The sequence below is a fragment of the Crocodylus siamensis genome, chromosome 1 (genome assembly GCF_052110815.1).
Source record: "Crocodylus siamensis isolate JL-2025a chromosome 1, ASM5211081v1, whole genome shotgun sequence".
Lineage (NCBI taxonomy): Eukaryota > Metazoa > Chordata > Crocodylia > Crocodylidae > Crocodylus > Crocodylus siamensis.
Genome location: NC_143395.1, coordinates 406,253,310 through 406,541,667, shown reverse-complemented (window position 1 = coordinate 406,541,667; position 288,358 = coordinate 406,253,310). Strand labels below are relative to the sequence as shown.

Genomic DNA, 288,358 nt, shown 5'->3' with positions numbered 1-288,358 from the left:
CATATCCTGCTTTAATGAGCTACACAGTGCATGTAAACCATTCATTAATATTGTCATTTAGTCCCAAGTTATGCACTGTATAGATCTCCAAGCTTTACAGATCCTTCTGAAGTCCTGGATATTAACGGAAGATTATAATCAAAATATTTAACCCCTTACAACTGCTAATGAATCCTGGAATGTAGATAAATATTATTACTGCACTGTACCTCTACTTACAGGGCACGTGTAGATGTGACCCTGACTGCAGAGTTGGTATTGCTTAGTTGCTAAAGCACATTGGTGACACATAGGGGGTGCATACAGGTGGATGTGCACCCCCTGAGTGTGGCAGAGCACCCCCTGCAAAAAGGTGCCACTGACACTCCCGGCGGCGCCTGCAAGTGGTCACCGCTCGCCACCCCTTCCCCTCGCCACTGCCACCTCTGCCAGTGGCGTCTGTGGGTGGTCGGCACATGCTACACCCCCGTCCCGCTGCTGACAGTGCCGTGGCCACCTGCGGGAGCTCCCTGCTTGCTGCCGCCATGCTCCCGCCACCAACAGCACTGCAGCCACCTGCAGGAGCTTGCCATACTCACCCAGCCTCCAGGGGCATGTGGCATTCATGCTAAAGCAAATACTAAATGATTGTGCAGTACCCACTGGTACTGCACAGCCCCAGCAGCACACAGGCTGTTTTTGTCACTGTAGAGATGAGCTATGTAACCATAGCTTGTCACTATGGTGACGTAGTATCTCCCTGTGGGCACATCTACACATGCATTTGATCCAGGCTCAGTTTATTTAGGAGTAAAATTCTGCAAATTAATTGCTTCCAGGCAGGTATCTACCTATGCAGAGATTAGGAAGCAGATTTGCTACTCTTAGCACCAAACTTCCTGCAGCCCTGCAAAGGGCCCCTGCTGCCCTTTTCAAAAGGCAGCCCCGTTCTCTGCTCCCTGGCCAGCCATTTCACTGCCATGCACATGAAGCAGCATGCACAGTGCAGGGGCAGCTCTCTCCTTGCCCACTCTGCCTTCCAGAGCTATGGCTGCTCTGGCCCCTACCCTGGGCTCCTGCTGGCCCACCGCACTGAACGCAGCCTGACCTATGACCGTCTTACCCCACCCAGCTCCTGCCCGTGTAGCAACTGCCTATCTAGCAGCAACGCACCGTCCCAGGGACACTGACACCACTGTGCAGGTGCCACCAGCAGGGACACTGATAAGATGGCGACCACTGGGGTCACCATCTTCCTCCTGAGCTTCCAGCTCTACCTCCTCTGGGCCTGCTGGGCCAGCCAGGACTGGTGGCTGCACATCATCCAGCACACCTGGGACAATAAGTAGTGGCCAGAGACCTTTAGCAGACCCAAGCCACCTGCTGGGACCTCCTCGAGGCTGTAGCCCCACCAATCTTCCTGGCGCTAGGTGTGAGCCCCCAGTCTGCCTGCTGGCTGGGCTGTGTGTGTGTTGTGTGTGTGTGTTTGTAGTGTGGGTGTGTTACTTCGTTTCTCTCTCTCTCTCTCACACACACACACACACACACACACACACACACACACACACACACACACACACACACACACACACACACACACACCACATTGCCTCTCCTTTCCACCTTTCCCTCCTCACCGTGCCCTGAAGCCAGGCTGTACCCACCCAGCAGTGCCACAGCCCCAGTGCACAGACATGGCCATGCCAGGCAGAGGGGCGGGCACAGCCCGGGAGCGGTGGATGCACCAGTAAGGCTGGCAGCTGACCCAGGGCTCTGTGACCCCTGGCACTGCCTCTACACCCGGGCAGCACAAGCCTTTGGCCTCGCTGCCAGCTCTGACTTTGATCTGGCTTTCAGATTTGTCCACAGGGTGCCTGAGTCAGGTGGGGGGTGCAACGGGGTGTCTGGCCAGCCCCTCACTGCCAGGGGATGGTGGATGAGCCCTGTTCCCCCACTCCAAGTGGGCTCCTTCATGCCCTCTGAGGCCAGACTTCATACCCACAGAAGGGGCTACCAGCCTTGCAAGTTTCATCCAAATTAGGCTAGAAATGACAAAGTTATAGGCAGTTTTGTGTTTCCCCATTATAGCCTATGGGCGAAAAGTTGAAACAGCATTGAAACAGTTTCAATGAAATGAAATGGAACAGTGCTTTTGAAACGAAATGAAACAAAGCACTGTTCCATCAAAACAGTACGGCGCTATTTCGCACAGCCCAACAGCTGAGCCCTGGGGCAGGAGAGGCTCCCAGCCTGGAGCCCTGGGGCTGTCCGCCGACTGACCCCCTAACGGTAGGGCTGACCCAGAAGCAAACTTGTTCCCGGGTCATATCTATACCTGCGTAACTATGGATTAACTAATCACGCTTAAATTTGCTACCTACATTTGCAGGTAGCAAATTTACTTGCAATTAAGGGTTTTTACTTCGCAGTATGCCGTGCATCTGTAGATGTGCACGCTTACTGTGCAGTAAACTAGGTTACTGCCCAGTTAGGCATCTTGAGTAGATGAGCCTGCAGAGAAGGAAAACCAGGAAATGTAACTGTAATGTAAATGACTTTCAGAAGGTTTCACAGGAAGTTTGTTGCAAAGGTGGGAAAAGAACACTGATCTCTTGATGTCCAGACCTGTGGCTTAACCACAAGATGACTATCATTATGTCATCACTGAAGAGTTAGTCTTGCTGCCACTAAAGTTGTTGGGAGCATTGCTGCTAATGTAAATGATGGCAGTATCTGGCCCCAAGTCTTTACGTAGTAAAGAACATTTGACGGATTAACATTATGTATTAATACTTACTATTAATACTTATTCTATGTATTTCTGAACCGATTAGCAATGTTGTAGCTGGGCACTTATCCATTGATTGGGTTGCTGGTATGGAGAGTGTACTAGAATGCCTTCTGACCAGACTAACAATGTACAAAAGCAGTTTCCCCTCCCAGCCAAAATTGCTGCTTAGTGTAGGGAGGCATCAGGATCTTTCCCTGTCTTAGGCAGTCTAGCTGAGTGACAACAGGAGAAACAGGTGTGACTGGGGAAGCTGCTGAAGGGAGCAGAGAACTTTCTCTTTCGCACATTACACATGATGAGTGCACTTAACCCAGGGCTTTTTATGGTAACTACTAAACTTTCCCACATTCAGAGAAAAAGTCCCCACTTTTGTTTTATGGCCTGCACTTGTACAACCTTTCCAGAGGTCTTTTTGTCTTTAATGACCACAGTTTGATAAGAGTGCTCTCGCAACTGGCAACATCCTTCCTGACATCTCACCTTACTCAGTGTTCATTGTATATTTATGAAATGGTACGAAATGATTTTCACAAGAACAATCGACATCAGTAACTAAGAACAGATTTTTACTCATTCGTTTGTTTTTTATGAATTGCAAAAGTCTTACTCCACCTAATTTAATTAGCCTGTCATATGTATACGACTTTACTTAGCATAGTAACAGAGAACCTTGCAATCTTAATTGAACATATCCTCACAGCTACAGGGAAGTGCATCATACAGATTAGGAACCGAGGGACAGAGAGGAGATGGACTTACCCAAGGTCACACAGGATGTCTTGGCAGAACAAGGAAGTGAATGGAAACCTCTGAGGTTCATGCCAGTATCATAACCCCTGGACTTCTTTTAGGGTAGGTATAACAGGAAGTACAAGGCATTTGATGTCCCCTGGCAGAAGTCCACTCCCTTGGGGCTTCTATATAGTGCAAGGACCAGTTGCTGGTGGAATCAGCAGTAAAGTATCTTTCAGCACATAGACGAGCCTGGGCTGGATGCTGAAAAGACACAGCAATTCTGAGTACAGCTGGGCAAGGGTCTTCCTAGTCTTAGCCCAAGGGCTGAGATACAGGTGCTGATAACTTTTGATTAGTTCAGTGAAAGATAGGGAAATCTAAAGTCCAGGTGGTCAACTGAAGATATCAACTGACTGCTATAAAATCAAAAGAGCCTGCTTTGCTCTGCTGTCTGGGTGTATCCATGACAAGAGGTTAAATTGGAATAAATAATCCAGGATGTGTATGTTTTGCAAATGTTTTAACAAGCGTCTGGATTGGTGTCTTATTAGCAGTCCATAGGAAAACGGTGGTAAGGGTAAATCTGGCTAAAGGAACAGTCAGTACAAATTAAAATACACTGAAGCCATGCTGTTGAAGTAGTGGGGTTAAAACGTTTTACACCACACCTCTTGTTTCTCTATAAATTCTCACAAACTTACAAAAATATTTCATTCCTGATCCTATAGCATGCAGATGGACAACTATGATTTCATGAAGGTTTGTGGAGTTATATAAGACCCCATGATGCCACACATTATGCCACAGCCTTCTGCCCATGTACTATGCAGGACTGGATAGGAGCCTACCTTCAATGAATGCATTTACTGAGCTTGAAAGCAGAGGTATGGTACTGTTGGAAACTGTAATCTAAATACTTTAAATGTGATTCTTTCCATCTATCTCTAAGGATTTTCTCATGTGAAAGTTTGAGATTGTGACCCAAACTCATCGCTTTACAAAAAAATCACATTGAGAGGGCTGGATGATTCCATTTCTGAAGGAAGTCGAGTGACTGGGAAGGTAGATTGGAGGACACAAGAACCTTGCTTTTCCACAAATTACACATGATGAGTACTTCTAGCCTAGGGCACTTTTCGAGAAGTTAAATATTCCCACTTACTGAAAAAATGACCTTTTTCAGAGGGCCTTTTAACTATCGCAGTCCCATGACCAAAGCCTCACATATGGTAAAATGTTGCCAGGATTTTGTCAGCTCTTCCAAATTCAGAGCCAGTGTTGTTAATGCTTATGATTACCTCACACTCTCATGATATTTGGTGTTTTTCTTGAAGCTTGTGGTTATGTGGGAATCTCAACTTTCCTGAAAAACAAAGCTACTTTTACATTGTGGTTTCAGTGGTGCAAAGATACACTAAAGATTTGTAAACCAAAAAGGTATATAACAATTATATTATTTTTAAAAATCATTTTAGGTCAGTCTCAATTTCTGGAGCTTGACCCATGATTTGAACTATTGAGGTTGACAATACTCCGTCACATAGGATGAATTTTCCTTTGCACCAGAAACCTGTTTTATAGCTACTATTCTTGGTCTTGGGTTTCTGATCACAGTTTTGATCCTTGTTCAGATAAGGAAGTTGCTAAAGAAAAATGTGAGATGCTTCCTTCTAAGCAAGGCCTTATATTATTTGCCTTATTCCCAGCTTCTGTCTGATGTTTGGTCCACTGTAGCAGTCCTCCGCATTTGGCAGTCCTCATTGTAATTTCTTTTTGGAGTTTTTGCAGGATTTAATTTTTAATATAAAATGTACCCTCCAGCATTTCCAATTGCAAATCAAACTTTCTAAATAATGACACACTGCGGTATTTTGTATCTTCAGACAGACAAAAAAGTACGTATAAGAAAGATGAGAATTGAACTATTGCCAGGTGTATTTACTCACTATTGCTATCCTGTGTATCAGAATTATGGCCCCTCTCCAGTGGATATATCTGAGATAACTGACTCAAGGATTTTGCCTGAAAAGTGAGCATTTCCCACCCTGGGCCTGACAATTAATGTGCTATCTATGCTGTAGAGGCAGCTGTAGCTATCGACTGCAGTACTGGGACTCATGTACACAACACAATTTTTGCCCTTTCATACACTGCAGCTGTGTGTCTGTTTGTCTGAGTGGGATTTCCTGATACTTTAAAAGTCTTTCTTGTGCATTAAACTAAAACTCATCAGATGTAGTTTAGTTTAGTTCACCAGGAATTAAAGCATCCCATCCATGGATTCGTCACATGCAAATAGAGACACTCAAAGATGTGTAATGAGCCTCTTTGTCCACCAGATGGTGCTTCAATGTTCTTGTAGTTCACCTGTTTGAATTACTTTCACTTTCGAATTGCTTCCACTTTTTTTTTTCTTGTGTGGCTTTTTCTTTTTTTCTAGTTTGCTGGCTCCCTGCTTCCCCAGCTGTGTGGCAGGGCAGGGGCACGGGGTGGGTGGGGGGCCCTAGGCTGGGTGGGCAGCACTGGACTGTCCCTCTCTCCTGCAGTGCGGGCCAGGGACCCGGCTTAATTAATCTGAAAACCTAGTGTGTGTAAATGCAGATGCATCACTCCAAAATAAACAAGTTTACATTTTATAAACCTATTTAATGAGGATTAAAACTTATGGTGCGTACAAGCACTGCTGTGCATCATTGTGCCATGAGTTAGGACTAACCCAGAGCTGGTACAGCTCAAAGGGATAACTGTCCTTCAAAGCCTGGCAACAATGGGCTCATCCCTGTCCTTACTGGAAGGAGAGTATGAAAGTAAGACCCCAGGACAGGGGTGGGCAATTATCTGGGCTGGAGGGCCACTCAGGAAGTTTTGATGAGCTGTCATGGGCCAGGTCAGCACCTTCCATGTGCCTGCCTACAACAACTCACCAAAACTCCCTAAGAGACTCTACCTGAGACCGCAGCTCCACTTTGTCACTGCCTGCAATCCTGATCCCAGCCCTGGCCCTGCCACCCATCCTGCTCCTGGGTGCCACTCACTGCCCAGCCGTGGCCTCATCCTGGCTGCCCGGCTGAGTGCGCCCTACCTGCACGGTTCCCGGGCTGGTCTCCATGGAGACCCCACCCACTTGCTCCATCTGGCACCCCCACCTGTGGGTGTGGGGTGGATGGGCTGGGGTGCCCGGGCAGCGGGGCTGGGTCTGGTGGCAGCAGTAGAGACTGTCAGCAGCAGCTGGAAGGAGCTGCCACTGTGGGGGCTGCTGGGAAGAAAGTCCAGCCACTGTGCCGCCGCAGCCACGCTGTGCACCCAGGGATGGCTGAGTGATTGCTGCCTGGGCCTGACAGAAGTCCTAATGAGGGGGTGGAGCCAATTTAGGCCCAGCAGGGAATAAAAGGAGACTCCCTGAGTGACCAGGGAGCCAGTGACCAAGGAATCAATGAATGGGGTAAGCAGTTTGCTGGGAGCAAGGGGAGGAAGGGGAGGAAGGGGAAGAGAAGTGTGGCACCAGATCCTGCCCAAAGAAGGTAAGTGATCCAGAGCTGTCTGTGCCTTTGGTCTGCTGAGTGTTTGTCTGGTGGGCTGGGTGTGTGCTAGGAGTATTGCTGGCTCAGTGGTGGCTGGGCCTGGCAGAAGTCCTAATGAGGAGGCAGAGCCAGTCCAGGCCCAGCAGGGTATAAAAAGAGACTCCCTGAACAACCAGGGATCCAGTAACCAAGGAGCCTGCAAACAGGGTGAGCAGTTTGCAAGTCGGTTTGCCCCTGCTCTGCGCCCCCCACACTTTTAAGGGGCCAGACTTCCAGCTTAGCATGAGAAAGCAGGAAAAAAGGAACCTTTTGAGGCCAATGAGCAATAAATAGGTCAGCTTCAAGGTGAGCTCACTAGGGAAGGTGTGCTTGGAAGAAGGACAGTAAGAGAGAGAGAAGACAGATTAAGAGACCCAGGGAAATGGCTGGAGGACGTTGCAATGCCAGAGCACTGCCACTGCCACTGTTTGCACCTGTGAGGTTTCTGACCACACAAGACTGCTCACCATTGAGATGTCTACCTAGGTTCGGGTCCGGCACTGTGGGGACTGCGGCTTGCAGCTTCCTTTGAGTGACAGCCAGGTCAGAGGGTGCCTGCAGTGTGAACAGTTCCCTCCTGGTGGTATCTCTCAGGCATTGGCGATGCATAGGGGGTGCACGTGCACCCCCTGCGAAAAGGCGCTGCTGACATTGCTGGTGGCACCTGTGGGCAGTCGCCGCTTGCCACCCGCACCCCCCTGCTGCCGACAGTGCCACGACTGCCTGCAGGAACTCGCCGTGCCCCCCACCAGCCTCTGGGGGCACACAGTGTTCATGCTGTCAGGGAACAGGGAAGGGAGCTACAGGAGGAGGTGGTGAGGCTCCAAAGCATCCTCTGCTATGAGTTCATTGTTTCGATGCTGGAGGCGACCTTCAGGACTGGGGAGGAAAAGGTGCCAGAGTCAGTGCTAAAGAAGACATGGACTCCCAGGAGGTTGGGAGCTGGAAGTTTGTGAGCTTGGCAGCAAGCAGAAATCTTCACCTCCACCTGCAGAAATCTGTCTGGAGAAGATATGCAGCCCTGGCAACAGAGAAGGAGAAGCATGTTCCATTGGTAGGGGACAGACCAGGCCTCGCCAAGGTGGGAAAGATCAAGACAACTGCTACCAAGAAGAAGCAATGGGTGGTGGTGGTTGGAGACTCCCTTCTGTGGGGGATGGCGGGAGCCATCTGCTAACCTGTCTTAGGAAGTCTGCTGCGCCCGGAGCCCAGATCCAAGCTGTCACAGAGGGATTACTGAGACTCATCTGGCCCTATGACTACTACCCCATGCTGCTTATCCATGTGGGCACCAATTATACTGCCAGGGGAGACCCTGAGTAGATCATAAGTGACTACAGGGCTCTGGGTGCAAAGGTGAACAGGTCTGGGACTCAGGTCATGTTCTCTTTGATCCTTCTGATCAAGGAAAAGAGCCCAGGCAGGAGCAGGTGCATCCTGCAGATCAATACCTGGCTGCACAGGTGGTGTCACCATCAGGACTTTGGCTTCTTCAAACATGGGGTGTTGTTCCAAGGAGAAAGATTGCTGGGAAGAGATGGGGATCCCTCTGATGAAGAGAAGGAAGAGCATCTTCGCAGACAGACTCTCTGACCTAGGACTTTAAACTAGGTTGGCTGGGAGATGGAGATCAAAGCCCTGAGGCAAGTGGGGAAGTGGGAGGACTGGAAGAACAAGCAGGAGTGGCCAGTTGGGGAGGTGTACTTATACTTCCTGAGAAATTAGGCAATGAATGCACAGAGCCTGGGAAACAAGCAGGAACAATTAGAAGTCCTCACACAGTCACAGGACTGTGACATGATTGGAATAACAGAGACTTGGTGGGAGCTCAGATGACTGGAGCACTGTCATGGATGGGTACAAACTGTTCAGGAAAGACAGGCAGGGGAGAAGAGGAGGAGGAGGAGGAGTTGCATTGTGTGTAAAAGAGCTGTATGATTAATCAGAGCTCCAGTATGAAGCTGGGGATAGGCCTGGTGCAAGTCTCTGGGTTAGGGTCAGAGGCGAAAGCAACAAAGATGATGGCGTAGTGGGGATCTGCTACAGATCACGAGGAAGTGGTGGATGAGGCTTTCTTCAAAAGACTAGTGGAAGCTTCCCCATCACAAGCCCTGGTTCTCGGTGGGGGGTGGGGCTTCAGTCACCCTGACATCTGCTGGGATGGCAATACAGCAGTGTACTGGCAATCCTGGATGTTTTTGGAGAGTGTTGGAGACAGCTTCCTGGTGCAAGTGCTGGAGTGGCCAACTAGGAGCCATGCTCCTCTTGACCTGCAGCAGTGACCACGAAATGATTGAGTTTAGGATCCTGAGGAAAGGAAAGCAAAGTAAGGACCCTGGACTTACTTTGGGGTCGGACTAGATCATCTGTCTAGGTCCCTTCTGACTCATTGTTTCTATGACTTCAGACAAGCAGACTTTGATTCACTCGGGGAACTCATGGGCAAGATCCCCTGTGAAGCCAGACAGAGGGGGAGAGGAGTCCAGGAGAGCTAGTTGTACTTTAAAGAAGCCTTACTGAGAGTGCAGGAACAAACCATCCCAATGTGCAGGAAGACTAGCAAGTATGTCAGAAAGCCAGCTTGGCTTAGCAGGGAACTCTTCAGTAAACTAAGGGAAGCTTACTAGACGTGGAAACTTGGACAAATAGCTGGGGAGGAGTATAAGAATATTGCTTGGACGTGAAAAGATGAAGTCAGGAAGGCCAAAGTGCAATTGGAGTTGCAGCTAGCTAAAGATGTGAAGGGTAACAAGAAGGGTTTCTACAAGTATGTCAGTAGCAAGAGGAGGATCAGGGAAAGTGTGGGTCCCTTACTGAATGGGGAAGGCAACAATGTGACAGAGGATGCAAAAAAGGCTGAAGTGCTCAATACCTTTTTCACCTCAGTCCAGAGCTAGACTGTTCTCAGTGGTGGCAGATGACAGAACAAGGAGCAAGGTCTTAAGTTGCAGCAAAGGAAGTTTAGGTTAGATATTAGGAAGAATTTTCTCACTAGGAGGGTAGTAAAACATTGGAACAGGTTACCCAGAGAGGTCATGGACTCTCCATCCCTGCAGGTTTTTAAGACTCAGCTAGACAAAGCTTTGGCTGGGATATCTAGTCGGGGCTGGTCCTGCTTTGAGCCGGGGGTTAGACTAGATGTATTTTGCCCATTCCTGCCTAGAGGTACCTCCTTCCCTACAGGCTGGAAATGGTCAGGTGTAGGACCTGCCTGGGCCTGTAGGATTGGAGAAATGGGGACTTGCCTGGGAGGAGTAGGTGGGAGTCTAAGGAAGGAAGGAGAGGGGGGTGGCAAGAGGGAGAGGAGGTAGGAAGTCTAGGAGAAAAGGCATGGGGAAGTCTGGCTGGAGGGACAGAACTGTTTGCACGTGCATTTCTGTTTGGATTCTTAGACTGTATTGGCACACTCACATTGGAGACAGGCAGAGGAAATTTAAGAAGCCTCGCCCAAAAAAAACATTGTGGTTTTTTAATTTCATCTTTAGTCCTGTCTCATGAGCATCTAGATTCTAATGTGTGATTATTTTTATCTCCTGGGATTGGTAAAAATTCTTTTATCTGAACTATAACAATAGCTTTCGTGTGAAATTTAATACAATGGGGTAACTCATGAGTGTTCAAGAACTTTAAGTCAGTCCTCTATTATTGTGGTGTGGGAATGATGAAACTTAAAATGCGTTGGGCTCTTTTATTTGTTGGACTGTTTAGGATTTGCATTGCCAAGCTTTGCTTTGCAACCGTTTGGGTTAAAACATCACATTAAAGAAAAGAAAAGCTGAGATTACCATTGTTTTTGAGACTCTAATGGTTTAAAATTACATGAATCCTGGAGGTGGGGGTTTAGGGCCATGTACGTATCACAAGTCACAAATGCTGAAGTGTAAGAACAGCAATGCTGCTATGCCACTGCTAGCGTGTGTGGCAGAAACATCCCAGGGGGTGAGACCAGATCAGGGAACACGACCCAGTTTCTTTAGGTGACAATGAAACTGGCTTTAGGAGAGGCAGATCCATGGGGGTAGGGTGCACTGGTGCATTTACACCCCACTTTGATTCCTGCTCCACCTGAAGTCTAAAACCAACTGCCTGGCAGTGGCAGCAGCATTTCTAGTCATGTGGGAGTCACTTGATTTCATGGCTCATTATCATTTATCATAGATTTCATAGATTGCATAGACATTAGGGCTGGAAGGGACCTTGTGAGATCTGTCCAGCCCCGTGCCCCAGGGGCACAAAGTCAGCTGGGGTCAGATGACTCCAGCAAGATAAGCATCAAAGCATGTCTTAAAGGTATCCAGAGTAGGTGCTTGCACCACTTCTGGTGGGGAGGGTGTCTATTCCAGACTTTGGAAGCTCAGACGGTAAAGAAGTTTTTCCTTATGTCCAATGTAAAATAGTTGTCCAGCAGTTTGTGACTGTTAGACCTTGCCTTCCTTTGGGGTGTCCTGGTGAATGCACACCATGATATACTTTAGATCCCTTCTTTCCACAGGCTTTAATGACCCTCTCCTTTTGAATGGTCTTGAGGTTGCAGCAAGAAAGCCAGCCTTTGTTCTGCCACTCCGCAGTTTGCTGCTCCTGGTCACTAAGCTCCTATTTCACAACCCTGCCAATTGTTTTTTAACTCCTGCTAACCAAGCTGTATGAGTTTTCGCTTCCACCTGAAACACAGTAACCTGGCCTGAGGCCCTGGGGCCTATTAACAAAGGATCTAGTGTCTTTTTAAACTGGAAAATGGCAGGTGCTATGGGATGACGCCCCTCGCCCTTTTGCAGAATAGGCCCGCCGGCGGCTATTTTCAGACACGGGTGCCCAATTCGGGGTGGTGGGCACTTCTCCCCGTTGCTTTGGGAGGTCTTTCCTCCAGCAACAGTAGACCCCACAGACACTGGCAGAGGGGCTGCGGGAGCTGGACCTGGAGATGGGCTATAATGCACATGACAACGTACATATGAACCCGAGTTCCCAGGACCCGAAGCAGCCCCGCTCCCACCACGCCTAAAGCGGCTCAGCCCGTGCACGCAGGCGGGCGGGGGTTTTCCTGCAGTGTGGCAGCTGCGCGTTACGACACGGCGCAAAGGTGGGGGGCAGCGCTTTACGGCAGCGTGTCTGCCTTAGCCCGCCCGGGCGCGCTTTGCGGCGGCGTGGCGGGGGGCGGGGAAGATGTCTGAGCGGGGAGAGGCGCCGGCGGCGGGCGCGGGCGGCGAGATGCCGGCCAAGAAGCAGAAGCTGAGCAGCGACGAGAACAGCAACCCTGGGGACCTGTCCGGCGACGAGAACGTGAGCGGGGCGGCGGGGCTGGAGGCGGCCTCGGGCCACCCTCCGCTTCGGGGCCGCAGGGGCCCAGGGCCGGCCAGGCGCATCCATTGGGGCGGGGGGCAGGAACCCCTCCCCCCCCGCTCGGAATGGAACAGGCCCGCGGGCGGCCACGTGGGGGCAGCATCACAGGTGTCATGGGGGGAGGGGTTCCTGCCCCCCGCCCATGGGGTCTGTTTTTTGGGGGGAAATGGAAATGGGGGGCTCCTCACGGGCAGGGTAGAGACATGAAGTCTGGGATTGGCGGGGCCCTGTGCACATGTGTGTGCTGGGCTCCTGGTAACAGGTGGCAATGGTGCAGGGTCCTGAAAAGATTGTGTGTGTGGTGGGGGGTGTATATAGGGGCTTGTATACTTGTGTGTGGCACATCAGGTAGGCCTGCCTGAAGGCCTGAATTTCCTTAGCACTGTCTTAAACAGCGAGGGGCAGCTGTTTTGGGCAGGCATGTCACAGCTTATCCCTGCATCCTCCCCCAAATGTCACTTGTCATCCCCTTCCCCTGCCTGATCTGTTGCTCTGCTTTCTGCTCCCTGCCCCATCCGCCACTGGGCTGCTTGTCTCCTCCCCAGTCTGTGCGTTGCCAGACTGCCAGTGCTACTTGTGCTACTCGGGCTGCAGGTTGAATGCCCCTGAGCGGAAACAGCCAGATGTACGTATTTGTGGCCAAAAACTTCAAAGAAAGTTGCGCTGCTGAAGCAAAGGTTTAAGGATATGAAACAAAACTGTTGAAGTGATGAGTCAACTCTTGACAGCTGTGGCCTCCTCTGTAGGTACAGAAAGAATATGTTCTTCATGTCTGATGTTCCCTTCTGTTCCACGACTAGGTCATTCATAATTGGGAAACTGATGTGAACCAGGAAAGCTTGGGCTTTCTCTTTTAACATATAAATAAAAATTAGGTATGAGGCTGAGACCTTAGTTCTCAGTCCTTGACTGTCATAGGGCTGCGCTCCATGGCGCTGGTGGAGCTGATCAGAGTGCAGCCCTGTAGTGGGAAGTGAGGAGAGCCAGGGCTACGTTCCCCACCGGGCTGAGCAACATAGGGCTGCAGAACCACTTGGAGCGCAGCCCTGGTTCTCCCCTGCCTCCTGCCACCGGGCTGTTTCAAAATTCGAAACGTTTTGAAGCTGTTTCAATGCTTTTTTATTTCAATTTTGCTGTTTTGAGCTCAAAATGCGTCAAAACAGCTTCGAAATGAAACACTCAGCGACATCTCACACAGCCCTACCAGTTGATTAAAAAGCAAGTAAGGCCAGGTGGAGGAATTGAGTTTGACAGTGATGTTTTATTGTATACGTGCATAGGTACTTACATCTCTGTAAAAACACTTTTCAGTGCAGTGTTACAATAAATTGTGACTTGACCTTTGTAGAAAAATGTCTCAGTAAGTACTCCCTTTCTCCATCCTGCAAGGGGCTACAAATAGACTGAACAGAGGTCACTGTAAGACTGAGATCTCAGAAATTAACTTTAAAATCTATGGAAATGTCTCTCAGATCTCATACGTGAAAGAATGACCAGAAAGTTAGAAACATATAAGTGCCAAGGAATATATGGATATCTAAGAAATCATGTCCTGTTTATTTTTATTCATTGCTTTTTGGTTCTTTTTTCCTAAAGAATAACAGATTCTCAGTAGATGGTAACTATTAAGGCAGGTATTGATAGTTAAATATAACCTCTACCAATTTGATACTTGTCTCTACTATCCTTCTCTACTAACCTGAAGGATATATTAAGTATACAGTTGAGAAGTTTTACAGTTTAGAAACAGTTTGATATATATTAACATAATAAAATGCAATAATTACCTCATTCATCATTACCTACTTGCCAAACAATTTGTTTTTGTTTTTGGGATGTTCGTAAAGCTTCTTCAGGGTAGAAATCTGATTTCAATTAAAATGCTGATTGTCTGCATTTTAATTAATTTTTTTATTAGTTAAAACTAGGTTAAGTGTTAGGTACAACACAAAAGAGCCATATTGAATCCCATTTAATATGTAAAGCTAACTGATTAGTTAAATAAAAGAAGCATTTGTATTCTGTAAATTGAACTGATTGTTTCTGGTCATGATGGTTCAGAAGCACAAAAAAGAGGACTTCTTCACAAACTCCTCCAGAAGAGTGCTAACCCTTGCTGTAACCTCCTAGGCAGAAAGGACTTGGCAAAGAACAAAATCCCCACGTGTCCAGAACTGACATCGTGTAGGCATGACTGCCTCGCATCTAAGCCCATTTGGGATCTTTATACTAAGCCCAAGCCCACTGAAGATGCCAATCTGATAGGCCTGCTTTGAGCACACCTACTACATAATGACAGGAAAGAGTACAGCAAGAAATTGCAGTCTCAGCCACTTTCACTCCAAAACACAACTAGTGGAGCTACTGCTCACCTTATAGATATAGATATATAGATAGATTTATCTATCTATCTATCTATCTATAGATAGATAGCCTTGTGGTTAGAGCTCTTCTGCAGAAAGTAGCAGATCAAGGTTCAATGCCTGCCTCAGTTTTACCAAGTACAAACTCCACACTCTCACTTCCTAAAACTGTCCTGATCCCCAAGATACAATCAAGTCAGGGGCGAGGCACTCGCCACTCCTCCAGTTGAAGGTGCACTCCACTGTACAACATATTACATGATGCCTTGCGACAAAGAGACAAAGCACGAATAAGCACAACTCTATAGTTAAGTGAAGAAGGTGCTCAGGTGGGAGGAGATAGTTAGGGGCTTCAGTCCATTATCCTGAGACACAAGATGCATTGAGACAGCCACAAAACAAAGAGTCTCGCATTTGGGTTAAAAGGTTAACTCCTTAGTGAGTGATGCAAGTTTCTACTCAGGTCTCCCCCTTGGGTGGATGCTGTAATCACTAGATTGCTATGTTGAAGGTGGTACCTGATACCTCTCTCATCCAGCAGGTGTTTTGAAAATAACATGCCAGACTTCTATTTCCAACTTTGTAAAAGTTCTTCTAGGTAGAAATGAAAATTCATATCTTTGCAATCTCCTGCACCTGATGACGGGTGCCCGTGCCTGAAGGCTTGCAAATAAAGAATTTTTTTTGGGAATATCTAGTTGGTCTACTAAAAGATATCACCTCTGCCATGAGTTTTGATTCCTTTTTCCTCTAGACCAATATGACTACAATCTGGATACCATTTCCAACTTTGGCACTTAAGTCCAGCAGAGTGTTTCGGTCTATGAATTCCAGAATGTAACTTGGGTCTTTAGCCAAGCTTCTAAACCCAAAAGAGGGTGTGGTGGGATTTAGCATCTCCCATTAATTTCCTTATGTATGTATGCCCACTCCTGTGTGCTGCGTGATGTGAACCTCATCCTGAGACCTCCCCAACACTGCTCATGCATTTTGAAATAAATTTTTGTATCGGACTTGGGGCACCTGGGTGTCAGAATTGGACTCTGTAGGCTTAAAATTACTATTGCTTCTGTCCCCTTGTAAGGCAGTGCCATGAGTCAGGATCTGAAAACTAAGGTCTCAGCCTCATACCTAATTTTGATTCACAAGTTAAAGAAAAAACCCAAGCTTTCCTGGTTTTCTGATTTACATGAGTTTCTCAGTTATGAATGACCAAGTCGTGGAACAGAAGGGAACATCAGAAGTGAAGAACATGTTCTTTCTGTACCTGCTGAAGAGGCCACAACTGTCAAAATTTGACTCATCACTTCAACAGAGTTTTGCTTCAGATCCTTAACTCTTCGTTTCAGCAGCGCAACTTTCTTTGAAGTTTTTGGCCACAAACACGTACCATTTTGCTGTTTCAGCCCAGGGGCAGCCAACCTGCAGCCCAAGTAGCACTGGTAGCCTGGCACAGAGCAGGCTGGGGAGGGGACAGACAGCACAGTGGCAGATGAGGTAGGGGGCAGAAAGCAGAGCAGCAGATCAGGCAGGGGAAGGGGACGGCGGTGGCACTTGGGGGAGAATGCAGGGAGTTGTCCGGGCTGCTTTCCATGGGGCTGGTGGAGCTGATTGGAGTGCAGGCGGGAAGCGGACGGGGCTGGGGCTGTGCTGGCTGTGAGGATGGAGCTGGAGGACCTGGGCAACTATAGGCCCGTCAGTCTTACCTCAATCCTAGGGAAACTCTTTGAGAAGATCATCAAGGAGCACATCTGCGATGGGCTGGCTTCAGGGATGATGCTTAAGGGCAACCAGCACAGTTTCATTAGGGGCAGGTCATGTCAGACCAACCTGATTGCCTTTTATGATCAGGTCACAAAAGCATTGAATGCAGGTGTTGCCATGGACGTAGTCTTTCTGGACTTCAGCAAGGCCTTTGACACGTCTCCCACCCTATCCTCATTAAAAAACTAGGTGACTCTGGAATCGATGCCTACACAGTCAGATGGATGGCAGATTGGCTGAAGGGTCATACTCAGAGGGTGGTGGTGGACGGGTCATATTTGACCTGGGGGGAAGTGGGCAGCGGAGTCCCCCAGGGCTGGACCCACGCTGTTCAATTTCTTTATGAGCAATTTGGACAATGGGGTGAAAAGCAACCTCTTTAAATTTGCTGATGATACCAAAATTTGGGGTGAGATGAGCACGCTAGTAAGGAGGGAAAGACTGCAGCAAGATCTGGATAGGTTACAGGGGTGGGCTAACAAAAACGGGATGTGTTACAATACTGACAAGCGCAGGGTGCTGCACTTGGGCAGTAGTAACCAGCAGCACACTTATAAGATGGGAAACTCCCTCCTTGAGAGCATGGAGGCAGAAGAGGATCTTGGAGTCATTATTGACTCCAAGATGAACATGGGCCAACAATGCGAGGTCACGGTTGGCAGGGCTAGTCGGACCTTGTCATGCATCTACAGCTGCATCTCGAGTAGGGCCAAGGAGGTGATCCTCCCCCTCTATGCGGCACTGGTCAGGCCACAGCTGGAGTACTGTGTCCAGTTCTGTGTGCCCCACTTCAGGAGGGATGTGGACAACGTTGAGAGGGTCCAGAGGAGGTTCACCCGCATGATCCGGGGACAACAGGGCAGACCCTACAATGAGAGACTGTGGGACCTGAACCTGTTCAGCCTTCACAAGAGAAGGCTGAGGGGGGACCTGGTGACTGTCTGTAAACTCACTAGGGGGGACCAGAAGGGCTTGGGAGAGACCTTGTTTTCCCTAGTGCCCTCTAGCATAACAAGGAATAATGGCCACAAGTTGTTGGAGACTAGGTTTAGATTAGACATCCGTAAGAACTACTTCACAGTTGGGGCGGCTAGGATCTGGAACCAACTTCCAAGGGAAGCGGTGCTGGCTCCTACCCTGGGGGTCTTTAAGAAAGGCTTGATGCCTACCTGTCTGGAGTCATTTGAGCCCAGTATTTCTCCTGCCCAGGCGGGGGGTCGGACTTGAGGACCTACAAGGTTCCTTCTGACCCTACTTCTATGATTTGCCAGCCCCACGGAACAAAGCCCGGCAGCAGGAGGTGGGGAGAGCCGGGGCTGTGCTCCCTGGGGCTGGCAGAGCTGATCAGAGTGCAGCCCAGCGGCGGGAGGTGGGCAGAGCCAGGGCTGCGCTCCACCTTCCGCCACTGGGCTGAGCTTCATGGAGCCCAGCGCTGGTCCCAGGCAGCAGCGGCAGCCTCCTGTCATCCAGCGCAGATCTGGGGACCCACGTCCCCGGGAGGAGTCTGGCACAGCCCTGCAGCCTTCCCAGGGGTATGAGCCCCTGGATCTGCGCCCGGATGACAGGAAGCTGCTGCTGCTGCCTGGGGCCAGCAGCAGCAGCATCAGTCCTCCCTGGTGCTGGATGTGGGCTATGCCCAGCGCCAGTCCCAGGTGGCAGCCTCGTGTCGTCCGGCACAGATCCAGAGACCCACGCCCCCAGGAGGAGTCCAGCACAGCCCTGCAGCTCTCCCAGGGGTGTGGGTCCCTGGATCTGTGCGCCAGATGACAGGAGGTTGCCACTGTTGGCAAGCGTCATGAATTTTGCTTCCAAGACTTGGAGGTGTATTTTCTGATAAAACTCTGCACCTATCTCCTTGAAACTTGGCGGGCTTTGTCCCCTTGGAAGCGGCTACCATCCCTGCAATTTGCATCTGAATCAGGCAACAAATGAAAATGTTTTAGGCATCAATCCCCTTTATAGCCTATGGGTGAAACGTTGAAATGAGTCAAAACAACACCACAATTTTGATGAAATGAAATGGGACGGTGCTTCGAGACAAAACAATGAAATGAAACACTGTCCTTTTGAAATGGCAAAATGGACATCAAAATGAAATGATGGTGTTTTGCACGGCCCTATTAACTAATTCTAACAGTGTGATTTGCCTCATAGTGGCCAGGGACCTGGGACCAGCCAGCCCTGTTGGATAATTTTACCCATAGAGGCCCTAGTAAGGGTGGCTTGTGGGATGTTGTTTCTGTGTCAGACACAAAAAGAGGTGCCCTAGCATCCTGATTGGGTTAAGGGAATAGCTTTCATTTGAGCTGATGCATCCAAGAGCCTGAAGAAGTGCTGGATTGTTTTCTGGGCTGCTTAAGGAGCTCACAGCTCTCTGTTTCCCCCCCACTTTCTTTCTCTTTACGGCCTCTACTCCTAAAAATCTGTTCTGTGCTTTGGTTGTCAGTTGCCTTCACTGCTGTAGGATCCCCTTCAGCTTCTCTTGCATTGTCAAAGTGTGCTGAAGTAGTACCTTTCCTACTATTCTAATAATTGCAAGAATCCATTGTCTTCCACAAATCCTTTGTTGGCTTCCTTGCCTTTGTCCATTTTAGTTTCCATCTTCACCTTCAGGAGTCCAAAAAGCTCAGTTCCTGTATTTATTTCCATTCTTTTGATCTCTAGGACTGTATTCAGTCCTCACCAGATTGCCCCTCCTCCTCTCCGCTGATTCCACCTTTCTTTAGTCTTCTCCCAACTCTTAAACTGCTTCCTCCTTTTCTCTCCCAGACTCACTCTTTTATAAAGCTTTTTAATGTTTCCTTTTCCAGATGTACCATCTTGTATTTTGTCTCATTTGAAATAAAGTCTTGTAGTCCCTGTTCAGTTAGCTCAGACCATCAGGCAGTGGGCAGACCCCCTGCAGAGGTCATTCAGAGCCAGCAAACTGCAACAAATAAAGACAGCACTTGTATTTGACACAAGTGAATTTGAAGAGAGTTTTGCCAGAGTAAAAGCTAAAAGTTTTGGTATTGTAAACTCAGTGAAGCAGAGACTGTCTTTGGTTGTTGTGAGACATGGTATACAGTAATGACCTGTATGACAATTTATAATGTAGTAAAACATTAGCCAGAGCCTGTTACATTTTTCTTATATTTGATCTCTATCATCTTTGCTGAGTTCTGTACTTTGGCTTTCAGTTCCCCTTATATCTAATTTGCATGCTTGCTTTCTGTACAGCAGAGTACAGAAAACTTAATTTTGTAACTGTTAAATACACAGTGTTTTACATCTTTTACAGGTCTTATTGTTAGCTTTAATATTTGTCTTTGACTTATAAATATGGGAAGGAAGAGAGAGAACAGTTTGAATGTCTTTTATATGGCGGGGGGAAAGCATATGTAATGTTGTGTAGGAAGCTGTTTCTTGAAACTGTTATTGCATGCAGCTCAGGTGACTGTTGGCTTTACTTAAAAATCTTACATAGTAAGACCTCGCACAATAGTGTCTGTGTCACATGAAGCTGTTCTTCAACTCTCAGCAAAGTCTAATGGATGCTAAATGTCAACAGCTTAATAGAGTAAGGTTTAGATTACAGAGTAGAGAATCAAGGCTTTTTTTGTGAAAGCGAGGCTATTTTACAGAGCATTGTAATGCCTAGACCTTCTAAAGTACTTCATGAATTATTGTAAGTTAAACTAAATTACAGTTATCAAAGTAACTGAACAATATACATTTCATGACACAGACACATTGTCTTTACTCTCCTTCATTTGTCTAACTCATGAAAGTCCCCAGTTTTCAACAGTCTGTCTAATTAATCTTGCTAATGAGTGAATGTCTACTATATCTCTTGTCACTCAAAAGCTTGGGCTTTACCCACAGAATAAGTTTCAGTATATAATGTAGTGGTTCTCTTGTTGGGTGCAGGCTGCTTGCTGGAGGCTTGGGCTCTCTGCCCTGCTGCTTTCCACTGGGGCCTCTGTGACCCAGCAGGTGGGACCTGATGTGGCAGGGTAGAGTGGGGCTGGTTGGAATAGCTCGGTGCCACTGCAAGCCCCACACTGCCATGGCAAGGTGCCATCTGCCTGCCCTACAACAGTGAGAGGCACAACTCTGCACCAGGTACCCCCCAGATGCTGCCAGACAGGCAGGGGGTACTTCACTAGGCTGACATGGGGCTCGCAGCAGCAAGGAGCTTCCCCGCCCAGCCCCTTTCTGCTCTGCCATGCTGGATCCTACCCAGTGGGTTGCAGAGGCCCCGGAGAAGGGCAGCAGGGCAGGGAGCCCAAGTCTGCCCCAACCCCTCCCATGCACAGATCTTGTGAGAGGGAGCACGTGCCCCCCATGCCATCTCCTGAGAGTGTATGCAGCAGTGGGGAGGCAGACCCACTGCCCATCCCCTAGACGAGATGCCCTTGGCTCTGTTCCGCTCCCCACTGAGGCTCTGTGGGTGTGCATAGCCTCAAGCCCCATGTACCACCCCAGCTGGGCAGCGGCAGCAGTCCCAGCCCTGCCCAACCCCCTCTCTCCCTTCCTATGTAGGCCTCCATCCCTGTTCCCCCACCAGACTTACCTGCGGGGAGCTGCTGTCCAGGCTGCCTGGCAGCCATGTGCATGCCTATCTGTGCACATGGTGCCCCCTGCCTGGCTGCCTTCCTCCTGCTCTCATAAGCCCTTTGCAGGCTGGAACTCTTTGCAAAAATGGAAAATTTGTGTGTTAAAATGCAAAATCCTGTGTTTTTCTCAAAAGGGAAAATCTGTGTGTTTTTCCATTTTCCTGTGGGAAATGGAAAACTCGGATCGCTGCTTAACACTAAATCTCACCTCGGCCTCCCTTTTCCAGTTTTTCAGTTGTTGCATTCTCCAGTCTGTTCTGCATGCATAGAGCATTCTGTCAGAAATAGTCCCAAGAGCTGTTGTTCAGTTCTTTTAGTCAGTCCTCCGGACTTCTGCAGTGACATCTTTCGTGTGTAGTGAACTAACAGTAGCTGTTGGAGAGGTGACTTTGCCAAAGTTTTTGTGGATGGTGGAATCATTGACTTGTGCATGTAGCCATGAATCCTCCTCAGTTTGTTACCATTGTTCTTGTCTTCCCCTTCCTATAGTTTGTCACACTTGTATGAGCTCAGACTTAGCTTTTTAGGCCATTGGGCCATGTCTTTGTATGTGGATGATGCCTGGTACCGTGGGCTCTACCTTAATAGTTATTACTAATTGAACAGACATAGCCATTACCTGGAGCTAGGAAGTTGTGCTCTGTCTTGTTTGTGCCTTTCTGTTGCCTGTTCCACACACACATCCACTTCCGTGGTTAGCTTATTATACAGTTTTGGGGACAGCTTCAGGTAAGGAATGACCCCAAGGGTTTTGCTTCTTTGACCAGAGCTGCAGAGGACTTGGCCTATCGGAGAAAAAGGGTGACTCCCACTTCTAAGAATAACAGACAAAGCTTCTTGGGAGCTCACTGCCTCTCTAAGGCAGGTGTATCCTTAAAAAATTGTCTTGGCATATCTGAGCTGGTTGTTGTCACAAGTTGTCTTTACTGGAATGATTATGCTGATGATGGTGTGACTGTATGTGGTATTGCATCTAGCTTATACCAGAATAAAGACTTTTACTTGGTACCAACATCTATACCAGATGATGTTGCTGGTTAGCTTGTACCAGCAAAATGCTCCCGGTGCTGGCAAAGTAAGCTTCCAGAGAAATATGTGAAGGCTTCAGACATATCCATGAATTATCTTCCTTGGGTTGACCTGGGATAACTTCTGACTAGAATCTGTGGTGGAGGGCTAAGTGGGGGTGAAATTGGGAAATGCGCAGAGATTTGCAAAGACTCAGGGTGAAGTCTACCCCAATGAAGCTGAGCTTCTGAGGACGTTTTTTGGTTTGCAGGGAAATGACCAGAAAAGGGGTAAATCCCTCCATGGCTTGGCGAGTTCACTTGCAGCCTTTCATTTTTCAGAGGTACTGGGCACGTCTACACATGCCATGGATTGTTGAAGCAAATAATAAATGAGTGCACAGTAACCACCGTTATTGCACAGTCCTGGCACCGCACAGGTCATTTCTGGCACTACTGTGCAGTAGCTTGTTGCTACTGTGCAGTAGTGTCAGCGTCACGATTTGTGCCTGCCTGCCAACGCTACATCCCTGTAGCTTGTCACTACAGTGATGTAGCATCTCATGTAGATGCACCCACTGAGACTTAAGTCCAGTGGGAGCTGTAGGTGCTCACTAGCTTTGAAATCAGACCACCAATCTCTTTGATTTAGTTACACCTTTCTATAAAATGTGGAGAACGTGTGGCTACTTCACAGAAGAGTTGAGAATTGATTTTGTAGTATCGCATACTAGAAAACCTGTCGCTTTTACAAGCTAGGTGCTAATGTCTAATAACGTCAATCCAATGTAATTATTTTCAGGATGATGCTGTTAGTATAGAAAGCGGTACTAACACTGAGCGCCCCGACACCCCTACAAACACCCCCAATGCACCAGGGAGGAAAAGCTGGGGAAAAGGCAAATGGAAATCGAAGAAGTGCAAATACTCCTTCAAATGTGTAAATAGTCTCAAGGTATGTATAAATAAGCCTTAAACTGATGATGTACGGTAGGTGATGGTAGTGGTGTCCATTGTGTGTCAGATGCTGTGAATATGGAAATGGTGGTTTAAACAAATGTCTTGCTTATTGTAAAACAGCTGTAAAATCCTCTTCACGTGCTCCCTGGGGATAAAGCTGATGGCCTTGGGACTGGAAGACTGAGCAGTCTGTTCCTTTTGGTTCTTTCTTGTTTGCATGATGCTGCTCTGTGGTCTTGCTCTTCCTGAGGGATGTTTTCATTTTAAAATCTGTAAGTGTTGAAGCTCATGCTGGGATTAATCAAAATGTTTACAGGTTTTGGTTCTAAGCTACTGAACGGAGTTCTGTCATGCTTCAGTTATGTATGTTTACTAGTTTTCATCTATATTCTTCAGTTTCAGGCATTTAAAAGCTCTTCTGAAAATATTTGGTATGGGGAAGGAAGGGAAATACTGAAAGTTTTTTATCCATCAGGATCAACTGATGTTCTAACAATTCTTGTTAAGTGTGTCCATAAATTGACTTTTGTGGTTTGAAGTCATGCTTCAAAATTGGCGTCAGCACCCCCATTTATTTAATAGCTTCTGAATTTTGAATTTGAGTGTTGGTAATATTTCTGAGATCAGTTTTTTTTTCTGTCTGCGAGGAGGTTACTGCAGTCCAGATTTTCTAAAAAAATTAGCAGAGGGCTAACCAAAAGCTAATTGAACTCCGTTTAAAGGTTCTCAGTGACTTAGAGTTGGCTCTAAGGAAAGATCCCGTGTAAGGAGAGCCAAAATGTAAGAAATTATCAAGGCAGAATTTGAGTGGTGTTGAGCAGGATAATTTTTAATAGACTTCTCTTAATTCTCATTGGACTGCACAACAGAAACGTGTATACTGACAAAGCTATAGAGCCCTTGAGGTTGGGAATCTCTTGCTCCAATTTAATCCTGCAATTTTGAGCAGTATTATGGTAATGAGTACAGTCAAAATTATCATAATTAAATGTTCTATATGATCTGGAAACTTCATTTATGACCCTTTGGGAAGCAGTTTGTACCACTTGGCGTGAGATTTACTAACCTTTGGGAGTACATCTCTTGTACTCTAATGAAAAAGCAATGCAACAAGTTGAAGAAACTGAATTTCATGTTATTATCCAGTGGAATAAAATGTTCCCATTCTCCTTCCCCGTCATCTTTACTGGTTTTGTCCCAGTTTGTCCTTAAGGAAAACTTCAGTTGTGTTCATTCCTCACTGCTTTGGATGTAAAATCATTATGATCAGTTCTGAAAAAAACATTACTCTAAAAATGTTTTTCCAACTTTGGTGTATGGGCAACTTTAGGTGGAGCTTAAGTGCCAGGAAAACAAGGAAGTATAACTTTCCAAATAAAGCAGCCTTAATTTCCTGTTAGTCTTAAGCTACTTTTTGCAAACTAGTTATTTACATTCTATAAAGGTAACCAGAATCTTTTCCATTTTCTGGTTAGGATGTGGTGGGAAGTGAGAACTGGTATGTGTATAGACTCAAAGTTTAAGAAATAAATAATCCCAGTACACATGCATATGCACTAAAGTCTTTTCTTTTTAAAGAGAATGTGTGTGTCTAAGAAAACAGCAGTTTCTTGAGTTAATGTCAGTACCAAGGGTATAAAACATATTTGTCCTTTGAAGTCAACCTCAGATTCTTGACATGATTATAGAGCTAGCTATCCATGTGCCCCCTCTTGGTATCTGGGTGATGTTAATAGTTTTGGTCTTGGTACCTGCTTCAGGGTGTTATTTCTGCAATTTTCCCCACTCTAACCAGGAGCAAGGTCAAACTACCTTATGTTTACAAACTGATTATCACCACTGAAACGCTCTTGACTAATTTAACTCCTTTATGGTTGTATTTATGTATATAGGTCTGACTGAAGTGTGATCATTTGGGTTGCCTTCATGTCTTGTGATATGGATACACAGCCTTTTAAAAATGTGTTGTTTTGTGTTTGTTTGTTTTTTTAGCAATCGGAACAAATACCAGAATGGGGAACAATTGATCTGTATGACTTGCCTTTAAGTAGTGGTAACCTAAGGCAAGCTTAATTTTCTGCAGCACCTTGGTGGCTTGTCTGTCCTGGGGAGATGCTGGCACTTCCTGTTTAAGGGCACCCATTTGTAGGTTGTCTGGCCATCTTTTAAAAATATTTATCGATCTATCGATCGATCAATATGTGTCTCTGTATGTGTAACATGTATGTAAACAGACAGGAATTGGTTGAGACTGTGAAGGTGGAAGGTAATTTGGGTGACAGCAACCACAAAATGATAGAGTTCAAGATCCTATGGGGCGGAAGGAAGGAGGACAGCTGAATAAGGACATGGGACTTCGGAAAAGCAGCCTTTAGTAAACTTGGGGACTTAGTGTGTAGAATCCTATGAGAGGCAAGCCTGAAGGGAAAAGCCATCCAAGAGAGTTGGCTGTACTTTATGGAGGCTCTTTGAAGGGTGCAGGAGCAAGCTATCCGGAATGGTGGAAGAATGGAAAGTGCAACAGAAGACCAGCCTCGACTAGACAGCAGTTTCTTCAAGGAGTTGAAACTCAAAATGAATTCTATAGAAAGTGGAATAAAGAGGGATTCTAGTGATATGTCAAAAGTAAGAGGAAGACTGGAGAAACCATAGGTCCCTTATGGGATGCAGGAGGCAATCTAGTTAGAGAAGGCTGAAGTATTTTAATTCCTTTTTCTTTACTTGAGCTTTCACAAATAATGGCAGCTCCTAGGTGGCAGTGCAGTTGGCCTTAGAGGGAAGGAGAAAAACAGCTTATAGTAATGGCAGAACATGTTGGAGAAGCTAGATACTTCCAAGTTGGAAGAGCCAGATAGGGTGTACCCAAGGGTACCAAAGAAGCTGGCTAAGGTAATTTCAGAGCCATTGGCTATCCTTTTTGCGAACTCTTGGTGGTAGGATAGGGTCTGGATGACTGAAAATGGGCAAGTATAGTGCCCATCCTTAAGAAGAGGAAGAAGGAGGATCCAGGGAACTACAGACCAGTCAGCCTTACCTCAATACCTTGAAAGATTGTGGAGCACGTCCTCAAGGAATCCATTGTGAAGCACCTAAAGAATAGGGTTGTAAGGGAAAGCCAGCATGGATTCATGCAGAACAAGTTATGCCTGACCAAGCTGAATTCCTTCTATGATAAGGTGATAGGCTCTGCGGATGAGGGGGAGACCAGTGGATATGAAAGAGCTTGATTTTTAGCAGGGTTTTTGGCAGTCTCCTGATGGTATCATTAACAAGCTAAGGAAATACAGACTAGATAGTTTCGTAGTTCCTAGGGTCGGAAGGGACCTGAACAGATCATTGAGTCCGACCCCCTGCCGTGGGCAGAAATGAGTGCTGGGATCATAATACCCCAGCCAGGTATCTATCCAACAAAATATCTTTGTTAGTTATTAAAGGACATCCATTTTGGTCACTGCTTATATTGTTTTTTAAATTTATATTTGCCCTGTTCAGGAAGCCTCAAGGCCACTTAAAATAAATGATAAAAACCCCACAGATAAGGAACAATAGTAGACTCTGCAAAGTACACCACAAAATGTGAAAATTTGAGTCCTTGTCTTTCTTTCCTACTACTGCTTCCCTGCCTCATATGAGCAAACGCTGCAGCCAATTCTAACTGTACTTCCCAACCCACATGCACATCTAGGCATAGGAAACTTCTTCCCATTCTCCTGCCTCAGGCCCATGGGAGTTCCTCCCCTCAATGTTACTCCCAGGTCATCTTCCCTGGGAGTAACAGAGGGTCTGTGGCTGTCCCAAAAAAACTCTTAACTTCTCCCCCTAACAAACACAACATAAAATTCAAAAGAACCATAGTAGAAAGGCCATCTTAAACATCACCCTTTGGTGGCATCCCAAGGCAGGCCTCACCTAGGGGGTTCTGTAGGACTTCCATGCTGTCTGGGTCCTTTTCCCTTAGTTGGGTTGGCCAAGATGGTTATAAGCATCAATTGTTTTATTAGCTTTTAAGATTTGTTATAAGTGTATCTGTATCTTTTACAGATTTAGATTGTGCACGGTTATTTTAACGTTTGGCAATTCTGTCCTAATTCAACCAAATGCTTGGAAACTAGTTTAATTGTTAACTTCACAGAGGTGTTGTAGCTAGGAACATAATCACCATGTTTATACTGGGAACCTCTACTATTTCATTATAGTTGCCTAGTTAAAAACTAAGACATACAAGCTGCTACTGTCTGCTTGTGCCTGTTATGGACAGTTATAACCCATATAGTTTTTACCTGTACTTCTGATACACCTTATACTACGATTTGAGTAATAGTCTGGATGTATATTGTATTAGTATAAAGAAATATTCATGTAGATGTAATCTGGCCTACACTACAAAGTGTTGCTGGCACAGCTACATTGGTTGGGGGTGTCAGAAGGCTGTGTTCTCTATTCAGAATAGCTATGATAGAAGAGGACCTGTCATTCAGAGGTGGGTGCTAAAGAGTCAGAAAAAACGCTTCTGGAAGTATATGTTGCATCTTCCTACGGGATTCTGCTGCCATAGCTGTGCTAGCACAGCTAGAGACTGTAGGCCTCTGGTCTCAGACGCAAGTTGCCTCTTCTAAGGTCACATGACAAAAGCAGATATCAAAAACTACAAATAGAACCTGGGAGTTCTAATGATCAGTTTCAGTCTTAAATCATTAGACAAAATATTTTCTTTCCTTTTAAAATGCCAGAGAAATAGAATGTACCTTAGTACAGTGGTGTTCAATCTTTCAGCTCCTTGGACCAGGTGAATAGTGTGGGGTTGGTTCGTGAGCTGGGTCCCTCTCAGATTGGGCCCCATGCCACACCAGCCCTGCGTGCCCCATCTAACTTTACAGGGTCACACTGTCTGCCTGCAGAGCTCCTCAGAAGTCCAGAAATTCAGAAGCAGGGGAGCAGCAGTTAATGCTGTCACTGTTCCTGTGCTGCCAAATTTTCAGGCCCTTGGAGATGCCTGCTGATTGAATGACTGGGCTCTGCAGGCCTGATACGGCCTGTTGGCCAGGAGTTGAGCACCCCTACTTTACTGGCATTAAGACAACAGAGTTTTGTGATACAAATTTTTAAAAATGTTCATAAAATTCATATGCAAACATAGCAGTGTAGGAAGAGGCTGCACCAAGTAAGTTAGTTTGCCCTATGGAATGAGTTTCATTTCTTAGAAACAAGCATCTGTAATCTTTGTCCCTTTGCATTTCTGATTTGGCTTTTCCTTTACAGGAGGACCATGGCCAGCCTTTGTTTGGAGTCCAGTTTAACTGGCACAGTAAGGAAGGTGACCCGTTAGTTTTTGCCACTGTAGGCAGCAACAGAGTGAGTAACAGACTCCATTTCTACCTGATATGCCCCTGTGGTTGTGTCTTTGTTTGTCAGTTCCTCTTTCTTCCAGTCACTCTACTTATGCCTTGTGTTAAAATACTATGCTGTGAAATGGTGTGTCTGTTTTCTCCCAGAGTTTGTAAATGTGCCCAAGAAAAACAAATCCAGTAGAGTATAGTGTGATGGTACACTTGAGCTATTTGAGAATACAGTTATCTGTTTTATTAAAACCTCTTCACTCATGGGAACCAGTGGGGGCCAGCCTTTTTGATAGGCATTCCACAGATTAGCCCTGTACCCTCCCCGAATGCCTCTTTGATTCCCTTCGTCTGCTTAGTTGGCTGCTCTGCTTTCTGCTTCCTGCCCTGTGATCTCTGCCCAACCTGCTACTCTGTTTTCTATCTGCCACTGTCACTTCCCCAGTCTGCTGCGTTCCACATGCACAGGATGCCTGTGCTTGTGTCACACGTGCTGCAGGCTGACCACCCCTGATGTAAACAGTAGAGATACAAATGTTTTTCCCCTGAAGTCTAGCTTTTGGAGTACTGTGTAAAAAGGGCTAAGAGATGTGGAGTGGAATCTATATAAGTTTCAGTGTGTCAGCTACTGACAGTACCTAAAGATTAGTAGCCTATGTGAAATAAATTTTCATGGATTCTTAGTTAACAGGCTTCCACATCATTACAGCTTCAGAAATAATTTGTTTCTGGAGAGCATCTGGAGCATCTTATGAATAAATGAAAATTCTTCATTTTCCAAGGTCATCCTTCTCACAATTTTTATAAGCACTAAACTAAAGCATTAAATTAAACTAATTAAAAGAAATTAAACAAGCCACGTTTCTATACAAGAGAAGTTAAACTAGATACCAGTTGCTTTTTAAAATTGGAATCCAGTTAGAACTAGTTGTATTAACTTAGTCTAAGGTATGAAATACACTTCATGTTACAAACCTGGGAAAGGCCACCATGAAGACTGCTTTCTTGAGGCAGAGGTTAAGACACTATGAATGTTTGCATCACACCATTTCCACATGACACAAAGGGACAGATAGTGGGTGGGATCTGTATAGTAAATGCGTATCACATGTTCTGTTTGAACATCAGTATACAGCTGCTTTTGGTAAATACATGCTATTTAATGTGAAAGTAATAATCCGTTCAACTCTTTCTTTTCTCCTTCCTCCCAGGTTACATTATATGAATGTCATTCCCAAGGAGAAATCCGTTTATTGCAGTCGTATGTGGATGCTGATGTATCCTCCAAAAATGATCTGTTCTAAAATTATCTGTAAGAGTAAGCTGAGAAATAGCTGTTTACTCCTTCTCAGTGTACCAAAATTGGAGAGACTACATAGGAAAGAAAATGAATATATTCCCTGGGATACAGTACTATGAGCACATTTGTTGGTGATAAAGTACATTTTTCACTATAGGTACAAACTTACCTCTGCCCAGAAATCTTCTCTTCCTTCCTAGCAATTGATATGTTATACCTGTTTCATATCAACTGAAGCCTCCCAGAACTAATACATTGTACAGTGTTTCATGCCTTCCCAACGTCCCCATGAAGCAGGTGGTGTACTCCTTTTCAACAACAGAGAAATCAAAGCAGTTGATATAAGATGTGGGGTTGAAACCTGGCAGTTCCTGGCTTGCAGTCCAAAGCTTAAACCAAATCATTACTGGTAAAGGTCTTTGTTTCATTCCTACTCTGAGTATTTTTAATGGAGGAGATGGGATAGCAGACAAAATACATCATTATAGATGTGTAATTTAGAATGAGGGCATGACAAAAAAGTATTACAGAGAAGGGTAGATTTGGTATTGATAGAAATATCAATAAATATTTAGTTGTTGAGTAGAGGCCTCTGGGCACTCACACAACTGTAATTGGGGACCTACACCAATGTGTTGTTCAAACATCTTATGCAAAACTCTGCAGCTGTTCCTTTAGTCCTTAACATAGCGCTTCTTAGGCAGATGAAAACTTTTATACTTGTGCATGGACCTACGATAGCAATACAAGTCATCCTCTTCTGGCTGTGGCTGGTTCCAGGGGTATTATTAGGATAATTAATCCCATTACAATGCAGTGTATAAAGGTGAGTGGTCACAGTACCAAATTTTAGGTTGTACCTCAACAAATTAGCAAACAGTAGTGTCTGTTCTAAACTTGTGTCGATGCAAGGGGCAGAAATAATTTTTTTTTCTCTGAAATCTGTTCTAGCACTATGTGGGCCATGGAAATGCAATCAATGAACTAAAATTTCATCCAAGGGATCCAAATCTCCTCCTTTCTGTAAGCAAAGGTGAGAACATGACCTTTTTTGGTTAAGAATCATCTACTTAAGTTAGAGTTTGTTCTTTACATATGATGCTGGATGTGAATGAAACTGATGGAAACCCACCAAAACACAGAGGTTGACAAGTGACTTAAAAATGAGTCCCTGCCACCCCCACCCCAGCCCTTGAAACTAGACCAGATTAACCTCTTTAGTTTTACATTTGTGTATGTGAAACCCACTTACTACATTAGAAGGAATTCCAGAGGACAGCATATAATCACACTTTGTAGAAAGGAAAATACATGGGTATTGGACACAGCTGAGCAAGCCGGTGTTGGGCATTGTTGGAACTTTGGGATAACGATTACTTAAATTATTTATTATATGCTGAGTTGCCCTGACATCTAGTGATGAGATGAGAACATTGCAGATATTGTTCAGCATTCGAAAAAACATCAGTTTCAGCCTCCTGTCAATCCAGTGTAAGTCAGTAGATCTCTGTTTAATTTATTGGCATTTACCTAGGTAAAATTGGTGCAAGTGAAAGAAAGAAAATGTAGATATTAATATGGGCTCATTATGAATTTTATTTAGAATGTCTAGCCAATCATAATCTCTAAACCAGAAGTATTAAACTTGTCTGGCCCCATCTGGCATGGGGCTGGTCTGTGGGCCAGATTGGCTGCATAGACCCTCTCCCCCAGCATACCTAACCGACAGCTACTCCAGCCAGGCTGAGACCCGTGCTACATGCAGCGCAGATCCCAGAGCAGCTGGAACAGACACCGTGTGAGGCACAGTCTGGCTGGAGCAGCAGCCACACTGCATGTAGTGGCCTCCCCAGAAGCTCTGGGACACACGCCACAGATGGTGCTGCTCCAGCCAGTCCAAGACTTGTACTGTATGCAGCATGAGTCTCATTGCCTGGAGCAGGCACCATGTGCAGTACATAGCCAAAAATGGGCACCACCTGTGGTGCAGTGCACTGTGGCTGCTGCTCTGTCCAGACTGCATTGCACAGGGTTCCTGTTTCAGCTACTCTGGGATCTGCCTGGAGGGTGCGGGGGAAAGGGAAGAAGACTGGGTCTGTGGGCCTGATCAGGCTCACAGACCAGCCCCATGTCATGCCCCGTGTGGCTGTGATCAGACCCAGGGGTAGCACCAGGAGTGGATAGCACCAGGAGTGCAGGCTGGTTCTAGCCCACAGGTCATATGTTTGACACCTGTGCTCTATAACAAGAATTATCAACCATGAGTATTTCATAAACTAAAAGCTGCTTTCAGTAGTACAGTATTATGGAAAAGACTGAACAAGAACACAGGAAACTTTAATTAATTCCTGTAGCTAACTTCATGTACAGTCTGATCCATAGGACACTACATTTCCTGACTATTTTATGTATACGTGTATAGTTGAAACTTTGAAAATCTAGGCTGCATGATTCTTGCTTATTGTAAACTTATATATCTAAGTGTTACTTCCCAGAGAATACCAGATGGTGAAATCACAGATCCAAGCACTGTTTAGCTACTTGTAACATTACCTGAAAGATGAGGGTAGAATAGAGAAGGAGGAAGTAGTGCAGTTTGTCTGATGTGACACCTGGCATTGTATTGGGGAGCTGAGAAAACACTTTCTTTCTATATCTGATGTGCTAAGTGACATTGTAACAACACACAGCTTGAATACCGTTGACACTTGTAGTAATCTGAGAATGTACTTGGTGTACTGTAAATACTAACATGGAATTTCTCTTCTTGAAAGTGTTGGCTAAACTGACTTTGTTCAGGTACAAATGCATAAAGGTTAACTTGTTAACTTCTGTGTTTTTATACCAGATCATGCACTGAGACTGTGGAACATTCAGACAGATACACTGGTTGCAATATTTGGTGGAGTAGAAGGGCACAGGGATGAGGTTTTAAGTGCAGTAAGTAGAAAATAGAGGGTAGTAACTTTAGATTTATGCAGGGGGTACTAATCCTGGTTAGTTTATCATTTTATCCTTTTGTGTTTTGTTCAGCTTTACACATTATGTCTCAAACTCAAACTGCATGAACAATTGAATATTTTAAATGTAGCTTTATACTGGACTTGTATAGTCCTATGTGCTGCAATCTCCCGTCCCTGTCCCCCCCCGAAAAAAATAAACAACAAAAAAACCTAAATTTGGGAACCTGCAGAAAATGAACACCTGCCCCACACCGTCTCCTTTGGAAAAGCTGGATATTTTGCAATGCCTCCTGGAGGTCAACTGCCTTGATAGGGCTAAAGAGCAGGAGTAGTGGGAAATATGAAAGGTCTTCAGATGTTCTCTACTGAAAATACTTTACAAATGACTGGACAGCATGCATCCAAACTGATCTCACCTGCTAGGTTAAAATAAGAGTCAAAAGTCTTATCGCATGTTAAGAAAATTGGTTAGTTTCTGTAACAATATCAAATGTCTGTTTTAGCAGGTGATTAGGTGAAACAATTGAAATTTAAAACACCCATATACTTCAGTATTTGTAGTCCTTGAAGTGCCATAGGTTGCATGGCATACATGTAGAACAGATTAAGGCAGCCCCTGCTCTGAAAACTGTTCAGTCCAGGGCCCTCAACCCACAAGTCCTTTAACAGAGTAACCCTTGTTGGTCTTCCATGGTGGTGGGCATAATACTAATATTAGGCAGAAGGTGCCAAAAAAGGACTTGTTTTAAATATCTTAAAACATAACTCATGATGGTGGTTTGGTTCCTGAGTGTTTGGCTGACGTTGTCTGTGCAACTTGCTATGCTTCACAGAAAGGGAAAATAAGGGAGGGAATGAATTACATTACCAGCATAGTTACCTATAGGCTTGTTTTGCCCATATTTAATGGCTCTGTGATGTATGCAATTTAAAATAATGTGCCCAGGTAGAAAACTTTCTTCGTAACTCCATTGCTTCCCTATTTCCTGAAATGTGAGGATTTATACCACTCTAAAAACTGCTTTGGGTAGGGGTTATAACTGTAGATGGTCTTACTTCATATAAATGCCCAGTCCTTTTCCTGAATTTTGCTAAGCTTTGTGCCTCAAATATTCCTTGTAGCAGTAAATTCCACAGGTTTGATGTTGTGGCAGATAACTTTATATTTGTTTTCTCTTGGTCTCACAGAATTTTCCTTTGTGGTATTTGAAAGAGTAGGCATGAATACCAGCATGTGGTACTTTTAACAAGAAAGTTTTCAATTATTATAGTTAATGTTTTTCCACCTGAAATGTGTAAGTTTAACATGCTCCATATAGTGAAAATGCTGGTGTGGCCATATTCAACATGTAATAAAAATAAAATCAGTATACTGCAAATTACTATATGTGCATATTTTTGTGTGCACAGGATTATGATCTTCTTGGGGAAAAAATAATGTCTTGTGGGATGGATCACTCCCTGAAACTCTGGAGAATCAATTCAAAGAGAATGATAAATGCTATCAAGGAATCTTATGAATACAACCCAAATAAAACCAACAGGTAAATACAATCTTGATTTTCTTTTTCCCCCCCCTCCTTCCCTCCTCCCTAGGTTTCTTTTTGAATGTTCTCACCAGGGGCCTAGATCATCTCTCAGTAAAAAATAGTGTGGGAGTTCCCTTGACTTAAGAGTTGTATTGAACTCCAAATCATTTTGTTTTATCCTACTGAAACTTGGTGGCAATAGTGTTTTGGTTAATTACAGATCTTGTCACTGTGTTTAACTCATTCCACTTCTTTCCTTTCGACTTGACCATAGAATTAACTGCTTAACTTTGGAAATACAGTTTTTATCAGTTATTAAAACTGTGCATATATCACTATATTTTAATACATGTCATAGCCATCCCTTCTGCAGCCTTTAGAGTTGGATAACTTCGGGCCTTGTGCCTCTGTTGTGACACCGGTGCACCCTGAAGATCCAGACAGATCTTGACTGGCCATCCAGCCTCCTAAAAATACTTTTCTGTTTTCATTGCCATGCTTTGATCTTACTTTTTGATTTGGATCGTAGCCCTCAAATTGCCAGAGTGATACTTCAGGTGCCTTTTTCCGCCCTGCTCATCACAGAGCTCCTGTCTGACCCAATCAATCACTCCAGGGCCTCAGTGTAGCTGGCTATGGCCAGGTTGCCCCTGATTAAGCTCAGTCTTTCTCCTGGGCTAAACTCGGCTGCTCCTGGATTCCGAGCAAGCTCAGTCTCATTCCCTTGGGCCTGGGCCTGCCCCAGATCTCCAGAACACCCAGTGTCCTCAATGCCAGGTGCCCACAGGGTCCTCACTACTCCCGTTAGCCATCCTGTGCCTTGCAGCTTAAACAGACAAAACCATCAACAAAAAGTACTCAAAACCTCCTTGTAACCCATGCAGCCCTTTCTTCAGGTCTTTCTCTTCTGTTGCTGGCTAATGCCAATCTAAGCCCTTATGGGCCTACTCATTGTAACTTGCCCCTTAACAGTGTTTCAGGGAGCTCCACTTGGCTACAATGCCTTGGCCAGATGCCTGACTGTTGTGGAGCTGTGCCCCTTCCAGCCACTGCACTCTCTCTCCCCATTACTGGGGCATTACCTAATTAATCATCCTGAACCCTGCAGCTTGCACAGCATGGGGGGTTAGGGACCCCTGTTACAATAACAAATGCAGGTAACAGATAAAGCCATATAGTAATTGGGTAATAAAAAATAAGGTTGTGAAATCTACTTTTTGATAACTATTAGCTGACTTATGGTAAAAACAGTTCATAGTTTTTAACTTTTTCTGTGAGTTTAATCTATTAAAAGTGAAATTCTCTCTCTTGTGTTTCTGGATTTGACATGTCAGTTTTTCCCACAGGCCCTTTATTTCTCAGAAAATTCACTTTCCTGACTTTTCTACCAGAGACATACATAGAAACTATGTTGACTGTGTACGATGGTTAGGAGATCTAATACTTTCCAAGGTAAGGTGCTTACTGTTCAACCATGTTGCTTAAAGCTATTTTATTTTTAAGATGTTTGTTTGCTTTTTTGGGTAGAAGTGGCTGTTAAGTTTATTTACTGTGCCATGTGATGTAGCTTTCCTAAACAGAGTGGCAAATAGTTGAATTCAGGTGCTTTATGTGTAGGCATTTTGTGTGTCAAATCTGGAATTCTTCTAAGTATAGTTCTGATAAAGACACATTAAAAGTAAAACTGGGGTTTGGATGCAATATTCAGAGGACAAAGGAAGACTTTTCTCTTTTCTGGGATAGTATGCTAGATCTTGCAACCTGAGGGAGAAATTAAATACATTTGAATCGAAAGGTCTATGGGATGCCTTCTTGTCTTAACAGTAGAAACATTTCCCCTGTAGATACTGGATTAAGGCCCTGGTTTTCAAGTCTGCTCAGAGACTTGAAAACAAGCTAGCATCTTTTTAATGAGGACAGAGTTTAAAATGGTGCTAACTTGTCTTCAGATCTGTGCATATATGGAATGAAAACTCCCTTGTTATGTTTAAGTTGTCAGAGCGCACTTCATTTTCATACTTAGAGAGGTGCCCTTTTGCATTTGAAGGTTATTGGCAAGTACTCTGGGTGCCATATTAGGAGGGTATGGACAAGACATTTGGGTAGAGAACTGTGATATCATATGATGTCTTCATGTAATGGAGGGTGGGTCTAGAGGAGAAGTTTGGTTAACATTTACAGTTCAAAACAAAGGAAAGTACTTTTATGGCTTATATTGCAAGTGATATCTTTTTCTCCTCTCTCTCTTGACAGTCTTGTGAAAATGCCATTGTGTGCTGGAAACCTGGCAAAATGGAGGATGATATAGATAAAATCAAGCCTAGTGAGTCAAATGTGACCATACTAGGGCGATTTGATTACAGTCAGTGTGATATCTGGTATATGAGGTTTTCAATGGATTTCTGGCAAAAGGTAAGCGTGAGCTTTGAAATAACTCTTCATCTGTTTGGTTTAGAGAAGGGCAAATGAGGAATTTTTGCTTGGCTCACATGTGCTAATGTGATACTAAAATTAGCTTGGTACTAAGACACGAACATTCCTGATCTATCCTGGCTCCTCACTGGGAGCCTTGTGGAAGATTTCCATCATCATTCATCTCCATTTTATGCGTAGTGGAACGGGCAAATTAATTGTATGCGGTGTAAAAATGTAATAGTTCTAGAATGACTTTAGAATATATGAAATACTGCATGTGTGTTAACTGTTGCCAGTCCTACAGTCTTTGTAAAATCCCCATTTCCATTCTTTGGTAATTGCCATGCTCTTTCTCTTGTTTCAAAGATGCTTGCTTTGGGCAATCAAGTTGGCAAACTTTATGTTTGGGATTTAGAAATAGAAGATCCTCATAAAGCCAAGTGAGTATAAATTTTACTTCCCCAGATTGTCCTTTAAAATCAGTATGTGGAGGAAGGTCATAGAAATTAAGGGCTGGTAAGGACCTCAAAAGATGGAGTCCAACTGCCCTGGTCTAGGCAGGAGTACTGCTGAGATCAAATGGTCCCAGCAAGTTGTCTGCTCAGTCTCCTCTTGAAGACTATCAAGGTTGGGAACTGCACCACCTTGGGAAGTCTAGTCCAGATTCTGGTCACCCTTACTGTAAATAAGTTCTTCCTTAGAGCCAACCTGAAACCATCCTCTAGCAGTTTATCGCCATTGCTCCTTGTCCTACCCGGGGGTGCGCTAGTGAACAAGTTTTTTTTCTTCCAGCTCTCAATATTCACCCCTTACATACTTATAGACGGCTACCAAGTCCCCCCTCAGTCTTCCCTTCCCCAGGCTGAACAGTCCCAGATCCCTTAGTCTTTCCTCATAAGGCTTGTCCGCCAGGCCCTTAATCACTCTTGTGGCACTTCTCTGGACCCTTTCAAGATTCTCCACGTCTTTTTTTTGAAGTGCAGCACCCAGAACTGGACATAGTACTCCAGCTGGGGTCTTGCCAGTGCCAAGTAGTGAGGAAGTTATCACTTCCTTAGCCCTGCTCACGACACATCGGCTAATGCATCCCACTATGCTATTAGCTCTGTTGACTACAACGTTGCACTAGTGGCTTATGTTCATGCTGTGATCAACCATAATCCTGAGGTCCCTTTCAGCCACTGTACTGGCCAGGACATCTCCTCCTAACCTATATTCATGCCACCAGTTACTTCTCCCCAGATGAAGCACTGCATTTATCCTTATTGAACTGCATCTGGTTCCGCTCTGCCCACTTTTTCAGCTTGTCCAGGTCCACTTGGATCTACATGCTATCCCCTAGCGTGACCACTTTTCCCTGTAACTTAGCATTGTCCGCAAACTTGGCCAGCACACTTTCCACATCCTCTTGTAAGTCGTTGATAAAGATGCTGAACAGCATGGGAACAAGAACCAAACCCTGTGGAACACCACTGGCCACCTCCCATCAAGACAATACAGACCTATCCACTAACACTCTGGGTTTAACCCCTTAGCCAGTTCCCAACCCAGCAGACTGTGGACTCTGTCAGCCCACAGTCGCCCAGTTTTTTTATAACAGTGTCATGGGAGACCATATCGAAGGCCTTTTTTAAATCCAAGTATACTGACAGAAAAAGAAACTGTTGAGTTAGGTAGCAGCACCTTCAGCTCTAATTTCTGTGGTAAAGGAATGGGTTAAAATTAACATTGTCTTTATTATTTGTAGTACAGTAATGCCCAGAGACCTTAATTGGGTTGAGGCTGCATTGTGCTGGATGCTGTAGGTAGATGCAGTAAAAGAAATGTCTCCTGTAAAAACTGATTAAGAGAAGAGTGTCCAAAGTTAAGAAGAGTGGGGGTTAGCAACTAATGAAGTAGAGAGAAGGAAAGGACTGCGGTCACAGTAACTCAGAGTTACATAGGTTAGCTACATGCTACGTTTTATGGGGGATTAAATATTAATTTCCAGTTGTCTGCTGGCTTACGCAAGTGACCTACTGCAGATAAGTAAGGAGATAAAACATTTGGGAGATTCCTGTTTTTCTGTCCAGCTTTTCATTTGTCCAAATAAAATTGTGTTTTCTTAATAACAGATGAATGCTCGTGTTTATTACAGAAATCCAAGTAAAGTGATACAGTGCACGTTTTGCTAAAGCTTTAGTGAAAATTAACTTTAGGGGTACAGGAAGGAATAGCAATGAAAGAATATCCCACTGGGTCAGAAGTTTACATGAGTTCAGATAATGCCAATGGCCTAGTTCTCCTGTCTTTATTTAGATAGGTGGCATCATTTTAGTCAGTAGTTTTCCACACCTGACTGGTGGCAAGGTGTATCAGGACTCCAGAATGCAATAGCAAATGCAGACTTAACTCTGCATCTAAAATGAATTTCTTTTACTTGCAGGTGTACAACACTTACTCATCCCAAATGTGTTGCTGCCATTCGACAAACCAGTTTTAGCAGGGATAGCAGTATCCTTATAGCTGTGTGTGATGATGCCAGTATCTGGCGCTGGGACAGACTACGATAAGTCAGTTTTTCGTAAAATTTAGAAAATATATTGTCAGGTTACAATATAATCTGTTAACTTGCTAGATCTGTAGTTGCATTTAAAATAGTCTTTCTCCCTCCCATGTTCAGTTGGGTGGAGCTGAACTTAGAGATGTTTACATTCTTTGTACTGTGTTCTGCTCAGAGTCTGTTGCTTTTAATAAAAAACAAATATTTTTGTAAAGCTTTCTGTGTCAGTGACTTCAATTATTTACTTGAAGCTAATCTGTTAATATCCTCTGATTTATAAAGTTGTTTTGTATCTAGCTGGTATATACCACATATGTGGTAACCTTTTGCTAGGAATTTTAGCAGCATAAGATTGCAGGCTTATGTAGGTTTTTGTTTAAAAAAGCAGGTTATATTTGCAAGGGACTACATTAAGGTATAATTACACATGGAAATGTAAATTACGTTAAAAACTCTGCTAAAAATATTTTGAACTCATTCTTTTCTCTATATTGCTTACACATTTAATTGTTAAAACCCAGTGGTTTTTAAAGCCTGACTGTACTTTTCACCATTTATACTGCTTTTTTGCATGAGGTATTTCAGTTGGCTGGGTAGTAGGAAAAAAAGATAAACTATTTCAGTCTTCTGATTCCGGTGAACTAACTCAATGTTGCAGTGTTCAGATTTTGCAGTGGAATATTTTAATCCAAATTGTTGCTGGCAATTTTAAAGATGTATATTAGATTTTTTTTGTAAAATGTTCTCCTTCTGACCTTCTCCCACATAAAAATAATAAAAATTGCAAGCTTTCTTTGTGATGGTGTCCCTTCAAAGGTTCACATTCTGTAAGACCAAATGAAGCATATTTACTTTAAAAATAATAATTTCTAACATACAGTATGGTATTTAAAAAGGTATATAGCTAATTGAGAATGAAAAGAGAATACTGACCAAGATATTAGCCATGTTATTACCAGTGGTAACTTTTTGCCAAATCACATTTGTCCATATTCCGCTTTTGGTGCCGTACAGTTCAAATCCATTAGTGTTAATCTCATAGTAATGATCAAAGATGATGCAAAATAGTCAACCAAGTACTCTGAATACAAAAATATTAACAGAATTGCTGTCAGAACCATTTTTCTCAATTCATTCTCTTTCAACCTTTTCTCCTTAGCCACCCCTGAAATGTATACAACTCAAGGGGGTGGTACTGGGGTATAGTATAAGCATAAATACAAGCATGCCATCCTTGGCCAGCAGCATTTTTTGATCTAACTAGCTAGGTCAAAATTTGTCCTTTATTCAGTGTTTGTCTTCTTTTCTGCACAAAGAGATCCATGTAATTTATTTTATGCCAGGGGTTCTCAATCCCTGGCTGTGGCCCGGTGCCTGGAAGTGGCTGGAGCCCAGCAAACCACAGCCCCCACCCCCAAGCCAGGTGGAGAGGCCATGGCTCCTCCTACAGGGCCTGTGGCAGTGCAGGGTTTGCCCCCCCCTCCGCCCGGGCGGGGGTCGGGGTATCTTTACCTGTCTTCTGACTGGAAATTTTGGCCACGGTTTGCCGGGGCACAGCAACTTCCAGGGCGTGGTTTGCTGGGCCTCAGCATAAAAACTTTGGGAACCCGTTTAACACAGTCCTGCAAATGTTCAGATACTGTACTTTTTACGCATTGCACCTGTCTAGTGAATAATGACTAAACTAAGAAAATTCTGAAATGTTTCTTCTGAAGAGGTCTTCTAATTTTCACAGACACCAAAGAAGAATAGATCTAGGACTTGGAAGCTAGAGAACAAAATGTTCAGTATCCAAATTCCTGTGTATCCTAACTAGTGGTATGGCGGAAACCTGAGAAATATTAAATTGTTTATAGAATATTAAATTGACAATTGCAAATAGTAAAGGCAAAATTATTTTTCATTAGGCAGGGTTATGTGAAATATAAGTATGGCAAAGACTTTTGTTACTGAAAGCTTAGAATTACGATAAAGGGACAGGAAAAATAGTGGAAGTTTTATAGAAGATGTAACGTATTTGTGGGAAGGCAGTGATGGGTAGTGGTTGTATAAGAGAATTTGTATTTGTTGACATGTACTGGAAGCCAAGTAATTTTAAATGGTACAGCCAGAATGAAGTAGGAAAGGGTAGTGACTTGCAATTGGAGTCTCTGATTTGAAGTGCTTTCTGGCGGTTTATCGGATTTTACTTACCAGTGTTTGAACTGCTTGAAAGTTAACTGTGCCATTTAAGGTGCTGTATTGCTTATTAGGGTTTATTGTTCTCTGAATTTACCAAAACCACAACTAATTTTTAACGTGGCCTTAAAAATATTTTTTCAAGAGTCTTTAAATTTGTTGTTCTTGTGGCTTTCAGGGCTCGAAAAATAGTTATTTTGCTTTTTGGTTTTGGTTTTTTAATCTGAGCTAATTCTAACCAAACCAAGTAAAGATAAATGGCGTAAATACTCAATTAAAATAAAAGGGGAAAATAATGCAATTGGCAACTGAAACTATATTGCTAATGCAAAGCTGTTAGGATTCAATATTGAATTTAGCAGTGTTCTGGACCATTTCTGGTTTGTACTGTGTGTGTGTGTGTACTTTTTGCTGAGAGATGCCTAGCAAGCTAGCCATTGTAGCTCTTTTGCAACAGGAGTTCAATAGGAGCTGGAGAGGATAGAACAATTTTTAAGAAAATAGTTATTTCCTCTGCTTCATGGGTGTTTTTGTAATCCATGAGAACTTTTCAGTGTTATGTACGATGAACTTATCTAAGTAATAGTACACATGCTAAAAAAATCATGGCAAAAACTTAAAAAATGCGGAAGTGGGCCCCATTCTCCTCAACACTACTAGGCTGTTTAGGGAAACCTTTGGCTGCGTGCTGGGTTTCCTGTAAACTTGGGTGTGGAGCACAGTGGAGGCACCCGGGCCAGCACTGGACACTGGCCAACAGTAAGCTCCTCACTCCTCCACTCTATTTCCTCACTTGGCAGGGCAGCTCCTCCCTGAGCGCAGGTTCTGCCGACTCCAGGGAACTGCTCTGTTCCCCAGCCCCTTCGGGCGAGCTCCTGTATAAAGTGGAGTCTTTCACTGTGGACGTATGTACGAGAAGTATGTGCAAACTCCTACTAAGGAATATGCTATAACACAACAGCTTCTCAATAAAGTATTCAATATACGGTCTGACACTATTGGAGCCACTGCTTCCTTGCAGTGAGAGGAGAGAGGCCAAGCAGCAGCTGAAGGCAAAACCTTCAGTGAACAGAGAAAACTTGGAAAGCAACAATCCTTAAGGAGATTTAGGGGTAAGAGTGGATAGTTAAGTAGGAGTTTACAGTGTAACCTGGCAGCAAGCTACTGTCATGCTGGCATACAATGCGTCTTCTTTCTGTAAGTTAGCCATTGAGCTTCAGTTAGTTACCTGCTTTTGTGCTGTTTTGTTTGCACAATGCTGCTTGGTCTCCCTGCAGTTTATGGGCATATATAGAGAAACACACTAACTTGGCTAAATTGCATCCAGTTTGGTCACTAGCTTGGTTAAAGTGGGCATGATTCTACCATGCAACATATAGTGTTGCTTTTTCTATCATTCTAGGAAGGCCAATAACTTCGCTGCAGCCTCTGTAAAGGATCATCTTTATATTCATTGCACACAGACCCATTCCCTTAGTAAGGGGCCCTTAGAAGATGCAGTAAGTTAAATCCTTGAATTTTACAACGTTATACTGTGTGCAAACAAGTGGCATGCACCAAAAGGGGGAGGCAGGACGAATTCAGGAATGGACCAAAGCAGCGTGCTCATGGACAGAAGTGACGTGCTCACGGATCGCTACACCTTAGAGGGAACATTGGGTAGGGAAGGCTGGGGCCAGGAACTGCTGGCTCCAGCAGCCTTACCTGGGGGCCTTGGGGAGCTGCAGCTGGAAGCTTACCAGCCAAGCTCTGGTTTTGGGTGGTGAGTACCGTTGCCATGAGCACCACCTCGCTTTTATTTTTGGCATGGGTTTGTTTGACTCTGGGATCTCCCAGGGTTGAAAACCCCCTGGTGTTGCAAAATAGCAGGATGGGGAATGCCTGCATATGCAGTGAGTGTGCAGTGCTGCAGGCAGGTCTGTGGCCGTGCTCGTTGGGGGGAGGGGGGGGTTCTTGGTTGATTTTAGTTTATTTTTGCGCTCAGCCAAACAGGTTCAGCTGTTTGCTTCCAAAAAAAGGAAAAAAGGCAATGCATGTTATGTAATAAATAAATCATTGCAAAAACTTAAAAAATTCTGAAGTGGGCCCCATTCTCCTCAACATCACTAGACTGTGCAGGGGAACCTTTGGTTTTGTGCTAGGGCACCAGTATTTCAGAATACTGGTGATAGAAGGGGGAGAAAGATGGAAACCTTTTAAGCTCTAGCATCTTCAGGTATTGGAGCTAGGGGCTTACAGTTGTGGAGGAAGCAGGTCTTGGCAAAGGCACATCTTTTGTTATCCACCTGAAATCTTCCCAAATTTGGCTCAGGTACAAGCCCGTGAAACGGTAGCAGTTTCTGCCTACTCTGTAGCAACTTTTTTTTAAAAACAGCCCCAAGTGCCAAAGCTTGTCTTTTCACTCAGGGGTATATATAACCCGGTACTTCTCAACCTTTTAGATTGGGGGCACCCTCTAAAAATACCAACTCCTTAATTTTCATTTTTTGACTACAAAAAAAAGAAAAATAGAGCAATTCAGTTGCAAAGAACTGGGAAGGGCTGCAGCAGGTCAGCGTTAACAGGACCCATTCCTGTTTGAAATCTGTGGTTTGATCTTCTGAAGCATGTTTACGCACCTAAGGACACCCTCTCACCCCCTGAGGCTCACAGCACCCTGTTTTTCTGCAGATCTAGACCAGCACTTCTCAACCCTGGGGTCACAAGAATAGGTTGCACACAGACTTTAAAAGTGGATTTTCCTTTACAGGAGAAAAAAACCTGGGAAACTGTGGCTTTCCCCTTGCAGGCTTGCAGCACTCCAGCCTACCACCGGCAGCTTGAGCCCCCCCCACACTGCGGGAGTGGGGGAAAGGGGCACAGATCAGGAGTGAGGGGCAATAGTAGGGCTAGGGGGTTGTTTTCTACCTAAACTATTTACTGGGTTGGGACTAGGGTTGCCAACTCTGCCAGAAGCTATTCCAGATTCCCACCCCCCAACATGGCTGATGTCATTAATTGAATTCATTTTCTTAAAACATCCTATTCTGAATTGCTCTCAACAGTCCCCAGGAGATCCACGCCGGAGGGTTGTAACCCAATACCAGATGGGCCATCCACGTTTACAAATGGGTTGCGGTCCAAAGCAAAGGTTAAGAACCGCTGATCTGGGCTGTGTTCGTCTCTTCCAAAAGCTCCCACACCCCAGTCTTTTCTCACAGATACGCCCCCTCACAACCGTCTTTTTTTGGTTGGTTGCACGCCCAGGGTGAAGCGCGTCAAGACCGACGTACGTCACAAGCGTAAAGCTATTGCGAACGAGCGCGTGCGCACACATGCAGCGCAATCGCCACGCGCTGAAAGCGCCTCCAGCGCTCCAACAGCGAAAGCCCAATCACATCCGTGAGCGGCCCTGGCGCATGCGTGCTCTGCCTCCCAGCATGCCCCGCACCGGCGTCCTTCCCCCGCCCACAAGCGCTTGGCGGCGCGGAGCATGCTGGGCGCTGGAGTTTCCTCCTCAACCCGGAAGTGATTCCTAGCAGCGGAGGCGGGGTAGTGTCACGCAGCCGCTTCCGTCAGCGCGAGCGGTATGTAGGCTCCGGCGCGGCCGGGCTGTTCAAGAAGCTTCTGCGGCCGGAGCGTTTTGGCGGTGCCACCATGTTCGGCTGCCTGGTGGCGGGAAGGCTTGTGAGTGGCGGGCGAGGGGGAGGGGCGCCGCGGAGGTGGGGGTCCCGAGGGACGTCCCTGGTGGGGGGAGGGGCCGGAGGGCCGAGGAATCGTCCCTGATAAGGCGGGGATTGGAGGGGCTCGGAGGGACGTCAGTGGTGGGGGGCGGGTCTGCAGGGGGGATGGGGCATGTCGCTGCTGCGGGAGGGGCTGTAGGGGGTGGGGCACGTCACTGGTGGGGAGGGGCTGCAGGGGGGTCGGGTTATAGGGGGATTGGGAAGGGGTACCGGTGGCGGAGGGGCTGCAGAGGGTGGAGCACGTGACTGATGAGGGAGGGGCTGCAGAGGGTGGGGCACATCACTGGTCGGAGAGGGACTGCGGGCAGGGGGTGTGTGACATGTCATTGGTAGAAGGGGTTGCAGAGGGGGTGGGGCATGTCACTGATGGGGAGAGGGGCTGCAGGGGGTGGGGCATGTCACTGGTAGGGGAGGGGCTTGGGGGGCCTAGGAGCTGTTACACATAAGGGGGGGCAGGCTTGGGGGGGCTCTGAGGGACCTCATTGATGGGAGAGGGGGCTGGAGCACATTGCTCATGGGGCAGGGGAGCATGGGGTAGGGCAGCTTGGGCTCTTCTGCCTCTGCTTCTCTACCTCCTCCTGGCCTTGGAGGCAGTGCAGCTCCTGATCCAGTCCCTCACTGCTTCCAGCCCCTTGTGCAAGGACTTGCCTGGCTCTGCCGCCTTCTTTCAGCGACTTGCTGCTGGGTTGGAGCAAGTGGCTGCAGCCCCTTCACTGCCCCTGCCCTCTTCCTTCCTGGGGGCTGCGGGGCCTGGTGTAGCTGAGACGGGTGGGTGCATAGCAGGAGCTACTTCAGTTGAGGTGGAAGGGAGCATATGTGGCTGTGTTGTCCACATGGGCTCAGGTGCCATGAATTCGATGGATGAAGCCCTGCCTTGTTTCTTAGCGAAGCTGGTTCCCATGGTTCGGTTTGTACCATCCTGAGCAGCCTGCTTTCAACTTGGGGAAACTCTTCAGCACACAGACAGCCAAAATATCCTGGGTGTGGCGTGGCATCTGTGTCATTGGGATGAGGAACGTAAATCCCTTTTTTATAGCCTGTTACACAGTTGCTGTGCGGCTGCATTTGGCTTTCTCTAGGGCTGATTACAAATCTTAAGCTGCCACATTCCTTGCTTTCCCTCCCTGCAATTGCTTGATGTTTCAGAAAACATCAGGTTGCTCACCGATGGAGTCAAAACTAAGGTACGAGAACTGAAACTTGGTTTTGTTTTCCAGGTGCAAGCAGTGGCACAACAGGTGGCTGAAGATAAATTTGTATTTGATTTGCCTGACTATGAAAACATCAACCACGTAGTGGTCTTTATGCTGGGAACCATCCCATTTCCAGAGGGCATGGGAGGATCTGTCTATTTCTGCTATCCTGACCAGAGTGGGATGGCAGTGTGGCAGCTGCTGGGATTTGTCACCAATGAGAAACCAAGTGCCATCTTCAAAATTTCTGGTCTAAAATCTGGTAAGAGCAGGAAAATATAGTAGTTAAACAGTATCACTGACAGCAAAATGCGTGCATATTCTTTAATGACTACAGTAAGATATTAGGGCGTTTAACTAATGAAGTGTTGTTTGGGAAGTCAAACATTTGTCCTCCAACTGGATCTTAATAGTCCTGGTATTTATATTTTGAGCAAAGGAGTCACAGTGTGCAGCCTGTGGGCCGCATGCAGTCTGCCAGGGCAGTCCTGTAGGCTTCGTTTATTGTCATTCCGTAAGCATAAAAAACAAAAGAGGATTTGAAAAGTAAAACGTTGAGTCGGATTACTCTTCATCACTTCAGACTGTTCTCACTATGCAGAAATTTTATTTTTTGTGTGCCCCTGCATGTGAGGTCCAGATTCCTGCCTGCAGTGTGATGTTTTCTTTGAACAGAAGCTGTGTTGGAAGTGGCCTTCAGTCTGAGTTGTGCACAGTTGATCAGAACTAATGGTATCTAATTACATGCAACTGTAGCAGCGTTTCTCACTTCTAATTGTTCAGGATGTGTTCATGTGAGAACTTGCATTTGTCTGTTTCAACAGACTGTATATAAATGGCATCTAGAAGGTAAAGCATACTCTGCATATTCATTAGCTGAGTAGGAAGAAATGCCTATAAGGAATCTTATATTACCTTATGTTGCCAAAACCAGATACATTTACTGTAGCACAAAGATTCATTTTTTACTAATGGCGTTTACTTCTAGAAGCCAGATACAGTGACTTCATAAAAGCAGCCTCTTGAAAACTAAATAGTGTATTTACTGCATGTCTTACATTTCTGGGAAAAGACCCAAGAATTCAGGGGGTAGTCTCTTCTAATTACATGGATTTTTCTATTGATTTCTAAACTCTGCATCATTTGAATGCCATGTTGCGCAACCATAATTAACAAATAGATGATGCAGTTGTCTTCTATGTAAGATGGTTCTATTTTAGTTTTCTTTACTCACCTTTCAGCTATTTCTACTCCCTTTAGTGTCCAAAAAAGATTTAAGCAGCACTGTTCCACTTGATATGATTTTTCTCAAACCGTGTTATTTAGTTAGTTCTCTAGCTGTTCCATTAAAACCAGCATAATCTTGATAGTGGCAGCCCAGATGATTGTTAAGGTTGTGGTAAACCATGGCATTAGCTCAGTTACAAAATTTTGAGAGGTCTTTTGAGAATTCCTATGTATATTTAATGTTTTATTCTTTGGGAAAAGGTATTAAAGCAATTTACTTTCTCTGAGCAAACATTGGCACTGTTCTCTTCAGAGAGAAAGAGCAATCACCTTTGCTACAAAGTAAAGTGCTGCTGTTTTAGTACCACTTCATCAACTGCTTACTTCCCAGTGAAGCTGATTTACTTTCCCAGCCAAACAGTAGCCTCTGCTTTTAGGCTTATTTAGATTAGCCATTTTTTTTCATTGCACATCCCAACCAAACCGAATAAAATTGAAACAGTTCTAGGAAATCGTGTAGACAGCACTCTTGAGAGCTGCAATATATGCGTTGGATTACACAAATTAGAGGTGGGTGGTCTTTCTATCCAGAGTGTAAATATAATTTCATTATGAATTCTCTATTGTTCAGTCACGATCAGTTCTGGTTTTAGCTAACTGCAAGCTCTACAAGCTCATCTGTGGATTTAACAGCTATAACAGTGGTCTTTTGACTCCTTCATCTTTACAATAATAACAATTCTTCATTGGGATGTGATTCAGTAGTCCTTCAAACAAGTCAGAACAGAATCCTACTTTTTTTGCCAAATCTACTTTGCTTCTGCAGTGCTAAGAAGAGTAAAATAGTAATGCATGCCATGTACACTTATGTGTGCTAATAGGATGTGAAATGTGCAGTGAGCTGATCACATTTGTAGGAGGTTTGATTTTTGTTTCCATGTGCTTGTAAGTGCAGTATGTAACAAGTCTAGTAACAGGCCTTGTGTAGTAGTTCTGTTTGTAAATATCAGGTACAATAATGCACTCAGTTTGCACTAAGCACTTAAATATTACTGGATTCCTAATTAAACTGGTGTGGAGGCTTATCACTTAAAACCTGAGAGAGTGCCTACAGCTCACTTTATTAAAAAAAAAAAAGGGTTTTTTGGCTTGCTCTTGTGATCTGTTTGCATAATTTTTCTTATGTTTGTATCAGTTTTTACCATATGTGCCTAACTAAATTTAGGATCCTTTGCAAGGATAGTTAGGGAATAATCATACTGGACACCAGTGCTTGCCATCTGAACTCCTTGGCTCAGAAATCCTGAGCTCTGTGTGGTGATTCTTCTAGATACAGGTCCAGAGGAAAGGTTGGAAGGCTTGCACATCTTTGTGGTATTTGAAGTGACCTGAATTTGAAATTCTCCAAATTGGAGCTGAATTGAGTGTTTCAAATGCATTTCTATCGTCAGTCAGTGTTTGTCTGAAATTCATTGTGTTGTATCAAAATGTTCCTTTGAACAAACATCCTGAAACCAAACAAACATGGCTTTGTCAGTGCCATGCATTCCCCTTTGTTTTGGATCAAGAGTCATCACTTGCTTCCGTTTTCTTTCCAGTTTTTGGCATAATCCTTCAAAACAATGATAACATTGAGGGAAAAATGCCAAATTCTTTTGCCAATTCTTTTTTTTTTTTTTTTTTTTTTTTTTAATGGCTGCACTCTTCTGCTTCCACTGCTTCTGTATTTTCTTCCAGTAGACATTGCTGGCATGTTCCTGTTTCCTTTCTTGGTCATGCTTGCAGGTTTCAGAAAATTGTGCAGTTCAGACAAGCTTGTCAATCAAAAAGCATCACAGACTTTGGCTGTATTTTGATGCCATAGAATACTTATTTTTTTTGCCTTAACAAGTTGTACTTTATCATAGGTGTTTTTGTTTGTAAAATGTAGGTGTTAAATATTTGCGTTTGTAGTAAGTGACTATTATGTATTCAAGAACTGAAAAAGTACTGATTTTATTCAAAATAATTTTGAATAAAATGATTTTTTTCATATTAAAAATATATGTTCTAACATGTTCCACGTAACACTACTTACTGTAGGATGTTGGCTCCGGCTGGGAAGTATGGCAGCCAAAATGGACTCTGCAGGTAGAATTGTCTTTTTCTGGAATTTCTGATGATGATAAATGTGATGATGTTGGAACTTGAATGCAGTGTTCAGTTAGAAGTCTGATTTCCAGGGGCTATTTTCTACACAGCCTAATCTTATAAAACTAATGAATTATTTGGTCTCTGCAGCATAGATTGACTTTCAGTATTTGTGGTGTTTCACAAAGCATCACTACATAGTTGAGGGACTAAAACTGATAAATTAACCTGTCTTTTTGCTAAATTGAAATGTACAGATCATTTCAGTCCTTTTAATTTTTTAAGCCCTCAGTCATGGAGTGTAATTAAAGAAAGCAGTGGCATATGAACAAAAACATTTGTCTGATACTGAGTTTTTTCCATATAGGGTAAAAAGGTAATTACTGGGGGAGAGGAAGGTAGCAACATTTCATACAATCATAGGAAAGTAGGACTGGAAGGGATCTCCAGAGATCATCTTGTCCAGCCCCTTACCTGAGGCAGTGGTCATCCCTGTCCAAACTATTTCATACAAATCCCCTGCCCAACCTCTTAGCTGGGCAAGTTGGACTCAGATGCTTCTGCAACTGCCTTTTTGGTGCTAAGGAGCTTGGCTGATATGTTTGGGTTGGGTTAACCTTAAAGTAAATGTTTTTGACAGTTGAGCCATCTTTTTCTTTCATAGCTACTATACATATACTATACATAGTAGCTACTAACGTATGTGGGAAAATTTAGTGTAATCTGAACTGTGCCTTCTTTTCAGAAGTAATTTAGTTTTGAAGATGCTTTTGAGAAGAATATTTTCCAGTTTCTTACATATTACTAGCTTAGACCTTTGACGAATTAACTGTTTTTCCTTTCTTGATTTCTGTGAATTTGGGTGGGACATAGATTTGTGCTACTCTCATTGTCTGAGATTTTTAGCAGCTGGATTAGGTCAGCTGGTAGTGGTGGTTTTCATTAAGACCTGTCTACATCCTGCAATGCCATATGTTGGTGTGTTGACCCTGAAATCAATGTCTTATAGCTATGCCTTTTCTTGTCCAGAGCATGGTACTGAGTATTTGCTTCCCAGTAGCAAGATACTCTCATACTACTACAAACTTGTGTGGTGGTAGGTATTATTCACATGCTAATGGTAACATATTTCTGTTGCTTCCCCCAAATCTTTGTTCTTATCCCAGTGACATCACTTATATGGGCAGTAGGGAGTGGCAGATATTAGTGAATCTTGATGGTTTTGTAGTATCCCAAGTGAGTTTGGGCTTTAGAGCCCTGGTTAAAAGACGAAAGTGATGTGAGCTAGAATGATTTCTATGTAAAAGGGATGCAGTTTAAGGATGCTTTAGAGCCACATTAAGAAGTTCTCAAATAACTTTTGTAACTATAAGGGTATTTTTATTTTACAGCCATTTCTTTCTGATGTGGACTGTGCCAGTACACAGCTTTCTGTCTAGACTATTACTAGGCAGCGCTCTACAAGGGATAGCTTGGAACTGTATTCAGACTTCAGGAAGAGTTGCTCACGTTTTTAGTGCAGTGTGAAATGCTAGGAACTTCATACAAGTTCTCCAGTGTTTGTATTTGCTTTTCAAAGCGGTTCAAGGTATTGGCTTCTTTACCTTGTCTTCTAAAAATGTATTCAACGCCCAAGGGTTGTTGGTCAAATATTTTAGACATTGCGTAGTAGTTGTGTTCAATAGCACAAAATATTTTTGTCTTTTCCCTGTTTGAATGACCAAATCAAAAGAAGCTGTAACTGTATTACTTGTCTCTGGGATTTTTCTGGAAACTGTCATGTGTATTAAAAAAATTGGGTTTTATTGTAAATCATACTCCCTTGTGTTTGAAGTCAGGCTCCTTATTTTATTGGCATAATAAGTAGTAGCAAGAAGTTCAAATGGTTCAGACCTACTTACAAACAATGCACCTGATTAAATGAAGACTTGTTTACATAATAGGAAACTGTAAAAATAATTAATTCTGTCTTGCAATTTTTTTCCCAAAAAGGTACTTTTAGCAATTGCCAATGCATTCTTCAGTATATAAGAAAGAATAAAGAAACAGCTGCATTTTAAAGTTACCTGTTGCATCGTTAGGCTGTGTGCAGTTCTTCATAATACTGTGGGCAAGTTAATCTCTCTCATTGGTAAGGAAAAAAGCCCTTATTCCTAAGGAGTTCTGGGTGTCATTAAACAGTGCTGTAGTCATACTGCTGCCAAGTCTGATGGCTGTGCTCTTTTTCAGGGAAAGGGAGCCAACACCCCTTTGGTGCAATGAACCTTCCTCAGACGCCGTCTGTAGCCCAGATCGGAATCTCGGTGGAATTGCTGGAAAACTTGGCCCAGCAAACTCCTGTCGCAAGTGCTGCTGTATCATCAGTAGACTCGTTCACTGAGGTAACTAAACAGCATGCTGTTTTGCTAAGTGCTCGGTAGGAGGTGGTTAAGAACAGAGATCTCTGGAAAAACTGATGCAGGCACTTAAAATGCTACAGTGAAAAATTGTGTTATTAAACCTAATTTGGCCCTCTTCATTAGGCTGTACACTTCTGACATGGCCGTGGCCTGCATACTTAAAATGTAAATTCTGTTACTGAATACAGGCACACTTTCCTATTTCATGTATATATAATTCTAACACAGAGAGGCTTCACTTCAGAAGAGCAGGAGGGGGACAGTGGTGCAATTAGCCCTGTTCCTGTGACAGTATCATAGAAATCTTGTAATCCATGTTTCACTGCCCATCAAGCATCTCCTGTCTCCCTTCACTGAATTTAAGCCAGGAACAGTCGAAGATCTATCTTATCTTAATGCCGTGGGTTAGCTTCAGTTTTTGTAATGAAGTCCTAAGAGTTCTAAGAACTTTCTTCTTTTAAAAATAAAAAATAATTTACCTGGATAAGTATGTGTGTGTGTCAGTGTGTACTGAACTATCTATACTCTCTTACTGAATGCTGGCACGTTTTCCCATTTCATATATATAGTCCCTCCTGACTGCTGGGGGAATTCAGTGCCTCCACTGAAGGGAGGTGGGTGATGTTTGATGGGAAGTGAAACTCAGATGACAGGGTAAAATCCCTGTGATCCTGTCAGTGGAACAGGCTAGCTGCACCTCCGTCCCCTTTCTGCTCTTCCAGACTGTAACCTCTCAGGTGTTAGATAAACATACACGTTATGGTAGTGTAGGAGTGATGTTGTAGCCATGCTGGTCCAGCAATTATGGGAAGGGTGAGGCTTTCTTAGGATGATATCTTTTATTAGTCCAACTATGTAGTTGGGATAAAGTTAGACAGGCTTCCAAATGCAAGACTTCTTTGTCAAGTCTCAGAATGAATGTCTTGCATTCAAAAGCTTGTCAAACTTGATCCAGTAAAAGGTGTCACCCTAAGAAATCCTTGCCTCTTGTGTTGGATTAAGGCCTCTCTGGGTGGGGTTTTGCAAAATCTTCCACTTCGGGCTACTTGCTGGAATACAGTATGTTATGTTGCATTCCCCATTTTTACCTTGCAGAGGGACAGCATGGGCCCTGGTGGCACGTAGACAGGGTCTCCCAAACGGTTGAAGAGTTGAGACAATGTCAGAAGCACTTAAAATTCAGACCCAAGCTTCTGTTTTTTGTCTGGAAGGATAACCAGGAAATAAAGATAAAAAGCAGGACTAAAAGGGGCCCTGACACTATCAGGTACTAGTTGTTCAGAGGAAACAGCTCGTCATTAGGTTCTTAGGTTTTGTTCCTCTGAATAACTATACTGTTATGCCATACTAATACGAAGCAGTTCCACCTTTTCTAGTGTTGCTGCTGGGTCAGGGCCACCAGCTACTTTTGTTATGTATTTTGTGACCAGTTGTGCATAACTGCTACTTCTTTGGACAGATGTTTGATTGCTGTAAGTCACTTTTTGCAATTTTTTTTCTTCTCCAATACCATGTGTATAAAATAAATGCTTGCTTCAGTTTTAATACTGTTTCATAGGAATTCAGTAGGAGTTATGACTCTGAGGGCACATTTACAAAAGGGACCATTGCAAGCAACTTGAAGGAAAGAGATAAGTGGTGGTATGATTAGAATAGTAGTATTTCTTGTGGGATTAATGTCTCTTTATTTTACTAGACTGAACCTGAATTAACCACTAGGGAAACAATATAAAATAAAAGGCCCACAGAGGCATGATCAACTAATGTTCTTTCTGATTCAGTTTTGGAGGAAAAGGTTCTAGACTTACCATTGTGTCATCTTATAATCGCAGAGATTTACAAAATGTCCTTATTTCTGTCTTGAGGTCACTTCTGACTTTCCTTAAGCAAACCTTATAAAAATATGGTTTCATAGAAGTGAAGAAGTAGGTGCATTGAATTGGACATATCTAAAAGGTCTTCCATCAGGAGAGGAAGAGTCTGAGGACAAGGCCGGGAGTTAGAACCTCTACATCTAGTCCTTTCTAAAACAGACTTACTTGTTCACTCAGCATAAACTTTGTTTTCTCCACTTGCCTAGAAAGGAACATGTTCTCCATTTTATGTGGGAGTTGAGGATTGAGTAGTCCTTTGTACAGCATTTTAAATGCAAAAAGTGTTCTTAAAGTTTTAAGTACTCATTTATAAAGTTGAGGTTTTATATTTCAGTTTACTCAGAAGATGCTGGATAACTTCTATAACTTTGCTTCGTCGTTTGCTGTCACTCAGGCTCAGATGACGCCAAATCCCTCTGAAGCTTTCATTCCTGCTAATGTAGTTCTTAAATGGTAAGGGAAAACATCTATCTCAAAGCAATTGACTTATTCTAGTTACTGGAATTATAGATTTCATAATACTGAATTTACCTTCATAGCCTCCAAAAAAATGACTTGACATTGTTTCCCTACTGACATACAAGTTCTTCAGTGTAGTCAATAGCTGTGTTCTGTTTCTCAGCCTCAGCTACCCCAAGAACAGTTTTGTTTACCACTGGCAATTTAATCCCTGCAATTGTGATATGCTTGTTCTGGAAGCCTTTCTACCTTTTGTAGTGTTGTTTAGTATGGGAAAGCAGAAAATGTTGCCTTTGAATAACAAGAATTAATGTCTATTAGGTTTGAACTACCATTACAATGTGTGTTGTTTTTATGGTGTTAGAAAATTATAACCCTAGCTGCCCTTGCTGTCATTAAAATGACTAATGTTAGACGCAGCTAAACAGGCAAAATGTCCTTGTTAAGAGTTCAGCATATTCCATTCCTGGGACTGGGTTAAGCTGCATTTGCTGTAAATTGTCTCTCTGAGGCTGAAAACAGATGTCACATTTGTGCCACCATAACAACTTTTATGGCAGCACAAAGTAAAAAACAAATAGATGACCATGCCCTTTGTCGTGTCAAAAATGCTTTTGTTTGTGGGGCGACAAAGGTCATTAATAATTTCTGCCACTTTTTGTCATGGCTGACATCTACTTGCTTAATGGTAGGAGTGTGTGGGCAGCCCTGGAGGTGCCCACACTCTCCAGCTGCCCCAGCAAGCATTCCCAGGGCTTGAGGGGCCTGCTTCTATGCATCTTGGGAATTTCTGTGTGGGATTAGGCCCAGGGTGGATTTGATTTAAAGCAAATAGACTTAAATTACTTGTCAGGAAGCCTCAATTTAATCATTGTTTTCTACAAACAGTGCATTCTTGTTGTGTAATATCCTTTATTCTTTCAACTTCTTGAAACTTGGCACTTTCAGAGAAATGTAAGGGCTTGACTGTGTATACAAACTTGCAGAGAGACAATAGAGCTGATGAGTGGGGAATCAGGTCTGTTATCTCTTATCTCCGTATACTGCTGCTAACAAAGATGTTATCTCTGGAGACAGCAACCTATCCCTATGTCTGAAGACAGACCTTTGTGCCCAAAAGATTGCAAAGAACAATTTTTCCATCTATAGTAAAAGCTCTGTTATCTGGTAACCCCCAGGAATGGGGGATGCTGGATAACAAAATATGCTGGTTAACTGAGTGGCCTGAACAGATGCTGCTGCTTCTCCTACCATGGGGGGCTTCCGGTTTCACTTTACCTTACAAGCTGATATGCCGGTTAATAGAGCATGCTGGTGTGTAAGGTGCTGGTTAGCAGAGCGCTTCCTGTACTTAGTTGGTCTAAAAGATACTGTATCTACCCAAAGAACGTTGTCTGTCTATGATCTCTGGAGGCACAAATCCACAGTTTGAGAACTAAAACTAAGCATCACAGAGATGCTTAATGGGATCTTCTAGGCTGAGCACTGAGTCCCATTGGGTAGAGTTGTTTTCTTTAATCTTGACTAGCCTAGAGAGGAGCCTCTGGGAACCCTATGAGATTGGGCCCCTAATATAGTTCATGGCCTGTTGTGACCTATTTAGAAAACTTCAAAAAAGGTTACATGAATATATCCTCTCAAATAGTATATAATTAGAAGTTATAATCCCTATTCCATGATGATATCTTTGAGTTTTAACATATCTTAAAACTAACTTTATATAAATTCATTTTTTAAACAAAAAGTATCTTAACAAAAATTATGATTAAGTCTGATTTAAATATATATTTTTTGTAATCATTGATTTTTTTATTTTTTTTTTTTAATTAATCCCTCCCTGATTGGGCCTCCCTAACGCTGGGAGCACCTGCTTAGCTTTCCCCACTTACAGAGACACCCCTGAGAATCTTCAAGATGCATCTCTGTAAGCAGGGAATGTGTTATCCATTGTCTCTGCATGGCCAACAGGTTTCACCCAATAAAGCAGATCAGCTGTGTTGGGACACATCTTGGTACAGTTTATCTATTTGATTTTGTGATATCTATACCCTTGGGGTAGCATTGCTAGTATAGTTATACTGACAAATCCTTGTAAGTATAGACATGCACAGTGTACTCATTTGACAGCATGGCCCAAATGTTCCTTTTCCCTCAAGTCAGCTGTTCCTAGCCTGGGACACATGCTTTTCAAAGCATTCACCTAGACAGTTTTAAAGATGGCTTATCTTGTATGTGAGTTCTTCTAAATGTTTTGATCATCTAATGCAGGTACTGTTTTTAAACCCTAAATATAACTGATCTGTCCTTATTCCTTGTGGGAGTTTTTATTAGCACCTGCTATATACTATGTACAGCACAAATGAAAAGGGAGGAAAATCCCTGAAAGAGAAGCATAGTAGAAGACAGTGGCCAGAGCAGGAATTAATCATGTCTTTGAAAGTTTGTTGTGGGGGTTAATATTGTAAATGAAAACCCGATGCACCTAAAAGCAAGATCAATGTAAGCATTCTCTGTAAACTGGTAAGAATTTTTTAATCTCTTATTCTGATTACAGCCACATCAGGTAGTTTCATTTTTACCCTACTACCTGTCAGGGAGAAGTATCATTTTAGTCTATTTGTTCTGTAAAGTGTTTTTAAAATGCAGTGCATTTTAGGTCCACAGCTGGCTGCATGTGAGAGGCACTAACTTGTCACTAGTGAGGTAGGAAGTTCAAATACTTGAATTGCATAATTTGGAAGTCATTTTAATGCCAACACACTCTTCTCTTCTAGGTATGAGAACTTCCAAAGACGTCTGACACAGAATCCTCTCTTCTGGAAAACATAATCTTGAATCATGTCATGTGAAGTGCTCTTGGACTACAGTGCTGTCTTAAAGATTCAGTAAATGACCCTACTAAAGAATACTGGGATAGTATAATCAGCCCAAGCAGACAAACTTGAAGCTTTTATAAAATCTTTGAAACATTTAAAATTAAAAACCTTAAAAAGTGTTTTATCATTGTTTGTTTGTTCTTGTTTAACTAAAGCGCTAAACATTCCAAGAAGTCAGTGCTGCATATTCATATTTAAAAATAGTTCTCTGGTGTAAACTTGTAATTTATTTCCTGTTTTAAGTGGTCTGTACAAATGGTGTAAAATATCTCGGCTTTAATTTTCCAGCCACTGACTTGCATTCTTCATGTTGTTTTCAAGTGACACTGTCAGGCTCACATAATATTCATTCTTTCTGGTATTACTAACCCCTTATGGTCTTAGAACTTGCGCTGTGTTCTGCAAGGGCAGTTGGAGTTTCATTTCCCAGCTGTTAAAAATTGGTTTTATCTTTACTTCCTTTTTGAGCCCCAGGGTCTTTGGTCCTGTTTTTTCCCTTAATTTCTCTAATTAACCTTTAAACTACCATTGCATGCCACTTTATGGGCAATAAGTAGTATTCTGTGTTTGTCATTAGCCCTGTTAGGGTTATGAAAGTGTTTTGGCAACACTGGTTACTGGCAATGGGGACACTAGATAGATGTCCATTTTTAACACGAACTGTCTCCATCCTCTTGTCCATAATATGATGAAAGATTCAGTTGTTACAGATGCCTGTTTTGAGGGGAAGCTCTGCCACTAGATTCCCCAAGAAGAATATCCAGTTCCCTCTCCCCAAAGACCCCCTGAAGCCAACCCTGGCATGCTTTGTCAAGGAGCGAGCTGAAGACCCTGGCTCCTCTTTGTTCCTGGCTTCCCTGGCAATTTGCAGTGCATTCACTTCACAAAGGTCCTGGGAATGGGGGTGTTTCCTTCTTCAAAGTGGGGCCTGGAGTGCCGGTATTCCAAACAGCACAGCCAACTGCTCAGCTCCAAATAGTTTATATCACTACAGATCCCTCTGTCCTCACTCAGATTCCTGCTTGTTCCCCATCTCTCCTAGAGCCTTTCTCTTTCTCCTTGAGCACAGTCACCCACTCACCTGACAAAATTGTTTAAAAAAAAACAAACAGAACTCAAGTGTTTTAATTAGTACAGCTTCGATAGCCACGCTAATTAAAAGTGCTCAGAGCATCATCTGTATCAGTGTCCCTGCAATGAAAAATGGCATGGGGTGGGGGGGAAGCTTTGAACTATAGCTTGTTAAATGACCTTTAGAATGTCCCACGGCCAGTTTTTAGTGCAGGGATGCTGATGCATGTGACGCTGGAGTGCAGTAATTACCATGCTCCAGCAGACTTGATTAGTCGAGTCTGCTCTAATTACAGAGCATGGGAGCAGCCTCCCTGCATGTGCATAGTAGCCCTAGTTTCTATCATGAACAGCTGAGTCCTTCCCATATTTACTTCCCAAATGTATTTCAGAATCTTGTATGTAACCACAGAAGCCAGCATTTGGGTCCAAAGCATAGTTGTGGTCAGTTCTGAAAGGAAACAAGGGATTTATTGCATAACTCTGGTCTGTACCACAGAAATTTATTAGATTTGTTTTGCACTGTATTGTTAAGAGTAGGAAGTTTAGATTATCTAACTATACTATATTAAAGTATTTTTGGAAGGGAAAAACAAAACCAGAAGTTATTTTCTTAGCACATTTCTCCTGAAAAACAAGAAAATAAGGCAACTTCTGTTGCATAAATCAGTAATATAGAAGCCAGCCATGCAGTGGGTATTCTGCATGTAATGAAAAACAAACTTTCTTCGAGTAACTCACATGTGTGGTTTCAACACTACTATAAAAGTGGGGGAAGAAGAAAAGTAGGTAAGCTAGTCACAAGGGCTAGGTACAGAAGTTATACATAAACCAGTTTAAGTCTTCAGAGACTGGTTTAAACCTGTAACAGAACAGAAGCTCAGTGCACATAAACCAGTTTCAAAATGGCTGAAACTGGTTTAAGATAAACCTGGCTGAATGTAGTATCAGACTTCACTGATTTGGGTCAAACCTGTTTATGAAACTTTTGTCTTAGACCTCTTGGTTCAAATTAAATCAGAATATCCCACCATCCCAGCATGCTTTGCAGCGTTGGTCTGGGCTGTGCTGTCTGCTCCAGAGAGTAGGGCTGGCCATGCCCTTCTGCTACTTAGCTGGAGCAGTGAGTGCTGGCTGACAAGGGGGTGGGGGTGGGGCAGCCTCTGCCAGGCTATTCCCTGCTTGAAACTGAAGCAGAGGGAGTGTGGGGCATGGGACAGGACTCAGGGAGGGAGAGAAAAAACAGTGTGAGGGGGACTGCCCTTCAGTCTTAGCTCCTGGAAGGCATCTGCTGTGCAGAGGCTTCCCTCTCATTCAACCCAGCTCTCTGGTACATAGCCACCATGGGCTGTTTTCACTTCCTCTTCCTCCTGCCCCCAAGGTCTCTGGGATTTGCAGTCCAGAATCACAGCAGCAGGACTTGGCAGGGTTGCGTATCACTTCCTCTGCCTGTTTCCAGATGCCTCTGGGATTTGTAGTTCAGAATCACAGCCAACAGGACTTCGCAGGGTTGTTCCCTTCTGTTCAATGCATGCTCACTTCAGAGAAAGGACTATTCTGGCTCAAGCTTTTATGAATTCAATGCCACTACCTATTTTCCCACCCACCCTGCTCCTCAGCCGGGCAGATGCTGCCTCCCTCCCCCACTTCTTCCTACCCTCTTTGTCCTCTGGACTGGGGCTTGGCCATGCCCCCTCTGCTAGAGCAAGGAGGGAGTAAAATCCTTGGAGCTGGCAGGTGTGCTCTAGCTACCCCTGCTTCTGGCTTGAGCCACTGAAGGCATATGCCTGCATTTCTTGAATCAAAAGTGAATATTTGTCTGCTTGCTTGCCAGTTCAATCTCTGCAGCGTCAACTAACCTGTAAAGACTGAACTGTTTCAGCCTCAGGGTTTTTGACTGTCTGTACTTAGCTAAGATCATCTAGTTCAGCTGCCTGCTTATGGCAGGAACATTCATGGCTAAATCATCCCAACCAAGTGTGTGTCTAAGCTTCTCTTGAACAATTCCAGGGATGGAGATTGTGCAACTTCTCTATGTAGCATGGAAGAAATCAAACTTCACGTTGTGGTTGAATCAGAACTGACGGAGCCAGTTTTTTTTTATTGAGGGCTATACTGTGATCACAGGGAGAATTCTACACAGCAAGGGGAATCACCCACTTGTCTGTTTCAAAGGAATCTTCCCCCTCCCTAAATTTCTAAGCATTTTTATACTTAAGACAGATAAAGAGAAAAAAATACGACCTTGAAGAAACTAAAACAAACAACTTAATTGGACACCTGTGCACAGAGTAATAATGCAGGAATTTTTTTTATCTCAAAACATGTACCTGAAATAAGCAGTATTAGCACTTCTGGGCTCTGTCTGTTTTTTTAGTCAGAGATGCCAAAAGCCTGACTAAATTCACTTCAACATTCCCCAATTCTTTTTTTGAACAAGTTAGATATTTATAGCCATTAGTCTTTCAACTTCTAGTTTTTCTTTTTCTTTACTTTCTGCTATTTCAATATACAAATTATATACTTTGTTTCTGGTTGATGGGTTACTCCTCATTTGCTTAACAGCACAGTTTAAGCAATATTGAATTATCAGAAACACTAGGCGTACTCCAATAAAAACAACAAACAATATCAACAAACTATGAATGACAGTAGAGCCTAAGGAACTGAAAATAGAGCTAAACCAAGAACTCAGATTTCAACTATCTGACTCATGCAATTTAGCTGCTTTTTTAATATGGTTACTTAAATCTTGGATTTCTTCTGAATTAACGGGAATATAAGTACAACATTCTTTAACTATTAAAGCACGGACTTCTCCTTTGCTAGCTAGTATATAATCTAACACAAGTCGGTTTTGCAATGTCATTTGCCTTATTTCTTTCATTTCTGTATTTATTTTATCAAAACTATCAGCAGTAGCATTAGCAATCTTTTCTAGAGATGCTGCAACTTTCTTTATCTCAGACATAGCTAAGCCTGCGCCATAGCTGGGGAACATTATACCCCCAAACCTTTGATTTTCTGTAATTTCGCGAACATTGCGAATTCTTCCTTTAGGTAAGTGAGATTTAATAGTAAAGGCAGGATATGCTGTGGAGACATAGCACGTTCCTCTCCAACCAGAGGGAAGATTTTTATAGGCCTTATCTCGTCACACAAAATAGTGACCAGCTAATGCAGTAAATCCACCTGTATTACAGCGTGGGGACATCATCCATTGTGAATAATAGCCTGAAAATTGACCTGCAGGGGAGTAGTTAGATATCCAGGAACCATTAGAAAACCAAGCACCATTTATCTTAAATTCTACCTTGCACTTACTGACTCGTACTGCAACACGAGATCCATTACAGGTCCAACAGAACTTTCCAGGGGTGGCATGCTAATCGTACATAGACCGGTTGCAACTTACATTCTGCCAGATTTCGTTTCCATGAAAATCTGAATAGTAAGAGACTAACATCTGAGTTGCATTCAAGGGTACCGGTATCATGGGTATCCCTCCAGTAGACTAGATAGGGACATGACTACATATCCAACAACAAGAGACATTTAAATCTATCCCAATTTGATTAAAGACAAGAACACATTTTCATGAAACGATCTTTCTCGGTGTGGAAGTGTAGTTTGGTTTACAGAGTTTCTTATAACTGATGAGTCAAGTTCGTATAAGATAGCCCGAAAGGAAATACTGAGAACTACCCAAATCACGACTAACCAACTCCACCTCGGGAACCAGGAACTAGGTAGAGGCCTTTTTCCTGTCCCGAAGGGCATAGTGGTGTCACTGGGACACATCCTTTTCGCTCTGTAGTGGCAAATCCTCTTCTCCAGTAGGCGCTTGGCTCACTACTGGTCTTGAGCTCTCCTGCTGGCAGGCGCTAGGCTCACTACCAGTCTGTGGAGGCTGATTACAAGATTGATATGGAGGAGACTCTGGGTCTAATGGGGCTGATGTTTTCTTACTGTGTGAAGCGTGGATCCATGTCTGCAGTCCTTGACACTTTATTGCAGTGTTGGTGGTCAGGAGTACCTGGAATGGGCCTTTCCAGCGAGGTTCCAGTGATGACTTTCATTGATGAACTTTTACATGGACCCAGTCACCAGGCCGGATAGACACGGCGCATCTGGTTCTTTGGGGAGACCTGCCTGTACCTGTGAATGAAAAGCCTTAACACACTTCATTAGTGCCTTACAATAGTCCAAAATAATATCATCAAGTGAATGTATATCACAAAAGTGGGAGGCAACAGGTGGCGAGGCAGGGAGCCTCATGGGTCTTCTCATTAGAATTTCATGTGGGATAAGCCCAGTCTTTCGGTTGGCAGTAGATCTCATAAGGGCTATGGGGAGTGCATCTGGACATTTTAGGTGAGTCTCAGCACAAATTTTGGCCAGTTTATTTTTCAGAATGCCATTTTGGCGTTCTACTTGACCCGAGGCCTGCGGATGGTATGGGCAAAGAAAACTTTGTTGGATCTACAGGACTTTGCAGACTTCTTTAATTATCTGTCCAGTAAAATGTGTTCCTGTATCAGAGTTTAGGGATAAAGGAATACCAAACCTTGGAATAAAGTCTTTGAGCAACTTTTTGCTTACAGTGATGGGGTCAGCTTTTGCACATGGATAGGCTTCTACCCATCCAGAAAACATACATACAATAACAAGAACATAGTCATAAGAACAACATTTCTGCATTTGAATAAAATCTAATTGTAAATTTACAGATGGTGACACTTCCAGCAGAGAGAAGCAAGATTTCATACTTAGTTAATCTAGCATTTGAAAGGTGTTGGGTTTTTGTTTTTAGTAGAAGGGCTGCTACAGCATGTGGGACAGCAACAGTAAGGGGAGAACCTAATACAAGGGTAGAAGAAAGTTCAACAGTGACGGCGGCTACAGCTACAGCACAGAGACGTGGGGGAAATCTGGCTGCAACTGGGTCAAGAGCAGAGCTATAATAAGTGATGGGACGGTGCTTGTCTCCATATGTCTGAGTAAGTACTGCAAGTGCAAATCCATCTTTTTCATGCCAAAAAAGAATAAAAGGTTTAGTATAATCGGGAAGGCCTAAGGCAGGAGCTTGCGACAGGGCTTGTTTAATAGAGGTAAAAGTGGCTTTGGTCTCTGAAGTCTAGGGTAAAGGCTCAGGGGTATTAATAAGAGTCAGATTTTGCAACAGCTTGACTATAGAGGCATAGCCAAGTATCCACTGACAGCAGTAGCCAGCCATGCCTAGGAAGGTATGCATTTGGGACACAGTAGTTGGTCTAGGGATTTTAAAAATAGCTTCTATTCTGGAAGAGGAAAGCAGTCGTTCTCCAGCAGAAATATCATGACCTAAATAGTGGACACGAGGAAGACAAAGCTGCGGCTTTTCTTTAGATGCTTTATGGCCTTTTAGAGCAAGAGAGGTGAGGAGAATAAAGAATCAGTTTTACAGGCTTCAAGGAAGGTAGATGCCAAGAGCAAATCATCAACATATTGCACAAGCACAGAATTTTCTTTAAATATTATGTCATCTAGATCTTTCTTCAGAATTTGAGAAAAAAGAGAAGGGGATTCAGCATAGCCCTGGGGCAATCGCGTCCAGATATACTGAAGTCCTTGATAGGTAAATGCAAAAAGAAACTGGCTATCAGGGTGTATAGGAATAGAGAAAAATGCAGAACAAAAGTCAACAACAGTAAAATAACAAGCTTTAGGAAGAATACAGGCTAAGACAGTAGCTGGATTTGGTTCAACAGGAAAAGTAGGTAGAACTGCAGAATTTACTGCATGGAGGTCTTGTACAAAGCGATAGGTATTCTTTCTAGGTTTTTTTTTACAGGAAGAATAGGTGTATTACAAGGGCTCTTAGTCAGGACAATGATACCTTGCTTTAAAAGGGCAGTTATAACAGGGCATAGCTCTTCTTTGGCTTCTGGACGTAAAGGTTATTGAGCAACATTGGGTAAAGGCTTTGCTGAGTTTAATCTAATTTTTATAGTCTGGGCAGTATGGATTTGTCCTACTTCATTAGCATGCTGGGACCAGAGAAACGGAGGGACAGCTTTTATGATTTCTTCTTGCAACACAGAAAGATCAGGGAACTCAGGCTCAGGAAGTGAGCTAGCTAAAGCAGCAAGTACTGCTGTCTCATTATCACAGGGGACATTTAAATAAACACCATTAGGAGAGCAATAGATAGTACAACTGAATTTACAAAGCAAATCTGCCTAACAAATTAACAGGAGAACAAGGACTAAGGAGAAAGGTATGTTGATCAGAAACAGAACAGAAGGTTATGTTGAACAGAAACCAAGAGAAACATGTAATGGTTGGGAAACAGGATGAGGAACTATTTGATTTGAAATTCCTACAGTGTTTACAACAGCAGAGGAGAGGGGAGTTGTGGAAAATGCTTCAGCTCGAAGAGTAGAACGGCTCTAAACATGTCTACTAAACATTTTGTAGAGATGCTATTTATCACGCAGGAAATGAAGGGATCATCTTGATTAAGTGGGAGAAGCAGGGCTGTGATGATGTTACTATTTCTCAGGCTGGCCTAACAGGAGGCTCCCTGATTCGGGACAGAGAATTGAGTGAGAGGAGGTGGTGGGTTAAACATCATCCCCGGCTGCACAGGCCGGTGAGGATATTGAGCCTTCCAGTGTCCTGGTTGGCCACAATAATGACAACTGTCATTATTTTGGGACTGAAATCCTCCTCGTCCCAACCCATGACCACATCCCCTGCCTGTCCTTGATGGAAGCCTCGGCTTCTGCCCCTGTCTAAAGTCTGTAATTGTAATGACATTAGCTTAGTTTCATAGATTTCATAGACATCAGGGCTGGAAGGGACCTTGGGAGATCATCGAGTCCAGCCCCCTGCCCAAAGGGCAGGAAGTCAGCTGGGGTTATAGGATCCCAGCAAGATAAGCATCCAATTTACTCTTGAAGGTGTTCATTGTAGGTGCTTGAACCACCTCTGCTGGCAGACTGTTCCAGACCTTGGGGGCTCAGACAGTAAGAAATTCTTCCTTATATCCAGCCTGAAACGGTCTTGCAGGAGTTTGTGACCGTTCGACCTCGTCATCCCTTGGGGCGCTCTGGTGAACAGACGTTCCCCCAGATCCTGGTGGTCACCCCTGATAAATTATAGGTGGCCATCAGATCACCCCTGAGCCTGCGCTTTTTTTAGTCAGAGAGGCCAAAAGCCTGACTAAATTCACTTTAACATTAGCTAATGCTGGACTCCCTCCTAGTCAGAAAGTTTCTTCCTCATCTCCAACCTAGATTTCTTCTGCTGCAGCTAGAGGCTTTTGCTTCTAGTCCTGTCCCCTATGGCCATGGAGGAAAGCACATTTCAACCCTTTCTATATTAGCCCTCCAGGTATTAGAAGACTGTTTTCAAATCCCCACTCAGTCTTCTCATCTCTGTATTAAATAAACTTAGTTCTTTCCGTCTTTTCTCATAAGTTGTGCTTTCTAAGCCCCTGATCATTTTTGTTACTCTACATTGGACTCTCCAAGCCACCCCTCTCCTTAAAGTATGGGGCCCAAAACTGGATGCAGTACTCCAGGGGAGGCCACTGGCGCCGAACAGAGCCAAAGAATAGTTTCTCTTGATTTACAAAGAGACACTTTTGTTAATACATCTGAGTATACTGCTGGCTTTTTTGGAACAAGAGCACACTGTTGAGCACACTCACATTCAGCTTGTGGCCTACTGTAACCCCCAGGTCCTTCCCTGCGGTACTGCAGCCTAGCCAGTCATTCCCCAGACTGCATTTGTGCATGCAATCCTTCCATTCCAAGTGTAGGACTTTCCACTTGTTTTTGATGAATTTCATCTGGCTGATCGTAGACCACTTTTTCCAGTCTGTTCAAGTCATTCTGGATCCTAGTTCTATCCTCCAGAGTATCAGCTACTCCATCCAATGTGGTGTCATCTACAAATATTCTAAGTGTGCTCTCAAGCCTACCATTCAAATCACTAATGAAGATATTAAATAATACCAGACCCAGGACAGAACCCCCCATGGGACCCCACTATGATTCCTCCTCCCAGCTAGATACTGAACCTTTGATGAGTACTCATTGAACATGATGATTCAACCAGTTATGTATCCACCTTAAAGGATTTTCATTTAGTCTGTATTTCCTTAGCTTTCTAATGAGAATGCCATGATAAAGTATCAAAAGCGTTGCTAAAGTCAAGGTAAATCACATCCACGGCTTTCCCTCATCCACAGAACCTGTCACCATGTCCCGGATGGAAATCAGGTGGGTCAGGCATGACTTGCTCTTGGTGAATCCATGTTGGCTCTTTCTGATCACCTTGAGACACTCCTCTAGGTGCTCCACAATGGATTCCTTGAGGGCCCTTCCATAATCTTCCCAGTTTTCAAGGTCAGACTGACTGGTCTGTAATTCATCAGATCCTCCTTTTTCTCTTTCTTAAAGACGGACACTACCATTACCCTTTTCCAGTCATTCAGTGCCTTATCTAACCTTTCCAAGTTCTCAAAGAGGATAACTAATAGCTGTAAAACTACTTCAGCCAATTTCTTCAGTACCTTAGAGTGCTTCCCATGTGGCCCTGCCAACTTGAAAGCTTCTTGCCTCTAAGTAATCGCTAACCTGCTCTGCCACCACTTTAGGCTGTTTGATGCCTTCCCCGTCTCTGCCGCCAGCTGTGCTCTGGTAGCTGCTTCTGTTTGTGAAGACTGAAGTAAAAAAGTCTATCCTTTCTGAACAAGCTATTCTCACCCATGACAGTGCTCCAGTCTTGTGAACTATCCCACTATATCTCCATAATCCCAATTACATCATAATTCCCCGATTGTACTAGGACCACCAATTCCTCCTGCCTTGTCTTTGAGACTATTGCTAAGGCTTTCCACTATCCACATTCTAGAATTTGTATTGCATTAGTACAATGCTATCATATTCTACCAACGCAAAAGGTGCCTTCATGCGATGCAAAGAAGGGCCATAAGAATATGGACAATATTGAGAGAAAAAGGCTGATACATGTTTGTTCTGTACGTGGAACCAATTCTTATTGTGTGTATTTGCTAATGCATAGCTAAAGGGAAGGTGTTTAATCTGGTTCTCAGAGAGCATAACTAAACTTTGGTGAAGTCAAGCTTTCCCACCTGCGCTGTTTCACTTTATGCTGAGAGCATTTGTTTTTTCAGGTGAAAAAGACAATTTTTTGTCACCCAGAGGGAGGATTTTTAGTCCAAACATTACACTGCACGCTGTTTTGTAGTAAGAAGCAAAGTGTTTAGAAGAACTGTTGTTCTCAAACCAAGCATGGAGCTGGGAGATACGGTTTTGACAAGATAGGGGAGAATCGTGAAGTGGCCCCCATGGGAGGGCACCCTATTAAGAAAGGGCTGGTATACACTGTGATGGGGGGAGGGCGAAGGGGAGTGTCTAGTAAGCCCTGCCCCTGCATCTATACCTCCTTGCCATGAAAACTACCTTCTGTGTTAAGGTACAAATCTCTGAATGGATCCAGCTGTTTGAAGTGTACAAGTTAATCTTGAAATAATTTCCTTGGATTCCTTCCACACTTCCATCTTTTGGAGACTTCTTTCAAAGGAAGCTCTAGACTGCATCCTTGGTTCTGCTGCTGGCTCGCTGTGTGGCCATACAGTCCTTCAGATCAGAGCTTTCACCGATGCCTCAGTTTGAGCATGCCCATTTTCAGATGCCTTTGCAGAACTTGAGTCAGAAGACAGATGCTCAGCACCTCCTGGCAAATTAGACTCTCCCTCAGTACTTTAGGTCGGCACACCGAAGCGGGGGCACCTTAAAATCACTGGTTGCTCCTGAAAGTCCTGGATAGGACTTTCAATAACTACCATTTTCCTAAGAGGAACCAGAGGCAATCATTTATTTGTCAAGTGTTTTGCATTTTATGGCTAAAAGTTTAGTGAGTACCATGGCTTCCCTGGCTGAACTAGACTTCAGATATGAGTGTCTGTACAAAGGGAGTCACTGCGCTGGTAGGATCCCTGTCAGGTTTTGTAAAGCTCAAGGCTTTATACAATTTAAGAGCAATGGAAATATTTGTACTGAGCCTTTTATATTCTATTATTTTTTGGTGCTTGGCCTTACATGTACAGTAATGCAGAAGTGGCCAATTACATTAAAGCCAACAAGAGAAAATGGGGTTTATTTTCATAATTCAAGGTAGACAATGTGGAGAAACACAAGAAGCGAAAAATAGATTAGATCTTTCTTCAGTTTTTCAGACTTCAGTAATTGGAGGCCTGGACATGCACGATCAGAGTGAGAGAGGAAATAAAAATATCCCTCCCTTTCAAGATGCTACATAACACACTAAATCCAGGCCTAAGGAGTGGGCAGCTCTGCTTTACCCACCTGCTTGAAGCCACCATTGTGACAACTCCTTACACCAGGCTGGGGCAGCAGCAGGAGGGACGGGACCCCCTTTATGATGTGTCCCATAGTAACAATGGTATCCTGGAGACTGCTCTGCCCATCCTGGCCTTGCACCTTCCTGCTCCCACTGCATGCCAGTGAAGTCAGGAGATGCTGCTCTGCATTTCTCTTTGCAGAGGTTTTGGCAGTGAAGACAGGAAGCCACATTTCAAAGACAGGGGATTTGGTGAAAACGCAGAGAAAAGAACAGTCAACAAGGTGGAGCAACTGAAGAGGGACATCCTGGATAAGCGAAAACTGTTGTTCCCCACACTCAGAAATCTCACTCTACATGGTATGGTCTGGCAGAGCTCTTGTTTCTGCTTTTCATGGCACAGAATACTAAATATGAGAAGGGGGGTGTGACACTTTGGCATGCCCTGCATATGCGGTGGATATCCAGCGATCCCACGAGCTTAGCACCTTCACCTCCTGTGCGGTCTTTGGACAAAAGTCACTTGTTGATACAAGGGCACCTTCGAATCACTGGCTTCAGTTTTCTCATTTGTAGAATGGGTGGAAACACTTGTCTCCAGGTGGAGATTTACCAAATTTAAGTCCTCTTCTGGTGAACGTGCAAGCAGCTCCTGAGCTGAAATGCTCTCTAGGAGTGGGTTGGATGGATCTAGATGTGCTAGCTTATGCATTAAATATAACATTATGGTTGTGGTGGATCCCTCAGTGCCCCTGGGAATTGGAGGGCATTCAGCAGTCCCATCCCCTACCCAGCCTTTTGGTGGCTGTTCCAGTGAGAAGTTTCCCTAGGGTGCCTGTAGACATGCAGGGAGGCTGCTCTGATGTGCTGTAATTATAGCACATTGGAGCAGACTTAATTAATTGAGAGTGGTAGTTAGGGTGCTCCAGCCAGCCTCTGTGTCTCGTGTATCTGCGTCCCCCCGTTTCAAAATGGCAGCAGAGGTACTTCAACGAAAGCTCATTCAACCCCACCCCCATCCCTGGAGCACATGTACAAATGCCCTAGTGACTGGGTAGCATTTTCTGGCCTCTGGCCCACACAGAATTGTTCTGGTTTGGTTTCTTTAATGAAAGTTTAGGTTTCCAGCTGTCCATTGCTGGGCTAGAGACATGGTCAGAAATGGCAGTCCAAAGTGCTCTTTGCACGAAAATCTTGAATTTAGCTAAGGGGGCTCAGAAATTCTGTTTCCTGTCCTGTCCTGTCCTTTTTTTGCCTACAGATTGGTAAGCAGCTTTTTGACCTGCAGACACACAGTTCCTTGTAGGGTGTCCAACTTTTGACATCACATATTAACTGAGGCTTTTACAAAGAACTATGGTCAAAATTAGGTTGAAAACAGAAACTACACGGGACCAACTTTCATTGCTCCCTAAAATCTATTGATCCTATGAGAGGTAATTACATGTGGGTCTTATTGCCTCCTTAGTCAGAAATAAAAGGACTGTTTTCTTCCCAAATGTGGTATGCTTGTTTGTCTCTGTGTGTTATCAAGATGGTGACATGCCTTTTACTTGCATTTCAGAAATCCCGAGTGTTTGGGACAGAGTGTCTCAATTTGTTCTATGGAACCTCTCCATGAACAAGGTGGGGATCTCCTGCTATTTGTTCTTGTGTCCACATGTATCCCATTTATTCATTTGTTCTATTTTTAAATGAGAAATTATCTCCTAATTTAAAACAAAAAAATTATCCCTTCCACAGGATGGCAAATACCTCCACTCCCATCAGGCTGATACTAGGCAACCTGGTTGCTCTGGGATTTCAGGAAAACCTACCCAATCTCACCCAAGCAGTCCATACTCATGGCAATGGTCTCCAACTACAGACATGGCTTAGCAATGTTGAGCCCTTTGGTTGTAAGCTCCTCATGTTAGGCACATTGGTTCCCATGTCACTACATCAATTTTTAAATTGTGAGAGGAAAGAAGAGAAGAAAACTATTAAATACGACATTTAAGCTTTAAGGTGGATCCAGCTCCTCTGCACAAGGGAAGCACAAAAGTGTGAAGAGATTATCACATCACCCCCAGCACAATGCTCTGATGTAACCGGTCAACACGGGACATGACAAATCAGTTAACAAATATTTTTTATTGCTCAATATTTATTATTGCTTTTTTCAGTGTCAATATACCTGGACTTGGAATATTCTCATTTGCCTGAACAAAGATAGGTCTTGGTGGCAACACATTTATTGTGACACAGAGGCCCGTGTTTCTCCTGTCTGCAAAACTTTCCCAGAGCTACTGAAACAACCAAAAATACACACTCCAGGTAAGAAGAGTGATTAATGCCTCTCTGCCTTTCTTCAGAATGCATTTGTAACCTGTTATAATCTTAATACAAGCAGGAAGTTCCTTCCGGTGACAGCTTAGACTCTAAAGATCATGCATGCTGCTATTGTCATGATGCCTACTGTCTGATGGAAGTTCTATGAATTGTCATGTTTTAGTCATACCTATTTAATTGAAGTTGCACCACTCACCGTGCATGAAATGTCAGCCTTGCAAATGTAAATTCACAGCTTCATGCCAGGTTTTACTTGCACGAGTCCTTTTTAGCAGCATGTACATTAACCAAGTCATCTGTTGTGGGCTCCGCCTGGAGCAGAGCTGGCAAGGACAATGGTTTCCATGAAGTACATTTACAGATGTGCCTGTTCTGCATTGCAGAGAGGAGGGACGGTATAGCTTAACCCTTTTTACATCAAGCCATCCTTTAGAAAGCTCTTAGCTTTCACTCATGTTTTGACTATGGAAAAATAACAAAGCAAATCTTCTCTTGCAAAGAAGTCAGAAAGACCACAGCTGGTCAGATGTTTTCACTTAGGTGTCCTATTTGAAATATCTGAGTTTATCTTATGAATTGTGAGGGCATTTGCATAGCTAACAGTGCTACTATTGAATGGCACCCTTAAAAGCATCCCACAACACCCCAGAGGCCTGCAGCACCCTGGCTAAGAATCACTGTGTAAAATTATGCACTTAGAACAGCATCCATGGCAACAAGAGGAAATGAAAAGCCCACCCACACCTCTGGTGTGTCAGTCTGCACTTTGTGCATCTCTGATATAGTTAGTTTATACGCTGCCTTCACATCTAGCAGATGGATGAAGGTACCATGCTGCTACAATTCAGGATCACAACAGGTGAAATGCTGGAGATGCAGGGTGGTAGAGACAGCCCCTAAGGTGAAGAGTTTCCTAGTCTAAGTAAACAAGACACATGGAAGGGAGTGGTGGTATCCCTTTCTGACCAATGGGGAACCAAGGCATGGGAAGTCTAAAACCACGTCCACACTAGAAAACTTTGGCTGTTGCAGCGCACTGACAAAGCCCCCCCGAGTGTAGATGCTGTTATACTGGCAAACAAGGTTTCTGCTGCACTGTCTACAGCTTCTCCAGGAAAGGTTTGACCAGAGTTGCTATGATAAAGCTTCTGTAATCATGGTGGCCACAACTGGAATGATCCTTCCCCAGTATGACACTGCTGTGGAGTCATATGATCCCATTACATTGGGATTTGGGGCAGGTTTTTTTCTCCTCCCATGGCAGCTGTTCTGGCATTTGGTAGTTTGAAGCTATGTGATAAGCTCTGTTTGGTGGATTGTCCAAGGCATTTGGTAACTGTAAACCAGGGGCAGGCAATTATTTTGGGCCAAGAGCCACTTACTGAGTTTTGGCAAGCCATCAAGGGCCACATGACATTCGGTCAGGGGCTGATAAATATTTATTTTCTAAATTTTTTAGGGGCCCCATGGACCAGGTAGAATGGCCTCGCAGGAGACATCTGGCCTGTGGGCCACATTTTGCCCACCCCTGTTTTAAACTATGTTATAAAAATGCATCATCCCACAGCCCAATGTGGTTGGCTTGACATAACTTTCTAGTGTGCCATAGCCATAGGCTCACATCCTCAAGGTTTTTATATCTCTAATTCCCACTGCATCCCCTCAGAGTTGCATGCATAGCTGTTGTGGAGGGTCAGGGCTTAAGTGACTTGTTCAGAAGAAGTCTGAGACAGTCTGAACCTGGATCGTCTGAGTTCCCAACCAGTGCCTATGTCTGAGTTTTGCCTATTGTGTGTGCCTTGTTATAAGCAATCTGGGCCATGAGAAGGGGGCACAAACAAGGCCACAAACATTCACAAAGGACGAGTCTTAATGCAAAAGAATTTTGTAGCAGGATTTTTGAGCAGCACGTTGTTGCAGAAGTAGGAAGGTTTGCCTTGTCTGTTACCTCCTTGATAACTTCTGTGGAGTCATCCATATTGCCTGTTGTCACTGCAGAGGCCCAAGACAGAAGATTTAGTAATTTCTCAGAGACCCATTTCTGATTCCCATGTAACCAGATCTCTGAAGTTTCCAAGGTAAGTACATTTCCTTCCTTTACAGTTCACTGACCAAGTTGTTCTGCTTAGCTTTCACTTTGCTGAAGCTGCCTAGAGCTTAGCACTGGGCTCTTAGCCCCTTGCAGGCAGAGCTATTAAGGGAGTCCAGATCCCAATGTATGGGAGTATTAAGCAGAGCCCAGAGAGAAGACTTGCAGTTTTCTGAAATGTTGCCTATGAGAGCTCACATCTTTCTAAACCAGTTAGTCCAAAAGTTACCACCCTGCAGAGTCCTTGAAGTAGCATTGGGTGACTTGTTGTTAGTGCAACCTGCATTAGGATAATGGGGCTCTCAATTCAATTGCTGGCTTTACAAAACAAACTCAAGTCTTTTGCTTGCTTCCAGCAATGAGCAGAATGAAATCAATAAGAAAGCAGACCTGGAAACCATCCAAGAAGAGGAAGATATAGCCAATAAAGTAGAACATCTCACCCCAACAGTGAAAGATCAGCATAATACAGACAAGAAAGGTAGGTATGTCAATATGGATACAGACGATTTGTCATCTACTTGTTAGATGGTCAGATCTGAAGTGTAGTTCAGTGCTTATTTTATAACTGGAAATAGCCACTGTAGTGCAGGTAAAGCATGGCACTGATCCTGGAAAGGCATCAAATAAGAAACCAACAATTCAAATTCAATTTGATATTGATAGGTAAAGTGCTCTTTCCCAGACTGTACAAAGGGAGAGGGATATATGTCAGACAAAGTCCTACTTTGCTCTTTTTTGTTGGGGGGCATCATTTTGTGCCAGTTTTCTGAAGGCTACAAAGATTTTAAATTCAAACCTAAGCTTATAGTAATGATACAATAACTTCTGTGTGTAGTTCCAAGAGATGCAGTCAGGCAAGGTTTTTTTGCGTAGATGTGATATCTTTTATTGACCAACTGAGTAGTTGGAAAAAAGTTCGTAGTCAGCTTTCAGGCGCAGTCACCGTTCTTCAGGCATAGGAAGTCTCTGTTGTTCTGAGACGCCAAGGAATGAGAGAAGCTAAAAGTGTGACAGGAGATCAGTGAGAATGTAAATAGGTAGAAATTAGCAATTCCAACCTGACGGGCAGCTACTGCACTGAATGTCAGCCTAGCGGCTAGCCCCATACTGAAGCACCCTGGTCCCCAGCCAGCCGGGTCAGTATCTACATGTGCACTGCTGTGCACAAAAAACTCTGCAGCAGGTTAGGACTTGTATTAATGTGATCTTTCAGTACATAAGGAGCGGTGCCTCATGCTGTGGTGCTAATGTTTAGATCAGGGTGCTGTACTTTTGACTTACAGGCTGGATACTATGGCTCCATGAGCTGTATCTAAGTCCTAACCTGCTGTGGAGTTCATTAGTTTTATGCACCCCAATAGGGATGCATGTGTAGACACTGAGATGTTTACTGTGCAGTTAATTAGTCAACTGCACTGTATGTGTCTCATGTAGACACCCCCTCTCCTGACAAACTGTGTGCTACTATTGTTACAGTTGCACCTACAACCCCCAACCATGGTGAGAACTAAATAGCACTGCATGTACTCTTGGGGAAAGGCAAGCCCTGCTCTGAAGAGATCAGCCTGAATGCACATGATAAAGGTTTGGAGATGGGAAGGCTTCCTCTTCTTCATTTTCTGTAATAAACTAACTCTTCAGGCCATATTAAATTCCCATCAATATTGTATTTACTTAAATCCAAGACAAGACTTTTCTTTGTTTAACATGGGGAGCTGCTGCCTTCTCCCCCCTTCCCCACCTCCTCTGCTCTCCTCTACTGCTGCAGCTGCAGCCATGCCACTGAACCCTCTCTGGATCTGTCCCTACATAGTCACAGGATCATAGGAAATTAGGGCTGGAAGGGACATTTCAAGATCGAGGGCCAGCCGTCCTATACTGCAAAACCTGCGGCCTAGGGAACCATGCAACTAAAAGGTCCCATGCAACTAGCTGTTTGCCGCCCTCCCCCCCGCCGTTGCCAGCTTCTTCAGTGCTGGGGGCCTCAAAACTATTGCTTGCAGGGAGCCCAAAAACTTGTGGACTGACCCTGGTGAGATCATCTAATCCAAATCTCCAGGCAGGGCATGATTATCTGTGACCCAAAGCATGCCAGGCAAACATATCTCACCTGGTCTTGAAAATGTTCAGGGAGGGAGATTTGTCAACTTCTCCAGGCAGCCTGTTCCAATGCTTCACCATCCTCACAGTCAGAAAGTTCCTCCTGATCTCCACCCTCAGTTTCCTCTGGTGCCGTTTCAGCGGGATGTCATTCAAAGCACAAGCAAGATAGACTGCCTGGTGTGACAGCCTCAGTGAGATCGTCGGCAGCCCCCACAGCTGCCCTGACAAAAGGTCCAAAATTTCCTCCATCTGCCCCTTCAGTGGGTTTGAATTTCTGGGCTGAATTCCCCCTCCCCACACTTCGTGTACTGGGTCTCACCACACAAAGACCATGGAGGCAAGGAGCTAAAGGAGCTCCAGGCTGGTGAGGGGCATGTGATTTAGCTGGGCACAGCTGTCTGTGAGGGGAACATACGGGCAGAGTCAGGTGCAATGCTCTGTGCTCCAGAGCAACGTCTGCAACAGAGCTGGATGGTGCTTTCCTGCACCACTTCCACAGCTGGGGTCCTTGGGCTGGTCTAGCTATGTCTGCAAGGTCCTCAGTCTGGCCTCAGCAATCCCTGCCTGTTGTTCATGGATGAGTCAGGAAGTGGGGAAGGATAGCAGGTGGTGAGGCTGGGCTAAAGATTCCCCTCCCCACACACACTTCAGGCTAATTATCCTGTTTTGCCAGGTTTCCATCATTTCACATTTTCCTGCTCTTCATTTCCAGACTTAGAGCAGGCCAAGTTTTAATCAGGTAGAGCGTGAGTGAGTCACTCCAGCAGCTCTCCATGGCATCACAGTAGAAAAGTGGTGCTTTCAGCAACAGTCAAACGAGCTTAATGAAAGAGCTTAATCACCAGAGCCTGAACTAGAGCTGGCAGATCCACTAGATGGCACTGTAAATATTTCAATATCAGGCAATGTCAGCAAAGAACATCTTGCAACTGCTGTGGCTGATGATTTGTGTGCTAACAGTTGGGGTCCTTGGTGCAAACTGCTTCTTAGCTCTGCAGTTTGAGCACGCTCGTCTTATTTTTTAGCTAAAAGGCAAACCATTTTGGTTTGCAAAAGCTCTGTGTTAACTGGGGCATTATCTATCACCCAGCCTCTTCCTCTGTTTCTTGCGAGTGGCTAGGAGTGGAGGAGAGAAGAGTGTAGCAGCACTTCTGGGATGCTACATATATACATACAGCCCCAGACACTGTGATGATTGCTACAGAAATGTGTGAAATAACAAGTAAATACTTCTCTATGGGATTCCTTTCTACAGCAATAGAGAAAGCAACTTCCCAGGGTTTTAGAATAGTTCACACATCTCAGCTCTATGCAGTAGGAGAATTGCTTTGCTTTCCTAAATGCTCATTTTTATTCATTGTAGACATGCATGGGCCGTTCAAAGACAACAGTTGATAAGGAAGGCTGATTTGCAGGAAAAGAAATGAAGGAGGATTTAGAGTTGGGTTCCTGACCTCTCATCGGTTGCCTGTACAACCTTAGGCAAAGCACTTTCCCTCTCTGGTTCTCAGGTCCAGCTAAGGTTTAAAACAGGGAGGTGCTCAAATGCTGGAACAGTGAGGGGGACCCTGTAAATGATGACAGAGATGTCGACTGTACGTCTACACCAACCTGCTGCTGCCACTCAAAAGTCCCAGTACAAACTTTGTTTCATTAACATTCACCTTTCATCAAAATCAGTGATTCAGCGCAGCAAATGATAATACCAGTAGGTCAGGTGGACTTGGACTCAAGGGCACACTTTAATTACTAATAGAGAAGGAAATGGAGACATCTAAAGGGTCAAGACATTTTATCAGCCTGCTGCTTTGGTTTAGGTTTCACAATTCCTGCTGACCATCTACTTGAACAGAAAGCAAACAGTTCAGTTACTGTTTTAGCTACATTTTCCCCAAGGTTTATGCATCTATTTGCACAGCAAGGAGGGGCACAAAGACACTGCCCCTCCCTTTTTTCTTCCCTTGGAAAACTCTGAGCAAATATGATTACTGAACATTTACATAGCCTTATTCTTCCTGTGCCACAGTTCCCATCTCTCCAAAGGGACAGTGCCTCACCCTTCCATGTGTCACGTCTATTCGGAGTGGTAAGCTCAGTGCAGTGCAGCCAGTACTGATGGACATTGCTCTGTTGGCCACACAATAGAAGTGAATCTTAAATGGGCAAGAGGAAGGGCCTGCGATTATCCCATTCTTGCCAGCCATAGAGCATCTGCTCAAAACACCTATACAAATGCCATCTCACTGAATATTTAAATGTAGAGGGCTTAAACGCTTACATCATTTTGCATTACTGTAGCTGGACAACACTAAGACAGGCTCAAGTGATTAGACAGGTCTGGCCATCAGAAGGTGCCGGCTTAGTTGTTCAGGCTAATATTCCCTGAGACTGACAGAAAATAATGGAAGTGCTGCTGAGAAAATGATCAATGAACATTCAAAAGTGAGTTGCAGGTTTCCCACTTCTCTCCCTGTTTCACCTGAACTCTGAAAAGTCCCATTTTCATTTTGTCATTCTGGCGCAAGACCAATACCCCTAAATGTGAACTGGACTGGCCATTACTCAGTGAGACGTCGTGATAAGTACAGGAGGGTCTTCCTCATGCATCCTTGTATTACATCCCTCTCCAAAGAGCTCTCCAGGGATATGGCATAGCGTTCAGGGAAGCAATCAAGATTTCACTTAGAAATCAATAGGTAGTGAACACAAAGAGACTTGTTAAACAAAAGCAGCTGTAAGGCTCACAGGTACTACATCACTATAGAAATGGCTATATATATGTGAATCCTATTTTGCACTCCTGGAGCACCTTCCTGGGAGAAAGGCAGAAAGAGAAGACTGCCATATCCACTTGATGTGTGTTGGAGGTCAGTTGTACATGAAGCCAGACGTGGGCTGTGGAAAGAGCCTTCCCTCCCACAAGGAGTAGGAAACCTTGCCAATCCTGAGCAGTCAGAGCTTTTATTTTGTAACTTATCTATGAGATGTAGGACTAACCTCTACACTATTTTTACACCAATTTAGCTACAGACTCTTGCAAAAGGCAAGCACCACACAGTGTGGGCTTCTGGCACCTCAGCCAATTCAGCAGATGCTATGTGTGAGGGTGGCGGGTGGTTAGGGCCAGGGTCCAGCAGAAGAACTGGGGACCCAGGTGGGTGCCCAGGAGTGGCAGGGGGCCATCAGCAGATACGCTACATCTATCCGGTTGCTGGTGACCTGGTGGGTACTGAGAAAGAAATAGTTTTAGCAGGAGCAACATGGTAGAAGGCAGGGTGCCAAGCATTGTACCAAGCTGGGTGAGCAGTGTGCAGCTGCAAGGCCTGCTGGAAGTTTTCCTCCCCGCATTCTCATGGTTGCTATTATGTAGGAACTAAGACACCTCCCCCGACTGGACGTGACTATTGAGCTCCTGGCCTGTAATTTTGGGAAGGCAGGGAGCTCTAACTTTGGATCTGGATGGGGACCTAAGGGTGAGTTGGTACATGGTGCAGCAGGAAGAGCCCTGTGTGCAGTGCAGTGGTTGGGGTGCCTGGGTACTCAGCTTAACAGAAGGCATGGGGAGCAGCAGCGGGACACACACACACACACACACACACACAGAGTGTGCAAGGGGGGCACATGGCTGCTCAATGTAGCAGGGCTTTGGGGAGAAGCAGTGGAGGAACATGAAGTTTCAGCAGGGGAGGAGGTGCAATGGGGCATATCCTAGAGCAGTTGGCCACTGCTGGTGTGGCTGCTGCTAATGCATCCCCTGGTAGTGTGGCCCAAGGGGCATGTGGTCCCTGCCCAAATTGGGCAGCTCTGGCTTGGGGAAAGACACACACATTAGCTGGTAGTGTGATTGCCCAGCTCTGCTCTTATGTATCAGTGCCACTGCTGCAATATAATTTACCTCTCTCGCTATTTACTGTTCCAGGATTTGAGCACCTTAAGTGGACTTCAGTGGGGAATTGAGATATGGAGAGAAAGTGCTTTGCCTAAGGTTGCACACACAACCAGTGAAAGGTCAGGAACGCAACCCCAAATCCTGCTTTTCCTACAAGACTATCCTCCCTTGTCAGTGGTTGTCTTTGGTTTGCCCACACAAGTCTACCATTAATATAAATGAATGTCTCTTATTCAGAAAGCAACTTTCATACTGTATGAGAGCTTTCCACTATTCTGTAACACTGGGAAGTTGCTTTGTCGCGGTACAGAGGAATCCCATAGAAAGAAGTACTTGTTATTACACACATTTCTGTGGCAATCAACAATATTTTAGGATTCCAGAGGTGCCACTACGCTCTTCTCTTCACCTCTTCCAGGCACTCGCTACAATGGATCAGATGAAGAGGGTGGGTGATAATGCACCAGCTAACACCTAGCTTTCATGAGCTAGGATGGTTTTCCTTTACGTTGAAAGAAAGGTGAGTGCGCTCAAGCTGTAACGCTGACAAATAGTTTGCACCGAGGACCTGGACTTTTAACACCCAATTCATCAGTCCCAACAGGTGTAAGATGTTCTTTGTTGAGATGGCCCAATGTTGAAATATTTACAATTTACAGTGGCTCAGGCCATCCTGTAGCAAGAAAAACTACAACTTAAAAGATCAACTGGAATAAATAAAACAAAGTAACAGAATAAAACAAAACAAAGCAGTGACTCGCTAAACAGCATTTCAGCCTGGTTTTGTTTGCTGAATAATGAGCTGTGGAACATTTGACTTTTGCACAGCTTTGCAATTCATTATAAGGAGTTCTTCCAAATTTTTCAGTAATTGCATTCTCAGCTGCATGCTTCCTGTCAAAGCGATATGAGGGAAAATAGAGTGAAAACATCTCTGACATCTTCCCCCTCTCAGTCTTAGCTGGGCTAAATCACCCAAGTTCACCCAAGTACTTTCCCTCATAAGTCATATTTCTGAGACTGCTAACAATGAGATGCTTTCCTATTTGCCCACTCCTTTCTTGAGATATAGTGTGCAGAGTGGGAGAAGTAGAAACAACGTTCTCATGTGGCAGGACAGCAGCAAAGTGAGACCTCAGACCTCTGGATGGGCAGTAGCAAGACTGTTATTTCCTTACTGTAAATAGCTCTTAATAGAAATTTTTGCAAATCGTCATTTCCAGACCACAGTTTCATCAAGCTACTCGAGACTGTATGCAGCAGCTCCCTTGCCCGGAGCCAGCTCAATTGCTGCTTCATGCACAAAGCTACAGTGCTCAGACAAGAGCTGCTGCCGCGAGAGGGTTACCCTTTCTCCTTGTGGGGGCCAGGGTGAAGCGGCAGCCAGCTCAGCAGCCAGGAGACACATGTAGGCACCGTGCTTCTATTCCAGTGAAGAAGGATCACCTGCTCGCTTAAGGGACACACCCCAATTTCGGAGGAGTGGTCCATGTGGTATATGAGTCAGTACAGTGCTGTCTTCCATATTATGCCTGTCACTGTGGTACCAGCGTCCCTCGCAGTCTTGAATCTAGCTGTGGGGCTGTGAAGGAGCAGACTGTTGGCTGTGAGTAGCAAAGGGTGAAGCCTGCAGCTGGATGCTGATGGACAGCTCCTGGAACTGCAGGAACCGTCTGGGCTTGAGCCCTTTTTCCCCCTTCTTCAGGGCTTTCGGTCTTTCCATAACACCACTTAATGGAAGAAGAAAAGGGCTGTGGCTGCTTGAGAGTCCCATGACTAGCTCTTTTGGACTCTGGTTCTTTCCACTGGAGGATGCAGCAATTATTTAGAGCATTTGGTCTCAAACCCCCTCTTTGTGTGTTGGGGCATTATCTTCTTCTGTGTATTCACACACATGCGTTCTACTTCTCTGCAGTCAACAGGGATGCGAACAAGTCATTTGCAAGTGCTTCATTTGTAAAAAATTGATATTCATGGTCTGTTATTCTTAGACTGAAGACTGGAAAGTCCACATCTTTCAGAAAAGGAAATAAAACACAACCCTACTCCCAAAATGGTATTCTGTCCTAGTAAGGGCCATATCAGAGCACCCCAGTACATGGATTTGATTTACCTTTGATGTTACTCTTCTTTGTAGCAACACATGGACATTGATTTGTAGTACTGTCCCTCAGTGGCTGGCCAGTAGAATATTACATGACTTATATAGCTTTTATAGCTTATGTGGGACCTTATTTTACTTTTAGGGGTTTTGTTTTTTGCAAAGCACTATACAGGTCCAGCTCATGTAAACCTGTAGAATTTGCTGGCTCTGCATGTCTGACTCCAGATAAAACAGGTTTTTCTCTGATGTTGCATCCTTGTGCGGGACCTGCCTTAGAAAGGTCTGACTTTGGGTTTTGATTTTAGGAATCCTGACACTGAAATTCCATACCTGCTAAGGGAGAGTCTGGTAGTAGCTTAAATATCTTCAGTGATTCACCTCTGGCTTTGGATAGTATGCAGCCAAAGTGTACTTTAGTTGAATAATATGGTCCAACCTGGATTCTTTGTAGGGTTTGACTCCTTACCTTTCTGAGTCATTGTGAACTAGCCAGGGATGTGCAGAACCACAACCCATAGCTGCCTGGGGTTGCAGAGATGCTCCAGCTATCTACTGCAGCTTTTATTTCCCAAATCAGATGTGTAGGACCAGCAATGCCCTAGATGAATGGAGAAATGGTGTCCTAGAGAGACCAAGCCCTCAAGCCAGATAGGAAGGATCAAAGTTCTACTACAGTTACACAAGGTAGATTTTAAAAGGGTCTCTTTGGGCCGGTCCACATCACTCTTGACCATGCCTTGAAGGGCCACTATGAGGTATGTCTCCCACACTCACACCTGATGTGTGTGGCCCAATGCTCGAAAACCATCCGGTACAGTTGTTTTTGCGTGGCCCTGAGTGCAGTCCCAGAGCTCCTCTTTGGCTCCCTGTCTCATAGATGTTTACTGACACAGGCTCTGGGCTGCTCTCAGGTGGCTGTATTACCTGTTTTGTGTGATGGGCAAGTGCTGAGAGGAGGAGTGGTAGGGTTCTGGTTCATGGCAGCACTTCTGGGTGCAGCCTGAGGGTGATGGAGACAAGCCTGAACAAGGCCTTACAAGCACTGGTCACTTTAACTTGCAGAAGCCCTTTTGACTCGTCCTCAGCAATAAGGCCTCTAGCTGCTTTTAGCAAGCATGGCACAAGTTTCACTTAGTCTGTTTCATTCTCCATCGAGAGAGCGGCTGGATTTTTCTTGAAGGCTCATTGTTTTGTTTTTTTTTTACTTGGAGAGAGAATAGAGGGTGAAAAATTAAAACGGAGAAAAATAACACACCTCCTTTTTATGCATCCATTTTCATGCTCTGCTCTGTGAATATGTTAGGGCAGGGGTTTTTAACCTTTTTTAAGGAGTGTATCCCTTCTGGTGGCATGGCCAGACATGAAGCGGGAGTGAGGAGGGAGGTGGTGGCAGCCAGATGTGGAGCAGGGTCGGGGGGGGAGAGCTTGCATGTGGCAGTGTGGGGCAGTGGGTGGCAGCAGTGGTGGGTGGTGCTGGCAAGTGCATGGGGTGGTGGATGGCAGTGGTGGCCTCCATGTATGAGCTCCCCCCCCCAGCTGGGCAGAGCTTGTGCGGCTCGCTGTGCCTGTGTAGTGCCTATGCACCTCACCCCCGCCAGCCCTGCTCCTGGGAGGCGGTGGCACGGGGTGGTGGGTGGCAGCGCTCTGTCCCCACCTGCCCGTGCATACCCCAAGCACCTTTCTGCATACCCCTGGTTGACAACTGCTGTATTAGGGGAATCTTCTCCAAGAAAGGAAGCAGAGAGGAGGAAAAAGGAAGCACCAATGTTCGGGAGACGCTCTAATTAAAATACTTCAGCGTCTAGTGTATTCAGCATCCGGTATTTGAAAATGGCTGTAGGGGTGCTTTAACTAAAGCTTGTTTGATGAGCTTTAGTTAATGAGCCCCTGTCACCATTTTGAAATGCAGGATGCTGAATACACAAGACATGGCAGCACGCTGGAGTGTTCTAATTCGAATGATCCAGTAGACTCAATCAAATCTGCTCCTACCTGCTCAGTTAATCAAGTCTAACCAGAACGCTTCGGTGCATATGTATAGGCACCCAATGAGTCTGTGGTTCCCCCCTTGCTGAGTTGGGTTCTGCGAGAGCACAAACTACCACACCAGCCTTCACGTTCAGCTGGTTCCAGCTGCTAGGGAGTAGCCGTGAATTGAAAATACCCATTAAGAAAACTTTTGGTGTCAGTGATTCTTAAAGTGAAAGAACATGCTGCAGCCTTGCATGTTTCAACTAAGCTTTAATGACTTATACAAAGTCCACAAACAGTACAGAGAGCTGTTGCTACATTACAAAAATGCTGTCTATAACGCCAAGTCAAGATTTGTTGTATATTTGTTAATGATCTGAAATAAAATGGTCTGCACATTCATCTTGTCTGAAGTCTTCACAAAAGAATTTTGTTACAATGCTCAGAGGTTTTACAGAGGTTTTACATAGAGTGCAACGCCACTGAACGGGATCTGTTGGACCTGTACATGGCAAAGCAGACTACTACTGAGATTAGCTTGTCAGTGTAACACCTTATAATTGGACGGGAGAATAAGGATAATGACATTCCAGAAGGCTGGAGACATACTTGCTGTTTGAGGAGCACTTCAGTCTCCTGTTGCTTTGCTTATTAATTGAATTCAAAGGAAACTTTCTATTCTCCAATGGGCTGCATGGGGTGCAATCATGTCACCTGGTACGTTCAGGTACCACCTCTCCCTCTGCCCCCCCCCCCACAACCAATCAGAAAAGAGAGTTTTCAAAGACAGTTTAGTTCAGGAGTTCAGGCTGCTGAGACACCAGTGAGGATGCCATGTGTCTCATGTCTTTTACCTGGCTAATGTACGTCCCATGCCTCAGTATTCCTGACCTTTGGTACTGTCCAGAATAACTTAGGTTTGTGATGAGCCAGTTTGCAGCCAGACAAAATCCAAAGACTTTTGCTGCAATTTGTAGAATTTTAAAATAGATCTGTTTTGCCTATTTTGCCTTTTAATGTGTTAAAGCTTAATTTAGAAATAGCCAGCTGTTCATCCCTTCGGACTGGCAGTCACATTTGGTGAGCCACAAGTTGTAGATGTAAAGCCTATATTTAAACAGGAGCATAAATACGACTTATTGCACATGATGCTTTGGGTGGTGCTTTAAGGTAAGTGGGCAAAAAAGCTTATTGATATTCCCTGAGAGCTTTGTTGGCCATATTCATACCTGGGTAAGGAGAACATGCTGAAATTTGAACACACGTACAGAAGTAGTTGCCTTTCTGACCGTAGGGATGTAGTTTATAGCCATTGCTCCTACGGACTAATGGAACAAGGCTATAAATAAACAGCAAATTTATGTTGTCAAGTTCTCACTCTTAAAAATAAAATCTTCAAGTTTTGCCAGTAACATTCCCTTTTGGTAAAATTCTGTTGGAAAACAAAACAGCAGAGGGATGCTCCTCACTAGTTAGCATGAAGTGGACACATCTACACAAGATGTGTACTGTGCAGAAGACTAATTCGCTGCGCAGTAAACATCGTGCATCTACATGTGAATCCCTATTAGGCTGGAGTAAACCAATTTACTCCACATCAGGATAATAGTTTTAAATACAAGTACTATCCTGCTGCAGAGTTTTTTATTGTGTTGCAGTGCACATGTAGATGCTGCCCTGGCTGGCTGGGGCATGAGGGAGCCATGGGGAGCAACCCTGGACTGGTAGGCTGACCCCCTGGGGTCCCTTGCTAGCCAGGGCTTCTCTGACCTGGCTCAACGCGCTGTGATCCTGGGTGCATGCACAAACAGCATGCCTGGAGCAATGAACTCCAGAACAATATGCTCTGGAGTTTATTGCTTTGCATTAATATGCACATGTAGATGAGCCCACTGGTTATTAAAGTAAACCATCAAACTGGGTTTTTTGGAACGGACTTCCACTGCAGGACTCAAATGGCTTCACTGCAGATACTCCTTCCTGACTTACATGTCAGTAACTGACAGGCGAACAGTGCTTCAAAATGAGAGTGAAACTATGGTGCATTAGGCAATTATTTGTTTCTTTTTAAGTAGAAATCAGTGAATATATCATCTACTATTTGTTTTTGTCCAAAAGCAAAATGCTGTGGAGAGGAAACTGCTGTTCACTTGAGGTGAAGGAGTGCTTTAAATGAATGGGAAATTGGCACTGCAGGCTCTATTGGAGTAAGGCATGGGCATGGTACGTCCCTGCCACTGGAGTACTGACAACCTTCTGTTGACTCTGCTTTTCCCTATTTAGGTGCTCACAAAGGAAAAAGGCAGCTGGAGTAAGAAAGTGCTTGAATCAATTTACAGTTAAGATTTTGCAAGCTTCAATATTGATTTATAACACTAGGCTAGAAAGAACCATGGGCAGTTATGGTTCAGAGTTTACCAGAAACTACACAGCTTGAATCTGCATGGCATCTTGGGGCCATCTGTAGTTATCAATGACAAATGATTCATAATCTGGGCTGTAGATGAGGTTCCTGACAAAGGCTTCCTTGTCTTTGGGTTCTGGGTACCAAGAAGCAAGATTATGTTTGTAGGCGTAGTCAACAATCTACACAGAAAAAAGCAAAACGTTAGATCAGGTCAAAAGAGCATGGCAGATTTATTTTTACACATTGTACAGCTGAACCCCAATACTTTTTACCACCTGGAATGATGGACAACGGAGATAATTTGCAAATGGCACCAATGTGTACAGCTGCTGACACTCTGGAGGATCCTATTAGGATTCACATAAGCACCTAAGAACTGTTTACTGGGTCAGACCACTGGTCCATCTAGTCCAGTATTTTGTCTCTGACAATGGCAGTAGTAGATGGTTTAAAGGCAGAGTATATGAACAGGGCATGTCTGGAGTTATCCATCCCACATCATACTTTCCCTGGAAACAACTATCATTGGTTTAGGGATGTCAGAAGACACATTCCTACTATTCAATTTAATAGTTCTCAGTGACCTGTTCTTTGTGAGTTGTCTAATCCCTGTCTGAACCCGGTTATACTATCTGTCCCTACAACCTCTGTGGCAATGTGTTGTACAGGTTAATTAGCTGCTGTGTAAAAAAGTACTTCCTCTTGTTTATTTTAAACCTGTATTCTGCTATTTCAGAGGGTGCCCCCTAATTCTTATATTCTGGGACTACATGCATAACAGTTCCCTCTTCACTTTGTCCACACCCTTCACAACTATATAGACCTCTATCATATCCCCCCCTTAGCCTTCTCCTTTCCAAACTGAAGAATCTTAGCCTTTCCAGTAATTCCTGGTGTGGCAACTGCTCCTTGTCCCTGATCACCTTTGTTGCCAATGTCTGTACCTTTCTAGTTTTATTACATCTTTTTTGAGATGTGGAGACCAGAACTTCATGCGCTCTACAAGATATGGGTGCACCATGGATTGACCCAGTGGCATAATGATGCTTTCTGTTTTGTTTTCAATTCCCTTCTTAATGATGCCTGGTGTTTTATTGACTTTTTTTGGTTGCCAGTGCTCATGGAGGCGATGTTCTTAGAGAATATCTACAGTGATGCTAGGATATCTTTCCTGAGTTGTAATGGCTACTTTAGAGCCCAGCACTATCTCTTTATAGTAGAGGCTACTCTTCCCCCCGTGCATTATTTTGTACTTGTCAGCACTGAAGTTCATCTGCCCCTTTTTTCAGGTGACCTTCCTAAACTGGAGAATTGGTCTGAAATTAAACAAATAGAATTCAGTAAAGAAAAGTGCAACATCCTACACTTCGGATGGAGCAGTCACATGCACAAAGTCAGACCGGGGCTAGGCTGCAATGCTGCAGAAAAGGACCTGGGGTTACTAGCGACCTGTAAGCTGAATATGAGCCCAGAGCATGCTCTTGCTGCCTAAAAAGCACTAGCATACTGAGTTAGTTGTCTTAAAAGGACTGTTGATTCTTCTGCTCCACTTAGCACTTTTAAGACTTCCCATGGAGACCTTAGATACTGTACCTTAAGGAAGATGTGGACAAATAAGAGAGTTCAATTGCTAGTCTTGGAAACATGACTTATGAGGAAAGGTTGGATGAATTGGGGTGATTTAGTCTAGCAACGACTGAGAGGGGACTGGATGACAGTCTTCTAATACTTGAAGGGCTGTTATAAAGAGGAGGGTGATGACTATCCTCTGTCACCAAATGAGATAGGACAAGAAATAATAGCCCTGAGTTGCAGCAAGGAAAATTTAGAAAAACTTTCTCGCTATGTGGGTAGTTAAACACTGGAATGGTCTCCCTAGAAAGGTTGTGGAATCTCCATCCTTGGCAATTCTTAAGAACTGTTCAGACCAGGGGTGGGCAACATGGCAGATCCGGCCAGTGGCTGGACTCCAGTTCCCAGCAGCCCCTGCCTGCGTGGCTGGGGTCAGTTTCTATAGAGACCCCAGAAGCAGCCCTGCTGTGGTAGTGCAATGCTGGGGTTTCCATGGAAACTGGCCCCTGCAGTGCTGGCAGGGTGCAGAGCTGCTCCAGAACCTGGCTGAGATCTTGCAGTGGTGACCGTGTGATCCAGAGCCATAGAGACACATTCTGCAGCCTGCATGCCCTGGGCAGGGGTGTGCTGGCAGCAGATCGCAGCTCTGCTCGGCTTCGGACCACGTGTGACCGTTGCAAGGAACTGGGGCAGAGCTGCAATCCGCTGCCTGCACATCCCTACCTGGGGCATGCAGGCTGTAGATCGTGGCTCTGCCCTGGCTCTGGATCATGCTGTCACTGCTGCAAGATCCTAGCTGGGCTCTGGAGCAGCTCTGTGCCCTGCTGTGCACTCTGCCAGCACGGGTGGCACTGGGGGGAGGGGCTCGGGGGTGCTATAGCCACCCCAAAATTCCCCGTAGCCCACTATGGCCACCCCTCCCAGTGATGCCACTACCACCACTGCCCATCCTGCACAGGTAGTGGCAGCTGAGCCCACCCTGCTCCCATCTGCAGCACAGCCCCCACTCAGCTCCCCCACCAGGAAGAGGCTGGTGCTACTGCTACCTGCCAGTATTGCCAGGGCTGGTTTCCATGGAAACTGGCCCCAGCCATGTGGTCAGGGGCTGCTGGGAAATGGAGTTCACTGCTGGCCAGATCTGGTCCATGGGCCAGACTTTGCCCACCTCTGGTTTAGACAAACACTTGTTTAGGATAGTTTTACTGGGGATGACGCTGCCTGTTGCAGCAGGTGGGACTAGGTGACCTTCTGAGGTCCCTTCCAGTCCTACCTTTCTAAGAGTGTACAATTCTAGCCTGAGTTGTGTTCAAATGGTGATGAGGAGATGCAAAATAAGACTTCTGTGTATGAGAAAGCACTTCTGGTGGAGAAGCAAGAGACACTGTTGTGTAGTTTGCCTGGAAAGGGAGCATATTACTAGGAACATAATATTAGAAGGGACCAGCTGGGTCATCAAGGCCAGTCCCGTGTTCGTGCAGGGAACTGCACGATATACCTCTTATAACTAATCACTAGGGGCCCTGACAGACGTGCAGGCTCCTGCTCTAACTCACTGTGTTTTACATACAGTGCCATGAGTTAGAGTGCCCCCCTCAAACCCAACAGATGTGGGTTGGTCTGGTGGGGGGATTCAGCCTGCCTGTAGAAGCCTGAGAAGCCTGCCTGCAGTTGAGGAGCTTCCTGTCTCCCCTAGCCCTGTCCCTTCCCAGTTTCTTGGCTGTCTGCAAAAAAGGCAGAGGAAGGGGAAGAGAGTGAGCTGTGGGCTGGGTTTGCTCAGCCTGAACTGGAGGGAGATGCTGGGGAAGGCTGCAAGGCAGGGCGGCCCCAATGTGCTTACTCCCCCTCCAGCTCAGGCTGGACAAAATCTAGCCTGCAGCTCACTCCCCCTCTATTCCTGCAGACAGACTGGGGGGGCAGAGCTGGGCTTCATGAGCCCAGTACCAATCATGCCACAAATTAAACTTAGGGAACATAAATTCCCTAAGGTGCTCCGAAGCACCTTTTTCTGATCCCTCATTTGAGGAGGGTTAATTTGTCATGCAATGAGCCACTTAAAAAGTGCTCTGCAGCCATGCACGTGTCACTTTTCAGACACAAGGACAAGAAATGTAACTTCTGTCTGAACCAATATGACCTGATTCCCAGGGCTGTGAAGAAACTTCAATATGATTGTTGCCATCTTTAGGACATGTGTAACGGAAGCAAGAGGACAAGGGCTAAATTACTGGAGCCAAACTATAGCAACCAAAAACAAATGATTTATTTTGGGGACCTATATTTCTACATTTAAAACCATGCTGAAACACCTGAATCAGTGACCTTTTGGAAAGACTAAGCACCTACATCTTCTATCAGTGTCAATGAGACTGGTTTAAAGGCTTAAATACAGGTTAAAGGCCAGATCTTCAAGGGTATTTAGGTGCCTACCTGCCCTGTCTAAACTCAGACCCGCTAGACCATGGCCTGGTCTACCAATTAGGTGCCTAACAGTGAACCCACTCTGCTCAAGTCCCATACAAACATTAATGTTCAAGAGGAATGGCTTTTCCTTGTCCTCACTCTTTCTGGTAACTTAGGGCATTTTTACAAGTGCTCTGAGAGCTGCTCTAATTAAAGTGTCTGCAGCGTCTTGTCTATCAGCATCCCTGCACTTCAAAATGGTGGCAAGGGCACTTGAACTAAAGCTCATCAAATGAGCTTTAGTTAAATAGCCTCACTGCCATTTTGAAGCATAGGGACACTGATACATGAGATGTGGAGGCTGGCTGGAGTATGCTCATTCGCATGCTCCAGCAGGCTTCTTGTCTGGTGGAGGTTTCCATTTACTCTGGTTTTTCCCTTTGTTGCTAGCTATAAAATTGAAAGGCATTAATAAAGGGTTTTTGCCAGTGCAACTCCTGTTTTCTCTATCATAGCACCTGGGCTGCCACAGCCCAAACCCGAATGTACCATGGGACACGAAAAATAGAGGATTAAGCTTTAATGCATGTAAAATTCATTTTCTTAGTGTCAAATTCAGTACTTCCATATAGAATGTCAATGTCTATATTTTGTAACTGGTAAGGACTCTATAAGGGAAGGAGGTTAATCTATGATTCATCTATTAATAAGGAACAACTGCGAGTGTGTTTAACTGCTAGGCCTTGCAATTTTCCTCTGCTAAATTTACCATGGACTGAGTCATATCCAGTAACTTTGAATGGTCCACTGCAGTCCATGGAAAGGCTCCCACTGGACTATTTCATTTTTGGATCTAACATTTAGAGAAGTAGCCACCAATATCGGTTTACTTCAAATGTGAAAACAACAGAAAAATCATTGCCAAAGTCTGAGGGTGGAGCTTTGTATTACATGACTTCACATGAAATGTGGGGAGTTGAATCACAGAAAAGAACTGTTGGAAGGGATCTTCACAGCAATTTTGAAGGATACATCTCTGATAAATTCTTACCTTAACAGCAATTTTGAAGGACACATCTCTGATGGTACTCAAGGGCGGATATAATCTCCCTTCAGCCAGGTGCTCTTCCGTGACTTCTTCAGCAATAGACTACAAAGGGGGGGAAGATAAATCAGAGGGGCTGTTTTCAAGCAATCGCCCCATTTTCTCTCCTAAGGCTTTGATAGGAAGCCCATACCCAAGAATTCAACAACTGAAAAATTTGGAAGAAATCCTTATAATGAATTACTAAGCTACTTAAAAGTCAAATGTTCCATATCTCAGTATTCAGCAACCGAAGTTAGACTGAGATGTTCAGTGAAGCTGTGCTTTACTTTGTTGTATTGTGTTACTGTGTTTTATTTATTCTAGTTGCCCTTTTAAGTTGTTCTGTTTCTGCCCTGAGCCTTTGTTGGGATGGGCAGCATACAAATCGCATAACTAAATAACAAGTTTAAGCCAGTACAATGGAAAAACAATATGGTGGGCTATGTACCATGTTGGAAAAAATGGGAAAAAAAGAGAGGTCTGCATTCAGGTCATGTTGTTTGGCCATAGTACAGCTATGGTAAAGCTATTTTTCTAAAAGCCTAACTTTTAGGTGAAAGGTGAAATCCATGTTTAGCACCTTGTCCTAGGCTGAACCCTTTAACTAGCCTCATGCAGACCAACAAATCACAGTGAAGCTCTGTTTTAATTTGTTTTAAAAGTGCTGGTTGAATTCAAGTGTGTAACCTCTGCAGTGGTGAGGAAGAGATCATCAGAGATATGCCGGACCCCACAGGCGATGACTCCCAGTGCCACTCCCGGGAACACATAGGCGTTGTTTCCTTGGCCGGGGAAGAAGGTCTGTCCATTGGGCAGGGTTACTTTAGGGAAAGGACTCCCACTTGCAAATATACCTCGGCCCTGTTGGAAGACAGACACACAAACACCTTGGGGGAACAACACTTAGACTTTATTCTACTGTTCATGACCTGAGAGGATCTCAGAGAAGTCTGGTGACTGGGACAGCAAATTCAGAGTTCATCATTAGGATCCAACTTCTAACCTGACAGAAGGTTTCATCACCAGAACAAGAGGATCAGTTATCTCTTTGTTCTTACAGAAAAGTACCCTCAGAGATTTAGTTTCCATTTGCCCTGGTACCAGACAAAAAGCATGGTCTTTGGTCTCACCCTGACCTATTTATCTTAGTACAGATCAAGTCCCTTTTCCCATAGTATTTCAATGCCTCGGTCACTAGTGAATTTATCTTGGAAAAGACCATCCCAGCTACAGTAGCAAAGCTTGGGAAGAGGCCTGTGCTCAGCCCTCCATGGTTTTGCAGATACACAAAGCAAGGTTTTGTAGATGGACCTGTGAGGCGAAGCAGGACAGTATTCCCCTGGATCAGGAACCCTTCCTGCTGATGCTCTTGAAGGATCAACTGCAAAAGCTCCACAGCTTATGGGTTTCTGAGCTTTTTAACTCCAGGTACTCCTCCACAACTTTCTAGAAGATAGTGATGCCCCATTTCAAAAGCTAACATAAATAGAGTTCAGTGATTATAATATAAATTATGATACTAATTAATTCTATGGCCATAATATAACATAACTCTGCGCTGTAGCCCCAGACAGGCTTCTTCTGTGTGCCACAATCTTCTGGCAATGGTGCTAAACTACAGTGAGACACAGTAGTGTACGTACCTCTGTGAGGCGATAGCACTGCTCAGCTGTGCACTCTGCTTTACTTGTGGGGTTGCTTAAGGCAAATATGATAGGCCTCTCATTGAAAGCTGCCATGTCTTTCAAAATCTGTTCGGTGAAAGCCCCGGCAATGGCTGCCACACCTGAAAAGAGGAAACAGTCAATTCCTAACTCATGCCCCGACTGAGTCCTAGTCTCTTTAAGTCTCACCTGTTGTTACTGCTCAGTATAATGAACAGCATGAGCAAACAGGTGGGCCCTTTGGAGAAGCCTACAGACAGGTCCCATCATTGCTGCATTCAAACAGTATCAGGATAAGGGCCTCCTTTTCACTGGGCAGGGGATCAGTATGAGACCCACCAGCTGGCCAACGGAGCATTTGTCTGAGGTGACTTAGTGATTGTACTCAGAGCTTACTCTTCAGGAGACCTGGCTCTGGGAATGGATACCAGCCTTTTACTCCATTGATTAACTAGGGCTGTGGTCACCTCCTTTAGGGTGACACATATCTGCTAAAGCCAAGGGTACCATCCCTACCCAACTGAGGAGCAGCAGCGTCTGTATTTGGAGAAGGAAGGATAATGCTTGTGATCCACAGCCTCCAGAAAGGGGGCTGGAAGTAAAGGAGCAAAATGGAGACCTGTTGTTTTTTGATTGGGGCAGTAAAGGAGCCCTTAGTAGAAAACAAGGGAAAGTAAGAAATACACAGATGAGAAAGGGTCCATGTTTAAGTGACTCTACCTATAATAGCTGTCGGCTTCACTCTTTGCACAACCTCCTCTAGCGTTTTCACATTGGGATGATCTTGAGCAAACATTTCTTTCTCATGGTTCAGGTGACTCCTCCCCTGGGAGAGAAAAGGAGCAGATGCATTTATGGGAAATGACAGAAGGCTGGGTCAATGGTTTAGTAAACCGTGTTTCCACAATTTCAATGTTTCATGTGTCCTGTTATTATGAAGTGCTCATCTTTATAGCATCCAAGTGTCTTCCATTAAGTAAGCAATATGACTTCAACTGACCCAGGTGCGGTTTGGTTTTCCATCCTCTTCCCCATGGAGAATGGCAAAGATATGTGCAGTAGAGTGTTATGTTGTGGGAGGTGTGTGGAGTTTTTCTGAGCATGTTACCTGAGGTTTATGCTGGGGGAGGCAGGTTGAAGGACACCTTACACTTGGAGTGGGAATGGATGCAGTCTCTAGTGGGCTCCTAATTCCTGAGGCTATCTACTCCAGTGTCTCAAGAAAGTCCTGTGAGAAAGCTTTGTCTTGCATACAAACAAGCTTTAACCCTTACTGTAGGAAGCTCCACTAGCAGAGTTGTCCTTCTGTCTTACCTGTCTAACTAAGTCCCTGGAGCTGTCCCCGGATCATTCTGACAAACCTAGAAACAGCATCCACACCAGATCAAATTTGCCTTTGGTTTCTGTAAGAAGGTGCAGAAGAACACCAGGGCTGCCTGTGCCCCCATATGCTTTCCCTGCTGTGAGTTACCCCTTCATACTAGAGCTGACATGTGGTATAACTGGAGCTCTCCCAGCAGAGCAGTGCAGTCAGGGTAGACTTACCTTGACAATCAGGCCTTTGGAGTCCACCATCCAGATTTTTTTGATGGCTTCCTCTCGGGAAATGCCTTCCTTTTCCATGGCCATAATGATGAGATAAGCTATGCCCATCGCAGCCTGGAAAGCAGACATAAATGGAAACTCTCTGGTTAGTTTCTCCAAGCAACCTGCAACATTCAGGGAAAGATATTAAAAAGTAACTACTTCCTCCCGGCCCCATTCTCAAAAAAACAGGCCGACCATAAGTCTTTGGAGCAGAAGACTATTCGTGTGTCTTAGGTAGTGCTTAGCACAATGGAGCCTTGGCCTGTGACTGAGACTCCTAAGGCGCCACCACAATACAAGTAGTAAGTGTTCAGGTGGGCAAGCTGTGCTGCACTGCTGGGATGGGAAGGCAACCTGTCAAGGAGGGGTGACCAACTGTGTCCAAAATAGCGGACTGGTCAGAGGGGTTGAAGATGGACTATGCTGCCTAGGATCTGCCCAGGACGACCTGCCCAAGACCTTCATGCTTGCCATGCCAATGGAGTGGAGGTAAGCAGAAGCTGGACTGAAGGGGCAACAGGATGAAGCCAGCAGAAAGCAACTCGGGCAATAATGGAAACAGAGCATTTGAAATGCTGAGGGGTGCAGAGTCACTTTTTTCTTTCACTGCTGTATGACCAAACAAGCTGTCCCTGACACACTATGCTGCAATTGCTATTACAGTTGCACCCATGGGCTAAGCCAAGGCAGTGCACATACACCTGGGGAAGGACAACTCCTGCTGTGATAAGATCACAGTCTGAATGCATGTGACAAACGTTTGGAGACAGGAAGTTCTACCATCTCCATCTTGTGGATGGCCACCGAAGGGTTAAGCACCTTGGCCGGAGTCGCACAGGAAAGCAGTAGCAGAGCCAAGAACCAAACCCAGACCTCCTCAGTTCAAGTCCAGTGCCTTAACCTCCTGCCTTTCCTTTTCCTCTCCCTTGCCTCGTGTGCCTAGCACCGGACACACTCGGAGACGCACAGGATTTCTGTCTTGAAAGGAAATGCAGTGCTCTGAAAAGTGGTGCTGTCAAGTTCTGTCTTTATTGACCCTGTGAGTCCAGGTCCAAAGTGCTCAGTTTATGAAGAAGAATTTGGTGTTCTGTAAGCCCCATCCCTGTGGACTCAGGCTGGACCTCAACAGAAAAGCCAGGCTTCTTCCAGCATTGTTTTCTGTAATATTTGACAGGCTGCATCAAACCTCCATCAACTTTTGTGCAGCCTCATTACATACAGCTCAGTAAAATACTGTAGGACAGGGGCTGGCAAGCTACAACCCATGGGCTGGAATCCAACTGTGGAGTCATTTTATCCAGTCCATGCAGCTGGGGGGCCTCTTCTCCATTGCTTTGGCCATGTTTCTGTGGTAGGGGGCTTTGGGAAGAAATGGTGGTGGTGGCTTTGCAGGGAGGCAGGGAGGCAGGGAGTGGGAGGGTGGTTGCAGCTCTGGTTCTGGTGGTGCGTGCTGGGTTAAATTTGTCTGAGCTTGGACCTAAACTCCATTACAGTGGCCCCCTGCTGCAAAACCTTGCCAACCCCTGCTCTGGGAGGATGTTGTGTCTCTATTTCCTCTTCAGTTTTTTCTCTTTCAACTGGAAGGCAAAAGGATAAATTTAGGAACAAAATAACCCCTGAACCCTACCTCTCCAGCTCCCTGGAAAACAAATTTGTGGTTGGATAGTTTGTTCTTCGTGATTCTTAAGGCTGCAAAGATGCCAGCTACTGCAACAGAGGCGGTACCTAAACACAGAACACAAGAACAGTGAGCATGATGCAGAGGGACAAGGTGTCCTTTGCTCCACCCAGCAGCTGGTTGTGAAAAATGTTGTGGAAACTTCCTCTCTCAGGCACTACATGGCCCCATCACTACACAAGCAGCGACCCACAATCTGTTATCTGTTTAGCCTTGTAGCACTTCTCCAAGGAAAGTGCTTCTGTCCCAACTTCACAGAGGAGGAGTGAATGTGCAGAGACACTAAGAGTCAGATCCTATTCCACCTACCTAGGTGCTACTGGAGTGGACATAGGTACCCAACTGTGATCCTATTCCTGAAGAAATGTTGCATGCACCTTCTTTTGGTACATGCTGCTGTCTTAGCCCTAAGGTGGTCGCAGAAAGCAGCCAGCGCAAGGAGGTCCCACCACCACTTGTGGTCGCTGCTTTCCAAGGACTCAAGCAGGGTGAACAGGATGACACTTGGATGTCTTAGGCCACTCAGATGTCTGAGAGATGGGTAAGTAGCCCTAAGGCTCAGATCCTCAAAGGGATTAGACACCAACTCCCATTGATTTCAGACTTCAGGGACTTGCCTGAGTTCACACTGGAAGCCTGTTACAGAGCAGAGAATTGAACCTGGGACTCCTAAATCCCAGGCTAGTGTTCGAACAGTGACCTCTCAAAACTTTTCTCTAGTTCCTTTTCAGACCACTGCTTCTTCTCTTGTATTTTTTGTAATTCCCCTTCCCCTTATCCCTGGCTTAAAGGCCAGCATGTCTGTCAGCCCAGAGGTGAGAAGAATCAGGAAAAGAGGTTCAGTGGCATCCATGGTCATAGGTTCAGAGGAAAGCTGGGCTGGAAGGGACTGCAGGAAGTCATGTAGTCTAGCCCCCACTCAGGGCAAGATCACCCCTGATTAAACCATTCGTGTCAAATGTCTGTCTAACCTGCTCCTGAAAGTGTCTAGGGATGGAAATTTCACTTCTTCTCCAGGCAGCCTGTTCCAATGCTTCACCATCCTCACAGTCAGAAAGTTCCTCCTGATCTCCACCCTTAGTTTCCTCTGGTGCCGTTTCAGCGGGATGTCATTCAAAGCACAAGCAAGATAGACTGCCTGGTGTGACAGCCTCAGTGAGATCGTCGGCAGCCCCCACAGCTGCCCTGACAAAAGGTCCAAAATTTCCTCCATCTGCCCCTTCAGTGGGTTTGAATTTCTGGGCTGAATTCCCCCTCCCCACACTTCGTGTACTGGGTCTCACCACACAAAGACCATGGAGGCAAGGAGCTAAAGGAGCTCCAGGCTGGTGAGGGGCATGTGATTTAGCTGGGCACAGCTGTCTGTGAGGGGAACATACGGGCAGAGTCAGGTGCAATGCTCTGTGCTCCAGAGCAACGTCTGCAACAGAGCTGGATGGTGCTTTCCTGCACCACTTCCACAGCTGGGGTCCTTGGGCTGGTCTAGCTATGTCTGCAAGGTCCTCAGTCTGGCCTCAGCAATCCCTGCCTGTTGTTCATGGATGAGTCAGGAAGTGGGGAAGGATAGCAGGTGGTGAGGCTGGGCTAAAGATTCCCCTCCCCACACACACTTCAGGCTAATTATCCTGTTTTGCCAGGTTTCCATCATTTCACATTTTCCTGCTCTTCATTTCCAGACTTAGAGCAGGCCAAGTTTTAATCAGGTAGAGCGTGAGTGAGTCACTCCAGCAGCTCTCCATGGCATCACAGTAGGCAAGTGGTGCTTTCAGCAACAGTCAAACGAGCTTAATGAAAGAGCTTAATCGCCAGAGCATGAACTAGAGCTGGCAGATCCACTAGATGGCACTGTAAATATTTCAATATCAGGCAATGTCAGCAAAGAACATCTTGCAACTGCTGTGGCTGATGATTTGGATGTTAAAAGTTGGGATCCTCAGAGCAAACTACTTGTTAGTGATGCAGTTTGAGCCCACATATCTTTCTTTCAGCTTAAAAGAAAAACTATCCTAGCCTGCAAAACTAAGTGTTAACTAGTGCACTATCACCCACAGAAGAAGCACTCATGACGCAGCTCTGTCAGATCACAATGCATCTGTGAATTCTGCTAAATAGGCTGTCAGAAAGGCACAACAAGGAATGAAGGAACCACATTCTTCACTTAATTTATTACCACGATTAGTTGGGAGTGATGAATAAAGCAGCATTTCTGGTATTCTAAAATATATTTAAGGTACCACAGACACTGTGATGATTGCCACAGAAATGTATGTAATAATAAGTAAATACTTTGCTATGGGATTCCTCTGTACAGTGATAAAGAAACTTCCCAGTCTTAATGGCTCCCTATACGCATGTTCATTGGCATTCTAATTAGAACAGGTTGGTGTAGGCTCAATTAATTGAGTCTGCTATGCCTTCTAATTAGAACAATGCAGTGTTGTTCCAGCATCACATGTATTAAGCTCCTGCATGTTTTAAAATGGCCACAGGACACTTTAAATCTCATCGAATGAAGTTTAGATGAAGTGTACCCCGGGAGGTGGGGGTGCTTTAATTAATGCAGGTCCGAGAGCTGCGCTGATAAAAGCGCCTGGAGCATCATGTGGAGCATTCCTGTGCTGAAAAATGGTGGCGTGGGGACACTGATACATGAGATGCTGGAGTCTGCTGGAACATGGTAATTGCCATGCTCTAGTAGACTCGAACAATTGAGTCTGCTCCAATGTGCTGTAATTACAGTGTGTCAGAGTAGCCTCCCTGCACATGTATAGGAGCCCCCTGTAACCATTTTTAAATGTGCGGGGGCTTAATACACGACTGGGGACTTAATACACATGACGCTGTGATGTTTTAATTAGTGGCTGCCTGGGAATCAGTCTAATTGAAATGCACCCCCCACCTCCCCCTCAGAGAAGGTGTATAGAAAGCCACAGGAATCAGGTCCATGCAATAGGAGATTTGCTTTCTAAATAAGTGACACTTATTTATATTCATGAGGAAAGATGATTTTGTAGTAAAAGTAATGAAGGAGGATTTGGGGTTGGGTTCCTGACCAATCTGGCTACTTGTGAAACCTTAGGCAAAATACTTTCTTTCTTTACTTCTCAGTTCCCACTGAAGTTCAGGACAGGGAGCTATTCAGATCTTGGAACAGTGAGGTGGACCATATAAAAGATGAGGGAGGTGGATTATATTTCACCAGTGGCAGAAATATACAAGACTGGTAGAGGACCAGGGCTGGGCAACATCCTAGCAGTTAATGTGTGTCCTTCCCTTAGCCACATCTACACTAGAAACCTTGGGCCTTTGTATACACCACATTTTTTGCCCTTTCATGTGCTGCAACTGTGTGTCTGTTTGCTTGAGCAAGATTTCTGGACATTTTAAAAGTCTTTCATGTGCATTAAAGTCAAACTCTTCAGATGTAGTTTAGTTTGGCTCACCGGGAATTAAAGTGTTGCATCCATGGATTTGTTGCATGCAAACACAAAGACACTCAAAGACGTGTAATGAGTCTCTTTGTCCACCAGATGACTGCGACTTCTTTGTAGTTCACCCCTTTGAATTGCTTTTGATTTTGAATTGTTTCCATTTTTTTTTCTTATGTGGTTTGCCAGCTTCCTGCTGCATGGACACGAGCACAGGGCAGGGGCATGGGGTACGGGGTGGGGGCTCCTGGGCTGGGGGGTCAGTGCTGGACTGTCCTGCTCCTCTGTGGTGCTGGCCGGAGACCGGGCTTAATTAGTTCAAAAACCTAGTGCGTGCAAACACTGATGCAATGCTCCAAAGCTGTTCTTTCGAAAGCCTAGTGTGTGCAAACACTGACGAGACACTCCAAAATAAACAAGTTTAAATTTTATAAACCTATTTAATTTAATGAGGATTAAAATCTGTGATGTGTACAGGCTCCTCTTTACTGGCAAAGTCATATCAGTTTGGGGTACACTTTTTAAACCATATTGCTATACCAGCAAAAATCCAACTAGGGACATAGCTATACTGGACAGAAGTGTTTTAGCTGATCTGGCTAATTTTGCTCTGGAACGCTGAAGAATTTAAACAAGGAAAAAGAGTTTTTTGCTGGTACACATTAAGGCTACCCTGCTATGGTACAAACAAACTAGAATTGCTGGGCCAAGAGAACTTTCTGGTCTACCAAGAATCTAAGTTGGTAAAAGTAGCAAGGGCCTACGTTCCTGGAAGAAACAGTCTGTTGTTATAACTATAGCATGGACATGTTAGGTCAGTAGGTAGGATGGAACCAAAAGTCTTTCTGCTTGTCACTTGAGCTAAAGGAGAATCCTCCAGCCCTTGTTCATAGTGCTGGGTTGGCCTGAGCAGGTCTGTTTCATTCCAGGAAAATGGTACCAGCACTTGCCCTATTTCATTACACCATCCTGTTTGTCCAGAATGTGTAGGTGGTGGGGCAAAGTCACAGGCTGTGGAAGAAAATCCAGAACTATGGAGGTGGAAGGATATAGCAGCTCTCTGGAAGGGCCATGGGTTACACAGTGATAGAAGCTGGGAAGTGGCCAGAACGTGCACGTGACAGACTAGTAAAGGGGAGATGTGGAAGCAGAGAAACTTCACGTTTCTCTTGGTTTGGCTCCATGTGAAATTGCTTTAAACCTTACAGGGGCCAGTTGGGACTATTCCTGGTTCCTGCATGTGCCTCTGAACGTACATTACACAGCAGAAGAATGAATGCTCTTGGAACATCCTGCAGAGGGATTTGGGGTCTTTTTTAAACAAGTTTTTTACAAGGAATGGAAGAAGTGGGGGTGAAGTCTGGATAAAGGGTGCCCTGACTCAGTCCACAAGATGATGTGCTTGTCAGGAATGCATAAGCCTGTGGGACAGGGTGTGCCATTACTCATTCCCCTGCACTTCAATTACAGATAGGCCTGAGCAATGGCAGGGCGCCACTCAGCTTTGCCATTTGTAATAAGGCTTCTTCTCCAATGTGTTTCTAATCCCTCCTCCCCTCCCCAAGTGCATCTTGCCCCTGTTGCTCAAGTAACAATATTATTGTACCTTGGCCTCAGATCAATATTTATCTTTGAAATTACAGTTTCTGAACTTGGAGCAATAAAGCATCTCAGTGGAGCAGGCAAGTTCACAGCTGGTTTGTGTAAGAAGTTGGCTAATCAATGCTCTCTATTTCCAAAAGGACTGCAAAAGAAAGAAACCCAAAAAGCTTACCACAGGCTGTGGCCAGAAATAAGCCCCTCAGCAAGCGGGTCTCTCTGTTTTCCAAGTAGATTGAATGTCCTTATTTCAGATAACTACTTCCTTAAGTAATTAGAGAAGGAGAGCCAGCATGGCTAGTCTGTTTTAAGGTCAAGAGCAAAGAGAGAGAGTGTTCATAAATCACATTGTTCTTTGCAGTCCTGAAGTGAAAGAGACCTCAGGTGCTCACCCTGGGTGTGCAGAGGGACAGTATCAAGAAAAAAGTGGAAGGCGTGGACATTTAAAAAGGAAGCAAGTTCAGGCAGTAGTGCTTGTCCACTAGCAAGAAAACTCCAGGTCGTTTTTGAATATTGCTGTTACAGAGAACTAAATTACTCAGGATCTGACATTTCATTCATGGTTGTGCAACTCAGGAATATCCCCACAGATGTCAGTGGAGCTGGATCAGTGTAAAAGCTGTGAGGATCATGCTGCTTAGTATGTGCTGTGCTCTCCATCTTTGAGGCGCTGCATGAACATGAAATGATCAAGCCTGGGAACACCTATATGTAGCAGGCAAGTGTTACCTCGGCTTTGCAAACAGGGAAAGCAGACAGAGAGAGGTCGATGGCAGGCCTTCCACAATGAGTCAGTGGCAGGCCTGGGAGTGGAGCTCAAGAGAAATGTAGGTTGAGTGCTGATGCCACAGCTTTACAATATATGACAGACCTCAGGGTTAACCAACACCCACAGAACTGGGGAAACCAATGAGACTTTCAACTGTATATGCAGTTTCTTGTTGGGCAGCCAGGTTTCTTCACACCTACAGTCCCGGGGCTGCCTTGTTCCCAGAGGTCTCTTGGCCTACCAGTTTGTAGGACAGCTTAACAGTGCTGGGGAAAACAGTATCCATCATACGACACAAGTGAAGGGGCTGTGTGGGAGAGAGATATGGAGTGTCTTTGGGCCCCTCAGTAGATAGGCAGAGGGATGAAGACACTTCATTGCACTGTGGCAGGACACTGTGTGTGCCTGCCACTTTAAGGCTCTGGAGCTGGCAGCCTCCAGGTGCCTAATTAGGGCAGCCATTTTAGGTCCAGGGCTGCCTATATAAACAAAGCAATTTGGCTGCTGGAGGTTAGGTAATAGCACTGCCTGGTCAGTGGGCTGTTAAGTTTCATCTAGAGGCAGGGGAGGAGCTGTAGGGGATGGTAGGAGGCTCCTGGACCTGGGTCTGACTGGAAACTGCACCCTGCTGGGAGTGGGTGGCCTGGTGGGGCTCCCAGTGGCATGGGAGCCCCCAGGAAATGCCAGGCCACTGATCACCCCAGTGAAAGGTGGGTTGGGGTGCCTTAACCCCTAGCCCTCACCTTAGGCTGGGTTGTGTATGCTGGAGGTAGTTGTGGGGGTGCAAGCCCCAAGGAGGAGAGCTGGAGGCCAGGTGTGGCCCAGGCTGCCTGAGCCCTGTGGGGATTTGAGACCCCGAGGAGAATTTTGGGGTCTGCCATGGCATGGCTATGGCCACCTGAGCCCACCTGTGGAGGGAAGCCCTGAGATGCAGTGTGGAGCCCCCAGTGTGAGTGGGGGGCAGCGTGTGGAGCCCCCAGTGTGAGGGAGAAGGGGCTCAGCCAGAGAGAGAGCTGAGTCCTGGCCCCAGTAAGTCCTCCAATGTGGGGAGGCGGAGTTTGGGTTGAATATAACACCAGCAGTAGTAGCACGACTTGTTGCCCAGGGGGAAAGTGCGAGTCCCCTGTGAGACCTTGAGACACCAGTCATGGTGTGAGGTAACCCCAGCTCCCTATATCTGGAGGAGGACCCAGGGAGGGGGACCCCAGGAAAAGCGTATGGGTCATACATCAAGGCCTGCCAGAGCTTCCCCTAACCGGCACAAGCAGGAGTCAGGACCAGGAGGGTCAGAAGGGCAAGGAGGCCTGCCAAGAGGGACACCCAAGAGCCAGGGGCCTGGGGTCCTGACTGGCCTGGAGGTGGGCTGGGGCTAGTGTGAGCCAAAGGTCCCAGTGAGGGGAACTGGTGGCAAGGAGATACGTGGCCCAGTACGATGGTGACAGGGTCCACCTGAAGGGAGGAACTCAGTTGGGGTCCTACAGCAGGATTCTGGGCCCCATCGTGGGGGACTGGCACGTATGAGATCATTGATGTCATCAGCAAGGCTTGGGCTGTGATGTAGGGGAGGAATGGAGCTGCAGATAGTGTCCCTTAGCAGTGGGGCAGAAAATGGGCAGCCTCCTGCCTAATTACATCTGTTAACTGATCAATTAAGACCAAGGCGTGGTGGGTGAGAAGGCGGGCGGTTTGTCCAAGAACAGGTGGCCGGGCCACACGGAGATGGGCCCCGGTAGGCCCCCTGTTACATGCACACCTTTGGGCGTTCCCACATCTCCTCTGTGCTTGCCAAGTTTGTGATGGAGGCATAAATGCAAGGGCAGAGTCTGGTGTTGGATTCCTTGCACTTGACCCTACCTTGAACTACAGTCCATGTCAGCAGTGGGGGGCAAATCCCCACTTAGTTGCTCAAGTAATTGAAGTACACACCTCGGTTATCTCCGCAGTGAGCACCATGAAGAAGGATGGCTGCCACCTGTCCATGTACGTGTGTATATCTATGGTAACAAGGTTGTGACTGCTAGAGCTGTTTGCCAGATGCTGTTCTGCACAGTGTCATGGTAAAATTTGCACCCTCTTTCATCAAAGGTACATGCCACTGCCACTTAAAGGAGAACCTCCAACAGCCATTAGCTGTATAGGGCCTATGGCAAACAATGGAAGAGTTCCCATTCCACCTGACAGAAGCACATCAACAAACACGAGCTGTTTCATTACATTTCCTGACCCCCGGTATAGGTGATGATTCCCAGTAATACCCTTTGACTCTAACAAGGGCCCGTGCATCCAGCTGGGAACCAGCTACTCCAAAATATTAATCGTTAGTCCAGTCAGTCTTTCCTTTTCTTCCCTTGCCCCACTAAAGTCTCTCAAACAGTTGCCAAAGATCAGGAATGACCATTATAATTGTCTTGTCTTTTTTTATAACTGTGATAAGAGAGTGCAAGCAAAAAACCTACAATTTTGCATACAAGGAGCAATCAATCCCTTGCTGCACAGCTTTTTCAAACCCTTGCTCAGAGTAATCCTCTGCAGCATTTGCCATTCAGCTGGTTCTTTGAGGAAGAAGATTAACCTTCCCAGATGCTGATAATAATTGCAACTAAAACAGCAGAATTAAAGCAAGGCAAAGATGTGCAGTGATATTTCCATCTTAGTCTCCCGAGGCTCCTATATATGTGATCCACTGGATCCCGAGGCTCCTATATATCTGATCCACTGGAAATCCAGCATGTTGGAGCAGACTTGATTAATCAAGACTGCTGGAGCGCAGAAATTAACGTACTCCAGCAAACTAGCATCACGTTTATCAGCATCCCTGCACTGAAAAATGGTGGTGGGGGCTTTGAACTAAAGCTCACTGAATGAGAATACATTACGAGCTCTCATTCGAAGTGCCCTGCTGCCATTTTTCAGCGTAGGGGATGCTAATACACATGATGCTCAGGCACTTCTAATTAGCATGGCTCTCTAATTAAAGTGCCCTCACCCACACCTCCCAGAGCATGTGTAAAAATGGCTCTAAACTCAAAGCTCAAGTGTAATCAGACTGCTGACATTCTTCTCAAAGTAACTGCACTAAGATGTTTAAAAATAAACCCACTTTATTTGTCACAAGGGATGTTAGTCTGATCTGCTATGGGCGGGGGACATCCAGCAGGGCATGCTCCCCAGGGTAATTGTCTCTGATATGTCCTCCATAGGAGGTCTATATTGAGCAGATTCTTTTTGGTATTGGGTGGTGGAACCGGAGCGTGCTCCATCCACTCCATGCATTGACTTGGTATTACAGTGCTTCCAGGACCGGTGCAAAAAAACCCAGAAGTTTAAAAATAAACTTTTGAAGCTGTTTGGAAGCAGTCAAGCCCAGTGACACAGAAATAGAAAGGGACACTCAGAGAAACTAATTCAGATTCTTTGCTCTGTATGTCAACAGTTTTAAGAGCAGTGGAAACACAGAGCATTTAAGGTGGTGGGGAAAGAACTACCGGCTTCAACAGTGATGTTGGGAAGATTAAGCACTTCAGTTGTTGCCATCAGAAGGGGGCCCAGAAAAGCAGGAGGCAGCTGTTCTGCATTGTTTACAACAAGCCATTCAGGGGACATAACCATATGGAAAACTGAGTCCTGGGACAGGAAGTATGACTCCTTTTTGAAATGTGAAATACTTCTCTCTGCTACTTAGCCTCTTTTTCATTTCTGAGGAAGGGCATTTCATGCTGGAATAACCTCTCCCAACTATACAGTTGGTCTAATAAAAGATGTCACAAAATATCCTAGCCTCTCCCTTTTTAATGCACATAAAGGCTTGGCTTCTCTGCAGGAGACACCCTCTCCTAGCAGCGATGCAATAGCCTGCCAGCATGGCACTTCTTTTAAAGTTTCTGCGCCCAAATCAATGTCCCTCTGCCTAGACTGAGTAGAGTGGAGGAATCACTTCCCTAGATTTGTAAGAGACCATCCAGTATATTGCGGTCTCTCTTTTTTGCAACAACAGTACACTGTTGGCTCATATTCACCTTATGGCCTACTGTAACTCCCAGGTCCTTCTCTGCAGTACTGCAGCCTAGCCAACTATTCCCCAGGCTTTATTTATGCATGCAACCATTTTGTCTCAAGTGTGGAACTTTGCATTTGTCCTTGTTGAATTTCATTTGACTGATTGCAGGCTATTTTTTCAATCTATTCAAGTTATTCTGGATCCTAGCCCTATCCCCCTGAGCATCTGAAACTCCACCCAGTTTGGCAAATCTGCACCAGATCCCATGAGCTAAATTATTAATGAATACATTAAACAACACTAGACCCATGGCAGACCCTGGGGAAAACACATTTGATACCGCCTCCCAACTAGATATTGAGCCATTGAGGACTACTTGTTGAGCATGATGATTCAACAAGTTCTGTATCCACCTTACAGTACTTTCATCAAGTCTTTATTTCCTCAGCTTTCTAATGAGAATGTAATGGGAGAAAATGTCAAAAGCCTTGCTAAAGTCAAGGTGTATCACATCCACTACTCTTGCCTCATTCACAGAGCCTGTCACTTTATTATAGAAGGAAATCAGATGCATCAGGCATGAGTTGCTTTTGGTGAATCCATGCTGGCTCTTCCTCATCACCTTGTTCTCCTCTAGGTGTTTCACAATAGTTTCCTTTTCAGGCCCTGAGGTCAGCCAGACTGGTCTGTAGTTCCCTGGTTCCTCCATTTTCCGTTCTTAAAGATGGGCACTATATTTGCCCTTTTCCAAACATCTGGGGCCTCATCCACCCGCTACAAATTCTCAACAAGGATAGGTAACAGCTCTGAAATTACCTCAGCCAATTCCTTCAGTATCCTAGGGTGCATCCCATCCAGCCTTACTGACTCGAAAGCATCTAGCTTCTCCAAGTAATTGCTAGCTAGGTAACTCTGAGTCCCTTCCAACCCTACAATTCTGTACTAGGAAACAGACCAAAAACAAATGTGTATTTTTTGTAGGCAACCAAAGAGCCTTTGGTCACCATCTACCTACGCTGGACTTAAACCAGTTACAGAGATGTGGAAAAGGCAGTTTCTCCTTTCTCAGCCTTTCCAGTTAGTGTGAGTAATCTGAATCTTTGTTGGCTGTTTGGAAAAGGCAGTTTCTCCTTTCTCAGTCCTGACCCATGCTCTCCGCTCCCTTCAAAGGACCAAACTACTTTTTCCAATAATACCAGTGCCAATACATTTTTGTCTTCTAAAACTCTCCCATCTTGCACAATAATTGCCAGAAAAGACTGAAAATAATTAAAAACTCATAGGAGTTATGCTATTTTTGCTCTCTAAGATTGCACCCCCTCCAAACATCTGGGGTATTTTAAATATTTTGCAGACAAGTAAGACCTAGAGCTAGCTCCTCACTCATCTAGTTTCAGTGACCAGCCCTCCTATCCCCCTGGATTTTCTGTTATGCATTTTGAGGCCCCCAAAGAGCTTTACAGAAAGTTAAATGACAATGCTTTTTTACAGCATGGATTAGGATAATGGTTCAAAGAAATAGTCTGTGACATTATCCAGTGAAAATTAAAACCAATCATAAATGTATGGAGAAGAGGTATATATATTTCCATTAAAGCTTTAAAAGGTTTACCACCAGATCCTCACCTCAGCAGCTATAAAACAATCATCCCCAGAAGTCAAGGGAGTGACACCCATTTATATTTACAGAGGATGGATGCAGAGGATATACGTTTGCCCTACACAGAAGTCGGTGGGAGATACGGATACAGAAAGGTTGCAGAAGAAGAAGCTAGTCCTTAATTAGTACCTATAGTAACATCACAGGAAAGCACAGGTCCCAAAGGGCTGGGTAATGGAAAATCCCTGCAGGAATGGGAAGTATCCCACTTTACCTTCCCATGCAGGTGGAATGGGTCCCTATAGAGAAAATGCCTGTTCAAAAGCTGTCTGACAGCACATAACTCCCTTTGTTTTACAGCATCATGTCTTCCAGTACTCTCTTCCTATCATGCTTTTCTTTCCTTTTAGCTTCCTGTCATAATTACCAATGCATATTCCAAGCCAGCTGAAACAACAAAGAAAGATACTATAAAGTTTTAATCATCTGAAATGACTAAATGAATTGCCAAAAATGAGGCTTATTAACCAAAGCACACAGAAAAGTGCCTGCAGCAAGGGCGGCAGCATGAGGACCTGGATTCGAACCCAACCAAACATCTGAGGGAGTTCAGACTTGGAGCTTTGTAATAAACCCATATCTATTCTTGGGACCTGGGACTGTTCTCTTGAAGTCTAAGGTTTCTGAATAGACACACCAGGCCAGATTCTATTCCACTTAGTAGCCACCTAAATGAATTTAGGCACCTAAATCCTATTCTATTCCAGCCTGTTCAAGTCCCTAAAAATCTACTATACTGTATGGCTGTGCAGTAGCAGTAGCATCATGGTTAGTACCTGCCAATACTACGTTGCCATAGCTCATCACTATGGCGATGTAGCATCTTGTGTGGATGTACCCAGTATCTACTTTCATAGAATATCATCATCTGATCCTCAAGACCGAGTCACAGAAAAGCAGCAAGGAGGAGAAGGACTCACCTGTTGCATTAATTGGTTTTCATGGACTTGAGCAGGCTGAAATAGGATCACATAAGAAGTCCAAGTTTACTTATAAGCCTGATAGGTGGAACAGAATCTAACCCAATGTGAGTCTGAGGAGTGAAGTGATACCAGTGTACAGTTTGTTTCTCACTTCCATTGTACAGATGCTAAGGTCAAAGCTTTCCAATGTGGCCAATGACATGGAGCTCCTTTCTCTGGGACACTCTGAAGGCTCTCATTTGCAGAGGGTAATGCTCTACATTTCATGAAAATTAGGCTAATGCAAGGTATCTCCAGTTGGGCACCTAAAATTAAAGTTCTCAAAATATCAAGAGAAGTCCTTTAATTTCAAGAGAACATTCAAGCTTCTCACAAGTCAGGAAATAGCCAGGTAAATGGGGAACTTTGACTGGGGTATGCCAATATTCCCGCTGGGAGCAACGCCAGAGGTTCCTGGGAAGAGGGTTTTGCTCCTCTGCTCAGGATCAGACTGATCACCATATTTGAGGTCAGGAAGGAATTTTACCCTATGGTCAGATTGGTATGGACTGTGGGGTCCTTGCCTTCCTCTGCAGTGGGGACATGGCTGTGTACCCAGGATCTCTTGAGCAGACATTGACAACATTTCACAGAAACAGGACATTGGCTGCTGTGGTTCCCCTGCTTTGCCTGTGGCAAGTTAGGGTATTAGGTTTATGTTGTGTCAGGGTTATGAGTAGTCTTAAGTTGAGTTTACACTATAGTTGTCTGGGATAGTTTGGATAGGAATGATCTTGTCTCGGGCAGGGGGCTGGACTGGATGACCTCTAGAGGTCCCTTCCAGCCCTACTTCTCCATGTTTCTATGATTCTCTATAAAATGCTCCCATTAAATCCCAAACTCTGTCCCCTTATCCATAAGCACAAGAGACTCTCCAAATACATGATCAAGTACTGTACAAATAATGGCATAACCTACAGCTTTTGTTGACAACCATATATTTTTTGACAACTTCTAAGTGCTACTCTCTGTATGACCAACAATCAGAGCTCTCATTTATTTGAGGCTCATAAATGCGTGGTGAAACTTGGCTCTGTTCGATAGAAGCAGTTGTTCTCACTGAGGCATGGCTTCTGCAAGGCCTCGCTCTATGTAGCAGCCAGATGCATACAGTTTTGCACTGGACTGAAAGCTCCATGGTGCTCGTGTAAAGATCTCAGCTGTGCAAGTTAAACAGCCTGATTGCAGTATGGGTTTGAACCCACATGCACTAAAACTCCAGTTGATTTTGATAGGGATTCAATGCACACTTGAGAAGATTGAGCTGAAAAAGACAAGCCTTTTGATTTCACACTAAAAGAGACTGGGGCCCAGCCACAGTCACCACAGATTTTTTTAAAGACAGGCAGTTTTTCATGAGGCAGAGCTTCCGTGGTCTGCTGATTAATACAATGGGCATTTTCCTGTATGCGAGGGAAGCAGAGGCCTGTGCACCAGCCCTGTCCCAGTGGTGCACAAGGATTTAGCCCAGCGCGGGCGTTCTGAATCGTTTACTTTCTCATCATTATTGGGCAAGGGGAAGTGAAGCAGGGCTAGGAGTTGCACCATGAGAACATAAGAATTGCCATTTATTGGGTCGGACCGTGCCGCAGTGGCAGAGAGTGGATGCTGAGTCTGCTTCTGATCTGACACCATCAGATCAATACTCCAGACCTCTCCCCCCATTTTGCTGCTGGCCCGTTCTTCTGCTTTGCTATTGAACAAGGGGAAGGGACAGTGAAAAAATGTTCCCTGGAGCTGAAATGAAAGCTGCTGTCCCTTGAATGAACTCAGACAGAGCTGGGAAAGGGGTGATGTCATCAAGCTGTGGTCCCTTAAAGGGAACTCCCACACAGCAGGGCATTGTGAGCCAGCTCCTGCTTCAGGCCCTGGCAAATGGTTTCATAATAAGAGCAGTCACCTCTTCCCAGTTCAAGATATGTGGCAAACTTCCCACTCAGCCTCAGCTAGCTGGCCAGGCTTGGGAAGGTTTTCTATCTCCTGAATCACTCCTACTCTTGGGCTAGGATGTTCATGGAAGGAAGCAAGTTTTTGGTTACAAAATACTGTGGGGATGAGAATGTCAAAAGATAGTTTCTTTTCACACAGAAACATGAGGCCAAATAGAGACTTAAGGGAGTCTGAGGTCTAGTGACGTCCACGTTCTTCCCAACCCTCAGTGCGTGGCTTCCATGCAGAACAGACATTGCATTTGTCTCTGGACAAGTTGTGTCCATGTTGATACTGGAACAAAAATATCCTGAGATTGGCATGATCTGGGTTTAGTGAGTGACTGAATGCACTGCCACCTTTCTGCCGTTGATTCAATGATGCAATCCCAAGACTGCACTTTGTCTCAGGATAGAATGGCTTATCCTGGGACAAATGTGACGTGTTTGTAGCCTTAAACCAACTTAGCTTCTCTTAAGATGTGACTTTGCTTAGATTCACACCACTTGGCCACTAAGCTTAAATTAGTGCCACTTTGGCCTGGCCTAAATGGAAGACTAAAGTCGTGCCTAAATCTTAGTTTGTTAAATCAGTACAAACTGTCAGCTAAAGAAGTATGTGGAGTTCCAACTGAATTAGGCCTATTCTTTACTGGCTTGCGTGAAAGTGAAGTGAGAGTGTTTACTCGGGGTTCTGTACCAGGTCAAGTAGATTATTTTAAAACCATTTTAAGTTAAACTGGTGCAACTTTCTTCTTTAGATAAAGCCTGAGATACCAAAGGGGTCACAAGTGATGGGGAAATCAATAAACATTGGTAAAAGGAGGGTATACATTTCAATAGGGAATCCGCAACTTCCTCTCATGCCTGCCCTAACTCTCCATGGAATGCAAGTTCGACTCCATTAATTAGGCTTGGTGGCCAAATTCAGAGGGGGCGGAAAAGTATATGAGCTCCACAAGACAGCGAGCAAGTCCAAAATAGTGTAACTGAATGCTAAGGAAATTGGGAAAGACTTCAAGTTTTCCTGGGTTCATTTGCACACACTTTGGAATATAAGTCCCAGACTTGGCATCGTCTACTTTCTTTAACTTACTGTAAAAAGGCAACTACATAACCCCCCGAAATAATGGTTAGTGTTTCATGACTCATCATATGGCTGCTCAAGTAATTAATAGACTACAATAAAATCCACACAAGCTCTATGCTTTATTTCACAGGAGCTGGGAAAAAGGTTAAGTATCAATTGTTTTAGCATATGGTAACTTTGGTTTATTGGGAAATCTTTCCAGGGTCAGGTTTTCAAAGATGCCCATGCACAACTGTATAGTTTCAAGTGAGGAGCATCAGCCAAGACCTGTGCTCTGGGCATGCTCATGCAGAGCTCTGCCAAATCCTATCATCCCCTACTCAGTGAAACTACACCAAAAGTATTTGTACTCTGAAGAGCCAGATGTAGGAGCTGTCCCCAGGTGTGCAGCTGTCATCTCTCCCAACTCAGAGCATTAATCTGCTCCAGCCTGAATCTATGCACAGTGCCTCAGAGTTCCCTCTTTTCTCCTTCTGACATAGTACCCAATTCCTACCACTCCTCCCTTTACAAATTAAATATGCTCAGTCTTTCTGTCCTCCTCAGCAAAACTCTTGTCCAGACCTGAATCTGATCTTTCACGGTCTTTCCATGGTGAAAACCCACACAGCACCAGAACCCCTATCTCTTGCTTTATTGAAGAAGGGGATCAGCCATCTTCAAGCCATTCCTCCTTTATTAGATTCACACTCCCTTTTCCCCATAAACTTTGAACCTATTGCCCTTGCTCATAAGGCCCTGAAAAATATGCTTTCTGCCTACTGATCTGCTCTTCTCGCCTCCCTCTTCCTTACACCCAGCCTCTAAGGGTCAACCACCCCTGTTGTGTCTTCTCTCTACCTTTGGTGCTTAGACTTCTTGCACATGTCTACCTTACCTAGTCTGGCATGTCTTCATATTCTTCTGCTAAACATCCTTCCTCAAAACACATTTATTCTAGCAGGACTAGCTACTTCTGTGCTTCCAACTCCCAAAGTTAGAAGACTTCATAGATGCAAAAGGACTATTAGACGACACAATGGATATGGAACTATGCTGGGGGGCTCCTCTCATAGGAACAGGCACTGCGTGAAAAATACCACTAGCATGATCGTTTCATTTGGTCTTTTTCAGATGCAAAATAGGATTATTTTGTGTAATAACTGATTAAGACTGACTCCAAATTTCCTTTACATGTCAGTCAGGGATAAGAAAAATGGAAGAAAACATGAGAAGACAAGAAGAGGTAAGGACTGGCTAGTGTAATGACATATAACTGACATAAAAGACCCTGCTGTTAAATGGATGGATGGATGGAAACACACTCTTTCCTGCAGTGATTTAAAGCAAAGGGAAGGGTTTATTCATATACATTATGCTGAGAACAACTGTCTAACACTCTAATATCAACTATGTCACTCCATGGCTTTGGGAAAGTCATGTTAGTCTCTTTTGGGGAAAAAGAGAACTTAACTTTCCATTATTACTGAGAGTGAAGCTAAAGCCAGGGGTTGGCTATCACCATATCAGTTCCCCATGTATATGTGGAGAGGATAATAATACAGAGTCATTGCAAGGATTACTGAATGCTTATAAAACATATGAAGATTAAACAACCTATGCAACTGTTACATTTTTTACTGCTTGAGCCTGCTTATAAAAATTAAACTCCCAAAATTGCCTTAATAATTTAATGCACTGGGAGAAAACATAGGATATTTTCTCTCACAACAAGAACTGCAGCAGAAATATGCAGAAAAGCTAAATTCCTGAAAGGATGGAGGCACACTTTTCACTACACACTATTGTGCTTTTGTTTATTATTTAATTGCTTTTGTGGGGCCCCGTAGACACTTATGTTCTAACAGTCTTGTGAACTGAATTGTATTTCCCTGTGTGCTGGACTGGGTTGAAGTCTCACTTTCCCAACTGCATTTTTACTTACCCTGAATGTCATCATTGAATGTACAATATCTGCTGCGGTATTTGTTGAGGAGACGGAAAGCATTGGCATTGGCAAAATCTTCAAACTGGATCAAACAGTTCATTCCATACCTGTAGATAAAAGGACAATTACAAATGGATAGCAATTTCTTCACAATATAGGATGACATATGTACTTGCTATTCTTGCACGTACAGAAACACAAATATATACAAAACACCAGCAGAGGCAAACAATCAAGGAAATGGTATATTAAGAATGTCTAAATCTATCACACTAATGGAATCATTAGGTTAATCAGAGACCTTGTTGCCATTTTAGGGGAAAGTATCCTTACTTTGTACTTTTACAGCTCCTCCCATCTGAGTATCACAAAGTGTTTTAGAAACATCATCAAACAGGCTCAGAACAACATGCCAGAGAGCTGGGAGGTAAACGTTGTTCATATGATCAAGAGGATGAACGCAAGACACAGGAAAACAGTGTACTTGCCCAAGGTCACACAGTGAGTCAGTGGCAGAGACAGGATCTGGACCCAGACTTCCTGAGTATGTTTTAAGCACTAGGTCATCCTTCCAGTTTGAGCTGATTCCTGTTTGTCAGGAATTATGGCTAAAGCAGAGGAAGCAGATAATCTTTCTTCTATTATCAGGTCTGCCAGTGATTTGCCATGTTATTTAGGGCAAATCATTTCATACCTGGGTTCCTCAGTTTCCTCCTGGGAATAACAATGCTTACCTAACAAGGGCATTCTGAATCTCTTTTCAGCATTTGTTTGTAAATATGTGCAGCTTCCTGAGATAAAAAGCACTATGGAAAGGCTTAGCGTTCCTTGTGCCAAATATGCAAAACATTATTATATATTCTAGTTCATACCTGAGCTTTCCAGCATCTAATCATGCACTGTCAGTCCTTAAATTGGACATCAAAGACTTTATTACAAAATGTAGGAAACATTCTTTTAAAATTACATATCTTTATATCTAATACGTGAGGCAGTCTTCACAACGAGAGTCTTCACAACGAGAATCAATATACTCAGTAATGCTGATCCTTCACATAATGAGATTAAATACTGCACTCCTCTCAGGAGCTGTAATAGGCTTTGTATGTATGTATGTTTGCTTATAACTCGAGAATGGCTAGTCCTATGTACTCTAAACCTTCCAAAATCAATACCACCCAAAGAAAATTATAGGCGGGTTATTTTTCACTTGACCCTTTTTGGGGCTTCCATTGACTGAGATTACTTCACTTCTCAGATAACAAACGGGTACCTCTCCATTTTGGATGCAGTGAATGCAGTTCAACTGTCATCATTATATTGCCACTTGCTTTTTTTAAAACTCAGTTGGCATTATTATATTGATGCTTGCCTTTTTTTTGCTCCACATTAAATATTACATGTTAAATATGTTGTACTATGTTCTTTAAAAACAAACAATATTTTTGACCTAAATATGTTGTTCTAAGTTCTTTGAGAATAAACAAACACTGCAATTACAAAAATAACAACCCAGGCAAAGAATGGCTACTTCAGCTATTATACATATATATGCATGCGTGTGTATAATTATATATAAAGAGAGTACATATACACACACATATATAAATACACATACAAATACACACATATGTATACTTTGGCATAACTTTAAATAATAATATGACATAGTGTCAGAGGAGTCTTTGCAGGCAAGCCTTAAGAAAGGAAACATGCTTTTGCTCTGGGTTCACTATATTCCTTTAGAAAGACAATGGTCTTCCTCTGAGAAACCATCAAGGGCCCACTTGAATCCCAGGCAGCTGAACAGCAAATGAAGAGCTATTTGCATGATTACATGCATCCGTCTCTGTTTCTGTCTGCCAAAATGTGATTTTTCCAACTTCTTCTAGACCTTTTTTTAAACAAACATTTGTTTGCTTCCACATTGCTATGGAGGCCAGAACACAAATGAAGTAAACCAGTTATACAAAAAACATAAAGTAAATAAATTAGAAAAAAACAACAACTTCCTATTTCCCTAGTCTTTCAGTTACAGGTGCCATAGGTATTAATTGTGAATGAACATTTTCCAGACCGCAGTATGATTTTCAGGTATCTTTTGAAACTTTCAGCATTTATCTAACTTCAGGCAATGTGGATGGTAAACTAAAGGGAATGTGAATAGAGTTCTCTTTCCACCCATCTGAACAGACAGTGGGAAGAGCTTGAGGAATGAGCGATGTGATTAGTATCCTCCATGCTTTAGTTCTGTACAAGGAAAGACTGTATTGTATTTAAAATTAATTATTCTCATTGAGACCTTAAGCAATGCGAAGAGTGGTGCCATTCACATCTCCCTCTTTGCCCCTGAAATCTGATGTGAACAAGTAGGACACCAAGGCTGTGCACTGGAAACTGACACCAGGCAAATCATGCTTGGTTGAACAAACAAGATTACCATCATCAAAAGCTCCATTCACAGCCCTTTGAGTATTAGGGCTCAAGCTCTCCCAGTCTGCCCCAATTGTTTTTGTTATTATTTTCAATTTCAAATGTGTCTGTCAGCAAGGAGACAATGATGAGTACATTTATTGTGCCTCTTTATTACTTCATCCTGAGACACTTAAACAGGAAGGTCAGACAGATTATAGAAATCCTGTGGCATCAAAAATGTGAGAGGGCTTGTTCTAACACTTTCTCCAATTTTCCTCTGCTTGGTTGCTAGAAGAGGTACAGTAAATTTTTTAACTGTCTTAGGAGATGAAGTCCCATTTGTAAAATGATTTAGACAAATTAGGAGCCTAAATGTTATTTAAAAGCAATGACTCTGACTCTTAGGGCACGTCCACACATGCAAGCACATGCACTTGCAGCAGCTCAAATAGAAGCGGTGCAAATTTGAGCCGGGGCTTTTTGCCTCAGTGCACGTGCTTGGACATGCCCTTTGTTGTGGAGCAAATTGTGCCACTTGGGGCAAAATAACCTTGCCTGGCTGCTCCCGGATCTTCAGCCAGGGGGAGCTAGAGCCCGGGGCCAGCACCTGTGCTGTCCCCAGCAGTACAAAAAGCTGCCCTGTCCTGGCCCCAGCAGTATAAAAGCTGACCTGGCAAGTAGCTCAGGGCTACTAGCTCTCAGGAGCTTCTGGGGCTCAGCCAATTGGTACCTGTGGACACTACCCCTTGTGCCAGTTGGACTGCTGAAGCAGTCGTGACAGTTCTCTCCACCATCTACCCACTGCAGCAGTCTGGCAGTGGGGGCTGCTGCCTGGCTGTCACCTGAGGTGCACCTGCCAGACTTGGATGGGGACTGCAGAGCCAGCTGCCAGTGGACTGCGGTTGCAGGGTTGGCCTTTGTGCAGCACTACTGCCACGTGTGCCCCTGCCTGGCCATCTGGGCAGCTATCGCCTGGAAGATGTTCTGGGTGTGGTGGCCTGCTTTGAACTGTCAAAGCATGCCCTCCTGGCCCCATATGTCCACAGTCCGATGGGTCCAAGGTGCCAGCTCTGAGTAGGCAATGTCCTGCCACTGGCTTCCCTAGCAGGAATTCTGGCATTCCCTATTGGAAAACTGAAAAGTCCCTGATAAAAAAAAAAAAATCACTCTCTAAAATACCCCCAAATCCATGCTCCTCTACAAGTAAAACAAAAGACCACTATAAAGACAGGCAGCAAGAAAGAGACAGTAATCAGTTGGACAATGTTTTATTGATATATCTACAGTATTAAAGCAAGTCTCTTATCATAATAATAAAATTAACTATAAATACAGGTTTCATGAATTCATGAATATGTTTTGCTGCCCTCCCACAGGGTGATGGCCCCCACCCAAGGGGTTTGACCCTCTCACAAGGGCTACGGCCCCCCAACAGAGGGTTCAACCCCCAAACAAGGCGTTTGGCCCCCAAACAGGGGATTCAACCCCCACACAAGGGGTACAAGCCCCCAACGGAGGCCAAATGGCCCCCACAGGGGCTACCCCCCCTGCAAGGCCCACATGCCCCACCCCAGCCCCCCAATAGCTGCCCCACCTGGCCCCATCCCCCACCAGTTGCTGCAGCCCCCACAATGGGTGCCTCACGCATCCTCACCCCCCCAACTTGCACCCCCAGGCCTTCAAGGCTACCCCCACAACCCCAGGCACCATCACTTAAAAATAAACCAGAAAAGAAATAGAAAAAAAAAAGGAAAAAAAAAGGCCTTTGCTTACCTGGGAAGTAGGGGGTACTCTGGGGCCTCCTGGCAGAGCCCCCCAGGCAGCACAGGACAGTGCAGGGGCAGGAGGGCCCAGGCTGCAGCTGCTGGGGCTGTCAGTCTGCCCCGCACTGTATGGGCAGGGCCCCAGGCAGACACACAGCACCTCCAACTGCTGGTAAGTGCAGTTTTTTTTTTTGGTTTTTTTTTTAAGTATGGGGTGGCAGGGATGGGGGGATTTGGGGGGATGGGGCAGCCAAGGCAGGGGTCAGGGGGCTCAGGGGGCCTGGTGGGGGGAGGGGCCAGCTCTGTCAGGGGTCGGGGGGGCTCGGAGGGCCTAGAGGGGGTTGGCGGGGCTGGGGGAGTGGGTGGGGCCGGTGGAGATCCCCTCCGACCCCTTACTCACCAGCACCAGAGCCCTGGTGCTGAAACATGTGGCTGGTGAGCACCAGGGCGAGGGGCAACCATAGAGATGCTCTGGCAGCTCACGTCAATTTTTTTAGACCCCTATATCCAGGGGTCTAATTTTCTCCCTGCGCTGTTCCCACACGTGCCTCTTGCCCCACCTCAAAGGGATTTGAGGCAGGGCAAGAGGCACGAGCGCGCTCATGTGGATGTGTCCTTAGAGTTCTCTTTTCCACTTATCTATTAAGTCTTTTTCTTTCTTTTTCCACTCCAGTACACAAAAGTAGCACCCTATTCACCATGTCTCATCATCCTTCAAGCTTGAGTTGTGAGGACAAATGAGCAAAGAACAACAAGGTAAAAACAGGGTCTGGACTTACCCCAAGTCATAGATTTCATAAATTCATAGACGTTAGGGCTGGAAGGGACCTCGGAAGATCATTGAATCCAGCCCCCTGCCCGAAGGGCAGGAAGTCAGCTGGGGTCATAGGATCCCAGCAAGATATGCCATCCAGTTTACTCAAAGATATGTGCCAGGGGCTGGGCTATGATCCTCGCCAGCTTCTTGAGTACCCTGGGGTGTAGATTGTCAGGGCTGGCTGACTTGAAGGTATCCAGCTTCTCAAGGTGTTCCTTCATGAGGTCAGCATTAATGGAGGGCAGGGGATCTCCCTCACCTGGACCTCCCTGTCCCATAGCAGGCATGGGCATCCCATGGGACTGATGAAAGACTGACGCAAAGTACTCATTTAATAGGTTGGCTTTTTCCTGGGCGTCAGTTGTCAGTTGCCCCATCTGGTTCAGCAGGGGTCCAATGCTGCCCTTGCTTTTCCTCTGGCTCCCCACATATCTGAAAAAGGACTTTTTATTGTCCTTGATGCTCGAAGCTAGTTGGAGTTCAGTTGCAGCCTTGGCTTTCCTGGTTTGCTCCCTGCAGGACCGGATCAGTGCAGAATAATCCTCCTTGGAGGTGAATCCCATCCTTCATCCTTTGTAGACCTTTCTCTTTAGCCTCAGGAGGTCTGCTAGATCCCTGGAGAGCCAGGGGGGTTGCTGTGCCCTCTTGCTGCCTTTCCTCTGAGATGGAATTGTGCATTGAGGATCTCTCCCTTGAGGAGCAACCACTCTTCTTGAACTCCCCTCTCCCCGGGGTCGTGGTCCCTCAGGGCCTCACTGACAAGCCTCCTGAGCTTGCCAAAGTCAGCTTTCCTGAAGTCAAGGATGTCCGTGTTGCTGACTGACTTGCCAGCTTTCTGGCGGATGGTGAAGATGATCAGCTCGTGGTCGCTGTCACCCAGCTTCCCATCGATCACTAGGTCACCGATTAGGTCATCCCCAGTAGCCAGTACCAGGCTGAGCAGCGCTTTACCTCTCACTGGCCCATAGACTTCTTTAGTCAGGTAGAGGTCTTCCATACATGAGAGGAAACTTTGTGACCACTTGGATTTTGCTGAGTCTATACTAACTGTTCTCATGATCAACAGGTTTCAAACAGGTGTGTCCATTACTCTGATTTCATACTTTAAAGGCCAGAAAGGGCCACAGAGTCATATAGTCTGATCTCCTCTATATCGCAGTCATTAAAAGTTGCCTTGTTACCTATTCCAGAAAGACATCCAGTTTCATTTGGAAGACATCAAGAGAAGGAAAATCGATGGTTTCCCTTGGCAATTTCTTTCAGTGCTTAAAAATAACTTTTTCTTTTAAAAAGTTGTGCCTTAGCTCTCAAATGACTTTGTCTAGTTTCAGCTTCCAGCCATGGGCTCTTGCTCTACCTTTACTTGCACACTATTCTAGTCACCTCTCACAACCTTCTGTTCAATACGCTAGACCAGTGTTTTTCAACCTTTCTAGATTCAAGGCAACCTCCATAACTACTTTTGAATTTGGCAACATCCTGGTTGAGAGCCACAGTTGTACTACCTCAGCTTACCTCAGTGGTTCTCAACCGAGATGCTGCCTCTGCTGCAGCCCGGTGCAACTAACCCATGCAACTCCTGCCACGCTGCATATAAGTTTGCCTGTGTATGTTTACATGTTTAACTATTCATATCATAGATAGTGGAGGACCCCCTCTTATATTAAAGCTCTCCTGCCAGAAGCAGCATAGCAGGAGTGCGCACTCCTGCTTGCATTAGGGTGATCTGATAACCTGAAGTAGAGAGGAGTGTCTGCTCTTCCCACAGCTGTTGCTATTCCAGCCCTGCATGCTCTTCTTGAAAACAGAGTTGTGGGGTAGTTTCACCTGGCCGCTGCAGGGCTGCACATGCCAGAGCGTGAAAGGTTTTCACAGCACCCCACCTGAGAACCACTGTGCTAGACAGATAGATATCTGTCTCTCCCTGGCAGTTATCTGTTTCAGTCCTCTGTTCACTTTTGTGGCTCTTCTTGCACCCTCTCTAGGTTTCAACATCCTCTTGAAAATGTGGCTACTAGAATACAACAGAAGAATCAGTATAAATCTCACCAATATAATATATTACAGTGAAAATCACCTCCTTGCTCCTCTGCAGAGGTCCTCTCTGTATACACCCAAGGATCATGTTAGCACTAGGATCAGCACAGGCTCAACTGTTTGTTTTCTGTGGCTGTGTTTACATGAGATGCTGACTGTGCAATTGTTACTGCTCAGTTATTTAGGACTTACATACCCAACTCCTAAATGACTGCGCAGTAACCAGCAGTAGTGTGCAGAGGTGATGCTGACTGTGCACTAGCTCATTACTACTGAGCAGTAACGTTGCATCACAGTTCATGCTCCACAATGCTATGTGCAGTAGTAACAAGCTACTGAGCAGTAAGTGTCCAGTGCAGATGTGGCCTGTGAGCCCCAAATCCTTTCTAGTATCCGAATGTCTTCTGATAATGAAGCTAAGTAATCAGCATTCTCCTTTTTGCCCTTTCCTTTTTTTCCCCTCCTCTCCCCAGGGAGAAAATTGTGGGTGAGTTTAAACAGTTACCTTAACAATTATTTTAATGATGCCATTACCAGCTACAAAAGCAGGACACGTACTCTAGAGACGCAAGAGCACTCAGAACTCAGCAGATTGACACAGAACCGACTGCCAGGCCACAGTGTTGCAAGTCAGCTACTTCTAGTCTCATTTGGTGAGCTCAGTGGGGTGATGGCATGATGATGAGCAGTAGCCATATTGCAGTTACAGAGCAGTTCAGTTCTCCTACTTCCATCATGTGATTCGCACCCAACTCATTAAAGCTCAAGCCTGGCTTTCAAACTCATGGGGCCCGGATGCCCAAATCTGATGATCCCAGTTTAAAATATCTAACCAGACAAACTAATTTTCATACCACCTACAAGATGACCTACAGAGCAGATCACCACGTTAAGTGCCCTAGCAACAAAGTTTGGCACCTGAGGCAAAGCCCGCAGCGGCAGCCCAACCTCGCCCTGCGCACAGATCTGGGGGGGTACATGCTTTCCCAGGAGTGCACGCAGCAGTGGGAGCCACACTTCCCCTGTCCCCATGCCCCCACAACGAGCCACTCGCGGCTCCATCCCGTGCCCCACCCTGGCTGGGCAACGCCTGTTGGCACCCCTTTGCTTTAGTGCCTGGGACAGTTGCCCTGCTCACCCCCCACTTGCTACAGCACTGACCACATTATGTAACTATATTACAAAATATATGCAAGAAAACGCTATACCTTTTTTATGACAGGCTACCTCTTTTCCTTTGCCCTGAACAGTTTTTACAGTATTTGAGAGAGTATATGGCTTCAACTGAAATATCTCGCTGATCTTTTAAAATTTCTTTTTAAAAACCAAGTTGGCTGCCAACTACCAGTGAGCAGCACAGAATATTGTGGGAATGAGCCAGGTATAAATTTGCCTATGTATGTTTCAATGTTTAACTTCTCATATCACAGACAGCGGCAGGTAGCAAGGACCCCTCTTATATCAAAATACTTCCTGAAACACTGAGTGCTGACTGGGGCTCATTAAAAAAAAAAAAAAGTGAAGCTTCCCAGATCTCACTCTACTCCTAACTCTTAGAAATTAAAGGGGTGGTTTGGATTTTCACAGAGTTTGTGCAAGGAATGAATAACATGAACACAGCTGGAAAACTGTGGTGTAGTGAAGTGAGCAGTCCTCTTACTTGCCAAGTAGCTGGTTTTGAACAAGCAAAGAGAAGTGACAATCACCAAAATGATGCGACACCATTACAAAATATCATCATGAGTATACTCAACCGAGTTAAATAAAAGCAAAAGAAATGAACTACGCTGCCAGACTCCTCTGGGTGCAAAGGAACTTCAGCTATTCCACAAATCTTTAACCAGGAACACTTGGTATTTTCCTAAGAAATCAGAAATTCTTTCCATCAAAACCAGTTGCACATGTGGCAGAATAAAAAATAATCGTTTTTAGTAAAATTGGTGATATCTGCCAGCATTTATTTGAATGACCATGATTCCAGCTACCATGAGGGTGGGTGTCCATGACTACAAGTTCATACATGTTTCCATGACTACACGTTCATATTTTAAGGCTCATTAAAATATTTAATGAGCATTACTCTCTCAACATATTTTTGTTTCAAGCACAGAAACAAACATAGGTTTTTACCTATGCACACACCTGTCTACAATAATCAGGCAAGATGCATTGTTTTCTAGCTATGCTTGGCTCTAACAAACAACTGCTGAGAAAAATGTAAAGATGTTTCACAGTGCTGACATTTTCTGCAAGGGTGACAGGACAGAACCATAGAATCATAGAAAATGAGGGCTGGAAGGACCTCAGGAGGTCATGTAGTCCCACCCCCTGCTCCAAACAGGACCATCCCCAACTAGATCATCCCAGAAAAAGCTTTGTGTAGCCTGGTTTTGAAAACCTTCAAGGATGGAGCTTCCACCACCTCCCTGGGTAACCTGTTCCAGTGTCTTTACTACCCTCCTAGTGAGAAAATTCTTCCTAATATCTACCCTAAACTTCCCTTGCTGCAACTTGAGACTATTGCTCCTTGTTCTGTCATCTGCCACCACTGAGAACAGTCCAGCTCCATCCTCTTTTGAACTCCCCTTCAGGTAGCTGAAGGCTGCTAGTAAGTCCCCTCTCAATCTCCCCTTCACTAGACTAAATAAGACCAGTTCCCTCAGTAAGTCATGTGCCGCAGCCCACTCACCATTTTTGTTGCACTCTGCTGAACTCTCTCCAATTTGTCCACATCCTTTCTGTAGTGGGGGGCCCAAAACTGGACACAGTGCTCCAGATGTGGCCTCACATGTGCTGAATAGAGGGGAATAATGACTTCCCTTGACCTACTGGCAACACAACCACCAAGGCAGCCCAGTATGCTGTTAGTCTTCTTGGCAACAAGGGCACACTGCTAGCTCATATTCAGCTTATTGTCCAATGTAAACAACCCCCAGGTCCTTTTCTCCAGAGCTGCTGCCTAGCCAGTCAGCCCCCATCCTAAGTGCCGGACTTTGCACTTGTCCTTGTTGAACCTCATGTGATTCCTTTTGGACCAATTCTCCAATTTGTCTAAGTCACTCTGAATCCTACTCCTCCCAGCTTGGTGTCATATGCAGACTTGCTGAGGGTGCAATCCATCTCATCTTCCAGGTCGTTGAAAAGACATTGAACAAAACAGCCCCAGGACCAACCCCTGGGGCACTCCACTCGAAACCAGCTGCCAACTAGACATGGAGCCATTGATTAATAGCAATGGATTACAAAATCACTTCACTGAGGTATTTAAAAAAAGTAGAATAGAATCAATTATAGGCAACCTCAAAATTGAAGAATCACAAGTCAGGCTCTTTTAAAATTAGCATCACTGCTAATTAATGAAAATTAGTTTGATTCATGAAAATTCATTTGTATCTCTTTTTTCTTTGCCATCTAGTTTTGAGCCCTTACAACGTCCAGTGCCATTTTCAAACCTTTCTGTGCAACTGGTGGGCCAGTAACTTCTATGAGAAAAACAGAAATAAGGTTTTCATGGAATTCAAGGATCTTAGAAGCTGGTGGCCAAAGTAAAAATATCAAATACTATAAGACTTTAAAAAGCATTGCAAGAATTGGCAATGCAAAAATGAAGGTCAGAATTTGAGTCCCAAAGGCAGTTGTTAGACTGACATGTTCAGAACAGCTAAAAGGAGTGTAGGCACATGAATCCCACTGAAATTATGTAGGAATTAGATTTCAATGAATTGAGATCCCTTTAAAAATCACATCATAAGTATCAGGCGTTGTTGTATGGCTTTATTTAATCAGGTCTATTTTAGCATGGTCAGGCGCTAATGAGGGTGCTCCTAGCAAAGAACATGGGTAAAACAAACCTTGATTTTGTAAGAACTGTTTCAGGAGTATCCATGTGACATGATGAGTGAATTCTGCCTTCTTTTTTGCTAAAAGTCAGAGCAGCTCTGACCAACAGAAGCAGTGGCAGCGCGATATATTACATTTACATAGCCTGTTTAATTTTAAAGGAATTCAGAGCACTTTACAAAGAATATTTGAGTTGTATCCAGCAGTAAAATGTAGCCAATTTGGGGCCTGAATGTGGCAGCTGTTTCACATGCAAGGATACTACAAAAACAGTTTAGGACAGAAAATGAAGAATACTGTCTCCTGTTAAAATGCAAAGATGACTGCAGGGAGGCAGAGTGTAATGACACAAATTAGAATCCATCCAACAAAGAGAGACAGAGCTTCTAATGATAATAAGCCTGATAGGTGGACCTTGGCTGTGCATCTCATTCAGAAGACAACATCCCCAGCAGTACAGTGCCTCTAACATTGTGCTGACTTGTTGGCTTAGAGGACTTCGGCTACAAAACTGTCTTCCTGCAACATCTTGGTTTACTTTGGCAGTGTCCTGGGCAGATACTATCCCCCTCATCCCAAGTGCTCTTCAAGTGCCTACTGGCTTGGCTGCTCAACTGTGCTTTGGGGCAGATTGAAAATTTGGGTCAAAATTTGTTTTTGATGATAACATGGATCTTGACCAAAAAAAAGTTGTGAAAATTCTGAACTTCCTATGGAAAATTATATCAAGAGGCCAAAGTCTTGATTTTGCCACACACAGCAAGATTTTGTGTTTGTTGAACTCTTCTGCTAAAGTTTCTTATTTCCTCTACCCACTTGCTTGTTGTGATCACAGCCCATGATGTTAAGGCGTCATGAATACACGCCACGATTACCAGCTCCAGCTGCATGGCCTGCAAATCAGCAGTGAATTTACACTTTGGGGAATGTTGGATTGCCTCGCGAGGCAGCCAGAAAGACAATGTCAACATGCCTTGTTCCACACACAGGCCATGTCTACACAAATCCCCAAGGTTTTATTCTATTCCCCCTAAATTGAAACGATGGGTTTTAATTGAAACCCACCGTTTAAATTTTTCCATCACGTTATGGTAAGAGTACTGATCCATTTTTTTTGTCGGAGCTGGAGCCTGCCCTTCGCTGGGGGCAAGCTACCATTGGGCTGAGTGGCCCCTGAACTGCGGGGGGGCCCCAATCCTTCCCTTCACAGTGGTGGCGTTCCCCTGGGCCACCTGGGCTGGCTGCTAGTGGACTGGGTGCTGCCCCAGCTTTTAGGCAGCATTCGGCCCAATCCAACTCTTCCCTGACCTCGAGCTGGGGCAGGACCTGGCCTGCTAGCAGCCTGCCTGGGTGGCCCTGGGGGGTGTCACCACTGTGGAGGGAAGGACCAGGGTCACCCACAGCTCAGAGGCCTCTCAGCCTGCCAGCAGTTTGTCCCCTGGCTGTGGGAAATGTGGGCAGACTTTGCCAAAAAAGAAAAAAAAGGGATCAGGCCCATCACCGCTTCTGTCTTCAGCAGGCTCCTGCTAAAGCTAGAAGCAGTGAGGGGTCTGATCCTTTTTTTCTGCAGAGCCTGCCCACCTTTCCTGCAGCTGGGGTGTGAGATAATAGCTGCATTATTGCAATTTGCACCACTGCAAACTAAACTACACCCAGATGCAGTTTAGTTTCCAATTATGTAAAGTAATTTAAAACCCACAAAAGTCTTGCATGTGTACACTGTGACCCCATTAAGCCATACAAAGTAACATTTTCATCATGTGTACATGTTAATGGCATCACATGTACAGGTGCTCAAGATGTTTACTGCAGAGTAAACTAATTAGCTCCACAGTAAACGTCTCACATATACATGTGCAGTCCTATTAGGCCACAGGAAACTAATTAATTCTGCAGCAGGGTAGTCCTTTTAAAGACAAGTACTATCCTGCTGTGGAGTTTTTTACTCCTCAGCAACACACAGGTAGATGCTGGCTGGGGCATGAGGGTGCTTTAGTGTGGGGTCTGCCTGCTGGCTAGCTGCATGCTGGAGCACCCTCATGCCCCAGTCAGCCCCTCGGCAGCATGCTGAGCCAGATCAGAGCAGCCCCAGGCTGGCAGGCCTGGGTCCCGTTAGCTGGGGTTGCTCCAACCTGGCTCAATGTGCTGTGGTCCCAGGGGTACATTCAAATGGCAGTAAGTACTGCAGTTTGCTGCTTTGAATTAATTGCACGTGTAGATACGCTCACTGAGAAGCAAAGATTTTTCCACTAAAATGCAACTTCATTTCTTGACCTTTCAAATTTTGGATTTGACTGCCTTCCCATTTGTCAAGAGCACATACAAGTGTGTGTTTATTGAGACTTTTGCAATTCTAGTGAGGCTCTTGGAACTCTCTTTGTGGAGCTTTGTGGGGCTTTCCAGTTAGTGTGAGTAATTTGAATCTTTGTTGGCTGTTAAAAGTTAAGCTCTGAGAGATGGCTTTTGCTTCTCTCTGGCCTCCTTTTGGTGAGCAGAAGTTGGATTTAAAAGAACCTGGGGACACACTGGATCACAAATGAAGGTACTATCACAATATATGGTTTTACAAACACATGTTTTTCCATTTTTAAACACCATTTGTTTAAAACACATTCTTTTTGGACTGCAGCTGAAGAACAGCTTCTTTAGTGCACAAGAGTCAGGAAAAGCTACCAATAGCAAACTAACCAGACTAGCTGCAAGTACTAATTCAGGTAGTTCATGCTGAAGGCGCTGTGTGCAGATTTCACATGTGCAACCACCCGGGCAACGAGCAGACATGAGGGAAGGCTCACTGAACATAGTTTCATAGTTTCTAGGGTTGGATGGGACCTGAGTAGATCATCTAGTCTGACCCCCCCGCCACGGCAGGAAATAATACTGGGGTCAAATGACCCCAGCAAGATGCTCATCCAACCTCCACGTAAAACCCCCCAGGGTAGGAGCCTGCACCACTTCTCTTGGAAGTTGGTTCCAGACCCTAGCCGCCCTGACCGTGAAGTCGCGCCTCCTGATATCTAACCTAAACCTACCCTCTGCCAGCTTGTGACCGTTATTCCTGGTCACTCCTGGTAGTGCTTGGGGGAACAGGGACTCCCCCAGTGCCTGCTGATCCCCCTGACTAGTTTATAACAGGCCACAAGATCCCTCCTCAGCCTTCTCTTTTGGAGGCTGAACAGGTTCAGGTCCTGTAGCCTTTCCTCATAGGGCCTGCCCTGTTGTCCCCTGATCATACGGGTGACCCTCCTCTGGACCCTCTCCATGCTGTCGACATCCCTCTTGAAGTGCGGCGCCCAGAACTAGACGCAGTACTCCAACTGCGGCCTGACCAGTGTCACATAGAGGGGCAGGATCACCTCCTTGGACCTGCTCGAGATGCATCTGTGGATGCATGACAAGGTGCGGTTGGCCTTCCTGACTGCCTCCCCTCACTGCCGGCCCATGTTCATCTTGGAGTTAATTATGACCCCCAGATCCTTTTCCGCTTCCGTGCTGACAAGAGGGGAGTTCCCCAACCTGTAGGTATGGTGCCGGTTGTTCCTCCCCAGGTGTATCACCTTGCACTTGTCTGTGTTGAATCCCATCCTATTTTCATCCACCCACCCTTGTAGCCTGTCTGATTGTAGCCTGATGCTTCCTTCTAGTGTACCCACGTCCCCCCACATCTTAGTGTCATCAGCAAATTTGAACAGGGTGCTTTTTACCCCCTCATCCAAATCGCTGATGAAGATGTTGAACAGTGCGGGCCCGAGGACTGAGCCCTACGGGACCCCACTGCCCACGTCCCTCCAGGTTGAGAAGGACCCATCCACTACCACCCTCTGGGTGCAGCCCTCCAGCCAGTTGGCGACCCAATTGACTGTGTGGGTGTCTACACCACAGCCCCCCAGTTTCTTAATGAGAACGGGGTGAGAGACAGTGTCGAAAGCCTTCCGGAAGTCCAGGAAGACTATGTCCACTGCTACCCCCACATCTAATGATCTGGTGATCTGATCGTAGAAGGCCACCAGGTTGGTCTGACAGGACCTGCCACTGATGAACCTGTGTTGGTTGCCTTGAAGCATGCAGTCCCCTGCTGGCCCCTCATGGATGTGTGCTAGCATAATTTTCTCGAACAGCTTGCCTAGGATCGAGGTAAGACTAACTGGCCTATAGTTTCCTGGGTCCTCCTTCCTCCTCTTTTTGAAGATGGGAACCACATTGGCCCTCTTCCAGTCCTCTGGCACCATACCAGAGTACCACAAGTGCTCATAAAGCCGTGCCAGGCATCCTGCAATGACCTTGGCCAATTCCTTTAGGAATCTAGGGTGGAGATCGTCTGGGCCAGCTGACTTGAATACGTCCAGCCCCTCCAGAAGCTCCCTAACTAGTTCCTTGCTAACCTTTGGCCCAGGTGTGCCTCCCCCGGGGCCCGAGGGGGGCCCAGCAGGGCGGTGGCTGTTCTGGTCCCTACTTAGGAAGACAGAGGCAAAGAAATCATTAAACATGTTAGCTTTGTTGTCTGGTGTGACATGGAAAGGTGTCTCTCTGAATTCCAGTGTCAGGTACAAATCACATGCAGAAGAAAGTGCATAACCATTTTTCAACATCATTTTATACCTCTTTACTTGGCTTGGGCAATGCATCCCAGATTATAAACAAACAGCACAGGGTAACACAATTACCAAACCCTTTGGGCAGGAGCTTGTTGCTGGTTTTGTTCAACGTGTCTAGTGCACTGTTAAGTCCTCTGCAGATAGTAACTAAAACTAATTCACAGGAGCTCAGAGATGTTGAGACAGCATGAAGCTTAAAGCAATTTCAAGCAGCAAACCCAGTCATGGCAGAAAGGGGGACTACTAGGGATGATATTCTTAGCGGTTTCTAACTTTGTGCTCAACAGCGAGAGACTTAAGTGAGAGGCTTTATGCAAATTTTGCCAGCAGTAAGACTCCAGTGTTTGGATTAATGCAGGCCATGCATGTCAAGTCCCTTATTAGCAGGGAACCTAATTTTCCCTGATAAAAAATTGCAAATTCTCTGATAAAACCCCCAAAATCTGTGATTAAAATGAAAGCCCCCTCCACAGCCCTCCTGGCCCTGCTGGTGCACCTCACTCCCCTCCACAGCCCCCCGGTCCTTCTAGTGCCCCTCACTCCCCACTGCACAGATCTGGCAGGCACGGGCCCCCTTTCCCCCTTGGGAAGAGTGTGCAGTGACAGGATGCAGCCCCCCCACCCCTTCCCAAGCCTGTGGCGGGCAGCCCACCCCACCCCTGCCCAGCGCACAGACATGGGGGCATGGATCCTCCCTGTCTCCCAAGAGCGTGTGCAGCAGCGGGGAGCCGGCTCTGTCCCCTGCCCAGACAAGCCACCTGTGGCCCCATCCCACTCCCTGCTAGGGCCCTGCAGCTGCACATTGCAGCTTCAGGCCCCAAGCCCCAGGCGTGGCATGGCTGGTCAGCAGCCCCAGCCCTGTTCACCTCCCTCCCCCATGTCTCCCTCCCTATGGGGGCCTCAACAGGGGCTACACGTAGTGCACATGTACCCCCTGCGCATGGGGGTGCATCCCCTGCAAAAAGGCACCTGCAGGTGATCACTGCCTGCGGTCTGTGGGTGGGCCATGATTGCCCCTGGCTGCCGCTGCTGGGGGCACCTGTGGGTGGTGGCTGACCCATGGTCATGCACCGTTCATGGGCCTCAATCCTCACCTCCCCTTGAACTTACCTGTAGGAGCTGCTCTCAAGGCTGCCTGGCAGCCATGTGCATATACATTCATAGGGCGCTCCTACCTGACCGCCCTCCTCCTGCTCCCCCCAGCCCCTTGCAGGCAGGAACTCTGCCAGCCTGCTGAGAGCTCGTCATAAAACTGCAAAATCCATAGGTTTCTCTGGTAAAATGAGAAATCCACATTTGCCTCTGGTAAAAGGTAAAATCCACAGTTTTTCCATGAAAAAGGGAAAACCCAGATCCCTGCTTATCAGCCACCCGTCTAGCGACTTATCCAGCTCCCATCTTCATGGTTTCAGAACACTAAAAGAAGTTCTAGATTTTATGGCCAGAAGAAAACTCACGTGATAACTTAGCCTGACCTCCTGCGTAACACAGGTTGCAGAGCCTCATCAAGTAATTTCTACATTAACTAGATATAATTACTGCATTATGAATGAACTCACTATTTGGCATGAAGAAGGAAATAAGAATCTGACCCTAGTTTCAGATACTCCATGCCTGATTAAATGTTACCAACAGTGCAAGTCTGCTGTTACAGTTAAAATGTGAACATTTCAATTCAGGAAATTAGACAGTTCTCAGTAAGGATCCAGGCTTCATCTTTTATTGTAGTATTTTTGACTATTATGATCAACATAAAGCAACAGTGGTGCTTTGGACAAAGCTAATAAGAACGATGTGGGTAGTAAGTTCATAATGCATCCTATACCGTCTGCCTCCATGGACAGCAATACATATAGAACTGGACAGCATCTGTCCAACATATATCAAATCATTCTAAGGCCGAGTCCTTGAGCTCTGTGTGATGCATTTGCAGACCAAGGGTGACATGGCCTTTGTGGGCAGAAAGTATAAACTACTTCCTCATCTGTAGATTGAAATGCCACGTATGGAAAAAACCCCATACACAGAAGATTCCAATTCTTCTTTGAATTTAACACTGTAATAAAACTGCAGAGAAAGGCAGAGATCTTTTATCATTTTCCTTTGACAATTTTAAAGAAGCCTTACTGAGGGCACAGGAACAAACCATCCTGATGTGCAGGAAGAATAGCAAGTCTGGCAGGTGACCAGCTTGGCTTAGCAGAGAACTCTTCAATGAGCTTAAACACAAAAAGGAAGCTTACCAGAAGTGGAAACTTGGACAGATGACTAGGGAGGAGTATAAGAATAAGAATATTGCTCGGGCATGCAGAGACGAAGTCAGAAGGCGAAAGAGCAGTTGGAGTTGCAGCTAGCAAGGGATGTGAAGGGTAACAAGAAGGGTTTCTACAAGCATGGTAGCAACAAGAGGAAGGTCAGGGAAAGTGTGGGTCCCTTACTGAATGGGGGAGGCAACCTAGTGACAGGTGATAAGGAAAAGGCTAAAGTGCTCAATGCCTTTTTCACCTCAGTCTTCACAGGCAAGGTCAGCAACCAGACTACTGCACCGGGCAGCACAGTTTGGGGAGGAGGTCAGCAGCCCTCAGTGGTGAAAAAACAGGTTAGGAACTACTTAGAAGAGCTGGATGTGTACAAGTCCATGTGGCCGGATGCAATTCATCTGAGGGTGCTGAGGGAGTTGGCGATGTGATTGCAGAGCTGCTGGCCATTATCTTTGAAAACTTGTGGTGATTTGGGGAGGTCCCAGATGATTGGAAAAGAGAAAATATAGTACCCATCTTTAAAAAAGGGAAGAAGGAGGATCCTTAATAAAAGGAAGAAGGAGGATCCAGGGAACTACAGACCAGTCGGCCTCACCTCAGTCACTGGAACTATCCAAGGAAGTATGGGTTAGAGTAATGGACTGCGAGGTGGGTAGAAAGCCAGCTGCATCTTTGAGCTCAATAGGTACTGAACAAAGGCTCAAGGTCTAGTTGGCAACTGGTATCAAGTGGAGTGCCCCAGGGGTCAGTCCTAGGGCTGGCTTTGTTCAATATCTTCATTAACGATCTGGAAGATGGCATGGAGTGCACCCTCAGCAAGTTCGTGGATGACACCAAGCTGGGGGGAGCAGTAGATATGCTGGAGGGTAGGGCTAGGATTCAGAGTGACCAAGACAAATTGGAGGACTGGACCAAAACAGATCTCATGAGGTTCAACAAGGACAAGTACAAAGTCCTGCACTTAGGATGGAAGACTACTGTGCACTGCTACAGACTGGGGGCCAACTGGCTAAGCAGAAAAGGACCTGGAGGTTACAGTGGACAATAGACTGGATATGAGTCACCAGTGTGCACTTTTTGCCAAGAATGCTAACAGCATGCTGGGCTGCATTAGTAGAGGCATTGCCAGCACAATGAGGGAAGTGATTCTTCCCTCTATTCAGTATTGGTGACGCCACATCTGGAGAACTGTGTCCAGTTTTGGGCCCCCCCACTACAAAAAGGATGAGGACAAGTTGGAAAGAGTCCAGTGGAGGGCAACAAAAATTGTTAGGAGGCTGGAGCACGTGACTTATGAGGAGAGGTTGAGGGTTTATTTAGCTTGCAGAAGACTGAGAGGAGATTTGATAGCAGCCTGAAACTACTGGTAGGGTGGTTCCAAAGAGGATGGAGCTGGACTGTTCTCAGTGGTGACAGATGACAAAACAAGCAGCAATGGTTGCAAGTTGCAGCAAAGGAAGTTTAGGTTGGATATTAGGAAAAAAAATTTCACTAGGAGGGCAGTGAAGCACTGGAACGTGCTACTTAGAGGGGCGGTGGAATCTCCATCCCTGGAGGTTTTTAAGGACTGCCTGGGATGATGTAGTTGGGGCTGGTCCTGCTTTAGGCAGGGGGTTGGACTAGATGACCTCCTGAGGTCCCTTCCAACTCAAATTTTCTATGATTCTATAATCTTTATACTGCATACACCACTACAAGTCTTTATACTGCCTACCATAACTAAGATTATACATGTTAGTTTCATAATGGAAGCACCGCTGTAGGTATCTGACTAATCCATGTCTTGCAAGCGATGGGTAATGATGTCAACAATTCTTGAGCTGCATGTACTTTTGCAAGTGGGGCCTTTGATTACATAAGAAAAGGGATTGTTTCCCCCTCAGGTGCGTATGAGATTTTGCAGGTCAACAGAGTTCACTGTAGACACCAAAGGCTGTAGCCTGAGGGTCTGCATTTTCATTGTATATGAAAAGGAGATGTCTGCATGCCCCTGACTATCTTATGTGGTCCTGCCAGGTTCTCCTGAAGTAATGAGAGAAGATGCAGCAGGTACAGTAACTCTGGGCCCGGGTGGGATGTTCTAAAGGATAAAAAAGCAATTCACTTCCTAAGCCCCTTGAGAAATAAGCCCATGGGAGTACAGCTGAAGCAAACAAGAAGTCTACCCTCATCAGACGCAGGAATTCAGTCAGGGAACATAAGTTCTGATCCAAACTGGAAACAATGTGGTGGCCAGAAGTCCCAGAAGAGCAAGTGTCAGGAGAACCAGAACCCAGTGAAGAAACAGCTTGGGGGGGGCAGGTAGAGTGGAGAGTAAGCACATTACTTTACAAAGATTCAGGGTTTAGGTTAAACCTTCCTGTTGTTGGATCTATTGCCTCCCCACATCTCCCTGGGAGAACAGCCCTTTGAGTTGTAGTTTAGGTAGGCCACACACATAGGATATGGCTGAGCCAGGGTGCAGGCTGTTCAGTCATATCCTGATCTTGGCTGAACAGCTTCACTCTTCCATCATTCCCATGGTTGCATTCAGTGGCATAACTAAGGCAAATGGGGCACTATCTCTGGGTACCAACTGAGAGGGGACAGCACACACAGGAGTCTTTGCTGCACAGCAGCAGAACCCAGATGTGGACCAGCTTCAGTGGCTCCTGCTGTAGTAGCTGTGGGTGGGCAGATAGCAAAACAGCAGCAGCAGATGGGAGGCCCTGGGGCAGGTAAGACTGACCACCTCTCCCTGCCCTCACCCTCTGGCATGGTTTTGCCCAGGGTGCCAAATTTGTCACATAAATTGTCTGGTTGCATGTGCTTCTGGACAAGGCAGGGAAACTCTGGGTTTCCAAAGAGGGCATAGGGGCATAGGGAGATAGTTTTGCCATCTGGAAAGGCGGATCATGCTGTTGCCTGTCAGGGAAGAATGGAATATTTGCTTTTTCCATTTCATTTTCAGACATAAGGCTTGAAGAAAAACACTCATTTCATTCTATGGAATATGACTATCCTAAGAGGCTTTCAAGGCTTCCCTATAATAACTGAATACACAGAAAAGAGCCTTGGTTTGCTAAATTAGAGATTGCTGTTATTGAGCTTTTATTGTCCCAGAAAACCCACACACATATAGCACAGACTTCTGCGTTTGTAGAGTGATTCATAAACACTAATTCTATCACTGTTTATACAGCACTGATAGCAGTGAGAGGCGACACGTAGGCAGAGCAGACACATTTGTTCTTACTTGTCTATTTGCCTTGTTGAAACAGGAATACAACAGTCTGGACTACACATGACCACGTTTACCATGTCCACACATACTCCTGGATGCAGCTCACTGGACAGAAATTTTAGGGCCCAGCCCTGCTACAGAAGAGCCTGGAAACTGCAGCACAAACTTGGTTTCCTGTTTGTATCCATCAGAAGAATAGCAGGAGCTGCTATCTGCACTTGGTCTCAGTCTGTTCCAGGACATTTCTGGTGAAGGGTGAGAGTCAGGCTAGGTCCATCCCAATGCCCGCTATCAGGCTCATAGGTAGAAAGTCTACAAGGAACCAGGGAAGGTTTACTTCACTATGCACAAGGCCTTGTTCTTCCTTCCCATGGAGGTCCGAAAGGGCCTGTGCACTGTATAGTGTTTCCTGGGAAGAGGGTATAGCCAGAATGGCTTGCGGATTTAACTGTTAGCTGGAGGTTTGGATACGAACAAGAGCTGGCCAACAGCAAAGACAGACAACAGCAAGGACAGCCAGTCCATTTGCCCTTCCTCCAGACACATCACCTATGGAGCACAGATGGAAATGACAGTTGTGTCATTTATACTTATCTAGAGCCTGTGTAAACTCTCCCCAGTGCTTCCCCACCCAATCTTTCCTAATTGCAGGGGGGGACTCCTATGAATGCAACCTGCGCACACCTAGTGAAGTGATAGGCAGATACTGCATCCATCTTAGGAAAACTCCCTTGAACATGCTGAGTGGGGAAATGCTAATAGGTGGCAGCCACTTTGGGTGTACAACATGTGTCCAGCGAAGGAAATACTTCCTAGCAACCAGCATCTATAAGCACCTGGCAGCTGTGAGCCACAGAGTTCAGTTTTACCTGAAGCCTCTGTGACGAGGACAGCAGCTTTCTGCCAGGGAGTGACCACAGCAGGTAGCTTCTCTGTTCACCCTTCGTTTTCACAAAGAGCCAAGAACTGAAACCAGAGTGGAAAGGTCCAGGAGCAACTGCTTGTCCTTTTTCTCTTCCACGGACCCAGCATACTAGGATTTCTTAAGGACTGCATCACCAGTTTACTGTGTACTCCCCACAGAGGAACAATATAATTGTCCTACTCTGATCCTCAATATTTTCCTTGTAAAATTTTCATTTATCACCAGTTATTCAATTATTGTTCTAGTAAAGGTTTATAATTTTAAACACAGTCTCATTTCATTATTAGTCATGGAGGCAACTTTAATGACAAGTACCCAACAGTAGGTGTTTCTGGTCTATATACTGAACCCGGAGGGGCTGTGCATTGTACTCTGCAAAATCCTTACGCTGGCTGCAATAAATCAGGTCTGGCTGTAAGCGTATAAGCCAGAAAGGCTACACTGAAAGATTTTTTTGGTTTTGGCCAATTCAGATTTGGCCGATTGGGGGGGGGCAGTGATTTGATTTGGTGATTCGAATCACAGTCCCAATGTGATTCAGCCGAATCTGATTCAGAGATTCGGCAGCAGCGTAAATTTCTGAATCAGCCAGGCCAGGTCTATCCCACACCCGTCTCCCAGCATGGCAATGGCTGCCCTGTCTGCCACAGCAACCAGTACTTGTGAAAAAAAAAGCTCCAGCTCGCTGGGTGCTGCCGGGCAAGAGGCGATCCCTGCTGCCCTCTACGGCCCCCCTCCATGTGTGGGGCTCCCCACGAGCTCCTGAAGCCCTGAGGCTGCACCATGAGCCGTGAGTCCTGGGGCTTTTCTCTGCTTTTTTTTTTTCTTAAAGGGCCAGATCTAGCCTGGGTGGGGCACCCGTAGGAGTGCTGGGGGAGCAAAGGGGGGGTCAGGGGGCTCATGCAGAGCCCCCCCATGCAGCATGGGGCAGTGGGGATCGCCCCCCGCCCGGCAGCACCTGGTGAGCACCGGGGCTCTTTTTTAAAGTACTGGGAGCTGGGGGGAGTGGATGGGGGGCTGGGGGAGCAAGGGCGTTGGGGGGGCTGGCAGGGGTTCCCCCATGGTCCCCGCCCCCACCTCTAGTACTTACCAGTTCAGAGTCAGCTGCAGTTCCTTGCAGCTCAGGGACTGCCAGAATCTTCAAAGCTCTTTGAATCTTTTCCAAAGATTCGGAGAGCTCTGAATCGATTTGGACCTTTTCATAGGTTTCATAGACATTAGGACTGGAAGGGACCTCGGAAGATCATTGAGTCCAGCCACCCACCCAAAGGGCAGGAAGTCAGCTGGGGTCATAGGATCCCAGCAAGATAAGCATCCAATTTGCTCTTGAAGGTGTTCAATGTAGTTGCTTGAACCACCTCCAATGGCAGGCTGTTCCAGACCTTGGGGGCTCGGACAGTAAAGAAATTCTTCCTTATGTCCAGCCTGAAACGGTCTTGCAGCAGTTTGTGACCGTTCGACCTCGTCATCCCTTGGGGCACTCTGGTGAACAAATGTTCCCCCAGATCCTGGTGGTCACCCCTGATAAACTTATAGGTGGCCATCAGATCACCCCTGAGCCTGCGCTTTTCCAGGCTAAAGAGCCCCATGGCTCTCAGCCTGTCGTCATCAGGTCTGTTGCACCTCTGATCATGCACGCGGCTCTTCTCTGGACTCTCTCAAGCTTCTCCACATCCTTTTTGAATTGTGGAGCCCAAAACTGGACGCAGTACTCCAGCTGCGGCCTCACCAAGGCCAAGTACAAGGGGAGAATGACGTCCCAGGATTTGCTTGAGAAACATCCATGGATGCAAGCCAGCATTGTGGTTGCTTTACTAGCCGCAGCATCGCATTGTAGGCTTATGTTCATCTTGTGGTCAATGATGACCCCCAAGTCTCTTTCTTCCATAGTGCTAGCCAGCCTAGCACTGCCGAGCCTATAAGCATGCTGCAGGTTTTTCTTCCCAAGGCGGAGAACCTTGCATTTTTCAGTATTAAACACCGTCAGGTTCTCTTTTAATTGGTTCCCAGATTCGATTCAGACATTCTGCCACTGAATCGGGCTGAATCTCCTCCTAAGTGAATCACCACCCAAAGCTTCGCACAGCCCTAGTGGTAAGCTTCCAAACTGCTTTACAACTGTAAATATATCAATAAAACGTTGTGTCCAACTGATACCTACATATATATAGTGGTATTTCATTTTAATAATGGAAAAATGTGGAATTTGGGTTTTTTAATTAGAGAAGTTGGGATTCTTTTTCTTTTAATGAGAGAATTTGGGATTTTTGAACACAGGAAACCAGGATCCTTGGTTATGAAGCACAGGGATGCCCCAGGAGTGATGTAAAGACTTCAGTCCTTACTCAGTAACACAGTTGAACTAATAAAGCCAAAATGCTGCTATTTGACATTATATATGTCCTTCTCAGAAGCAGATCACTGTTGTTATGAGACAAATTCTGTTATTTCTCCTCATTACAAGCATGACTCAAAGAAGTTGCTGGAAAGATGACACACATGTTTCAGGGCTGTTATGTCTTTTCCTGTTCTTAGGGACAGGCTGCAGAAGCATATTCTACATTTATGAGCTCTGCACACATGGAAAGCTTTTTCATTCTAGTTCTGGGACATAAGTGATCAGAAATGGGTTTAAACCTGTAACAGAACATCAGTTTGGTGCACATAAAGCAGTTTCAAAATGGCCAAAACTGGCTTAAGATAAACCTGGTTGAATGTAGTATCAGACTTAACTGATTTGGGACAAACTGGTTTATGGAACTTCTGTCCCAGACCCCTTCCTGGTTTAAGTCAGAGTCCCTCAACATCCCAGCATGCTCTGTAGCCCTCGGCTGTGCTCTCTGCTCCAGCGAAGTAGGGCTGCCCCTGTCTCCAGCTACTAGCAGGCACTCTTCCTTCCCCAGCAGCCAGGAGCAGGGTGAATTTTCCCACCTCACCCCCTTCTCAGCACAGGAATCAACCCAGCTCCCAGCATTTCTCTCTCCTCCCACTCCTGCCTCAGCTGGTGGGGGTGTCAGGGCCTGGCTCCCAGGCAGGGACGAGGCCTCAGGATGCAGCTCTGATCAAAGCATCACCAAGCAGCTGATGCTTTGATCCCCTGAGCTGGCTTCAGTGGAGCAGTGGTGCCTCACTTAGCCGGTCCTTGGATGGCAGCAGGGGCCTCGAATGGGGGTGGGAGAGGGAGGGGGAGGAGGATGGCATTTTTCCTCTCCACTGCCTTCTCAGCCAGCCTACCGGCCAGGGAAGAAATGTCACCGGGTGATCAGCCCAGCTCCCACCTGCAGGGAAAACCCACAGTCCCACCTGAGCTAGAAGCCAGGGTGATCAGCCGGTCACACCTCCTCCCCTGCCAGAGGGCCAGCTGAGGAGGGAGTAGGGGCAAAACAGCCCCAGTTATGGGTTTCCCACCCCCTGTGCTGGGCACAGCCTGGCTGGGGGTCCAAAGCCAGGGGGTGGGGCATTTCCCCCTCACTCCCTCCTCAGCTGGCCAAGGAAGGGGCATGGCAAGGTGATCAGCCTAGCTCCTAGCTCCAGGTGTGGGGGGAGGGGAGGAGAACTGCCCCCTTCCCCAACACTGAGGAGACCCCAGCTGGGGGTCCAGTGCCGGGTGGATGGGAGGGTTTCCCCACACACCCCCTGCTCAGTTCAGCTCAGCCCAGACTGAGGAGGGGGCCTGGCTAGGGGGATCAGCTCTGGGCATGGGGAGAAGAGGTGCCTTGCTGTGGGCTTCCCCCCCACCTTACCAGGGGATACCCTGGCTGGGGTCAGGTGGGAGGGGCAGTCTTTCCCCCAAGTGCACTTATCAGCCTGCCCAGACTGAGGAGGGGGCATGGCTAGCAGGGCTAGCTCTGGGCACAGGGAGAGAGGAGAAACACCCCACTGGGAGCTTCCCTCCTCCCCCTTCCCCAGTGTTCGGGAGACCCTGGCTGGAGGTCTGGTGGAGGGGATTCCCCCACGCCCCTTTCTCAGCCGACTGGAGGCTAAAGAGGGGGCTGGCTGGGGAAATCACCCATCTCCCCACTGGCCGCCAGGCTGGGAGGTGAGGTCTAGTGCCCCCTTGCGCCTGGTATGGGCCACTGCAGGGGTCTGACTCCCTTTCACTTTTGCAAAGCGAATGCGAGTTCACTTTCTTATCAGTTCAATTGAAGCAGTTTACAGAAACCTGCAAAGATTGAATCAATTCAGCCTCGGGTGTTTTGACTGGCTGTCCCTAGCCCCTGGGTGTAGGATTTTACTGCCAACCTAAAGAAAGGGCTGGTTGCAGAAACCAGGATCTACTTATAGGTTTGACTGAACTTCATTTTGATCATTTAGGCAAGATTCATAAATGAGCCAGTGGTGTTGCAGCCTTCATCACTGAGACCCACTGCTTTTTGATGCTCTGCTACCTACAGGAATTCACAACTTCGAATTTGGTCCCTCTGCACAGGGAGAGTTAGGTGCTGGACAAGGTAGGGTCGGAGTATTGTTGCAACTGGACCTGAGGAAGAGCACTACGTATCAGAAAAGTTGTCCAACAGCTCTCCTAGCTATACGATTGGCCCAATAAAAAATATTACAAAAAATCCTTGTCTCTCATTCTGAGGACTGAGATGCACCAAAGTCAGCGCGCTGAGCCAGGGAGCTGCCAGGAAAAATGCAGAGGACAGAGTACTTTGGCCTACTTTAAGAATCCCAACAGGGTTTAAATGTGAGGTAGGCACTGAGTTGCTCAGCACGGTCTGACTGTAAGAGGTTGCCTTGCAGCAAAAATGTAGGCACTCAGGGACCTTAGGTGCTTATAGGGCTAGAGAGGAGTTTTGTGAGTGCTACTGTCACTTATAGGCTTGAATTTATCTCTTTGGGTTCAGTTAACTGACTTATATTCAACATCTTAATACATATAGAGGTTTTTGTCCCATAAAATTATTTTAGTATTTAGCCTCATAAAATCTGTCACTGAATTTGCAGCGTACTACATTAAAGAGTTGCTGAAACATAAGAAACTCATGGGACCTTTCCTGTAGCTGGTCTGTATGTGCATAAAATACTGGGAAGAGATCAGGTGAAAAGAAATTTGGTTCAACACAAACAAGAGACTCAGCCACCTATAGAGAGAGACTTTCCCTCTTGTCTTCCTATTCAAATAGCTCCGGCAGTTGATCTATGATTGTGTCCTGTACATTGTCAAGTGGGACAGGCGGATAAAAGAGAAAACTTCTGTTTTCGCAATTATCTGGGTAATAAGCAGTGATGGGAAAGGAAACGGGAGAAAATGTATGACAGCTTAATGAGGCTTCAGTGACAGTTTACTGGAGTGTGGAAGTGCCTCTCTCCAAGCCTTACTTTGCTTGCTCAGCATCTGTCAGCAAGCGAATGAGCTCACTTTCAAAAGGGAGGCTAGTACTTTGGGATGGCCCATCCATCAACACTCCTAACCATTTGGAACCACAGAGCAACACTAATACTGTACAATGAGACTGGTAAAGAAGGGGATGGGAGGAAGAAAAGAAATAAGAGGGATGGAATTCAGTAGAGGAGGGAAAAACCCTCCATTGACAGCCTTTTTAAAATACCATTGGTAAATCCTGGGTCTTGCTTATTTTCTTTTGAAAGGGGCCTTGCAGATCCAGCTCATTATTACTGCAGAGTGAGACTCAACAAAATGAGCCTGGCTTTAAATCTCTGCAGTGGAAAGGAATAAATCTTGGCACATTAGGATCTCTGAATCGCACATGCAAATTTCTCCAATGCATGGGCCTCTCATATATAATGGGATACTCTTTCTGATGGGAATCCCTGGATGCTCCAGCCTTGAATATTCTCCAGCCCAGAAGCAGAAGCTACTGACTGAGGACAGCAAAAATACAAATCGTTTAGGTCCCTACAACAAAACACTTTACGGGAACTCGGCAATTAGCATTTTGTGAGGCTACTTAATCCACAAGTCAATACTTTGGCCTCAGGAGGGCATATTTTTCAGGTGGTTTGCTCCCACTGGAGGTTATAAGAGATTCAAAAGCAAGAATTGTGAAGTTTGCATTAGGAAAATATTTCAGGCATTTTAGGTGAGATGGCGATGAATGGAGGTTCAAACACTGGAAATCCGCAAATATTTCATCCAGATGTTTGGGAAAGGACTTTCATTAATGATGCATTTACAAAATGCCTGTGTCTCATTTTATTTCAAAATATATCTGTGTTAACTCTGGTGCTACTGGTGAACCCACTGTTCCATTACTCTGTCACTACTGTGAACCCTCAAGGCTTTGCCTCTGAATGTAGGCAGCTGGAACAGCATCTGCTTGATATTATTACTATATTAGAACAATAAATCTTTTCTCCATTTGCTTTCCTGCACTTGGATGCATTCCATTTTATGAAGTGTGTCTCCTTAGCCAGCCATTACTTGATAGGACAGATGCTTCTGCAAAAGAACTGACCAATGATTGTTATATGAATTAAAAAGCATCTTTGTAAGCCAGATGAGCCATATACCCAATCAACCAGCTTCCATTCTGTGAAATCTTGAAACTGTTCTTGCAAAATTTTTAGCGTTAGGAAACAAAAAAAACCACAGGTAAAGAAAAAAAAGAGTTCCAACATATACACCCACAATATACAAAAATACAAATTTTGGATTTATCCTGGGACCACCGCTCTCCCCAGGATCATCCTATGACTAAATTTAGAGCAGACCTTCCAGAGTTCAGGGAAATCACACCCTTTCACAAGTAAAGGTTCAATACAATAAGAAGGCACCCTGTAACAGAAGGCCTGCTCAGGGCTGATCTCCATGTGGCCCGCCCACCTGTTCTTGGCCTAACAGCCTGCTTTCTCGCCCGCCATGCCTTGATCTTAATTAATTAATTGATAGATGCAATTAAGCAGGAGGCTGCCCATTTTCTGCTCTGATGCCAGGGGCACTATCTGAGGCTCCATTCCTCCCTTACACCACAGCACAAGCCTCACTGACGGCATCTAGGTGTTTGCATTATCACCGGCCCCACACTGGGCCCCAGAATCCTTCTGATTGAACTCCAACCTAGAGTCCTCTCTTCAGGCGGCCTCATCCTCCTTCATACAGGTTACGTAGCTCCCTGAAGCCATTTTCCCCTCTCAGGTGTGGTCCCCCTGGGACCTTTGGCTACCAGCCCTGGCCTACCTCCAGGCCAGTTGGAACCCCTGGCCCTCGGCCATCCCTCACGGTGGGGCCCTGGCCCTTTTGATCAGTCTGATCCTGGCCCCAGCATGGGCCAGTTGAGGGTACTCTCTCAATCAGCTGGAGTCTCTAGCACCTCACTCCCTCCAGGGCTCCACCTCCCTTGGGCCCTACACATAAAGGGGTAACCCACCCGTGGTGGGGGCTAGGGGTTAAGGCACACCAACCCGCCTTTCACCAGGGTGGTAACTGGCCTGGCATTTCCTAGGGGCTCCCGTGCCACTGAGAGCCTCACCAGGCCACCCACTCCCAGCAGGTTGCAGTTTTAGGTCATGCCCAGGACTAGAAGCCTCCTGACCATCCCCTACAGCTCTTCCCTTATCTCCAGATGAAATTCAGCAGCCCTCTGACCAGGCAGTGTTGTTACCTGACCTCCAGCAGCCAAACTGCCTTGTTTATATGGGCAGCCCTGAACCCAAAATGGCTGCCCTCATTAGGCACCCTGCAGCTGCCAGCTCCAGGGCCTTAATGTGGCAGGCACACACAGTGCCCTGCCACACACTCTCATGCCATTTCTTAATAGGCAGCCATTTTCTGCTGCATTTTATGACCTGGCAGAGTTCATATTAGGTTTGCATCCGACTGTTTAGGTGGAAATTCAAAACCAAATACATCTGTCAGATTTGAATCTGACAATAAGTGTTACAGTAGATCAGAAGCTAAATTTAAGCCAGCAGTGTGATGTTGTTGCAAAAACTGGGTTATATTAACAGGAGAATCTCTTGCAAATCAAGGAAAGTAATTCTTACAATCTCTTCAGCACTGATCAGGGCTCACTGCATCCAGTTTTGGAAGATTATAAAGAGGACAGAGCTGGATTTTTCTCTGTGGTTATAAGGGACAGGACTAGGAGTGATGGCCTCAAACTACAGCAGAGGAAATTGAGGGTGGAGGCTGGAGATTAAGAGGAACTTTCTGAGAGTGGTCAAGCACTGGGACAGGCTACCTAGATAAATTGTGAAATCTCCATCCCTGGAAATTTTCAAGAGCAAGTCACTTGGTTGGGGTGCTTTAGTTAAGGGTATTGTTGACTTGAGCAAGGGGCTGGACTAGATGACCTCAAGTGACCCTTTCTAGCCATACTTTCCTATGATCCTAAGAGCACAGGTCAGTACAGGGCTGCCACTTTTGACTACGTCATAAGATGTGCACTAAAAATATCAGAAACTATTAAAATGATCTTAACAGCGGTGATAAGAATTCAGTTCAATACACTTTCACCCAGCCATCTCAGAAGAGTAGATTTCCCCCCTGCAGCCCACTGCAAGGTAAGCATCTCTGTACTGTGTGGAGGAGATTTTCTGAGTCTGGGCTTATTCATCTAATTTATCCTAGATAACAAAGGCAAAGGCAGAGCCAGGAATGCAGCACAGGACTCTTGGCTCCTAGTATGTTTCTTAAATCACTGGAAGGCACTGCTTTACAATGTCACTCCCCACGAGCTGGGAGCTGCCTGTTCCCTGAGGAAACAGTCCCTTCTTCCCTTTTTCTGGGATTAGCCTATTCAGCCTTGCCATAGGAAAACAATAGCTAATCTTTCCCCCAACTGCTAGCACAGAAGAGGCATAGTCTGGGGGCATGTTTTGGTGGGAGAAGTGGCAGCCAAGGAGTGGGGATTTGCCTGTCTTTTTTGTTCTGTTCTTGAAGTACATGTGACAGCGGCAGCTGAATTTGTATCCTGCCTATTCAGCAAATGTTGCATTCAACATCATGAATGCAAATCCCAGAGCCAGATTTATGATGGGTGGGTCCATTATCAAGGTTTTTGTACCATACTCTCCTCTATATCCAAAGAAACAGTTCCTGAGCTACCCTCTGATCTCACTGCCAGGTAAGAAGACAAGAATTTAGGGAACATCCTCTCTCAACAATGCTCACTGGAAGTTGTAATTAAAATAGGAAGGACAGCCTAACACCCCGTTCATCTTACAATTACTTTTACTCCCTTGCGATTTCACAGCTGTGCGTCACTAGTTCTCTAGTCACCAATCTTCCCCATTAGGCAGGATGGAAATTTCTACTATAAAAAAATAAATGGTAAAGACCCAACTATTTTAGCCAAGCTTCTTTATCCATAACAGGGAAACAACAAAAAAAGAGCATAAGCTCCAGTTTTTCCCCACTTTGTACATCTTCACTAAATAGACCTGACACACTTATCAATGATCATGTTATAATATTATGTACTGCATTTTATATCTGCTAGTCTAAGACTTATAAAGCTGGGTAGCAATTATTATCCCCATGTCATACATGGGGAAACTGCAACAATAGCGCAGGTGAAGTGCCTATGGGCACACAGTGGTGTGAAATCTGGGTAAAACTTTCATTGACTTCAACACGGCCAGAATTTCACCGCTTGTCTCTTGACTCCTTGATCTGAGTACCCACCTCTGCTAGACCCTGAGCTAGTAACATAAATGTGTTGTTGTACTATCATAGTCCATAAAACACTCAATCTATTTCATAATTTGCTTCAGCAACTGTAAATGAACAGTCCTGAACTCTTACTGTTTATCCCCTCTTCAATTCTTTACCCTTTACTGGGCCATGGGAAAGACTATTTGTAAAACTCTTTTAGTACAAGTGGCAGGCATTGCTACTAGCACCCTGAAGAACAACCTAATGGGAGACTTAACCCTAGTGCTTGGGAGGCAGACACCCAGAAACAGTCTGCTGGAGACAAACAGAAGAGGGTGGGATGCAATTTATTCTCAATAATCAACGTGGCTCCTTCAAATACAAAGGACAAGCCAGCATGGAGCAGCTCATAAATCAGGCATGCAGGAGAACATGCTGCAGCACTCTGGTTTCTGATTAATGTTGTCTCTGCTGAGCAGAGGTGGAAAATGCCCCTTGAGAAGTTAGGCCTTTTCCAATTTTTTTTCAAAATAACTTTCCTTTCTCCTTCAGCAAATCATGGAGATTTTAATGTATGGTCCTCTTTCCAGGAGGGGCAAACATATGTACCGCCAAGCATGTCCATAGAGGCAGTGAATAGCAGCTCATAGATTTTTTCTGTGTTGTGACCCCAAGTTGCAATGGGAAAAAAAAGTTCTTGGATCTGCCTCCTCCTCCCAGGTAGCCTTGAGAAAGGGGCAGTGGTCATCACTGATCACAAATCTACCAAATGGCGATGATCCTAAGGTTGGGAACCCAAAGACAGCAAAAACTGACCTGCTGTACAAAACAAATCTAGATCCAAATTCAGGAAGGAGAGCAGGGAATTGAACCTCAGCACCCTGAGTCCAAAATCAGCACCCTAAACACTGGATTATCTTTAACCAGTGTCCCATCTTCCCATTCTGTGTGCACATCTTTTCCTTTCTTCTCCCTGAATCCCTTTCCTCCTCCTATCTCCCACAATTTCACATCCTTTACCAGGGGCTTTGATTCCAAACCCGTTTCAAAGCTTACATGAGCTATAATCTAGGCAGTATATTCACATCTCTCAGGATAACTTCCAAGCTGTTCTCAGATTCCTGCACGTAGTCACACTCTGTTTTCAGTTTGAAGGTTTTCTCTACAACCACGAAAGGTAGAAATTTACTTTAAAAAAAAATAAAAATCTCAGATTCTGAATATGTGCTATACATTTCTCTATACATGCTGGAGGCCAGATACAATCTAGGAACTATATAGTCATCACCTCTAAGCGTGGTGTATGTACAGGAAACAATTATAAATAATCAAGTCCCCATCTCAGTTTTCTAAAATCATAAATAAATTTGACATGGAGTGTTCACACACAAAGGGTTATTTCCAGACCACCCATGAGAATTGCATTTCAGTGGATTTTCTTTGCTTAACTCTCAATTAAGCTAATGTTTACTTCCAGAGAGGCTTAACTTGGTTTTCTTTCTTTAAATGGAAGGACCTAAGAGGAGACATACACAAATTCTCACTTACTTGTTAGCAACTGCTTGCATAAACTCATCAATCAGGTCGTCATATTGTTTCCCACGTACCCGCTTGTGCTTCAGTCCAATGTAAAGTGGATCATTCAGGAGAGCCTACAACACAAAGCATGCTGTTTACAGTGCCAGCTCCGCAGCTGGACGGAGATGACCCTCAAGGCCTTCCCAAAACGGCTGTCACATTCCTGTCACATTTAATCACTGTCCCTAAAACAACCAAATGTAGTGGGCTTGTCCAGTTTCTGTGCCATGAAGCCCTCCTCTGACCATGTCAATACACAGAACAAGACAAAGCTTGAGTTCACTATCTATAAACCCGCTCTGCGGAGTGTTGTATTGTGGAAACACAGTCACAAAATGTGGTGCTCTTAGCATTATGTGGGATCCTCTGTCCACAAAACAGGAACAAACTCAGGCCACTATTCTTCCCCTGCCAAAGTGTTTTACAGTTCAGATGCAGGACAGCCAACATGGAGATCAGCGGCTAATCTCAAAGAAGGATTCAAAACCCTTTGCTCCCTGCTTGAACAATTTAACGCCTCAACGCCAGCTCTGTATGTGAACGTAGGCAGGCTATTCTCTCACCAAACAGTAACTTGATTTCGCTGCCATTTTCTAATTCCAATCTCGGAGCCTTTCCTGGGGTTGAAGAACGCTCCGATTGTTGTTTTCCAACCAGACCAAAAGCGGTCTACAGTGGGACCTGCATCCTGTCGCAGGCAGACAGGAAGGGATACCTCCAAAAGTGCCAGTTCAGCAGAGAAAGGAACTGCATTCTGGAAAATATGACAGGAAAAATGGGAGCAGAAGGCAGGGGGGACATCCAGAGGGATGTTTTCAGTGTCGCACTGAGGAACTGAATCATGTTATGGGGGGCGCTCCCATTGGAGCCTGATTGTCCTGTAGACTTATAAAATGTAAATGTTGGCCAGTATGCTAAAACTAAATCTGTCTTCGGAGCCACAGAATTACAGCTGTTTTTCTTTAGCAGGAAATCTGACAGGGGTTTTCCTCTATTTCTGATTCAGTTCTTTTTCTAGGACATACATTTACAGGGAAAAAACACACATTTGTGTTCACAGATTCACAGACGTTTAGGGCTAAAAAGGACCTCATGAGATCGTCGGGTCCAGCCCCCTTGCTCTGGGCAGGAAAGACTGCTGGGGTCAACTAACCCTGGCAAGGTGTGCGTCCAGTGCATCCAGACACCCTCAAGGCAAACACTAAGTAGTGTGGCATTGACACCACAAATTGGGTTAGCTTATTGCACTTTACCACGGCTGTGAGGACTCTATCACCTGCAACTATTGTGGGCTATCACGAGCCATTTGGGCGATCCAAATTCTGAAAACCGTAAGTTATTTCTCCCAAAGTATATGAAAGTCCTCAGAAAAGTACAGGCAAGGAAGAGATTTGGAATGTATAATTTCAGCATAAAACTCACAAACAAATAATTTTAAAATAGGTTTTTTTTTAACATGATAGTGGTTTGAGGCCAAATCTGCAAGCCAGGACTTCCTGAGTTTTAACCTCAGGTCTATTTGACTGACTGTCCAGTTGCTGCTTTGAGAGAAATGACTTAGATCTGATTTTTCAGTAACAGCCACTCATTTGGTTTTCTGTATTTTTGAGTACCCAGCATAGGATACTTGGTTTTGGTTTTAATGAGGCAATGGGAACACACTGCAAATGAGGTCCTTGAGTATTACGCATCTCTACAAAGCCAGTCTGTTGATTCAGGTTTCTGTCTTTTGGCATGCATGTCTGGAGGCGTTGAGGTTTCTCCCAAGGATCATGTGTTTTGATTGTTTATGCTCAAATGAGAAACAAATACATTTTAAAAGCTTCTTGTGTATTTGACAAGGCCTGGCCACAACAAATAACCATAGAGTATTCACTTTAAAAATACATCCCCACAGATGTCCATTCTGGCACAGCTAAAGGGTTGCAGTTCAGCTCTCCTGAGCCAGCATCATAAGGCGAAAACTGCTAACAGATGGATTCCTTTTCCCCTCTTATCATGTGCAATCAGACAAAACACTGAACTTAATTAACCCCAAACCACCCAGTGAGGATTCTTCATTTGCTGAAATACAATTGCCTCCATACAGACGTAGATGTGTGTCCATTTCCTCATAATTATGACAGGAAAAGTAAATCTGTGTCTGCGCGCCTGAGGTCTTTCAACTCACCTTATCATGTTGAAAGATGGAGCTGACCCTTCAACTGCAGCTGGCAAAGCTCCACCTCAGGCTTTTCATCAGGGGCATATGAGGATATTCAGTGCGCATGTGAACTCCTAACATGAGCTGGAGTTTCTCAGCTACCCAGTCAGGAGTGCAAGCTGGCAACTTCCTTGCTCTTATCTGTGATGTCTTTGGCTCTAACTCCAGATCTAGAGCCCAGATCTCAGGGCTTTAAATAAACCTTGCTTCACATACGTGCCCACAAAGACAACAGGCTTACCTCATTGTCTGTGCCAACATCAAGCAGGACAGGGAGACACTGTTGCGGGTGAACGCCACTGCAGGCCGTGTACAAGGCGAGCTTCCCCACCGGGATTCCCATGCCGTAGCTGCCCAGATCTCCTAGGCCCAAAATTCTCTCTCCATCAGTCACCACAACAGCCTAAAGAAATCAAACGAGTTGCATAACTTTCCCAATGCTTTATTTAGCCCTTTTATAGAGAGTGGAAGGCTGACAATGCAATTTTATAGTGACAGCCTGGGGTGGGAGATTATTACCATACTGAACATTTGGGATAGAAAGGGATCGTGGAATTTTGATCCACCCAAGTTTAAATTCCCCCACCACATATTCCCACAGGCAAAGGCACACAGGCACACTCAGTTCCTCAGCTGTGCCACTAGAGATACAAGAAACAGATGTGGGCCCGCTGTCCTCTTTTCTGCAGCACTCCAGGGAAAGAGCTCTGTACAGATGTAGCAGACCACGATCCTTGGCTGCAACTGAGGAAGCCAGCAGCACACGGCAGAGAGCAACGTGAGACCAACTAGAACATGTAATATTGTTTTTTGTATCATTTGTGTTGGGTGAGGGATGAGTGAAATGGCAGTGGCACAGCATTGACTCTGCAAGAACAGACTGAAAAAAGAGAGAGAAGGGGAGGAAAACACAGAGACATTCAAAAAGGCAAGGGGAAGGAAAGAAAGATCAGAGCTGGGGTGGAACGGGCTGACAAGCAGGAAGAAGACAGACACCTCCACGCTGTAAGGCAGACATATCCATGGATTTAGGGCATGGTGGTGAGCTGAACTGGCCTTATGTTTTAAGTCTCTGGCACTGATGTCCTTGCACATCATCTCAAAGGGAATTTCTTATGCTGGGACATGTGTGTGCATGTGTGTGTGCTGGTGCGAACATCCTGCCAGAGGGTAACTGTGATGCACAGACATGGAAGGAGTGAGAGTGAATAATTCAAGAGGAAAAAAAGAAAAGCCAAATCCAAGAGCAAGAAAACCAGAAGCAAAAAGGAGGGAAGGGACACAGAAAACGACTGGGAAAGAGAAAGAGTACAGACAAGCAGGGCCTCTGAAATAAACAATTCCTACTGTATAGATCCAGAGAGCTTTGGGTAGCTCCAGCAAAGAAACATGAACACCACAGAAAATGGTGGCTCTGACTGATAAAACTAATGTGACACTACAAAACTGACACGCTGCAGGCTCTACAACCCAGTATCTCTATTTTCATAGTGCCATAAACGTAAGTGACACCACAGTAGGTCATCAGCAGCAATCCCTCTCCGTCAAGGATGACTGTCTTGCAGAATGCCCTGATCTGTGGGTCCAAAGACGGCTGACAAGGCCAATCCAGGACTGACACGTTCTACTGCTACTTGGGCAGGTGTTTCTGCAAGGTATGGGGGGCTCTGGTTATTTTGGTTTGGTTCACGACATGCTGTTTCTGCCGCTCCCACTTTTCCATCTCCTGTGTTGTCATCGTGAAGTTTCAGAGAACTGAGGTTCTTGCAGCAGACTCTTCCTCTATTTGGGGAAGTCCTGGGCAATAGTCCCCCCAGGAGTTGATGTCGATGTTGCATTTTTTCAAGTTGGCTTTGAGAACATCCCTGAAGCGCTTCCTCTTGAGTGTATGCCTTGACTGAGCTAAGAGAATAAGACTTGCTTCAGGAGTCTGGAGTCAGACATCTGGATGATGTGGCTGTCCCAGCAAAGTTGATTTCGGACTAACATTGCCTCAATGCTTGTGGTGTTTGCTTGCGAGAGGACACTTAACGTTGGTGTGTCTGTCCTCCCACTGGATTCAAAGGCTCTTCCGCAGGCAGTGTTGATGGTACTTCTCCACAGACTCGAAGTATCTTCTGTACATTGATCCATACAGTACGACAGAGATCATGACTGTCTGATAAACCACGATCTTGGTTTAAAATCTGATTTCATGACCTTTGAACACCCGTAACAACCCATTATACTAGGTATAAAATATGCCATTCCACAATCCAGTCCTCAAGTGGGAGCAGTGAAATGAGCAGAGGGGGAAGAGATTTCCTAGCAGGAGGGCTTACAGGTGAGGCTTCCTGAAGACACCTGAAGAACGGGAAGGCACTCGGTGCAGTGGAATAGGAGGCTGCTCTGAATATAAAGGGAGTCAAGGACCTGAGGCACTGAAGTAGGGAAGGGTGCCCACAGCCATCAGGAGAGTGTCATGGGCACAGTGCAGACAGCAGGGAGAAGAGGAACGAGTGAAGAGCTCTGAAGGAGATGTGAGAGCTGCGTGCCAAAGGAGAGGTCATTCTCTAGGGTCGAATCCTGCAGTCCCTGCTCATGCAGGACTCCCACTGGCGTCAGAGCGGGTTTGGTCTGAACACGGACTGCAGGATTTGAACCCCAAGAGAAGTGCTTCGCCCTGGAGGTAGTGCTCTTCAGGTTTATATGGCATTAGGAGAGCATGCAGATGAAAGACACAAACTTCTGCTACCTCTCAATCACCCACCCAGCCCACGGAGGACATGTTGCCCTGGCTGAGGCAGGACAGACACCATCTACTCTGGCTGGAAGCAGTGAAGATTCACATGGTCCAACAAGGTAAGATTTCAAGTGCAACTAGGGACATGAATGGCAAGGAAGGTCAGACTGGATGCAGAGGAGCAAGCTGGTGATTGCGGGGGGGAGGATAAGCAGGACCCCAGCAAGGCCCAGTGGGAGCACAGAAGCACAGGATTCTGGGTCTAGAGTGGCAGTGGCATGTGGTACTTAGGCATAGGTAAAAGGAAGGGCAAAGGATTATTAGTAATTTCTGGCAAAAGGAGACCCTCTTACTTCACCCTTGATCTAACACATGCACCTACCAGATGTCTCCCTAGAGAAATCTTTTCAGTGAGCTAACATTTTACACATACACAGGAATGGCTAGGTTATGTTAAAATGGTTCAAGTTGGCCTAATTTAAAAGCCACGTGCTTTTGCTCATTCAATATATCTCTCTTCACTGAATAGAGCTTGCTATCAGAGCATGCGTTAGTCCATGCAATATGATTTTGTGTCCCTATACACTGATCACAGTTCACCTCCCAGAATTGACCCAACTGGAGGTCTACCCATGTTAACTGATTCTTAAATCATGATGACTGTTTATAAAAATAATACTTTCCGTTCACTTATAGTGCCTGTCAGCCAAGATTCCCATAACATTTTGTATGTATTTGCAATCTGTGTCAGTGAAGAAATGTTGGGCCAGTATTCTTGTTCCTGTTCCAGAGATGGGGAACCTGAAATATGTTAAGTGACTCGATTAAGCTCACACCAGAAGTCTGTGGCAGAGCTGGGGATGGACACCTGCTTTCTTGACTCCTGTTCTCAAGACATCAGCAAAAGGTTCTCCTCTTCATTTTATTTTTGTTCTATCCTCTTTTACATATGTCTTCCCTCTCCTTCAGATGCTAGCAGCAAACCATGTAGTGGGTCTATAATGGACTAATTTACCTTGACTGAACCAATTGCTAATTGACTTGTGGTACTTGACACATGTGTGTTAAGGCTACTGTCAGCCCTGCCCATGTGTCCACTGCCATCTGCTTCCCAGGGTAGTGCTCAACATCTGATTGCAAGTGCCTCTTTATCGGATGGGTTATTTTTGAGCTTTTGGAACCTTATAATGCTCAAAATCTCTCACAGAAAATGGATAAAGAAATAAAAGCAGGATCAACATTTTCAAAATCAGACACCTTATGTTACACTATGATGATCTAGCAAGCTTTGATCTAAATTAACTAGCTTTAGGCTAGCTCCCTTTTTTGCCAGTCTTATTCCAAGCACGTAGTATTCCTCCAAGACAAAACAAAATCAGGGAGAACAGAAAGATATGGCAGAGCTGCCCTGATGTAGAAAAAACACGTTAATCCAGTGACAAGTCCAATGCTTCCATCTCTGGCCATGAATTTCAGGGAAAGGAGCCTTCAAACCTAGATCATGTGTATTATTTGCGTGAGGGTGACTTAAATTTTGGCTTGGCTATCAAAGAAGAAGTCTGTGGAGAGGTTCTTTTTATTTATTGATCTGCAGAGTTAACGCCTGAAGAGCATACACTCGCGCGTACTTTTTAGAAGAAACAAGAGAATGTAGGATTAGACTTTATCTCAACAGATTTACTAATTTTGGTGAGGAATAAGAAAGATGGGTGGGATTGTTGTTAGGGCACATAACATTTTGTATTTACTTAGGAAGACAATTTTTCAGGTTCAGGAAGATTTCTGGTTGTGGATTTTTTTTTAGCATATTAGCAGATAATTAAAGAGAGATGCCGTGGGAGGATTTACACTTGTGTCACATGGCTTTAGTTTCATTGCAGATGAATAGTCAAATGTTGCTATTCAAAAGAAGCAATGTACATCTCCCCGGGACCTTGCTGTTCTGTTTTTCACTCCATTAAAAATGACTGGTTAACTTGAGGAAGAAAAGAATGACACAGAACGAGTCCATGGATAATCACAGGAGGAGCGGGAGCAAGGAGGATGATAAAGATCCACAAGACAATGTACCTGTATTTGTATTTTGCCTCCCCAGCGAATGCTGGTGTGCTCTGTCATATAGATCATGTGAAAGGCATCCAGAAGTACCTACAGTGTTTGCTCTTTTGTTGCTGAGAATTGCCAGCTCCTTGTCACTAGGAGCTAGGGCCTCCCAAAACAAAATTTCCGTGCAAATGCATTAAAATGAACAACACAGCTGTAGACCCACCACAGACTATATGGCAGCTGGATCAAGTGTATACAATACCATTATAGTGGCAAGATGGTAATTAAGGGAAAACAGCAGTGCCTTTTCTGTAGCAAATACATTTATTCAACAACATTTGGCGAGATTTTCCCCTGTGGCTCTCTTTGTAGACCAGTGCTGAGCATTATCCAGAGTGGGGTAAGGCTCCTTTTGAGTGGATAAGGTTCCCTCTGTTTTGGATGCACACTCACGCTTCGTATATGACTCCTACTCTCATTTGATTTACACTGAAATCAATGCAAATTTCATGCGAGCAACATAACATGTCTAAGTTATACTGTTGTTTAAAAAGTCCGAACTAACCAAATCATCTTCTGGAGCCACAGATCCTGTTTTGTGTCCTCAACAAAGCATGCACAACTTCATAGGTGATGCATAGGGGCCCCCTGCAATTGGCCCTTGCCAGCCAGGGAGTGGGGAGTGCCAGCTGGTGCCTTCCCTGAGAAGCACCAGCAGCACTTCTGGTTTTCGTGGTGGCACTTCCAGTTAGCCCCCAGTGCTCCTGGGGTCAGCAATGCTGCTGAGGGGCCCCTGCACCCCGTCACTCATGCAGAACTTCCCTTTTCACTTTGTAAATTTGTTATATAGAGGATAATTTTATGCATCCCAGATTTGTGAAACCAGAGTGAATGTTGCACCCACTGGACACAGATGCCAAGGACTTAACAAAGTAAAAGCAGCAGAAACCTAGCTAGCGCAGAACAGAACGCGGGCAATTTGCTCTGCTGTGTGAACTGCAGAGGAGATATTTGACCCAAGCCTGTGAAGCACTTTGAAATAAGACAAACTATATGGACAAGAGCAACAGGTATGCTTGTGTGGAGTCCTTCTTTGTATGACACCAAGAAAACAAAGCTCATCTTCTCTAGCTGATGACAGTCCTGTGACAGCTACAGGATAACGAAGCAAAACTTTGGGGTTCTATCGATTGCTCTGTCACACATTCTCTCAGTGATGCTGGGCAGCACACAGTCTCTCTTCTGGCTAGGGACAGACATTACACATCAACTGGTTTAAGTGACCAGAAACTGGTTTAAACCTGTAACAGAATGGATGTTCAGTGCACATAAACCAGTTTGAAAATGGCTAAAACTGGTTTGAGATAAACCTGGTTGAATGTAGTATCAGACTTAACTGATTTGGGTCAAACTGGTTTATGCAATGTCTGTCCCAGACCCTTTGCTGGTTTAAGTTAAATCAGACTCAGCATCCCAGCATGCTCTCTGGGCTGGGCGGGGCTCTCTGCTCCACAGCAGGGCTGGTTCTACCCCCGTGCTCCCTGGCCAGAGCTCTGGCACAGACTGCAGGTACAACGGGGTCTGCCTGGCTTCTCTGTGCCCCAACCCCCCTTGCTACTCGCTGCTTAAGCAAGGAACACCCTCTTTCTCCCTCCCATCTCCCACAGCACGGACCCCAGCCCAATGGACCCTAGGCATGTGGTATGCTAGCTAATGCTGAGAGGTGTCTGTGTGCGTGTCTCCAATTTCACTGGGACAGGCAGACAAAACAGTGACCACTTAGTAGTTTTTGGAGCTAATCACCAGGTCAGCTCTTGGAAACAGCTGTTTAAAAAGAGCTTGAACTAATGGAGAGAGGCTATTGTTTTGTGGATGGGGTGAAAAACACTGTTATCAGCCCCCTGCTGCTTGCTTGCCTGTCAGTTTGCTGCAGACAGTATAAAGAAGCAGGGAGGGAGATTGAAAAGCTCTGTATCATCAATAGATGGATGCACAGCCCAGCCTTCCCCACCTTGCCTCAGAGTGCTAGCCCAGGCTGGGGTCTGGCAACACTCCTGCTCCTTGAGCAGCCAGCAGGGAAAAGCCTGGGGTGGTGCAGGCAGATCTCCTTAATCAGAGGTCCTGCCCAGGCTTGGACAGCCCCTCCCCCAACTCAGGTCAGCATTTGAAGGGAAGGGAGGACTGTTCTAGTGCCCCCTGGCTTCTAGCCTGAGGCACTGCAGGCATGTGCCTGAATTTCCTCTGTCCAGAGAGAATGTCAGGGCAATTACAAACTGGTTTAGCCTAGCCAGGTTAGACTAACCTGCAAAGGTTGACTCAATTCAGGCTTAGGCTTTTTGAATGTCTCCAGCCTCTAAGCCAGTTTCCCCATCTGCAAAAACACATCTAGCAGCCACAAAGGAATGTTGAGACTTTTGGACAAATGGAAAATCTTGAAATTCTTGGACAGAAAGCCTACAGAAAGGCAAGATATTTAGTTTTCCTTCGTTTGCTCCAATTCAAAATTTGACATTAGAGGAACATATTGACTTTTCTTTTGGAAACCTCTTAAATTCTGTTGGATTATTCTGAGGAATGGAAAATACTCATAAGATTTCAGCTTTCAGCAACTTTTTGTGGACTGACCTGGAAGAAACATCTGGAAGATATGAGACTGAAGCTGAGTCCACAGAGGCCCACAAAGAAGCAGTAAGAGGCACAAACAGATCCAAACTAGTGGAAGGTGGTTATCTGCATGCCCTACATTTATTTCTGTCTTAATTCAGTGCCAAGGCTTTATCCTGGCCTCAAGCTTTATTGGAGAGAACTTAAAATGAGAGGTTGCTGGGTGGAGTATAAGCACTTTTTTGGGCTTTGGAATATAAAATCTGATATTCAAAAGCTGAAAGTGCTCCAGGCACTGTGCGACTCCTCAGGAATTGGGAAGGAGACGTACAGATTAGTCAACAACAACGACACTATGTATTCTGAGCCCTCTTTCAGATATAACAAAAACTTTGGTACATACATGTGACTGGGGGAAAATCACCATCAACCCCATGTCTTAGGTATTGCCCGAGGGCCCAACCCTGCAAACATTGCCTACCACATCTCCACTTCCTATTAGAAAAGTCCCACTAACCTGAGTGGAAATACGCCTGTGAGCAAAGTGGCAAACTCAAGCAAATGTTTGCAGAATCTGGTCCTCTAACTGGATTCTTTGGGCCAGAGAATGTATCTCAACTCATGCTTCCAAAGGGCTACTGTACAGAGACATAGGGATGCGGAATGAAAAATAATGGAAACACAGGTCATCAGTTAGAAAGATACTATCATCTCCAGTAGGTATATGCAAAGTCCTAAATATGTCTTACTGCTCCACAAAGAACAAGTGGGCATATAGGGAAGAGGACCCATGAGAATTTCTTGCTGGCAAAAGGAAAATCTAAAAAAAGATGTTTGCATGTCTTAAAGCTAAGCTCAGGGACAGGAAAGAGCAGTTACATTTGTTTCATAAGCGGAAAAAACCCTGGGATCTTTGTAGGAGAATCCAAAGATTTATAGTGGGCTAAATATTTTATTTTGCAGGTGTGGAGATAAACAGAAATACATTTGCACTGTTTGCTAAGTCCATGACAGAGAGTGTGGCTCCAAGCAACACAGAGGAAGAAACTCTGGTGAATATGTGAATTCCAAACAGTGAGTAAATCTCTAAATTAACTCAAGAAAATTTGGCACTAAAATCCCTATTCAGTGCTTACTTCCCATTGGACATGTCTCTACATGGTGCTGTACAGTGATGTTACTACAGCAACATGCTTTAGTACTTCCTTTTGGAAGTACTGCCCTTTTGGAAGTACTAAAGCATGGCACAGTACAAATGGTTACTGTGTTGTGTGCACAGCACACGGTTAGATTTCATCACTATGTGACCGTAGCTGTGTGCTATACTAGGGGAAGCACACCTGGGTCTACACGTGCTCACCGGGGGAGCACGCCACTACAGTGATGTAGCTGGCGATCATGTATAGACCCGCGTGGTTGCTACGTCATTGCAGCGTGCCATATGGTGATGTAGTGTGTTGCTACATCACTGTAGGGCGATGTGTAGACACAACCATGGTTGCATATGCTATTATTTACCCATCAGGAAAAGAAGAAATGAAACATACCTTTATATCTTCTTCTGGCCAGGAGTTGAGCATGGTTGCAATATGGCCTTTGTCATGAATGGTGATAAACAGCCCACTGTGGAACGAAAACAAAAGCAAACCAGTTGTAAGAAAATAGGAGATTACCTAGTGGATGATTTACTGAACCTGAACATGAATAGGCTTACTGGTAGTACTGTAGCAAAGGCCATGCCAGCAGTGCCCTGGCGCTGGGTGCCTTCACACAGGGCATGCCAAATCAAATGGAAGTATTGTTACATGGTAGCATGCAGTGGGGGCACTCTGCACAGGACCTACACTGGGTGCCAAAATGCCTGACTATGGCTTTGCTTGTTGGCATGAAAAGACTGCCCACAGTATTAGTTGATACCAACTCTCGATGTCTTTCTAGCACACCACCTGTGTGACAGAACCTATCAGCTACTTAACCTATTGAAAATGCTCATTAGTTTAAACACAGGATCTGCCATACAGACTGTCCTGGCTTAAGTACCTAATTCTGTGAGAGCATTCGTGGAAATGAACACTGAGTGGGGGGAGGTGCAGCCCTCCAGCTGAGAGTGAGGTGCCCATGCCTCGCCCCTCTCTCCAGCATTTCCTCCTGGTTAGATGAGGTGTTTTTTTGTTCACCTTGCTGCATTCTGTGGATCCCATTCTGATGAGTCTAACTTTCCCCCTGCATTGCACAAGCAACCTAGGCATCTTCCTTTGAACTGTGGATTCCTCTAGATGGGTAGACACTTAAGAATGAGGCTTTGTAAGGCTGATCTTAATTTTTTCTTCTGCACAAGGACCTAGGAGCCTAATCTGGGGGTAGAATGAGACAAATTTAGCATCACATTTCTTAAATGGGTTTGCACAGGTGTTGTTTACCAGCCCTGTAAGCAGAGCTCAGCAAACAGTTCTGTCAATGACCCGCACAAGCCAGAGTAGCTTCCAGTGCTGTCTCAAAACCCCAGTTTTTACAGGATTAAAGTTTATTCTTAATGACAGCAGGTGGGACCCTGAATGCATAAAGGGAGCTGGAGAAAATGTGCAAGGTTGTGTCATTTTTTGCCAGTGACACTTTTCACAGCAGAAATGCAATTACCATGGTACAGAGAGTCACTGATACTGTCACTATACTGGGGACAGCCACAACTCATTCATGGCAACCAGCCTCATACAAGCAGAATCTGAACTGCAGAAAAAACTGGCTTGCCTAAAGAAAGAGAGGGTGGTTAGCCATGTTAGGTGGAAGTTAGGCAGAAGGCAGGGCAAGGTGACACCTTAGAGACTCTCTGCATGGATTAGGTGTCACCCTGACCTGCCTTGTGCTTTAAAAGAAGGAATCCAGCATAAGCAAAAGATTCCTACATTGGATATGACTTTTCTGTTCCTCTTTGGATTGCAGTTTGAGGCCATCGATTTCAGCCTTGTCCCCTATGTCTGCAGAGTCTATTTCCATCTTGTCCACACACCTGAGAAGAACATTTTTCATCTACATCTCAGAGGCACCCGGCTTCTCCTGCCACCCCCTTCTTGGTGTTCTCCTTTCGAGTCCATTCAGGAACCTGCTTTTTAAACAAACTATGATGCCAAATATTTCCACCTGCTTTCAGTTACTTATTGCATGGGCCAACTGAAAACATTTGCTGTCACTTAACATTTTTTAAACTATGATAATGTCCTTAGCACTGGAAAAAAACAAACAAAAATGAAATCTTCACCCTCAACAGCTTAGTCTCCAACAAAACCAAACCAAAAGGCAGGCTGTACTGGAAGCCCAGGGGAGGGAACAACAGACAATGCTCATGTTTTCTAGAGTGACGTTTGGAGAACTTCTCTTCTTGTAGGATCCTGGAAGTAAGTTGCAACATTTATCAGATGTTTTCAAATATAAATGTTCTTCCATGCTTTGTTTAAAGGGATGCTGTTTTTCCAAAGACTGATTGCTGTTACTTACTTTGCAACCTGTGCAGTTAGCCAGGTAGCTTTCATTAGGGAAAACTGGTGATGGAGTTGAGTATCTTTGATTCAGTGCCATTTACAAAGTTTTCCTTCCCTGAACACAGGAGGAATCAAGCCACAAGAAACAGTCTCTCTCTTCATAGCTTCAAGCCCTCTTCAGGCAACTTTAAACCAGAAGCTACACCCTCACTGCAAGGTATAACAGGGCCTTATGCCCTTGCCATTAGTGGGGCACATAGCAGCACTGGTTGTCATTTTTGCAACCCCCCTCCAATGGCAGCACCCAGGGCTGCTGCCCTGCTCACTCCCTTATGTTACACTACTGCATTCAACTTTCTTTGACAGTCAAGCGCTTCCATGGCTGTTCTTTGTGTTTCCTTTCTGCCTCCTCTCTGCTTTAGTCTTTCTGCTGTTTCTCACAATACCCACGAACACAATTCCAATCTGATCAGTGCCTAAGCTTCTGTGTTTGATGTATCCATCTTCAGGGTAACCACATAGTTAGGTGCCACATGGTTTAGGTGCCCAAGCTTCCCATCTGTAAAACAGGGCTCAGAGCACTCCCCTATCTCAAAACAATGTAGAAAAGCAGCCTGGTATCATGATGATAGGGGGACATACATATCTACAGCATGTAACAGAGTGTAATAAGCCCCCTGGAAGTAATAGTCTTAACTCAGTGAAAAAGCCAATGTTCAAATCAGAGAGATCTTTGTATATCATGCATAGTATCTGTACACAGAGCAACACAAGTGCATGATGTTTCATAGAGGGCTGATGGCATTGAGCCATAAACACTACTATCTAGCTTGTAGAACATGAAAAAGTCAAGGTGAGTCCTGCCCAGGTCAGTGCATGGGCATGACAACATGGGCCAACCTTTGCAACCTGGGCCCCTGTCACACAAGTGTCCACCCCACAAGACTGGCTAGCTGCCTGAGCTTACCCTCATGGCTGATCTCCAACTCTTCTGCAGAGAGGATAAGGGAAGATGTGGCAGAGAGGCATGTTCTGCAGTGAAGGAAAGCACTATGGAAGGGATGGGCAGCATGATGCAGCTCTGTGCCGCCAAACCCTTTGGCCTGGATCAGACCTTTGTAGGCTGAATCAGACTTTTGTGAGCTGAATCTAGCCTGTGAGCCATAGGTTTGCATCCCTGGCCAAGGGTGATTCACCAGGCAGGTTGCCTACTGAATTACGGAGAACAGACAAAACAGAGATACTGTGGCTGTCTGTCTGCTATCCTGCAAGTTATGTAACTCCATGCAGCTACAACTATAACTTTGGGCCCCTGAGCTTGAAGACATGTGTATGCAGAACTTGAATGTGAGGGAGCCCTCACAGGCAGTAATAGAACTCCCCATAAATATGCCATTTTCCCTAAAGGCAGCAAATAGCAGGACTATGATCCTAGCAACGAAACATCACAATTCTGCTTTCTTTTGCTTTTCTGTTTTTCAGTACTGGATTGGTGCTCAGTATTGGTGCTGTAGTGAAAAGCTGATTATTCAAGGACAGCTAACTGAACATAAGTGATTTGGTAGCAGGTTACTCATTAAAGGTGACAAATACACCTAACCAGTTTTGGCTAAGAACAGGCTGACCTAAGTCACAACTTGGTGCTACTGTCCAACAGGGGAAGTCAATTCATCAGATCAAAATAGTGAGGCGCAACAGGCCAGTCTCTCCACTCACAGCTTGAAAAATCAAACAGACGGTGAAATCCCAGCCCCAATTAAGTCAATGGAAGTTTTGACTTCAATGGAGCCAGGATTTTACTCAGAGGAAGTAAGAAGTCTGTGGAAAGCCACTGTTTAAAAAACCGGTCACATCCCCTGTTACACGTGAGAGATCACAGCACAGCTCTGCAACAGGAAGCAGCAGTTACTTTATGCCACTTTACACTCTTCCAACTCTGGGCTAACCGTACACGAGCAAGGCACCCACAGAACTGCTGGTGATGAGCAGGGGCCCCAGCCATGCTTTCTGTATTGGACACAGAGAAGAGGCTGGTATCATCACTACTATGCTATCTTCATCACACTGGAGGATCCCTCCTCAGGGGATTTAGGGTTACTTGATCCTGGTGATACAGTGCAAGTAGCTATAACACAGCCCAGGGCTGGTTCTACATCTTTATGTCTCTGAAATCAAATATAAAACTGGCAGGTTAGACAGTCTGTGTCTCCAAAGCAATCTCCACCAGCCACACCACTGCTTGTTAGCAGTACCCATTCGTAATCACAGCCATAACAGGATTAGATGCTTCAAAATCACAAAACAAACTTTAAAGTGGTTTGGCTCTTTTGGGTAAGCTTGAGCTGATAAGTGCCTTGGGGCTATAGTTTTTGGAGAGAAAGTATGTTTCAATATGCAGTGCTTTGTCTAAATGCAGCATAATTAATCTTCATATTGGACAAAATTTCCATGGTGACTCATCAACTAGTTTTATGAATGTGTTTACCAGCAGATTTAAAGAGTTTCTGGTAGGGGTATAGGATTTCTTTTTTTATTAAATTGTAGGAAACAGAACAGTTCTTGTGGGTATGGATGGAAAATAAATAATATAATACAAAGCTACAGTGATCATTCATGTAACGTATGGAGACATTTACAGGACAAAATCCTGACATCTTAATACACAGTGAGCTGTATTATTAAATGAACAGTGAGTCGAAGAGGAAACAGGGCTGCCTTCATTAGTCATGTACACGTTCCTAAAGCTGTCATCATGTATTTTAGACAGGAAAACCAGAATTTAATATGGGAGCTAAAAGATGCAGGTTTCAAAGCACAATTATAGCAAAAAGAAAAATCCACATGCTCATACATAAAGGATCCTCAGGGAGTGAAAATAATTAGACTGCAGGAAGCAGCTAAAAAACACAGCGAAAAAAAGGTTTTAAAAATATGGTTTGTGAATAGTAAAGTCCATTTAGGAAAAGGTCAGCTTCACATCAGTCGAGAGCAAGTATTTCTGAGAGAGGCCCCAGTGCTCCAAATGCAGTGGCCTGTGCCCACCCCCTGCATTGGGAGGGAGCCCCATTTACTACTTTGTGGCTGTTGGTGAGTGCTAAGGGTCCATCCATGAAGAAGATATGGTAGGATTAGGGCCTAAGTCAGAGGTTTTTTGGTTCAATTCATAGTTTGGCACGTAATGGTTACACAGGTTTTTTTAAATATCCTAATCGTTTACTAATGCAGGGGTGATAAACCTGCAGGACATGTGAAACAAGTGGCATGGGCATCTTTTGTATATGCCATATGGCAGATTGGGAAGGGCATGTACAACTGGCAGCAAATAGGGCAGGAAGCAGAAAGCAGAACAGTAGATCAGATAGAGGACAGGGGATCAGAGTGGCATGCAAGGAGGGTGTGGGGCTAACTTCTGGCAGAAGACAGGGGTGCCAACTGCTGGAAAAGGCAACTAGGTGTAAGTGTGAAATTGCTGAGGGAGGAAGGGAGTGCTTCAAAAGAGCTATTTGAGCTCTAACTTGCAGGGTAAAGAAAGGATGAACAGACGTATCACTGTTGGTTTGTCTCAAATATAGGGCTCTGACCACTATGGGCAGGCTGTTTTTAGGCACCTTTTAGGCATCTTTGTAATCATTCAGTGGGGCTTTAACCCAAATGCTGTCATATATTCTTTGCCAACCCCAGTGGATGTATTGCATTATAATAATTCAATAAAGGGTCCCTCCTGGATTTCAAGTGTTAGTGGAAGGACCTTTTCCAGCCTTGGTTTTCAGCAATAACTGAAGTCGAGACCCCTCATTTCAAGGGGCCACATGAGGATTTAGCCACGGAGCACTGAACCATCAGCATGTGTGGTTAAAATCAGTGCAATTCTGAAGATGTGAGGCCCTGATCTTTACCCATTCTGAACTACTGAAGCTCCCATGGACTGACTAGTGCTGACATTTGGGGCAGGGGTTGGGGAATGAGGCTAGATGTCAATCATCTGTTAACACTGTGTACATGTATAGGAGGGGATGGGTAAAAGGTATCTTCAGGCAGGGCAGAAGAGGTTGAGGAATCCACCAGCAATTTGTGTATATTTCAAGCCCAAAGTTGTTCTATGCTGCCCAGGCTCAACGGGCAGAAAAACTACAGGTTCAAGAGCTTGGCGTGTGGCAGTCTGGTCTCATTCTTCAACTTTTTCTGCCTTTCCAGAAACTCAATCCTAGACCAAACACCATGACAGAAACCTGGCAGTACTTCAGCAACTGGAGGATTAAAAGAAGAAAAAAGTGTACCAGTTTTCCAGGATTAAGCACTGCAGAGGAAAATGACTGGTGCTGCTTACAGCTCATTTTAACAAGAAGACTTCAGTTATTTTAACTATTAAGCACACCCCTTATTTTATTTGATGTTGCAAAGGTTAAGGTGAGATCAAGGTTGCCTGGGGAAATTAAATTATCCTAGTCTGATTGTGTTTCCTTCCCACGCTGAGAAAATTCCTCCAAGACCCACACCTATACTTTTAAAGTGCACAGCAGGGAGCTTCAAGAATAAATAAAGTCTTAGGACAAAGTCTGAGAATGAAAAAAAAAGAAAAGAAAAATAAGTTTTACAATACCAGGGCAATCAACAATCTGCCTTTAGATAAAATAAATCTAATCTGGCCTATCCAGGCATGTCTAGATGGATACATTTAAGGAAACTGTTCCATGTCCATCTTCAGTTGCAATGGTTATTGCAAGCCACATAACAATAGTCTTCAGGCAACAAGGCTAAGTTTGCAAAAAGTCACATATCTAAGACATAGGTGACTTGCTTGAGCTGAAGATTATTTAGTATATGACCGCACACATACTCCTTCCTCTTGCAGTTTAGATGTGCCTCTGAAAATTGTGAATGAGGTATAACCCACAAATACCTTAACAGCTGCAGGATTAAGGATAAAAATACACCTGGAATGGAACTATAAATGGAACAGGGCAATTAAGAGTTTCAAGTCTATCACCCTGACTAATGCCACTGTGCTCTACACACTTGGTTTCTGAGGGCCTGACTGGTCAACCTTACAGCGTACACCCACCACTTCCTTTGGGAGGCCGTTCCACAGCTCAACACACTTCACCATCAAGGACTTTCAGGATGATCACTTTATATATTCCATTTTACTTTCATCTGGTAGCTTCTTATTATGCACCCATGCACCAATGTAAATAATACACCAATGTAAATAATACACCCTCCTTAGTGTTCACCCTGAGGTAAACTCCTTATGTGAGATTGCACCTACTTGCCAGGTCTAAAATTAACACTTCTGGGCCATGTCCAGACGAGCTCAGATGTTTGGTTCCCTGGGGACAAGAAGCAGTGGCACACCTTGTGCTGTTGCTACTCGTCCCTGGGGAATGAATGCCTGTGCCATGTGCCCACTGGTGTGCAGCAAGTTACCCTGGGTGGGGTAGTGGGGACGGGGGCCAGAACTGTGTTGGCCCCAGCACTATTACCCGGGGTCCTGGGGGCTGGGGAAGCTGCAGCTGTGGTGCTCCTGCAGCTTGGAGCCTGGCTGGAAGCCGCAGCATGGCTCCAGTGGGCCAGGCTCTGGTTTTGGGCAGCATGTGCTAAAGCCACACGCACTGCCCTGTTTTTTTTTGACACGGGTTTTTATGACCCTGGGATCTCCTAGGGTCAAACCTCCCCTCCTCACTGTGCTGCAAGGTAGCAGTGCAGGAAATGCCTTAACAGACGGTGTGTGGCACCATAGATGGGTCGGGGGCACCGTATATCGCATAACCACGCTCATCATGCCCTGCTTCTCCTCTCTAGGAGGCCCCTGTCCCTCCAGCCTTTGGTATCTCCCCACAGTTTTCTTACCTTTCACTATTCTTCTCTGCCCAGGCTCCTTACTAACATAATGAATGCCATGTGCCATCCTCCCTCCGATTGTTTCCCTATCTCTTTTCTCCTTGTCCAGAACACCTCTGCTTTGGCCCAGTCAGATTTCTACACCCCTTACCTAACTTGATCTGCTGCTTAATCCTGAAATGAATACTGTCTAGTTTGGGACTTCTCACTTCAAGAAAGATGTGGAAAACTTAGAGTTTTTCCAGTGAACAGTGGAAAAATGTCCACTGTCCATAGTGGACAGCGTGGAAAGGGTAGAAAAACAACAGTGGAAAGAGTCCAGTGACAAAAATGATTAGAGACCTGGATAACATGATTTATCTGGATTGGCTGAAAGAAGTAGGATTATTTAGTCTAAAGAAGAGAAGACTGAGGGGGGATTATTTGATAACAGTCTTTAAACACCAGAAGGATGGCTGTCTGGAGGATGGAGACAGATGGCTCTTTGCACCCACAGGAGTCAGGAAAAGGAACAATGACCTTAAATTGCAGCAGGGGAAAATATAGGTTGGATAGAAAGGACTTTTTCACTCTGAGGGTGGTTGAGCATTGGAACACATTGCCGAGATGATCTTCAGAGGCCCCTTGCAGCCCTACAACCCATGAACCTATGAGAGAAGTTATGGCCTTTCCTTCCTTGAGGCATTTGACTGGGATGGTTTAGTTAGGGATGATCCTTGAGCAGGGGGGTGGACTTAATTACCTCTTGGGCCACATCCAGATGTGCAGGGGTGTGCACTTACAGCAGCACAAGTAGTAGTGGCACAAATTTTTGCCACTACTTTGTGCTGCAGTGCACACCCCTGCACGTGCGCTTTGGTGAGAGACAAATTGTCCCGCTTTGGGAAAACTGCCCTTTCCCCACTCCTTCCAGCTCCTGGCATGCTAGAGCAGCTGGGCCACAAATGAAATAGTAGAGACACTCTGGCTTTTACTTTATGACCTCTTCAAGTCTGCATAATCAGGAATTGCTTGATAGGTCGGGGAATTTCCCACCAACTGTTATGAAGTGAAAATCTTGGCTTCCTTTTAAATCAGTGAAGGCTTCTGCCATCAGCTTTAAGCAGGGTGGGATATCACTCCATGAAAATGTAAAGTTTCTCATGAACATTTCTCATGTCAGTGAGTTCACATTCTGCTCAAGAGAACGTAGGCAGAAAGAGATGGGAAGGGGAGAGGAACACAGAATATTTCTCTAATGAAAAAATAATTACGATAGATACAACACATACAAGAAACTTGCTTATGCTCCCCTGTGATGTGTGGGGAACATTTTATCTTCAGAATGTGGAAAAGATTTGATTAGCCAGAAAACCTCTAAAAGATGTTGAGCGAATTGGTTGAAATTAGAGTAGGAGAGAGGAACTGAAGGCTATTTCCTTGATCATTAAGCAGCGTCCATTATGAGTTATGCTGAGCATGGCTACTTCTAAAAAAGGGCTGGGATAGCACGAATGGTAGTCATCCAGGTGTGCCTCAGTGTGAGGAATTGATCACCAAATGTAAACTCTGATATTGCTAGATGTAAAGCACTAATTTCAGGGGAAGCAGGGGCAGCTCAAAACCCACCTCTTCCCCATGGGTATTCATTTTTGGCTTGCATTACTCTATAGGGGTAATATTATTGGAATGAGAAGAATGAGTGACAGGTTCCTGTCACTGTGTTTGTCCTTGGATCAAAACTTCCCCATGGGTATTTGATCTGGCTTGGTTCCAGCTCTGCAAATAGCAAGCCAGACAACGAAGATGTACCTGTTTTGTGTGCTGTGGTGTAGGGCATGTGACAGACACATCCATGGGAGGCCACAGAGACTGTCAGCAGGACAGTCCTATGGGTTGTTTCAGCCCCTGTTGTATCGTCTCCCCATTAGCCAAAAGGCTTATTAGTTTGTTTTAATTTTAGCAACACATGAACCTCATTAGCTTTCATGTTTCAGGTTCCAGTTCCTTTCAACATATTTCTTCTTGTTTTGAAGAACCGTATCTAAGAATTGTTTCAGGAACTTAGAGCGAGCTCCAGACTCTGGCTACCCCGATGGGTTTCCCCTGATGCAGAGCCACAGGGCTGTTCCAACACTGTTCTCAATGTCTCAGAGGAAGATAAAGCTTCTGTTTTATATACAGAAGTCTATTGATCAGAAGGTCTATTTCAAACTGAAATGCCATGTTTTAGTGGTATGACTTCAACAGAACTTAAATACGAATCATATGTAATAGGGATTGTTATCATCAGCAACAAAACCTGCAGTGCTTAGCATGCTCACAAACTGTATACATTTTAGGTGTGCTCTGAGGATTATGCATCATCCCAGGAACAGTAGTCATTGCACACTGCTATGTGTCAGAAGCACAGCATCTGCTAATGCTAATCCAGATGTCCTGTAATTAGTGCCAGGAAACTGAGACCAGCACTCTGGTGCATCACCCCCTCTGCTGTATAGTGGGGGGCTGGAAAAAGAGAGGCCAAGCAATTTGCCTAAAGCCATAAAAGGGATCAGTAGTATAACCAGGATTAGATGTCTGGTATTGCTAGTACCTAGTACTGTATTCAGTTCAACTGCATTGGAGGAAGCCGCAGTTTCCTGCTTCTTAGACACAGTGTGTTTATTAAGAAAATTAAATGTTTCTTTATTTAATTCTGTCTCAATCCTGTGTTCCTTACATCTAATCTCTTGGTCAACTAGATTTTCTACAAGTTAAATTAGGACCTACTTGGTCCTTCTTTGGATGGCTCTATTCTTATCTATTATGCCAACTTTAAAATATGGTGCTAGGTCAAAATTGAATTAATAACCATTATAGCAGGAATCAGTGAAGCAGTTCAGTACAGTGAAACCATTAAGGGGGTTGCTGATGCAGGCTACAGTAGACTGATACCTTGAGATGTCTAGTCTAGCCTTCGCTGACCAGCCTAAATGGCTCCAGTTGAATGACCCCCTGTACAGTAACAATGGACAACATTAGGGTTAGTCTAGGAGTTGAAGCAGCAAGACTTAAATTAGTACAAGAATAATACTGCCAAGCATGTGCTGGTTTCCTTCCTTTTCATTTCCAAGGGAATCTTTGAAAATCTTTTGCCTAATGTGGCCAAACCCTCTCAATCATTTTCTAAGGCTGATGTGCTCTGAGCAGCTAGGGCTAATGGAAGCAGTTACCTAGTTTACCTGCTGATATTTGTTTTGCTAATTTTAATCTACAAGAGTAAATTTCCACCTCCCCAAGAGTAACACTTCCAAGGGTCACCTTCCTTAACTTCCCTCTGATTCCATCCCTCACGTCTCATAATCCTGCATTCGGCAGATCACCAGGAAAAGTTTCAAAAACCACAGGGTCTGAACCTGTAAGAAACCAATAAGAACATACAAATGACAGATGCTCCTTCATTACTACGTATTTGCTCCAAAGACATCTGGAATTGAACCCAGATATGATACAAAGTTATGTTGAGACCCTACTCAAAAAATGCTTTGGTCTTGCTTACGTAAATGGGACCCAGCCATTCAGGGTTGTAACCCTGAAAAGACAAAGGCTGCAGGACAGTTTTGTAACACAGACATAAATGTGGTTTGGTTTGGTTTTGTAGGTAGATTTCTGACATATTTGTTACCATACTTGTGATATATATCTATATCTATATATACACACATACACACACACATATATACATACAGATACCTATACATACATACACACACGTGTGTGTATGTATGTGTATGTGTGTGTGTGCACGCGCACAGCTGCATGGTAGTAATTTATAAATACTGTTAGCTGGCCTGGTTTTTGGATGTTTACATGAATGTGGCTGATTCGGGGGCTGCCTAAAAAATGAGTTAAGCCACTTTCTGTTTTTATTTCCTAGCCAAGCAACCTAAAAAGCTGGGTTTTGACTACCAGGCAAAGGTCCACTAAACATAGAAGAACAAATGAATTCCTGGGAGATTCAGAGAGATGCTTTCTAAAGAAACAAGCAGTAGTTGTATGGGGGAATCAGACTGAGACAGGACCCTGCTGGGAGTTGTCAGAGGTACTTAGGCCTGCCTAGGTGGCCATGAGGAAACAACAAACCTCTGTTTAACAAGCAAGTATGCACACAGTTTATTGTTTTAAAATCTTTTTGCTCTAAAACCTTTGTTTTTAACTGTTGAATATCTTTATTTAAGAAGGCTGTCTAGTCACAGGGTCCTGAACTGCAGGTGCCCAAACCCAGCCAGATTAGCCGAGGACACCTAGTTCCATGTGTACAAGTAGAGGGAATAGCCATATCCCTTAACTGGATGAGTAAAGGAGTGAGGTCTAACACCTAAGCGTGCATACTGAGAGACCAGGGAAGAGGGACAGAGATGCAGGCAGTCCCATAACTGTGAGAACAGTATCTAGGAAATGCGGGAAGGCCAAACCTTTCCTAAGATCCTACTAAGTCATTTCCCTCACGAGTTGAATGTAGTGTGAATAAATCTGAACCTTCTGAAAATCACTTTCTGTCAGAGAGATAATCCCATGCCTGACCAAACCTTCTGCTATAACATCAGGGTACTATTGTGTTAACAGAGACCTACCAAACTGGTGAGGTTTCAGGCATCAGCAGGCCCTTTATTCAAAGTTTTACGACTTGTGAAACTTGGATTGTATTTTGTAATACTGCTTCCACACCCTCTGACATGTTGTGTACCAAGGCAACTCCATCTTGGCCCTCAGTAAAAGATTTCTGAAACAAGATATTACATCTCCTATACTGATAGGATTCAATAAATGGTATTCCACTGAAAAGGGCATTTTGTGTAGCTTAGAGCAACCACTATTGTGATTCATGGCACTGTCTCAAAATATACATCAACTTTGTGATATCCAGACGGTAGTGGAAAAGGCTGGGAAGCAGTCTGGTTTCACCACTATTTAATGTCCATAATGACAATGGCACTTGAATGTTTCAAACAAGCAGGGGTATGTATACTAATGTGTGCGAATGACATTGGGTTGGCAGGCACTGTCAATACAGAGAAGGATCTGAATATCACACAGGAAGAATATGATGCTTTTGAGGACTAGAGTAATTAAAATGGAATGAAACGTAGTGGAATGAATTACCAGGTTATGCACTTAGGTACTAAGAGCAAGAACCCCTACTCCAAGTTAGGGGCTTATAAATTAGAAACAGAGTAGAAAGACCTGGTATTCTTTAGGTTGACTGAGTTATGGATGTGATGAGTCTATGGAAACAGTAAATGCAATTTCAGGATACTTCAGGTGGGGTATTTCCAGCAGAGAAAGGGAGGCATTAACATCATTTCAGAAGGCATTGATTAGACCTCATCTGGAATATGCATGAAGTGCATGCACACCTACAGTGGAATGAACAATCATTTGAAGGAGAAATATTAACGGTCATTGTGCAAGGCACTGACAAGATCCTCATGTGGAATACTGCACACATTTCTGATTCCCTGTGTTCACGAAAGATGCATGCTGAAGCAGGGAAAATGGCGACCATAAAACACCTTGCTTTGTTAAATCTAGCAAAAAAAAAGTCCAGGCTGTTATGACTGCTTTCTAGAAATACATTAGGAAGGTAAATCCTACAGGCGGCATAGAGAAGGAGGAAGTGTTCAATATCATCCTGCTTTAACTTTTAGAAAAAAAGTTTTAAAATGTGACTGGGGACCTATCATCATTAATTTTACAATGTGACAGGAGAACAAGCCAGGTTAGGGAAAAATGGATTAAGGAATAAGTTAGATGTATTCAAATCAGTGGCACCCCAGGAAATTCACTTCAGAATACTGGAGGAGCTAACTAAAGCAGCATCTTCTCATCGGCAACTATTTGTGAGAAAGCATGATGGCGGGGGCATGGGAACTGGAAAAGCACAGAGTACTGTACTTATCTTTAAACAAAAGGGTGAAAACAAAAGTTTGATGTAGGCAGCTATAGATCATGCTAATTAAAAACACCTAACAAGATGAAGGTCAGTAAAGACAAGTGCAAAGAGCTGTACAGAAACAGGAGAAATCCAGCGCACACAGAAATGGGAAAAGCTAAGAAGCAGTACTGACAAAAAGGATCTGGAAGTCATAAGAACCAGGAACAGACTCAACATATTGGTGTTGCAAAAAAACCTAATTTCATTCTGGGCTGTATTAACAGAAGTGACATATGTAAAACTCAAAAGACAACTTTCTGCTCAATGTTGGTGATACTGCAAATAGGGCCTTCCACCCAGTTTAGGACATTGCCTCTTAAGAAAAATATAGACAAACTGGAGTGTGTCCAGAGGCAAGCAATAAGAATGAGAAGTGATTGGGAAAACATGACCTGTGAGGAGAGGTTGGAAAAACTTTGTTTGCTTAGTCTAAAAAAAGAGAGAAGACTGAGGGAGGCCATGACAACAGTCTTCAAATAAGTAAAAAGGCTGATAGGGAGAGGAATGTGATCAATTGTGCTATTGTTGACTGAGGGTGGTATAAAACTAACAAATAATCCACTTCATTTGCAGCAAGGAAGACTTAGGTTAGAAACTGGAAAAACTTTCTAGCAATATCAAAGATAATTAAGCATTTGTCTAGGCTACCAACAGAAGTTGTAAGATCCCCTTCACTGAAAATTTTAAAAAACAGGTTAGACATATAGGGTGCCTGTACATGTTTGGGGAGGCTGCTCCAACACACTGTAATTACAATGTCACTTGATTAATCGAGTCTGCTGGAGCATGCTAATTGGCATGCTCCGATCAGACAGGCTCTATGCCTCGCATATCAGCACCCCTGCACCTTAACTAAAGCTCGTTGATTAAGCTTTAGTTAAAGTGCCCCCATCATCATGGTAAAGAACAGGAACACTGATACACAAGATGCTGTGGGTGCTCTAATTAGAGCGGCTCCAAGAGCCACTCCAATTAAAGCATTCCCTCCCTCCCCTCCAGCCCCAGAGCACATGTAAAATGTTCATATTTGTTAGGGATGGTCTAGGTATGTTTGATCCTGCCTCAAAGTCAAGGGGTTTATTAACAACATAAGCAGTACCCTGCTGGGTCAGATCACAGGTCCATCTAGCTCACTATCCTATAATCTCACAGTTGCACTTGCTAAAAGGAAGAGTATTTATGCAGGGGCAATCCAAATTGATCCCATCTCCTTTCTCTCTTCCTGTAGAGCTTCCAGAATTCAGAGACCCAGGAAATCCTAATTTCGGAGGAGGCTTTGGCCATATCATGTTCAATATCCATTGATGGATGTACCATGCATGATTCTGTCCATTTCTCTTTTGAATCTTTCAAACCTCTTTTGAAATGAACATCTTACGCCAACGGGTTCCAGAAGCTCAGTACTGGGTGAAAAGAATTGGTTTGTTTAAATTTGGTTCCTAATAGTTTCCTTGAGTTTCCCCTAGTCCTGGTATTGTGAGATGGTAAATAGTAATCCTTATTTTCTTTCTCCATGCTATTCCTTATTTTTTAGACCTCTATCATATCATCCCACATTTGTCTTTTCTCTAAACTGAAAAGTCCTTATCTCTTCAATGTTCACTGTACAGAAGCTTTTCTATGCCCCTGACCATGTGTCCCTTCTGTGCTCCTTTTCTTGGAAACTACATGATTTTGGAGAAGAGGGAACTGAAACTGGGCATTTATACACATGCTCCATGAGTGGGGAGGAGAGGGGCTTTTAATTAGAATGGCTCCAAAGGTGTCATGTGTATCAGTGTCCCCACACTGAAAAATGGCGGTGGGGGAGCTTTAGCTAAAGCTTGTTGAATGAGCTTTAGTTAAAGTGTTACCAGTGCCGTTTTACAATGCAGTGATTCTGATACACGTGATGTTGGAGCCTGCTGGAGCACAGTAATTACCTCATTACGTGTATAGCCTCATTGCTTGTGTATAGGTACTTTATGTCAAGGTGGGGGCATACTATGGATTTATACAGAGGTATAATGACACTGTCTGTTTTGCTTTCAATTACCTTCTCAATAATACCTAACACTCTATTATGTCTTTTTAATATTGCTTAATCCTGATGGATTACAAATATTGTCCATACCACAACACCAGGGCACTCAGTCTCACTGCCAAGCAGCCAAGGTGCTGCTCTTGACAATGCCAGACACCTTGGTCTTGAGTATGGTGTCGTTGTTGCCTGTCAGGGTTTCCTCATCACCTGATTTCCAAGGTTGATACATCTGAGTAAGACTGGGTAGACGAGGAGGTTAATTTCCTCATCAGCAAGATAGAGCACCCCATCACAGCAGCATAGACATGTCCTACATGACCACTTGATATCCCATATTTCTCATACGAGTAGATGCAACTGCCTTCTCCCCCCACCTCTTCCCCCACCAACTAGTGCGAAGATGGACTGTTTATGAAAGGATGCAGATGCCTGTAATGGCTGGGGACTGGACTTAATGGGCCAGGAAGTCCCTTCCAGTTTTAGGTGCTATGTTCCCGCTGAAATGACTGGCAGAAAGGTATGTAACCATTGTGACCTTTTAAATGGTTGTCATTAAGTTTTAAAACCCTATTGATATCAATTAGAAATAGATTAAAGGGCTGAGGAGAAAAAGAATGGAAACTGCAGTTCATTCTTCTCACACACTGATTCAGACAGGCCTTACAAGTCAGGCCAAAGACGCTGCAAGGCACAGAATTTTAATTTTTAGCCATAAATTAAATCGTAATTCTCCCTTAGAAGTGCTGGTGTGCTATACTGTGCCAAATCTCTGGCTAGTGCAATCCCTGTGCTCCATGAAGTGGCTCCAAAAGAATAAATCTTTAGTGCAACACAACTGTTCTCAAATATAACTTTACAAAAAGAAGAACAATATGAATGTTGAAGCTCATTATTTAAAATGATAGAATTGGATTTGTCTTTTTGTGGGATAGGCTATTTTGGTTAAAAAAAACAAACAAAAAACCAAAACCTTGCTATTAAAGTAAAATCTGAAAGTCAGCTGCAGCTCACAGTCCCTCTGCAGAGAAACAGTGAATCAGGAACTCGGCTGCATTCAGGCCATGACAACTTGCTGCTTTCCTGCAAAAGCAGAGGCTGGAAATCTAAAACAGGTCCTTGCCCAAATTTAACAAGAGTCCTTCCATTAGAACTGCCAGACTATGAGAACAGATGTTCTTACCATGGTGGTGGCAAAATAATGTGGTTGTTTTAAAAGAGTTAGAGGAAGAAAACTTCTTCAACAGCAACAATGGCAAAGAGAACAGAGTGGGGAAGGCAGTCCTGCTTTCCCTGAGATAACATGGAAAACCAAACCTGGTTTGGTCCAAGTCTCGTTACAAGGTAGAGACTTCAAATGCAGGTGACCACTGATAGATGGACACCTTGTGGTCAACGAATTGGTGCAGGAGGGAGGGGAGAAGTCAGGAATGTCGAGTTTGAACTCTGACTGGTGAGGAGCTCTGTGCACATGCTCTGCACACTGCAGAAATTCCCACTTCGGAGCATGCACAACTAGGAAGACCCCAGAAGACACTGGGAGATCCAGGGAGAGGCTTATTTTAAAAACATTTTCCCTAAGCCACACTGCAGGTCCTTCCCTGCTGCCCCTGTGCATCTGGCAGGAGACAGGGAAGCGAGCTGTGCTGCCCACGCTGCATCAGTGGAGGAGTCCTTCACCTCCTTTTCGGTACAGCTGGTCAGGAGTTGGGAACAGGGAGCTGAGCCCACTCAGCTACTCACCTACACTCGCCATGTATTTGAGATACCGGCAGACAGAGAAACAAGTCCATGGATCTGCTGTCACAAAGAGCAGCAATCCATGTAATCGGCTACTTGATAGCCCATATTTTGATCCAGGATCAAATCTGACTTTTTCTAGGCCACCCACAGAAAACTTAATGCTGCATAAAAACAACATTCAAATCCAATTCAAGACAGTGAAAAAATATTCTGTCTACTCACCGTGGTCTTCTGAAAGCCAGGCCATACTGCTGACAGGCCAGGCCAACTGTCGGAGTGTAAACTATGGGCATGAATCTCTCGATGTCTGATGTCAGAACTCGGTAAAAAAGCTTCTCATTTCTGTCTTGTAATGTCATAAGGACGATGTATCTTAAAAGGAAGAATAAAAAAAGAAAGGAGATGCATAGGTCAACATACCCAAGTTTTGTTAATTCCACCCAAACTGCACAATTCATGAAGCTAATGGTATTTAGATTCATATCTTCTCCCATGCACAGATGCCATAGGACACTCAGACCCAGTGCATAGTGCCATAGTACCCAGACAGATTTTGGATGGGAAGTTTCATGTAGAATTTTCTAGCGGTCTTGAATATCCACAATACTATTGTTTTTAATGGTAGCTACGTGTGCCTACCACCTTTGGGAATCAGGCAGTATCTTCAGGGGTTTATACAATTACAACAGAAATAACTCTAATAAAATGGAGAAAACTACAGTGTTGATGACATGGGTGAGGGCCAAAGACAATTTATTTAAATATATCAGCTGATCTATGAGCTATTCATATTTTACGGAAATGTGCACATTTCAATTACCTTGTGCATAAAAGTACTGTGTTTCATAGATGCACACCAGTGTGCTGCATGCTATGTACAACAAAAGGGACACCTCAGACTATAAGGGAAAACATCATTGTGATTTGGGAAAACAGAGCACATTTTTTTAGCCCTTAGACCAGCCGCAGTTGACAGCAATGGAGAAGCAAAACACTCTCAAATACCGGGGAAAAGACATATTTAACATTTCTCCCTGCCAGCACTCTTATGAACAATACTGAAGGGGATGATGGGTTGGAAACACTCTCTCGCTACTCCATATGATTTAAAAAAATGTCTGTTATTCGGAAGGTTCTTTTTGCTCTGCCATCAGGCACTCCACTCAATACACTGATGGGGACATGTGGTGAAGCACATCCACTCCATATGCGACCATGTTGTGCATAATGCTATAGTGAGGCAATTACCATCTTTCTGTTCTGCATTTGCACAGGCACCTTGCACAATAAGATCCTGGTCTATACTGAAGGCTCTTACAAATAATACAACAGCGCCTTGGGAGACGTGGAATGGACTGGACAGGATACGAGAGGCACTGACGGCAAAGGGTTGGCTAATATTCTTGGACATGGCTAGAGGAAGAGTGATCCTGAAGGATTGGCTCTGCACATGTATAGTTTAAAACAGAAGGATTCTCACATCTCCACAGTCAAAAAAAAAAAGAGAGAGAGAGAGAGAGAACAAACAAATAAATCCTTGTGGACATACTTATCTAGATCACTGGATTTGGTCTCATAGGTTTTCATGACACGGAGAACTTGAACATCTTGGCTCAAGAAGCACGGAGGAAGCAGACCATGAATCCCAAGCTGCAGCCTCTCTTCAAGTGTAAAGGCCATCCCCTAGGGAGGAAAGGCCAAGGCACATTCAAACAGCAGGAAATACAGTCTGCTCTCAGTCCAAAAGCAGCAATAGTGACCCCTCTGCAGAGCAAATTCCAGAGAAACCTGGTTTTGCTAATATACTGTATGCAGGACCTGCGAAAATATCTTTTATGACACTGAAGCAGCTTCAGAATTAAAAGGGAAGTATCAGCGAAAGGAGATTCTGCATGAAGCTAAGCACATTTGAAACTAAAAGGCAGGCAAGGTTTTTTGGGTAGATGTGATACCTTTTATTAGACCTTGCAAAGAACTTTTTTTCCAGCTCCACAGTTGATCTAATATAAAAGATATCAGGGCCTGGGGGAGCATCTATTCATCAGAGCAGGACAAGGTATAATGGGCACAAATTGACTGAATATCACTTCAGGCTAGACATAGGGAAAACTTCTTTATAAGTTGAGTGCCGAGGGTTTGGAAAAGGCTCCCTACAAAAGTGGTACAGTCATCCACCCTGGCGATCTTCAAAAAACGTCTTGACACCTACCTTGCTGGGGTCACCTGATCTTTCCTGTCCTTGTGCAGGGGGGCTGGACCTGATGATCTGTGAGGTGAGGTCCCTTCCAGCCCCTAACAACTATGAAACTAGGAAACTATATCACATTTACCCAAGGAACCTTGCCTGTCTGTGTCCTTAGACCAACACGGCTACAACCAACAATGCTTTGAAACTCAAAAGCTGAAGATGCGCAAATGAGAACAGTAGCCATAATAAAGGAGTTCCCTCAAGTGAGTTCCCCACAGGGGTATAGATTTGGCACTTGCCTTTGAAGTAATTGAGACACGGGTCATAGTTGAATATAGCATACATAGACCATCTCTCCACTCTGACAGGACAAGTCTTGTCCTTTACTTATGGACATCTCAATGTATTTATCTGTACAGCAGAGCTGGAGTTCCAGATGTTTAACAATATGTTACCCTTGGACTCTGCCTTTTGAATTGTAATGGGGAATGTGTTCCAAAACACAGGGAGAAAATCTTAGTCTTTGATCAGCTGAGAATTGATGCTATCTTGATGCCAGATTATACAGCTGGAAATAGGAAAACATTTTCAGAAATGCCTGAAGAGTTTAAACCCCTGGGAAAATTTTTACCAGTTTTACCAATTACAAACCAATAGATTTAGACCTTAATGAACAGCTAGAAGTACAAAGTAAGAAATTAGAGTGTTGCTGGATCATCTCCTTTTAAATAAGCAAGAAACAAAGACTTGTAAAACTACCACTGCCTCACTTATATATCAGTTATAGCTCTGTAACTATTATGTAGCAGGTTTCATCCAGAGATCACAAAGGATTACCCAGAAATAAATAGCTACTGAGGGTATAGCTAACAGGAAAACTGAGGTACAAAGAGGTTATGTGATCTGCAGGGATCCTGGTTTTCCCTGATAAAAAATCACAAATTTACTGATAAAAATTCAGAAATTCTCTGATAACCGCCCCCAAAATCCAAGATTAAAATGAAAGGCCATCATATACATATAGGTGTCAGCTGAACACAATGTTTTCTTGATATATTTACAATTTTAAAACAATTTGGAAGTCTACCAGCGACTCAATCACTATAATAAAATAAATTCTAAATTCCTATACATTTTGGTATTTAATTTTAGGTTTATCATGGAAAATCAGAGCTCCACTACCCCCTTACCTTGCAGAACGCAGGTCCAGGCCCCTCACTCCTAAGCCATAGCCCCGCAGCCCTGCTGCCAAAGCCTCTTGCCCCCCCGAGCCCCGCCAAATGGGGCCAAGGGCTATGGGGCCAGGGACGTGAGTCTGTCCCCTGCCCCCTGCAGTAATGCCAAGCCCCCGTTGCTGCCTGCAGGAGGCAGCAGCATGGTGCTCACCTCCCCCCCCCGGTGCCTGCTCACTGCAGGCTTTGGTGGGGGAAGGGCAGCTCCCCACTGCCACACAAACTCCTGGGGGGGCGGGGGGACCCATGCCCCCCAGATCTGTGTGTGGTGTGGCCGCAGGGTGCCTGCTGTAGGCTTGGGCTCCCTGCCCTGCTGCCCTCCCCTGGGGCCTCCACTGTCCAGTGGGTGTGACCTGGTGCTGCAGGGCAAAGCAGGGCTGCATGGGGAAGCTCCTTGCCACTGTGGGCTCTGTGCTGCCCTGGCAAGGCATCCCCTGCCTGCGCAGAGGCAGCAACAGGCACAACCCTACACTGCTGCCCCCACTGCTGCCTCATGGCCAGGGAATGCCTCGCTGGGGCAACACAGTTCCCCTCTGCTCCCCCGGGAATGCGCACGGAGACAGGGAGCTAGGCCCTCCGCCCCGGACGAGCCGCCTGCTCCCCGCTAGGGCCCTGCGGCTGTGCATAGCAGCCCTGAGTCCAAAGCCCCACACATTGCCTGGCTGGGCAGCAGCCCCAGCCCCAGCCCCAGCCCCAGCCCTGCCCAACTCATTCCCTCCCTCCCTATGGGGGCCTCAATCCCCACCCCCAAGCTTACCTGCAGGAGCTGCTCTCCAGGCTGCCTGGCGACTATCTGATCTTTATATACGTGTACATGGCGCTTTTGTCTGACCGCCCTCCTCCCGCTCCCCCCAGCCCCTTGCAGGCTGGAACTCTTCTAGCCTGCAGAGAGATCTTTGAAAAACTGCGAATTCCACAAGTTTTTCCATTAAAATGAAAAATCCACATTTTTCTTGGGTAACAGGGTAAATCCACGTTTGTCTCCATTTTTCCATGGGAAATGGAAAATCCAGATCCCTGGTGATCAGCCATCTGCCATGCAGCAGAGGCTAGAAGCTGAAGCTATGTTTCCTTTCTCCCAAGTAAGTGCCTTCTTCACTGGACAATGCTGTTTCTGTTACAGATTAGTGGAGGAACAGCCCTTCCTTAAATACTAAGCTCTGCTTGAGGGCAAATGAATATAAAGTCAGATCATATCCTCCTCTATTTCAATTGTTCAAACTATAGGACTTCTACGAAACACATTATAAAACAATGGAGGGACTAAGATCTCAGAGGAGGGAGGAATGTATTTTTCACCTGTTTCCCATAATATAGCGGGAGACGACCTTTTTGGCAGACGTGCCACAAATAAGGTATGTCACTCCATGCCCCTTCCCCTGCCTGATCAGCTGTTCTGCTTTCTGTTCCCTGCCCTGTACTCCCTGCCTGATCTGCTCCTTTGTTTCTGTTTCCTCCCACCCTGCCCAATCTGCTGCTCTCTTTTCAGCTCCCTGGCCTATCCGCCACCATGCTGCCTGTCCCTTACTTAGTCTGCCATGTGCCACACATTAAGGCACATGTGCTGTTGGTTGCCCACTCCTGACATAATATATTTATTTTGCAGGGTCTTGGAAAAAGGAATGGTTTTCCCATCCTGCAAACATTTATGAGATTTCAATTTTTCCTGCACTACATCAGGATAAAACAAAGAAAACTGCCTTCTCCCAAGAAAAGACTTATCAAGAAGGACCCTACCCATTCCACCTCAAATAGCCAAGATCAGTGGGCTCAAGAGCCAGCTTCAAGGCCCGATCCAGCGGGGCAGGAACTTGGAAAGTGATCCTCCCACAGCCCTAGTGGGTGTCCTAACTGCCTAACCTAGTGGTTTCTCACAGGTGTCTCATTTTTCTTGGGGAAAATTTCCCAACAGAAGTTCAGTCAAAACAAGTACATTCCCATAACATATCTTAGTTCTGATGAATCAGATTTTTCCAAACTGGGAGGGAGGAAAACTTTTTTTTAATCAGAAAATTCCCACCCAGCTCTTATTTCCAGGCTTGAGATTTCTAAAATAATAGAGAATAAAATCATCACTGGATTCTAGTTCCAAGTCAGTGATAGGCTTGACAATGAAAATATTGTGGCACAGCAGGGAAATACTCACAGCTACTACAAATGTCAGAGTTCAGCTGGAAAGGATGGATGGCAAAGGAAGAGATAATCGTAAGTTCAAACCATTTATTTCCTACTACCCTTGAATAGAGGAGAACAACAGAGGAAGAGTAACAAAAGTGTAAAACTCACATTTGCTCACTTAGGGAGGGCAGTACATTTTCAAAGGCTGATTAGGGTCAAGGATGTGGTTGCACCCCCACAGGAAAAGAGAGAAACCTCAGAACAAGCAGCAAAGCAGAAGCTACTAATCCCTTATGAGGAAGGGTCAAAAGAAGCAGGAACAGAGTTAAGTTGTGCTTCAATGACAATTGAGTTTGAACTAAATATTTTTTCTTACAAAAAGGCACTGCATTCCATGGAAAATTATCAAACTTCATCTAAATATTTCTATGTCCTGTAACACATCACTGAGAGGTTGGCTTATGCTACCCACCCTTCAGGGAGATAGCAGTACATTTTGGGCTGGGCCATGAGTAGATAAACCACCCTAAAAACAGCTCCCATGAAGCATGGCAATATTATTCTGAATCAATGTACTCCAGTGTTCAGTGTTTCACAAAAAAACCCTTAAATTTTGGAAAAATAAAATGCTGTTTTCGGTGGGGAATCCCATCAGTTCCACCGCTGTCTCTTTTTCTGAGTGGGCAGGAGAGAAACTGGAGTAAGGGCACAGGACTCTGCCTCCCTTACTTAGACCCACAACAGTTGGTGCTAAAGGAGTTGAGGCAATCACAAAACATACAGCCCTGACTGAAACAATGCTTTGTGTCTTAGCAGGACAGCGATTAGGAAGTACAGCCAGGTTTTCATTGCAAATTTGATTTAAACCCAATCTGGTTTTGCACTTAATAAAACTGTACAGAACACATTATTATATTTAAGAACTATTTGGCACATCCATAGCACTTTCCATATAAATGGTTGCACAGTCATGATACCTCCTGCCTGATAATTTATTATTTCAATTCCTGCCTTTTCTTCAGGTACGGAAGTGGAAAAAGGACAACAAAGAACTTGATTAAGTGATGTGATGAGTACCAACAGCTATCACTACCTAAAGTTGAACAGAGAGTGCTTCGTCTTACTCTAGGAAGCTAATAAGCAGACTCTACAACACTTTTTACACTTAGATACTTCTTAGCATACATATGCTGGCTAGAAGTGTGAGTTTTTGAGAGAATCAAGCTGATACAAGAACTTAGTATTATATACAGTGGACACGTCTGCACAAGATTTTTACTGAGCAGTTGACTAATTGTGCAGTAACCATCTCAGTGTCTACATGTGTGCCTCTATTAGAGCACAGGAAACTAATACACTCTTCAGCAGGGTAGTACTTGTAAGTATTACCCTGCGGGGAAGTATTTTTTGTGTGCAGCAGTGCACGTGTAGACAATGACCAGCTGGCTGGGGCACAAAGGTGCTTCACTGCTGGGACTGCCTGCCAACTAGCCCTGCACTGAAGCACCCTCATGCCCCTGCCAGCCCCTTCGCAGCACAATGAACCCAGTTGGAGCAACCCTGGGCTGCTCCAGCTGGGCTCCACAGGCTCCTACATATGTGCAGGGAGCCAGCTCCAATGTGCTGCAAATCCAGATTAATTGAATCTGCTGGAGCAGTGCTTCTCAATCTTTTAAGTAGCAAGTACCTGCTAACTTCTGAAAATTTTAACAAGTACCCCAACACTCAGTTTTCCAGGGGATTTTATATTTACAGACTAATGTGTGCCATATGTTGGAAGAAGGGTTGTGTATAAAAGGCCATGATATGACAGATGTCTGATTTGGTGTGGGTAGGGTTGCCAACTTTTACACCAACTCAAGTATGTATTATTACTGGGAATTTAAAGTGCTGTGCAATGTGCGGTGTGCCAATTTTTTTGCCATAGTTTTAAAAGGAAAAGTGGGCGAGAGAGAGAGAGAGGAAAAGAGGGTGAGAGAGAGTGTTGGGGTACCCGCATACTCCTTGCCTGTATCTCGTGTACCCCAAGGGGTATGCATACCACAGGTTGAGAAACTATGTGCTGGAGCACAGAAAGAAATATGCTGCAGCAGACTCTGGCATCATGTGTATTAGTGTCCCTGAGCTGAAAAATGGGGGCAGTGGGTCACTTTGAACTAAAGCTCATTCTAAGAGCTTTAGTTCAAAGAACCCCACTGCCATTTTTCAGCATGGGGAATACTGATACACGTGACCCTGAGGCACTTTTAATTAAAAGCGCCTGCTAATTAAAGCACCCTCTCTCATGTCTCCCAGAGCACGTGTAAAAATGCCTAATGTACTGCGCATGAATAAAATTTGGAGCTAATTGCTCTGGAGTTATTTGCTCTTGGGTGCACATTCCAATGGCCTGCTCAGGAGCAAAAAACTCCAGAGCAGTAAGTTTACAGGTTTATTCACATGTGCTAATTGCAAGTGTAGATGTGCCCTGTCTACTTCTGCATGTTTTGCTGCTTTACCTAGTTAAAACAACAAACCTCCTAATGTAGATCCTCATATTCTAGTATAAAAATGCAAATACTGCTGTAGTTTATTCAGATTCAGCAAAGTGACATAACCTATAGTAATATAAAATGCCAATACTAATCAATGTCATGCAAGGAGTCTATGGCAGAGCACATTTGTGCCACCAGTCCTGCACCTTAACTATAAACCTCAAGGGTACTTCAATGAGCTTATTAAAATGCACAGAAGGTCTGTATGAAGTACCCTGGGGTAAAATGGTTATATTCATCAGAACAGTACAGCATGAAATACACTAGGAAGCAGACACTGCTTCAGATCAAAAGCTTTGATTCACTGAGGTTTTATTTTGTTTAAGATTAAAGCCTTTTTTTAAACAGCTTGAAAGTCATATTTCTTGGTCTTTTTATCTCGCATTGATAGATTTAGGAATTAATTTTACTAACCACATCCTAACAGAGCTGAAACCAATTTGCAGGCACTCCAATTCATTTTTTAAAACATATGGAAAATGAATTACTGTAGAGAGGGTAGAAGTCTTACCTCTAAACAAAGAGGAGAAACAAACAGCTAGTGAAACTTCTTTAGGGAAAGGGGTTTGCTCTAAAAGCTGCAAGTGTGGTTGAACTATTCTTATATCCCAGGGTCCATGACCTGAAGATAACAACAATCCCAGAGGAAAAGTTGCTTAGTACCACTGTCTGCACCCTCTGATTCAGGCAAAGGGATGTCTCTGAAGAGGGGTATGATCAGAAGAAGTGTGAGCCTGACTTGGTTCTTCTAAATTGCTGCATTATATGTACCTTGAAGTCTTCTCCCCAGTTCCAGGTTACCAGGATGAACATTTTACATTTTCCTAATATTGCAATATAAACATAGGCTCTGATTCACTGACCAGTAAAATCAGTGGAAACTCTGGCTGACTTCAAGAGGAACTGGATCAGGCCTTTGATACCTGATACATATATTAAACTTACATTCAAGCCAAAGCCCTTTGCTAGTGCGCAGAACCCTTCCAGATCAGGCCCTAAATTTAGAGCGTCTTTCAATAGCCCTGCATTATACAACGTAACTAAATCCCAGCACAGCCCTGGGGCTGCTGGTGTGAATCCATGGGGCCACAACCCCATTGTCTTCTATGAGGTGGAGACCCAAGCAGTACTCGAGATCCTACAGTGTCAGGATGGCTGTGGAGTCACTTTTGGATGACCTCATGGACAAGGCAGAGTCTTTCCTTTCAGTAGCCTAGGGGGATGGTTAAGCAATATTTAAGTTAGAACTGGGCTGCGTGTCAGTTCCCAGGCCATAGTCCCCAGAGCATACATTTGGGCAATTCTCAGTTGACCTGGCAGTCATTAACATGAACAAACGAGGGGCTGGTTGCTGCACATCTCCAGTGCTTAGGAAACACACCACAGGGCAGGATTTTCCCAGTCTAATGACCACACTTTGCATGTCAAGAAACACAAGGACCCCCATAAGGACATTCTTCCAATCTCTTTGTTTCAAGGGTAGGCAGAATGGCTCTTTAGGCACTTGGTGCATGTTATATTTGCAGTCACATTAATAGATAATATATCCCTAATGCAGGTTCACAGCACTACAGAAAAGGAGGGCTGGAAGAGATGCTACAAGATCATCTAGGCCAATCCCCTGCTCAAAGCAGGATCATCCCTGACTAAACCATCTCAGCCAAGTGTCTGTTTAAGCTGCTTCTGAATATTTCCAAGGATAGAGATAACACAACCTCTCCAGGTAGCCTGTTCCAACACTTGGCTACCCGCATAATCAGAAAGTTCCTCCTAATATCCAGCCTAAATTTCCCTTGCTGCAGCTTGAGGCCATTGCATCTAGTCTTGTCCCTTGCAACCACAGATAAAAGCCCATTTCCACCCTCTCTATAATTACCCTTTAGGTATTTGGAGACTGTTTGAGAGTCTTGTCTCCCAGGCCCCCGATCATTTTTGTTGCCCTGTGCTGGGTTCCTTCCAAATTGTCCATGTCCTTCTTGAAATGTGGGGCCAAAACTGGACACCGTACTCCAAGTAAGGCTTCATCAGTGCTGGATATAGCAGAAGAATCACTTCCCTTGATTGGGAAGTAACTCCTGTTAATACAGCCCAGGATGCTGTTGGTCTTTTTTGCATTAAGAGCACACTGATGGCTCATATTCAGCACATGGTCTGCTGAACCACCGGTCCTTCTCTGTAGTACTGCCCACCTACCCAGTCATTCCCCAGTCTGTGTTTGTGCATGCAATTATGCCATCCCAAGTGCAGGACTTCACATGTGTCCTTGTTGAATCTCATTTCATTGATTGCAGTTAACATGGTTCTGCATAGAAATTTCATAGGTTTCTATAAAAATCACCTAAAAGCATCCTCTCCAGAGGCATTAGCACCTACACAATTCTACAGCTAGTAAATAGTTAGGTTGTGAGCTGTTTGGGGTCTCAATCCATTATACTTTGTTTTTGTTTAGTATTTCTAAAGCATAGAAGGGTAGGTGCATGGGTACCCTTTGGACAGTTTCTCACCTTCTCCTCCTCTTTAATGCAGAGCTCTACTGTAAACCTGTAGCAGCATGGAAGGACTTGCCCAGGCTCTCCCCCTTGTCATGTCTCCATTCTATTGGGATTGTATTTTTAAACCATTATTTGCATGCTAAGGAGCATGAAGGCAGCCAGGGACCACAGCCCTTTATTTTCCCTTTTAAAAATGGCTTATGGCACATCATCACCCTTAACTGTGCACGGTTTTTCTAATAAAGAAAAGACTATGTGATGCTTCTAGATTTCCAGGAGGCTGGACTCTGATTTCCACTGAAACCCCAAAAGGATTTCCCATTATGCATTCCCAGTGATTATTGCTGAGCAAGCCTTTTGTTGACCATGATTTACAAACTCTTTTTACAGTGTCTGTCTCTCTCCCTGGGTTCAAAGTCAGTAGTTTATAAATCCCACGCTCCTGACCATCCCTTTTGTCACAAGCTGGTGCAATAGTTGCTTGTTTCTAATCCATTGGTAATGTAGGCCCTTCCTCTCCCAGAGTCTCTGGGAGCTTTCAAAAAATATCATTAAGCAGCTAAACTTCTCATTTGCTTTGTAAAGATCTTTAGTACACAGAGTTGGAGTCAGGCGATTTATTTCTTGCTAGTAAGGCCCTCTGATCTCATTATGATGGTATCTGTCTTAACTATCAGTGGGGCTTTAACAATTATTGATTTGCTCTGCTCAAGGTTAAGTTATTCCATTGGATTAGAGCCAACAGACTCAATACTGTTCCCATTTACACCAATTTTCCCATGGTGTAACAAAGCAGAGTAACAGCTGAGACAAAAGACTTCAGTGGAGTTACTCATTTACACTGATGAGCAGCATTGGTCCTGTAACTTAAGAAGGTCCCTGCGCTGGAGTGTTGCCAGACAAAGGGTCCCCCAGTTCTGCAAACATTTACACGGAGACAGTAGCAAGAATTTCTTTGATTCATCATCCCTAATTTTAGATGCAATAGACTGAGGAAAAAAGGAGCAAAGTACTGATATTTCAGTATATTACTTCAAGTACCACAAGTTTATTGCTCATTTGCTTCAAGCTTTTTACTCATGCAGACAAGCCACTTTGTTCTAAATATCCCAATTATGTCTGGAGGCCTCAGTAATAAAATTACATATCAAATGAGCAGAGACTTATTGCTATTTCCCTTGGCTTGCCAGCCTTCAGGGCATCCATTTTTCTTCAGGAAAAAAAAAATCCCAAACAGATCCAGATGTTACAAATTAGAAGAGTTTTGTCTAAAAGCTGGATCACTTTAACATCCAGACAAATAGATTTTTCAAAAGAAGATAGGCATAAGCAAAATCAGTAGGTTTGGCAGAATGCTTTTAGAAAGCTGTCTCAATTTTACATTTTACATGTAAAATGTTCTTCATTGCTGTACAAGAGGGAACTAGGGAGATGTTTTGATAGACATTTTATCCAAGAAGACTGTCAGATGAGAAGTTAGAATTGTTTGTTCTCAGAATACTCAAAATATCGGCCCAATTTAATTTCCTGTTTCTTCTTAAAAAAAAAATCAAAATAAAACAAAATAACCCAATGAGTCCAAGATAGTTCAGAGAGATAAGAATACTTCTGCAGGCTGCTTCAGTTGCTAAGTCGATGGAAAGACTCACTGGCTGCAGGGAGAATCAGATTAGTCCCACAGTTTATCTTCTGCAGATGAAATTTCAAGGACACGTCTGCACCACCTGTGGCAGGGAGCACCACAGGCCCACACTGCATCCCCTGCACCCTACACACAGAGCTGGTGGTGAATGGTGCTGGGCACATGGCAGGAAGCTTCATTTTGGGGCTGCTTAGTTGGCATGCACTCGGGGCTGCTCTAAGGTGACAACACTGCAACTCTAAATATCGCTGGAGCCCTGCGTGCTAGGGCAGGAGCTGCCCGGCTGCAACTTCCCCCTGGCCTGGCTGGGCATCTCTTACCTGGTGCACATCCCCATGGCTTCCCCTCACTGCCTGTTTCCCAGACCAGCACAGCAGGGACAGGAGGAGAGCAGCCGCTGGTGACAGATGTAGCCAAGCAGCAAGTGGGTGGATGCGGGCGCAATGTGAGCAGACCTACCAGGAAGCTGTGCATGCTGCCCCAGGCCGGGGAGGATGGGAGCAGGGCGTGGGCTCGGCCCCATGTGGAGTGCCACCAGCCAGATGCAATCATTTGGTGCATGCCTGCCTACAGGCTGGATGCAATCAGTTGGAGGGCTGGATGCAGCCTGTGGGCTGTAATTTGCCATCCCTTGCTCTAGGCTTTCTACAAATGTCACCATTCCGTTTTCTTCTGCTCTCCACCGATCATCCTTTATGTCATTTAACTATACACTTTCTTTTTCAGCTGTCTTGTTCCAGATGACACGACCAGAGTGGTACATGGCATCCCAGCTGAAAAACTATCACAAACTATCACAGAAGACAAGACATCTTCCAGTCCTTTTATATTTAAATTTGTTTTAACAATGATTTTTTTTTTAAAGTGCCTAGGCCATAAACAAGGTCTTGCCTGTTCCTGTATGTACAAATAAAAACTAAAAACTAAAATACAGATTTTCCGAAGAAGAATGCTAAAAATTATAATTATCACCAGGGAGCCATGTTTTCTTTTTCCCATGGAAAAATGGAGACAAACGTGGATTTCCCCCATTACTTGCAGAAAATGTGGATTTTTCATTTTAACTGAGCGACCCATGCATTTTGCCCTTTTGCAAAGAGGTCTCTGTGGGCTGGCAGAGTTCCAGCCTGCATTGGGCTTGGGGGAGTGGAAGGTGGGTAGTTAGGCAGGGGGCATATACATGGCAAACAGGCAGCCTGGAGAGCAGCTCTGACAGGTAAGACTAGGTGGGGATTGAGGCCCCCATAGGAAGGGAGGGAGTTGAGCGGGGCTTGGGCTGAGGCTGGGACTGCTGCCCAGCTGGGCAGTGCATGGGGCTTGGGGCCAGGAATGCATGGCTGCAGGGTCTCAGCAGGGAGTGGGATGCGGCCATGAGCAGATGGGGGGTGGGGCTGGCTCCCTGCCACTACATGTACTCCAGAGGGTGCAGGGGGGACCTGTGTCCCCTAGATCTGTGCACAGTTCATGCTCCACTCTGCTGCAGCAGTCAGGGCTCAGGAGCTGCTGTGGGGGGTAGGGAGCTGCAGACCCAGGCTCTGTAGTCCTGGTAGCCCCCCCTCCAGCAGGCTGGGGAGGCAGGGGGCTGTGGGTGAAGTCCAAGGGGCACCAGCAGGGCTGGGGGGTTGAGGGAGGGGAGGTGCATAAGCAGGGCCAGGGGGCTGTGGGTCAGGAGCAAGGGGTGCCAGCAGGGCTGTAGGGCTGTGGCTTGGGAGTGAGGGGCCTGGATCTGTGTTCTGTGAGCTAAGAGGGCAGGGGAGCACTGATTTTCCATGATAAAAACCCCCAAATCAAATACCAAAATGCATAGGTATTTAGAATTTATTTTATTATAGTGATTAAGACACTGGTAGGCTTCCAAATTGCTTTAAAAATGTAAATATATCAAGAAAACATTGTGTTCAGCTGAAACCTAAATATATAGTGGCCTTTCATTTTAATAACAGATTTGGGGGGGTTTATCAGAGAATTTACATTTTTTTATGGGGGAAAACCAGGACCCCTGATTATCACTGCCCTCCAACAGTTTTTGATCAAAAAAATTGGAGGAAAATATTAAGTTATCCAAGAGCAATTACAATACAAAGACATAAGTGCTCCGAGATGAAACTGAAGATTAAAGCCCTTTGATGCTGCAAGCTTCTTTACAAACACTGCTATGGAACAGGAATTGTAGCATAAACCTCATAAAATATTTGCATCAGCTTGCAGAATGCATAAGCACATATTGATCAAGACAGCCGAACTGTTAGTTATTATTAGGAAGCCATAAGTCACTCTTCTGGCAATGCTTCAAATGGGCTTTAAAAAACCCCGTTTCAGTTCTTGATTCCCATAGATGCTATAACTTAAAATGCAAACAATATTGTTCTTGGCACGACCACTGCATATCCAGCTCAGTACAGTCATTGCTACAGCCTCTGGTGGCTCAGAGGAAGATTATGTATGGGAGATTGGTTGAGGCCAACAAAGCAGCTTCCTTCCTCTAGCAATACAGATAGTCTTTTGATTACAGCAGAGTCAGCCAACTGACTCAGAGGTGAACCATGACCATAGCCAGGGCAACAAGCATACTCTGGATTCTTTGAATAAACACTAACACTGGACATCCTTGCTTTTTAGCAGAGCCATGTCAGACCTGACAACCCACAACATTCCCGTTAATGCTGGGTTTCTGCTTAGCAGTGCCCACATTGGCACAACTGGGTCAAGTGCTGATGAGTGGCAGCACAGACGAATCCTCATTAGGGTCCAGAATAAGCAAGTAGGTCATTTTCATTTGTGACCTACTATAAAGTACAGGAACTTGGGAGATGAGGACTGGTTGTCATTCCTGCAACCTTCAAGAAAAGTGCTGGCGCTCTGCCCAGCACTCACACGGGCCTGATTCTCCACTGTTTGGTACCATGTTGTTATGGGACGATTACCTGGGATAGCAGGAGACTGAACACAGTGATGCAAGATAACCCTCCCAGTCCTATATATCAATACACAACCAGTGAAAAGTAGATGTAAAATGCTACCAAATTAGTACAGTAGTGTTTTAGATTTACTCTGCATCAGTGGAAATGACTGAGGAAGCAGGTCCTCAATATTCAGAGGAGAAAGGCTGCAATAGTTCTAGGAAAACTAATGCTATAAATTGAAGCTGACATGGACCCAAAAGTACATCAAATGCCCATCAAACCTTAAAGGCATAAAAGTTACATTTATTACAGTCTTTATTTGCCTTTTGGGATGAAATGCCTACATAACCAATGGACTACACAGTAAGCAATTATCTAAGAGCGAGTCCTTCGCCACTTACCAGGTCAAAAGAGGCTTTTGGATGCAGCAAAGACTTTATATAAACTCTCTCCATCAAAGCTGTACTGGCAGTTCAGATAACAGAGAGAGGCATTATAGGAGCCTAGGTTGATAGAGGACAACTTTATGAATGGTTTATGAACCCCAGAGGTAGATGCTAGTAATCATACTAGCTTTGCTAAAGCAACTTGCTAAAGATGCCCAGGAACACTACACCCTGCTGCAAGGAAGGACTCCATTCCCTCAGTGCCTTGCAGTGCTCCAAAGAAAACCTCTTCCTTTGTTGCACAACATTTCACATCTAAAGCAACTTTTTACCTCTTAATACATCTAAGCTATGGTTTACTTGCTAGAAGACTAGGTTTCAAAGAGGCAAAGAGTTTAAATGGTCCCCATCTTTAATCTCACATCTAACAATTAATTTATAAACTACAAATGACTAAAAATTAAGCTTAAATTGTTTTAATTGTATTTGATCCATATCCGTACTTCCAGGAACTATGAATTCTAGATTTAGGGTGTGGAACTTCCCACTGAAGTCAACAGAAGCTTTGTACGTGATGTAGGAGTCAAGGAGCACAGTTTTCCCGGGAGGATTTCCCGAAAAATAATTTTTATTTTTCTAAATATCTGTCTGAGGTGCACACATGCCAGATGGAAGGAAACAACATGCACCAGACTCATGAGATGAGCTTAACTCCTACTTGACCTTAAACAAAGATTCTCACAAATGCTGTCAAAATCAGGGCATAGGTTTGTTAAAAATATAATGTCATGGATGGCTATTTAACTGCATGAGTGGGCCTGGGACATGATTCTCCTATAAATGACACAGGACCTCTCACTTTTACTAGTTTTATATCAGTGTCATTCCACTAACTTCAAAGGACTCTTGCTTAACGTGTGCAAGGAGAAGAGTCAAGCAAGCCCATAGTCTCCACCATCAAGAGCTTAAATGACGGAGAATATAAAGAAGTTGACAGTGCCAAAATTAGCATTTGATATAAATCTTGAAGCAGGCATAATATAAATCAAGCAAAAAGGACTAGGAAAGCTTAAAAATAAAAATTTTAAATGGTTGCAAGAGGCTTGAATATGCTGCTAAAGGAGAAGTGAAGCCAGCTGTCTGTCCGCGCCATTATGAGATAACTGATGTTGGGTTTCCTTCCTGTGAAGTACTGTGATCAATAGGCTTAAAGTTAAGCATAAATTTAAGTTGTTTGTTAGAGTGCGTGTGGAAGTACATAATTATGTGTGGCTATTTTTCTTTTGTATGATTTGTTTTAGATGGCTTCAAAATTAAACCAGCAGCCAGCATAACATACTCCTTGTGCGTGCAGAAAATCTTATCAATTCTTAATTCTGAATTAAACAATCACAGAATCATAGAAAATTAGGCTTGGAAGGGAGCTCAGGAGGACATCTAGGCCAACCCCCTGCTCAAAGAGGACCATTTCCAAATACTTCATCCCAACCAAGGCTTTGGTTAGCCAGGTCTTAAAAACCTCCAAGGATGGAGATTCCACAACTTCTCAGCCTGTTTTAGTGCTTTACCACCCTCATCATGAAAAAGTTTTTCTTAATATCTAATCTAAACTTCCCTTGCTGCAATTTGTTCCTTGTTCTGTTATGTGCCACCACTGAGAACAGTCTAGCTAAATCCTCTTTTAAATCACTCTTCAGGTAGTTGAAGGCTGCTATTAAATTCCTTGTCAGTCTCTTCAGCAGACTAAATAAACTCAGTTCTTTCAGCCTTTCCTCATAAGTCATATGCCCCTTCCCCTAACCATTTTCACTGTGCTGTGCTGGACTCTCTCCAATTTGTCCACATCCTTTCTGTAGTGGAGGACATAAAACTGGACATAGTACTCCAGATGTGGCCTCACCAGTGCTGAATAGAGGGGAATAATCACTTCCCTCAATCTGCTGGTAATGCAGCCCAGTATGCCGTTAGCTTTTTTGGCAACAAGGGCACACTGTTGGCTCATATTCAGTTTATTGTCCACTGTAACCCCCTAGGTCTTTTTCTGCAAAATTGTTGCCTAGCCAGCTAGTCAGTCCTCAGCCTATACCAGTGCACAGGATTGTTCTGTCTTCATAGTTTCATAGTTGGTAGGGTCAGAAGGGACCTAAGTAGATCATCAAGTCCGACGCTCTGCCATGGGCAGGAAAGAGTACTGGGGTCAAACGACCCCGGCTAGGTGATTATCCGGCCCCCTTTTGAAGACCCCCAGGGTAGAAGCGAGCACCACTTCCGTCAGAAGTTGGTTCCAGATCCTAGCCGCCCTGACTGTGAAGTAGTGCCTCCTGATGTCAGCCTAAATCTACTCTCAATCAACTTATGGCCGTTACTTCTTGTTACTCCCGGTAGTGCTCGGGGAAACGGGGAATCTTCCATAGCCTGGTTGTCTCCCTTGGCCAGTTTGTAGACCATCACCAGATCCTCCCTCAGCCTTCCTCTTGTGGAGGCTGAACAGGTTCAGGTCCCCGTAGCCTCCGCTCGTAGGGCCTGCCCTGCTGCCCCCTGATCATGCGAGTGGCCCTCCTCTGGACCCTCTCGGTGCCGGCCACATCCCTCCTGAAGTGCAGTGCCCAGAACCGGACACAGTACTCCAACTGTGGCCTGACCGGTGTTGCACAGAGGGGGAGGATCACCTCCTTGGACCTGCTTGAGATGCATCTGTGGATGCGTGACAAGGTGAGGTTAGCCTTCCTGACCGCATCCCCATTGGCGGCCCATGTTCATCCTAGAATCAATAATGACTCCAAGATCCTTTTCTGCCTCTGCACTGATGAGAAGGGAGTTCCCCAGCCTGTAGGTATGGTGCTGGTTCTTCCTCCCCACGTGCAATACTTTGCACTTGTCCATATTGAAACCCATCCTGTTTTCATCTGCCCACCCCTGTAACCTGTCCAGATCTAGTTGTAGCTTGCCCCCCTCCTCCAGCATGCCCACTTTTTACCACATCTTAGTGTCATCTACATATTTGAACATGGTGCTTTTCACCCCCTCATCCAAGTCGCTGATCTGAATCCTAGCCCTACCCTCCTGTCTACTACATCTCCCAGCTTGGTGTCATTCATGAACTTGCTGAGGGTCCAGTCCATCTCAACTTCCAGACCATTAATGAAAGTACTGAACAAAACTGGTACCCTGGGCAGTCCACTTGATACTGGCTGCAATTTAGACATTGAGCCATTGATTACTAGCCATTGAGCCTGACAGTCCAGCCAGCTTTATATCTGCCTTATAGTCCATTCATCAACCCATATTCCCCTAGCTTACTTGCAAGAATGCGGTGGGAGATGGTATCAAAAGCCTTGCTAAAGTCAAGGTACATCATATCCACTGCTTTCCCTGCATCCACAAAGCCATTTACCTCATCATAGAAGGAAATCAGGTTGGTCAGGCATGACATGCCTTTGGTGAACCCATGCTGACTCTTCCTAATCAACTCCTCCTTCAAGTGCTTAGGAACAGATTCCTTGAGGACCTGCTCCATAATTTTTCTGGGGACTGAGGGGAGGCTGTCTGGTCTGTAGTTCCCTGGATCCTCCCCTTCCCTTTCTTAAAGATGGACATTATATTTGTCCTTTACCAATCATCTAAGACCTTCCCTGGCCACCACAAGATTCTAAAGTTAATGACTAGCAGCTTTTCAATCACATTGTCCAACTCCCTCAGCATTCTTGGGTACATCCCATTCAGCCCCATGGACTTGTACACATCCAGCTTTTCTAAATAGTTCCTAACCTGTTCTTTCACCACTGGGGGATGCTCACCTTCTTCCCAAACTGTGCTTCCCAGTGCAGTAGTCTGGGAGCTGACCTTGCTTCTGAAAACCAAGGTAAAAAAGACTGGTATTTCAGCCTTTTCCTCCTCATCTGTCACCAGGTTGCCTCCCCCATTCAATAAGGAGTCCACACTTTTCCTGACCTTCCTCTTGTTGTTACCATGCTTGTAAAAACCCTTCTTGTTACCCTTCATGCCCCTTGATAGCTGCAACTCCAATTGCACTTTGGTTTTCCTGATTTCATCCCTGCATGCCCAAGCAATATTCTTATACTCCTTTCTAATCAGTTGTCCAAGCTTCCACTGATCTTCTCAGGGTCTCCCCTGGCACTATCATTGATGTCCCCATGCATGAGCAGCTTGGAGTAGCAGTTAGAGGGTCAGATGAGTCTTCGTAATCCCTTGGTGAAATCTCAGATCCAGGCTCCAGGCAAGCAACAGACCTCCCAAGACAACAGGTCAGGCCAGGAGATGGATGCCTCTGTCCCTTACAGAAGGGGAGCTTCCACCCATCACTTCTTCTTGGTGACAGTGGTCTCAGTCCTCCTAATCCTGGGATTGCTTGGCCTGGCCTCATCCACAAAGGGAACATGTTCCTCTTCCTCTGTTGTTAGGGCTTCATATCTGTTCTCGAGGCAAACCACTGCAGGTGGAGATGAAAACTTCTTCTTACTGTCAGATGTTACAAGATTCCAGCTTCCAACTTCCTGGGAGTCCATACCCTCTTTCTTCCTTAGTGCTGCCTCTGGCCATCCATCCTCTGAAGTCTGAGAGGTGTCCTCCAGTACTGAATTGATGAAGTCCTCATGGCAGAGTATGTTTGGAGCCTTGCCACATCCTCCAGTAGCTCTCTTGCCTGCTCCCTGAGGGACATTGCTAAAGACAGCATGCACATTGCAGGCACTCCCCTACCTGACTGTCACTAGAAGGAACCTGTAAGCCACAGTCTCCACAGCACCAAAACAGGATTTTGGTGGAAGCCTCAATGGTGAGTGGTCCTGCCTGGATAGACACTTCAGAGGTACAAGAAGAGGAACAGCTGGCAGTGGCAGTGGTTCTGGCATTGCAACATCCTTGAGCCATTTCTCTGGGTCTCTTAATGTACCACACCCTCTCTTCCTGCCCCTCTTTCCAAGCAGACCTTCCCTATCAGACTCCCCTGTAAGCTGGTCTGTTCTCTGTAACTTAGTCTCAAAAGGTTCCCTTTTCCTTGATTCCTCTCACCAAGCTTACAGTGATGGAAGTTAGGGAGTTTTCAGGCAAACTTTTCCAGGCAAATTCCCTGATGAACTCCCCCTTGCTTGAGACCAATAGTCAAGCAAGGGACTTTAGTATTGTTCCAAATGCTGAGTTTTAGCTACTTACACTAAATATATGTAGGTTAGCTACTCTTAATTTAAGAAATAGCTTACCTTAAAGGCTCCTCTTCAAAGAGGGTGGCAGCAAACTGACCTGAAAACTGACTTGCGAACGGCTTGCAAACTGCCCAATTTGCTGCTCTTGTTCCTTCCAGTTAACAATGCCCCTGTCTGCTTCATTTAACAAGGGTTCCCATTTTCTGTTTTGCTGCAGAGAGTAGGATGCAGATCAGTGGCTTGAAGTTGCAGCAAAGTAGGTTTAGACTGGATATCAGGAAAACCCTCTTTACTGTTAGAGCAGTGAGGCAGTCAGTGGAAGGTGCCATCACTGGAGGTGTTCAAGAAAAGGTTGGACAGCGACTGATCAGGGATGATCTAAGCGCAGCCGTGCCTATATTTTTCTATGGGTATTCCCCATGCTTCTGGGCTTTGTTGGTTGCCACATGGGGCTGGGAGGGAATTCGCCCTGCCCCTTCCCCTCTCTTTGAAGCTACATGGGTCAGGGTTTGTTTGTTTTCTTTAAGTCTTCCTCCGAGGCACTGGCCTTCCTCTGTTGCAGGAGCCATGGCCTTCATCCTGGGATCTCCTGAGCATATATTAACAACCCCTACAGCAATAGGATGTTGGCCACCATGGTCCCCCTGCTTTACCTGTGGCAGGTTAGGGTGTTACGTCTTGTGTTGTGTCAGGATTGACTGTGTGGTTTTGCTAGGAGGCTAAGCAATGGATTTCTATAGGATGGTTGGATAGGATGATCCTGTCTGAGGCAGGGGGGTTGGACTGGATGACCTCTGGAGAGCCCCTTCCAACCCTACTCCTCTATGATTCTATGACATGGGTGGCCAACCTGTGGCATGGGTCACCTATAGCCTGATCCACAGCCGGGCCTGATTTGAACTGCCACAGATCAAGTCGCAGCTGCAAAGACAGAATTTTGTTCAATGAATGTGAGCTATGAATGACCCTAACAGTGGCTTTCTGGACAAAACAGGTCACAAAGAAGAAGTGCCAGAGTCCAAGGACTTTCCTGTTGCTATTGATTTTACATAGAAGGTGGTCTGATGCTATAGTATATCACTGTATGAAGCCCGTACATGGAGAAAAATCAGAGTCTATACTACCAAAGCATTTGAGTTAAACCCTCTGCCCGAATAAATCTAACGCACCGAAGTTTTGAAGCCAACTCTGAAAGGTTATCTGAAATCAGTCCTGACAATAAACCAAGCAGTACTAGTTTAAGCGTAATGGAGACTTTGTACAGCAAGGCTCAATGATGGAAAATATGAAGTTGGCATTTAGGCCAAGAGAAAGCCACACCCTGTAAAGGCTGAAAGAGAGAGAGGAAGAGGGAAGTGGATTAAGGTTTCTTTGTTCCCTAGCTGGAGGGGATGGCTGAATGATCAACACTATCCCTTTTCCCACCAGTTTACACAGACTGGACTCCAGCTGTGAAATCCTGGATCCCATTAGCTTCAACATGTTTCAGTTTTATTTAACTTTTATTTAAATGGAAAAATATTTTAAAAACTGTTTGAAAGTGAAATTATGACAAGTCCTGGTAATGCTTGAAATTACTACTCCATTACAATTTTTAACTAAATTAGGAAATGTCGTGTCCCTAAGCTCTCCCTGAATGTTAATGGATTAAAGCATTCTTTTTATTGAACATATATAGACTCAAAGGAGGTCAACTCAACCTTTTGAGCTCAACTCAAGTTTCATAAATATCACAATGTACTATAAACACATGAAGTCAATACCTACATTTTCAGTGTGTATAATGGGGTTAATGCTGGTATGTACATTTTTCCAAATGGCAGTAATTTCAGGTTCTGCTTTTTGGAAAGTCTCTCTAATTAATTTTTTTATTTCAATTTAACGAGAACATGCAGAGAGACTACTTCTTTCATTAAGCACTAGCTCTTTCAAAGCTGAGAGACCAATGGGGAACTCCATAGTCAAGATACTTTTTTTCCTTCTCCAGTCTAGAAATAAAAACCAAACAAGAAAGTACAAGATCATCTTATTAAAACCTAATGGGTTTGGGGTAAGATTTTAAATGTAATTGGGTACTTTGAAAAATAGATGAAAATAGGTGCTTGGGAAGATTTTCAAAGGTGTGCAAGCAGGTTGGGTGCTAATTCCAGCTGATTTCAATTGCCATTGATTTAACTGGGAAATAGGTGTATCAATATGATGTTTTCTTCTGGTTAGCAAAATCATTACATATAATGCATAAACTACGTCTTCCTGCAAATCAAGATGTTAGAATGGTCTGCAACTAAAATGAGATTGAACCTTCAATTTCAGCGTATGGTGGAAATGGAGCCTGTCTTCAAATCTGATCCAGGCCTTTCAGTTGGCCATCCTGACTCTGTTGCTTTTGTTATGCAGATGGACCCTTCCTTGTAAGACCCAAATATTCCAAAGTAACCTTTTAAATTGAATGCCGTGGGCTTGGATTACCCAGAACCTTTAAGAAGAGCTAAAAATGCTTAGCACTGCTGTGAGGGCTGGCAGGGGGAGAGAAGAATGGGAAAAAAAAACAGACCTGACCTGGGCATCCCTGAAGTGAGGCACTCAGAATGACAAGTCTCTTTGGACAGGCCTCTGGTCATTAAATGACCTTAACATGGAGAGAAAAACAAAATACCTACCATGGACATTTTCAAGTACAGCCATCTAGACTTTTTTAAAGTTAGTTTTAATTTCGAAGAATAGAAAATATTAATCCACAGGTATTAAAATGTAACCTTGGATACAGACACATTCAGTTAATGTGATTGTCTTTGATTTCTTGGAGCTTTCTTGCAAGAGTGGAACAGAGCCAGCATGGTGCCTATTTATTGCACTGAAAGAAGGGAAACTCACTGTAGGTCAGTCGCTAACAGAGATCCTTCTGCTTCTAGCCCTTGCCAAATTACTTGCAGAGGTGGCTGATGAAAACAGCTTCTTTTTATTAGTTACAATGCAATTCTTTCAGGCTCTCTTGTTCCTCCCAGACTTATTGTCTGTACTGTACACAGACTAGTGCTTGAGTTCAGTAATGAAGTCACCATAGAAATAAAGTGACAAGCATTTACTGACCTTCCAACAGCCTTTCCGTGTTCTGACATAAATTCACGTTCAGGATTTTTTTGGTGCCTCTGTTGCAATGACTGGCTTTTCTCTCTTGTCCGGAGACACTCAAGTAGTTGGGCAGTTCATATGGAATCTTTTCTCAGGGCCAAATCCTATTCCATTGTAACCTATGGGAATTCTGCCCCAGACTTCAATGGGACTATGATTTGGCCATTAAGCCCTGAAAGTCTGTTACTGTTGCTCAAGCCCATTTAGAAACTTGCTGTTTGATTCACTCTGTACTAACTGGCTTCTACTTTAGAGAGAGTGTAGTGTGACCAAAGTATGCAAATGACAGCTTAATTTATGGGGCTGAACAAGAAAGATCAGGTTCTGACCCCCCAAACCTCTGGGTTCCAAGAAAAGGGGATGTGAGAAGATATTTCATAGGAGCCACAAGGTAAGGAATATAATCAAGTGAAGGCATCATAGGACAAGTCATTGAGCGCTACCGTGCGTGTCAGCTTTCCTCTTTTCTGACAGAAGCTGCCGAGATTTGGTTTTCAATATCTGTGTGGATTTGGGGTGAACCTTTGGAAGCACAGCGCCAACCCCACAAAGCACCAGCTGATTGTTCCCCAGCTGTGTTCTCCCCAGAACAAGGCCATGGTTTCTCAAGCCAGAAGGGCTAGAGAGGCTCCAGCAAGAAGGCAAAGCTGTCTTTCCCTCTACTAAATTTAGACTACAGTTGGATGCTGTCAGAATAGTGTATTTACATCCAATCCAGGCACATCATCCTCCACATGCAGACTGCCGGGCTTGAAGATAAGAAGCATGGTCTAAGAGCAGAATCTGGTCCGCTGGGCTGTCTAACCTGATCCCTTGCAGAGCAGCCACAGTTACCTTCTAGCACAAGAGCTTCAAAACACAGGCAGATCTAATCAGAGAAGGACTTTTTAAACCAAGTAATTTTAGTTGAGGTTAGTTGGTTAAGTCAAATTAAGCCAAACTTGGCTGTAGATCCTGGCTGTCATTCACAGAGAACACTGACTGATTGTGCACCAGGCCCCCATGCCCGCAAGGCAGCCTAACGCCTATAGAAATCCTATTACAAGAGCAGATTTCTCTGTGTTGAAGGGGACAAAGTCATATGCCATGCAGTCCTAAGTGCCTCCTGTTAGGAAGGCAGGAACTGCCCCCATAGTTTCCATTAGTTAGCGTGGTCTAGCACACTCTAAAAATACAGACGTGGAAATGTATTGTGGGCACACACCAGGTAGAACAGATTAATTTGGCCTGGAACAGATTTGTTTCAAACAAGGGGATGCTGTTAACCACCGCTGTGAACATAATCGGTTAGCTGGTTTCCACATTCTTGCCATTGCTGGCTTGGCTACCGCAAGAACAAACTGCAGCAGAATTTCCTAACAGCAGTAAAAATTCTTCAGGTCATGCAAAAGCAGGTTGGTGGACCCGTCTGCAAAAGAGGGACACAACATGATGAATGTTCTTAACTGCTTCACATGTAGTCACAGCGCCTACGTGTTAATGCCAGAGCCAGCTCCAAGAGAAGAAACTCAGGGGCAAAGGGAAGTTCACAGATGGTCAAAACACAGAGCTGTCGCTACTGCATGAGCACCGCCTGCGCACAACAGCAGATGCCTTTTGTCACACGTGGCAGGGGCTCACAATGCTTTTATGCAGAGCAGACTTGCGCTCAAGTCTGTCACTCACAACCTAGCTTCACAAAGCACCGTTCTGTTCGCGACACGTTGCCTCTGCAACTCATTCCATAATATTAAGACTGCAGACGAGGCACCAGATTTAGATAAGGAAGAGAGTTCACACCTCTTCGTATTCACTGTATAATAGAAAAACAGGATGTGGTACAGGCACTGGGTTGGGGGTTAGCTATAACTTGTATTTGTGGAGCACCCCAAGAAGGATTGGGGCTTTGGTGTGCCAGGTGCTATAGGAACATGCCATGCACTTGGTAAGAGACAGCGCCTGTGGGGACCTGAAGCACTGAGAGGTGAAGTGGGAATTTTTTCACCTGGCACGAACTAGGATATTTCATGCCACTGGGAGCTACCTCCTGGCTCGGACTTCATGTAATGTTGTGAGGGCTCTGGTCCAGCAGCTACAGCACTCGATCGGGAGACAGCAGACCTAGATTCTGTTGTCACCTCTGTCAGTGGCCTGTTTTGCGACCTTCATTAAGGAACTTCACCTCCTCACCACCTGCAGAGTTTACAGTGTAAATAGACAAGGCAAGGTCTATCAAATCATCGACTCTGTGTTAAAGCAGCACGTAGCACAGCCAGGTTCCAAGGCACGGTTTCTAGGTTCTGCTGGAGTACAAATAAATAGATAATAATACAAAATTATTACTTGTGGTTCCTGTCTGAACTGCTCCTCTTTCAAAATCTCCCTTCTTCTCTCCAGGCTCCTCTTATGAACACCCTTTATCCAGACTCTACAGAGCTTATCACTGCTGTTAGCAAGACCTTCTGCTTTGCACCCGTAAGGCAGGGCAGAGTTGCATATTATAGATTAATGGGATCGGCCGTGCGTATGCAACAGCCTCCTTTGTCAGCATTTGATGAAGTGAGATGTTGTTTAGGAAAGCTTATGCATCTCTGATTCAGTTCAATCTGTAAGGTGCAAAGCCACTGTCTTCCACCTGTCTTCAGACTAACTTGATTAAGTGCTTCTGCACTCATCCGTGACTTTTGCCATTTCAAAAAGCCTTCCAACATCTCTTTGCCTCACTGATTTGTCCTTTTCCAAACAACTGAAAATTCAAGTCCTAAACCTAATATTTCAGCTCACACTTAAAAATTAAAATATGTGGAACTACACCAGGGATGGGCATTATTTTGGGCAGAGGGCCGCTTACTGAGTTTGGCAAGCCATTGAGGGCCGCATGACAGGCAGCAAGGGGCAGATAAATATTAATTTTCTAAATTTTTTAGGGGCCCTATGGGCCAAATAGAATGGCCTGGCAGGCCACATCTGGCCGACAGGCTGCATTTTGCCTACCCCTGGACTACACACATACACACACATTTGCAGGATCAGGACCTTATATTTTATTCCTCATCTTTGAGATTCTCAGTCTGCTTCTGCCATTGTTACATAACTTAGTCTTACTATGGTATCACCATTTTCAAATAGCATTTCCCTTTGGAAACAACAATGGAATACTTCAAACCCTTAAAGGTTATACAGCGTTTTACTATTTAAACTTCATAAAGCAATTTGTTAGCTTAAATTCTTCTTTTAAAAAATCACTTGGAAAACATAGTTTTTTGGTTTTTTAAACAGCTTAGCAGCATGCTTTGAGAAACAGATTGTAAAGATGACTTTAGACTTTATTATTGTGTGTTTTGTGTAGCAGGATTAGCAAGTCTGCTTGGAATAATAATGGACAGCCACTATTCCAAGAAACTCCTAAAGAGAGAAACAGGTTGACAGAGTGTAGACAAAGGATATTTGTTGTCTTAGCTAACATTAGCGTTTCAAAATATTACAGATAGTTTGTAGTGCATGAGACCCAGTCACAAACCCGTGCTAAGTATTGCACAAACGCAGCAGCAGCAACAACAACGAGATCTTCCGTGACACAATTTTACCACGCAAGTATAAAGCGCGGAACAACAGCTAGCCAAAGCCAGGAGAAGCACAAGGAAACAATGAAATGATACTGCTCAGCAGAACAGGCAATGGACTCCTCCCACCAACAACCAAATGAGTAAAGCAGCTTAAACCAGCTGTACTTTTCTTCATGCAGCTTTGCTCTAAGACTGACCCTTTCCTATAAGCATTGAATTTTGGGTGCATGGGGCATGAAAAGGATCTCCTTGTGAAGGCTGTTTTGTTTCCTTATTGCTCTATTGACTCATCTGCATAGAAAATTCCTGCTACTCCTAAAAAAGTTGAGCATCCGCAGCTGAGCATGCAACAGGTTAGAAATGTTTGGGCTGGAGACCACAATGATGGCTGTGCCTTCACTTCTGGAAAGGCTCAACTAAGCATGAGGCCCATGGCACGAACAACAGAGGACAAAAGAGTCCAAAGCATGTTTGCTCTGGGGAACAGCCAGTCAGGGGAATACACACTTGGGACCCTTGGGAAGCAAGGGAAAGCTTTTTTATTGTAAAGGCAAGGAATACTGAGCAAAGAAGAGTGGGAATTTTCATTCTGATTTACGTGAAACTGGAATGCATTATGAGTCATGGGAGGTAGGTCATCAGCATCATTTACTCTGTCACTGGCTGCCCATGGGTAACACCTGAACTCAGAATCAGGCAGATGAACCAGAGAAAAAAAACGGGCAAAATAAGGAGAGGTGAGAATTGTGCCATATTAGACATTTTTCTTTTGAAATTTCCCGCTGGTGCACATCCCCTGGTGGCAGCTGTGACAGCAGCTTGTGCAAAATGCTCACTGGTATTTTAACTAATGTGTCACGTAGACAAAAATAAATTAAAAAAAAAAACATGGTGGGAACTTGCTGATGACTTCCCTAAATTAGGTTCCTGCAGCTACAGCATTGGCACTGGCAGTGGAAAACTCCAAGGAAAAGCTGTATGGGTAGAAATGATTTGTCTGTTTCTAATAGAGACAACGGTTTGAGACCATGGCATTTACCTAGCATGGACATACTGTAAACTTGCATCAATGGAAGCCACAGAATGCTTCTCCTATCAGGCATACTTGATGTAGCAATAAAACAGAGATTATTTAATATGTGAGCATAAAGTAAGGAGCACCTAGATTTTTTAAACTACAGGGGATCCCAGTGGAACAGATATTGTTCACTGGTACGTGTCTAATACAAATAACCCTGCATTACGTGCATTAGTATTAATTTGCATGAATGTGTTACTGTGGAGGCTGTGTTCTAAGAAGACCTTAAAAGCCTTGAAGTCCTATTCATGCTGCATGTGCACTAAAGATCCCAAGACAGTTTGTATAAAAGTTAGGACTTGTCCCTTTCAGAAACGTCCCTCTTGTCCTCAGACTGCTGTGTTGAGTGCTATACAGCTGCTTAACACTGTTCAAGAAACAGTTTTATGATTTGGCAGCTGAGTATAACTGAGATGTAGCAACAGCTTCTGGCTCCATTTCTGTTCCTGATCGAGAACATCTATCCTAGGAGTGCTTCAATTATTATAGCGATGTTATACTATAATGGAGTAATATACCCACAAAGCTCTCCTCGTGTGGATACAACTATACCCATAAGCTGGGATTTGTATCAGCACAGTAAAACCAATCCTCTGTGAGCCATACTGGTAAATGTACAAATTATGCTGGTATATGGTATCAGCCTGGCATTTGCATTTACAGCTTGTGTTCTCCCTGTTGCATCAGTCAGAAGCTATAGAGCAATCGTAGCTTCATGTCCCCCATCTGCAAGACCTTGCAGAGGATCCAAGAAGGTAAGTTCATGAATGTCTAGGGAAATATTCAGATACCATACTGAGAGCCAAATGCCTGGATGAGTGATAGAGGCATTCTGATGTGGAGGCGGTTCAGCATTTCCACAGCCTGTGAAGCACACAGTGAACTTAGGAAACAAACATAAAAATGATGCACACACGTAGTGAATGAAAACAACTTGTATTTTCCCAATATGTCAACTTCCATAAGCATTTTGCTGTAAAGACTGAGACAGTTAGGCTTTCCAGGGCTGCTGCAAGTCACACGTACAAGTAGAATTTCTTCATCCACCTTGGTAGCATATGAGTGTTCAATTTTACACCATAAGGGAGACATTTTTCTGTTTTTCTACAGCCAAAACCAGAAATATGATTCCAACATTTGCATGAAGGTCCTCAAATGGTATTCAAAGCACAGGCCTGCTAGCACAGTTCGATAGGGAGCACACTAGTTTTGATGTAATGGCATTTTATAGACCAGAGTAGCATTAATTCATTGCATCCACAATAGGCCGAGGATAAAAGAAAGGCCCTTAAAGTGCAGGATTTAGAAGTCATCAGATGAGGCTAGCCACTATAGACAGCTAAACCTCCCTCTGATCACTATGCAAACTTCTGCTTATATGTAGGACAGATATTTAGGCATGTGAACAGGCACCAAGAATATAGGTGCTGTACCATCAGATAAAGATACAGCCCCTGCCCCAAAGACCTTATGATGCATGTATCTGTCTAGCAGATGGGACATCAAACGTACTGCTCAGCGTGATTGGTGCTGGTGTCAGCACGCCAGCAACAAAACTTATGATATTTTTATGTAGGTATCATAGAAAAGGAGAATAATGAAGTAGCTTTGCCAGTGTTTGTGGGAAGCTCCTCCCAGGATGAGAGGCATCTTGGAAGAAAGCAAGAAGGTACTCATACAAAAATGTATCGTGGAAATATGGAAACCAGTGTTATGGGCATGTCGGAGGTGACTATGATTTAAAAGTCAACAAAAGAAGCCACATAAGGTAGGGATGGCCTGCAAAAGACAAGTAGATAATATTTGATGAACAGAAAATGAAAAGGAAAAGGAAAAAAAAAATGAAAATGAAAAGTAAAAGGCTAAAAAATGTAATCTGGAGCTGGGAGGTAGGCAACTGAGACAGGAAAGGATGTGCATGATTTCCCCCCTCTTCCCCCTGTCCCACAGCATAGCCAGTGGGAGACAAGTCAGTGTTTCCCTTTGTCCTGGCAGGGGAAGGAAGGACAGTCAGGGAGCTGGGAAAAGCCAATTGAGATGGATATGTGGGGTGCAAACAACACACCCATGGGGTTTGGGAGACCCTGCCATGATCCCCAGAACAGGTACGGGGGGAGCGGGGAGGAGCAGAAATACAAACTTTGTTACTGCACAGAGTCTGAGGTTCCACCTGCAGCTTTGGGTTTAATGGATGAAGGGGAGAAGTATGCTGGCAGGGTAGAGTCTGCTCCAAATCTGGGACATGCACTGTTTTGGTGGCTGGAAACAACCTTATTTAAAATTAACAACACAACAAAACATCAAAAATGGGACTGTCAGTTGTTTGTGGCTCTCTCTTTTTAATTCTCCATGAATGCTAAAGAGCACATTGCTCTGATCTTTGGATTCCAGGCAAAAACAATCTGACTGTTCACAACCTGCAAATTATTGCACTTTGCCCAAGAGCACACATCTTTGTTTATAGCCCCCTTGACTAAAAGGCCCTTTCACAAGTGAAAACCTAGCAAACAATATTTGAAAAGAGGTTTTTCTTTCTGCATTAAAAAGTCATGCTTTAATTACAGTCAGATGTTTGCTGAACTCTGCAAAGGGCTTTTCTCTACCAATTTTGCTTATTTTATTCCTGTCTGCTGGGCAGCTCAGGAATGAGTAGAATGTAAAATCTCCTATGAATTTCTCCCACTCCCATCCCATGTTAATATTTTCAACATGTTTAAAAAACAGAAGCATGTTTAAAAAACAGCATCCAATTCTGGGCTCCATGCTTTAGAAAGGATGTGGAGAAGCTTGAGAGAGTCCAGAGGAGAGCCACGTTCATGATCAGAGGGCAAGAGAACAGGCCTGATGAAGAGAGGCTGAGGGACATGGGACTCTTCACCCTGGACAAGCGCAGGCTCAGGGGTGACTTGGTGGCAGCCTATAAGTATATAAGAGGTGTACATCAGGATCTGGGGGAACGCCTGTTCACTAGGGCACCCCAAGGGTCACAAACTGCTGGAAGACAGTTTTAGACTGGACATAAGGAAAAACTTCTTTACCGTCCAAGTCTCCGAAGTCTGGAATAGACTTCCCCCAGAAGTGGTGCAAGCACCTACTTGGGATACTTTTAAGAAACTTGGATGCTTATCTTGCTGTGGTAATCTGACCCCAGCTGACTTCCTGTCCCTGGGGCAGGGGGCTGGACCTGATGATCTTGCGAGGTCCCTTCCAGCCCTAATATCTATGAAATCTGTGTGTACACACACATCCACTTCCCATTCATTCCTTTATACCGATTTACATAACTCAACTCCCAGGCCTAACCTGGAAAATTCAAAGACATGAATTGGAGAAAAAAATCTGTCCGTCCAGATAAGCACTCCTGTTTACAGCTGCTGGAATAAGCATTTCTTGAGGGACAAATCTTGCCCCATTCAGACTGGTAGCAAAACTTGGAGGGGCCTCAACTGAAGCAAGTTCAAGCCCTAGGATCCTCATGGTCTTCCTCTCTCCTCTTTACTTACAGATAAGGCAGAATATTGACTGAAGTCATTAGTGCCATTCAACAGCACATCCTGAAGTAGAATTTAGATGTGCCCCGTTCCATGGACCGTGCTTAGGCCATCACCCCACAGTGGCAACCTGTCAGACCTAGTCACATTTTTTCCCATAAACAATTTTTTGGCAGCTTGGGAACCCCCAGACTTGGCTTCTCTCTTCCAATCTAAGTGAATTTGCAAAGATGTCGAATCAGCCTGAATACATCCCACGTGATTTTATTTTCTGGAAAATATGAAAGAGAGAAATGACAAAGTGTAATTACTATCTTTTTGTCCCCTAGAGTGTAGAGGAAAAGCTGGTTCATATTTAGATAAAAAAACTTGTTCATTTGTTGGCTAAAAACCCCCTTCATTTGACACTAATTTCTTCTTGGTTATAAAGTCTATTGTTTGTGGTGTGAAGAGGAGGAAAGCAGCTGTTTGAAGCTGTTTATGCAGGACCAGAAAGGAGGGAGTATGAATCATTCAGTAATCAAGTGCTGAACTGGATACTAGCCACACCTCTCCAGGCTTACAAGCACAGACTGAGTCTGCTTGCAAAGACCTAATCTAACTACCCTCCACGCCATAACAACTGACCACTAGGACAGCAAACACAGTGCCATTGTGCAGCGGTGCAGTTTGCAAAAAGCATTTGTAGGGAAGCCACTGGGCATTCACACCAGGTACAAATCCTTTAGCAACTGTGAGGAGGGGACAGGAGGTATGGCTTATAATGATTGCTGGTGTTTGGACTTGGTTAGCTCTGGTTAGCTCCAGTCGCCACTAGCACGCTGGGCATGTTGTTGACTGAAGTGATCAGAGCACTCTCAACATGGCCTGGGGAAAGTAGTCCTTTTCCTCTCACCTATCCAACCTCATGGAAATAAGTCACAGGTAGCATACATCCATTGGACTGGGTCCTTAGCTTTGGGGCCAAATGGGCTTTGAAATTCTAGCTGTAATGGTCATTCAACTGGAAAGCTACTGTTCACCGTTTACATTTTTCCAGAACTCCATTGTTGTAATATGTGGATGCTTGAACTCACACTTACCAGAACTGCTTCTAGCTGTGAGTGTGCCCACTATAAAAACTGCCTCCGTTTGCCTGAGCTTTTTACTAACTCCTGACTCCGAAACCCATAGCAGCCAGTCTATTGCCCCGATTTCTCTGTATCAGTCCTTTTGAGTGGCACAACTTCAGGGAAACATGCTGTTTGCTTCTTGCATCTGGGAACTGCTTTTTTGCTTTTAATCTAAACCTCAGAAAAAGTAACTGATGTCTTATAAGTGCCAACATTTACATGGTGCATTGGGTCCCTCAAAAACTAACAACAAAGCTCTGGCAGACTTAAATCACGTACGTGCAACCAGCCAGGGGGTAACATGCCTATGGAGTCACCTTGCCACTTAAGTCCACTGCAACCTCGAAAATGTGAAGCGAGAAAGACTTGGTCGTAATTGAAAGTCAGTGGAGCAAACTCCACTTCCCTGTGTGTTGGGCAAATGACACAGTGAGGAGATGTCATATTATGTTAAATATTTCCTGTAACAGAGAACAATACTGGAAATAGGTTTTGCGTAGTATGTACTTTGTCAAGAGCTTCTACAGTACTCCCAGGGATATGATGGGAAACTGGTAAAGAAAAAAAAGAAGGGATAGGTTTTACGGATCAAAGTCACCATAAGGAAGAACCCGCCTCCCCCACCAAAGGCCCCCAAAATGTTTTCATTATGGGGACACAACCACCTGAGGCAGGGCATTTTGATGGTTATTTTCCTTTTTGAGGCCCCAGGTCCATGCTGTAGCTATTTCCAGCTCAGAACAGCTTAATCTAATGGGCAAAAGTGGCCCCAAGGTCACTTTTTACACTTGCAGCTTTTGGAGACAACTGGTTACCAGTCTGATCATTAATAAGATCAGTGGCCCCAATGCTGCTGTAATTTATGGTCAACTGCAAGGGCTCCCTCCGAGAGCCTGTTGCTTAGTAGTGGAGCCCAGTGGAGCCCAGCAGCCTTTCATCTTCCAGCAGCTCCAGCGGCACATCGCCCAGTCTGGGTGGTGCATGAAGTGTAAAACCCCAGCTGCAAACCTCCACCTAAGAGAAGCATTTCTCCAGGATTTTGATCACACTGGTCTATGGACCCTTTATGACATCAGATTCAATTAAGGGCTAAATTCTTGGCTATCAAGTGTGACATCACCACATCTATATGCCGCTCCAAGGAGAGTTCACGAGCATTTTCTTCGCTATTTGCTAGTGGGGAAGTGACACCAGTTTGCAACAAGGTCACTGCCCCTTCTCTCCTAGGCCTGGACAAATAACTGGGACGTAGGGCAGCACAGAGGTAGCCAGGAGGATTTCTCTTACTGCTTAAGGACTCCTGAATGAGGAGCAAAGCTATGCCATCTCTCTTCCTTCCCTGTAGCTTCTCCATATAACCAAGATGAAAAGGGAGGGGAAACAGGGGGGGTTCGGCCAATTACCCAGAGGCAGGTTTTCCAAAACCTTCAATGGCAAGTTGTACCCTGCTGCCAGAAGCTACCAGTACACACTTTGCCAGGACACTGAGCTTTGAGTCAGAAGACCCCAGGGCCTCACTTACTAGTCCCCCAAAGCCACAACTTTGTCAAGAAAAGGCTAAACCAGGACCAGGAGAATTTTCAAGGAGAAGCCCCCCACCCCAAAAAAATCTCTCTTCACCCCTGGAAGTTGGACCCCTTTCAAACAGCTGGAGAGCACTTGGCATAACTTGGGAATGGGCATCTCCATCCTGCCTCTTTACACAGCCCCCCCCCCAAAAAAAAACAAAAAACAAAAAACTCTGGCTAGGGAGCATGAATGGTGTGGAAAGGTCTTTCTCTCTCTCCACGGGGCTGGGGAGAAACCAAGAAGCAAGGTGGCCCATAGCCAAGAAGGCACACGGGGGAACACTGAGCTCCTGCGTACAGGAACAGTGTCAGATACATGGCCCATCTAGTCCAGCTTCCTGTCTCTGACAGAGGTCAGCACCAGTAGTTACTGAAACAATGAAGTGGACAATTTTTAAATTCCCTTCACATGCAAGCCATTTCTACTTATTTTTACTTTATTTCCTGAAGCATATTCAGATCTAGATCCTTGAATAACTCTACTGAAATACTTCAGTCTTTAATATACCCATCCTCAACATCACTGGGGAATAGAAGAACACTACCACTGTCTTTGAGGAGGGAGACTGCTCTGTAAGATCTGTTATATGATTTGCTCAAGATCACACAGTAAACCAGTGGCTGAGCCAGGAAATGAATCAAGGTGTCTCTTGAGCTGCAACCCACTGACTGGAATTCCTTTAGTTTACCCTTTAAGCAGAGTGTGTTATACTTGCCCCAGTGTAAACATTTAGGTGTCTGATACATTTGAATCTTATTTAATTGTCTGCATAAAAAGTTGGACCTGATGACCCTTAAGTCTCTTCTAATCGAATGATCTTGCTTAACTGCAAACAGCTTTTACAATCCATATTTACTGTTGTTTCTGAATCCCAGAAAGATCTTAGCTCCATGTATCCTGATGCAATGAGTTCCACTTGTTTCACGGTCTGGGTATATTTCTGGGATTCTCTGCATGCAGCGGAAAGAAGGAAAAATCAAGTAGGTGACAAGAAATGCACAGGGTCCGGTAGAGTGGCTAAAACAACTCTTCTAGCCCAGCTGAACTGAATTCATATGGACAAGGATCAGTTTTTAATACACAGTTTTGTACTCTCAAAACAGCTAACAAACATGTGCTACAGTGATTCACATGTTCCTAGTAAAGCCATTAAAAGTGAGCAAAGCTAGAAAGAAGCCAGAATTGGGGAGTGAATCCTGCTCAATGTTTAAAATACAGGTCAGAAGGTACAATTGACTTCAATTAGGATAGTAAAATATGATCCTGCACAGTAATGGGCTTGCTCATTGCTTGGGCTTGTTTCAAAATGTTCCCACTTGATTGTCCTTGGGAGTGTTTGGATCAAAAGAGATAAAAATGACAGGAAATGTTTGCTTTGGGTGTTTCTGTGTATGGCAAGTCTGCTTACAGCAAAGATGTTATTGCAGCCCTCTGTCATCACAATGGCACGTGAAATAAGGGATGGACATCCACCAGTGCTGTGTGAGCATTCTTTGCACAAAACCTCTCGAAATATGCACTCATAGAAAGTTACCAGCCAGTGTGCAGGAGATGCCAGTAGCTTTAGCAACTCTGAAAAACTGTAGGAATAATAGAAACAACACTGTAGATCATGTTCTCAGTTTTGACAATGGAACAAACACGTTTTATCACTACCTTCTAGTGACTGATTTTCCAATGGATCAGGACTACTTCCCAACTGCAGTGGAACAGGCAATATTTAAGCACATCCAAGTATTGGTGATTTTTTATTTTTGTTAAATATATTAATATTTGGAATGCCTCCTGAGATTTAAAGAAGCTAACACTAAAATTTTCCCTAAGGCATAATCACCATAAAACTGGATCGGTTACTCTCTTTTTGACCCTGCTTTATTATACCTGGAGTGATAGAAGTTGGGTGCCTTCCCTTTAAAAATACTTTGCAAACACTAAAGCAACCACTCAATTTTCTTAGTTTCAAAAGCCACCCGAACCCTGCAGGACAGCAGTCTACATACATAGCTGGGGCTGGCTGTAATCATATATAGTTAATAACCATGACAAGACAGAAGTGATAGTCACTGACAGACCTCATAGTTTGGGGTTGGGAGGCACCACCCAACACGTATGTAGTGCAGCTGCCCGTTGTCACTGAGGTTTGCAGCTTTGGGGTACTTCTGGATCCCCTACTGCACTTGGATCTTCAGGTGACAGTGGTGGCTCAGAGTGCCTTTCTCCAAATCCATCTGGCAAGAAGACGCACTATAGCTATGAGAGAGGCTATCCAGAAGGTCTTGCTTTCAGATTTGGATCTGGACACCATCATCCATGCTTTGCCTCAAGGCTAGACTATTGAAATGCACTTTATGTAGGGCTACCTTTGATGACTATCCAGGAGCTGCAGCTGGTGCAGAGCATGGTGGTCTGTCTTCTGAGGGAGGGTGAGTTGCTAGGGGCACATTACTCCACTTTTCCAGAGTCTGCACTAGTCCCACTAGTGTTCCAGGTGTAAAAAAGGGCTAGTTTTGACTTGTAAGGCCCTAAACCAGGGCTGTCAAAGTCATCTTGCCCTGCAAGCTGGACAAGTGGTGTAGGGCCAGTCATGGGCCAGAATGGGCCCACAGACCAATCCCTTTTTGACCCCACATGCTGGATCTAGTACACATAGCACCCATTCTAGCCAGTCCAGGACTCACACTGCACTCAGCACATGCCACAGACCAGCCAGGACAGGTGCCACATGTACTGCAGATCTTATACAGGGTGCCAGTGCAATGCAATCCTGGACCGGCCGGAGCAGGCATCTAAGCTGGGTGCCATGTGTAGCATGGGTTTCAGGTAGTGTGTGCCATGTGCTACATGTAGGTCAACTGAGAGACCCAATGGCAACACTGGCAGCTGGATGATGGGGCTCCAAGGGCTGGATCCAGTTCATGGGATGCATCTTCAACACTCCTGCCCTAAATGGTTTGGACACTTTGCACCTAAGGAACTGCCTTCTCCCTTATGCCCCTCCTCAATCCTCAAAGTCAGTTGAGAGCAACCTCTAGCAAGTACCATCAGTATTTGACCAGAAAAGTCAATCTAGGGTATTATTTGGAAAGTTTAAATATATATCTATATACTGTAAATATATACCTTAGTTCATATTTTATCTGCTTTTATAAATGATTTTGGTTTTTACTGTAAGCTGTCCTGAGCCTTTTCAGGGAAGAGCAGCATCTGCATCTAAATAATGATGTATATTATTATAAATGAATCAATAAATAATGATTATGTGGATCCCACTGTGCCATTTGTTCCTTTATAGTACTATTCGTTGTGTAAGAAGCAAGAGTCAATAATAATCAATGAATTACTCATTGCTACTCCCTGGACACATACAGATGCTGCTCGATGGGTTAAATCCACCTGGAAAGGCATCTACATGTGTGCACATTTGGGAATAGATTTGCTCCTAATGGGAGCAGCCCAGAGAGGGCTACTCTCACTCTGCTCTAAGCTCCCCCTAGGTGCTAACCCAGGGACTGGCAGAGAGCAGGGGGCTAGGAGACAGCTGTCTTCTGGGTAGAGGCCTGGGAGATTGCTCCCTGCCCCCAGGACCTGCCTGCTTCTTGGCTGGACTCTGCCACCAAAGCTCCTGGGGCAGGGAGCAATCTCCCAGTCCCTGCTCTAGAATCACAATTGCAGAGGGACTGGGAGCTCCCTGCTGCCAGGGTAGGGGGATATTGTCCCCACCTAAGCTTCAGTGGCAGAGCCCACTGTGGCAGCAGGCAGCTCCCAGAGGCAGGGAGCAATCTTCCGACCCCTGCTGCCTGGCTGACTGGGAGCAAATTTGCTCCTGGTTGGCCATATACACGTGCCTTACTGTACGGTAACTATTCAACAGCTGGTCTGCTGCTTGCATTTGCAGGTAGCAAATTAACTGCTGAATAGAGCAAATTGCTGCGCAGTAAAGGCATGCACATGTAGATGGTGGTGCTTATGCAGTAATTAGCTTTACTGCGCAGTAAAGCATCTGTTGTAGATGCGCCCACTATCTAGGGAAGGATTATATAGTATCAAGTCATGCCAGAACTGAAGTAAAGCACACTCATTGTAGAGCACTAGAACCTAGACTCACCACCTGGAACTACTCAATGCAATCAGTGTCTTTTTCATTTATATACAGAAAGCATATGTTTATGAATATGGTTGGAAAGAAAATCTTGACAGTTTATCTTAAGGGTACCCAGTCTCTCCCCGAGTCAGTCAGCTTGAAACAATGGCCCTAGAGGGTACACTGTCCTATTCATCTCAACTCCCAAGCTAGAGCATTGAGCTAACCCCATGGTTCTGCATCTTACAGAGAGTACATTTCAGTGCCTCTAGCCCCCCTTGTCCATCTAGCAAGGAGCCACCTCAGTAACATAGGATGTGTGGGGGCAGAAGAGAACCCTGGTACTAATACATGACCACAAGAAAGTGAGTTAAAGCCAGTTATAATTAAAACATTAAACTAACCAGTGCCATTTTTTGTTATATAGCCTGGGTAAGATAGAAACTCATCAAATAATAGGAAGGAATGCATACATTTTTTTAAAGGAATACTCAGTCTTAATGTAAGGCATTAGTAATGGAGACATGGACTTCAAACAATCCAGAGAAACAGCAACCAAAAGAGAACAATTCAGGAAGAACAGAATATTATCTCCAGGAGCAAATCTATGGCAGTCCCCAGAGCTAGTGCTAGAAGCGCTGGGACACGGTCTAGTTCCAGGTCTAGTGCATAGCAGCAGTCGGGTTTCTACAAGGGAACTGGGATGGGATTGTGCTTTCCAACAGGACCTCAATGTTTCCTCCTTCCTACTGGGAGTGTCTATACATACCCCAGACTGCACAGTTGGTACTGCAGTCATTTAGTACTTCCTTTAGCAAGTATTAAATGACTGCACAGTACCTGCCAGTACTGCGCAGTCCCAGCAGAGCATGGGTCATTTTTGACCCTACTGTGCACTAGCAATGAGCTACTGCACAGTAGCAGTGGCATCATAGTTAGTGCCCACCAATCACTACAGCTCGTCACTACCCAGTGAGGAGGAAACGGGAGAAGTAAGAGATTCCTTGTGCCTCTTTACCCCTGCCTTGCTTTGCACAGAGGTTGCACTGTTCAGACTAAGATTGCCCTTGAACAGAAAGTCACAGAAGGAAGCAAAATGCATTTGAATTGGCCGTTTTTAAAATACACTGTTTATGACTAATGTTTAATTAGTCTAAAGACTAACAGACTAATGATTCGTGTTTAATTAGCTTTGTGTTACTGTTATTTTTACTAGCACCGTGGGCATGAAAAATTGTGCTTTGTCCGTATGAGTGGCAGGTATTTTTTTGTCCCTGAGCAATGCACTACTGCACTGGTGTTCAACCAGGGAGCTGCAGCACAGTGGGGTGCTGTGAGATCCTTTTAAGGGTGCCAGGGTGTGCAAAGAGGTGGGCATACATACAGTCATCCCTGCTTGGCGCCTGAGCATGGAGATAAATGTACGTGCAGTGAAGTCCCTGTACAGAGAAGCCCTTTGCTCCTTCCCTCAGCACCCACTTGTGTGTGAGGAGGTTAGCACTGTAATAAATCAGTTTTTCAAATGAGGTGATGCTCAATTCACAAAAGCTATGGAAGGATGCCTGGAGTCTAAAAAAGGTTGAGTCCCATTGCACTACTGAAACTGCCCAGCCAGGCAGCACAAGTGGTACTTCTGGTACTCGGAAGGAGGCATTTTTTTCCCCTAACTGGGAGGCAAAAGCTACCAGACATTTTTTAGTCTTATGTCTAGAAAAAGAAGTGACAAGAAAAAAAGAGAAAGAAACTCAGTAGTTGGCACATCACACCTCCTGCAAAGGGTGACACTGGCACAGTGCAGAGATGGTAAGAAAAGGATTCCTGCTAGCTCATCAAACCAAAGGTAATAGCAGATAAATGCCACTGTGAGGAGCTAGAGACTGCACTGCCCTCAGATCAGTCAGCATGAAAGGAAATAAAAATCAGGACTTAAAGACATCAAGCGTGATCTGAACAGCAGGATTTCTTCTGGGAGAATGTTTAATGAGGGAGCAGGGAGTACAAAGAGATGCATATCTATCCCCCAGGAACAAAAAATTTAAACCCGTGGTCAAGCCACTGGCCTATCCACTCTTGTGTCCTACCCCCAGCAGCGGGCAGCAGCTGATGTTTCAGAGGAATGCGAACGCTTCCCTCCCTCAAGAATGCTCCAGCTAATTGTGCGCTGCTATTGATGGAGAACTCCTTCCTGACCCCCAGCAGGCGACCAGTGTAGGCATGTGCATTAACTGATTGACAGCCTCGTATTGTAGCCAGAATGGTCTGCTGAAACCCTTCACATTTATATCAGCTCTTGCATGTTTTTTTTCTGGGTTATTATGCATTTGCTTAGAACTAGCACTAGCTGGGAAGCTTGTGACAATGAACAGATGCCGTGACTGGCAGTGAGAAAAGGGAGAGTTAAATAGCTAAGGCTATGAGACAGGAGAATTTCTGAGTGAGAGAGGCAAGGCAGCAAAAGGATTTGTGACCCAAGCCAAACGCGTAACAGCACAGCACATCAGTGGAAGCCAGGCACAAATGTTTGGGTTCCAACAATGAGCCCTTTAAAGAAACTCAAAGGGCACAAAGCCATGGATGACTGGCAACAAGTCAGACATATTCAGAAGGAAAATGCTGCTCCCCAAGCTAGCAACAACTTAAATATTGTACGCCCCTCTCAGTAGGTCTGCATGCTCTAGGTTTCCTAGAGTACATAGAGACACCTGCTTTCCCTTCCAGACTTGGAAACCTCAGCAAGCAGCAGAGAGGAGGGAAAAGAGCGGATACGACTTTTCAAACTGCAAGGCTAGATGGAGCTAATCCTGCGCTGTCATCAATGGAGCTGTGAACACTCAGGCCATGGCTCAAGTTGATGGAGTTCTGTTTGCTTCCACCTGAGTTACATAACCGTCTCTCAATTTTAATCATTAGATACCAAAAAAAGAGAGACTTACACTATGAAACACAATGGCCAGAGTAGCCAAAGCCACTGCTGTTGAAACAGCTAATGAGACAGGCCTGCACCACTGGACAGGAAGGTTGAAATGAGTTCACAAGGCTGTTCTGGTTCAGAGTGGGTTTATTTAGGTTCAGAAGAGAGGCCACCAAGTATGTGCAATGTATAGGAAATATACACAGTATATAAGTCCAGATGGAAGTGCTTATGAACTGGACTCCTACAGGTCATGAACTTGCATACGCACTTATTTTTGCTGGGGTTATACAAGTATAAATTCCTTCCTCTTCTGTAGCACGTTGGCAACAGGCACCCTACAAATAATACCTAAATATATATGCACACATACCAGTCAGTCTGGATACCCAGAATTCATCCCACATTTATTTTTGCAGCAGAGAATGACTCTGGGATGCATTCTTCATTTGTGCATATGCTAGAAGCTTAAGGCCTACCAGCTCTAATAGAGATAAACATTCAATCTGTTGTATGCCGGTATTAAATGCCCCACAAACAGAGCCCTGTATTTTTTCCCTGGTACCTGAATCATTTTCCAGCTGTCAAGTCAACTCTGTTTTGCCACATGATTTAAGTGATCAGATTTTTATGGGCACTCTTGACATAAAACACTGAAGGCCAGATCATTTTGCAGTCATGCTAGGGCAAAGAACATAAACAACCTCCAGAAGAGATTTCCACCCAGGTAGTACAACATTTATATTATTGTAGCTAATGCAGCTTAAGCTTGACAGCGGAGTTAACCATCAGGAAAGGTCTGTAGGGAAGTCATGATGATCTGAACTGCTGTTCAGGCATAGTCTATGAAGTCATGTTTAGTAAGAGGTGCTAGCATTTTAAGTGGACCTTGGCTCCAACCACAGTACTGAATTCCATGGAAATGGTTTGATGAGCGGGTGGACATGCCATAACATGGGGACCTCATCAATCTGGAGCTACCTACCCATCACCCATGGAGAGCTCAGCCACCACTGAGGCCAGGTAACCTAACACACAATCTAAACTTATGGGCTGCCTTGCCCATTTTTGTTTCATGCCCGCAGTTACCCACAATCCTTGCCTACAGCTCTGTAGTTGGCTTCCCAATGTACATTGAAATTTTTTCTTAGTGGACTCAAGATACATTATTTATCTGACTATAGCTCATATTTTGTTCTTGTTTGACAACATGCAGCTCCCATTAACTTCACTGGAATTTGCTTATTTTAACGTGGATGGCAGAAGTTAGCATCAGGTAGACCCAGGTTAGTGGCTAAAAATTCTCTTTATTTATCACTTGTTTAAACATACCTCCCATCAATAAGCAGGAAAAAAATCTGTCTAGATAGGAGTTGTAAATCAAATAAAAGTAGCTATAGGCTTGAAAATAATGGTAAACTCAGTTAATTTGCTAAGAATAGCAACATATATTAATAGAATGCATTTTAGCAAGAGAAAAAAAATGTCCAGGTTAGGACTAAAATGTAGGCAGAACAGTTTTTTTAAAGGCTTCTCATCCTCTGTTGTGGAGGGAACAGCCTAAACAGCGTGCTGCTTTAGAATACAGGTAAGTACGGGTTGAACAAGTTTACACAAACATAGGTAATAATAAACCAGGCTTCATATGAATTTAATGACATTTCTACATAAGCAATATAACAGGTTTTCAAAGCAGATAGAAATTAAGGAGATGGTAAGTCTCAGGAAATAAAAAGTCAATCTGATCATTTTCCACAAATGAGCAAGGCAGAAGATGTTGTTTAGTATCAGCAATATCGTTTTCAATTATCTTTGGTTTGGAAGGGGAGGGGCTGCCACCTTCCAGCAGATTTGGAGGAATATTGCAATAGAAAGAGAATTAACTAAATCACAGTGTATTTGTAGATGTTCTTAGTGGTGACAGATGTTAGATGTTTAGATATTTTCAGTGGTGCCAGATAACAGAACAAGGAGCAATGGTCTCAAGTTGCAGCAAGGGAGGTTTAAGTTGGAAATTAGGAAAAACACTAACTAGGAGGGTGGTGAAGCACTGGGACGGGTTGTTTAGAGATGTGGTGGAATCTCCATCCTTGGAGGTTTTTAAGGCAAAGCCCTGGCTAGAATGAACTAGTTGGGGATGGTCCTGCTTTAAGCAGAGGGTTGGACTAGATGACCTCCTCAGGTCCCTTCCAACCCTAATTTTCTATGATTCTGTGTTTGATGTTCAATCTTAACAAAAGAAAGGAGGTAGCATCTGCAGAACATGATCTTATTCACCATAGAGAGTATACTCAGAAGCACTAGAAGTTCAATGCAACAGACTCACTAGAAAAGTTACTCATGCAGCTGTGTTGAAAAATTAAATAAGCTGTTCAAAGAATACCCTTTCATAAGGATTGCTTTCATTCAGAAATAGGCATTTTGAGCTATGAGCCAGATTTTAATCTTTTTGCTGAGCTTGTCATTAAGTATCCGTTACTGTGACTGCACGTAAAATAGAAATAGCACACTGTTCAGTTGAACAGCAGATCTATGCTATGCATCCAAATTCAAAGTTCATCACTATTTTTTTATTTTACAGGCAGTCCTTGGACTTACGACACAACTGGTTCCTGAAAACCGTGTCTTAAGTTGAAACATAACTCAGAGCCAATTTTCTCATAAGAAACAATGTTATAAATGGGGGACTGAACCAAGCCCCGATACCCTATTTTCACCAAAAATAACCCAGAATTTTGTACTCGATCAATTATAGATGAGTAATATAGCTACATCAATGTATTTATACGGTAAATAGCAATCATATTGATTTGGAAGGACTTCTTTGAGGTGACTTTGCTGGACTTTTTGAAGGGCTCTTGGCTGGAGTCTTCTCCAGAGTCCTGGCTGCAGGTTTTTCTGGAGTCTCGTCCGCTGTCTTAAAGAAAGTGTCCAAGGAAGTTTGGACAGACGTCCTCCAGCGAGATGGGCGACACTGCGAACTTGTTCGCTGGCATGGCGTTGCATCGGATCGAGTGTTGTAAAGTCAAAACTGATGTCAGAAAGTTGAAATAGGGTGTTAATTTAGAAACGTTGTAAGTGCAAAATGTTGCAACTCCGAATGTTGTAAGTCGAGGACTGCCTGTATTCACATCTTAACTGCAAACACATCATCCTTGGGCAAAGAGTTACATTTTACGCTCCTTGTTGCTTTCAGAATTAAGCATTTCAAAGACCATCAAAAGAGAATCATAGCCATTCAGCCAGTGCATCATATAGATATACATTTTCATATATAAACTTTGGTAATGACATCTGGGAGTTCACTAAGTGATTCAAATTAATTTAAGATTTGTAATAAGGATCACCCTGAAATGCTTGTCATGCACGAATGTAACAGGACTTATTTTCATGGCAGCAAATTAATGCCCTCTTCCAAATAATTTCTTTTAAGTGGTGAGAGAAAAAAACTAGCAGCTATAACACTTTGCCCCCCAAGTCCTTATGGAAGTATGAAATAGCACAAACTACCATTATGGCTGAAACAAGTCCCTATGCAAATAAATGCGAATGGATTGCCAAGGAGCAACGCCTTCCTTCTAGCCTTCTATGGACCCACTATCTGGTTATGTAGATTGCATCTTTACTGAGCATCAACTATATCTGCTTGTTTTTTTAAATTATAAGCATTCAAGCTTAGAACTGATGGAAGCTGTTGGTCTCACAGCTCTGGAAAGAGGCAATCTAGCCACACAAGAGTTAGAAGGGACAGCAGCTTTTACCTTACCATGCATGCTTTTACCTGCCAACCCAACTAAAACTTTCCATCAGGAGTTGGGCATGTTGCTGTACACTGTCTTCTTGTTGAAGTACCTTGTGGGATTCAATTACTTGTTTCTTGACAAAACACTTAGATCAAACATTTTGAAAGCTGCCACAAATTTGAGCGTTTGACCTGAGATACTCTAGACAACATTAAGAAGTTCATAGCACTTACGGCCTTTAGCTGAAATGAGGTAACATCAACCCCTCAAAATAATTAGGTCCACAGTATTTCAAGCTGGGATCCCCAAAATTAAAATAACTTTGATTATCGCAACCCATGACTACCTCCTCCCTCTTCAGAAGGGCCAAATTGAGGTAATGATACTTCTTTGCCTTTCAAGAGTGTTGCAAAGTTAAGTTCATTAATGTTCATGAGGCACTTGATGCTATCAGATGGGATGAGGGACTCATATCATCATTTGCAAAGTGGTAGGGCCAAGGCTGCCAGTCAGGGGCTGAGTGCTCATTGTATTACAGTCTATGTAAAATCAATATTAAGAGATATAATCCCTGCCCCCAAAAGCATTAGAGATGCCTCTTTTGCGGATGTCAAAGAGCTTTGTGTCAAAGAAAGGAAAAAGAAAATTGAAATAGGAGTTCCCTTTAGCATAGATTTTATGAAAATATCCCCTACTGCCAACAGCTGCAATTTAATTTCAGTCTCCCTTGAAAAATAAATGTTACAGAACATTAAAATCCTACTTTTTATATTCCTTGTGCTTCAACAGAGTATCAATTAATGTCAAACAAAATAAAAAGAACCTAACTAGTCATATGAATAGTCCAATGTAATACACTGTTCGTGGGTGCCTGGGATTATGATTTAAACAAAACCTTCAAGGACAAACTTGCTGCCCTTGGTGTGTAGGACAATACTGGAAAAAGTCATCTGCTTGATGGCTTGGGTCCCCCGTCACCTCAGCTCACCAGGCTGCATGATGGTAGCATGGCCTAGAAAAGGAGCATTTCTCTCTGCTGAGAATATGTCTCCTCTAAAACTCAAGAGGAACACAGAGGATGGCTATGTGAATAAAGGAATAATATTACAATGGAAGGGCAGGTTTTATCATCATTTAAGTAGGTTCACTTTATAGTATCAGAGTGATGAATATAGTAAAATAGTGCTGTTAAGAAGCAGCCTTAAAGGTATTTCTAACAAGCAAAGATAGGAATAGAAAGAAATACAGTAAGGTTGCCTATCAGACTGTGCAGTCTGAGCCCAGCCCAGCCAGTGAGGGGATTCCTATGAAACTGAAGTTGTACATAGGCACTCCCTGATGGGGGCTCTGCATGGATGCACTGGTTCAACTACCCAGGGCCAATTGTACGATGAACAGGGATCTGGGTTTTCTGTTTGCTGCGGAAAGACATGGATTTTTTCATTTGAAGGAGGAAAATAAGGATTTTCCCCTTTAAAGGAGAAAACCATGGGTTTTCCTTTGCAGGCTGGCAGCCTTCTTGCATGTAAGGAGCTTCTTAGGGCTGGGAGAAGTAGAAGGAGGGTGGCTGGAGGCAGGGGGTGCCACATGCATGTGCACATGCACATGGTTAGCATGTAGCTAGGCATGGTGGTGGGAGCGGCCCTGGTAGCTGGATTCAGCGAAGTCTACGGGGGCAGAGGTTGGAGGACCATGGCTTGGGACTGACTGTCTGGTGGGCTGTGGGGGGTGGGGCAGGGTTGTGTGGAGGGGATGGGTGCAGGAGGGGGGGCAGGTGCCTGTTGGTGCTGGGGGAAGGTTTCTGGGCACTGGGATTGTGGCGTGGTAGGGAGGCAGGGGGAAGGCACCTGCTGCTTCAGTGGGAGAAGGGTGCAGGGGGCCCTTTGCAGGAGGCAGGGAGCTGTGCAGTCCGGCATCAGCGCCAGGGCTGGTGCCTGTGCTTACAGGGGTGGGGTGGCTGGGAGAAGCTGCCCAGAGAAGGAAAGGGGGCATGGCCATGGTCAGGCTGCTTGGCATGGCATGGCACAGGAGCCCCAGTGGTGAGGTGCCACAGGCCTCCCTTCCTCCTCCCTCCATCCTGTGCCGGGACCAGACTCACTCCACCACTGCCCGCATGAACTGGACCCATTGCAGCTGCTGCGCTCTAGCCTGAGAGGGACAGAGCCTGGAGCCCCTTGCCCTCCTCCTGTTGCCTGCTGCTGCTGTGGAGTGCAGGGCTGGTCCTCCATGCCACAGGCCCAGCCACAGGGCAGCGTGTGGTGCCCCAGCCGCTGCCTGTGGTTCTGCATGAGATGCACTGCATGCACCTCATGCTGGAAACTGTCCCCACAGACCATCATCTTGTAGTCCAGGCAGGACTGGACAGGGTGGGGGCAGCTGGGGCCACCCAGCAAGCCTGGGGGGGTAGCGGTGGGCTGCAGGTTGGGAGTGAGGGGCACCAGCAGAGGCGGCGGGCTGTGGGTTGGGAGTAAGGGGCACTAGGGGAGGTGGCGGGCTGTGGGTTGGGAGTGCCACACCAGCATAAGCAGGGCACTGGCATATCAAGACTGCTCAACACTACTCAGCAGTGGAGGAACAGCTGCATCTGGACCTGAATCCCAGTGAGCGGAGGTTGCAGGGGGAGCTCTGATTTTCCATGATAAAACCCCCAAAATATATAGGTACAGCAAAAGCTTTGTTATCGGGCACGTATGGGGAATGGGGGGTGCTGGATAAAAAACTATGCCAGTTAATTGAGTGGCCCGAACAGGTATCTTTGCCTGTTTGGGCTGTCACTTCTCCTGCTGCATCCAGGGTGTCACCGACCCTCTTGCCGCTGGGACAGGGAGGTGGGCCCTGCGCAGCCTGCTATTCCCCGGGCTGTGGGGGCTTGGCAGCGCAGGATGCTTTCCCTTAGGCTATGGGGGCTCAGAGAAACCAGAAGTGCCACAGTGGGCACTTCCAGTTTCGCTTTACCCTACAAGCTGGCATGCTGGTTAATAGAACATGCTGGCTTGTAAGGTGCCGGTTAAGGAAACTTTTACTGTATTTAGAATGTATTTTATTATAATGACTGAGGCACTGGGAAGCTTCTAAACTGCTTTAAAAATGTAAATACACCAATAAAATATTGTGTTAAATTGATACCCGTGTGTGTGTGTGTGTGTGTGTGTGTGTGTATGTGTGTGTGTGTCTGTATTCTCTGTTTAAAAACTGCAAATACTCTGATTTTAAGAAAAAAAGAAAAAAACAAGTTCTCTGATTTAAAAAAAACCTCAAATCTGTTTTTCTGTGATTAAAATGAAATATGTATATATATATTTATACATATATAAATGAATATATACACGTTTCATTTTAATCACAGAAAAACAGATGTGGGTTTTTTTTAATCAGAGAATTTCTTTTTGTCTTAAAATCAGAGAATTTGCAGTTTTTAAACAGAGAAAACCAAGATCCCTGATTGATAAGAAGTAAGGTGGCTACACATACAATACAATCCCCAAACATTACCCAGTCAAATCAAAGCCAGATTCAGCCCCTGCTCCAACCTACTACAATATCAACCCCGTGACAGGGAAAGCAGAATCCTTCCTGTTTCTCACTTAAAGCCCCACCTATAGCTTAAACATCTTGGACACATCATTAGCGATCCCTGCCACCACCCACATAGAAAATGACAACCATCTCATGTCCTGATTTACAGCCTCAAACATCTCTCTCACCACAGACTACCCAACTCCTATTCTCACCAAGGTATCAGGCTTTGCTTCAGACCCAGATGCCACATCATCAGTTGCCCAAACCACAGATGATAACATTCAGGGTTCAACCACCTGCTCCTCTACTTATGTCATATATATCATTACCTGCCTACAGGGCCCCTCTGCTGTCTCCACTGGACAGATGGGGCAACCACCTAAAAGAATGAATGGATGCTGATTTGACATCAGTTCCAGAAAGACACACAAGTCTCTGGCGAAACTCTTTAAACTCCCAGAGCAGCTGTTCTGAAAACAACACTTTAAAAACCAACTTGAAAATAAAATGACAGAACAAGAAATCATCCACAAAATGGATTGTGTTACATACAATCTTAGCAGAGCTTCTGGGTTCTTATCTCTCCTTATCTGGATTAGATTTTATGACACTTTTGTCCTTCACTGAGTTAATTGCTTTGTTTATCCCTTTTGATCTCTTCAATCCACCTTCAGCCTCTCTCAGCTATGATCCCTCTGCCTGTCCTTTCCTCCTCCTTTCCCTATCCTTTGTATTTAAATTACTTTTTTCCTTTCTTTTTAGTAATGCTGTGGTCTGCAAATACATTCATAGCTTCTGGCAAAGTAGACTGCAGCCTACAAAAGCTTACGCTTTTCTAAATGAGTTAGCCTTTAAGGTGCTATCCTGCCCTATCTTTTCCAAAGATGAGAAAGTTTGAAAACATCAGTGTGACAACAAAAAATAAACCCCCTGCAGGTATAATTTTACTTTTTATTGTATCTAGTAACTGAAAGGAGTAAAACTTAAAAGGGGGAAATCAAAATAGAAAATAATTAATGTTTTACTACAAAATGGAAAGTTTTGGGAGGGGAGACCCACAAAAGATTTGCACAAAATTTCAGTTCTCGTTCTTGTTCTGGTCAACAATAAAAGTTAACCAGCTCTGATTCTTGCCTCACTGCTTACTTTCTATATAAAGTAACATTTTGTAGGTTGCTTATCTAATTACTAATGCTAGTAGAAACGCCAATTGAAAGGTTTTAACTGGTTTACTCATGAGTAGGTTTCAGAACACAGAATCTGATCACAGAAACCAGGGCAGGAATCCCACTGCACAGTAATTCACCAGCATTTCCACTAGGAAGCATGGTTAGGCATAAAAAAATCCCCATAAACAATTTTCTGTCAGGATCCTAAAATGCAGAATCTTGAATTTTTAGAGGCAAAATATGTATGAGAAAAGACTCCAAAGGGCTGAATGTCCATGATAGATTCGGTAGTGCTGGAGTGGCGTTGTAGCCATGGGGGTCCAGAAATTAGGTGAGGCAAGGATTTTTGTGGGTAAACTTTATCCCAGCCATGACGTTGATCCAACAGAAGATGTCATCCATAAAAATCCTTGCCTCTCGCACAACAGATTAGATACTTTTCCAAAAAAAAGGAACTTGGTGCATATGAGAGGGAGGCTGTTCCAACTATCTGGGGGTAAAAGTTAGCAAGAAGCTAGAGCAGATAAAATGATACAAATGGCACAACTAGGAGTTAATATTCAAAACCAAGAGCACTTCACAAAATTATATTTATCTGCATGACGGATCCACACCAAAAGACATGCAGTTCCTAGCAGGTGTCTTCATGGACATGCGGGGAACGGTAGCTATGAGGACAATGCTGCAAACTGTTATCCCAATACTCTGGTATCTCCTCTTTCCTCCCCTCCCTTCCCCCAGCACTCCCAGATCCAGATTCTTAGTGGGAAGGAAATAAATCCTGCACTTCTCTTTCTCCCGGCTTTTGAGCAAAGAGACATCTCTTCCCATACATCTCAGTCTGCTGTAGGGCCAGTGGGAGACCCTATCCCACTTACTTTTATGAACAGGACTGAAGAAAAGAGTTTTCTCCATGCCTTTTTAAAACCTGATGCTCAGAGCTATGGTAAATGGATCAATGCCTCTTGATATTCCTCCTGGCTGTTTGTGTGCAGCCTATGTAAAGGGAAGGGATTGCCACATGGGCTAGGTACAGAAATTACACATAAACCAATCTAAGTGATTGGAAACTGATTCAAATCCGTAGCACAACAGAAGTTCAGTGCACATAACCCACTTTCAAAATTGTCGAAAGCAATTAAAAATAATCCTGGATGGAAGTAGTATCAGACTTAACTGATTTAGGTTAAATCAGTTTATTGAACTTCTGTCCCAGATCCCCTCCAGATTCAAGTTAACTCACGGTCTCCTAGCATCCCAAGATGCTTTCCATCTCCCCCACAACCCACTGCTTGCAGTGTGGGTTGGGTTAGCCTTGACGAAAGCTGCCTGCTTCAGCTGAGCAGGGAGGCATGCTTTAGTGGCCCCCAGCTTCTGGCTTGAGCCACTGCAGGCATGTGACTGCATTTCCAGAATCAAAAGTGAATGTCTGTTCACTATGCAGTTTAGACCAACCTGTGAAGATTGAATCGATTCAGCCTCAGGCTTATTGACTGTCTGTACTGAACCATGAAGATAGAAATTGTGGTCCAGGAACATGGACCTGCCTCCAGGGCTGCACAACACAAGCCTCTGTAAGGAGCAGGAGTAGCAGCAGCAGCAGCAGCCCGTGCTTCTGGAATAAACCTACACTTCCAACGGTTATTCCACTAGCAAAGAAACCTTGCAATACCCACCCTGTAAGTTGGGATACAGGCACTACATTTATAGGGAACTAGAAGCAGACAGGTTTAACAATTTGCCTTTAGCTTTTGGAATAATTTCACGGGTTGAGGATTTACATGGGTGGGTGGGGGGGGAGAAGCTGTGCTGCTTTTCATGTACATGGGGGTACATGTATATGGAAATGGGGATACATGGCTGGGGCAAGTCCATGGCGAATTCATGCCACAGCTAAAGCACAACTCAGGCTTTCACCCTATCCCCCAGCCACAGAAGCAATCATGGGTGCACAGCACAACTAAGCATATGCTTGAGGGCTTGGATACGGGCAGTGGAGGGTTTGTGCAAGACACATGTCAGAGCATGAGCTAAACCCAGAGCATAGGCATAACCTGCGAGTATAACAAAAGCAGCTGTATGAGTTACAAGAGTCATTTGATCAGCATAATGGAGAGAAACCCCAGCGCAGCTCAAGTTTCCCATTTGTTTACTTTTTAATATTGTATTTTTGCTGCAGGAGCCCACACGGGCATCTCAAGACAGACTTTCCCAGGCCCACTTATCCTGGGACAAAGGCATATGCCAGACGCTCTACCACACAGTTTGTGCAGAATCTGGAATTCTGCAGCTACTAAAAAATGGCCTGTAACACGATCCCCTAATAAGGCAAAAGTATGTTCTAGTAGTTTGTAAAGCCCTGAAATAGCACAACTTCAGGAATGTCGCAAGCAACTCCACATGATATAACAGACATCACTAGGAACACCACGGTTGTATTTCCCCCACAATATCCAACCTGTGCACTGCAGGCAACAGGGCTGCTATTAATCTGAGGAACTGACTTTCCAAACGGCAGTGGACTGGGAATGAGATGTTGAGATCTAGTAATTTTTCCGCTTCCAAATGTTTCTTTTCCTTTTCAAGCCAAAGCAATAGGGAAAAACAGGTCAGAGGGTGAATGGAGAGAGGATAGAGTCAATTTGACAAGCAAAACTCTGTTGACAGAGCCAAATTCCACTTAGAAACCATTGACAGACAACTACCTTACGCAGGCTAGAATATGCGCCCTAAATAAGATAAAGATGAAGGCCTAGCCTTAATATCCAGCCAAAAACATTGTAACATGCCGAGTTTTAAACACGGTTCAGGTGAAAAAATGAAAACAGTTCCCATGACATGGTGGAAAGACCCAGTACAGGCCGGGCTTTGGACACAGGCTACGTATACAAAGTAGCTGGAGTTGTGCTCTAGGCTTTTGGACTAACAAATGAAACAGTGTTTTCAAATGTGAAACCCTTTGGATGCAAAAACATCCCTAAGGCAAGGCTAGCAAAAAGAAAGGCGTCTATAGAAAGCAAAATTACAAAGGAGTTACATCTTCCACTGATTTAATATACACAGTATGTCATGCTGATTTCTGGCTCTTGGGTGAGTCTGTATGACCATAGATGGTTTTCAGCAAAATACAAGCAGACTATCTGGACAGTTTTTAAAAAGACTATTGAGACACAAAGATTAGCTTATAACCAGAACAGGCAGGCTGGACCAATGCTTGAAAAAAAGGTCTAACTGACCCTGCACTGCATCTGTATATATTATATCCTGCTAATAGCACTTGCAGGATAATAACCATGTTCTGCTTGGGTAAGCAAGAAGGACAGAACTGGTCGGCTGTGAACAGAGGGACTTGGGACTAAAGAGCAGTCTTGCTTGCAAAATGGCTAAATGCACCTATGATAACTTGAACATCCTTTCATAAAAAGACAAAACACAAAATGGAAATAATTTACGTCACCCAACTAATTTTCTCCCCATCAGCAAATCTGGATGAAACAATAACACATAAGAGATGTGACAGTGCTTCTGAACCGATTACCGCCAAGCATACAGCCCGCAGCTTTTCTTGGTGACTGTCTAATGTGAGGCCCAAAATTAAAAAAACAAAAAACCTCCTTGCTGCCCATTATAAAAGTGGCTTGAATAAAGCATGTATGTTTTTTACATGTAGAAGAGAAACTTGATTCATGTACAAATTAATACACTAAGCTGGCATTCTTTTCTCTATCTCCAATGAAATGGGTGCCTTCCATCACTTTTTCCCTCATAGATATTTCAACTTCAGACACTTCCCAACTCTACGGGTGAGCTGATGGCAGTCCTCTAATCTGCGTGTGGGATTCTGTAGTTAAATGCCACTTAAAAATTTCAAAAGTAAAATACTGATGCAGTTTTATACTCAAATCTGAGCATTTGATTTAGGCCGGGAACTGTTCTATTAGGTCTTATGAGTTTCGAGTGTTGAAAAATGTGACCAAAAACCCAGGACAAGATTCCTCCTGTATCAGGATACTGGTTTTTTTTTTCTGTAAGTACTCATTTACACTCTATGCATAACTCAGTGCTATTATTTGTACTACAGTAGTTTCTGTCATGTTAGGTACTGTACATACATGCATACATACAGAACAAAAAGGCTGTTCCTACCTCCAAGTCCTTCTAAACATTCTGAGTTCATCTCCTCCCCCTGACCCCTGCAAATCCTGATGGGGTGGAAAAGTTATTGTGTGGAGGAGATTAATTTCTCTGTAAACTGTTAATGAAATATAATGTATACTGAAAGATACAGTATATTTTTGCAGGGCTGCAAGCGTTTCCTTAGAAATTTCAAAACAGAACTGGCCTACCAGAAAAATAAAGCAGGGTGGATTTGCTTTAAATTAAATTAATTTAAATAATGATTTCAATCACTGGTCAGGAAGCCTTGTTTTAATCACTGTTTTCTACAAAAAGTGCATTCTTGTGGTTTGTATCAGCTATTCACTTAACTTCTTGAAACTTGGCACTTTTAGACTTGGCTTTACTGCGTGTACACGAACTTGCAGAGAGACAATAGGGCTGATGGGTGGGTAATCAATCAGCTCTATTATCTCTCATCTCTATATACTGCTGTTAACAAGGATGTTATCTCTGGAGAAAACAAACTATCCCTATGCCTGAAGAAGGGTGTTTGTACCCAAAAGCTTGCAAAGAACAATTTTTCCAACTAGTTAGTTGGTCTAATAAAAGATATCACATCTACCCAAAGAACCTTGTCTGCCTATGATCTCTGGAGACACAAATCCACAGTTTGAGAACTGAAACTAAGCATCACAGAGATGCTTAATGGGATCTTCTAGACTGAGCATTGAGTCCCATTGGGTAGAGTGGTTTTCCTTAATCTTGACTAGCCTAGAGAGGAGCCTCTGGGAATCCCATGAGATTGGGCCCATAATATAGTTCATGGCCTGTTGTGACCTATTTATAAAACCTCTAAAAGGCTACATGACTATATCATCTCCAATAGTATATAATTAGAAGTTATAATCCCTATTTCATAATGATATCTTTGATCTTAAACTTACCTTAAATTAAAACTATCTTTATATGTTTTTTAAAAGCATCTTAACAAAAAAAACCCAAAATACAATTAAATAAAAAACCCCCGATTTAAATAAAATATCCTATTTTAAATTTAAATAAATAGATGATTTTTATCTGCCCTGCAATAAAGACTGAATGCTACTTCTTTCCTATGTGCAAATAAAAGGGTATTAACTGTAACTAAGAACCACAGAGTTTGGGGCAATCTTATCATGACCTTGTGAATCCACCTTGTGAATCTACTTCTCAGCAGCTTCCCACTTGAGACTAGATGCTTCCCTTCATTGTTATGTTGACTATAAAAATCATGTCTAGCAATGCACGCTCATATCTTATATTCGCCAAAAATATTCTTTGGAATAATAATAATACAAAAATTGGGTAATCTGCAGCTTCATTTGTACCCTGTTCTACAGAACTTAAAATTATTAGCAGAAATGCTCACACAAACAACTAACTTCTTGATAATATTTTCAGAAAAGTATAGCTTTATTTCAAGTATGGGCAATATATATATAAAATTAATTCTAAAGAGTTCTCATGTATAGTCAGAGACGAGAAATCAATTCCAAATAAAACTAACAACTTACAGTAAGTGACTCTTGAGCAAACTATAGACAAAAAAAATCTGAAGATATTCTTCAGAGACTGTTCTACTCTCAAATATTCAGAAGGTCAACTAAATTGACAAAAATTATGTGGTCTGAGTTATCTTATCAACTTTCATACTTACAAGAAGTATCTGGGAGGGTGGGAAATGAGAGTAAATGAAGAAGATCTATGCATGGGAAGTGAACAGGATGTTCTTTTCTAAGCCTTATTTCCCCCAAAATAGAAGAGGTTAGGCAAATACATTTGCCAGCGCAGCATTTTGTATTACCAGCTCTCAGTAGAGGAATGTTGTTTTATGGTCACACATCAAGCATTCTGAAGGGGAACTACTTAAAAAAAAAATTGAAGTTAAAGACTGAAGGAAAGTTCTATTAGTCCATTTCTTGCTCATTAATAAAAAGTAGGGGTGAACCGATAAAGATTTTTGGGGCCGACATCTATGGCCAATTTTTAGTAAGTCATATTGGCTGATACTGATCTGATTGCTGATATGCAGGTCTGTCTGGTAAGTCTGTTGGGGAGGAAGCAGTGGGAGATTGAGGCCCCTGCAATGAAGGAGGGAGTGGGGCTAGAGCTAGAGCTGGAGCTGGGGCTGTGCAGCTGAGGCAGACTTTGTGATGGAGCTGTAAGCGGCTCGTGTGGGGGTGTGGAGGCAGCTCCCACCACTCCATGCACCCAGGGAGGGCATGGGAGCATGTGCCCCCAGATCTGCATGTGGGGCAAGGGTGGGCTGCCACTGTGGGCTGGGGTGGCACTGGGCTCTTCCCAGTGGGGATGGGCCAGACTACACTTAGGGTGGGCAGTGGTGGCACTAGGTGCAGAGCTACAGGGTGGCTTGCAGTCACCAAAAAATTTTCTATAGCCCCTCTCCCAGCACCGCCACTGCCCACCCCGAGCCCAACCCGGCCCAGCCACCCACTGGGAAGAGCCTGGCACTGTCCCCATCCCCAGCCTGCCCTACCCCATGTGCAGCTCCAGGGGCACCAGCCCCCCACATCCTCCTGGGGTGCATGCAGCAGCAGGAGCCATCCCCCTCGCAGCTCCCGGATGAGCCATTTGTGGCTCCATCCTGCGCCATGCCCTGGCTGTTCAGTGCCTGCCGCTGCCCCTGCCCCAGCTCCTGCCTAAGCCACAGCCCCATTCTCTCCCTCACAGCAAGGGCCTCAACCTGCCCTCCCCATGCTCCTTCCCTCACAACAGACTTACCAGCCGCACCCAGCTCCTTTCCACGCTGCTAAGCTGCGATCTTGGGTGCTTGCATGCTGCGCTGTGGCTGCACGCATGCACGCACAGGGCATTTATCAGCCACATTATCAGGCACATCAGCCAAAAAAAGCAAATTGCCAATACCGTCAATTTTCCTTATATTGGTGCCGATCCGATATGGGACTGATATATTGCTGGATCTCTAACAAACAGAAATGCTTATGAACATTTCTTTAGACTTTCTTCCTTTATTCAGGATCAGTGGGCCAAACTCAGCTTTACAAGACTATTTAAAATAATCAGGATTATAGAAAACTGCAGATAAAACCATCTAAGTTCACTCCAGAGTCCTGAGTCAACACATTTTCTATAAGAGTTAGTCACCTTATTTTTCTTCTCAATTTGAGCCTTCCTTGGAAGGAAAGTCCATTTTTAAAGGCTGCAATTCAAGTACCATAATTTTTCTCTTCCCTGGAGCGCTTAACCAGCATATCATTTGGGGGTTTAGACCCTCATGAATCACTACTGTTGAGGTAGCCCACAAAAATCATAGTTTAGAAATAATTCCTTAAAAATTGTGAGTGGGAGATCTTTTGTTCTTCTTGAACATGGATTTTCAATTCGTAGCCTCACTCCATTTTAGACTAATCTAAAAGCAGTGGCCCCTGTGCCAGATTTGTTTATTCACTATTAAATTAAATAATCTCTTCTAGTCTCAGTCACAGATTGATTCTTAAGAGTTTGCCAAAAAGAATTACTTACAGACATATCCAAGACTAATATTAGAGTCTAATCCAAGACTTAACTAGATGGTGCCTTGATAAGTGGTAGGAAATATTATTCATGTCAGTCTCTGACAACCAAAAGTCAAGACTCAAAGTATAGCAAGTAGTGAAAGGGCACATCTACATGAGATGCTAACAGCACAGTAGACTAATAATACTACGCACTAGTGCATCATAGCGCAAACAGTGCTAATACGCTACTGCACAGTATAATTAGGCTACTGTGCAATAGCATCACTTAAAAGGCATTCACCGCAGCTACTGAGCAATAACTCCAGTTACTGAACATTCAGTTAGTGCTTGATTATACAAGTACTAAATTAAATGCGCAGTAACCGCTGCACATTTATGAATGTGTCAACGCATCCAAAGTGAAGTATGCAAAAGCTATCGCAGAAGAAATGTAATGTAACCATGTAACTATAACCTCATGATTTTGTATGTGAAGTAAAGCTGCAATACACAACAATAAGGGGGACAAGCCAATTTCTCCAAATCATAAGTAACCTCTGGGACTAAAATGAGGGATAATTGAAAACTGTTCGCCACAGATAAACAATGAAAATATTTACATCTAAAAATACTAAGGACAGAGCATAATTTATAATATGAAATCATTTCTCTTCAGGACAATGTCACTAGATACAGAGTTTTAATACATAATTAACAGTTTTATGTAACCGACACCTGTTCTGGGTCATATAAACTAAAATCTGAAACTGCTGATCTTATCTAAGATCACATAAGAAAATTAATGCAAATGAAAGTTACAACAGAGGACAGTCACTTAAAACTTATTCTTCTTTTACTTTATGTTGTTTATTGAAAACAAACACGATAGTAAAACATCAATTGTAGCAGAACTACAAAGGGCAGTAATTAACAACAGGACGGAAATGTAAAATGTACTTTGTATCCTGCGCAAGGAATCAGAAATAGCGCCTGATCTACACATACATTTTACTTTTACTCCTGAAAGAATTTCTATTAGTAAGTTTTCTGTCCTTAATCCAAAAAAATCATAGTAAAGGAAAAAGGAAATGTTTCTTCAGCAAGTATTACTCACTCCAGGACCCCAAGGTACCCTGCAAGAGCGAGTGAGAAATTAATTGCTTTTCTCAACTGAAAAATGGGAATACTAAGGCATAAAAAGGTAATTATTTCTAAAGTCAGTGGCAGATTACCTGTGCACCATTCTAGGCAGGCTCATGTTCCCTCCCTGAAAGAGTCAGAATCAATAATTCCTACAGTACTACTAAGATGAAGTAGATAAAGTCAAACCACTGAAGGCTCCCCACCTGGTCTATAATGCCTTCACTTTGACAGCAATGGCTCGGCTCTCTCTGGTTTCCCCAGCATCCTGACTCGGCTCGACTTCCTTGACCCCAGTCTCAGATCTTCCTTGCAACTCAGCACCAGTTCTCCGACTCCTGGTTTCTGACCTTGGTTTACGTCTCAGACAACGTTTCTTGGCTCCAGTAACCCGTGCCCCTGCTCGGCTGACCCCCAGGTTGCCCCTAATGGCCTACTGCAGGCCTGGTGACCTACATTCCCGCTGAACCGTCACGCTATTCCAGCACGAATGTACAGCTGGCGGGTGAGGGGTGAAGTGAGAGGCAGGGGCAGGGGGAGAAGGAGGGGAGTGTTGTGGAAGAGCAGGGAAGGGAGATGCGGTTTAGTGGCAAAACACAGCTTATGTATGACATCCAGCTTCCTGTTCCTTTTTCTTCTGGCCCTGCATAGCAGCTTAGCCAAAGGGTAACGAAGAATGGGGCCAACTAAAAATGGAGACAGAGCTTGTGCAGTTTCCATGGGGGCATGGGGAATAAAGGAGACCCAGAAAAAGTCACAAAAATCCCGGTCCGTTATGGCCCTGGTTCAAACCACTTATGGAGATACTTAACCGTAAATACTTGTTTATATTCTCTTGACTTAGATTTGAGTACCTCTCAAGTATAAAAAAATATGTAGTCAGCCAACCACAGAAAACCAACAAAACTAAAATCAGGTAAATGCCTGTTGTTCTCTGTTATTTTTCTTTAGCCTACTGAGATTCATCAGTAAGTTCTAATAGAATAGTCCTCGGTATGTACTTAGATGTCGTGGATGACGTACAGCCTGTATAAACTTGCTTCCAAGCGTTCACAATACTTAGTGCTGACTTGGAAGGGGTTTTTTTGCTTAGTTTTGTCTTATAATTAACCAAGGTGGATTTCTCACCCTTCCTCACCCCTCCCTCTGCCCTCAGATTGGTTTGCTTTTCACCATGCTGAGTTCTTCCTCCTAACTGGCACAGGAAGGGATGGATGAGCTCATTCCCAGACTAAAAAACATAAAGATATACTGGATGCAGAGGACATTTTAGGAGATGGGAGAACTGTGCCCAAATTGTGGACAGTGCCATTGTTTTCTCATTACCACTGAAATGAGAAGAGACTGAATCTATTCCATGTCTCCTACTCTTTCCTGTAATGCAGACTTACCCCAATTACTTAAATTCCCTTTCCCGTATGTGTCTGGCATGAATGAGAGGGATATATGAATAGCACAGAACATGGGGGCACCCTCCCACATTAATACTAAAGATTAACCACAGAAAACAAACAGGGCTGAGAGATGTGATTTCATTTCAGTCGTTAAGCCGCAGAACTTGGAATCCATTTTCATAGCATTTTGTTGCTGATCTACATTCACAACATTATTAAAATGAGATCTGTGTAGAGGCAAAAGAAAGAGATGGTTCATTAAAATACATCAAAAGAGCACTTAGTGGAAATTTGGCATCTGAAAACAGTTGCCGACATAAAAAAGATGTTTATCCAAATGTAAAAGCACACTATTTTATATGCATAAAAAGAGTGGACCAACAAAAAATGGGAAAACATTACTTTTCCACAAAAACACAAGACAGGATTCACAAAGTAAGCTGGGATGGCCAACCTGTAGCAAAAGTGCCACGAATAGGCACAGACAGCCTCTGTGGGGCATTTGTACAAACGCCTGTGCAGCAGCACTGGGCACTTTTAAATGCAGCCAGCACTGCGGCACACGCATTTGGATAAATGACAAAATGCGTGTCAGCCCTGAGAAAATGGCGCTGGTGCGCTTTTGAACTAAAACACATTGAAGGTGTTTTAGTTCAAAAGTGCACCGCCACCGTTTTCTCAGCACTGACGGGCATTTCACCTTTTATACAAATGTATGCGACGCAGCGCTGGGTGCATTAGCCTGGGTGCAGAGCAGACTCGATTTGAGTCTGCCTTGATGTGCTGGATCTCCAGTGTGTTGGAGCAGGCAAATGTATGTGTATAAATGTGTGTAGACAGACAGCACAGAAGCAGATAGGGCAAAAAGAAGAAAGCAGAGCAGTGGATTAGTTAGAGAGCAGAGGGAAGAGAGCAGAAAGCAAAGCGGCAGATCAGGCAGGGGAAGATTAGAGTGGCACTCAGGGAGGGTCCAGGGCTAATTTGTGGCACTTGCCAAAAAGGCAATCCCAGAATTTAACTGATGTGCACTTAACAAAAATCCTGATAGGATGCTTTATGTTGAGTCGCCTCCTTTCACTGTTTAATAGCAAAGACTAGTTGCCACACATGGAATGAAAAAACCTGCACCATGTCATTTATTTTGACTGTTCAGTAGAACTGAAACAGAGAGGTGAACTGCTCAGTACCTAGGATAAGAAGAGGTTAGATTCCAGCAGTGCTTATGTGAGCCAAGTTTCCAGGGATCACTGCTGAAACCATACATGCAGTAGCTAACATTTGTGTCCTGTGCATAAAAAGCCTTTAGGCATGGAAGTGTGGAGGAGAGGGAACACGGTTTGTGCACATACATAATTTCAGTCTGCATTTCTTAACTACCCAAGTAACATATTAACTGCTTAAATACAATCAGGTTGCAAGCCATATAAAATTAATAGATTAGAGTACAGCAGATCAAAACAGCAGATCAAAAGTTGTCATTATCGTTGTAAAGGAGCAACTCCACCATCCAGGCTTTAAACAAACTTTTCGTAAGCCAAATACCGATACTGCACCTTCTCCATTTTACTAGCCCGCATCAGCATTTGTTCAAAGAAGCTGTCCTTGGGACATTTCACCAGCATGGCCTCTCATCAGAAGGAGAAAGTTTTGCAGAGTTTGAGGTCACTTAGACAAGACAACGTGAAGACTTTAAAAGATAGATTTTTCCACGACCCCAAGTCCTCTCACTCCGTCTTGGAGCACCACCACTCCGATGCAACAGTATGGGGCACTGCTCAGCTCTCCTCAGTGGAAGCTTTTGACCTTGAGTATTTTTTGCTACTTATTGCCAGCCAGGCACACAGCCACTGGACCCTTCAATCAGGCCTCAGCAGATTTTATAAGCTTTGGGCTCAATCCTGAAAAGTATTCAGCGGAGAGACCTGCCATGAGCTACCTCCGTTGGATTCAACTCATGACAGTAAAACAAAAGTAACAGCCCTATCAGGCCTTTGCACAATTGACAGCTTCTGACTTACTTCACTTCTGAACTTGGCTTTCATTAAAAAAAAAAAAAAGTTCCTAGCCCTTCTGATCGTGAAGTCTTGGAAGCAGAAAGTCTTTCACTAAGATTGAGGGTCTAGACAGTGATTTTTCTAGATGTCATCTTTCTTTCACAGTCCTCCCCATGCTCTCAATTGTTCATCTTCCTTTTCCCCAGCCTGGGGAGACGGGAGTGCAAATGTAGTGGCAATATACAACCCTTCTGGCAGCACCATCTGCCCCACTGTAGGGCAAACTTACATCATACATGACAGCAATCTGGGTCCTGAAGAAATTAGATGATTATAGTATGTGGGACTGCCTGGGCTGGAAGGTCAAGCCAAACTTTAAGCAGACTACTCCCCATATCTGCCAATTTAAAACTTTGTGAGATTTGCTAGAAACTTTTTTGTCACAAAGCTGTAGAGTTGCTGAAAAGTTAATAGTAAAGAAAGGCATTTCCCAGGCTTTGATATAAATCTCTTGAGAAATGTATCAGATGGCGTGGTCACCAACACAGTGGCCATTGACAGTTGCTGAGGAACAGAAGACTCCTGAAGGATGCTTCTTCGTCTGTACCTTTCTAAAACCTGTCACATTTAATGACAACATTAGAGAGCAAGCCATTCAGGCCCTACCCAAAATGTAAGTTTCTTTAAGAATACCAACATGATTGCATTGCTTATGTAGCCTCTTTTCTTTGTTAAACATAAAAATTTGAGGTATTATGAGTTTCCCTGAGTCTTACTTCTCCGATCTGACAAGCCATTGGCTTTTGAGATTTTCAGGTTTTTGCCTCTCCTCTCTGAAAGTGGAACAGCAGAGCCTTGCAACCGTTCACAGCTCCACTGGTTTCACTGATGTTGCTTCTCACATAAGCTCTGATCCAGCAAGGTGCATGCACATACCTTCAACACAGTGGTTCTCAAATGGCCATCCACAAAGCTATTGTAAACGGTCCACGATTGGTGGGTGTAGACCACATACTGTGCATTTATAATGTTTTTTAAAATTATAAGCATGACAAGGATGCATGGTACTCCCTGAGAAATTATGTAGATGGATTCCAGTTCGTTGGTCGAAAAGTGTTTTGGAACTACTGCTTTAAGGTAACCAATGCTTTTAACATCAAATTTGTCCTCAAACATTTGATCTAAGCCCTATATTCCATTTCAGCTCTAAACACTTGTTTGAAGTTCCTTGACTTCCACTAGAATAAAGCAGGCATGCCTAACACAGCAAGGATGGGATTACACACAGGTTTTGGATGGGGTCTGAAGACCAAACAAACTATCTAAAAGTACCACCAGCTCTAATGGGCTCTTGTTTCATTCCACAAACACTATATTCAAGTCAGTAGAGAAGAGAGGGAAGAAAATGGAGCCAGTAGGCTCTTGGTTTCCATCAACAACCCCCGCCCCAGTTGAAGCACGCAGCTAACCAGCCACTTGAGAAAAATCAGAGTGGCAATCAACTAAAAGAAAGTCATCAGAACCAGACTGCCTTCTCCAGCTGTAAGAATAAGCTGTCATCTTACATTTACTTCCTATTCAAATGTATTACTCACTGAACAACACCATCCAGTACTGATTCTAAATTAGAAGGCATTCACGTCTATAATGTAGCTACAGGGTGGCTGGAAATTTGGCACTGCTTCACAACAAAGACAAAATCTAAATGCGTTAGGTATTTTAAATAGAAAATACAAAGAAACCTGTCATAGTGGTTGAGGTAATGACTCTCCCTTGATCAGTAGTTTCTCACTGCTTGGTTCTTTTGCACATACTTTTAGGTAGCATAATGTGAAATGTTTCTCCTCCTTTTAGTGCACAGTGCACATCACATGATTAGGTGATGTAGCAATGGAATGAAGCAGTCACTATATCAGCATTTCCCAACCTTTTTCGCCCCACGGCGCACTTACCTAAATCAAAAAGCACCGTGGCACACCGGACACTGAGCGGGGGCAGGAGGAGGGGGTGGTGTGCAGCCAGCCGGACAGCATTCTGGGCTGGAGCCTCACCCCCTGCCTGGCTGGAGCCATGCTCCCCGGCTGTCTGTGTCCACAGCAGCAGCAGCAGGCGGGGGGCATGGCTCCAGCCCAAAATGCCGTGACACACCTGGACATGCCTGATGGCACACCAGTTGGGAAACACTGCACTATATTAGCATGCATTTTTCAATTAACTGAAAACTGCAAGCGACGGAAGTCAGCAAATGGACAATGGTCCAGGAATTAGGGTACTAGCTTTGGGAGAACTGAACCTGATTCACTGTTAACCAGATTCTTGTATGACCTTGGCCTAATCACTAAGGCTACGTACAGACAGTCAAAAAGCCCAAGACTGGATCGATTCAGTCCTTGCAGGTTAGTTTAAGCTGCACAGGGTAAACTGAGAAACAACTAGACTCACATTTACTTCTGATTCAGGAAACGCAGCCACATGCCTAAAGTGGCTTAGGCCCAAAGCTGGAGGGCGCTAAAGCATACTTGTAGCCAGCATGAGCTGTATGTTTGCTTCTTCTTCCTACCACTTCCGAGGTCCCAGGGATTTGCAGTCCAGAATCAGAGCAGCAGAACTCTGCTGGGATGCTCATTACTACTTCTTCTTGTGTCCAGGTGCCTCTGGGATTTGTAGTCCACAGTCACAGCCAGCAGTAAGTTTCAGTAAGCGTAACAGCAGGGCAGCTCTGTACTCAGGGGAAGGTACGTTTAACCCTCCTCCCTGGACCCAGACCCCACCCTGGGATGTCGCCTCTCCCACAACCCTTCTCTGCTGGAGCAGACAGCACAGCCCAGTCCAGGGCCAGAAAGCATGCTGGGATGCTGGGGAACTGTGATTTAACTTAAACCCAGGTCTGGGACAGAAGTTCCACAAACTGGTTTGACCCAAATCATTTAAGTCTGATACTACATTCAGCCAGGTTTATCTTAAACCAGTTTCAGCCATTTTGAAACTGGTTTATATGCACTGAATTTATGTTCTGTTACAGCTTTAAACCAATTTCTGATCACTTAAACCAGTTTATGTGTAACTTCTGTCCCTTGCCCCAGCCGCCCCAAGCCAGCTTTTAAATGGACATAGCTGCTCTTTCTTATCATATGAAAGCACTGGCATGTTAAGTCCAGTAAAGGCCATGAGCAGTTCCACAGAATTCCACAGAAATATCTTAAGCTGAAAAAGTGATCCTGACAGCTCAGAGCCCTCCTTTATCATCTAATCTACACTGATTTGGTGACTGACATTAACATCAGTCCTATCAGGAGAAATATAAGGAAAAAGTTGAAAAAGCATATTTGTGTTTGCAACTGGATTCTGCAACAGCTTATGTGCGCTCATTAATTTCAGTGGGAAAAAGGAGATACTCACATACACAAATTGCATCCTATATGCCTTCAAAAGTGTTGTTTTGTTGGTTTGTTTGTTTGTTTTTAAATAAAGTACCTGGCTTGCCTTGTTTCTTTCTTTTCTTTTTTCCAGTTTGGATAGCCAGCCTCACTAGCTTCTGCTTTTTTGCAGTGCTCCATCTATGAAAGCCGGGGATGCATGAGCCCAACCCATGACCTTACCAAAGCATGGAGGCAACATCTGGGGGAAATTTAAAAAGTTGCAAAATCACACCATGTTATTTTTAAAAGGAATTTAATTTCCTTTGTACTTAATGGAGTAGAAAATACGGATGTTTAAGATGAGGAAAACTTTGCAGAACTGCACAGTACAATTAAAAAAAAAATTAGAAACTAGAAAGGCACTTTTCATGACTCTAATTTGGCTTCTTTGCTCATGTGGACTTTTGTGATTGATATAGCCCCAACAGAATGCATTAGTGCACACAAGGGCATCTCACAAAACAGGAGTCAGTGTGTCTGGGTTCTGAGGCCTGAAAAGAGGGGGAATGATACATTTAAGTGCATTAAGTGATGATTGAACCTTTTAGCCTTATGTTCTGGGGCATTAAACTATTAAACTTTAAAACTATCCAATTCTTTTCCCTAACCACATATTTGCCAGATACCTTTTAACAGCTCCACCCCCACTTAAAAAAAAAAAAAAGAAAAGCTTTAAAAAGATCCAAGAGAAAAAAGCACAACCTCTAGAGGAATTATCAAATTTAAATTTCCTTACAAAATACTTGATAGACATGTATTGATACAATTTCCCCAAAGGGGGTACACTGTTAAATGGCAAAGCTATTTTTATACTATATTAATAAAATATATGTATATATAATTTATTTTAAATTAGTATAAGCTAGGAACTTGGGTTGATAATATCACCACAAGGAACTCCTGTGAAAAATTTAAATTGCCATTAGAACAATTGGAGGTGTTAGAAATGGAATATTGTTAGAAATGGAGTATTGTTAGAAATGCACAGCTTGCATCTTGCACCCGATAAGAAAGAAACACTGCCAAGGACTTTTTTCCTTTCCCAGCCTTGCCACAGCTTTTCTTATGCTAAATCGCAGACTCTCCCCCAGCTTCTCCCTAGCCTTTCTCATACAGATTACAGAAGCTGGAATTCAACTGACTGTGTCCTTGAAGGGGGGGGGGTTGAACTCTTGGTGACCTATAGTAGTCTCTGAGCATGCTTAATTAGCTGATGCATATTTACCTCTCTGCCCTGCATACTTAAGTAGTTAATTATACTATACATGCGATGTATGTAGTGATGTAACCACATGTATGCTTGTATGAAACGGAAGTGAGCTGTAAGAGTTCCTGTTTCTGCACACGTGCCCAGGAGGGAAAAGATAAATACAGCCTGCAAAATTCCTTGGTGGGTTCAGAGTAATCTGAGTTCTTGACTCTGCCCTGTCCCTATTTGCAAATACACCTTTTGTGCCATCTAATGAGTGTGTGTCTGTGATTTTTGTGGCCTCCAGAGAAACGAACCGCTTTATGCATCAGAGGGACGGTCTTTCTTTACTGAATTGCTAGAAAATAGCTGGCTGCTCATTCAGTTTTGTTGTAGCATTACTTTGCCTTCTGTCAAAACTCTCCTTTCAGGCTTTGAAGATAGGATAGAGACTTTAAATCAATGATTCTCAGCAGGGGCCCTACAGCACGTGCCATAAAAACCTTTTAAGGGTGCCATGGGGTGCTATGCAATATTAGCATGATTACATGTGCAATCACCTACACTTGAATCACAAGATAAACTCCGAGATTTAAAACAGGAATCCATAGGCAAAAAACATCCCTATTTCTTGTGGTCTTTCCGGGTTCTTTGCAACAGAAGAATTGCTCTATTATTTTTCTGTAGTTGCAATCAAATGGAAGCTAAGAGCTAGCATTTTCCAAGGACTGCCTCAAGTCTGAAGAAGTTAAGAACCACTACCTTAAATTCTCTAAAACAGCATGGGAGGCAGGTAAATTCTCTAATATCAAAACATGCATAACTGAAACAGAGTTGAATTACTTGTTCTGTGACCTAGTCACTCTAGCACCTTGCTACAGAGCCAAGAATAGAACTTATTTTGCTTTGTGGCATAGTGCCCAATTACCTGATCCAAACTGTGCATGAGCCGTACATGTGCAGAAATCCTGTAGAGCAAATGTGCAAAGCTGTGAAACAGTGCCATGTTCCCATAACCATTCTTTTGCCTGTAAAACAGCAGGTTTAGTTATGTCATCTCAGAATGGGATTTTATATTATTTCTCAAAGCAGTAGGCACATGTATTTTCCTCGTAACACGAAATGCAATTGCTAGGGGCCTGGTTTAGTAGGACTCCCAGGACCTATGAGGTTTGAAATGGAGTTCAGTGTAAACAAACCAGATTTAGGGTCCCAGCCTAAAGTATTAACACAAATTAAAGCCAGCAGCAAGCTGAGTTACTATTATCAGGGACTAAAATTGATGCCTCCCATAAACGCACTTGATGCAACAGGGCAGTTTGCAGATCAGATTGGAATGATGTAATACAAAGGCATTTAAAAAAAGTGTTTGGCTGATTATTGCCTCCTAATGGACCTGCAAACATGTTTACTGCCCTCCTCTCGCCAGGGTGACACTGGGGAACATTTACGGTCTTGAGAACTGTTCTATTTATCTTCTGCCAAAAATTAAAAAGCACCAGCCCAATGCTGAATTTCCTATTCCCACAGGAATAATAACTGAAAACCTTTTCCTGTATACAGCAATCTGTAATGCAAATATTGTCATTTTTGAGAGCCAGATGAGTTAAATATGCTCTTGGAAAGCCCAATAAATCCTACAGAATTTTCCAACTTTGCAGGAAGTAAGACTGCAGGACTCCCTGGGCTTCAGAGGGTAGCTCATTTTGCAACTATACCAAGTATCAGTTACATTTCTACAAGCGGGGCTGTCTGGCTGGGAGTCAATACAATATTTGACCTTGCACAGGAGCCTAAAAGGAGTTAGTACAGAACAGCAAGATCTTGTTACACTGGTGCACTCAGGGCCAACCTCATTAAGGTTTATCTTTAAACTGCAATTAACTTTTTGCAGGTGCACATGAGAGGAGGATCTAGGGTTTTAAAAACTGGAGTGCAGGTGGTGTGCTGGATCATCCTAACACATATTTTTCTCCAATTAGAAATCACCTAGAACCCTTACTAATATACTAGGGGCTTAGGGCTCTATTATTCAGTTCAAGATCCAAGCAAAAACAGACATAACTGAGTTTGGGGTGAGGGGAAGAGAGGGCGACTGCCAACTCTAGGGTAGGGCAGGCAGCTGGGACCAGGGACGTACAACCATTACCCCCCACAGCAGGTCCAGGGAAAGGACTGCTCTCTGCATCCCAACACATGGATCCACCAGACACTCCACCATGGCCCTAATGCATCCACCACTGCCCATGCACTGCTTCAAAAGCCCCCTATCTCCGCTCAATCCCCTCTTATCCCACATATAGCCCCATTCTCAGCCCCATCCCATTGTGCCCCATGTCCTAGCAGACCCCACCAACCCCCACACATCCCACTGAGTCCTAGCCTACCCCTTCAGTGTCCCCATGAACCCACTGCACCCTCCACATACCTGTCCCCATCACACCCCAGTCCCCTGTCCCCTCACCATCCCCTCACATCCCTCACCCACAATCCTTCTTGCTCACACTCCCTCACACCCCAAAACCCTCCACCCCCCAGCCCATCACAACCTCCACCCCTTTAATACCCCAGCACCAAGTCACTCCACCAGCCTTGGAGGTAGATGAAGTTCAGGTGCAAGGCATTACTAAGCAGTTTTGATATTTTGGAGGATGGATAATGGAAATGGAGGCATATCGCCCTTATTATTGTGGCTAAGTAATGGGTATAGGATAATGGTGCCCATCCTTTTGGCCATGTGAGGCTAGTTCAGGGGCCAGATCAGACTCCACACCAGGACTGGGCCCCAGCTAGCCTCTGTCTTTCCCATGTGCTTCCAACTGGACCCACATGGCTATATACAGGCCCTGGGGCCCCATGCCACCTACATATAGCCCCGCACATGGGGATCAGGGTCCCAGGGCCCCGCGTCACCTTTGCCCAGCCCCACATACCAGGATCAGGGTCCCATGCCACAACCCACAGGGATCCCCACAAACCTGTTGGGAAGCCTGCAGGTTGAACGGCACAGTGCCAGGGGTTGGATCTGGCCCATAGGTCAGGGGTTGAGCACCACTGGGGTAGAATTTTTCTTTGGGGTATAATCTCAAATCCAGTGAAATCAGCGGAAAGACCATCAGAGAATTAACCCCAGCACCCCTTTGGAAGCTTATAGCAAGCAAAAGTTCTACCAGATTGTGCTCTCTTTCTCTCTCAGAGACAAAGCAGGATAGCATTGTACCTTACAGACTAACTGAATCAGATGTGCATATGCTTTTATAAGTGTTCAAGATGAAAGGCAGACTACACATCATCATCTGACTTATACTGTTTGAGACAATTTACCAAAACCATAAATATCTGTGTGAGTGGAGTGAGAGGCAGGACCCATGGAACTTGACACATCATAGGCTGCTTACAGATGTGAACCACCCACCACCCCGCAACGCCCCCCCGCCAAAAAAAAACAACCCAGCGCTTTACTTTCAGATTGGCGCGCCCCTGTGCCAAGCACAGTGCATGCCCAGAAGAGGCAGCACCTAGTCTGACCTGGCTTGCCCAATGTCTGTATAGATAGCACACTTTGATTGAATCACTTTAGATAAAAGCACCAAAAAGCCCTCCTGAAGCGCCCGCTCTATACAGATGCTGGGGAGCTGGGTTAAACTTGTTTCCTCTCCCAGTAAAGCAGTGAGGTTTTTTCCCCACTGAGGTTTTTTCCCCCCCATATCTCTCAGTGCCCACTATGTTCACTGAATGATCTTCCCTTCCCCCCTGCATCACAAAAGTGAAGTTAAGTCCCTTTACAGCTGAAAATTGTGGAGTCTGTATTTAGTTGAGATCACCCAGTTTAGAAAAGTGGTTCAATTCAAAATTCAGTGTAAACAGATTTACTAGTGACAGATTTCACACTTGACATTAATTTATGCTGAGAAAGTTTTCCCATGGGTTTAATCTATTTGGAAAATTTAGGTTTGGTTTATAGTCATTTCTGGACCAGTTTCACCTACCAAGCCATACTGCCCCCCTGTTAGGAATGGGGACTTCTCTAAAACTTGAGTTACTTTCCAAATTATCTCTGCCATGTCAAATACCCCTGTGAGCATGTAACGTGCCCAATCTTGCCTTCACAATAGTCTCTCTCCTGTTATTAGTATCAGGATAACTATCATTATCTTTCATAGTTTATTAACATCCTATTTTTCCTCCCAGTCTTCCCTAAGAAAAGGTGCTTTGGAATGAGAAGCAGACCTTCACTGTCTTAGCTCAAAGGTTTAAACCCATAGTAATTCACCATGCTATATTTTTAAAGATTCACATTTGAGCCACCTGACTCACTGTGAAATAAGAATGCCTAGACCTTTATTTTTAGCGCCTTAACTCATGATTTCCTTGGTTTCATGAATTCTATGGTCACACTTTTAACATGCCTTTAAAACAGTGTACTGTTACTGGAGTGACAAACCACAGAACACGCAGAGCCTAGATTTCCACAACAGTGTAGTATCTGCTGCAGGGACCCTTTCCCTGTATCTGCTGCAATTACAAGTGATTGTGCATAGATACCTGCACATTACCACAAATAAGAGCTGGGTATGTACAGTACATTCCCTTGTTTGCACCTGCAGTTGTTTGCAGCCAAAGTTATTTGTAGGTGCAATACTACACCCCTGAAACGGGAGATTGGGTTGTAGCAGTAAAAAACAAAACAAAACAAAAAATCCCAATGGTTAAATCAATAATCAATAACAAAATAGTTCTTTAGGGGTAGGGTTACCATATTTCCAGTTTCAAAAGAGAGGACACCTGTAAGTCTGGCGGGGGGAGGGCAATATGATTGTGGAGGGGGCAATAATATGCCCATGCCCCTTACTTCTGACCCACAGCACCCTGCTCCCCCAAGCCCTGAAGTGTCTCCTGGCTGTCCTGCCCCTACAAGCAAGGGCACTGGCCCTGGTGCCACTAGCCCAGCCATGCAGCTCCCCGCTGCCACCGCAGGGCCCTACCACCACCTTTACCTGCTGGAGGGGCAGATGCCTCCTCCCACCTCCCCCCACTGTGCTGCAGCCCCAGCACCCAAAAAGTTTTCCCCAGTGCCGGCAGACACCTGCCCCATCCCCTCCACACACCCCTACTATGCACACACATGCACGCACACACACAGCTTCCCCTCGCAGGCAGTCCCCAAGCCCCAACCCTCCAACCCCTGCCCCCACAGACTTACTTGCATGCAGCTGCTGAGGCTGCTACCACTACCCTGCCTCGCTGCATGCCGACTACATGTGCATGCACACTCAGATGCACATGATGTTCCCTACCTCTAATTGTCCTCTCTCCACTACCCCCATCCCCAAGCAGCTGCTTGATAGGGCAAGCCAGGAAGTGCCAGGAAAAACGTCAATGCTGAGCAAAGCAAAATCCCGGACATTAGTTGATATTTTAAAAAACTGCCTGGATGGAGATGGGAGGACCCAGAAAGAGGACATGCCCGGGGAAACCCGGACGGATGGTAACCTTGGCTAGGGGAGGTGGAGAGTCATTAGCCTGGGACTGAGTCAGGCCAAAAGTTAAAAGGTGTTGACATATAATTAGCCCTGTAGCATATAATCTTGTTTTATTTCACATATCTGTAATTTTCTCCTCTTATAAGCCTTGTAGGGAAACATAATATACTAAATAAAAATTTAACTGCATGTTTTACAAGGCTGAATGCAGTTGATCCATGTGGCCAAGGAAGCCTTGAGTTTGTCAATTCATGAGTTAATTGCATGAAGAAAAACTGAGCCACAGAGCAGAACTCTGTTTATAAGAAGTCTGTTTATTGAACACAGGACCAGTCAAAAGCATGCAGGACAGCGCTGCATTATGGCCAGCAGCAGTAGGCCAACTTGTTACTGCAGGTTTTTTTCCATCAGAACCACACACGCACACACAGAGTGAATGCTGGGTACAATTTTAGTTTTTGAAAGCTTTAAAGATGAAGAGAGTTTTACTGTTTAGAACACTTTAAAAGGACAAAAAACACTGCATTTGCATTGATGACATGTAGACCATAGCTCAGGACAATACAATTTAAAAAGAAGTTTAAAATAATCCATAAATTAATTTAAAATGGAAATTACCAGCCTATCTCTAGTGAAAAAACTTTTTAAAAAGGAGGGAGTAATCCAGTCTACTGTTGTGCTAGCTAAGCCTTCTGTTGATGTAGGCTGCTCACAGAATGAAAGTCTTAGCAGTAGAAAGTGTTTATGTTCCTGAAAGCTTCAAGGCTTGTCCAACCTGTTCCTATTCAATTAAGCTCCAAAATTAAGCTCCTCCAAATAAAGAAGGTATTTATCCAGGTAACAGATAAAGGTCCTGAACAAAAAGTGTTAATATCAGAGCTAATAAAATGTGAATCGGGAAGGGAAAGAGGGAAGACAGGGGGTACCCGGCAGTCGGAATAAAAGGCTAATTTTTTCAGCCTGAGTTACTGCCTATGTTTTGCTTTTATAAGAATATTCTTGGACCCAGAATCCACAGCTTAGTTAAAATAATCATTTGCTTTTTAGCTCATTGCTCTCACTACACTGAATAGGAATAGGACGGTCTGTAATCCTGCATTACCTCTAATCACAGCTGCTAAGCCAAGGTTTCTCTTGCCCAGGGCAGCACACCGCATTTAAAGAGCCTGTGGAGGGCACTGAAAGGCTGAATTTCAGCTACCGAAATCAATGCCTTTTTTCCAGAGATGATGCTATTCCACCTGTAGCAAAGGAGACTGAGCCGGCAGAAGACAGTGATGCTGGACTGTCTAGTGTTCTGTCTATGCTAAATTGTACACTGCTGGGTGAAATGGATACCATATTTTCCAGTGTAGAAAACAGGTAAGAGGCACAAATGAAAGAATTGGGCCATAAGGCCAAATGCCATCCTTTGATCAGACTAGCTGTAACACAAGAGGGCCCAGGCGATACGTACAGAACAGTAAATCCTCTCCGTCCCCCGCCCCTTAAAAAAAAAATCAAACCTAAAAAAATGCAGTTGCTACTAGACTTCACTTTTAAACCACAGAAGGTGCAAGTATATATCCAAAACTCAACGATACTATACGGCAAACAGTCAACCACATCACTTCCCCTTCTTGGAACAGTCTATTTGATATACAAACCAGTTATGACAACTCAAGGGCTGTATTTCCTAAATCATAGCAAATTTTACCATTGCCTTCTGTGTGATCAGGATTGAGACAGACATTTATGAAGTCTAGTTCCCTCTTTTAAGATCTCTCCTGCTTAACCACGATTGTGGATAAGTCCACATACTTCAGCATGGTGGAACGATAACTGTTATATGAGAGGCAAAAATGCCACCTTTGGATACAGTTAAGTTTTCCAACTCCTCTCAGAGCTCCACCAGCAGAACTTGGCCTTACAGTCTTACTGAGCATTAATTTATTGCTTAATTAACCTCAATACAAATGGTTTAACAAATAAGGACACCCACCCCAAAACATGTTGGAACCACAGTCAGTTGCATTCATTGCAACACAAAGACAAATCATATCCTAGTTTGCTTTGCCGTGGTTTCATTCTTCTCTTAACAAAGGGAAAGGAAAATGATAAATATATATATTTAATCATTTCCAAATTCCACATAACTAAGAATTTAGGGCCAGGAGATTACTATGATTTGTGCCTTTGTAAAATTACCTTGCTCTGTTAAGGAAAAATATTCAATCCTGATTGTTAATGTTATACAATTGTTGGATTTTTTTTTCCTGCTTTGGTCTAAGAAAGGACCAACCAACACAATTTATGTTAATATTTTGTTTTAAATCTTATTTAATTTGCTTATCTCAGCAAATAAAATAAAAAGCCAAACAGAAACAAATCTGATAGCAATTGAAGATACCAGAATAACAGTTAAGTTTAATGTCCAAGGTTGTATTACCTAGGGCATATAAATTCACTGCACATGTTTAAGCCTGCTCTACCTTGAGATCAGGAAATCAAAGTCCAAAAAAAAATCCAAACCCAGGTACTCTGATCTCAATATAATCTAGACTAGCTATGAAAAATCAAGGGCAAGAGACAGGCAGGAAGAAAGCTGCTATATAGCTCTTCTTCCCATCATACCTCATAATGCATTTTAAGTCTTTTAAGGTCTACTCCTATTAAGAAGCAACTTTCATACAGTATTTTTGCTAATGAGCAGTCCTCAGAAATTGATATCCTAGGGCAGTAATTCTCAACCAGGGTTAGAGAATCAGCCTGGGGGGCTGAGAGATCCTTGTAGGGGTATCACAGGGGACTTTGCAGTATTACCACTATTACGTGTGCAAACATCATGATTCACAAGATAAATCCAAAGACTTCAAGTAACAATCTTTGTTGTCAAAGACATTCTAACTTGTTGTAGTCTCCCTGATGTCTTTGCAAGGGAAGAATTGCTTGATTATTTTTCTATAGTCCAAAATCGAGTCAAAACCAAGAATTGGCATTTTCCAAGGGGGATCTTGAGTCTAAAAAGTTTAAGAACTACTGTCCTAGAGGTATCTTAGAAGTGGAGGGCATTTCTTCCCACAAACAAGGACTCTATACTTCAAGATCATGAATCTAGAGGTGTATTGAACACTGTTTCATGGGGAATCAGGATACTCTTAGGGCACTTCAGGGGTGTCATTAGTCTTCCCCTACCCACCTTATAGTCCCTTTTTCCTTATGCATTAGTAGCATAGTTGAATTCACCTAACTAGCCAAAATGGTGGTGGTGTCAGTACTAAAGTATTTGGTGCCATATGTTGACTGGCTGTTAAGGAGCACAACAGATGAATTCAGATTATGTCCTCTCAGGTCAAAACCAGGCTGCACCTGCTTGCAGTAGGACTGAACCTGACTCCCCACACTTGGATCAGTTAAAGAAACAAGTGTCTGAGGCCCACCTATTACATCTGTATCTTTAAGAGAGAAACCAAGGCACAGAAAATCTGATGACATGCCTGGAAACAAACAAACAAAACTCAATTAACTTCATTCTTTGTAACTACCTGAAAGTTATATAATTATGTTTCCAAATGCAAACAAACTTGTCATCTCTGGTAAGCATCAGAAAATGTCAATTAGTTGTCTTTATATTTTAGAGCAGTGGTTTTCAACCTGTGGTCTATAGCCTCCTGGGGGTCTGTAGACTATGCCTGAGGGGTCCGCTAAAGATGACTACAAGCAATCAAAAGTATGTAAATACCCACACTTACAATTCAAAGGGGTCCACACCTCCATTCAAAATTTTTAAGGGTCCACAAATGAGAAGAGGTTGAAAACCACTGTTTTAGAGTACAGAATTTCTAGAAGGTCAGTGATAGTAGCACAGTGTTTGTAACTAGTGTAAATCACTTATTAAAGGCAACAAGCTCCATGAATGAAAGTCAATGGAAAGACTCCCCTTGACTTCACAAGAGGCTCTGCACCCCCCTAAATGAAACGTGCAGGCCTCACCAGAATACAGCATAACCGATGGGGGACAACTAGGGCAGCAGCTATAGGCACTGTCTTTGTCAGGGGGAGGTGCACAAATAGCTACACACCTACAGAGGCAGCTGATCATGCTGCTGCATTTGGCACCCTGGCAGTCAGTGCTGACCCAGGCATTGCACAGCTGCCCCAGGGACGGAGCTGCCTGGCTACACCTCTGCATACAGCACTAATCAACCTAAAGTCTTGCTTAAACACAACACATCTCTCATGCTCCCGGTAAAGTCAGTAGTGGCTTCCTGCTGACTTCAGTGGGAGCAGGCCATAGTGAAAGGGAACGCTGAATGTACTGTAATACACAGCACTAGTTCCATCTAAAGTTTTATGAACATTTTTATTGCTGCAATTGCTGCTATTTCCATCAAGGGCTGATGTTGTTTGAAATGCATTTTACTTAAATACCCAAAAAAAACCCAAACCCTTACTCCACAGTTTGAGCTAAGGGCGTCTATAGACATGCTCCAATGTGCTCTAATTAGGACATGTCATTGATGGGGTACTCTAATTAGAACGCTCCAGGATGCTGTAGTGTCCTGCGTATTCAGTGTTTCGCATTTCAGAATGGCAGTGAGGGCACTTTTAACTAAAGCTCATTTGAATTTTAGTTAAAGCACCCCCACAGCTATTTTGAAATGTGGGGCACTGAATACATATGATGTTGCAACATGTTAATTAGAGCAGCTGTCTGGAAGCCACTCTAATTAAAATGACCCCCTGCAATCTGGACCACATGTAAAGACACCCCAAGAGCCATGTTCAGTCTCTGCAAAAGCTGACTGTGGCTTAAGGAAACCTTGCATTTTTTCAAAAAAGCAAATGAGGTAAAAAAAAGTTTTGGAATTTGCCAAATTAATGAATTTCCATAATGTAAGCATTGTACTGCAACCAGCTCACTAAAAGGGTCATCAGTTTAAAAATCCACAGGTGGCTTTTGTCCAGAGTTACCATTTCCTCTAATTATCACTACAACTCTTCTGTGTGTGAATTGAGCGCTAGCGAATTTGTCCAACTGATACCCCCCAATTAATTATGTGCTTGCACAGAGCTAACAGTAGACTAAGCACTTATCTGTCCACAGACCAGCTACAATGCAGGCAGCCAGAATGTCAGCTTCCACATGTCCTCCCATCAAGCAACTACTAAGGCCTCATCTACACTGAAGTTTCACCACTACAGCTAGACCCATAGAAACCTCTTACTGTAGAGGCAGTTTATGCCAGCAAACACAGGCTTTTGCCGGGACGGCTCATACTGGTTTAGCCAGCAAAATAAGCTGTACTAGCTGCATTCACCCATATCCACATATGTAACACTACATTTTTTGTTGGCACATAAAATGTCATTAAACCTCTTTCCCAAACAAATCCATTGTCAGCAACAGTTTCTTAGAAAGACCTAGCTTAAGCCCCAGTAGCGAGAGCAATTTGCACTGACCATTCAGTTCAGTCCAAATTGCACTTCTTTCATTAATGATACAGCTATTAAGGTGGTTCTCAAAGCACAGCAGAAAATGAGGACAGCATACTTATCCCATCTGACAGCTGGGAGTTCTGAGGAAGGAGGAAGCAAGGTGACTTTCCCAAGGTCGCACAGCAAGGCAGTGGCCAAGCTGGAAATACAACCCACGTCGCCCGAGTCCTGTTTGCTACTTATTATTTTTTGTTAGGAGCCAAGACCTTACCAACACTGGGGATCTGCCCCGATTGCTGGCCACCCACCAGCTAGATGGAGCTGCACCACTGAATGTGCTTGCTATAGACAGGGCAAGTTGTTAATTCCACTTTGAAACAAGGGTAAGACGCACCTATTTGATTCTATCAAAATAAGGGAAAGGTAATAGTAACACACAGGACTACTAACCACCCAATAAAACCTTGTTCTCATCCAGGTCCAGAGCAGAGGAACATTTGATTGTTTAAAATCTGCAGCTTCTCTGCATTGAGACTCATATACAAACACGTCCCCCAAGCCCCAGCATTACAAGCTAGTAGCAGTGTGCTAACAAGCCTGCTGAGCAAGTACTTTGGGACAGTCTGAACACGTGTTATTGAAATGTTTATCTTGCTTCCTACAGTACTAGGACTTGGGCCAGATTTCCAGTGCACAAAGTGGAGCACAAAAGATGCTGTCTTATTATGTCCATAACACTGAGATTTGTACTTGGAAGCCTCTGGAGAACCCCAGAACAAACACAGGCCTGGACACAGATATCATTTCCCCAATGTCAGGGTGGGTTTGGTTCATGGGAAACTTCAAACTTCAAACACAGTCTCTCTCTGTCAGGGAACATAGCCCAGCTTCTTTCAACATCATAGCATCCATGGCTAGAGAGTAGACAGCAAGTCCACAAGAATTTAAAAAACATCTTCAGACTAGATTGAAAAAGATCCTGCACAAATTTGCCAGGCAGGAGGAATAAGGTGCAATTTTGCTCACATTCACTTGTACAAGAACTAATTACAGTCCTGGTGCCCAACACAGATGCAAGAGCATCAGCACTATGTGCACTGTGGGTCCTGTAGCAGGCCCAGGGTATGCTGCGGTTGTCTGCTGTCCCCTGCCAGTCAGTCCTCACTTGCCTGTCATCCCGACAGCTCAGTGACCAAAATGTTTCCTGGCTGCTGTGGGCCTTCCTGGAGCATGGATTAATAGAACAACTGGTCACTGCATATACAAATCACATACAGGTTTCCCTCGCCAACCACTGGGGTTAGGTTCCTGAAAGTTCCTGTGGTTGGCAAAAACCGCGGCTGGAAAGACAAAAGGCTTATGGGAAAAATGGCAGGTGGCAGGCTGATGCATGGCCACGGAAAACCGTGGTTACTTAAAACCGTATACCATGGTAGCCAAAACAGAATACAGAATATTAAGCATGGGTACTCAAAACCATGGTTGGAAAAACTGTGATTGGCAAGGGAAACCTGTAGACACCTTGCTAATAGCATTTATTAAAGTAGGCCTTCTTGGAACAGAACTAGGCATACCCTTTATGGCTTGAACAGATCTGCTGGAAATACAGCAACTCCCTGGAGACCTACACCTGCCATGCCTTGATTTTGATAATTAAATGGGACCTCAGTTCAGTTCAGGACCTTAGGTGTCTCTCTTTCACTGCTCACAGTTACTAGTCTCCAGTGCTTCATCTACAGCTCCGTGCAGGGAGCTCCTTCCTCCAGCACTACCCTCACTGCTCTTCCCTGGAACTGGGGTTATAAAGCCACCAGGACTGCCCCTCCCAGCCTCCAGGCAGTCCACCTTACAGGCACCCTTATCCTACTCTTACACTCATTGACAGTAACAGGATTATTGGGTCTTCTATTACAACCCCATACTCAGAATAGAAGCCATTGCATCCCCACTACTTGTGGGTAATTCTCAAGGATAGAGACTATTTGAGTGATCCAACCTGCAGGGGACTATGGGATAGATGGTATAGGAGGATATACAGCTGGGAAAGTCTGCAGTCTTCCAGCCTGTCTGAAATGGAAGGAAAAAAGCACCATAAACTGCTGCCAAGCCCAAGAACGGCAACAAGCCTGGTGCAATCCTGAGGCTTTGAGGCATACTGAACATATTGTAAGCAAAGTGCCTGGAAGCCAAGCCTAATTGGACCTTTACATAAGCTGCTTGTTCATAATACAATAATAAGCTTCAGTTTAGAGACTGTTATTGCCAATTGCTTCCCAAAAATGACTATCCTTGAATAGCCTCTTCAGTCTCAACATGTTATGATCTGCCCTCACCAGTATTATATGTGCAGGATATTGCAAAAAAAAAAGAAAAAGAAAAAAAAAAAAAAAAAAAAGGGGGGGAGAAATCAAGAGATTTGACTGAGCTGTCCCACACATAGGAGAGAAACACACAAAAATACAAGGACTAATTCCATCTTGGTATAACCTACTGAACTGAGTTATACTCAGGAACAAGCTGGCCCAGACGAGATTAAAGCATGCCTCTCCGTGCCAGATATTAGCAAAGGTTTGTCATACCACATGCTCCACTAACCAGCACCATGGATGAAGATTGTATCACTTCTTGTGCATCATAAAACAAAGGTTAGAAAGTACTGCTCTGCAGAGCATAGTTGCTCCAAACCTTGTTTGTTCCAGTTCAGGTTATCTCCCAGGATCTAGAGGCTGAAGGACACAGTGATGAAGTAACCCTTCCTCAAATCTGTCATTCAGAAGAGGACTGTTAGGCAAATACTGAAGAAAATGGATGGATCCACATAATGGGCATCCATTGCTCTGGGTTGCGGCAGGAAAAATACAGCCTGTGGCGGCAGCGGCAGGCCCTCAGGGCACTCATGGTCAGCGGAGGTGCAGCCACCCAGTGGTGCACGGCTCCAGCCAGTTCTGGGAGCTGCACGTAGAGGCAAGGAGTGAGCCAGGCCAGCCTGCCTCTATTGCACGGGGTTCCCTGCAACGCAAGTGCAGCTCCCAGCATTCATGCACCACTGGGGGGAAGCCCCCCGCAATGGAGCCGGTGGACCGGCCCCACTCCCTGCCACCACATGCAGCTCCTGAGACTTTGCTAGGAAGTGGGGAGAGGGGCTACCCATCACTTCTGGCGGAGTCCTGGCAACTGTATGGGGCAACAGGGTGCAGGGAAGGCAGCCAGCTCTATTATGCAGGGCTTCCCCCCAAGTGGCGCATGAGTGCTGGGAGCTGCACAGGAGCCCCACATGATAGAGCTGGGCCAGCCTGGCTCCACTCCCTGCTGCCACGTGCAGCTCCCAGGACTGGCCGGAGCCACATGCCACCAGGCAGCAGCGCGTGCATGGGCCACAAGCACCCTGAGGGACTGCCACCTGCTGCTACTGCCGCTACTGCTTCCACCATGGGGGGAGTGCATGGGGGGTCCCCACACCCCCCCTCACCCCCACAACTCCTCTGCATATACACCCCCCACACCCCCAATATACCCTACACCCTCCTGCACACACACAGCCACACCCCCTCACAAACTCACCCACACACACCCCCGCACACTCCCCCAAAGACACCCCACACACAATATTCAAGAGTAAGACTTTATTTTTCAGTTAGTATGCAATCACCTCTATATACACTATGCAAACACACAGAAATCAGGACAAAAATATTTTTTGGAATAAAATTAAAATATGTTATAGTAAATGATTGGTTTTTAGTATACAATTTGTTTTTTTTTTCCCAGTTCTAGGAGGGCAACCCTTCCTCCCCGCCAAAGGAGTACTTCCAGGGGCAAGGGGAGGGGCTCCCAGTGGCAAAAGCCAGGGGGTGGGATTTCCAGTCCCAATATGGCAACCAGGGGGCAGGGCTACTCTTGCAGCCCTTGACGGCTCACCAGAACTCATTAAGCGGCCCTCCAGCTGAAATAATTGCCTACCCCTGCTCCTGCTCTAAGTGTTGCTACTATATTATCCAGTCACACAAACGCCCAATTTTGCCTCACATGCAACCCGTTTCATATCCGGACTAATTTTAAGGCTAAACCATGTAAATGCTGCCTCACCTGCTTTGTACCTTCATCTGTTATATATTATGTTGCTGGCATGCTTAATTTCCTAACTTTGCTCCCTGTGATGTCGAAGTAGAACTTTAAAACTCGTTTCTACATACCGTGCTCTCGATACGCCCAAGACCAATGGAAAGCCCAAACATGTGGCAACATAAACCAGCAGGAAAGGAGTTAATTGCCCGTTCCTTGATGGGGCTTAATCCTGAATACCCATCTAGTCATCATTTTTATAAATCATCAAGATACATTCCATGAGAAGCACAAGTGGGCAGCACATGCAAATACAAAAAACATATAAACTATTAGCCAAATATATTAAAAGGCCTAATTCTATACACTGTATCTGCACTGCAGCTTCCATAAAAAGTACAAGTTATCTGCAGTTCTTGCCTGTTCCTCAAACAATGCTAATATTCTGCCACTTCCAGGGAAAAAAGTGCTGACCTCCATATCTGGATGTCTGCAGCATTTGTGATGGCAGAGATCCAAAAGGGTTTGACTCAGAAGTGGGCGCTTCAGCCAAACGTGAGTTATTTTCATACCACCAACTGAAATATGTACAAATGAAGGCAGTTTGGTGTACAGAAAAAGATTACAACTGATCTTGGAAGGAATAATTTGGGTCCTTGAGACTCTAAAGATATGTAGTTAAAGGTAAACCTGCCTGGTTAACGCATTTACCCTTGCTTTCAGCTCAATTAGCTTGCTAACTGCATTCCTAGTTAGGGCAGCATGCATATTTACAACAGAGCCCGGAAGAACTGGGGAGTAATAAATAGAATTTAGTAATAGATCAGTGAAGCCATCATCTTTAACAGACGATATGTAATAAGAAATCATCCTGTTTGTTTGAAGTGACCTATTTCCAATTAGGTTCCAATCCTAAATGCCAGAGAGTGCAAGGGAGAAGATACAATGCAGCCCCTGCCCAAGTCAGCCAAAGCACTCTGTGAGCTACAGACCAGTTTTCCTTCTCTGCAGGTAGGCCAGCCCTGCGCCAAGTCACTCAGGAATTCTGTACCTTGGAGAGTACCCACACAAAGCAATATTGGAGTGGACTAAAAACTAGAAATACAACATATAGTGATATGCAGTATACTTAATCTAAGAGAGATATTAGTTCATAGAGGGCCAAGAGCTAAGTATTCCTGACTACAGTGGTTCACGATCCATGGGGTCATGCACGGATGCAAGATCCTTCCCACCGCCTCCCAGTTTGTATCCTGAGCGCAAGGCCTTGCTCTGCATCAGCAGAACTGGGCTGAGGGCACTCATGCTTGAGGGATGTCATTCTTGTTTCTATGGTGCTGATTTTAGATCCAAGCTTCTGGATTCCTCTTGCCCCTCTCATTGTCTAGGATGCCTTTCCCAGTACCCCTGCTTTCCCTAAATCCCGTGGATCAAGCTTCTCTCCTGAGACCTCTGAAAACAGACTCCTTTCCCAGACCACATGCCCAGACTTTTTGCAGGATAAAGTGATAACATTCATGTTAATGCACATTTGTGAACAAGCAGGAAATGTACATGGCCCCTGCTTTTAAAAATCCCACTAGAACCAGACCTCTCTGGTAATTTGGGTACTGTCAAACTTATTAAATCTCTTGAGCAGCCAAACTGTCATGTGATTCCCTAGATAGTAGCACACATGGAGGTCTGTGTGCTGACTGATCTTTTGAAAGCATTAGCAATTGTGGGCAGACACTAGCTCTTACGCTGCTTCATGTTTCATTTCTACAACATTTCAAGGACTGGAAGTGAACAACTGCTTTAAACAGCACTTCTTAAAATCTAAGAACTAATTCTTTCCACTTCCTCTCCATCGATTTGTGAAACCTTTCTGTCAAATTAAGGGTGGCTGCCTCATTTTTTTGCCTCTCTAGGCCATTAAGGGCCCCAGGAGAAGACCATTAAAACATCTTGTGTAACTCTGAACAAGGGAGAAAAGTGGTAATATTTAGAAACAGAAAGAATAGTGTACAGGATCCTATAAGAAGTAAGTTTTTGAAAATCATAGCAGCTTGGTTATACCCCTCTCAAAAGCTAGGCAGCAACCAAATTTTTCTTTGAAATGTCTTCCTCTGGTCAAGTGTTAAAAACTGTGCATTCAAATCTTTTTAGAGTACCCAAAGGAAACAATCTGCAAAGTTTCCTTCCACGTGACTTTCGCCATGCCTGTCAGAGAACTAATAATAAATCCTAGATCTCATCCTCCCATTCAACACACTGGTCCATCTCTGCTTTGTGCTTTCGGGAAGATACTGCAGTCAGTTTCAGCAAGCAAAGCTGGATGTACAACAACACACCAACCTGTTCTATAAATCACAATGATTTGAGAAATGGAGCCAAATGAATTACAAACCCTTCTCAGGGAGTTGGTGTAATCGCCAAATTCCATTCTTCACCAATATTTAGGAATAAACCTTTTGTAACTTATTCATCCAGTAGTCTCACTTAGTCAGCAAAAGCCAGTGGAAGGAAAACATAGCAAGGAAGCCATGTCCTCAGTGTATTTATCATTCACCTTTTCTTGGAGAGATTTGGAAAAACAGATGGGCTTTGTACACTATACTCTACACATCAATAGAGTCAGGCAGCAGTGAGCTCTAAAGGCCGCCACAGAAAGATCATGGACAGCAGGTTCCTTCCTGTTCAAAGGACCATTAATTGCTCACTGCTCTGTTACGTCCCCTAAGGAATCAGAGGCCTGTTCAGAGCTGCTTAGCTTATTGCCAAGCGCTGCTACCAAAATAGCTTAGAGGGCCCATGCTGGCATGCAAGCTAAACTACTGATTACAATTAGCAGATATCCCTACCTCTCTGGGGTATTGTGTGGATGATTGCATTGAGGACTGTGAAGTGTTCAGATACCACATTAAAAAGGGCCATATAAATACTGTTCTACATCGATCTGGGGCAGAAGCTTGCAACCTGAATCCCAACAAACATCCCTCTTTATACACAAACTCGAGGGGGAGATTTTTATGGATCCGATGAAACATGATATATGTGACACATTTCACCGGTGACAGAAACATGGTTTCTCTCCTTCCTGTGCTTGCAACCAAGTTCTGTTGGGTCTTTAACGCCCTCAAGGAAGAAAGAGAACAAAAATGAGACAACACAAGAGGAGGCTGAGAGGTGATCTTGTGGCTGTCTACAAACTCATCGGTGGGGGGGCAGCAGGAAATAGGGGGTACGATGTTTACCAGGGTGCCCATTGGGGTAACTAGAAACAATGGCTACAAACTGAAGAAGAGGAAATTTAGAAACATCAGAAAACAATTCTTTACGGTGAGGGTTGCCAAAATATGGAATATGCTTCCAAGGGAGGTGGTGCTGTCCCTTCCTTGGAGGTATTTCAGAGGAAACTGGACAGACATCTGGCTGGGGTCATGTGACCCCAGCACCCTTTCCTGCCCAAGGCAGGAGGTCAGACTTGATGATCTAATCGGTCCCTTCTGACCCTAAAATCTATGAAATCTATAAGTAGGCCCTCAGGAAAACAAAAAGACTTGCTACTTAAGGAATCAAAGAGGAAGCCTTGCCCTTGACTTCATAAGAAGCAGGGTCAGGTTTTCAAGAAACATAATAGACTGATGACTTGCAGTAATTACCTGAACCATTCCAATCTGAAGCAATACATTATTGCATCACTTTGACCCGCTTCACTAGTCAAAGGTGAAGGTCCTAATTTTCCAGTAATAACTGATATACGTGATGGCAGTAGACACACCAGATATCTTTCTCTTGATAAGATACCTTTGGACAATGCTAGCTGACAAGACAGTTATGAAGAAAAAAAACAGAACTAAAGCACTTCAGCTCCAACAATTCAATGCTTTTCATGGATAACTGATACATTTTCAGTCTCTCCCCAGCCTTACAGGCGGTTCTGAACTATTTGATGGCATAGTACAGTAGCCTCCACTACAACAGATGATGCACTGTGGTGCAGCAGTCTGATGCATCAAGGGAGCTGCCATTAATTGTACATGAAGTGGAACGTAAAGGTCCCAACCACTGCAATAGGGCCTGAGCAGTATAAAAAGATAAGAAAAGATCAAAGATAATCCTTGCCCCAAGGAGTTTGAAACCTCAAGTTCAAGACAAGAGGCAACAGGTAGTTACCAGAGAAAATTATAATCAACTTCCCAACTGTTCAGACCCCTAGCTGCTGTCCAGTTTATTTACTGCAGGTGCAGGCCTTGCTGGAGCATCGATCAATGCTGACACAAAGGCTTTGCTAAAGCTTTGGCCAGGCCTCACCTGCAAGCCGGACGGATGCACGAACTTCTCACGTTAAAAACTTGGCAGGCTTGCATGGCAAGAGATGGGACAGAGACATGGTGGTACAAGGCAGGACAGCCCAGTACTGGGATAAAGCTGAAACACCCAGGTCAGGACTGAAACAAGCCCCCAGTACAAGACAGTCTGAGATGCTCAACATGTAGATGGAAAGTAATATGTCATTTGTTTTGTTCATTGTATAAAAGGAGAATTGGAAAACAAGAAAACTTTGCCTGCATAGTGGCAACTACTTTGTCACAGGTGCAAATGCCTTAGCTCCTGGTCTGATGTACTTGTTAGGCCAAAGCATGTTAAGGCTGTGCTGGTAGACAATAAACCTGGCCGAATCTTTGCCACCGAACCGAGCCTGCAGTTGTTCTTTAAGGCAAGACCGGTGTTGGGATTTCCTGGCTGCGAATTTTGCTGGCACCACAGATCCTGAGACTTCAGCACTGACAACACGTTGATAACGCTCGATGAGAACAACAGTAATAAAGGCACCCATAACCCAAGATGACAGTAGGCACATTTATAAGATATCCGATAACTGGAGTAGTCTGTCAGAATATCAGCATAAGATTTCAACCCCAAATTCCCAAAGCCTATATACAGTCAGACCCCAATTACGTGGGGGATACGTTCCTGAAAAACACTGTGTAAGTTGAAACTGTGTAACTGGAGGCATTAAGTCAATGGAAAACAGGGGGCTAGGGACCTGGGACCAAAATTTGGTAACATTATTTCACGGTAAAAGGATATATAAACACAACATAATGGAATTAATAGCCTTATTAAAACCTTTACTCCCGGCTACGTGGTCATACAGAGACAAAACTTTAGCCCTAATTGCGGCACTGTTGATAACAGCTCCTTTTTTATTGGTCATTTCATTGATCCAAAGATTAAGGCGTTTCTCAACCTTATCTAAATGAGGAATTCAAGTCACCAATGACACTCTCGAACTCGCAGGGATTGTCATTTTCACACCATCTCTAATCGTTTGCTCACTCATTTTTTTTAATGGTATGCACAGTCGATTCACTTAAACTATACTGGTGAGCAACTGACACAGCACTATTGCCTTCTATCAAGGATTTCTATTTTCTGGGCCAGGGTGATAGACTTACGTGCTCTTTTGGGCACAACATCAAGGGCTTTCTTTGACGCCATTTTCACAGATATTCAGGGGTTAATATAACCAAAAATGATGGAAAGTCTTGGAGGAGATGACAAGTGATGCTACCGCTATGTAAGCAGACTCCAAACTAACAACCGCTCTACCGCAAACAGTATAAATGTGAAACAGGGTGTCACATACATTGAAACACGGTCACGTTATATAAAGCGTGTATAGGTGAATCAGTGCAACTGAGGGTCCGACTGTATACATTTATATTATCCTCCAATTCACACGTTGCTCTGATGTTTGTAATCAGGAGGCAGACAGGAGGATGAGGAACTGCGCTATTCATAAATACAACACGACCTGGGGCGCTTTTTGCGCTCCTTGGGAATTTGGTCCAGAGCAGCAAGAAGCCAGTCTACCCCAGAGCCCGAACAATACTGAGCATTTAAAAAAATTCTTTCCCGTAGGAAGCGTGATTTTTAGGACATAAAACAGAGGTTACCGTGGACCCAGTGGAGAGAGGCTCAAAAACAAAACCAGCCCAAACTCACTTCCCCTTTTTAATGCAAAGAAATTTTTTTTTAAAAGCCAGTTTCACTTCTAAAGGCAGCTTTCAAAACATCCTTACTATCCACGGTGGGTTTTCATCAAGCAAGTCACCAACCTCTTCCTTCCCTCATTTTTTTTGAATTAAGCACAGAGAGTTTGGCCGCAGGCTGTCGCTCACCTCCGGCGGAGGCCGGGCAGACCCCCGCGCGCTGCCGCACCCGCACCCCGCTCCCGGGAGAAAAGGGGCCCCGCGCAACCAGGCAGACGCGCCCGCGTTGAAACCCGCGCCCAGGCTCTGCGGGGGCCCCGGCGCTGCCGCGGCCCCGCTACCTTGTTGAGATGCGGGTTGCGGGTGACGTCGTAGCCCCTCTTCTTGAGGGCGGCGGCGCGGGCCGGCGCGGCGGGGCCGTCGCCGCGGCAGCCGCGGGCGGGCGGGCGCAGGAGCGGCGGCGGCGGGCGGCCCCGCAGCAGGCGCAGCAGGCGGCCGGCCACCCCGCAGCCCGGCATCGCGGCGGCGCATCGGGCCCGCACACGCGGAAGCCAACCCAGGAAGCGGATCCCGCGGCAGCTGCGGCCCGGCGCCTCCCCGCCCCCTGCACCTGCTCCGCCCGCCCCTCCCCCCCGTGCCTCAGTTTCCCCTGAGAAACTCAGGAAGGGAGGAATAACGTCTTTGCGTCCCCTTAGGCCGCGCTTATGCTCCTTCCCCCTCGTGCTGCCGGGCCCGGGGGCGGGGGGGGGGATGAATCTCTACCCCCCCACCCCCCGTGCCGCTGTTTTCCCATCTGGGAAATGGGCGCAATGGGCGTGGAGGAAGGCCGCTGAGGCTCTTGCCCCTCCGCTTTATTGTTTTGGCCCTGGTAGAAAAGGAGAATTGGAAACTTTGTAGCCGCAGGCGCGAATGCCTTCGCTCCTGGTGTGATGCGCGGTGTTTGGCTGAACCGTGTGCAGGCGGCTGCTGGGAGGCGATAAACCTGGTCTTCGCCGCTGAACCGAGCCTGGTGGGCATTCGTCACCCCGTGTACAGGCAGTCCTCAACTTGCAACGTTTCGAGTTACGACGTTTCGTGCTTAGGAGGTTTATAAATTGACATCCTGTTTCAACTTTCGGACTTACAACATTTTGAGTTACGTTTCGCACTTACGGCATTTATAACCTGACACCCTGTTTCAACTTTCTGACTCGCAGCGCTTTGGGTTACGTTTCGCACTTCTGAGGTTTATAAATTGACGCCCCGTTTCAACTTTCTGACGTCAGTGTCGACTTGACAGTGCTTGATCTGATGTGATGCCATGACAGCGAACACATTCAAGACTCCAGAAAAACCTGCAGCCAAGACTCCTGAGAAGACTCCAGCCAAGAACCCGTCAAAAAGTCCAGCAAAGCCACCTCAAAGAAGTCCTCCCAAATCCATATGAGTATAAATCCATTAATGTGGCTATATGACCCATCTATAATTGATGGAGTACAAACTTCTTGGTTATTTTTAGTGAAAATAGGGTATCGGGCCTTGGTTCAGGAACCAATCCCCCATTTATAACATTGCTTCCTATGGGAAAATTGGTTCCGAGTTGCAACGTTTCGACTTAAGATGCGGTTTTCAGGAACCAGTTGTGTTGTAAGTCCGAGGGCTGCCTGTATTTGGGGTGAGGAAGGAATTTTACTCTGTAGGGACTGTGAGAGATGCAGCGGGGGGCATGGCCCTCTGCTGGGGTATACTGACATCAGAGCTGACTCTAGTTGGGTGCGGGGCCCAGAGCAAATCAGCCTGTGTGGGGGCGCCTTAACTCTGTGTGGGGCTGTGGTACCCCTGTGGTTCTTCCGCGGCGCTGGGCTGAGCTGCCAGCGTCAAGCAGGCCCCATGGAAAGGGCTGTGGCTGCTCCACCTGGCTCTGCAGGGCTCCCCCGAAGTGCGGGGCCCAGGGCAGTCACCCCAATTCACTGTACCCTAGGAACAGCTCTGATTGACGTATCTATTGGTATATATCAACAATATTTCAGAGAAGCAGGATGCTGGGTGCCGAGGTCTCCCAGCTGTGGCAGGGTAGGGTGTTCGCTCTGTTGTGTTAGGGTTGAGGGTCGTCTTACGTAGAGTTTAGTTTATGGTTTGTATGGGATGGTTCGGGTAGGGATGATCGTGCCTCAGGGAGGGGGTTGGACTAGAGGACCTTGAGCTGAGGCTGGATGTATACCTTGGCCACAGAGACATCGTCAGCTCCAAGTCTGGCTCCTTTGGAAGCACCTTGAGCTCCTACACCTGCTCAGGTGCCCCCATCCCAAGACTGTGATATCGTTCTGTTTTTCAAACACGCTTTTCTCTCTAACATCGGACTCTGAGATATATTAAAGCAACAGCAGAGGCTGGCACCCTCCACCAAAGGAAGACATGGCCCACGCTGACTTTGCCCCCCAGTGCTGGCAGCTGCCCCAAAAAAGAAAGAAAAAGATAAAACAATTTAGAAAACGGGCTGTGATTCCAGCTGGAGTCATTTCACTCATAACAAACTTACCCATTACTTGTAACAACAGCAGGGGAGCAATTTGAAGGCATCAACAGGAATGTGGTTTCTAGTTTATTTGTATTTGGGAAACAGTCTCAGAGGGGTTCAAAGCAGAGACCAGTCAAACTTCAGCCTGGCCAAGTTGCAAGATAAAACTGTCCTTGGTTCTGTACACGTATTTCCCTTTTCTCCCCCCTTTTGTTCTAATAAGCTGCTGTACAAGAAATGAGCAGTTACTGAGTCCCTGCTGTAAAGTATGTGCTGACACTAATAGTTCCTGCTTCCTTTCAGCATTAATGCTGCTATCCCTATGCCTCAAATACCAGAAACAACCCTTTGTATTCCTTCTGCCCCTCCCCAACTGTGTCCTTTACAAAACATTACATGAGGCACCCAAATGTAATGGAGCTGCTTTCTGCTGCATCCCTAGGACATACCCAACACCATTCTCAGGTCCCCCGTCTCATGTGCACTTAGTAGCTACACAAGGCATTTCAGCACTCAGCACATGGAGAGAAGTGAGTGGGGCATGTTTTCATGGCGGTATGCCCTTGCACAGTGTGGACAGCTGTGTGAGAGAGAAATACGTTCATTATTTTTGCACTTCTGGAAAAAACAGAAGCATAGAAAGCATCTGCCTAGCCAGCTACTTCTACAGCCTACATCACTAGGTGCTTCACGGTGGCTGCACCTACCTGAGATGCTTACGTGCAGTAGCTCGTTACTACTGCACAGTAGCATCGCGGGGCATGAACCACGATGTGACACTACCGTGCAGTAGTAACAAGCTACTGCACAGTCAGTGTCACCACGAAGCCATGCAGAGATGCTACTGTGCAGTAATGCTGGTTACTGCACAGTCAGTGAGCACCTGTGTATGCAAGTGTATAATATGTGGCTACTGTATAATATATTTACACGTGTTGTTGGCAAGCCTTCGATTCCAGGATGATTTCTGCCACAGCTCACTGGTGGGTCTTCATGTGACTTTAGAGTCCAATCCTTGAGCTGCTGATCTGTCTGAAGAAACTGCAGGTCTTTCTGCAGGAAAGAATAACTAGAATTTCTGGGATTTCTCTCATTTTCCTTCTTCTGCTCTCTCTCCTCTGCTCTGAGGGCAAAATGCTCAACTTCAAAGTGGGCTGCCACTTTGTTGAGATTGTGGCACCCTTGGAGTTGGTTGGCAGCCAGCTCCTCCAAACCCTTGATGTCGGCATCTGTTTTCTTAAAGTGTCCCTTTAAAGTCCAGCGTGTGTCCCAGCATGGGGTGCTGGGAATTTCTTGGCTCCCATGCTTCCTCATGCCTCCTGGGGCATGTGTCTTTAAGTAGGGAAAGCCCAGGATTTCCCACTGATGGAGATGCACCCCTGCGATCTCCCTGCTGTGTCTCCATAAGTGGGGAAAACCCGGGGTGCCATGCTTACAGAGACCCCCAGGAGGGGCCCAATTCTGCCTGGGAAGTCTGGGGGTGTGCAGGATCAGGCCCTTCAAGCCTTCAAAGCACCTGCCCAAGATAGCTGGAGAGTGCAGGTAGCTCTGGCTGCCCTTGCTCTCCCACCACCAAGCAAACAGCACAATCTATTACCACCTTTGTCATGACCGTAAATGGTGGGCATGCGAAAGGGTATAGATGTCTGCTTGCTTCTCCTTGTGCTGCCATAAAAATCTTGATGGTGGCACAAAGGTGAGGAAAGGTGACATATGTTTCCACTTGTAGGCACAGAGTCATGTAGAGGTTTGAAGGGAAGGAAAAGCAGTGTAAAGTTGAAGCCAACAACAAGAGGTAACTAGAGGGAGTGCCAAGCAGGGCTGGGGCAGCGATGTGGCCGGTTCCATTTGGGTTTTTAAACAACAAGTATCATTACAGCATCTAAGTGCCTTCCAGTAGGGCATTAAGCAATGTGACTCCTGTCACATGTTGTTTTTTCTCTGAGTGCCTTGTTTTGGCAAGCATTCGGTTTTTATGCATGTTGCCCTCTAGTCATGGTAGAGAAGGTAAGGTCAAAGAATAAAGCCTTGTTTTTGGAGTAGAAGGTGAAGAGATTTATAATGGTCTGTTGTTCTACTTAGAGTTCATTGCAGAGTCTTGCACTCACCCCAGAGAAAGTTTTGTCTCCTGCACAGACATATTTTTATCCTTATTGTAAGGAGCTTCATTGTGACAGGAGGAGCGAAACTGTTGGTCACAGTCCCTGTCCTGCTTTTGGATAAAAGACCACTTTAGATACTCTTTTACATACCCTCGGTACAAATCATTGAATCCCTTGGATGACTGACCTTCACGTTGATTTGATATTTTCTAGAGGGCAGATGTGACATGCTTGTGTTGCCTGTGTGGCTGAGAAGATGCACTGCAGTATTCTGTACTTGCTGGAGTTTCCTGAGCACTGAAGGCTTTGTGCCCAGGATATTTCCGTGCTGCAATGTGGCTGGGAGGTGACAAGGATAATGAGCCCTGTTAAGATGGGATGGAGTCAGCCTAAGGTGATTGAAAAGCATTAGACATAGAAAGCCATTAGTCACAGACAGGGGAGCTTAGTTTTAGCAATCCATTCAAGAGATGCCCTAAACTATAGAATGGATTGACCAACTACAGGTTATGTACCTTTGACCAAAGGAGATTGCACTGTCCCCAGATGCTCACCAGAGTACCCCCCAGCATCATCTCTCTTCTACCTCATTTCAGCTTGAGCAAGTTGTTTTTCATCCATGAAATGATCTCATGGAAGAACTGGGCCTTGGTTTTATCTAGTGAAGGGTAAATATGAGCGCATGTTGCTAGCACTTGGGTCCATTATGTCGAACTGTAAGACACCTGACCACTATCCACAGCTTAGGCTATCAGATGGTGATTGAATCCAGCCCATAAGCTGCCTAATTCCTACACCTACCTAGTCCTCAGTTCCTGTCTTTACTTCCCACTCCTGAGTAGGACCTTCAGCTCTCAATCCCTGTCTTGGTCTTTGCCTTAGACACTGCATTTTTTTGATCCTGACTGGACCCCTGGCTCAAGTCTCAGTTCCTACTGGTACTGATATCCTGGATGCAGAATAGGATCAGAGAGAGAATTGATCTAGGTGGGACTTCAGGAGTGAAGGGTCTAGTGGTGCAGAGACAGTTTGCCATCACCAATTGATGCAACTCTCCAGGAAAGACTCAAACTATTTTAGTACATTCCCCTGGATTCATGCCACCAGGGACAGCTGTTATGCATGACTGACGGTAGCAAGTGCTGCAGAGGATGATGTGAATGGATGCCAGCTCTCATTTCCTTACAGATGGAGATCACCCTTCAATGCCTGTAAAACAGTTTCAGTTCTGTGTTCTGCCCTGAATCCAGACTATGCCAGATCTAGAATATTAGCTTCAGTTAGATCATTGGTTCCCAGCCTTGGGGTGCAACCCAAATCAGGCTCACGGGGGGTCCTCAATAGAGTCACAAAGGGCCCACACGCATATGCACACTCACACACACAGCTCGGGAGTGGCGGGTGGGTGGGACGTGGCCCCACGGACAAAGGGGGCAATGGCAGCTCCCCCACTCCTGGGCTGCCGCTGCCACACTCTGCTTCCAGCAACCCCCATGGCAGTGGGTCAGGAGGTCCTGTTGGTGGCCAAGTTAGGGTTGCAGCAAAAAACGCTGGGAACCACTGAGTTACATGAATTTGCAGTTGGCCTTTGCCTCAATGAGTCTATTCAGGACTGGGAAGTTTGACACTGTATTGTACTTGGTACCATCCACAAGGGTTCAATAGTAATTGTCACACTGCTGCATGCCTGATGTGGACTGCTAGAGAAGTGACCATAGTAATGGCTTCTGCAGAAGGAGTACGGTGCGATGCTGAGAGAAAGGTATGGTAGTAAAAATGCGGGGAGACTGAAGCATGTAAAATGAATCAAGACCTAACTATAGCTATCTTAAACAGCGAAACTTTAAAAACAAGGTTGAACATGAAATTGCAGAATAAGAAATCATCCACAGACTAGATTGCTTTAAGAATGGTCTCAGCACAGACTAGGATTCTTATACCATTACCTGAGAGCACTCCAGCTGTTCCTTGATTTCTTCTCAAATTTATAATTTGAGGCTGTAACATGACATTTACCTGTTCCACCTGCAGAGAGTTCACCCATGTGGCTGAATTCTTGGGCTGGACCCTTGGGTGTTGGCAGGGGGGATTGGGCAAGAAGGCTGAGCCAGGGTCATTAAGGAGAAACACTTGATGGAAAACCATGAGGCCAAGCCCCCAGTAGGTGTATATTTCCATGACATGACTCTCAGTTTCTTTTTTCTGGGGAAAAAAAAATGCAATGCTGGGTGCTCTGTCCCCCTAGAGAGAGGAACCTGCAGCTCCAAGTAAGAGAGGGCTGCAAAAAGCTATTTGTAGAAAAGCCTCAGGGAAGCATGAAGCTGAGCTGCACTGCAAAAAGCACAGAGGCAAACCCAGAGCAGTTGGGCAGTACTGAGAAAACTGGAGGCAGAGAGGCCATGCAGAGCAGCATGTTGGTCTGCTTAGTGAGCCAGGTGCCGTGGTATTTTCTTGATTTGTTTATAACTAAAGAGTGGCCAGGACCAGCTAGTTTTAAACCCAGAGCAGAGGGGTAGACTGTGGCATCTAAGTAGTTGCCTCTCTCTCAAAGTTCACAAACTGAAGAACTTTTTGACTATCTGATTTATACTGGATCCTGTTCCTTTCCATGTGTGTACCTAAATTAACAGATTGTGATTAGTAATTGATTTCCCTTGGATCATATTGCTTATCTTTATGAATTAATGAATTAATTGGCCTTTGAGTATTAATTGACTCTATGATGAATACTGGGGAGACAATACCTCTCAGAAGATGAATGAACCTTAGTGAGTTGCCTTGATTTCTCAGGTGGAGGTGTGAGGTTAATGGATGCTTCATTACAAGTAGGCTGGCATTTTGGTTGAACTTAATGGGAGAGTGTATTGTGGACCTCTATGGGCAACAAGATACAGATGCTGATAATTGGTCATTTGACAAATTCTGTGGTCCTTTTGTTAGACTAAAGTATTGGTTTAAGTTAATTTGTCAAGGACCAAAGGGACATCAGAAACTGGTCTGGAAGATCGAAAGCAGGGAAACAAATTGGTAATTGTGGATTACATGATGAGATCTGCCATTGGCCCCTTGAGAGGAAAGGGCCAGAGTGTAGGGCAGGAGGAAACCTATGAAACAACCCCTCTGGGTTGAAGGTATTCCACCATTCTCTATAATATTCACCCTCCCGTTTTCTGTATTTATAATAAGGCAGGTGAGACTGGTGGAGATGGCGGAAATGTGAACTTTGCACTGGAGAAGCAAATACGATTAAACAGCACCCTCTCACAGAGATCAGTAGTATAACAGGGTTCAAAAAGGGTTTAGAGCAGGGGTGGGCAACATGCAGCCGGGCAGGCCATTCTATCTGGCCCATGGTGCCCCTAAAAATTTTAGAAAATTAATATTTATCTGCCTCTGGCTGCCCATCATGCGGCCCTTGATGGCTTGCCAAAACTCTATAAGTGGTCCTCTTCCCAAAATAATAGCCTGCCCCTGGTTTAGAGAAATCCAGGAATCATAGGTCCACTAGGGGTCATTAAGCACAAGTTAAGGATGTAGTCTAATGCTGATGTGTGGGAGAATATGGCAGGGGATGGATCAACCTATATACACCCTTTTCCTTATACTCTTTCTCTAAAGCACCTGTTGCTTGGCACTGTCAGAGACAGGATGCTGGGCTAAATGGACCCTTGGTCTGACCCAGTACAGTAGTTCTTACATTTTAAAGCTGCATGGTCCCAGAAGAACCCTATTAGCAGTTGTTGTTGCTAAGTGAAATGAAATATTTTCAAACCAACAGGCCCAGCTAACCTATAATCAAGGGTCTAGGGGTATGTCTATGTCTCCGGCTGTTACAGGCCCATGATCTTAAGCCTGCTCTGCATACTAAAACATGGGACTCTTTAGCCTGGAAAAGCGTAGGCTCAGGGGTGATCTGATGGCCAACTATAAATTTATCAAGGGTGACCACCAGGATCTGGGGGAACATTTGTTCACCAGAGCGCCCCAAGGGATGACAAGGTTGAACGGTCACAAACTCCTGCAAGACCGTTTCAGGCTGGACGTAAGGAAGAATTTCTTTACTGTCCGAGCCCCCAAGGTCTGGAAGAGTCTGCCAGCGGAGGTGGTTCAAGCACCTACATTGAACACCTTCAAGAGTAAATTGGATGCTTATCTTGCTGGGATCCTATGACCCCAGCTGACTTCCTGCAGGGGGCTGGACTCGATGATCTCCCGAGGTCCCTTCCAGCCCTGATGTTTATGAAATCTATGAAATCTATGAAATATAGCAATGAAAGTATTCTCTGTTATTCTATTCATACCATCTCTGTCAAGCATGCTGGTGACAAGCATCTGAAGAGTGGAACAGGGGACATCTTTGAAGTAGCTTCATCATCACATTTCTGAATTGGCATATATGAGTGGGAGTAGGTGGGCGCCTCAAGACTATGTAACCCCAGCAGAAGTAACAGGGATGCTGTGTAGACATACCCACAACTGGCTGAGAAGCTCTTCAAACCACTCATAGTTTTTAACCATGGAAAACAGGGAAACTCCAAGGGAGTGGAGAACTACCAGTGTAGTTTATTTATTTGAATAATATTTAAGTGAATAAAATAGATGATTGAAGGGGTTATAAACTAAGTAAATGGACTATAATTTTAGGTAAAAAAAATGGAATGTTTTATTCAAAGCCCTATTCATAGACAAGCAGAAGCTAATTTTTCATTCCTTGGTTTTCATTTCACGATTTCATGGGAAGTAGGCCTTGTCACACAAGCCTGTGGTCTCTTTTTTTGACAGGATTACAAATCTGGCTGATAAAGGTTAATGGTATTGATCTGGTTAGCATTTCTCTGAGGCACATAACATTTTGAATTAAGAGGTTTGACATTAACAGGGCACACATTAGGAAGATTAAAACCCAGTTCACTGGCATATCTCAAAGTGTCTTTTTAATAGGAAGAGATCAATATGTGGAGTAGTGCTCTGAGTGATTCAGAGAATCTCTTTCCTTAGAAACTTCTCCATGCAGTGTCCCTGGAGACTGTTTGAGCTCACACTGACTGTCAGATTTGGAAGGAATTTTCTCCCAGGTCAGACTGGCAGGGACCTTGGGCATTTTTCACTTTCCTCTACATCATGGAGTGTGTTTGACTGGCTGGACTGAGCTAACAAGTTAACTCCATGCCATTAAAGGTCTTTCAAGTACTGGTAGCACATAGTTTTATTTCCCGAGGACTGAAATATTTTGGTTTAACTAAAGTCTGGGTGGAGCTTCATGGCTGTGATATGTAGATGGTCAGAATGGGTGATATAATTGACCTGGGAGCTAGTCAATTTTGTGATGTTTGTGTGTGATGTGCTCATAGTGATCCAGCCCCATGAGAAGGTGGGCTCCTATGTTTTGAATGGCCTGGAGCCTCTGCATTGCTTTCACTTGGCGGCCCAGATACAGTAAATTTCAGCCATCCAGACTGGAAGTGATGAGTCTGTGGATCGTTGGTTGTCATGTGTAAGGAAGGGGCAGGGTTCACCTACAGCGTGGAAGACAGAGGAAAGTATTTTGCTAGTTATGCTGCAGTGATGTACTGAGGTTTCATACCTCTTCGATATATTGGAGGAGAGGGACAAGGACAACACTGATACAAGTGTATGTCTGTCTAGTTCTTCAAAAATCTCTCCCTACAGCCAGAATTACATAGGCTGTGTTCAGGCTCCAGTTGAGGCACGTGCTGTTTACCCATTTGCGGATTGACTGTAAACTTTGTGACATCTTTGTGATGGCTTTGGTTGTGTCTGTAGAAAAAAGGAGATATCACTGAACATCATCAGCATATCTTTCAGCAACAAAGCCCATGGCATCCTACCATTTCTTTTAGTGGGTGCTCACATAGACTAGGAGAGACATCCAGCTAGCAAAGATTAGAAAAGAAGTACAACTTCATAATCCTTAACAGTCTGGCACAATCTACTTTGCTAAATGAATTGCACTACTAAACACTGAAGGCCTCTGTGCTCAAGACAAACACATCAAAGGCACCAGTGCAACCCCCGCTACCAATATAGGTCTCAACCACAGGGATCATAGGAAATGAGTCATACCTTGGAGGATCTAGACAGGAAGTTTCTTAATTCCATTACCTAGTGGTCTCCTGAAACAGATGCTCTCCCTGTTTACTCTGTCCTACGTGTGCAATACCACGTGCATTTTCTTTAGAAAAAGGTGTACACAGCTCCGTGTGGATCGTGTTCAGGGAGAAGGACAAAATTTAACTTCAGTGTACATGGCCATTTGTGTGTAATAGAAGAAACTTGACTTTTTAAAGAAGCTGTGGTTACCTCTGACAAGCTGAGTTCAAACCTAGATATGAGAGAAGTATATGCTGTCCAGGCCCATTCAGGCCCTGTCGTCTCTCCTGAGACCACCAGCAGCAGTTTAGTTTATTTAAGTTGAGTCTATAGTTTTGCATGTTGTACTGTCAGGAATTGTTACTATCATATAGGTACTAGGGCTATGGCATATGAAGCTGACTATGAGCTTGGGCTCTTTTGAATAGGCAGGTAGTAGTCCATGTAGAATTGTTACTGGTATTTGCAAATTAGTTATGTTATGATCTCAAAATACCCTATAAAAATTTTCATGGAAGATTTTGCTTTTCTTAATCCAATATTTGCTGGTGGGAGAGGTTTTATTCCGTGTTGATCATGACATCTTCCATACCTAGTGAGCAATTTCCAGTAAACACTTACCTGTCACAGTATGTGAGATACTGCTGCTAACAGAGGAAGACAAAATAATAGAAAATAACATCATAGAATAACACAGCCGGATAACATCCCTTATGACTTCACTCAAATTTGTGTAACATCTGAAGTCACTGCCTTGCATGTTGTGGGAGTCAACTCAAAGTAATAGATATTATAGTTCTTTGAGATTCTCCCATGGAAGGTACTACTGAAGCACAATATATTAAGCACTAGGCCTGGTAGAATTTTTTCCTCTGTTTGTGTTTGTGTGTGTATATATATATACACACACACAAATATATATATATATATATATATATAACAAAAAATGACTTTTTGACCATTCAGGGAATATTTGCATATGGATTGAATATTTTACTGAAAATAGCTTTTTGCAAAATGATTTGTGTTCTGTTGGTTTTCATATTTGTTTTTCATTAAAACATCCTTTTCATAGGAAAACTCAAAATTGGACTAGTTTTAGCTAAAAACATCTTTTTACTGAATATCTGTTTTCAGGCTGTCATACAGACTATTGGGAATCGCTCCTCTGTAGGAAACACTGGAGAGATAATGCTGTGGTGTGGGGGAAGGGTGGGACATTCTTGGCGAGCATCCTCCTAATCCCCTCAGCCTGCTTCTCCTTCGTGCTTCTTGGTATTCTACCTACACTGCGTCTGCGGGCAGTTAGATAATCATGCGACTGTTAAGGGTGAGGTGAAGAAGCCCTGAAATCAGCAAAGCAGCTGCCACAGGAAACCAGTAGTTGATAATGAAGAGCAAATTTGCTATCTGTGTTTGCTTGCGAGGAGATAGGGGAGCTGGGGAGGAAAAGAGAAATGTTAGCAGGGTTCATGAAGCAAAGAGTCCTGCTGATCAGCCAAAATTTGTTGGCTCTGGACCTGATTCTGATGCTGAGCACTGTCATCTCCCACTTAAGTTAATGGTAGAGGAATGGGCCTTGCTTTTGTAATTGCAGCAAGCTCCTTACTCAGTTTTCTAATGTACATCAAGTTGTGCTTTCAGAACTGAAGAATGTGGCCCCCCTTCTGAAGAAAGGCACGGTCGCTTTGCACCTTATAGACTAAATAAATCAGAGATGCCTAAAGCAAGCTTTTGTACAGGCTTCATCAGATGCTGTGAAGTGCTCAATGCTTCTTTCCCATTATAACCAAATAGATTTGTCAAGAGCAAGTCACGCCTAACCAACTTCATTTCTTTCTATGACAAGGTAATGGGTCTTGTGGATAGGCATGGGAAACAAAAGAGTAGATGTGATATCCATCAACTTTAGTTAGGCTTCTGATATGGGCTCCTCTGACTTTCTCATAAGTAAACTAACACAACACTGTCTGTGCAACTCCACCAGGCTTGGTGACAGACAGTGGGTCCCTGTTCCCAGCCTCTGCCCCCAAATTTCTCCCCCTAACTTGGAGGTTCCAGATAGGGAGCGGCTATGTGGGGAGCCAGGCTCACTTGCGAATGAAGGTAGCAGTAGGTGCTACCTTCCAGCACCTGCTTCCAGCCAGCACAGGGCCTAGGCAGGGAGCAGGAAGGGGGGTCCGCTCACCACTGCTGCTACCCCCGGTCAAGCCTGGCATCCTGCACACCCACTCATTGAAACTCTCAACTGGAGTGGGGCAGAAGTAGTTGTGGGGCTTCCTCCACTGACAGGTCATCTAAAGACTGTGGCACTGACAGACAGGTGCCCCCTTACTATGCTCAGAGAAAAACCCTGGGCAAAACTTGCTATAGAGAGGAAGGTGGAGTGGAGGGGAGGAAGGGTAGGGCTGCCTGGAGCTGGGGAGAGAATAGGATGGGGGAGTCATTCCTGATCTGGGGACTAAAAAAATCCCCAGCAGCTGCTGCCATAGCATGATCCATCTACAGGAGGGGAAAGAGAGAAGTGTGGCTGCAGAAATTCTTGCATCTCCCACACCCCTACTCTTCAAAATCCTAGGCCCACCCATGGTCTGAACTAAACTTGATGAAATTCATGTGTCCTCATGTAACAGTACACTTTGGAAGGAGCAATTACATGCACAAAAGCAAAATGGGGAAAAACTGTACTGCAGAAAAGGACCCATGGATTATAGGGGAACACAAGTTAAATATAAGTCAACAATCTAACATAATTGAAAATATAACCCTAATAATGAGTTTTATTAAATTTACAAGCGTGTTGTATGCAAGAGAAGTGATTCTTCCACTCCATTCAGCACTGAAATGATCTCACCTGGAGTCTTGTGCCCAGTTTGAGCATCATACTTTAAGATAGATATAAACAAGCCAGAAAACATTTGGTGGAGATGCACAAAAATAATTAGAAATCCTGATGTATGAGGAAATGTTGGAAGAATTGGGATTATTTAGTTGAAAGAAGGGAAAAGAAAACTGAGGGAGTGTTGATAAGAGTCTCCAAATACTAGCGGAGTTTATAAAGTAGAGGGCAATCAATTATTTTCTGTGTTCACAGGAGACAGGGCAAGTAGTAACAGGTTTCAACTGCAACAAGGGAGATATGGATTAGAGATCAAGAAGAACTTTCTAATTATGAGGGGAGTTAAACACTGGAACAGATTACCTGGAGAGGCTGTGAAATTGCCATCACTCAAGGGATTTAAGTGCATGGTAGACAAATATTTATGCTTTAGATGGAGGCAATCCTGCCTTGAGCAAGGGGTTGTACAAGATGATATCTCAAGGCTTTTTGCAGACCCTTTGCCCTTAGGTTTATTATTATTAGTTGTATTACAGCAGCACACATCACATTACTGCACCAAGCATTATGCAAACACTTAAAGAGTTTATTGTCTAACTATACAACACTGGAAAGTGTAGGAAAGCAAAGATACAGAGAGACAAAGTGAGTGCCCAATGTCATATAGCAAGGTAAATGCAGAGATCTTGGAATAAAGCACAAGGCTCCAGTGCTCTAGTCGCTAGATTAAACCAGGGGTGGGGGTTGGAAAGGGAGGAAAGGCTTAGTTTTGTGGTAGTTTGTTCAAGAATGGGCAAATATACAGTGCATTATAAAGTAAGTATGTGATGCCTAACTTATCCAGACATACTTTTCTTTTTGTTCCTGTATCTGCTGTCTCCCCCATTACAGTTTGTTAATTCACCGGTTGTAAATACTAGCTCCTCTGCTTCCTGGGTCAGGGATGATCTTTGTGTTACATATTTGTATGACACGTAGTATGATAGAGCCTTGATTTCCAATCAAGGTCCTTCTGGTACTACCACAATGGGAATAATAACAATTGCAAAATAATCCAGCCTGGAGTCAGCAGAGGCACAGACAACCATGGCAGAACTACATCCAAGAGGAAAGCTTGTGACAACCGCAGCATAGGATGACTTCAGCACGTGGGGGTAATAGTGCTATACAGCTATCTAGTATCTACCCATCTGTTTAAAAGAGAGAGAGAGAGTGAAAGAAAGAGAGAGATACTCTAGCTCAGCTAGAAATTATGAGTTTGACATAGGATTTACTGGGTAAAACCCTATGGTCTGTTTTATGCGGGATGTAAGACTACATGGTCATTATGATCACTTCTGGCCTTAAGATTTGTGAGTCTGAAGACTGTTCCATGCAGCAAAGTTTGAACCCCCATTTGAAGACAGATATATTGAATGTCATGGCACCACTGAGATGTGGATCACTGCCCTGTTACAGAGGAGGAGGCACAGAGCAGACAGGCGATATGCCTGAGGTTGCACAGTAAGTAAATGGTGGAACCAAGTGTAGAGTCCATAAGTCCTGCTTGCCATCCCCTTGCTTATTTCTCCACTGGGCTCTCCTTGCTGGTTTGATTCATGGACTCTTTCATTCAGTCTTACTGGTAGGTGATTTAACAGATGAAATGCAGTGAATTGCTTTGTCCAGACCTAAAGACTTTGTGCTTGGCTTTGGCTGGATTTAAATATGAATGATGATGATATACACTTATACAGCTTAAAATGAAGAATAACTTGGAGAATAACTTAAATCCACTTGGCTTTGGCTGGATTTAAATATAAATGATGATGATAATATACACTTATACATCTTAAAATGAAGAAAACTTAATAGATAAGGATACTCCAGTTGAATTGACAAAATAAATCTCTCTTACTCTTCTCCTGATCTTAACAGTATCTATGTTTAGTAGATTTGTTGCCATCTTTCATGCTCTATCCATAGTACGCTAACTCTGTAATGCATATGTATGATCCTCAAGGTTATTTATTTATGTCAAAAGCCTTGTGATATGAGACACAGAGCCATAGATATGAAACACAAAAAGCTAAGGCAGGCAGGGAGACCAAGCTGGCAACCAGAATAAAAGACAACACAAAGTCCTTCTACGGATACATAGGGAGCAAGAAAAAAAAAATCGGGCTTTACCATGGGCCTCCTACTGAATACTCAGGGGCTGCCCACCATCGCTATGCATAAAAAGCAGAACTCCTAAATACGTACTTTGCATTGGTATTCCTGAAATCAAACAGGGGCTGTTCACCTGGCCAGAGGCACAGGGAGCATGAGGAAGACAACAGGTCACATGAAATGAGTCCTGAACAGGTGAGGGATCTTCTACAACACTTGGATGTTTTCAAGTCTGCTGAACCCAATGACCTGCACACAAAAGTCCTGAAAGAACTGGCGGAGCTTATAGCATTACCCCTGGCCAAGCTGTTTGCAGAGTCATGAAACTCAGCAGTGGTCCTGGATGACTGGAAGAGGGTCAGTGTGGTTCCCATCTTCAAAAAAGGGAAGAGGGATCATAGACATCAGGGCTGGAAGGGACCTCAGAAGATCATCGAGTCCAGCCCCCTGCCCAACGGACAGGAAGTCAGCTGGGGTCATAGGATCCCAGCAAGATAAGCATCCAATTTGCTCTTGAAGGTGCTCATCTATACCTCATCCTCCTGGTCAGGTGGTGCTTGAACCACCTCCGCTGGCAGACTGTTCCAGACCTTGGGGGCTCAGACAGTAAAGAAATTCTTCCTTATGTCCAGCCTGAAATGGTCTTGCAGTAGTTTATGACCATTCAACCTCGTCATCCCTTGGGGCGCTCTGGTGAACAAATGTTCCCCCAGATACTGGTGCTCACCCCTGATAAACTTGTAGGTGGCCATCAGATCACCCCTCAGCCTGCACTTTTCCAGGCTAAAGAGCCCTATGGCTCTCAGCCTCTCATCATAAGGTCTGTTTTCCTGACCTCTGATCATGCGCGTGGCTCTTCTCTGGACTCTCTCAAGCTTCTCCACATCCTTTTTGAATTGTGGAGCCCAAAACTGGATGCAGTACTCCAGCTGCGGCCTCACCAAGGCCGAGTACAAGGGGAGAGTGATGTCCCGGGATTTGCTTGAGAAGCATCTATGGATGCAAGCCAGCGTTTTGGTCACTTTAGTAGCTGCAGCATTGTATTGCAGACTCATGCTTATCTTGTGGTCAATTATGACCCCCAAGTCTCTTTCTTTCATAGTGCTAGCCAGCGTAGCACTGCTGAGCCTATAAGGATGCTGCAGGTTTTTCTTCCCAAGGTGGAGAACCTTGCAATTTTTGGTGTTAAACACCATCAGGTTCTGGTCTGCCCATTTGCTGAGCCTGTCCAGGTCACCCTGGATCATCCGCCTATCTTCTGGTGTGAATGCTTTTTCCAAAGTTTGGTGTCATCAGCAAACTTGGCCAGTCTGCTTCTGACTCCAATGTCCATATCATTAATGAAGATGTTGAACAATATGGGTCCAAGGACAGAGCCTTGGGGGACCCCACTGGTCACAGGACACCATGATGAGTGACTGCCATCAATTACTACCCTCTGGGTCTGGCCACGGAGCCAATTTCCCAGCCAGCAGATCGTGGTGGACCCAAGGCCACAACTGGCCAGTTTCGCGAAGAGGTGATCATGGACACCTTCAAGAGCAAATTGGATGCTTATCTTGCTGGCATCCTATGACCCCAGCTGACTTCCTGCCTTTTGGGCGGGGGGCTGGACTCGATGATCTTCCAAGGTCCCTTCCAGCTCTAATGTCTATGAAATCTAAGAAACTGGATACCAAATCAAAGGCTTTTTTGAAGTCAAGATATATGACATCAATCTCTTCTCCCTTGTCCAGGTGATAGGTCACCTGTTTGTAGAAGGAAATAAGATTGGTCAAGCAAGACCTACCTGCAACAAACCCATGCTGGCTATCCCTTAGGATGTTAGCATCGGCCAGTCCATTAAGGATGGCCTCCTTAATAAACTTCTCTAAGATCTTCCCTGGGGATAGAAGTCAGGCTGATGGGCCTATAGTTAGCCGGATCCACTTTCCTCCCTTTCTTGAATATAATCACCACATTGGCCTTCTTCCAGTCTTCGGGCACTACACCAGAGCACCAGGAGTTTTCAAAGATCCGTGCCAGGGGCTGGGCTATGATGCTCACCAGCTCCTTGAGTACCCTGGGGTGTAGATTGTCAGGGCCAGCTGACTTGAAGGTATCCAGCTTCTCAAGGTGTTCCTTCACAAGGTCAGCATTGATGGAGGGCAGAGGATCCCCATCACCCGGATCTCCCTGTCCCATAGCAGGCATGGGCGTCCCATGGGACTGATGGAAGACCGACGCAAAGTACCCATTTAATAGGTTGGCTTTTTCCTGGGCGTCAGTTGTCAGTTGCCCCATCTGGTTCAGCAGGGGTCCAATGCTGCCCTTGCTTTTCCTTTGGCTCCCCACATATCTGAAAAAAGATGTTTTATTGTCCTTGATGCTTGAAGCTAGTTGGAGTTCAGTTGCAGCCTTGGCTTTCCTGGTTTGCTCCCTGCAGGACTGGACCAGTGCAGAATAATCCTCCTTGCAGGTGAATCCCATCCTTTGTAGGCCTTTCTTTTTAGCCTTAGGAGGTCTGCTAGATTCCTGGAGAGCCAGGGGGGCTACTGTGCCCTCTTGCTGCCTTTCCTCCGTGTTGGAATAGATTTGGCTTGTGCATTGAGGATCGCTTCCTTGAGAAGCAACCACTCTTCTTGAACTCCTATCTCCCTGGGGTCATGGTCCCTAAGGGCCTGACTGACAAGCCTCTTGAGCTTGTCAAAGTCGGCTTTTCTGAAGTCAAGGACTTCTGTGTTGCTGACTGACTTGCCAGCTTTACGGTGGATGGTGAAGGTGATCAGCTCGTGGTCACTGTCACCCAGCTTCCCATCGATCACTAAGTCGCCAATTAGGTCATCCCCAGTAGCCAGTACCAGGTCAAGCAGAGCTTTACCTCTCACTGGTCCATAGACTTCTTGAGTCAGGTAGAGGTCATCCACGCACAAGAGGAAGCTTTGCGACTGCTTGGATTTTGCTGAGTAATCCTCCTGTGAGCTGTCTGGGTAATTGAAGTCACCCATGACAACCATGGTCCTGGAGCATGCGGCCTCAGCCAGTTCCCTGACAAATTCCTGGTCAAGCTCTTGACTTTGGGTGGGAGGTCTGTAGTAGACTCCCACCGTTGTGTTCCCTGTGCCGTGTTCCCCATGGATTTTAACCCAGAGGGTCTCCAGTCATCCACCCTGGTCGCCAATATCAGCTTGCAGGGATGTGTAGCTTTCCTTAACATAGAAAGCTACACTCCCGCCCCTTTTATCTACACGATCCCTCCTGTACAGGGTATAGCCATCTATACCTGTGGTCCAGTCATGGGTGGAGTCCCACTAGGTCTCCGCTATCCCTATGATGTCATAATTATTTGCATTAAGTAGGAGGACGAGATCCTCCTGCTTATTCCCCAAGCTCCTGGCATTTGTGTACAGGCAGACAAGTGTCCCCTTGGGGGCTCTTGCCTTGCCCACAGATTGTACCAGGGCTGGGGCAGGGGTGGGCTCCTTTCAGTGCCTTGGCCCGCTGGCTTTGCAAGGGTTGCTCAGCGGGCCAGCAGTGGCAGGAGTCCCCCTGTCCCGCAGCGGACTTCTTTAAAGCCTGGTGCAGCAGGTCAGCCAGTCTGGCTGAGAAGAGCCTCCTCCCCAGGGGAGAGAGGTGGAGGCCATCTCTTCCCAGTAGCTCACTGCCTCTCTCACCAAAGAGCGGGCTGTGGTCATGGAAGCCAAAGCCTTCACTATGACACCAGTGCCACAGTGTTTGGTTGACTATGTGGATCCTCCTCCCCCTCCTCAGCCCATAGCCTGAGACTGGGAGGATCAATGAGAACACCACCTGTGCCCCCAGACCCTTTAGCCCCACTCCCTAATCCCTGTAGCGCCTCATGACCCATCTGGGAGTGCTCCAAGCCATGTCATTGGTGCCCACGTGAAAAAGGAGCATGGGATAGTGGTGTGTGGGCTGGTGGAGCTTAGGGATCCTCTCGCAACGTCCCAGATGTGGGCCCCCAGGAAGCAGCAGACTTCCCAGGCTAAGGGGTCGGGGTGGCAGATTACCCCCTCACTCCCCCTCAGGATGGAGTCTCCTACAACAAACACCTTACATTTTGTCTTGGGGACAGCGGGGGCGGTAGCTGCAGTTGAACCTGTGTTGATGACTTGGGATGACCTTGCAAACTACAGACCAGTCAGTCTGACCCTAGTCCTGGGTAAAATCTTTGAAAGATTTATTAAGGAGGCCATCAAGGACAAGCAGGTAACTGACAGGGTGTTAAGAAGTAACCATCATAGTTTTGTTCAGGGAAGATCATGCCTGACCAGCCTTGTGTCCTTCTACAACCAGGTAACTAGCCATCTGGATGAGGGACATGAGATGGATGTGATTTACTTAGCCTTCAGTAAAGCCTTTGATTCTGCATCCCATAGGATACTCTCAAACAAAGTGAAGGTTGCTAGGCTGGACTGGTCTACAGTGAGGTAGGTGGAAAATTGGCTCAGAGGCTGCTCCTAGAGGGTGGTAATTGATGGGATGGCCTTATTCTGGAGGGCCATCTTCAGTGGTGTCCCCCAGGATCAGTGCTTGGACCTGTGCTCTTTAAAGTATTCATCAATGACTTGGATGATGGGTAGAGAGTTCAATGATTAAGTTTGTGGATGATACCAAGCTGTGGGGAAATGTGGACACATTGGAGGTTAGGGCCAGGATCCAGGATGACCTTGACAGACTGGAATCTTGGGCTGAATGAAATTGGATGAAGTTTAACAGGGATAAGTGCAAGGTCCTTCACCTGGGTAGGAAGAACCCTCACCACAACTACATGATGTGTGGTGGTCCACTGGCTGGCACAGCATCTGAAGGAGACCTGGGGATCACAATCAACCAAAAGATGAATATAAGCCAGCAGTGCGATGAGGTTGCCAGCAAGGCAAACAGAACCCTGGCGTGTATCAGTCGATGCTTCTCCCCCTCTATTTGGCATCGGTGAGGCCTCAGCTGGAGTATTGTGTCCAGTCCTGGGCACCGCACTTCAAGAAGGACATGAATAAGCTTGAGAGGGTACAAAGAAGGGCAACCTGTATGGCCAAGGGCATGGACAATAGGCCCTACAAGGAGAGACTCGAGGAACTGGGCCTGTTCAACCTGAGTAAGAGCAGATCAAGATGCGACTCGATAGCTGCCTACAAGTATGTCAGAGGTGAGCGCATCAGGATCTAGGGGAGCAACTCTTCAGGAAGGCACCCCAAGTGAGGATGAAGACCAATGGCCATAAGCTAATAGAGGGTAAATTCAGGCTAGATATAAGAAAGAACTTCTTCTCTATAAAGGTCACCAGAATCTGGAACATACTCCTGGCAGAGGTGGTGCAATCACCTTCCTTGGATGTGTTCAAGATGAGGCTGGGTCCAGTACCTTGTTGAGCTTATCTGAGCCCAATAACTTCCTGCCCACAGCAGGGGACCAGACTTGATGATCTGACAGGTCCTTTCCGGTTCTATGTGTCTATGTTTTCTATAAGCTAAATACAAGCTAACAGTGTGCTCTTGTTGCAAAAACCCCCCAAAGCATGTAGAAACCTTTCTTGTTACCCTTTATGTTCCTTGCTAGCTGCAACTCCAATTGCACTTTGGCTTTCCTAACTTCATCCTTGCATGCCCAAGCACTATTCCTATACTCCTCCCAAGTTGTTTATCTAATCTTCCACTTCTTCTAAGCTTCCTTTCTGTGTTTAAGCTCACTGAATGAAGAGTCCTCTGTTAAGCCAAGCTAGTGGCTTGCCACATTTGCTATTCTTCCTGCACATTAGGATAGTTTGTTCCTGTGCTCCCAGTCAGGTTTCTTTAAAATACAGCCAGTTCTCCCAGACTCCTCTCCCCCTCAGACTGGTCTCCCAGGAAATCCTGCCCATCCGGAGGGGATACAGGATCCATATTCTGCTGTTCTCCTTTCTTCCTTTTGTCAGGATCCTGAACTCAATAATCTCATGGTCACTGCTGCCCAAGTTGCCATCCACTTCTACATCCCCCACCAATTTCCCTGTTTGTGAGCAGTAGGTCAAGAAAAGCACAGCCCCTTGCTGGTCTTTACAATGCTTACACCAGGAAGTTGTCTCCAGTGCTCTCCAAAAACTTCCTGGATTTTTGTGTACTGCTGTATTGCCCTCCCACATATGTCAGAGTGGTTCCCCATGAGAACCAGGGCCTGTGATTGGGAAACTTCTGCTAGTTGTCTGAAGAAAGCCTCATCTATACCTCATCCTCCTGGTCAGGTGGTCTATACCAGACACCCAGCACAGCATCACCCTTGTTTCTCTCCCCTCTAACCTTAACCCAGAGACTTTCAACAGGCCTATCTCCAGTTTCATACTGGAGCTTTGAGCAATCATACAGCTTTTTTACATACTGTGCAACTCCTTCTCCTTTTCTCCCCTGCCTGTCTTTCCTGAACAGTTTGTACCCATCCATGACAGTGCTCCAGTCATGTGAGCTCCCACCAAATCTCTGTTATTCCGATCACGTCATATTTTCTTGACTGTGCAAGGACTTCCAGTTCTTCCTGCTTGATTCCCAAGCTCTGTGCATTTGTGTACAGACACTTGAGGTGACTAGCAATTGCCCTACTTTCTCAGAAAGAATAAGGCTGTAACAAGTGGGTGTCTCAGGGCCGGTCTCAATATTGGCCCACCCATTTGTCTTAGGGCTAACCACCCGCCTACCTTGTCTGCCACGCCTTGGTGTTAAATGATTATTTGATGTCACTAAGGTGGGAGGCTGCCCATTTATCTGCCTTGATGACAAGGGCCTAGCTATACAATTCTGACCTCCCCTTATCATAGTTTCATAATTTCATAGTTTCATAGTTGGTAGGGCCGGAAGAAACCTGAACAGATCATCGAGTCCAACCCCCTGCCATGGCAGGAAAGAATGATGGGGTCAAATGACCCCGGCAAGGTGATTATGTAGCCTCATTTTGAAGACTCCCAGGGTAGAAGCGAGCACCATTTTCCTTGGAAGTTGGTTCCAGATCCTAGCCACCCTGATTTTGAAATAGTTCTTCCTGATGTCCAGCCTCAACCTACTCTCATTCAATTTTTGGCCATTATTCCTAGTTACTTCTGGTAATGCTTGGGGGAACAGGGTCTATGCCGTTCCCCGCTGGTCCCCCTTGGTAAGTTTATAGACAATTACCAGATCCCCTCTCAGCCTTCTCTTGTGGAGGCTGAACAGGTTCAGGTCCTGTAGCCTCCGCTTCTAGGGCCTGTCTTGCTGCCCCCTGATCATGTCAGTGGCCCTCCTCTGGACCCTCTCGTGTTGTCCACATCCCTCCTGAAGTGCGGCGCCCAGAACTGGACGCAGTACTCCAACTGTGGCCTGACTGAGATCGCATAGAGGGGGAGGATCACCTCCTTGCACCTGCTCGAGATGCATCTGTGGATGCATGACAAGGTGTGATTAGCCTTACTGACTGCATCCTCACATTGTTGTCCCATGTTCATCTTGGAATCAATAATGACTCTGTCCCTGATGGGCCTTCGAATATCGCTACTTGGAGTCAGGCTCTCCGTGTCGGTGACCACCCTCTTCACTGAGTGTGGGTGTTACTGTGGTCGTTCGTCTTCCCGTGTCGCCGACCCTGCTTCTCTCCTGCCATGACTTGCTGTTATACTAGTGGGCGGGGCTAGTTCACGGGTCCCTCGGTGGCCCAGGTTATGCCTCATCGGTTATACACGGGGCTCCTACCACCTCTACCCCCTGGCCTCACATCATCTGTGGCCTCCACTTCCCCGTGCCTGCTCAGTGATGGTCCTGCAGACTTCTATAGCCACCTTTGTATTTGAGTTTTCCCTAAAACCCTTGGGTCACTCCAGCCCTGATGTCGGGCTCTTCACACCCACCTGTATTGGTGCCTTAGCCCTACTGCAATAGATACTTCACCACCGACCCGTCACCCTACACACCCTGATCTACGTGCTCACTCACAGGGGTTCTTCTCTACCAACTACCTCGCTGACCCACCACCAGAACCCTATGGTCATGCCCGGGAGTAATGCCTCCTGGGGATTTAGTGCTGCACTCCTTATCTGTCGATCGACGTTCTCTATTCTCGACGGCTATCCCGCCCCGATCTCTCTCTCCCACCAGGTGATCCTTCGGCCTCTCACCCCTCTTCAGCAATTCCTGCACCGACCTCCTCGGCACTTACTTCACGGTGCTCTGAATCATCCTGGGTGGTCCTAACCTTCCGTGGCTCACCCAATCTGGCACCTTGGGATCTATCCACCAGTGATCCTGTCGTCACTCCCTGTCTCTGTGCCACCGTCCTCTCTGGCACGCTGGCTCTTCACTGTCAGTCCCGCTGGGCTAGCGTTGGGGATGGCTCGGACAGCTGTTCGTTCCCCTCACCATCCGCCACCTCCGGAGTGGCGGCCACCATTTTTAAATCCTCTGGCCGGTGTCTGATGTCGTTGTCAGCTGCCGGCCACAGCTGTACATAGACGCGGCTAACGAGCTGCGCGGGCTCTCCCTCCGTCGTGGCATCCCTCTTGTCCTGCCTTTCGGGTAAGTCTTCCCGGCTTCTTTGGGTCCTGGGACAGACTCCAATATCCTTTTCTGTCTCTGTGCTGATGAGAAGGGAGTTCCTCAGCCTGTAGGTATGCTGCTGGTTCTTCCTCCCGAGGTGCAACACCTTGCACTTGTCAGTATTGAAACCCATCCTATTCTCATCTTCCCACCCTTGTAACCTGTCCAGATCTAGTCATATCCCATGCCTCACAGATGTTTTTGCCTCCAGTCGCTCACACTGGGACCCAAGCTCCGGAGTCTCACCCAGACTCTCACTCCCTACTGGATCTCATGGTCCCAGTACTCTCACCCTGGGTTCTCTCTTTACACACACGCGCACACACACACACACACACACACACACACACACACACACGGCCTCAGGCCCTACACACTGAGCCTTCAAGCCCTTTCTATGGGATCTGAGCCCTATCCCCTTGCCTTCCCTGGGTTATCCCCATATCCCTGGCCCCAGGAGCTTCCTTAATATCTCCCCAAGGCTCAGGACCCCACCACCTGGAGCTTCATTCTAGTCTAGCTCCTTTATGCAGCCCTAGATCTCCACCGAGAGTCTGGGCACTGCCACAGGTCCCTCCACCCTCCATACTTGCCTTTCACCAGGAAGGTAACTAGCCTGGCATTTCTGGGGAGCTACCCCACCATCAGGCCACCCTTCCCTGGCAGGGTACAGTTTCAAGTCTTACCCAGGATCACGGGGCCTTCTTCTTCCCCATCAGCCCTTACCTTCAAGTCGTTGCTCTGAGCAGTAGCCCAGCCAGGTGGTGTTTTCCCTGGTTGCTGGCAGCAAACTGCTGCCTCTTTTCAGTGCAGGGCTCAGCTCTTATGAAGCACAGCTGGGCCCTGCTTCCAATCAGACCACACTGCCTAACTGGCATGGCGGGCAGCTACAGGCTGCCTAGCTGCCACTCGGCCCCTGCAAGTAACAGAACACCCTGTGCTCTGTTACAGAGGCTTCCCCTGATATCCCATCCTGCTTCTGCTTCCTGTAGGTCCCTTGCTTCCCCACTTAGCTCAGGACTTTGTTCTCCATTCTTCAGTGAATCTAGTTTACTAGGCCTCGTATCTCTCTTTGTCAGGTGGACCCCATCTCTGGCTAGCAATCCTTCTTCTTGGAATAGCATCCATGGTCAAACGTTAGAGACATTACAAATAATTTCAGGTCTTTATTAGGTGCAGTAGTATTCAAAAAGTGAAAATTCCATCAAAACCTTGTGGCCTATCAGGCTACTGTGTTTAAATCCCCCTAATTTATCGTGCAAATATCACATAAGGGAGTGATGTGGTTTGAATTAAGTTAAACTGTCTTTGACTATTCAGCCGAAATGACTCGGTCTCAAGAATGAAAAAAATAACACTTATATTAAGGTTCCTGTATAGCCAGTTTACTTTAATGCAAGTCTCTTTTGAAGCCCTGCTTTAACAATATTTCAAATACAGTTTTGTTCATGCTCAACAATGAATAACTACATGATAATTCAGAAATTTTTTCTCTCAGGAAATGGATACATTGATTGATTTGGTTTCCAGTTCCATCATGGTTACCTATTGGTCAGTGCACTCAACCAGTATTATATCACGTGTGATTTCTTCCAGGATTTTTGTGAGGAAAGGATGCAGACAGGAATTTGCAAGAATGAACTAATTCAATGAAGCTCCAATCTAATTTTGCTAGGCATCCACGCTATGCACTGCAAAGAAGTGGGTGTGTCTACATGTACACTTTAATGCACTGTAGCCTATTTTACTGTGCATTAAAGTGCCATGTAAATACATGCAATTATGCTAATACACAGTAAAATAGGCTACAGCACATTAAGCATCACTTAAAAATCTTGCACGT

General features: G+C 44.8%; 3 protein-coding genes across 6 annotated transcripts; 2 read left to right on the top strand and 1 right to left on the bottom strand.

Annotated features, from left to right (window-relative positions):
* Nucleotides 1-12,209: 12,209 nt before the first annotated feature.
* Nucleotides 12,210-39,396, top strand: EED (embryonic ectoderm development). The gene is made up of 12 exons (XM_090030618.1): nt 12,210-12,345; nt 22,940-23,092; nt 28,357-28,449; nt 29,645-29,710; nt 30,434-30,559; nt 30,685-30,766; nt 32,582-32,673; nt 34,107-34,240; nt 35,572-35,677; nt 36,479-36,637; nt 37,007-37,080; nt 39,066-39,396. Exons 1-12 carry the CDS (start codon nt 12,229-12,231, stop codon nt 39,190-39,192), a joined length of 1,329 nt encoding a protein of 442 aa, XP_089886744.1. The 5' UTR covers nt 12,210-12,228; the 3' UTR covers nt 39,193-39,396.
* Nucleotides 39,397-44,871: 5,475 nt separating this feature from the next.
* Nucleotides 44,872-57,359, top strand: HIKESHI (heat shock protein nuclear import factor hikeshi). The gene is made up of 5 exons (XM_090030617.1): nt 44,872-45,026; nt 46,300-46,537; nt 51,862-52,013; nt 54,240-54,358; nt 57,139-57,359. The coding sequence occupies exons 1-5, from the start codon at nt 44,997-44,999 to the stop codon at nt 57,191-57,193; spliced, it is 594 nt and encodes a 197-aa protein (XP_089886743.1). The 5' UTR covers nt 44,872-44,996; the 3' UTR covers nt 57,194-57,359.
* Nucleotides 57,360-83,428: 26,069 nt separating this feature from the next.
* On the bottom strand, nt 83,429-262,858 carry ME3 (malic enzyme 3). 4 transcript variants are annotated; one of them, XM_090030613.1, is made up of 14 exons: nt 262,626-262,858; nt 176,110-176,243; nt 174,783-174,932; nt 157,072-157,147; nt 148,394-148,555; nt 145,920-146,023; nt 112,931-113,040; nt 95,523-95,620; nt 93,854-93,967; nt 93,029-93,134; nt 92,288-92,430; nt 91,332-91,505; nt 90,609-90,707; nt 83,429-85,764 (listed from the first exon to the last, which is right to left on the bottom strand). In XM_090030613.1, exons 1-14 carry the CDS (start codon nt 262,800-262,802, stop codon nt 85,603-85,605), a joined length of 1,809 nt encoding a protein of 602 aa, XP_089886739.1. In that variant the 5' UTR covers nt 262,803-262,858; the 3' UTR covers nt 83,429-85,602. The 4 variants fall into 4 exon arrangements, with proteins under 4 accessions (XP_089886739.1, XP_089886742.1, XP_089886741.1 ...); XM_090030616.1 differs by lacking the exon at nt 262,626-262,858 and adding an exon at nt 262,474-262,599; XM_090030615.1 differs by lacking the exon at nt 262,626-262,858 and adding an exon at nt 246,544-246,564.
* Nucleotides 262,859-288,358: the final 25,500 nt, after the last annotated feature.

Coding starts and splice junctions, on each gene's coding strand:
- HIKESHI (XM_090030617.1), top strand. CDS start 44,997: ATGTTCGGCTGCCTGGTGGCGGGAAGGCTT. Junction 45,027..46,299: donor GCCTGGTGGCGGGAAGGCTT/GTGAGTGGCGGG, acceptor TTTGTTTTCCAG/GTGCAAGCAGTGGCACAACA. Junction 54,359..57,138: donor GCTAATGTAGTTCTTAAATG/GTAAGGGAAAAC, acceptor CTTCTCTTCTAG/GTATGAGAACTTCCAAAGAC.
- ME3 (XM_090030613.1), bottom strand. CDS start 262,802: ATGCCGGGCTGCGGGGTGGCCGGCCGCCTGCTGCGCCTGCTGCGGGGC. Junction 93,135..93,853: donor CCAAAGGCCTGATTGTCAAG/GTAAGTCTACCC, acceptor TTTCTCTCCCAG/GGGAGGAGTCACCTGAACCA. Junction 91,506..92,287: donor AGTGCTATCGCCTCACAGAG/GTACGTACACTA, acceptor GTCTTCCAACAG/GGCCGAGGTATATTTGCAAG.
- EED (XM_090030618.1), top strand. CDS start 12,229: ATGTCTGAGCGGGGAGAGGCGCCGGCGGCGGGCGCGGGCGGCGAGATG. Junction 28,450..29,644: donor CCACTGTAGGCAGCAACAGA/GTGAGTAACAGA, acceptor CCTTCCTCCCAG/GTTACATTATATGAATGTCA. Junction 35,678..36,478: donor GAGATCTAATACTTTCCAAG/GTAAGGTGCTTA, acceptor CTCTCTTGACAG/TCTTGTGAAAATGCCATTGT.